This window comes from Meles meles, chromosome 13 (assembly GCF_922984935.1).
Source record: "Meles meles chromosome 13, mMelMel3.1 paternal haplotype, whole genome shotgun sequence".
NCBI classification, from domain to species: domain Eukaryota; kingdom Metazoa; phylum Chordata; class Mammalia; order Carnivora; family Mustelidae; genus Meles; species Meles meles.
Window position 1 is genome coordinate 73375930 of NC_060078.1, and position 251724 is coordinate 73627653.

General features: G+C 45.5%; 1 protein-coding gene across 5 annotated transcripts; it reads right to left on the reverse strand.

Moving 5' to 3' along the window:
- Window positions 1-432: 432 nt before the first annotated feature.
- Window positions 433-211215, reverse strand: GFRA1 (GDNF family receptor alpha 1). Of its 5 annotated transcripts, none has more exons than XM_046027298.1 (11): window positions 211129-211215; window positions 209973-210274; window positions 208846-209139; window positions 207538-207621; window positions 150154-150168; window positions 67273-67609; window positions 40356-40465; window positions 37523-37657; window positions 33592-33770; window positions 9084-9137; window positions 433-7937 (listed from the first exon to the last, which is right to left on the reverse strand). In XM_046027298.1, the coding sequence occupies exons 2-11, from the start codon at window positions 210010-210012 to the stop codon at window positions 7782-7784; spliced, it is 1404 nt and encodes a 467-aa protein (XP_045883254.1). In that variant the 5' UTR covers window positions 210013-210274; window positions 211129-211215; the 3' UTR covers window positions 433-7781. The 5 variants fall into 5 exon arrangements, with proteins under 5 accessions (XP_045883254.1, XP_045883252.1, XP_045883253.1 ...); XM_046027296.1 differs by lacking the exon at window positions 211129-211215 and adding an exon at window positions 210574-210779; XM_046027297.1 differs by lacking the exon at window positions 211129-211215 and adding an exon at window positions 210440-210483.
- Window positions 211216-251724: the final 40509 nt, after the last annotated feature.

Consider the following 251724-nt stretch of genomic DNA (forward strand, 5'->3'; position numbering starts at 1 on the left):
ACATGATATAAACATCTGGTCTGGCCCTCCGCAAACCCTGGTTCCTTTTGGCATGCATATGGGAGCTATTCGGTTGGGTTAAACCAGTGGCTCTCAGTCAGGGTGGTTTTGCTAGCCCCCTCCCAGGGGGCTGACAGCATCTTGGGTGGGGGGGTTGCTACTGTCATCTAGTGGGACGGGGCCAGGGTTGTAAACATCCCACAACGGACAGGACCAGACGATCCCTTCCTACCTCCAAGACAAAGAATCATCTAGAAGTATCTAGAAGCATCAACCACATTTGGTCCTCCGGAATCTTATCTCCTCTGCTGTCAGAAAGCCCCCGTATCTTGATACTGGGAATCTCCAAGCATCTGCAGACTTCAAGATCATTTTCCAATGAGTTCAGGTAAAAGAAAAAGACACTATCACTATAGTTTTGTTTTTTTAAAAAAAGAAAACAATGTTTATTAGGGTATCCTGGGGTGGAGGACCCCTGAACAGATTACATACGTACATTCTGTAGTGCTCAAGCAATATGTTAACAGAAAATCCAAACATCACAAAACCATTTCCAAAGTCCAAAGAGCAAAACTTGTACTTCTCTATGTAGGTGTTGTTCCATGGGTATTGGTGGCAAAGGACACTGCAGACAGCGGTATGAGGAAGCTGTGTGGGGATGGCCCCAGAGAACGCACAGGTGCCGCAGGAAAGCAGAGACACATGGCGATGAGACACGCGTGTTGTCTGGTACAAGTGGGAAACTCAGGAAACACAGGATGGCAAATGGAGACCAGGAGGGAAGTCACTCATCTGGATCCTCTCCTAAAGGGAGGCTTTTGTGAAGCTCACTACAGCCCTCACCCCAGCTCTGATGAGGCTGGGTGTCTGACAGAAGTCTAAAACCATCCTAAAAACCAAAATCCTCATGGCTGGCTAACCTACACGAAACAGAAGGAACAGAAGCTGAGACATACCCTGTGGTTAGGAGTAAAAATGCAACACCATCTAAAAGAATAAACTTGAAAGCCCACACCCCGAATCTCACACAGCTTCTCCACGGGAGGCGGATTAAACAAGAGAAAATAATTTCAATATCTAAGGGATAGCGCACAGGAGAACAGAAAACTCTTTAAAGAAAACTCTGTGGTGAAAAGCATTCCCCCTCCTCCCTTGGGGGAGAAAGAGAGAGAAAAGAGAGATAATTAGAAGAAATATAAGGCCCTGGATTTCACACTTCTGAAACCATTTCTTCAACCCTCTGAGGACAATCAGCTATTTCTGAATCTAGAAAAGTCTCATTACGAGAAGACCGCAGCCACATAAGGCACGGACATCCGTGAGTGGGTTCTCCAGTTCCCATTCTCTCTCTTTCCCACATTTCAGAAATGCTTTCGGCTAAAGCTAAAAAATAAAAAGGCAGATTCCAGATCAAGCACGCTCTGCATACCAGGAAGATAATAGCGGATCCCGCAGCCCTGGGGAAGTTGTGACACGGAGAGAGGAAGGGAGCTTTTGTGATGGAGCCGTGTGTGTCAGATGTCCTGCCGGGCCCCCGTGACAGGTGACAGACCTTTATCCACTCAAAAGAGACTTGCGTTTCTTCTACCCACGGCATCGCCTGGGTGTTCCAATTCTTTATCCGACTTTACTCTAGTCTTGTAATCTGAGTTTTCTTTGCTGCCACCAAGGGTCTTTGCGTACTTTCAAAGTTTTGCTGTTTGAAGGAACACTGCTCTACCTGCTTTCCTGCGCTAGAGCAGCTCTGATGTCTCCTGTTCCCACCTGCACTGCGGCTGGGGCCTGACAGCTGGGCCAGGGCCACGGACATGGCCACCTGGCTGTGCTCACGGCGCCCTGAGGCCTCCAAGGCTGACCCCACTTGGTACCCTGTGGCAGTCTGCCCCCCTTCTCCATGTTGCTTGAGCTGTGCCGGTTGCTTGCTACTTCTTAAGGACCGAGTCTGGAAGGTGGCTTCTTGTACGACTTACAAGGAGTATTTAGGTTCTCTGAAGGACGTTAAAGTGAAGGATTCTGCCATCCAGAAAAGATGGGTAATTCCGCAGGCCGCTGTCAGACGGCCTTGTCCTCTCAAGTTACTCGTGGAGGAGTTTCGGTCCTAAAGGAGGGTTCACTGTACTAGAGCAGATGGTCCATAGATGCGCTGATCTGAAGACCACCTCTTTGCTTCTCAGGATGCTGGCACAGGACCGGGCTTGGTCCGGGCTTGGTGGAGAGGTCCACCTTTCCAGCCAGCATCCTGCACTTGACGCAGATTGAAATATCAGCAGACCCGCGGGCTAATTTCCCATGGAATCAGTTCACCGCATTTGGGGTCCTGTCCTTTCTGGGACTGGCTGGTCCTGCTCAGCTCGTCCTGGGGACAAACGCTAATTTTTCGTCTCTCAGCAGGAAACACGGTCAGCAGATTTAAAGCTGCTTTGATTCTAAATATTGTGTTCGACACTTCCTTCCAGGTCAGCCTCAGTAGCTTTGGCTGTCATGTCCGAGAGCTCAGCGCTGGCGAGACAAGGCCGGCGGACCAGTTCTTGCTACCGTGTTACAGAATGAAGCCTTTCGACGCCCCCAAATTTTTCATTCACCCAATGTTGTTTAAGTACCTACCGTGAGGCATGCTTCTTCTCAGGGCAATCTGGGGGGAGCTCCGGGAAGAGACGTTCAGATGGAAGAAGGGGCTGACGGTCTCTGGCCAGAATCTTGGTATTCTTTATGAAATGGAAGTGGGGAATGGTAAGAAAACCCAGGCTGGGATGAAGAGAAGAAAATCCGAGAAAACCTTTTATTGACGCTGGTGCTGGTTTTGGCAGCTGCCCGGGAGCAAAAATAAACTCTTGATGGCAGGTAGACAAGACGCTGATACTGGCACCTGCGAGGGGCAGACAGCCCAAGTCGCAGCTGCGCCGGTCAGATGAGCCTGGAGACCTCAAGGGGTGAGGACCTCAATGGCTGGTAACGGGGCTGCGGTTCTCTGCAGGCGGTTTATTGAAACAGGATTTGGGCGCCTCCCCACCCCTCTGGGCTGGATCTCAGAGCACTCAGAAGCGCAGGTGATGCTTCCCGGGGAACCACCCCAGGCTGTCTCCGGGAGGGGGGAGGGAGAGAGCACTGGGAGCAACAAAGGGATGCCTGGTGAGGATGAGCAGACAAGACCATTCCACAGCTAAGGAGAGGAAGCTCAGAAGAGGGGAGGACTGGATGGAGGAGTTTCCTGCTTGGGGGATTAACATCACCCTCAGATTGCTTGACTCCTGAAAGAAGCGTGGGTTCAAAAAGCCAGGGTTCTATGTACAATGGGCGTCTGGCAGAAGAATGAATCTGGGCAAGACTACATTTAGAATGATTCGGATGAAAAATCGACCGGGAGGGACCCTATTCAACAGTTAAGTGATAAAGAACAGGAATGGGCACTGGGACACCCATAATCGATGTGCAAGAGGTCAGAGTCAGCCCATCATCTCAAGACAACTCCCCTTGTGAAATGAAATGGCCCCCCAGACAGGCACAGCCCAGAATGGAGGCAGCGGCAAAACCACAGATTGAAAGCCTCTGCCGGGAGAACATGTTCTGATGTAGAGTCCTCAAGGAGAATTCTAGACAAGAGACTCAGAACAAATGGTCACTCGAGAAGAAGAGTTGGGTCAATCAGGAAGTGTCAGATATGTACATGAGATGCCTCTCTTAGGGATAAGAGGAAAACGAAGCTGCTAAGGGTTTCCGAATGAATCCTCGGTTGTTTTACAGTTTTAGAATTTCTAAAAAGAAGTATCTTCCCATGTCGTCCAGATATCAGCTCTGGCTTGCTTTCCACAAAGACACGGCTGTCTAATTCAAGGGACTCCGGCTATTCTTGTGAGGACGAAGTTCCTATATGGATCGGAAAGGAACACCAGTGGACCGCACAACCCTTACACCCATGGCACCTGGCCTCCTGCTGCGCCTTGATTTTGCTTCATGTCTCCCAACTTCCTGAGTTCGGGGCAGATGGTTCCTTCTGTCCTCCCTGTTCCCAGCCCCTTGGTAAGTCACGCCCATCTGCTGCCATTGCTTTTTGGTCTTTCTCGAAAATGTTGGTCTCCCATAGTCTCATTTGCTTAACCAAAGAACAGAAGCAACAAAGATCACAGGGATACGAATCCAGGAGGTCAAGAACAGCGTTGAAAGGGAAATAGAAAATGTGAGTTCATTTAAGCAGCCCTTTTCTGGTCTACAGTTTATTGACTCAAATAAGTCACGCATGTCGGACTGCATGAATGAAAACTATTTTCCAAACAATAGCTCCTCCAAGGCCACTATTCTGTAAATAGTAACAACAGAAAAACATTTTTGCTAGATTCTAAGAAAAGAATTTGCTAATTATACAAACTCCCAATGCTTTTACATCTCTTTTCCCAATAAGCACTTAACACTGACTCAAAAATGCTTCCCCTTTCCTCCCTTCCCAGTTCAGCAGATGGAGTGTTTGGGAGTGTCAATTTAGATGGAGTACAAAGGGACAAGCAGGCGACAGGATGCCGTTGGAGAGGACCCATCCTCGGAGCATATGGACGATACCAACAGTCTTCACAGAGACCAAATTCAAGGCCACAGCAGCTCTGGGGAAACCCTGTCCCGTATTTGATGAACTCAAAGATTGCTTCCAAGACATTTTTTACTATAAGATAAAGAATTGTTAAATGCATATTTTTTTTCTTTTATGAAAACCACACTCTTATGAGAGTCTGGATACAGTTCACTATACTTAATAAAAAAATAATCTGTGTAACTCTTAACTCAGACCCTAGGGGCTTGAAAAAAATCTGATGTGGGAAAATAAACATGGAAGGGGCGTTCCGAATCCTTCTCTGTATTGTGCACTTCTTCCCTCATGTGCTCTATTCAAACAGATCGTGGTTAAAGATACTCAACACCAACGTGGAATGAATGTGCTTCCAATCAGTTTGGCAGCAGGTCCCTTTTTTCCCATTCTCGCAATAAGCAGCAGGTCAAGTCTTGACCATGTTCTACGTGGACCTAAGTTACCATTTCTGTGTTGTCAGAATCAGCTACAATGAGGCGCTTTCTGCAAGAGGCCCAAACCTCAGCAGATGGCCCTTGCATCTGGTGAGACCCCAAATGCAGGGACTGAGGGACAGGAAGTAATGCTTTTTAATGTCAGTATTGCCGCACAAGGAAGTCAAAGATTTAAGTCACTTGCCTGCGTTAGTCCCAAGGCAAGGGATGATGGTGTTTCGGGTCCACTGTGTTCAACTGGGAATCACGCTGAATGGCAGAAACACCTGCTTGGCATGAATCTGTAAGAATCTCTCTAACGTGTTGTCATTGAACATCCTTTCCCCTGTTTATTTCATCAGCAATTTATTTTCAAGTTTAGAATTTGGTAACTCTAATATGCTTCTATCTGAGAAGAAAAATGAGATCTTTGTTGGTGATCGATGAGGCTTTCCCAAATTTAATTTATGGGTTGCACATCCCCGTGTTCTTCACTGAAGGCTACCCTTGTTAGCTCTGATAACTCCTATTTCCTCTTCGGTCATCTGAAGCTAATTACAACCGCTGCTTACCACAGAAGGAATCAATAGCTTTCTATAGTAGATCACATAGAATCAGACCCATATGCAATTAGTCTAGTGTAGATACACAGAGATACCTTAATTAAAACAAAATATGCTCTGTAAGAGATAGGCTTTCATAGAGGACCGGAATTCCAAATGTTCCGACACATTTAACGTGTTTATTCAAAGTAAGTCTTTATGGAACCTTTCACTAATCGAATCTGTTTGATGAATTTTCCTTGGAAACATTTTAAACTGAAGAAACACGGAACTTAGTATTATACATTTATGTTTATTAACATTTGGATATAAATGTACTTCAAACACCAATAGAGCTAAAAGACTATGCTTTTATCTTGGATTGAGTAGATTTCCCACCCCAGTGATTTGATTAATTCTTACAAGGCAAACATCAGCGGGCAAAGGGGATCAGTATGAACTGTGCACCTTGGGTTCCTCCTCCAGCCCCTCTACTGATGTGGGGAGAAGTAATGCTCCCAGCACTCCAGTCGGGTGGATACTCCTCTTCTCTACTCAGTGTTGGAGAAGCATGGCTCCTAGCGCTCCATCACTGTAGATTCTGAATGTCACCATCAACCAGACTTCACAAGCGCACTTCAAGGTCTACTCGTTTCAGGATGGGGAATGATGGAAGGTGATGTGCGGTGAACAAGCCACATGCCTTGTTTCCAGAGTCTTGTTCTGGTCCGCGAATCTTTTGCCGGCCAATTCATCTCTACACACCTATTTCTGGTCTTCTTGATCCACAAGCCTTTCTTTCCACACGGTCAGTCCCAGTCTGTCATGGAGGACGCATAACAAGACACGGGTTGACTCCTGATGACCTTCGGACTAAATCCCTCTAAACAGTAGCCAGGTCATCACCGCTGAGAGTACAACCCTTAGGAAAACAACTGCGTACCCCAGCATGGATCAGCTTCAGAAGAGAGGGCGGCACATTCCTGTCCCCCAGCCCAGTCAAACCGGCCTGTGTCAAGTAACATGGAAGCCGAGGTCCTGGATTATGTCAACCGGCACACATGCCGTCGGCCACTGCAGAGCATTTACAAGGGGCCGCCAGTTTCCTCACAGATATGCAAGCTTGTGTTTCGAGAAATGACAAAAGACAACACTTGGCTGCTCTGTTTCCTCCTGCCTGTCCACAGTTACGTGATGCAGAGCTTTCTGCTAAAGCACAAGGCTCCTCAGGGTCTGCTTCTGAAAAGCTGTCTTCGTGAAGTTAATATTGGAGCTACCACTATTTAGGAGAGGAAAACGAGCTCTGTATTTTGTGTTAAATCCTCAGTAAAAAAATGAAGACAATATCATTACTTTCAAAATATAGAAAGCCAATAGTTGAAATCATTTAGTAGTAAAACTTTTTTCTACATATAACCTCATACATGTGAAGAGTATTAGAATGACATGTCAGCTATATTTGCCTCTTGTTAGTGAAAGGGCTTCTCCCTCAGGTAAGGCTTAGGTCATTCAGTGATCAAGGTACTGTGAAGTTGCCCTTACGCTTGCCCTTCTATTTGACTAGAAGACAGAGACTACATCTGGATGAGATAGGTGTCTTTTGTTTGGTAGGAGAGCGCAGAACTCTTCACAGTACACAAACTGTGGAAAATGCCAGTACATATAGAAAGGGGAACACTGGCGCAAGCTCGTTTGCATGAAGTCCCTCAAGATCCTCTGGATGAGAATCTTTGCTTTGTGACAAAATAAGCTTGCACCCGCCCATGGCAGGCTAAAGTGATGTCATCAGAAACCAAAGCCATTACAGGAGATACGGACGATTTTTTACAAATACTAAATCCTTCTCTTGCTAGGAAAGGCCAGAATTAAATTATTAAAATCATCCCTATCATCATCAGGTCAAACATGGGCCCAGTTGGTTTTACAGCCAAATTCACGCACTGCCCCTCAACAACACAGCAGGCCCCAAAGCTTTTTCAGTATGGAATGTAGCACTGTATTGGGTAGCCCACAGAAGCCCTAAGGATCACAAGAAGATTTCATAAAAACAAAAAACAAAAACAAAAACAAAAGAAAAAAAAAAAAAAGAAGAAGTAGAAGAAACAAAAGAAAAAGTTCCAGTTGGATGAAACTGTTTTCTCAGTATCTCAACTGGGCTCCTAAAACTGGAATTTCCGATACACAAGAGGACAGGAAACAGATAGCTTGGTTTTTGTCTTTTTACACGTCCATACTGTTGTTTAAATGCAGCTACGATGTTTCTGCCCAAGATAAAGATAATAAGGTGGACAGGGTGGTGACCACCAGAACCAGCAGTGGGCTCAGACCGCAGCTTGGAGGAGCAGCCATTGATTTTGTGGTTATGTGGCTGGAAGGACCAGCAAGACCATTCTTTTCGTAATCACGCTGTAAGAGAGAATATTTTCATTGTCACCCACTGCATGTATTTCTCCCATCCCAGTATATTTTAGTCACACTCTTTCTCTCTCCCACCTCCAACTCTACCTAGCTGTAGCACTCACCCAAGCTGACCTAAGACAAGACCACGGAGACTTCAATTCCCTGACTTGTAGTTTTACGGAAAGAATCATGAATCTGGGTGAGAACTGGATATACAGACTTATAGAGTTTATGATAAACTGGCCAACGCCTGCTACTTGCTCCTCCACTATGGATTTTACTGAAATCCATTTGTGGGACAGCTTTGCGTCTTCCTTCCCTCCTCCTTCTGGATCTCCCTGTAGCTAGGGGAACGTGGAATGCTCCTCCTGGTACTGACTGAGGAGGAAGCTCACTGTCCCTCCCCATCCTGGAGGAAGGGCAGGAAAAATCATCTTAGAAAACTGGTCCAGACAAGTGTCAGTTCACGTGGAGCTGGGCCACAAATCGCACTGAGATGGGCAGGACAGTCTACAGCTTTTCTCTCCATTTGTCCTTTCAACCCCAGATTTTCTAGATGAAGACGCCTGCCCCGCACATCACTGGGACAGCCCACACCAGAACCCTGGCTTTCAGACTCCCAGTTGGCACAGCTCTCCTTCCCTAAGGTGGATGCCTCCGTCCCCACCACAGCATCCACTCAGTCCCATAATGTCGCATCCCACCACAATGACTGGCATGTGACAGCAGCATTCATCTCCTCTGTACAATGGGGAGGGGAATGTGGCCTGCCCTAGATAACCTCTGGGTTGCTGCGGAGGTCAAAGGAACTGTAGACAGAGGACCTCTGGTAAGCAGTGAGAGTTTCTGAGTGTCTTCTCTGTGAGGGCTCATTCTACAAGACTGTGGTCACATCATCTCTGGCATTGGAACAATGGTATTTGTGCCGACTCTAGCTCTGGGATGAGGATACTGGGTCCCACACATAGTTGGAACTTTGTGCACTGGGATCCAAAGACCTCACTTGGCTCAAAGGGCAGAGGGGCATGGAGGGTGCCTTAGATCTTTTTCCTAGACCTGAAACCTCATTGTCCTTGAACCTTTCCAACTTACCAAAGACCCAATGTTCTATGTCTAGAAATGCAGGGAGACCCAGAGAGAAACATAACTTACATCAGAAAGACAGAGGTGTGTACTGCCCGACATATTGGATTTCAGCTTCTGGGCCTGGGAAAGACAAACACATTCACACATAAAATCACTCACATTTCATATGGAATAATGGTTACCGACGATCCACTAATCAGTTGTCTAGGGCAGGGCCATGGACAGAAATACGTGAGCCACAATTATGAGCCCATATATAATCTTAAATTTTCTAGTAACCACATAAGAGATAAAGGTGAAGATAATTGTGATGGCATATTTTATTTAACCCAATATATTATCTTTTCAACATGTAATCAATATAAAAAGTTATTAATGAGATACTTTACTAAGTCTTCAAAATCTGGTGTTTGACATTGCCCATCTTATTTCAGACCTGCCCCATTTCAAAGGCTCAGTAGCCACCTGTGGCTGGTGGCTAGCAGGGGCAGCACAAGACTAGGTTACTAAAAACAAAGTTTTGTTTTTGCTTTTGTTTTTTTAAAGAGGGGAGGGGAGGGGGTTGAGAGCATGGGCGAGGGACAGAGGCAGAGGGAGAAAGAGGATTTTAAGTGAGATCCACGCCCAGCACAGAGCCCGACAGGGCCCTCGATCTCATGACCTTGAAATCATGACCTGAGCCAAAATCAAGAGTCAGACACTTAACCAATGGAGCCAACCAGGCACCCCAAGACAAAGCTTTGAAGTCATTCACATTCAGAACTCATCTATACCTATGAATGTTCATCCTAGGGATGTGCCTTTGACGTAAAAATGTCACAATAAAAATTGGCGTTCATTGGTCATATAGAGATAGGTCTTCCCAAAGCTCGTTTGTTCATTTGTTTTATTTTTGCTTCAGTCAACAAGCACGGAGCTATTTTCCAGTGCTGGGCATCAGTTGATCGGAGCCAAAGGATGTAGTCACTGGGCTCATGGGGCTGACCTCTAGTTGAGTAAACCACTCAAGGCTTGAGAGTTGGGGCACAGGGCAGGGACCCTAACTGACGGATCACCCTCGCTTGAGAGTTGGGGCACAGGGCAGGGACCCTAACTGACGGATCCCCCTCGCTTGAGAGTTGGGGCACAGGGCAGGGACTCTAACTGACGGATCCCCCTCGCTTGAGAGTTGGGGCACAGGGCAGGGTCTCTAACTGACGGATCCCCCTGGAGGAGCTGTACAGGGTGTTACGGGTCCCAACCCAGTAATGATAAAATTGCTTCCAGGGCAGTGGCAGGGGGCTGAGCTGTGAAGGCTGTGAGCTCCCCAACTCCTCACACTGGAACTAGTCCCCACTGAGCTTCTACCAGAGAACTGAGTTAAAGAAGAGTTTCCATCACTCAGACAATTAGAGTAAGAACCGCTGACCCAATATCGCCCTTTTGTAAAGGAAAACAGAGTGCAGTGAAATTAAGTGACTTCTCCAAGGTCACACAGCAATTTACTGGTAGAGTCAGGATACAGACCAGGTCTCTAAAACTCCTGAAAGTTTTAGAAATGTGCTCTTTCCTCCATTACAGCATTTCTCCCAGGCCATCTTGGCACGCTTGGTTCTTCATGCTCCACCTGCCCCCAAATCAACATGAAGAGCCCCCGCCCTGCCCCATGAGCTCCTTCTCCCAAAACAGGAGTCTGTTGGCACCAAAGACAGAGAGCTTAGGTGCCAACAGGATGATGTTGGTCAACCATCACACCTTAAGGAGTGTCTGGGCACCCGGCTCTGCGTGAACGGCAGTGGGCAGGCTGCCGGCTATAGGAAGACTTCTGGAACTCACTGGAGACACGCTAGGCTGCTGATGGCATGTTCACCCAAGGAGTAATTTATTGACCATAATGCTACTTGGGAGGCATCATAATCTTTACCTATATTTGCATATGCCAGCTGTGAATATGAAATAGAAACCTTTAAAAAGGCATCGAGAGTAAGACAATGTGAAGCATCCCCAGGCTGTTCAAAGGTCACAAAATGTTACGTGTAAGAGGATCAAAGGAGGAATGGGAAGAGGAGTCTCTTCCCAAAAGCCTCCTTTTAATCTATAGTAATAGCAAATCTGGTCCCTCGCATTGTTACCTGCAGAGAATAATGTACAGAACTTTACATGTTTTACTTCTGTTCAAGATTGGAATTGTGCCCAGATACCAAAATAGCCTTAAAACATCCCATTCTCTTTTTCCTTTGCTAGGCCATAATCTACAAAAGACATAAACCCTTGCTGTGGGCCTTTGCATAACTAAGAAGCTCACTAAAATGTGCAGAGAAAGCAGCCAGACTTCTAGTCTGAGAAACATTATGCCTTCAAGTTGTTTCTGTGCTTGTGATCACAGCTAAACTATGCCTCCGTGTTGTAAACCACAGGCCTCTGAGTTCTAAGGGTCGGAGAGCCCTCTTTCCTCCTTTGTTCTGTATGATAGCACCGGAATGTAGGTTTTTACTCACAATCCGAGGATACTCACCAGCGATACTCAGTCACTTTAGGAATGTGCTGAATACTTGTTCAATGCCCATCAATATTAAATAATTATAAATTATAAATCTACAAATTATCCATCTACCAATGGATAAGAAGTCTTCTGTCCTGACAGATTGTCTGAAGTACACTCTAGGTCTGCAGACGTAGATTTCTGACCCTCACTGGTCACTGAGGGTTCACACTGCTTAGTGCTTTACAGGCGTGTGGGCTCTTGCCTTCCACACAGGAAAATACATTTAAACCAGCTCCAAGTCTGGGACGTCTCTGAGCTCTTTCCCCTGCAAGGCAGGCGTCTTGGTATCTACCTAAAGGAAATGGTCAACCCGAGGTCTTGTCTCCCTGTAGCCCCATCGGCTTCACTAAAACTAGAGGCAGCATCTCTAAGCTCGTCTTGCCTGGAGGACCATTCTTGTCGGCATAACTGGATAACCTGCAGAGAGCAAAGGTAATAATGTGCGCCGGGGCCCTACAGAGGCCCTGAGAAAATGCTTCCTCTCCTGTTAAGCACCTTCCCAAACCACCAAAGCCCTTAGCACTCCAAAGGCTCAGCTTTGCATGCACAGTAGCCTTTAAATGCCCTGCTTACACAGTGTGTTAACACAGCGTCCCAATGCGAGGCGTGGGTAGAAACTGCCAGCACTGCTGAGGCAGAACGGAAGGCCCTGGAATTCCACCTGAACTCTGCAGGGACCACAGTGAGGTTTGGCAGTCTGATGAGAAGGTGACGGGCAAATGTTACCAGTTATGGGAATAGCAGGTGGCTTCTGGGTAACAGAATCACAACACGGGGCAGACAGGAGATTTTTCCCAGCAAACCTGCTGTGCGTATGACAAGACGAGGACCGTGGGTCTGCTGCTGAGACTGGCTAGCACCGGGTATGGGGGATCGCGGCCGTACCGGGCATCTGGGGCCTCTACGGGTTGTCAGCTGCACACGGAGGGGCAGAGCCTGGGATTTTAGACCCGTGTATGTCTAGCCGGTCGCATGCTTTTGAGTCCTGTATGCAGTCGGAATCCCTCCGGTGACCCTGAGGGTCAGAAACGTCCTATGCAGATCCAGAGTCCACTAAGGAAATCTGGCTCTTAGAGCTCATCTTAGAAGCCTCAGCAACCTGTTATTTCCACATTTGAAGGGCTTTTATCCCGAGCATTTTCGGCCACATCATCAAGCTATCGCTGTCTTGCTAATCAGGTAGGATAAATGCAAACAGAATTACAAGGGGGCCCCACCTTCGGCTACTGTGAAGTGTACTTACACGCTTGAAACATCATCTCGCAGGTCATAAAAATGGGGATGGTCCCAGGAAAGTAAAAAAAAAAAATAGTTAAAAAACTTCTGAGACCTTGTAAGAAACTAGAAGCGCACTTCTTACTGCTGAGCTCTCACCCCAGAAAACAAAGTGTGGAGTAATGGGAGAGCCAGCTCAAGGTCCTGTCTGCGGGCCCAGCAGTCTTGCTCATTAACGGGAGTCACAGGGACCCAGCACAGAGCGTGGCCAGCCCGGACCTATCTAGACCCCAGACCTTACAGTGCAGCTTTAAAATATGACCTCTCCTGAAGAAAAGAGAGAGACAGAGAGAGAGAAGGATAAAGAAGACAGTGCATTTCATTTTTCTAAAAGTCCATTTTAACCACTGGTATGACATGCTGAAGAATGAATCCTTTAATCTCTTTGAGGAAAGAGTGTTTCCTAGCAGCTAATTCATAGTCCTGTGGTTACTGGGGAAACCACCTGACTCTGAGTGGAGGGGAAACGTCACCTGCAAACCATGGGACCACAAGGCTTTCAACTCGAGGACGGGGAGATGAAAGGGACTGGTGAAGCCCGTTTCCAGCCGAGCAGCCCTGCTGTCATTTTGGAAAACTAGAGAACTGGTATTCAGGCACCTCCTAAGATTTGTCCCTTCAGCAATGTCGTAAAACTGTCCCTGGCGGTGATCCGCTAGTCCAGGCACGTCGGGCAATAGAATTTCCACCGCATTGTAATTGTAAGGCCAGACCTTGCCAGTCCCTGGCACCAGAGGGTTAATAAATGCATTAGATGCTGTTAACCTCTGTTACCTGGAGTCAGACTGATGACGCTCCTGCTTTTTACCCCAGTGATCAGCATTTGGAAAGTCAGCCCTGGTGCCAGGAGGCTTCCTGTTCAGAAGGCACAGACACACCCCTGCCGGGAGCCCTCCATCCAGTGCCCTCCCCCTGCCCCAGGCCACGGCACAGACACAGGAGCTCTGCCCACAGCAGGCTCTCCTGGAGCCTCAGGGACAAGGCAGGCTTCGGTGCAGCACGCTTGCTGTTTATGGAATTGGGAGGCTTAAAAGTGCTCCGATGCAGAGTCTGGCCTTTGCTGCCCCAGGACTCGGTTTCTGCAGAGAAGTCGGGGCTTCATCTCGGGCTTTCAGGCAGTGGTCAGCCAGCAGGGCATGGAACATTTCTCCACTCTCCTCCACGCATAAGGGGAGCCTGTTTCTGCTCTACCTCCAGAAAATAAAACCAGAGGAAGTTGCCCAATCCAATAGCAACAGACTGTCCAGGCTGCAGCCAAATGGTCATAATTAACGATGCTTCTGGTTCTTTTCTCCCTTGCTTTACCGATTAGAGAGATTTGCTATATTAGGAACCTGTTTGCTTAATGTCAGAATACAAGCAATAAACAGAGAAATACACAGACTGTAAAATGCAATCAACTTCGCTCTCCAGCACTCACTAAGTACCGAGCTGTATCTATCACGCTTGTCAATACCTAGTTTATTAGCGTACGGGTCTCTTCCGCAGCGTAAATTGGACCTTAGTGAGGGGAAACCGCTGCGGGAGTTCCTGAAACAGCCCTTCCCCAGCTTCAATCTACACATCTTACATTTGCGGGCAGGACAAGACACAGGAAGGAAGGTTACCTGAGCAGAGGAACCTGCATTTTTACATTGCATTTTGGAAAAGCAGACTGCCCTGATTACAGACGTTCATGGGCAGTACTTACTGTACAGCAATTCTATTGTGACCTTGACACATATTCGTCCAAATTTACTTCCACACAAAGAAGACAGAAGAAAGCAACTGCCTAGTGAATCCGAGCTGTGGTCTGTCCAGGGCTCTGTAGCGTTATGCTCTTCTCAGCTTTTTGGATTTTGCCTATTGGATTTGGGCGAACCTGGGAGGTTTTACCACCGGTCTGGTCACAAGCCGTTGGCCGGCCTTTCCAAAGTCCCTGCCATGGTCTGTTTTGAAACTCACCTTCCTACAGATCTGCTTTTCCTACAAACTTGGTAACAGCCACTTGCAACCACTGGTCTGAATAACGTGCAGTAAAGTCAGCTGCGTAAGACAAGTGGACATATAAATAAGCCTTGCTCTGAGGCCCTGGGCTTGGATGTTTGCCTTCTCGTACCCATGCTCGGCAGGGAAGGGGTCCATTTCTGTCAGGCTGCTCTCTGCCAGCCCCCTGGACCCTGGCACAGGTTGGGGAGAGGCCGAGAGGCTATGAGGAGGGCAAGGGTGAGATGGGGCGAGTGTCCTTCCAAGAAAGGGGCTGCTTTTCTACTCTCTCAGCAAGACACCATGTCGGAACTAAACTTTAGCCAGAAGACTTTCATTACACGAAGCTCTAAGAAGGCCTTATAAAGATATCTCCCTCAGCATCGGTTTGGGAAGGCCCCCTGGGTGCCAAGTTTCCTTAGTCTGGTATGCTCTGGGCAGGTTGAGCCTGGTCGTAAGACGGGGGCGGGGAAAGGCTTGGAGGCCTGAAGTTAGGCTTCCTTACCCAGAAAAAGTGCAGGCTCAGATCCTGGTTGAGCTGTTTAGACAAGGCCTCCAAAGTCAGTGCAGTGAACTGAACTGAGGCCAGATTCAGGGGGGAAGGGCAGGGGGGCGGGTGCGTAGCCTTGAAAGAGATGTGGATTCCTGTTCTTGAGTCAAGCAGGTCTTGGATTCCTGGCACCCACGGAGAATCCCAGGTTTAACTGCGCACTTCATGTTGAGCTTAGGGCCCAGCCTAGAGCAGAAACCCTCTCACCTGACTGTCTGGGGACGGCACCCGCAGAGTATTTGTCGCTTGAGAAATGAAGTTAAAGGGCAAATCATTAAATTACTCAAAAATGACACATTTGTCTCAAAATTTTATTTCAAAATTTTTTTCTTTAAACTAAAGCGTGGAATAAGAACACTGAATGTGAGATCTACTCTAAACGAAATTTGAAGCACACAATACAGTCTTGCTGACTATAGGCCCAATGCTGCCCATCTTGTCTCACCAAAATTCTACACCCACTGAACAACAACTTCCTGTTTCCCCTCCCTCAGCCTCTGGCAACTACAGTCCCATTCTTGGCTTCCATGAGTTGGAGGATATTAGACATCTGATGTACGTAGAATCATGCAGTATTTGTCCTTCTGTGACTGGCTTATTTCACTTAGTATAACGTCCTTCGGATTCATCCCTATTGTTGCATACGGCAGGATTTCCTTGTTTATTAAGGCTGAATATTAATAGTTCATTGTACGTGTTAAATCAAATATTCTTATGTCAAATCTGAACGTCAGGCATTTATTGACTTGGGGGGACGTGACCGAGGCCACCTTCTTTAAAAAAGTGTTTTCGGGCACCTGAGTGGGTCAGTCGGTTTAGTGTCTGATGTCGGCTCAGGTTATCATCTCAGTGTCCTGAGACTGAGCCCTGCATCAGGCTCCACGCTCAGCAAGGAGTCTGTTTGAGAGTCTCTCTTCCTCTCTTCTTTGTCCTTCCTGCTCATATGCACTCTCTCAAATAATTTGATAAATAAATCTTTTTTTAAAAGTCTTTTTAAAGGAAGAGTTTCCTGATTGGAGTTCCCTGGCTTATGTTCTGCAGAATCTACCTCTTTAATTCATGCTCTACAATTTCCAGGTTTACTTTCTTTAAAACAGGAGTGACATTTTGTTTGATACCTACAGAGGAATCTCAGAGCAGAATTTTTTTTTTTTTTACCTTTTTATAATTTTTCTCAGTCTTTTATGATTTGCCCCACCCACACCTGATCCAAAGACATTTTTTAAAGGAATTTGGCTTTCTTAGTGTGTTCAACTTAGCTTTCATCGAAACAACTATGCTTTCTTTTGTGCTCCTATTTCAATCCTTCATATAATACTGATTTAAATTTGCAAGCAAAACACCAACTGTAAGAGCATAAAAAAGGTTTGAGAACAAACGTGCCTGAGTCTTTTAACCCCGTCTCTCAACTGGAGAGAGCAAGGGCAGGGTGAACAGGAGAACAGAGGCACAAGCTTGGGGCATGCTCTCGGCCTTGGGCATTAGATATTTACAAGAGAACGGAGAGGCTGTCTTTTGTGATAAGTTGGTTACATGAGGGTCCGTGATGAGAGCTTCTACTATGGTTTAGAATTTATTCTTGGTACCAGCTTGATTGATAAAAGACAATAAATGGAACACAGGCTACGAAGGTCCTGTTCTTGGCTCTTCAACCATCAGCTTTAACGATAATAATCCCTGCCCTCCTCCTTACCTCCCAGAATTGTTCTGAGAGACAAAGGTGAAAGGGGAAAGTCCCTTCAGACCTCAGGATGATGTGGAGGATTGCCTGGCCTCTCTGTGCTCTCTAGGCTGGTATTCTTGGCCTGGGGCAGGGACTGGAGAAATGCAAAAGCTCAAGCTAATTTGGCCAGTGAATACAATATTGACTAGAACGGGCTCACGATCTTCTGTGAGCCCTTGGATTTAAAAATGAATGCAACGAAAGAGATACAGTCCAGTAAGATATATCAACAGTCCTCCATTAGCTAAGCAGTCCCCCGGGCTTGGTCATCAGTCTCCAGCACGCCATAAAAAGGATGCCTACAGCTCCGCACTTGTAATTCAACACTAATGGCACGATGGTGCAGACACTGTCTCCAGCAGGAAGCCCTAACACGGCAGTTGAGCTGGCCTCTCTCCCTTCCAGACTTCCTGGGACCGTCCTGCAGCTGTGCCCCTTTTCCCTAAGCTGGAGCAAACACAGGCTGCAAACTACACCAGAGAACCGTGTCTTCCTTCATGGTTAACTTGTTTGATTGCAATGTATCCAGACAAGAACCAATTATGGCCTGTATTTTAGAAAATGGTGCCCTATTAACAGGGAGATTATACCAAACAGTGTGTAAAAGACACTTGGGCGTGGGGCACCGGGGGCGTTTCGTAGAGCAAACATTCGGTGAGTAGGGTCGAGAGGCGGCTCAGGGGATGGCCCCAAAATGAAACATTCGTTTTCTCAAATGTGCAGTTGGAAATGCAAATGCGTGAGAGCAACAGAAAAGATTCATTGTGGTTTCTGATGAGAAGTGCATGAAGCCTGTCTCGTCAGACACGCATCCTCACCGCCATCAGATACTATTTATTAAGTCTCTCATTCTCCCGTGCATTTAGGTGCAGCTGAGTGCGGCCCCGTAATGGTTGCGTGACTTATGGCGGTAACTAAGGGTTCATATAAAACGCTGTGGTCTGCTGATGTACCCAACCCCGGGCTTTTGTTCACCCCCTGTTCAGAAGAAGGAGCGCCCTGTGTGCTGTGAAAAACCAGGTGAAAAGCCAACCTTAAAAAAACTTTAAAGAAAAACATGCTTTTAGTAGATGGAGAAAGCACAGATAACTGAGGGAAACTGAGCAGACTCCCCGTGGGAACTGTGACCAGTTACCACGACAGTCCCCTCCTATAACAGACCCCATGGACGCCTCCCTGAACACACCCCACCGCTCACAGGATGTCCTGAGCAGAGCTCTCCCCTTTGCACAGATCGGGAAACACGGGCTCAGAGAGGAGGGCACTTTGCCGGGTCTCTGCAGCTGGAGTGGCCGCAGTGAGATACATCTGTTTGACCTCAGTCCCCTCGATTCCCAAACCCATGCCTACGGGCTCTGTGCTGGACATGGCGCACATTATCTCCCATCACCCCCGGACCAACCCGTAGAAGTAGTTCTGGTTATCCTGTGGACAGCTGAGAAGGTGCCCAGGGAGGCAGTAAGAAGCCAGGGTCACACCTGCTGCCTGGGAAGTAGACAGCAATGGCCACTCTGGGGAAAATTCTAGTGATGCCCACTCAGTGCCCACCATCCTCGGCTTCCCTTCCAGACATCCCTGTCCATGGTCTGACTCCTCTAGGACTTCAACTAGGAGGGGTCCAGTGGAGGGGAGCCTTTGGTCGAACCTCACCAGAGAACGGGGCCATTTTCCTCCCGCGCATGAGCTCCACGGCTCAAACACAAGGCAGGGGCTGTTATTCAGGGAGGCAGAGCTGGTTAGAAGTCCTGAGGATAAAAGGTCAGTAGGGGATACAAGAAATTGGATTTATTTATGGTATGTGACCTAAGTGTGCTCAGAGGTATTCTCATAGGTTACCCAGAACAAGAGAGCGTATTTATGGCCAAGATGGTGCAGACGTCCTAGCCCTTTTTATTAAGTATGTTTATTACCCAGCAATTGGGTTAAGCAATTGTCCAACTGCTGAATTACTGTCCCTCTGATGGGCCAGCCTCACTGCTCTCTACACCACAGGTGCAGACGGCCCAAGGGCTCTTCCTAGAATGCACTGAATGGGGCTGTTCTTCCCATCCCCATCCTAAAGTTATTATTCCCATTTTTTTTTTTTTGACAAAAAGTGGTAAAGAAAAGATGTTTAAGGGCAGACATCATAAGTAGGTAATCATAACAAACAGCTTCAATCTGAGGCTGGCTCCCTTCTGCAGGACACACACCCTGTATGATGCCCAAGTTCATGTCCCCGAGGAATTTGGGGGTAAAGGTCCCCAAATGCTCCCTTAGTATAAGCTTCTTCTGAGTTGTGCTCAAGCACAGACCCACCAGGAAGATAAAATTATGATAAAAACCATTGCTCAGCTGAACTGGAGGCTCAGTAACTATGCTCAAGAATTTTAATTCATTTAATTATTACAATCTTCCCAGGCAGTGGTGCTCATTATTCCCATGTTACAGATAACGAATCCAAGGGTTAAGTAGATGAGGTTACTTGTCGCTGAAGTCCACAAGAAGGTTTGAGTCTGTCTACGGCCATACCACCCTGAACGCGCCCGATCTCGTCTGATCTCGGAAGCTAAGCAGTGTCGGGCCTGGTTAGTACTTGGATGGGAGAAGGTTTGAGTCTGTTGTAGCAAGAAGCCTGATCCTTCAGGGTTTTCTTTTCTTAAGCCCAACCTCTTTTTCTTAAAAACAAAAGCACTAACCATGCTGCTGTAGGCCTACTGTGCGCACAGTCCCTCATCGGGCATCAGCACACTCCCTGTTTGGGTTATATTATCGCAAAGCCAGCTTGGTTTGGGTATAAACAGAGTGATGGTGTTGCCTGCATGCTCCACGGACTTCAGAATCACTAAGTGCTACCCCTCCCCTCGTTAAAACGTCAGGGATGTCACGTGCTGGGGCACAGAATGGGTACAGACGGCACGTGACACCTAGGACAGCAAGAACGCCTGCCAGCTGTGGGCATCGGTGCTGATGTGACTGTGACCTGGCAAAGGTTACCCAGACGCCCTTGGAACAGACAGCCTTCAGTTGTTGCCAAGCAGCACCGCGTTTCAGCCGGAAGATCTCTGGAGCTGACCAAGAAGGGGGAACTGAGTGGGAAGCAGGGAAAGGAGCCCCTATCACTTCAGGGCGATGCAAGGGAGAGTCCACCACTGCAGGAGCCCCCCCTCCCGCTCCCTGCCCAGGGCGTGGTTCAGAGTCAGCCTCTCCACCATTACGTCACAGCCACTGTTGCTAACGGAGCGGCAATGTGCTGCGAGCCCCAAGTCCTTGCACTGCACCCCCGCCAGGAAGGAGTCCAGCCACATGGGCTCTTCCTTCCGTCCTGTGCCATTTCTCTGCGACAGGGCCCTGACCCACAGCTGGTCCACCCAAGGATCACGGCACCCAAGGGTCCTGGGACCATGGTCCCAGGGTGTGCTCCATGGTGACTATCTGTGTACCTGGTCTGGAGCCTCCTCTTTTAATGGTTCCAGTTGTCTGACAACATAACCCTGGAAAATCCCAGAAATATAACAGCACGAACTATAATTCCAATGACAACATGAGATAGTGCCTTTCCCCCAATGCTATATGCTAACACTTTTATTACTCTAAACAACAGTACACAATTACGGTATAATGTAGGGCTCCCCATTTTGCCATGCGCTTACAGAATGGTGAGGTAGGGGCTATCTGGAGGCATTAATATGGGGCTTTATTAGAGTCAGGAGCCGGGTTGAAGCAGGGTGATCAGGGCTCTTCTGTAAAACAAAGAACCTTCTCAAGAGAGAAGCAATTTACTCCCTGTTCCTGCTAAAGCCCTTCGGGCCTTGCCGGCGTCCACCTTGTACTTGGCAAATAGACTTATTCTGGCTGTAGGAGATTAGGGATAAAAGATTTTTTTAAAGAAGGAGTAAAAACGTAACTCAGAGATACGGTGCTCTGTGTGCTTAGTTTGTGGTTGAGAAAAACAGATGCCATGATCTGCCTTCGTCGAAAAGGTGACATCTGGGTTCATTAAAGGTATACGTTAGATTTTGATAAAGGCTATTTTTCTAAGTCATTAAATTGGTTTTTAGGAACCTTATACTCTCCTTCATTTGAACAATTATTAAACTATAAAACAGAATTGCACAATTGCTAAAACCGTAATCTGAAAGTTTATAGCCAGCTATAAAACGCTATATTATTAAACTATACTGAAGATGCTCAAGCCCATTACAACTTTTTAAATGAATTATAAAACCCTTTACTGCTGATAAAATAATCTTAAATTACAGTACCGTGTATTCTAACAATATGTTCAACCAAAGTTTGCTACAATCCAAACATGCCAATCACAGAAAATCGTTCCTTGAATTAAGTTTGCAGAAGCTCGCCGGTGACAGCAGGTGCCAAGAGGGAACGCTGACAGGCTGGGCGGGACGGCCCTTCTGCCCCAGGGAGGGGTCTTTCCCCATGTCCCTTCCACCATAGGACCAGCCAAGAGGGAGTCTCTCATGTTCAAAGGGTACACAAGAGATAGCAGAACCCTGTGCATTGCAGGAAGGCCTGTGGCAACAGTAATTTTTAAATTCACCCTATAAATGAGATTTTTAAACTGTCAAATATTTAGTTATGCAGCACCTGCCCCTCCCACATATGTTATGGACTGAATGGGGTCCCCCCCCAAACTCATATACGAAAGCCCTGTTCCCCAGGTCTTCCGAATGGGACTCGATTTGAAGACAGACCTTTAAGGAGGCGATTCAGTGAAAATGAGGCTGTGAGGATGGGTCCCAGACCAGTCTGACTGGTGTCCTTATAAGAAGGGGAGATTTGGACACACATAGGGACGCTGGGGACACACAGGGAAAGGCCACGTGAAGCCTCAGTGAGAAGGCAGCTGTGTGCAAGCCACAGAGAGAGGCCTCAGGAGGAACCAGACCCCCAGATCTTCCTCTCCGATTTCTGGCCCCCAGAGCCATGAGGAATAAATATCCACGGTTGAAGCCCCCAAGCATGGGGGTGCTTCGTGGCGGGGGCTGAGCACACCATTGGGGGGGCCGATGCTGCCCTCCATAGATGGGCCATGTGCACGCCTACCCACCGCGGAGCCTGACCCCTAGAGGAAATGTCTGTCTTTTGGTCCCAGTTACACGTTCCAAGCTTCCGTGCCTAGCGGAGTTCGAATACGCAACCGAAGGTGCATGTCGGCAGGCTGCGTGGCAGCCTTCATGGAGTCATCCCCAGTTTCTGAGCTCGGAATTCAGGCACTCTCCTGGATGAAGGGCTTTGAAAATGCTCTACAAGCAGCTATTTCGAAAACCGCTTGGGAGGTTGGGGCAACCTGAGGGTTTTGAAGGGTCAAGGGTGGGAGGTGGGGGGAACAGGTGGTGGGTAATGGGGAGGGCACGTTTTGCATGGAGCACTGGGTGTTGTGCAAAAAGAATGAATACTGTTACGCTGAAAAAAATAAATAAAATGGAAAAAAAAAAAAAAAAAGAAAACTGCTTTTACAACAGCCTCTTTCCTCCCAGGGCTAACGTGGGTGGATTCGGGGAGGCAGCTCCCCTCCAAGCTCGACGGCTAGCACCTGGCGCTGGGAAGATTAAGTCCCAGGAGGCCGCTGGCCGCCTCTCTGTGCTGGGAGTAGTCAGGCCCATCACGCGGGGCCCCCAGGCCACTTGGCAGCCCGGTCCAGAGCTCTGCCGTGAGACTTCCAGGGGAGCCCAGAAGTAGCCTGGGTGGGGGGCCCCACGGCTTAGCACTTCTGCTAAGGGAAGACCCCTTGCAGCTCATCTCTCCCGGAGTGGGGGAAATCAACTTGCTCTGAGCATTATGCAAAGGAACTGTAGCTCTAGCCAACATTTGGACCTTTTTTTTTTTTTTTTTAGTGGGACCGACACAACAGTGGACGCTAGAAAATACTCTGTAATAGCCAGAAATGATGGAGACCTGACCATAAACCAAATACCGCACCTCACAGGCAGCACCAAGGTCGTTTTCTCAAACAAAAGGCTCAGGAAATGGCATCTGCGTGGCCGGAGTCATTTAGATTGCGCACACGTGCTGCGGCTCAGCGGTGACGGGTCTGGCACGGGCTGCACGATCCTGCTCGACTCCCCCCCGCCGCCGCCCAGAATGCCCCACGCTCCGGGTCCACCCGCGAAACCTGAAGGGGGTGGGGGACACACGTTTCCACCCACTCTGGTCAGCTGGCAAAAGTCTCCTTGGAAATGTCCCCTCTGGGTGGCTCGACCAGGGTGCTGGGTGGTGAGAACACATTTGTCAGAAGGTTGAGGGTGTGCGGGGCCCTGCGGGCTGGGGAGACCAGCAGGTCCTTTGATGACGAGAACCCGGCGGAGAGCCTCAGTCAGTACCACCTGTGATAGCCTCCACAGGCCCCACTCCAAGAGAAGTGTCGCCTTGGGAAAATTAACTTAAATATCCCAGCACGGCCACTGCTGCCCCTTTCCATTGTTCTTGCCTGCGCTACCCAGGAAAAAGACTTGGTCCAATGTGGCTGCTCGCTCTCCCATCTCCACAGGCCCCTTACCACGCAGGGAAGCCTGAAAACACTCTCCAACACCTTCATTTTCCCTGTTGTAGAAAGGAAAAGGGGGTCTTTGGGGCAGCCCTCATTTCCCAGATAGTGGTGCCCCGTCAGGGACAATTCTGCCCTCCAGGGGCATCTGGCTCTGTCTGGGGACGTGTGTGGCATTGGAGAAAAGTGCTCCTGGTATTTAGAAGATGGAGGCCGGGCGTGTTGCTCAACATCCTACAATGCACAGGGCAGCCCCAAACAATTTCCAGACCAAAATGTCAAGAGGGCCAAGGCTGAGGAAGTCTGATCTGGGGGAACTGTCCAGTTCCTGAAGAAGAGACCACCCAGCGATCCTCACTGAAGTTTCTAAGATCGGCGCAGAAGCACACAGTCCACCTCCGGGAAAGAACAGAGAAGCATCTGACTCCGAATTACACTTCCAAACCACCACCCTGACGAGACCTCACCTCTCCTTGACCTTAACAAGCCTGTGCTACACATGCAAAGCCACCGGAAAACGGGACCCGTAACGCAATGCACAACGCAGCCTGGCCCTCTCAGGGTGCTTCTCTGTGACTGAAGATGGGACAAAGAGGACCGGTGCTATCCAAGGGCGGAAAGCTTCACAAAACTTACAAATAATAAAGACTTACACGGTATCTCCTCTGAGCTGGGTGCCACACTTTACACACAGGATCGCGGCCTCTGGCTGGCTCAGTTGGCAGAGCATATGACCCTTGATCTTGGGGTCATGAGTTCAAGCCCCACACTGGTTATAGAGATGACTTGAAAAAAATACACACAGGATCGCACCGAATCCTTGTAACAGCCCAGGAAGCTCTACCTCTCCTGAGCGGCCATCCCCATTTCAGGGATGCCCACTTACGGATGAGTAAGTTGAAGCTAAGTAGTTTGCCCAAGTGGGGCAAGTGGGGAAATGAGCCCATGTTAAAAGTTCAACTCCAGCTTTCTGATGAGAAGTTTCCACTGTTTGGTCCTAGAATTAAAAATTAGAATTTGGCTAACTTTTGTTCCTGGTTTCTGGGAGATAACCTTTATACCCTCGGAAGTTCTTCAGCAATAGGAGTACCTTTGGTATTCATGAGCCCTTCGGATTCTACCTGAGTTTATGGTAATGAGATGACTCAGAACGGGGGTTGGTCACCAGAGAGACCAACTACCGGCCAAGGGGCTGGGGCTTTGAATCATGCGACGTCCGCCCAACCACCTGCCCTCCAGGCAGCAGAGAAGGGTAGAAGACTGCATTCAATCACAGGCCAGATGCTCAATCAATCACGCCTGTGTAATGAAACCCCAACTAAAACGCTGGTCACTGCAGCTCAGCAGCGCTCCCTGGGGGGTGAGTGCATGAATGCTCTGGGAGGGGGCAGTGTCCTGATCCCACAGGGAGAGGGAACAAAAGCTCTCTTCTGGAGACTCTCTCAGACCTCAGCCTCAGTATCTCTCCATTTGGCTAGTCCTGATTTGTTTCCTTTATAATAAAACCATAATCCTAAACATAGTACTTTCCTAACTTCTGAGTCATTCTAGCAGATTGAATGTGAAGGGTCGTGGGAAGCCCTGAATTTGTAGCTGATTGGTGGCCTGGGGAATCCCTGAAGTGTGGCTGTCATCTGAAGTCAGGGCCGTCTCGTTGGGGACCATGCCTTTAACCTACGGCATCTGTGCTGTCTCCGAGAGCTGGCGTCAGACCTGAGTTCTAGGGACACCGGTTGTTGTCAGAATAGGTATTGTTTCCTTTCCTTATGCCGGTTTATGAACCAGTCTGGCTCCTCCATCTGCCAGATGTTGCACAAGAATGTAGAGACTGGTTTTCATCTCTATTGAGTGAATAATGTTACCTAGAAACCGAAAGGTAAAGTGCTCTGATTTAGGTAATACAGTGTAGTCCTTTAAAACACACAGAAGGGAAAGATGTTCGTTTGCTCGTTTTGTTGTCCTTCTCTCCTGATCCAGCTCTCTGTCTCTCAGGCCTACTGTCTGTAAAAATGGGAATAATAACAGTACTGACCTCATGAGGTTACTGTGGGGATTAAGGGAGTGACTCTATATACACATAATGTGCTTAGAACAGTATTGACTCGTGGGAAGAGCTTGGACACATTTGCTTTATTAACATCCAACCGTCAGAACTAGCGCTGATGTGCGCTATCAGAGCCAACGGTTCCGGGTTCTGTCGCATTCGGTGGTTTACAATGCTTCTCAGAGGCGGCTGTGGGGACCACTGGTGTCTGTGACACTATGTAGGGGATATTTATATACGGATTAATATTTGTATGTGGATTCTGTATAGAGAACTAACACACTGATTCATGTATGTGCCACATGTGTTTTTAACAGCTTCGGAGGAGTCTAAAAATTACAGTGTTCCTATAAGGAAGTGTTTTTGTTTTTTATCAGAGAGAGAGCACAAGCAGGGGGAGCACGAGGCAGAGGGAGAGGCAGGTTCCCCACTGAGCAAGGAGCCGAACGTAGGACTCAATCCCAAGACCTTAGGATCATGACCTGAGCCAAAGGCAGCCGCTTAATTGGCTGAGCCACCCAGGCGTCCCTAGTCATCGAGTTTAAAGATAAACATGAAGCAAATAGTAATATCGGCAGAATGCAGACATGGGAAGGAATCAAAGTCCTGGTGTCAGAGGCTGGGATGTGAAGCTGGTTCTCAGACACTATCTTTTCTGCAACTAAGACCATTTCCTGTTTATAGCCGTGTCACATCTTCCCAAGGTCAGCGCTGGTTAAAGAGATGTGGCAAGCCCCTGGCAGACAGTCCCACTCTGGGACTGAGGTCGGACCAAGACCTGACTACTGTCACGGCCCCATTCATACCACCGAGAAGCTGGTTGTTAGGACGACACTCCCAGGAGACCCTTCTGGGCGCGGGGAGATGGAGTTTGGAACCATTGTAACCCCTCAACACCTTGTCCTTTCTTGCTGCCTTTTGGTTTCCCTTCCTCCAAAGTACACTTGTACTTCCCTCCTTCCTTAGGACTTTTGACAATGACCAATTCTTAGAATCAGCTGGATATCACCCCGCTCCCACGGTTCTTACAAACGAAGAAAGCAGCTCCATCTTTTTTCCTCCATGGACTCCCAGCCCCTGGGAAGAGCCCTTCCTTTAGGGTCCCAGGGTCCAGAGAGAAAGCTCTCACACAGCTCATCAATCACGCTAAGAGTGGTAACGACTTACCACGTGGAGAGGGTCGGACAGTCATGCTGGGCCCCTTGCATAAAGGGAACCAGGTCTGAACCCTCCCAGTCGACCCAGGAGGCAGATGACGGTGTAGAGCAGATATTCGGGGAAGGTAGGAAACGTGCCCTAGATCACAGAACAACAGGAACAGAACCAGGGTTCTCGCTCAGGTCCATCTGACCCCCAAAGCTCATGCTCTTCCCAGAAAAGCCCCTCCTGGGCTGTCGACCACAGGTTAAAGGAAAGCACTGAAGAGGTGCCCCAGGGAGGCTCTGCCTGCTGGCATGAGCAGGAGCACTGAGTCCGGGGGTGAGCGTCTCCATGCCAGCGGCCTAGTGTGGAAGCAAACACCTCGCTCCCTCCCCTTCGAGCTTCCCACCCTCCCACCAATCATCCCGGGCAAGATCCCACCACCCTGGCCTGGCTCTCAAGTGCCTCTTCTCCACTGGAAGATTAACCGGACGCCAAAGCACCCCATTGCTCTGCTAGCATAAATTGCAAGAAAAACATTTAGAATATTGATTAAGTGCTTCATGCTCGAAGATTTAAATTTACCTCCTGTATTTCCAGGATTAGCTGACATAATGGGGTCAGTCTGCTGGCACAAATGATTTACAGAACACCCATTGGCAGCTTTCCTTTTAAAACTCGACACTTAAAATTTTCACTTGGTCACAGCCAGAGGAGTCCTGGGTATTGAGCAGGTTTGGATAACTGTCTTCCTGCCGCCGCATCTAGAACTTTTGGGGTCTGGCCCTGGGAAGAGCTTTGAAATCATTTCTGGTCTGGTCTGGCCCTATCAGGTACAAAGAGACTTTGTTTAGGTGACGAGGTCCTAAGGCGGTGGCGGGTTATGCTGTTCTTCCGGGATGGAAAGCCTTGTTTCAGGTCTAGATTAGTTTCAATATTCTAATATTTAATATTCTAATTAAATATTTGAATATTCTAATATGTAGGCATTAAATGGCTGGGCGAATCTTGTCTGCCCTCTGCTCCTCTTACCAATGGGTAAACATCCCGCATCCGACAAGCACCCAGCCCATTTCTACAAGCTTCAAACCGTGCTCTGTGAAGAGAAGGAACTGGATCGAGTCAAGGAGACCAGGAGTTAACATCCAGTGGATACTGCAGGTTCTCTGCTCCAAGAAAAATGTCCACCTCAAGGTCTTTGCCTCCACAGCCCACGGAGGACCAGTAGTGTCCCTGTTGTGGGACCCTTAGGGCCAGTGTGGTCTGACCACCAAAGCAGATGATGGGTGATCGGCGGAGGTGATTTCAGCAGTAAGCATTCGCACAAAGACTATCCTCTGGAGATGCTTCCAGAAGATGCTCCCATATCTTCTGTGTTGGAGAAAACCACATTGGTGGTTTTCCATCTAGAGTGCTCCCTTAAAAGTCCCACTAGGGAAAGGGGAGGAGCCCTACTTGAGATCGGTCTACAAACTCTGGCCCTCCATGTCTCTCCACAGAGTTTTCTTTGGCTCCTAAGAAAAACGGACTTTGGTCGTGGCTCTCACCGTGCACTAGAGCTCGCCAACTGCTCACAGCTATCCCCTACCCACCCGCCAGCCCTGGATCGGAGTGTGTGTTCCCCAGGCTACCAGACTTTCTCTTCTCAATCACAGCTCTACAGGGCGGAAAGCAGAAAGGGGCAGAGGCAGCAACCTTTTCCCCAGCATCCTCAGCTACGGTCCCTGGGCTGTCTTCCCCAGGCTCTAGCCTCCTGTTTGACCACGGAATCCAAGACCTACAAATGCCACTCTAAAGGGTCTTTGAGCTTCCAGAATTACGTGGTGTACAATGAGGCAAAGTAGGGATTTTTCCAAGACCTACTTACATCTCCCAAAGATATTTACTTTAAATAAGCGACAAGTACAGTCCATTTGGTTTAAATATCCTGAGCTTTTTCCAGCTAGCGGCTCACTCAAGGGCACAGAAGATGAAATAATTGGTAGCATTTTTAATCTTCCTTTGTTTCTCATGTGACCGCTTTGTACAATGCGAAAGGATATGCCACAATAGCACAGCCTACGTCATGCTTGTTACTAATATGACTGCCAATTAGTCCTGACAAGGGAGCTTGGCGGGTGACCCAAAACCTGGTATTTTATCACCTCAGGGGGTGAGCACTTGGACATTTCTATGACATTTTATACTAATCAATCAACTTTCCTTTTTTAAAGGCAAGCCTTTCACAGGAACTACAGAAGAGTCCTATACGCCCCACACCCAAGGCCACCCATTTCCCCAAAAGAAATGTATTTGGTTCTGTTGATTATTACACTTGGAAGCCGACTTTTGAAAATGTTTATTTTTATTTCTTCCCTTCCAAAGGGGAAATCTATCTCAAATGTTAAGACAGGAACTCAAGTCCCCGAGAGTTTTCTCATATTATTGTATATTTTAAAATATTACAGGAGGGTGCCTCTCGAGGGAAGTGAACTTTAGAGCTGCCAAAGATAGTTGACTTTCTCCAAATCTGCTACCAATGGATCCCAAGCTGGTTTTCGTCAGTTCTGTTCTGAGTAATGGCACACGCGGCTGGGACAAACGCCATTATAAGATATTTCTAGGACCCCCTGGCAAATGGTAATTTATCTGGAGACAGCCAGGCAGGCAGAAGAAGGACAAATAGGGAGACTGAGTCTCCTGGGAGCCGTCCTCCAAAGCAAGAGTCCTAAATCAGTGCCAGGGACCATGTTCTCAGGGCGAATGCCCATCTCTTATCACTCACTCGTCCCCCCATCCTCTGGCCTCCAATGATTCTTTCTACCACTGTTAGTACAGGTCATTCAAAAGACATCACCAAGCTGTGAAAATTTTACTGGCAAACTTTCAGTCTTTTCCTATTCCCTGTCTCCGGGAATTGCATGAATCCCAACCTAAAGCGTGAGCTTTGTGTTTCCCCTATTACTTGAATAGCTGCCTTGAGGAAGCACTAGGACACATGGTCCCTCACAAGGAGCTTTTCCCTGTCGCCATTTCTATCCTCTTCCCCGTCACAAGCTTTACTGAGGTAAAATTGAGAAATAAAAATTGGATGTATTTAAGGACTACAACCTGATGTTTTGATAACACGTGTATCTGAGGAAAAGTTTATCACAGTCAAGCTAATTAACATATCACCTCAGGTAGCTAGCTACCATTTTGGGGGAGGGTGGGAGCAATTAAGTTGTACTCTCTTGGCAAGTTCCAAGTATCCACTACACTATTACTGGCTGTAGTCATCACGTTGTATACTAGAGCTCTAGCTCCCATTCATCCACGTGACTGAAACCTGTTCCTTCTGAGCAGCACCTTTCTGACCAGCTTCTGGTAACCACCATTTTCCTTGCTTTAAAAATTTGACCTTGGGGCACCTGGGTGGCTCAGTGGGTTAAGCCTCTGCCTTCAGCTCAGGTCATGATCCCAGGGTCCTGGGATCGAGCCCCGCATCGGGTTCTCTGCTCGGTGGGGAGCCTGCTTCCCCACCTCTTTCTACCTGCCTCTCTGCCTGCTTGTGATCTCTGTCTGTCAAATAAATAAATAAAATCTTAAAAAAAAAACACCTGACCTTATCAGATACTACATGTAAGTGAGATCAGGAACCTGGAGGCATTATGCTAAGTGAAATAAACCAAATGCAGAAAGACAAATCCTGTATAACTTTCCGTTTTTTTACTTCCTCCTTTCTGTCCATTTCTAATTCGAAGAAAGAGCCCAGGTTGGTTGTCCAAGGTCATGGAATAAGGCGGAAGTATACCGGCCTTAAGGCAGAAATCCCAGGCCTTCCAAAGAATTACTGCATGATTCTGGCTAAGTCGCCAGCCCTTCCCTGATTCTATTGCCTTACGTGTAAAAGGGAAGGATGTCTGTAAGTCCGGCACAACACCAACACCCATCTGCTGTCAAGACACCCAATGGCCAACTGATTGGGGATCAGACATCCCATGGGTCCAGTACCATCCTGGAGTGCTCCTTCTGCCCCAGGCCCTGAAGTATTACCCCAACTCAATCCCCCCCATTCTGGCAGCTCGACCATCCTTGAGTTTTGTGAAAGCTGAGGCTCAGAGAAGCCAGGGTGCTGGTGAGGAAAAGAGCCTGGGTCTGAACACAGGATTGGCTGCAGAGCCCATGTATGCAAAAACGGGTTCAAGCAGGCCGTCCCCTTCAGAGGAAAGGAGAGGTCTGGTAGAACCCTGAAGGCTCCCCAGAAGTGAAATGCCATTTAGCTCCAATGTATGTATATTGTGTGTGTGTGTGTGTGTGTGTGTGTGTTTGTATGTCCCAGGGAAGACAAGTACGGCTGCAACCTCATTCCTTGGTCACCCCCCACTGCCATTTCCCCCTCCGCTGTGAAGTTAACCAGCAGCCTCGATGTAAACATCATGCTTTAATTTTACTTTGCCCCTCTACTTATGAGGCAGATTTCCTATCACTAATACGGGGGAAGGCAAGGCACCGTTTCTTGGGAACAGAGCTCACGTGTCCCCTGACGTTGCCAGGGCAACCCTGTGGCAGCACCGAGTCCTCCCGGCAGGGAGGGGTGGCTGGGCAGAGCTGTGTTGGAGGCACAATACCGCGGGGCCAAGACATGCGGGCACCACAGGAAGCAGAAGCCGGGCGCTGTGTTTGGGGTGAGGGGAGGGGATGGGGTAGCAAAGGCACAGGGAGGTGGGGACAATGTCGCCTTAGGGCTGACAGAGTCCTCTCTCACGGAGGAGACTACATTCATAGCATTTCCAATGACGGCTAGTCTTCTCAATCATCTATTAGTTTGGTCTGACTTCCCAAAAATGTTGACAAGCTGCGTCTTGCCCATTATTTACAAGTTCACCGAGGAGAAAACTGTTTCTGAGTGCCCATCTCCACGAAGTTTCCAAAACACCGAAGGAGCTCAATACACAGGCTAAACACTGCCCCCGCAGCCATGCTCCGTGTGCTCAGACACCTGCAGAAAAGAACCTGGGTTTTGCCATGGCCAGAGCTTGCCTCTTCCACCAGTCGGGAGCCATCTCTGGCCCACTCTTATCACCGAAGGACACCAGGGTCCTATCTCTCATCTGGCCACTTGTCTTACTGATGCTAGAACCGGAGTGGACCCAGTAAGAGCAGCAGGCTGGCCCGGGAGGAAGCAGGACGCTGGGGACCAGCCAGAGACAAAGAACAGATCCTGTGTCTGTGGCGCAGTGTCTGGCTCCAGACCCTCCTCTCCCTGTGGCTGGGGGTGGAGGGGGGGGCGGGGCTTTGTGCAAGTCACCTCCCCTCCCCAAGCCTGAGGGCTCTGCTGCAAGAGGGAGCAAGCAGTTAGAGGCTGTAATACTGCCCAAGCGTCCTACTTCTGGCAGTTTCTGCACAGAGCTTTGGATATTGGACATGCTCAGGAAATACTTCAGAAGCACGAAGAACATCTGGTTGACCTTGGGCTGTGCGGCTCCCCTCCCCACCTTCCCCTTAGTGTTGTGAGTGTGAGTGTGTCTGAGTGTGTCTGAGGGTTTGTGACATGGGAGGACGGGACAGAGACCCATCGTCAGCTGAGCGGCACGTAGGACATCCAAGAAGAAGGGAGACATTGGGGGAGAGAGACCGTGAGCCAATCAGAAGCAGAACTGCCCCAGTGGTGTGTAGGGAACGAACGGGATTGGGAGTTAAGAAGGTACTGGCCAAAGAAGGTTTCTGGTGAACACTCTGATGAGCCTGGTCCTTGGTGGCAGGAGAGTGGGGAAAGAAGAGAGATATACTCCAGTGACCAGTATGAAATGACAGCCAGTGCTCGGCGCCTGTGCCCTCCCCTAGCACGGCAGGAAGCAGAGATCACCATGCGGTCACTCCTTCCCCCCAAATACAGGAAGAACCATGAGAGCAGCGGGAGTCTCCTGGATTCCCAGCACCGGTTCTGTGACTCACAAGCTCTGTGGACTCCCGCGAAAGTATTACTTCACCGAGTCCCGGTGCCCTCCAGGGCAAGCACGAGGCCAATAGTAACACTATTACTCTCCCACGGCCGTCAAGAGGGTAACAGCCGGAGACCTAAAGTGTGTGAAAATACTTTGCAAACATATAAACACCCAATGTCTTGCGAAGTAAGTAGCTGAATAGTTGTTACTACAAAAAAAATCAGTAAGAAGGCAGAAGAAACACTCTGCTTTGACTAAAGGCAGGAAACCACTGTTTGCATGCCATGGTGGTTCTGCCCTTGGAGATCTGGATTAACCCCAAGGAAGTCTCCTGGCCACTCTCACTGGCCTCCAGTCCCACGAGAGGCTTTGTAGGGTGGCTCTACCCAGCTCCTTTTACTTCAGAAAAAAACGTTTTCTCCTGCTTCTGGAAGAAAGAACCCATAACGGACTCTTGGAATTAACACCTCACTAGTGACAGTGCCCCGGTATACCTTAAGACAGAGTTACACTCTCTGCGTTACATTTCAATGTCACTGGTAGCCACCAACTCAAGAGGACCTTCTCTTTCAACAGGCTGCTGCTTTGGGGGGAAACACAGAATAAGCATAATAAATAAATTGATCCCAGTCTGACTCTGCCACTCCACAAACAGAAGGCCTGAAGATTCATCTGTCCAGCCCCCTCCTTCCACAGAGGAAGACACCAAGGCCAGCTCCAGGCACACTGACCAAAGTCACACTCCCAGCAAATGGGAGTCAGTCCCACAGTTTGTCTTTCTCCCGCTCGGTGGCGCTTCGCAATCTTCATTTATCGTGGTTAAATGCACTTGTAAGATTGAAACCCAAGCAGCCCTCCATCACTAGCCATCCATCTTTAAATGCATTGCAGGAAACTGGTCCGTGCTCTCCCCCGCCCGCACAAGTGGGCTCCAAACGGGAGTTCGGCCCCCGCTCTTACCTGCAAATTTGCACAAGGTGGTAAAACGTGGGTGGGGATTTCATTCTCAGACCCTGCTGGCCCCACGGGCTTGTTCTTGGCCCGGAAGGCGGTGGTGGTGGCAGTCGTGGTCTGCACTGGGAGGGCTGGCTGCCACACGGTCACATCAGAACCATTGCCAAAGGCTTGAATTGCATTTTCTGCAGTAAAACAGGAGGAAATCCAATTTCAAAGTCAAGCAGCAAATGTAACAGACAGGATACATGAAGCCAGAGAGGCACACGAAAAATTCTGATTACAGTATTGGACTTCCCTGAACAAAACCCATCCATCCCTCCGCCCTCCATGCGCGGAGAGCCAGCCGTCGTCGGGTCAGGTACTCAAAAATCAATTCATTCATTAAACACCGAGGTGGACGCTTCGGTATGCTCCAAGCACAAGAGATCGTGTTCCTTTTTATGTAGCAGGTGCTGAGCAAGGTCCTTGTCCTGAAATACTCATCAGTCAAGTGCTTCGAAACCCAGCCTCAAACCTGTCTGGGGGGGGATCACGATCTTCTAAGAACATCCCTGTACTTTGTTAAAATCCTGTACAAAAATCAAACGAGTTAGTGCCTTTTTTAAAAGTAACATATCCCTAATTATGAGGGAAGTTGGTGACCCCCACGCTAATTTGGCAGGCGGTAAAATCAAACAGCCAAAGACGTGACTCACTACCATGGAGCACCCGGCACAGGCTCTGAGCAGCTACTATGAGCCAAATGCAACTCGTACAGACGCAACTAGTTTCCTTAAAAAAACAAAAATACCCCAAATCTCATCAATACATAGTGAAAACTTAAGTAAGATTATTTTTTCCCTTTCTGCTCCCAGTCTTCCAAACAAAATCTGCATAATTAGGTAGGAGCAGCCCTGCTTAAATGAAAAGTTTAAAATGTAAAACTTTAAAAGCTTATTACAATTTCATGGGATTAGATTGTTTTTATGGCAAGAGTAAATTGGTTGTGTGTTGTTCCCCTCCCCAGAATGAATTAAAAACAGTTTTTAATCAGGTCCTCGGGGATTTGGCCTGGCTTTAGGAATTTTTTATTTCATATTCATTGTATAAGAAATCAAACTCCTCCATTTGAGACCTGAATGTGCAAATTGTTAATATATGATTCTTAGCTGGCATCTTCCGATATACAAGACAGAATAATTTAAGCCTAATCTTCCTCTTAGAAGTGACATTTTGTTCTAAAATTGTTATCCTTTAAGTTCAGCAAATTGGAAGCTTGTTTTCTCAAACTTTACATTTTTTAGGCTGTAAGAAACAGCCTCGAATTAATATAAATTTGCTCCTAGCGGTCTTACATGGCTTAACGGGTGGGTGCAATGCAGAGAAAGGGGGACTAGGGGACGGGTTTCTCCGAATGACCCAGAACGCTCCTTCCTCTTTCCTGCTCAGACACGGAGATCCAGGAGACCCCTGCCATGTATGGGCACTACCTGAGCTTTTCCTGTGTGATGGTCTTGCCTCCTGGGGTGTCTACCCACTTGCTCATTTATTTACTCAAACGTCACTGGGAGCATGGACTACGTGTCAGGCTCTGCTCCGTGGACATCCAGCAGTGAACAGTAAGGATGGCAGCAACAGACAAGAGCCCCTTCCCTCAATGAGAGCCCAGGCTGGCTGGGGAGGGTATTAAGTGAAATACAGAATCCATTTGGTGCTGAGAAACGCCTGGAGGAAATGAAGGGGGGGTGGTGAGAGTGTGACGGGGAAGCATAGTTCCGATACAGCGGTCCAGGGAGGCGAAGGAGGCGTCCAGAGAAAGACCCAAGTGAGTGTAACTCCCATCCTACCTCCATCTCCAGCTCATTCTTCTCTCTTCCCCTCACCCTGGCCACCTGCTTTGGCTTAAAAATAACTGTGTTTCCCCCCAATAACCAGAAATAAATAATCGGCTAAAGTTGTGTTCGTGAGAGAGGAATCTGGGAGAGATCTGGTTAATCTGAAGGCAGCAGAACTGGGTTATCACATTTGGGTTGGAACCTACAAATTTTAATTCCTTCTACTCTAGAGCCATTTGCAGGACAGTGACTTGACGGCCCTGGGTCTTTGGTGGGCTGTAGCCCTTCTCATCCAAGTCTAAGTGGAATGACTACGAAAAACTCTGGCTGACTTTGGTCCCTGTTGAAGACCAAATGTATTTATTTTTATTGAGAAGTCATCAGCAAAACGAGGCCAGACCAGCCTCCCCTTCACCAAAATATAATTAAGCAGGGACACCTTTAATTTCTCCATGAGGGAGCGGTTTTCCAATCAGTGTGACTACAATCTTTTCTCGCACTGACCTATACTGTCATTCCTTTATCGTCATTAAAACTTGCATTCTGCCAAAAGACTGCGCAGGATGTGGAAAAGAAGGATATATAAATATATACACAGTATTCTTTTTTTTTAAGTCAAGACCAAACAGGAGAGCCGAGGCTCAGTTCGGGTGTACACCCGATGTCTCAGCAAATGTCTCCATACTTCCCACTAGTTTTGTGGTTTTCCATTTCCCCTAGGTGTCCAGAAGCTTGTGTTAGTTTTAAGAAGATTAAAGCATTTGGTCACAGTCACATGACTGAAGTACCTAGTAAGCAAATCATTTAGATCTGTCTTTTCAACAAAGGAAGCGATAAAGAGGTTTTAGAATAAGTAACACTTAAAAGCTTTTCCATGTACACATGGTAAATTGTTAGCTAATTCTCTGGCCATCAGTCACTGGACAGCAGACCGTCATGGAGAGTGTTCCCGGCTCTCAGAGGGGTAGCTGAACCTTAATTCCTAGAAGCTGGCTCCACATCTCTCACCAGGAAGTCCCCCCTGGTCCCGGGTGTTCCGCCATATGTTCTCATCCAATGGGCCCTTTGATAATCAGGCACGACACAAAAGCCTCAGGAGACAGGGGCTGCGGAAGGAGGAACTCGGGCTTCAGATCCAACTGTGGCCTGGAGGACCCATTTGAGTAACAGCTGTTGACTCACCTGCGAAATGGAGAAGCTCCTACCTACACCTCCTAGCACTCTTGTGCAGAGAACAGTCAAGGAGATCATGTATATATCGCGCTCCCTATGGAGTGAGTTGAAGGCACCCAATACACTAACGGCAGTGCCACCAAAGGAGAGCGAGGTCCTCAAGCATGTCCGCTGGATCGTCCCCTCAAGCGGTGCGCATCTCCGCGGATAGAAGGGAGACCCTGCACGGTCTGATGGGTCCCCATTGTTCACACCTGCATGTCTCTCTCTCCCCCTCTCCCTTTGGGAAGCAGGTTTCCATATTGCCTGAAGAAAATGGCAATAACAGCTGATACTATTTCCACGCAGGAGCAAGCTTCCCACCACCCCACGCTCCCGGGTGCTCATCTCTGTCTCCTGAGATAACAGACATCCTGAGGCTCCCGCCTGCACTGCCAGCTTATCCCTCCCACTCAAGAACTGTGGCTTCTCCTCTGAGCCAACCCTGAACATCCAGGGGGCTACTGATGTTAACGTTCTAATTTTTCTCAGCAAGCCCTCGGAGGCTTACCCCCATCTAATTTGTCTGAGCTTCTCACACCGCATAGCGCACCCAGGTTTTAAGAACCTTTGGAACAGACTTCGTGCTGGCTGCCAACATCAGAATTTGATCTGTGGGTCGAAGGGCTCTATCTGACAGGATACACCCTCCATTGTTTGAATCTCTTGCTCTCTCAGGCCTTTGGATTCACAGACTTGGCAGCACCCACTCGCTCTGTTCCCTGCTGCCTTGTGTAGTATGGCCAAGAGAGGCTGGATTCACCATCAGCGAGCCGGAAAAAAAGAGAGGAGAGAGAGAGAGAGAGAGAGAGGAGGCAGGCACAAGAAACGCCAAAGTATAGCTTGAACACAGAGAGGAAAGTATGTTTGTGTGTTTGCTTCCTTTTTTTTTTTTTTTTTAAACTCACTGAGACAAGTATTGTCCTTGAAGAAGTTCAGAAATTTCAGGCACTCTTCTATATCATTCCCACTGTTGCTGCAGTCACACCACGGGGCCACGCTGAGGCTACTGGAGTCTATGTAGTTGGGGGTCATGACTGTACCTAAGAAAGTAAAAACAAGGCACCTTGTTCTCATGTGATCGTACAGACTTCACTCTAGCCTAAGAAGAAATAAATGTTCCTCTGACGCGGACACACCACGGATAATTACAAACATTGTGTTGGCTGAGTAGGAAACTCTGTTAAGCAGTGCGTTTTCTTGGTAATTTATCTTGAGCACATAAAATAATTTACACATTTACTTAAAAAATTATAGCAGAACTCCTTGAGCTGCACTTAGGGTGTTTTTTTCTGCCCAAATGGTACGGATGTTACGGAGTAGGAGAGAATTAACTTTGAATGCATGAGTTCCCAAATCCCTTGCATTTTCTTGAAAATGTCATTAATCTCCATAAATAGATAGAACTGGTTTCACATATCTTAAAAATTCCTTTTAGGACTTTGCATCCACTTCCCTCAGAAGCCAATGGCTTCTTCAAAGGAACACAGGGGAGCTTCGAAGCTATCTTTTGGGGTTCCCCGACATCCGGAACATATATAACGAGGCCTCTGCTCACCAGACACTCAACTGCTTTAAATAAAGTCTTCCAAGTTGGGAAGGAATTGGAAATAAACTGGAAATCCTCTAAGCTGATGGCTTCTAGAGTATTGTCTCAGAAGTCCTCAAAAGCCCTCAAAGAAATGCTGGGTGGTCTCTCTTGCCTACATCTTCCTATGCTCATGGTTTTTCTGATGAGCTCTGTGCTGGCGCAAATAAGCAAAGCATTTATGCTTAATACAACCCAAATGTCTTCTTCTGGGTGGTTCGCACCAGGCGATGCCTAGTCATGCCAAGAAGCCTTCTGTTTTTCTGTATTTTGTGGACATAAAAGTAATAGTGGTCAGTGAGTCACAGGATATATTTTGTTCATTACAGAAAAAAAAAAATTCTTTGTAAGCTCTTCTGTGTCAAAGATATGTCTTTTTTTACCCTACCTTCCTTACCAATTCAAACTACATTATCTCTTGTTAGACCTTGGGATGGGAACTTTGACCCACAACTGAGAGTAAGCACTTAATGTGGATGAGGTACCCCAAACCCTGAGTCCAGAGGTTAAAATGTGTCTACTAAGTAGCCAGTGAATGCCAGACGCCATGCTGGGTCCCTGACATATGGAAGGAGCAGGCGCAAGCTTTGTCCTGAAAGACACTAGAATCCAATGACCAGTGTGGAAGGAAAGATCCAAACCCAAGAGGGAAATAAATTTTGGTCTGTAAAATGCATTGCTTCAACCATTTCATTCATTCATTCATCATATATGATGAGTATTTCATCATCCTGGGCATGTGATGGCTTCCAAGCCAAAAATGCCTGGCAGCCCTGTGCCTTGGCCACTCATGGAGGATTTAATGAACACATATGCCTGGAAGGATATGGACTGAGGTATTAATAGGGATCATATCTGGGAGTAGAGTTGTAGATCCTTCCAGCTGTCTCCATTGGGTTTCTCTGTATTTTTTCAACTTTTTATAATGAGCATGGCTTAATTATTTCCATTGTTTCTCACACCTGTAATTCCATAGTTGATAAGTAACCCCTAGTAGAGACCAACTTACTTAAGAAAAGGAAAGAGGGAATGCAAATTTGGGATATTGATTCAAGGAATTTACACTCATTGGGATACAGCCACAAAAATGGTAAACAGCACTGGGGAAAGGTCTTGGCCAAGAGAACACAGGTATTCTTTAACAAAACGCTGGGATGAGTGGGCAGGCACCTGTAATATCCCCCCCGTTAAATACCATCATTGATTTTCCCAAAAGCTCTTGCCAGTTTTAAGCCACTCTGGTGACAAAAAAAAAAAAAATTTTTTTTTTGAGTCTGTGCTGTCATTCTTGGTGGGAAGTTCTTCCTGCCCGGTGACTTGTGCAGTCGCTGTGGCTGAGCCATCATGCTTCTGACAAGTGTGATTTCCCTCATCCCTCCACAGCCTTCACTACGCGTTTGTCTTCAAATGTCAGTCGTGACGGAGCCCTGCCATCGGGGCTTCTTCAGGCTCCGGGCCCCGGAACACCTGCCTTTCTTCCTGCCTGCCCCTTTTAGCCACAGACACAAATCTGCCTCACTTCTGACCTTCAAACTCACTGGTACCCTAACCGCACTGTTGCCCTGAATGCCAAGAACCCGCTTCCCATCTGGAAAGGCAGAAAACACTGTTTCTGCTAGGTCTGTGCTCCTGGAAACATCCTAGACGACCTCACTCCCTGCACATCAGGAGCAGAATTACCAAGAATATCAATGGTGAGAAGGACCCCAGTAGTTAAGGGTTTTATTTCCATTTCTGGGGAGCAGCTTTTTTTATTTCCCCAGATGGAATGACTTCCAAGTGCCCTAATTCAATGAGCTCGGGGGGACTTGCTTCCCTCTTCCATGGCCATGTTTTCTTTTTCCTTTCCTGTTGTTCTGTGTGGTTGGTCCCCCCCCCCCCTCCCCGCCGCCCTGAGATGCTTCTCAGATGCTCACACCAGAGTCTTCCTGCACTGTGGGCCTCCCTGCTTCCTGCCTCTGCCTTGGCATAGCCGTGATCCCCGGGTTTTCCTTTTTCTGCAGGTAAGTCCTATAGGGCTTAACATCAAAACCCCAGCACAGAGAGTTACTGGGTGATTTTTCCTCTCGCAGACAGTGAAAGGCTGCAGTGGAAAGAGTCCGTGAGCATCTGTATACCAGACTTCCCTCCCGTCCCGCTTTTCCCCATCTCACCAATGAGCCCTGAGTAGGCGAGGAGGCAGTCGGCGTAGTTTCCCTTCAGACAGCTGCTGGCGGACCTTGACTCGGGTTGGCAGTTGGTAAAAAAATCCGCAAGGCGAGATCTGCAATGGGGAGAAAGGGTAAGCTGTGTGTTTTGAAATACCCGAAACTTCTAGACCAATGCAACTTTTCTTTGTTCCTTCGTCAATACACCTTTTTCCGCACCAAAAGAAAAAAAAAAAAAGAAAGTGTGAGCTCTTAGGATGGGAGCACCTCCTCTTACCCAACTCCCACACACAACCGTCCCCTCCTTCCCCCAGCCCTCTGCCCACCTGTGTGTCTGCTTATTTGCAGAGAAGTCTTCAGGGCCTATAACTGGAGAAATCTAGATGCTTTGAAGTTTCCATTCAATATTTATTTCTGACAGACTTATTTGCATCTTTAGGAAATATGCTTCTCTACACACTCACCAGAGATCCACACTGGGAAAATATTTACTTTATACAGAAACATGTCCCTGGCATCCAAATAGGATCCTACAGCCCATCTGCTCCTGTAATTCCTGCTGGCTTTAAAAATACGTGTATTTGTCTTGTAAGTTATCTCTCACTCCCTAGCCCAGGGGACAGGGATTGATTCCTGCCAAGTGACACCGAGGAAGGGCTCACTGCTCCAGAACCGAAGGAGGGACAGGCGATGCTCACTTGAGGCACCGTTTCACTGTGTGACTGGGCCTTCTTGGGCAGGAGGTGTCTGTCCACAGCTGGGAAGCTGCCCAGGGGCCAGCGCAGTCCACTGGGAAGCCATGAGTGGTGGCAAAACTGCAGAGCCCCAGAGATGGAGAGGGGCCACAGACACGCTGGTCTGGGGAGGTAGAAGGCTCTTTGTGGCCAACTGGCTGTTTTTCAGTCTGAAGAGCATATTGTTGGAGAGATCCTGAATGAGAGCGGGGCCACTGCCGAGGTCATCTCAGCAGACAACAGCTCTGCTTCTGAGCAAAGAACACAATGGACTTCAAGAGAATTTAAATTATCCGGCAATTATGGGAGACAATGGGTGGTTGTCTCGGCTCTTTTCTCTTCAGCATACCCAAATTGGCAGGCTGTTTTTCCCTCCTTCCACCCCCAAAACTGTGTTTACTTAGCATACCTCGGGTTATGCGGCGGGGCAGAGCAAGGTAGTGCGTGTGGAGATCACAGAGGTTTGTAAAAGGTCTGCAGGAAGCCCATTATGTGTCCCTTTACTACAATCGTAACTAGCGGGGAGTTAAGAGGCCTAACGAAATTGTCTGAGTGCATACCACACTGCAAAGGCTGCAGGGTGTCTGTGAGGGTCTGGTCTCTCCTCGAACCCTTTTAAGCAGGGGTATCTGAGCCTCCGGAGCTGCGCCCATCTGGGCCCCGTCCATGTGTGCCTGGTCCCATCACTGTCAATCCCCAGGGCAGGTGCTACACCAAAGCTTTATTTTCTTTGCACAGCACCTGAAAGTCCTCAGAGAGGCCCCACATCCCGCTTCCCAAGCAGGGCCATGTGCTGAAGCTAAGGGTCTTGGCAAAATCCTCCAAATGAGACTTGAGTGTGAGCCCGTCTGCGTGCCTGGATCTCCCACCGTCTAAGCCTCGTTGGTGTTTTCTGACTCTAATTGAACACACGGAAGGGCATAAAACCTGGCCATTTTCTGTAGCCTGGTTAGAGGATTTATTTTTCCGAGGAAATCCCTAAAGGTGGTTCGAGCTTACTCAACTGACTCCAATGGCATCCAGCTTGGACTGAGTGTTAATTTCAGAAGAATTCTCCCGGTCATGAAAGTTAATGATCTAGTGCTGCTGGGCTTCTAACTTCGCAAAGGCCAACTGTGGTTCAGGCAGCTGGGCTTCCGGTGCTGCCCACAACCTGAGCAGCTCTCTGACCTGGCAGCCCTGCACTCCCAGCCTGTCCCCCGGAGATGGACAAAAGGTCGCTTTGTCTCCGAGTCCCTGTTTCTCATAGTCTCTCAAGCAGGCTATTAACTGAACGGCACCGCGATGCGGATTACTATCCTTTAGCGCGAGGCTAATGCCACCAGACTCATTTTGCTTAACAACCTCAGAATTGACTCACAATTGGACTCTGGAATGAAAGGCTAATTGAGTCAGTCTGCTGCACAGAGTAGAACCCTGATTGGGAGGATAAAACCAGATACATTGCTCTGAGCAGAAGCCCGGACGGGCTGGTTTGTGACAGAAGACTGTCAGCACAGACCCTGGTCCTGGGATGCACACGGCCAGAAGACTGTCAGCATAGACCCCGGTCCTGGGATGCACACGGCCAGTGGACAGAGAAGAGTTTCAAGATAATGATGAGCACAGGCAGTGTTGCCCAAACACCAACATTTGCCTGTTGCTTTTTTTTTCTCTCATTCAACCCACCAACATTTCTACTTGGAGACAGGACTGTAACTTCAGAGGACTCACATTTTACAGGTAGAAAAACTGAGGCTGGGGCGCCTGGGTGGCTCAGTGGATTAAAGCGTCTGCCTTCGGCTCAGGTCATGATCCCAGGGTCCTGGGATCGAGCCCCGCATCCGGCTCTCTGCTCGGCAGGGAGCCTGCTTCCCCTCCTCTCTCTCTGCCTGCCTCTGCCTGCTTGTGATCTCTGTCTGTCAAATAAATAAATAAAATCTTTAAAAAAAAAAAAAAGAAAAACTGAGGTTTACACAGTGTTGTGCTGGAGGCAGCCCATGCCTGGATGACTGGTCCATCCTCAGGGACCTTGTGAGTCAGTTAACACCACAGTGGTGTTTTGAGAGTAACCTCAGAGGGAGTATTTGCACCGCGGTGATCGGCAAACACGCCACATCAGGGCTCTGTGTCGTTCTTGGATAACCAGCTACTTAGTATGTATTGGCCCGACCCTGTTTGAAGACCAGCAGGAGGTATTTAGTCCTATTGATAAAGCCCATGTCATGTCTTGGGAGTGAAGTCCCAGCCCATCCACTCTGGCTTCCCCTTTAATCCCAGTCATCTCTGGGTCAAATAAAATGACCACTTACTCTCCAGTGATTAGGGCCTCTCAAAGAAAGAAGAGTCAGCCCTCAAAGACCCTTCCTTCCTAACATCTTCTCTTATGGACATGGTCCTCGGAAATCTCTTAAAGCAACATATGAAAATGGTTACAGATGGTTACATGTATCGATAAAGCCACTGAGTCCTTGTCAGTTCCATAGTTCCATGGCCTGAATGATGCATCAGGTGCCTGAGAGGCAGTAAGTTCCGTCTCTGAACTCAAATCACCCACCAAGACAAACAAGGAAACAGATTACAATAATACTGGGACCAGGCAGTATTCTTGTAGAAAGGCAGAAAGGCTGCTAATAAAATAATATCTAACATGAATGAAGTATTTAGCATATGCTAGGTATGTCTTTATATTTTTCCCTGAGAACTCTTAATAAGTTAGAGGCAATTATTTTCTTATCTGAATTTCACAAAGGAGGAAACCACAGCTTAACAAGTTTAGACTAGAGTAAATAGTGAGTAGCAGAACCAGGCTGTAAGTCCACGACTTAAGCTTTTAACACTCCTTGGCTAGAGACGTTCGTTCCAGAGAGGCCGTGATATGGGGACTGGGAGTCAGAGGACGGCTCGGGTCCATCAGGCAGAGGCGGAGGGGATATCTCAGGCAGAAGGAGGCAGCACAGGATAGAGTCAGCAAGTTCATACAACACCCGGGGTAATGATAATGGAATGTCTGGATGTGCCAGAGACCGATTAAAGAGCTTGACGTGTGTGCACACATTTAATACAGCAACCTTAGCAGGTGATACCATCAGTCCCATTTTGCAGATGAAGAAACTGAGGCAAAGAGAGTTTTTAAGTGAACTCCCTCCAGGTCATAGAGCTCTGTGGCGGAGCTGGAACACGACCACACTCAATCTGACTCCAGAGCTGGAAATCATTCGCAATCGCTACACTGAACACACGCATCACCCGGAAAATCGTTAGTTGTCCACGTGGGATGGCCAAGTCGCGGGATGCAAATGTTGAATGACAGGTGATGAGGTGGCAAGGGTTTGAAGAGCCTTGAATGACCTCAGAGTTTGGATTTTATCCTCAACCACTGGGAATCACTGAAGGTTTTTACTTTAATTTTATTTTTTAAGATTTTATTTATTTGAGAGAGAGAGTGAAAGGAAAAATGAGCAGGAAAAGAGGCAGAAGGAGAGCAAGAAGCAGGCTCCGTGCTGAGCAGGGAGCCTGACGCAGGACTCCATCGCAGGACCCTGTGATCATGACCTGAGCCCAAGGCAGACGCTTGACCAACCGAGCCACCCAGGTGCCCCTACTGAAGGTTTTTAAACAAAGGAGTAACATGATCAGATGTGCATGTTGGGAAGACTTTTGGGTCTCTCAGCTGTTCAGCAAAGATTTGCTTGAGACATATCCCATGCCCTCACTGTTCTAGCGGCAATGGGGAGGCAGGACACTGGCCAGTGGGAGACATGGTTGCTTAGGAGACTGTAGCCAGTGGGGAGCCAGCGGGGAGACCTGAAGGCCTGAAGGAGAGGAAGAAAGGAGGATGCACCCGGAGGCAGATTTTACTAGAACAGAAGTCAAGACTGTCGAAAGGATGGGCAGAATCGAGGCACAGGCAGTTCGGCACAGGGCGGGGCTGCGGGGGGACCAGCCTGCAAGGAAGATGAGGCTATACTGAGTTCAGTGCACTGTGGGAGGCAAGCGTCTCGCAGGTTCCAGCCTAAGATCTGCACCTGCCCAGTCACCAACCACGGCCTGAGAACCTGCTATGCCCTGGCCCCCAGTGTCCCCGGACAGCCCTTGCTGCACACACTTGCCCTGCCAGCCTTGGATTAAAGAGTCTCATTGTAGCCTGTTGTGGTCGCTCCCCTGCCTGGGCTGCACTGATCCAAACACAAAAGCTTAAACGTCCAGTGTGGGATTAACAAAGAAATTCCACAATTGGATCTCTTCTGGAGACATGAAATCTCCATGACTACAAGCAGTGATGAACCCGATTTTCTCTAAGAAAATGAAAAGGAAATGAATAGGCACTAATGTAGAAATGTATCTCCCTCCAAAAGAGAAAATTCCCAGCCTTAAAAAGGAGTAAAACACCGTAAATGCCAAGGTAGCCTTAGGAAACCGGCAGAAGAGAAAAACAGTGGTTTATGCAGAACACATCACACTAAGGGAAGCGTGTTGCTAACTGGAAATGGAAAAATGATTCTAATGATAAAATCTACGAGAGTCTTCTCAAACAGCAGATGGTCTTTTGACAGTGGGGGGGAAATCATTTACCTACTTTTTCTGTAACATTTTTAGGAAAATAGTGTTATAGCAGCTTAAAAAAAAAAAAATCCAGCATACTAGTAATGCCCACTTTAACTCCTCCTGGATCATCCTATTCTTTTTTTTTTTTTTCCAGGGTGAATCCCACACTTGGACATAAGCCGTGTGGTCCATGGAAATGAGCTCTGGACCAGGAATCGTGAGGTCCTGAGTGAGATCCAGGCTCTGACACGAACTACCCAGAAGTCCCACATTCGTTGCGACTACTTAGCTCTTGGATTTCCCTTCCAGTTCAGCGATAAAATCTAGGGCTGCTTGAAGATACTTGGGAAAAAAGAGTACTTGTTTTCAAAGCATTATTATTGTTCTCAGCCATGACTCTACTTTGCCATGACACATGATTTTGCGTCTAGGCATCGGGTTTGTACAGAGATCCAGATTTTTCCAGTGGACCCCCTCATCTGTCATCTAAGAAAACCGAAGGCTAAAAGGTTAAGCTCCTGCCCTGAGTCACACGGTGAGTGGTGGCGGATGGCAGGTGTCAGCCCTGGAAGGGGAAAATGCAGAGGAGGTTGGACCTCAAGTTCCCAGGGAGATGATTTAAGTCATCGAGTGTATAACGGCTCTCCACCTCCCACCATTTGGCCAGACTGTTCTTCAGAGCCTAATGCTGTTCCACTGTCTCTAGCCTAGATGAGCTCTTTGAATGGCATTCGGGAGCCCAGCAGGGGTCATGGATGCATCCAGGACCCTGTATCTGAGCCTGGCGAGTCTACCCATGCATTAGGCTTCCCTTTACCGAGAGGCTTTGGGGCCGCCACCGGTGTCCATTCAGGACTGCAGAGCTTGACTGACTGGTCCAAACCCAGAACCTTGGGAAGGGATCCCTTTATTCACCCGCTTGTGAAAGAAATGACTAGCATTTGTCTCTGACCACAGCGTGATCATCAGGGCTTTCAAGTCTCGGTTTTCAAGGCAAGCCATGTAGTCTGGAAGGATTTTCTTAATTAGAGGAAACAAAAGTCCGAGGAAACAAAGCACGCCAGTCCCTAGAGGGACACGCACCTGTCTCGAGCCCCAGCTCTCCCTTTCATCTTCTCACACCTCAGCAAACGAGTTCACTTTTCCAACTCCATTTCTTCACCTGGAAAATGGGGCAAATGCCATCCATAGTTGCTTTACGTGGCTGCTGTGAGAACTCATGGAAAGTTCTATAAAGCTCCTCACCCAGGATCCAGAATACACATTACCAAATACATTTTCATTTCTTATTCCTTCTTTTCTTTTTCTCCCCAATTTCTGGTTCATTTCAACATGAAGCCCTTGTAGCCCAGACCCACAGCAAGCTCAACACAGGGGCACATGTCTCAGCCTGCCTTCCGCCGGCCCCTTGTATCACATATGGAGGCTACGTCTGTGGAGTGACTCTGACCAAAACAAATTTCAGAAGTCTGACGCCAAGAATCCTGTGGTGTTACTTAATACCTCTCAGTCATATGAGCTCATAGAATAAAGGCATTTTTAAGAAAACGCTACTTTTCCCCTGGGGCTTAGGGGGAAAGACATATTTTTTAAATGACTAAATATCAGAGAGTTTGTTAATATTGCTAATCTCTTATGCAGAGTAAAAATAATTTGAAAAGCATGTTGCTAATATTAGCACCGGGATGACAAAGCAAGGGTTCTGGAATGGTGATTTTCTGGTACAGTGACACAAAACAGATTTTTCTCGTTCCGTTTTTAGAAAATTACCTTAGCCCTTCTTCCCCGGCAGCCTACCGAGAGCACATCTGCAAAGCATCCTCTCGCAGATCAGAGCCTATATTCAAGACATTCTGCAGAGGTGTTTTCTTGCCTCGCTGTTCCCCACTTTGTGGGTGCATGCGGGCTTCCGGGGGGGGGGGCAAGAACCCAGCATGTTCTCTGGGGCACAGTCTGCAGAGCTGGGGGGATGCGCAGGTTGCCCTTCAGAAAGCCAGGGTCTTCCCCAGGCCTGTGAGTGAGTGTGGCTTCCCTGGGGCAATTTTGGGGCAGGTTCATACCCCCAGACACACATACCCGCAGCTCTGCACACCTTAAGTTTCTCAGCCCCCTAATGTGGGTTTCCACCCTGGTGGGATGATTAAAGCCCAACCAGTTAATGGACTTTTCATTGACTTAGCCAAACTGCAACCCCCTGTTTTCAGGAAAGTACTGTGAGGTCCAAGAAACTTTGCCTACCGTCTGTTTCCTAGCACAATACGGCCCTCGCAGCCAAGAAGAGGTTTGCCCTGTTCCTCCCAAATCCCTGCTCAGCTTCTTCGTGATACTTGGGAGGCTACAACCCATTTAACCCATTTAACCCATTTGATACTTGGGAGGCTACAACCCATTTAATACATGCCGCTGTCCTCACTTGCCCTGGGAAACCCTGATCACAGCTGCTCGTCCAGCTCCTTGGTAGCTCTTGGCCCAGCATGAGGGTCACAGGAGGCTATGATCACCACCTTCAGGGCTCGACCCCTGGTGCGGTGACAAAGCCCTACCAAGGAAGGACTTCGGGACGTGCCAATGTCACCCAGGGCTTTAGTCCCTGTGTCCTGCTTGGGGGTTCTCTCCAGGGTGAGGATTCCGGGCAAGCACACTGCAGGGGCAGAGATGCTGTGTTTCCTTAGCCTTTCCAAGGACGTGAAACAGAGGCAGCCCCCTGAAGGGCGTCCAGGTCGGCATCTGATCGATCTCGGCATCCCTCATGAAGCCGCCTTGCGTGAGCACTGACAGCTGTCAATCAACAGCTGCAGAGGGGCTGACAGGGTTTGACAGCTAATCTCTACGTGGAAAACCTGAAAAGCAAGCTATGGCAGTTGGCAAGGCAATCCATTCCAACGGTGAAGGGGTTCTTGGCAGCCTTGGGTCGGATGCCCCAGAGATGCCCTCGGGCCAGTACTCCTCCTTTCACCCCCCTCACCAATCTCTCCACGGACTCACGGATGGTCATAGTATAAGCAGACTGTAAGTCCCCCTCGGGCACAAAGACCCTGCCAACAGTCCTACGCTGGCTACACGGCCGAGGCAAATCAAGTTGTTCTGTATTATCCACGCTACAAGATGTCCTCCGGTGCAGAAAACTCCACTTGGACGGTGCTGGTTTTTATGGGAAGCAATGGAAGGAAACGAGAAATTTGAGGTTTTCTGGATGATTAAACTATCATAAAGCATTCAGATATCTACTAACGGTCTGTGACACATCAGCCAAAACTCTTTGAGAGTCCATCTTATCCAATCAGTCTTTCATAGTTCTGCACGGAATCGTCATCAGTGTTGTGGCTTTGGGCCACAAGGAGAAACAGAAATCTAGATGCTCGACCAATCTTTCATCAGTACAGCCTCTCCTTAAAACTCTAGACCAACATGGGATGAATTTACTTCGTTAAACTCTGCAGGCCCCTCCGTCTTCAGGAGTGAATTATAGCAGTTGCCTTACATTCAACCTGGGAACCTGAGAAGCCCCAAGTCAACTGCTCAGGCACCCCTGGGGCAGCAAAGGTCACCCACCATGGTTTCACTGAATTATTTATGCCCACTCTCACTTCAGAAAGAATTTCAAGATGCCTTCAGATGTAGCTTTGATGCAACAGAAGAAATGTAAACGGAATGAAGGTCTTTGGGGCTCCTGAAAAATCAGACAGAGGGAGTAGTACTATTACTACAAAATGCACACATACCCTTGGCTGGATGAAGTTACATACTTGGCTCCATGATTTCTAGCAATGACCAGGGACTAATCTGTTTGGCAATTCATGATATAGCAAATATTAAAAACATACCTCAGCAGGAAAACTACTGTGGACAGAAGAAGATGTCTACACTTTAATCTCTGGAACCATGGACAGTGTGAACCTGTTACCGGACATGGTGATGAAAAGGCCTTGGAATGTGTGATTATAGTTTTAGATCTTGAGGTGAGCAGATTCTCCTGGATCACCCGGTGGGCTCAACATAATCATAAGATCTTTACAAGTATAAGAAGGCGGCAGATGAGGAGGTCAGATGCCATGTGCAAAAGGCTGGACTAGCTTTTACTGATTTTGAAGACAGGGCCACGAGACAAAGAATGCGTGTGGGCAAAAGTCAAGGAAAAGGATTTGCCCCTAGAGCCTCCAAAAGGAACTCAGTCCTGCGGGCGCTTGGATTTCATCGCCACGAGACCTGTGTATGACTTCTGATGTATGTCTAGAAACATAAGAGAATCAATTTGTGTTAAAGCTACCATGTTTGCGGCAATCTGCCGTAAGAGCAACAGAAAACAAAAACTCTTCTAAAAGTCAGTGTAGAGTAGAGGTTTTGAATACAGAATTTGAAAATGGACCAGGTCTTCAGTTTGAATTCAACCACTTGCTAAACATGGCATTTGGGGTGAATACCTTAACTTCTCTGAAGCTTGATTACTCCCGTTGAATGACAGTAAAGCCCTCACAGTGGTCCTGGAAGATGAGCGTGCCAGGTACCGAGCCCCTGTGTATGAACTCCAGTTTCCTGGAGGAGGATAGGATTCATCAGTGAGTGTGGTGTCTTCTGTTTTGCTCGGAACCAGCCCAGGAGGTCCACACTGCCCTTGAGACCTCTATGAAGCCTTAGGGTAGAGACAGTCACAGTGATCTTTTTCTTCAAATTCTTCTGCTAATAATTTGGTGTATGAAATGCTTCCTCCTGAGATCACTAATCTACGTGTCCAAGGTCTATATGTGCTCAAATAACATCAGGCTTAATCCCACTGTTGTGACCAAAGAGCAATGTCTTCTGTGAGTCCTCCGCATCTTCTAGCAGAGGAATATGTTTTATAGGCCAATGGAATCACACTCAGAAACAGGTCAGGGCAATTCCACAGGTCACTACATGTGTTCCCCAGATGTGGTCCTCTACTGAGCTGACTGGCATCAGGCCGGTATACATTTAAGGAGGTGCTGTCTGACCCTTTGGAAAGAAGTGTTGCATCATGTAATGCTTAGAGCCAGAGAAACTGAACTCTAATTACTTTAGAGAAACATGAGTAAATTCTAGAAATTATCCCAAATGCTGCCTGGCCTCCTTCAGTCAAACCTTGCTTCTTTGGGGGTTCCCAGAAGATGAAAAAAATCGAAATTACACAGGCTCTCTTGACTTCAATAATTTGCAATATTCCTCCCTTTGCCCTTACCCCCAAAGGACAAGCGCTAAACACCTCTGTGGTACCTGAGCCCCAAGCTCAGCAGAATGTTAATCTACTTTCCGCACATTAAGAGAGCCCAGCTTCTGCCTGCCCTGGGAGGGGGCGGAGGAAGAAGGTAAACGGATGTCTGAATGGCTAACAGCCTACACTTGCACAAACAGACTTTAAGCAGAAACATATGAAAATCAGATTCCCTATTAATCTTTAATAGGGTTGCAGACTTCCTAAGGAAAATTATGTTCAATAGTAAATATACACTAGGTCGTTTTTCTTCCAGGCAAGTTGTTTTAAGGTCAACAGAGACTTTGAGCTCGGCAAACAACTAGTCCCTAGTATCTTCCTTTCCGGATGGGCCAATGCTCAGGAGACAGGGAATTGTGGTGTTACACGTCAAAAGAATAAATCACTTATTCTATTGCCATCAGGTAACGCCCCCTTTTCCAGAGTATCCAAAACTCTCCGTGGTAATCCATTCTCACACTGAACGTCCTCTTGTCAACAGCAGCCCCTACCCCACACCTCAGCCCCATTTTCCACATTTTCCCCAACGTTCTCTGCTGAATTTAAAACATTTCCCCCTTTATTCTTTAGGGCTGAGGAGCTGGTTTCTATGGTCCACATCAGTCGTTTTCTAGGGCACCGTCCCCTCAACCAGTCTACCCAACCAGGTGAGTTTTGGGCTTCCTGTAACCCAGGCACAGTGCACTCGGGGGTCTCCTGGGAGCCTCCCTCAACTGCTTGTCCTTAGAGCCAGTCACTGTGGGCAACGCTTTGTAGGCCTGTGCCCATGAACACACAACAGCCTGATCACTGGGTCAGCCCTCCTTTACAGTGGAAGACACTGGGGTCCAGAAAGGTCAACACCCAGCCAAAGTCATGGAGCCGGTAAGAGTGAGAGCCAAATTTTCAAAAGAAAACCATAGGTTCTCCAGTTCCTACCCACCCCCACAACACGGACAGGAAAATGAATGCTCAATTTCTAAATTTTAGTCTTGGGCTTCTGATGCCATTTTGATGAGAATTGTGTGCTTGAGAAGCTGAAACCTGATTTAAGTGGATGTAAGTGATATTTACTGGGTCCAATAAAGTGTAATGACAGAATGAGTGGGCATCCTTTCAGTTTAATCGTGTTTGCAGTTTAAATACATAAAAAAGTAATATCTGTTGTTACCGTTCAGTAAGGCCGAATGCAATCCCATGATACGGCTGTGTGAAGAAGCAAGCCCCTTGGTCCATGACTTCCCCCACTGAGCACCCCTTCCCCACCCCTGGCTGTGGATACAGTCCCCCCAGAGGGTGCTACGGAAGTCAAGAAGTGAGGGGTATAAGACAGGCCCACAGGGAGAAGTCAGCAGCCTCCCCAACAAGCCCTCTCTGGACTGCAGAGAACACTCTTGAGGCCAGAGACAGGAGGCATCTGGCCAGGCTGGGGCCATCTCCCTGGGTGCCTTCCCGGAAGAGGAGACACATATGTGGACCCTTCCCAGAGCTCGTGAGTGTGGGGCATCATGGGAAAAGCCAGAAGTCCCAAAGTCGGCCCACAGGTTCAAAGCTCCGTGGTCCCTGCTGCTGCGTTTCATCTCTGCACCCCCCCACATGGGGAGGACCGAGGTCCAGGACCCACTGCCTGGCACAGGAAAGGGTTGGCTAGGAATGTTACTGTGACTCACTCAAGGGGGTCCGGTGCTGGCTCTTTCTCTCCCCTCCCCCCCAACCCCTGAGTCCTGCGAGGCAGGGAATGGAGCAGGTGTCTCTCCTCCTTCACACGAAAGAGAGGGTATACCCTGGTGGATTATCAGGAGCCTAGTCAGGGAGGGCCAGACCCCGCATGGAAACAGGGCTTCAGCTGGGCCATGAAGCCCCCGAGGCACCCCTGCCCCAAGTGGACAAGGAACACTTAGTCTAGCTCCCTTGAGGGGCGCTCTCCCATGTGGGCTGGAACAGAATCCAGCAGACAGGCAGTGTTTGCTGGTATCTCTTGTACACCCAGAAAGCTCCCCTTCTGCTTTCTCTGAGCCCGGGGACGCTGGGGTGCAGCCTGAGGGCTTCAGGGTTGACACCTAAGGCCGTATCAGCATGCAGGCACCCAGAGCCAAGACGGCTCACCTTCAGCTTGGTAGTCCAGTGCCTGGCCCAGACTGCAGATGGCTCCCACAAGGCACTAACCTTCCAATGACCAGACATTATACACCGTCAGTGCAAGACACTGGGTATGAGGCGGTGGCCATGGTGAGACAGGGTCAAGGACAGAGACCAGGTTCCTTAGGGATATGGCGTCTGGCCTCCCACCACCAATATCCTCCACTGGTCCTCTCTTACGATCAGCAGCGAGCTAGCGTGAGACCACGCTGTGCACTGTCCAGGCCTAGGTTCAAGGAGACCTTGGCCCATGGAATCATAGCACTTTGGCAGGTCAAAGCCCCGCGTGTGTTTGAGTAGTCTGCGTTACAGCGCGTCACGGGCGGTGCTGGCCACTCCCACTTCCTCCTGACGACCGCAGATGCTTCCACTCGGCACAAGTGACCAGAGCAAAGCAAAGCGTGTATGTCAGCATTCCTCATTGGAATGGCTCAGGTCAAAGATTGCTCCAAAGGTCATTCTGGAAGGAGGATTTCTTTTCAAATAATTACCTCAAAACCCTCTGTTTTACTTCGTCTTTTCCAGGCATAACTCAGCCAAATGAATTCCAATCTCTGGCCAAGCTCCGACTACGGAACAAACTGTCTGTGTCCTCCCTGCAAAGAAGACAAGCTCCCGCCTGGCAGTCCTGCTGCTCAGGCGCCAACTTACTAGACACACGGTAGCCATTTCTCAGGAGCCTTGGCTTCTAAGACCCTAGTCTGGGGTGGGGGGTGGGGGGTGGGTATCAGAGCCTTTCACAGCGGATCCCCGCAGCCTTCCAATTAGAGCCGGACATCAGTGCAGCACAGAATCTTTTTTTTTTTTTTAAGATTTTATTTATTTATCTGACAGACAGATCAGAAGTAGACAGAGAGGCCGGCAGAGAGAGAGGAGGAAGCAGCTCCCCGCGGAGCAGAGAGCCCGATGCGGGGCTTGATCCCAGGACCCTGGGATCATGACCTGAGCTGAAGGCAGAGGCTTTAACCCACTGAGCCACCCAGGCTCCCCAACAGCACGGAATCTTTGAACTGTTGTCCTCATTCTGCCGCTACCACCATGGGGCTGACAGCCCACACCGCAGCCACAACATTCTGTCCTCTCCTATGCCCCCTCCTCACTGCCCCACAAGTCCAGTCTGGCTACTGCTCCTTCTCAGCCCCATTTTGCAGACTCCTCTGAGAGCAGAGCAAGACCCATCAAGCCAGCGTCACTGGGTCCACATTCTCATGGCTCCCTGGCCAAGTGTGGACTCCAGCAGCATCACTGGGAATGCTCTAGAAATGCAAGTTATCAAACCCATCCTAGACTTCACGAGTCAGGAAGTGATCCCGAAGCAGGCTAATGTTGGAGAGCCTCTGCTACAGAACAACGGAACCTGGGCGAAGTCCCTGAGCCCAGCTCTCTTCCCTCCGCCGGGCACGTTCACACGGTTCAGATGGCTCACCTGTCTCCGACTCTCTGGGTCCCTCAAAGCATCCGGCACTGCGGTCCTGCTGAGCCACTGAATGAACCAACCACCAGCCAGTATGCGAAGCAAAAAAGCACATTTTCTCAAGCCATATACCTAATTTTTAGCTAAAAATGTTTTAACCTGAATTTTTGAACCCAGGACATGGAAGAGGTATTTGCCCTTTTTGCTTTTGTCTATTTCCAGAGAGAGGTTTTCCAGCAGGACAGTGTCAAGATCCTACGCTGGGGTCAATATCCTTGCACAGAGGGCATTCTCTCTCCCCAGACCTCCGTCCCAGCAAGTTCAAAGCTGTCCGATGGAACCTGCCAACTCTCCAGTAGGAATTTCAACTGCTGAGGACTCACAACAAACCCTCCAACTTCCAGGGTCCTGCCATTTGTAACTCGAAGGGTTTTCCCAGGTCCAACACCAGTATAATCCCGTAGCTCCCGCCATGGCAAATGATCACGTGGGATGGCTCCCATCAAGGTGTATCACCCCACCCAGCACACCAAGGAGCAGAGGCTTGCCTGCGGCATGAGCTCCTACCCACAAGAAGAGTACCACTGAGTATTCCGGACACAGATGCATTTTACACGTCAGCCTAGAGTTCTGCCTCACTGAGCAGAACGTGACACTCAACTCCTCTGGCATGCTAGAACAGAGAAGGAAAGGCCGTCCTTGAAGGTGCTGCCCACCAGGAGGGCCTCTCTCGGAGTGAGAGACCCGGAGGGGCCAGGCATGCCAGCCTGCCACACAGCCCTGGGGGTGACGGCTGATGGGAATCAGCAGTTCTGTGGGGATCAGCATAAATTGCATAAATTCCACCTGGCGCTCGCCTCCCACTCTCCCCACTCCCCCAACCTCACCATTCTGACCTGCCAGAGCTGACCAGGTTGGGAACACACTCAGGATGTCCTAGTTCAAGAATGCCATGGGAATGTGTGTGCCCACACACGTCTTCCAGCCCGAGACCATTCTGGTCCTTCTAGTGCAGCAGTTGTCACGGGAGGCCCAGGGACCCTGGCAATCTCGGCCTTTAGGGTCCCTTTTAGGGTCCATGAGGTCAAAGCTGTTTCCTCCCCATACTAAGTTCTGATTTACCTTTCTGTCTCCCATGTTCTCACTAGGGGATCCTGTTTTTCCAGAAGCCACCCGATGTGGGATGCGGTAACAAACTGAAAGCCTAAGCAGGTAGAAGACCCCGGGTGTCTTACGGGCAGACACTAGACTGGAAAAGTAGAAAACAATGCCATACTTCGCCCTACATTTTTGTTTTGTAAATATAGTGATTTTCAATAAAAATATGTTCTGCTATTTTGAGTAACATGTAATGGGCTCCTTGGTGTTATTTTTTCCCTTGATGTTATTTTGAAATGAAGTACTAAATATGTAACCCTTTCTTCACCTTTGATTCTCAATATCGTGTCAGTTAGATTTGTCCCCTGCCCCCAACAAAAACCCCTTGGGATTCTCAGTACTTTTAAGAGTGCAAAGGAGTCCCGAAACCAAAACTTAGAAAGCCACTGTTGGAACGAGAAGTGAAATATGTTTTGTGAGGGGCACCTGAGCCCTATCTGGATGAGATCCAAAGGTCTCTTGTCTAAAATTTTTGTTCTAAGAGGAATCGATTGTGAAAACAAGAGTCCCCTCAGGCATCCAACTCCACACACGCTGAGCGTCTCAGGAAAAATTCTGTGGGCCGTTTGCAAGAGGCACCCACTTCGCCCCAGAACCTGGGCTCTGTCGCCCACAGGCCCTCTGGGCTCTCGCCCTCTGCCTCCACCTGGGGGACCTCCTCATCCATGAGACAGGGTAGGAGCTCGTGACAGCCCCGCTTCAGGGGATGCGTGAAGGGCTGGGTACAGGGCCTGGCACACCATAAATGTCACACAAATGACACTCTCCTCATCATCCTCTTTATCACCATCACCGTCATCCATGCCTTCCTGTCACGCTGTCCCTGGCTCTGCAGATTCTGGGCTCCTGAGTCCTGCACCACGAGCCACTCTGCCCCCGGCTGCGGCTTTGCCTCCTAACAGGCTGATGGGATGATGCACAGCACAGAACCAGCCAGAGGACAGGAGGGACCGGTCTCAGTGGCACTGAGTCAGTCACCGCCCTCTGCGGCAGCGCTCACACCACTGACTCAGACCCAAGCCCCTCTGAGAACCCTTTATTCACGGTTACTCCGGGTCACTGAAGCAGCACGTGCCCCGAGAGGCTGCCAGGGGTCCCCCCACTGCCTATTCAGTTTCAACAATAGTGAATTTAGCACATCGGGCTGAACAATCTCGTGGCCACCTCCGTTCGTGTCTTACTGGGTTATCTTTGCGTGCCAATAATTGTCCATTCGCGACAGGAATGTTCTCGAGATGACACATGCTCCAAAGACCTCTGGACTTGGTCCGCCCCCGCCTCTGGCCCCCACTTTTCCCGAACGGTGCAACACTGGAAAGAGGGTGACGTGTAAAGCTTAGCAACATGGTCTCACATAACGGCGTTGACATTTCCATGCGCTGCTTAATGCTGTGGGTGCACAGAAGTGTAAAGCAAAGGATCTACCCCCTCCACCCACCAAGCCTACTTTAAAGGTCTCTGCCTTTAAAGGGGAAGGGTATGTTACATCAGGGATTTAAGCTTCTTTATCCTCTAGGATAACAGCTTACAGAAAGAGTGACGGACATAATTTATTGAGTGTTTGCGGTGTTAGGTAGCAGGCACGGTGTTGATGCATTTGCGTAGATTTCTCCCTTAGTCCCTAGAGCTGCCCTGGGAAGAATGGAATCCCCACCTTCCTCTACAAATGCCAGACTGAGGCCTCCAGCCACCCGCTTCCTAGAACCAGCACGACCAGGATGCCCACTCAAGCCCACCTCACTCACCAACAACACTGACAACCACAGGGGAAGGAGAAGAAAAGTCCCAACTCCAGCCTGGAGTGGAACTTTGCACAAATTCTTGTTCTCCTTGGATGCGAAATTTTCTGCATAATTAATTGCTTTTGGAAATTACAGAGCAATTTCCCATTCACTGAATTGGAAATACTCCATAGAAATGTAAATGCCAACGTGACTGCGGGATACCTAACTAGGGGTAATGCCTGAGTGGGGGTCTGGGGCCTCCTGGGTGGAGCCAGACTGGCTGTGAGAGCCAGGCCCAAGCCCTACACAAGAGCCAGCCCACAAATGAAGGGGCAGATCTCCTCCTACAAAAATGAGGTTGCTCTGGGCCATGGGCCATGGGTACTTCCCAATCTTGTCTCCAGTGAAGGGCAAGGATGGAGAGGGAAAAGTCAGCTTCTTGGGGCCAGCATGCTGGTTAGCATGGGATGCCACTGACCCCCAAAAGCTATTGGTCTGGATGAGAGGGCTGCCCCTCAGGAATACTGAGGTCCCCCCTTTTCCCATTCTTTGCCCAGTGGATAAAAGTCATTTACAAAAGGAGCTGTAGGAAATGGAAGCAACACCTTCCTTTGGAATTAAAAACAAGAAGACATCATATGTGGTTGGGATTAGGATGACTTGAGGAGGAAGCCAGTTTATTTGTCAGTGAACTTTGGTCTTAGCATGTGACACGGCAGGTGGGCAGAGCAGCAACCTGCGCAGAGGAGCAGGGGATCAGCTGGGTCTCTCTCCGCGGCCAGAAGTCTTGGACAAGGCGTCGGCCATCTTGGGCCCCCCACTTCAGCACTTCCAGGAATGAGTCCACATCTCTCATCCACCCTGCCCTTTTGCCCATGCTGTGGTCAAGATGCAATTCACAAAACGGAGGTTTTCCTCTGATTAATGACATGGCCTCAGGGCAGGGAGAAGGTAGGAGGGCAAACACCAGGATGACCCCAAGCTGGTGACATAACCGTGGATTATTTAGAGCTTGTTGTCACTCTGTGACAGCAAAGAATTCATCTCCCATGAGATACACAGCCAGCTCCCTGATTTCTGCTGCCTTGAGGTACGTGAGGGTTGAGGACACTGAACTCCCATGACAGCCGGCAGGGAGTTATGGAGCCCAACCAGGTAAGCGGGAGCTGCTGAGTGACGGGCACATGACTTCCATGTCCAGAACCCTTGAGGTCAAATAGACTGTGCTCAGTAAATGTGCCCTAGTGAATGACTGAGTTAATAATAATAATAATAATAATCAGAATAAACCAGTGTGGTGCGAGAGGATTTTTTCTTATTTGTAGAAACAGTTCTTATCATCACCAAGCTGTCACAGAGAAACCACTCTGTAATAATCAGTGAGTGCTCAAAAGGAAATTAGATAAAGAACTTAATGAGCATGTATTACCTGAGTAGATTCTTTTTTTTAAATGATGCGAAGATGGACATTATGTCCTAACTGTCTGCGAAAGCTGTCTTTAAAACTGGTGCTGTCTTAGCTACTGAGCCATGAAGTGCGTCTGGATGCAGAGGCTGGCCGGGATCATCATTCCGCCTGTCTGGAACTAAAGACCGTAAGGCTGAACAGTGTGAGAACATTGTATTCTTGTCAAGAAAGAAAATCATTTGGAAAAAAGGACAGAAACCAGGTTTCAGAGTTAGCAAGACCCGGTGGAACCCCACCTCCTCCAGGTGGGAGCTGGGCAATCCCGTGGCTCCTCGGCCACCGCCTGTCCCTGCGCAGGGCAGCTGGGCTGATCGGAGACCACCTTGTGTACTGTGCCCAGTGCTGCTCGTCATCGAAGCCCGGTGAGTAGGTTGTTGTTGACATCCCACGCCTTCCTCACACCCACGCGCCTGGGCCTCTATCCCATGACTACCAAGCCTCTCTCTCCCGGGCTGCTCATCCTTCCAGCCCAGCTCAGATGGCGGCTTCTCCAGGAAGCCATGCTGACCCACCCTGCTGAGGTTGCTGTTCTCCCCTCTGTTCTCCCATAGCACTTTGTCCCTTCTGAGCACAGACCACCACACCAGGCTGCAATGACCCTCTGTGCCTGCCTTCCTCTCTGCACTATAGATGAGAAGCTGAGTCTTTACTCCAGGCACAATAACTGAAGGCCAGCTGGATGGATGGCTGGATGGATGCACAGATAAGTGAGTGGGTGGATGGATGGATGGATGGATGGTGTAAATGGATGGATGGACAGATGTGGGTGGGGGCATAGATGGGTGGATGGACAGATGGGTGGATGGACAGATTGATGGATGGATAGACAGACGTGGGTGGATGCAGGGATGGATGCGTAGATGGATGGAGAGACATCTATGGGTAGATGGTAGATGCACAAATGGATGGATGGCTGGGTGGGTGGGTGGACGGATGGATGGATAGACAGATGGGGTGGGTAGATGATGGTGGATGGATGGATGGATGGACAGATAGGTGGGTAGATGGACAGATAGGTAAGTAGATGCATACATGGATGGCTTGATGGGTGGGTGGTCACTTGGATGGACAGATTTCCTATGTGCTAAAATCAGTGTCATTCTGAGTTCTACTCCTTTTCCCTCTGAGTGACTGACACCTGTGCTCACCATGCTTTTCTTCCTAAAATTCTATTCTCCCCTCAGCTTTGTGGACTGTGCCTTTACCTCTGAGGGTCTCTCTGCACAAGCCTTCCTTGTCCATGTGGAGCATGGACATCCTCGTGCACCACAGACCCCACCTTGTTTTTCTGAGCCCAGCAAGCCTCCCCTGACTCTGCTAGTAGACTCTGCCAACTCTGGCTTCAACTAAGCCAAAGGATACATTCCCTCTCACCTCAGTGGCTTGTCCAGGGATGGGCACATGCCACAGCCAAGGCCCCTCAAAGTCCTTGTGCAGGATTTTTCTGACAGGTTATAGTGGGGAAGAGTCCGTCTTTGATTATGAGGTGACAGGATGGGTGCACTGCAGCTGTGGGGGCGGCACTCACTGAGAAACAGGATGAGAAGGAAGCAGAAGGAGCAGCGAGGTGACAGTGTAGCTCCGGTGACACTGTGCCCAGCATCGTGGCCGTGTCCAATTACCCCGCCTCCCCAGACCTGAGTTAATACAACCCCCCTCTTCTGGCCTAGCCACTTCAGCTAGGTATCTCTCATGGGACCAAAAGAGTCCCAAAGCACACAGCCTGCAAACACAGCAGGGCCCAAACAATTCACGTCCTCTTCCCCCAGCTCCAACCCTAGAGACGAGTCTGTCCCTCCTTCTCCTATTCCCCATCCTGGCTACTAACGCCATCATCTCTGCCTGGTCACCAGGCTGGAGAGGCCCACATTAGCCTCTGTCCATGCCAGGCACTCCCAGTAAACCTTCAAGTTCTCCCTTCCAGGGTGCCTCACGCTTCCCAACTATCATCTTCTTCTGGTTCATCTCTCATCCCGCTCCACTGTAAGAACCTCCCACCTGCCTCCTGGACTCTCCCCAAGCTGATCCCCTGCACACTGGCTCCTGGGAGCCCTCTGAGGCCCAATTGGTCATGCCTCTCTTCCTTCCTAAAGCTTCAGTGGATAAAGTCATACTTCAACAAGGCACTGGACACTCCCAACCTCTTGTCTTGTTACCGAACAGATGCTTCTCTCTCCAGAACAGTCTTCAGGCCCCTACTCCCACCTCCACCATGGCAACCTCCCTAAACCGAGTACCTTCCCTCTGCGGGACTTTCCCTGCTTCTCACCCACCGAGGCCCTTGGCTCCCGAGACCCTCCGCTGGGACACCTCGCCCCCTAAAGAAATATGGGCTCTCTCTTTGGGCTTCCTGGGCAGACTCGATTCCATCCTTCTTCCGCCCACCTTCATCCTGGAGGACGGTCATACACGGTTCTGGAACCAAGACTCCATCTGTCCACGCAGCTCTGGTAACTGACAGAATGTGCAAATATAAAGTCTCTGACACTTTGTCTCGGGCCGAGAGAGGCAAAAGCGGCATTGGTGAGGACGTGGGCAGGTGAGGTGGGAAGAAGGTGAGGCAGAGACACTGGGCTCTGGGAGGCGCTGGGAAGGGGTGGGCAGGAGAGAGACAGGATGTGGTATAAATCTAGAGGGACATTTTTTTAGCGACAGGCTCCACTAGGAGCAGACAAATGGCTCCATACCCGCCTCTGCCAAAGGAGAGATAAGGAAAGAGATACGAGGTGACAGGATAGTGCAAGCTGTAGCGGGTTCCGCCTGATTCACCCTTCAGGTTACCCCTGTGAGCTCTGACACCACTTCCGCTTCCGGTGTGGACTCGCCGCCTGCCTCCAGAGTGCACAGGCCAGAGGCGGGGGCTGGGGCCTGGAGGAACCGACTAGAAGCAGGTTCCTCCCCCTGTTGCACTCAAAGGCAGCAGCAGCAGAGGTCAGAGGACAGCCTGGCTCTTCTCTAAGGATCCTGATGTTGCCCACACACAGGAGCTCCCCCCTCAAGAGTCTCGGAGGGGACGGGTTCCAGCACAGTCTGGGTGGCGGGCTGCTCATGCAGGTGGGACACATCAAAAACCTAGCCGTTTGCCACTCCAGATGCATGGCTAAAGACTCCCATGTAATCATTTGAAATAAAAACTGCTCAAATGAACTGGAAAATGTTTTACTTGTATTTTCTCATATTCCCGAACCTTTCTTTCCATGGTTCAAAAGTCTGCATTGTCTAATTGCTGATTTCCATTTGTGAATGAATCAGCGTAAAATAAAATTAAGTGCCAAATTAATCTACCCATCTAGTTTTAGGCATTAATTATCCTCCGAGCCATTTTCTCCCTGTGTTTGCCACATGTTGAGACAAGCCCAGATATAGTAATATAGAAGAACCCAGTCTGCAACTCAGGAATGCAGCCCAAGCCACGGAGGAGACGTCCTTGATCTCTAAGATCTACAGTTTACCGTGCGGAGGGGATCTGATTCTAGGCAAACGAAACGCTCCTCACCTTTTAAAGGTTCACTAACATCTGTCAGACTAAGTTACTGGAGCAGAAATCTGTTGGATGGTTTTGTAATGTGTTTCTCAACTGCCCAGTTAATAAATTAACAACAACACATTTCCTCTAAGGGTAACAGAGTCGGGCCCAGGGTGGAGAGTGGAGCTCTCCACCTGCTAGGGCAGGATTTTTGAAAATTACATAGCCGTTCTTCTGAGGCTGTATCAGAGAGACCTTCCTGGTTCTGCTAAAAACAAACAAAACTAAACACAACCAAAAAAATGGGTCTCCAGGAGACAACTGTAGCCTCCTCAGTCCCCGGGAACAGGTAGAATCATCTACTTGGTGACCTGATCGAAGCCAGCATTCCTGGAAACTATGGGGGACACGGAGCCAAAGCACCAGGACGGGCAAGTGGATGGGGGACAGAGGGCACAGAGGCCCTGATACCTCCTCTTTTGAAGTTCATTCAGCATTATCAGAATCTTTCCAGAAGTAATGAGATATCCCTGACCGAGCACTGTTGCACCTTAAAAAGAAGGAATTTCCACAATAGGAGACGACAGAGATGAACCTGGAGGAATTTATGCTAAGGGAAATAAGCCAGTCACAGAAGGACAAACGCTGCATGATCTCACTTACACGAGGTGTCTAAAACATCCAGCCCATGGAAGCAAAGACCGTATCACAGTTGCTGAGAGATGGGGGAGGGGAAGCAGGGACCCGCTAATTCGTGTATGGAAATTTCAGTAATGCAAGATAAATGAGTTCTAGGGATCTGCTGCACAACACTGTCCCTACAGATGACACCACCAGACCGGGCGGTCAGAGGGTAGATGGCGTGACAAGTGCTCTTACCATGATACATTTTTTTTAAAAAGGAGGAAGGAAAGGGGAGGAAGGAAGGAAGGAAGGAAAAGGAAGGAGATGCACCGCTGCAGTGTCCACTTTGGAAGGCTCTGCCAGTAAAAGGGAAGTCTTAGTTGGTGGGTGGGCTCTGGCTGGAACGTCTTAGGACACCCCCCCCCCCGCCCCCAGCGCCAGGGCAACACATCATTCTTTGGGAAACAGCAGCTCCACACTGAGCATGAACGAAGTTACTCGGGTGCCCAAGGTTGCCCTTGTGAGAATGGCCCAGAAGGGTCCCGCCCGCAAACCACGAACCCTCTGGGTTTTTCTCAACAGCGACACCATGAGGCAGCACCTAAAGCCACAGGCAGGTGAGCTGGTCCAAGGCCTCCGGCTCACTCTCCGCCTGGCATGGGAAGCAGAAGGGGTTTTGGAGTAGAACTCTGTCGCTCTTAGCCGAGAACAGAAGGGGGCATACTCCAGAGGAAGATGCCAGACCTCTTGGTAATAAAATTGAGCTGAGGCATCTTTTTTCGTTAGAAAAATAAAGGAGAGATGAACATATTTGAGCACCCAGAGCTGGTGAGCAAGTGCGGGGTTTGTTTTGGATTATCAGACTTCAGGGGAAAGGAGGTAAGGCGGAGGTTTAAATTATGCATCTGTAACAACCTGCAGCAGGAATAAAGGACGATGCCTCCTTTATGGCCAAACCCAGTCCTGACATCCTTCCAGGCACTAAGGAAAGCAACCAGAGGGATGACTGGCAAGGGAGACGCTGTGCTTCAGGGGAAGAATGTGTGCCTTTTAAATTTCACCACATCCCCCTCAAAATACCTCTGCATTTGTTGTTCTAGAGACAAGCTTGGAGGCCCCAAACCCCCCAAGAGGAAAGGAACCAGTCAGCTTCTCTACAAGGGAAAGGAGAAAAGAAAACAAAGTCAAAAGGGGAGGCTAGCGCTGCATCTCTTCTATGGGAAGGCACAAGCAGGAGAGAGACAGGTTTTGCCCAGGGGCGGCTGGACGCTGACGGAGGAACCCGTGTGCTGCGACCAGGAAACCAGCAAGTGCACGGGGAGTTTTAATGAGCCCAGGCAGCTCTGCGATGGTCGCTGATGCCGAGATGGGAGGGGGCATCTGAAAGTGTGAGCTTTCAAAGAAAACTGTTTTTAGGAAGCAGTGTTTCTTCTTGCTGTCCCTTGCCTTTTGGAAGACTCAGATCAGGCCTTCGGTCATCCCCTCTGCGACACCTCCCTGTCTCTGGTGGGTACGCGTCAGATCACCTGTCATGCGAACCCCGCTGGAGCCCCAGCTCCAGAATCCCAGCTACTGCTCGGGGAGGCAGGCACTAGAAGGGCCTCCCCAGGATGGACAGAGGAGGGACAGAATAAAAGGGATAGGAATAAAGACAAGATTAATAAAATACGATGAAAGAAAACACCCTGAGCCTACCCAGCAGCTGAAATTACATTTACCACATCTGACAGGGAGGAGGTCATCGTGAGTAATACGTCCAGACCTTGGAAAGAAATTATGGCCTAAATCCCTTACCGATGGGTACCACTGGGGAAGGCACTGGTTACCTTCCCGGGGAAGTCTCAACACAGGCTATAAAATCCTTCAATCCTGCTGAGACAAATCTCACTTGGTAGCACCCCTGGGTGGTGCAGAATCGGGATTTCCAAACACCTTTCTAGTCATGTGCACCTGCACTCCGCCGTGAGGCAGCTGTGGTCACAACATCCCTGCCTTGGTGTGACCAGGCACAGTTCTTACCAGGCAGGACTGTCCTGCGGCTCCCCCAGGACATTTCTGCACCATCAGCCGATGCTACTCTCTGCCACGGAGGCTGTGTCAACACAAATAATTCCTGGACCCTTCCTGGCGGGTCAGTCTGAGCCCCAAACAGCACCCAAATCACCCTGTTATCTGCACATTCCTTCTGCCATCTCCCCCAGAATACCCCGAGTTTCCCAACTCCCAGCTACTTCTCACTACAGCTCAGCAAAAAAGCAATCTGACTTAGCGAATTTACACCAACCTTCCAAGGATACTTTAAAGATTTTATTTACTAATTTAGAAAAAAGGGAGGGGCAGAGGGAGAGAGAGAATCTCCAGCAGACTCCAGGGTGAGCACAGAGCCTGACACACGGCTTGATCCCACAACCCTGAGATCAGGACCTGAGCCGAAATCAAGAGTTGGATGCTTCACCGACTGAGCCACCCAAACGCCCCAAGGAGTCTCTATTTTGCAGTAACGCCGATGAACTGCTCAGGGTCGGCTTTCAGCCCATACAGGAGCTGTCTCAGACCTCCTCTGCAGCTTGTGTGCAAGACCAACCTCATGAGAAGAGAAGGGAGAGCCTCCTTCACCTCTCCCACCCCCCGGCCGCTGCTCAGCGGCCTCACGCATCACTCCATTCCCCCCACTGTACAGCTTCCTGTCTTGAAGCCGCCTGGTTTGGACCCTTCAGTGAAGAGGACAACATCTACCAAAAAGACAGGGAGGAACTGTATCTGTCTGGCTTTAAGCCAGGGAAGATCCGAGAAACTCAGTCCTGCTCCTAGAAGAGGGATGTCTTCTGCTCTAAGACTAATGGGGCACCAGGAACTTGAGTTTCAAATCCAGGGGTCTTCACAGGAGGGCTGTTCAGAACGTCTGCTCCCTCCCAGCCTGCTCCTAGGCTTCTCCTCCTGTCCCGCTCCTCAACCACATTCATCTCCAGCAGGGGGTTCTTCTAGTCTCTGGCTAATTAGCTTCCCCAAGTTATGGCTGCGTGGGGGACCTGCCTCATCCTTCCAGCAAGCTGCCCTTGCTTCTAGCCCATACCTAAGAAGATCTCATGGAAACAGAGGTCCAGGAGGGTGAGAGCCCTTGGAGAAACTGCACTGTAAGAACACCTGACTCCTCCCAGGACACAAGTGCCCATCTATCTGTATTTTATCTCATATAGCAAGTCACCTGCTTTTAAAAAAAGTGGAGGGACGTTACTTCCAGAAGAATCTTCAGCATGTGAGAATTCTACAGATAATGAGGACTTTTAATTTTCTTTGGTCCCTACTAGAACTGATTTAAGGAAAGAATGGGATGCCATTGTCAGTTCTACTCAGCTCACCAGAACCTTCAAAATACAACATTTCACCCCTTGCTCTCTGCTCTTTAGAAATGGGGAGCCTATAAGCAAACAAGCACATAGTTACATCCTCCTCTGTTTGTCCGCCTGTGAACATTCATGGAGTGCACAGGATTCTGTCAGAGATGGCGTTCGAAGGCTCCTAGCTCTGCCCCGGAGACAAAACACAGCTGTTGTCAAAATGGTGCCCCTTCTGAACCTCCAGCAGGGGATCCCGCCCCCGTGTCTGAGAGCAGCATGCTCATTGCCGCAGGCTACAAAGACTTAGTCTCTGCTGATCAGAATCGGCTTGCTTCCATCAGCAACTAAATTCAACCCCAAGTCTTAGAAGGACACCCATCAAATTATTAAGTGGGTACAGAGTGAAAGGGGTCAGCTACTTAATTCTATATTCCTTAAAAAAACAAAAACAAAAAACAACAACAAAAAAACCATGGAGAGTATGTTCATGGATTCCTTCAAAAATTAAAATACATTTTTTTAAAAATGGCCCAAAAGGCAAAGGAAGCCACAGTTTTCAACAACAGGGCCAGGCGTAGCAGGGTTTCCACTGGGAGCTGAGCGGGAGGGTGCCCACTTTCCTTAGCCACGTGGATGACTGAATGGCCTGAGGCATTCTGGGAGTTCTTTTCAGGGATGGAACAGCTCAGGCTCTCTCCATGGTCTCTCCCAGACTTAGACCTTGACTGTCAAGAGACTCTCTATTTGCCATTCCCCGCACCCCCAACTGAGTCAACCCCTAAGATCCCAGCAGCAGCCCAGAGTTTGCTGAGTGGGCACGAGCCTTCACGCTCACCTGGCCTCAGGTGACCCTCTGTGCTTACTAAGCACGCCTCAAAGCGTTCCCCAGGTTAAAGACGGGAACCTTCCTCATTAAAAGAGCCTGACCAGCTCCAGAAGAACCCGGGGCCGAGGACAGAGGTCAGTTTCTGGCCTGTGGGCTCCACCACCTGCCCTCCCCTTGGCTTCCCCAGCTCCACCCGCCGCCCCATAGAAACCCAGAAAACAGGAGCTCGGGCAGGGAAGCAGCCACGAAGGTTCTCCCGGCCGAGCTCATTTATCACCCAGCCGCCGGCGCCCGCTTACCTGCAGATGTAATTCGTCTTGCAGGAGTCCTGCAAATTCAGGCAGTTGGGCTTCTCCCTCTCCTCGTAGGAGCACACGGGCACAATGGTCTGCCGCCGCCGCTCGGTGCACGCGATGTCCCGGCAGGAGCAGAAGAGCATCCCGTAGCTGTGCTTGGCCGGGACCTTGTCGAAGAACTGCCGCAGGGCCTTGTGGCACTTGCGCCGGTTGCAAACCTCGTTGGACATGCTGGTGGTGCACGGGGTGATGTAGGCGGACCGGTACTTCTTGCAGGTGTCGTCGAGGTTACAGGCCTTGGCGGCGTCCAGGCAGTTGTTCCCCTTGGGCACGGGCTCCACTGCAGAGGAGAGAAAGGCAGCCGTGATCCCAGGGTGGGGGAGCCCCGCGGCTCACATTTGCTCTGTTCTACCTGAGGCTTGGCCATGTCCCGGGCGATGCTGGGAGCTCTGATCAGCTCTGTGTCTTGAAGCTAATAGGTAATGAGTTCATGACAAGGAGAAAGTAGTGCAAAGGCTGGGAGCCCAGGGAAGCCCACAAGCCCCTAGCAGTCCCTTAGATGGATAATTAGGTGATACTGAGTGAGGCCAAAAGGAGCCAAAGGAGCTCAGGCACCTGCCTGATGAGGTATAAATAAGGCAACAGGAGAACACGTTTCCAGCTCCTGGTTGGTAAACTAAAATTAGGATAAAAGAAAAAGGCAACAAATTATATACTTGTTCATTATACAGTATATAAAATGATATGCTGAATGTAAGTATAATTGTCATGCAATCCTCCAGGAATATAATTATGTAATAAATGCATATAGTACATGCTAATTACTATATGATTACAGAGTAATTACATGGTTATTTGAGCCCAGAAGACAAAATATTACGCCAACTCTCTAAACAGGAAGAAGTAACTACAGCGAACTTGTGTTTAAGTTCTAGCTCACAGGCCATTGGAAGAAAACCAGAATACATTACGTGAAAATTTGCAAACCTCAATTACCACTTAACTTGCCACATACAAAATGTGGGATCCATGAGTATTGAGGGCTGCAAACTAGAAAAATTTAGCTAGGATTCTGGATAGGATTTCAATGGGCTTATAAACCATAGGCCTCAGGAATCTCACAAAACATATGTTGCCTTCTACCCAAGCTCTCTGTGCTTGTGCTCAGAGAAACAGGGCTGTCCACTGCCACGCTGCCCACTGTGTGGCCTGGAGAGAGAGCATAGGGGAAGCAGGGTCCATTGCAGTAGCCAAGTGGACTGGCAGACAGGACCAGGCCCAATGCCACAAGTTAAAAGATGAGCAGACAAGGGAAATGTAGCTTGACACCATGACACAGGTGTTTTCACAGGAGGAAAGTGATGGAAAAATCTTCTAGGGCCTGGTTATAGGGTGATCCATGGAAAACTGATCATTTGGTGTAGCAGTGACCTTCTGGAGACAGCAAAGAGGTAGAAGACAACCTCACTCAGTTGTGAGAATTGTCCTCCCCACACCCTTCCACTAAGTTCCTGCTCAGGCCTCGGCCCCTGCTTTGGTTCTGGGACTCCCTTTCATTCTCCTTGTGTCCTGGTCAGTGGGGGCCACCAAGGCATTTGGGAAATTACAAGAGGCTAGAGAACTGATAAGAGAGGAGAAAGGGTCCAAGTGGGTTGGGCCGGTCTGAAAGACAGGGCAGTGCACTTGGTGTACATTCAAAGGGCACATGGAACATTCTCCAACCTGAAACAAAGAAGGAGATCCTGCCAGCAGCGTGACAACAAGGATGAACCGTGAGGACATTATGCTAAATGAAATAAACCAGTTATAAGAGGCCAAATACTATATGATTCCACTTACAGGAGGTTCCTAAAACACTCAAGCTCAGAGAAATGGAGAGTACAATGCTAATAGCCAGGGGCTTGAGGAGGGGGAAATGGGGAGTCTCTATTCAAGGGGCATCAAGTTTTAGTTATGCAAGATGAGTAAGTTCTAGAAGTCTGCCGTCAAACGTCATGCCTACTGCCAGTGGTGCTGTATTGTACACTTAAAAATCTGTTGAGAGGGTAAATCTCATGTTAAATGTTCTCACTACAATTTTTTTCTTAAATGTAAGTAAGTGAAGGGTACACAAAGCAAGTCTACATTTCAGGGAGCGAGAAAGACTCCCTGTTTCATGATGGTGTGTCTTGCTTGAAGAAAGCCCAGTATGCAAAAGTCTGAAATCACCCAATTATACCCTGGCACCACGAGGCACCTATTATGCCGTAGGTTCATGTTTCTGTGATGACGTCTGAATCCAACAATTTAATGTGAAGGCAATAAACAAAACATTCAGCCCTTCCTGGGTAAGCACAACAAGAAGCCAGCGGCTGCACAGAGATCCCTGCTGGTTTAACAAGCACACCTGGTACATTTTCTCCATCACGACCTTCCCAGACCAGCTTCTCTCTGGCTCCTGTTTTCACACTCAAGCTCCTCTGCACTCAAGAAATGAAATGTGCACCATGTGCCCGGGCGGGATCACCAGGACCTACAGGCCTTGGTAACCCTTCTAGCCTTTTCCTCTTTTGAGACATTTAATGTTGTGCTGTTGGGCCCGTCAACAACAGTGGTTTATATTCTCAAAGGTCTAGAGTTCCACAGAAGATTTCTAAAATTATCCATTTTTCATGAGAGTCTAAAATAAATTAATATGACCAAAGACCAAATTCTGGGCAATCTGGATTAGGCCCTGAAGGCGAGATACGGGAACATAATTTTACTGCCTGCATTTACACTTGTCCTGGTATTAAAGGGTGCTTTACGATCTCTAGCTAAAAAGGAAAGAACAGAGGTGCAGAGGTGCACCTAACACCTAAATGACGTAGCCAGTGATATAGGAACAGTTGACAGAAGTTCAGATGGAGGAAAATGGCGGAAGAATTAAGTCATCACATGACAGCCAGTAACACAGGCTGATGACAGCCAGTAACACAGGCCTGCTCAACTCCAGCCAACTCAGGCTGACACGGGAGTATATCCCAACTGGAAGCACTGATTTAGCTTCAACAAAATGGTATTTTACCCCTTACCTTAATGTCATTAACTTGCATTTCATTGTTTACAAAGTTCTGTTCATATTTCATTTGTGTATATTGCTTTTACAGTTGTGTAAAATTACAAAATAAAGGTTTACAGTTCTATGTTCATAAGTGTCAAATAAACTTATAGTAAAAATAATAAAACTCAACACATGAGGTCCAGGAAATTTATTTTTCTCTCTTAAAGTAGTCTGTATAATATCAGTTTTTTAAAAAATTGGTCTGGAGAGAGGCTCCTTGACATGGGTCTTGGCAATGAATTTTTGGATATGACACAAGCAACAACATCAAAAATACACAAATGGGATGACACCAAACTAAAAAGCTTCTGCACAGCAAAGGAAACCATTAATACCATGAAAAGGCAGGCTGTGAAATGGGAGAAAATATTTGCATATCATATATCTGATGGGGGTTAATATCCAAAATGTATAAATAACTCATACAACTCAGTAACAGAGTAATAATAATAATGATAATAATAATAATTCCATTTAAAAATGAGCAAAAAACCTAAATAAACATTTTGCCAAAGAGATATTCCGATGGCCAACAGGTACTTGAAAAGATGCTCAGCATCACTAATCATCAAGGAAATGGATATCAAAACCCCATTGAGCTATCAAAGCACACCTGTTAGAAGGGCTAACATCAAGCCAAGAAATAACAAATGATGCAGGGAAAAGGGAACCCTGGGCCCTGCAGGTAGGACTGTAAATTGGCACAACCATTATGAAATTTTTCTTTGAAAAATTAAAAATAAAACTATCATGTGATCCAGCAACTCCACTTCAAGGCATACATCTGAAGGAAACCAAATCACTATGTCAGAGATATCTGAACCCCTATTTTCACTGCACTGTTATTCACAATAGCCAAGACATGGAAACAAATCAAGTGTTTGTTAATAGATAAATGGGTAAAGAAAACATGATGTATATACACACAATGGAATAATATTTACCTGTAAAAAAGGAAATCCTGCTATAATAAGTAACAAAAGTCAGATAAAGACAAATACAGTATGATCTCACTTTGATGTGGCATCTAAACACACACACACACACACACACACACACACACACAACATCAAAAAAACCACACTCATAGAAAAAAAAAAAAAAGATCAGCTTTGTAGTCACCAGTGCAGGGGAAGGTGAACTGAATGAAGGTAGCCGAAAAGTACAGACTCTGAGTTATAAGATACATATGTAATGGGAAATGTCATGTACAACATGATGACTATAGTTAACAATGTTCCATGTTATATCTGAAAATTGCTAAGAAAGTAAATCCTAAAAGTTCTCATCAAACACACAAAGACAATTTTTCTTTTTCTGTGTGTGTATCTATATGAGGAAACAGATGTAAACTAAACTTGTGATTATCATTTTGCAATATAGAAGTCAAGTCATTATGCCATACATTTCAAACTTATACAGAGCTGTCTGTTAATTATATCTTAAGAAAATTAAAAGAAAAACATTGGTCTAGTGTATTCCCGTTTTATTACAATAATGTCAGCTTTCTTTTTAAAGTTGGTAAAACTACATACATCACTATTTTTTTCTTCTTAATGTTATCAAAAAGAAAAGCTATATCTTAAGGCAAAAGCTCTGTACAAAGTGGGAATACAATGAATTATTTTATGTCCAAACCAACTGCTTAAATCTTACTTCATTTAGCAAACCCACTTTCAGCTGATTCAGTTTGCATCAAGACATAACCCAGCCAGAGCACCATCTCTTTACCATTATTTCAGAGCCTGTGACAAATTCCAGAATGCACAACCTGGAACATTCAGAGAAGCAAAAAAAAAAAAAAAAAAAAAATCCCAAAAACTGTATTGATGTCCTGCGCACAGGTCAATGTATGAATGGCTTTTTGTTTCTGATTCTCACTCACACAAAATATTCTCATGACCCTTTTTCCAACTTTTTATGTGAGGCCAGTCTTACCCAAAAAGCAGAACCTGATGAAGACAAAAGAAGAAAATTGCAGACTAATATTCCTTACGTAGATTCAAGAAGTTCAGTAGATAGCATTTAGCAATATGTTAAAAGGATAATGTACCAAGATCAATTTGGGTTTATCCCAGAATGCGAGGCTGGTTTAATATTTAAAAATTAACATAATTTACCATATTAACTAGCAGAAAGAAAACCATATGGCTGTTTGAGTGGACAAAGAAAAAGTGTTCGACAAATTTCAGCACACCTTCTACAATAAAAAATGCTCAGCAATCTAAGAATAGTAGAAAACCTTAATCTGATTAAGGGCATTTATGAGAAACCTACAAATAAAAATCATATTAATAGTGAAATATTGACTTTCCCCCCATAATGTTAGAAACAAATGAAGGCTATTCACTCTTACCACCTATAGTCAACATTGTTGGACTAGGACTAGAGATCCTAGCCATTGCAATAAAGCAATGAAAAGAAATAAAAGGTGTAGAGATTGGAAAGGATGACATTTCTATTTGCAGATGACTTGGAAAATCCTAAATAATTTACAAAACAACTATTAGAATCAGTAAGTGTATTTATCAAAGTCAAAGAATATAAAATTATATATAATAATCAGTTGCATTTTTTAAACTCTTAACAAAATTTTAGGAAATAAAATTTAAAAACGTAATTTCATTTGTAAGAGAATCTAAAAAGGAGTGCTTAAAAATGAACTTAACAAAAGACATGCAAGATCTCTACACTGAAAACTAAAAAGCACTGCTGAGAAAATTAAGGAAGACCTAAATAAATGGAAATAGATACCATGTTCATGGATCAGAAAACTCAGTATCATTAAGCTATCAATTATCTTCAAATCATAATATGTTTTGACATTGGCAAGTAGATTCTAAAATTTATATGGAAATGCCAATGACATTGTAGAGTCAAAGCAATCTGAAGAACAACAAAGTTGAAGGAGTTTATACTGATCCCAAGATTTACCATAAAGCTGTAAGTATCAAGACACTGGAGTACAACCCAGGCATAGACAAGTCAATAAATGGAACATAAAACAGAACTTGGCTTAAATACACCCACACACCTAGAGTTATTTGTTTTTTGACAAAGTCACTAAATAATATCTAACAGAGAAGTTCTCTTCAACAAACAGTATTAGAATAATTAAAAATCAATGTAAAAAAAAAAAACAAAAACAAAACCCTTACTTCACACCATACATAAAAATTAATACAAGATGGATCACAGACTTAAACCTAAAAGTCAAAATCACAATTTTTTTATTAAAAAAAAAAAAGATGATATTGGAAGTAGGCAAAGGCTTCTTAGAGAGGACCACAGAAAGCCACAACATAAATGAAGAAAATTGGTATGTGAGATTCCAGTAAAATTAAAAAGCTCAGCTCATCAAAAGACAGTGATAAAAAATGAAGAAAAGGAACAGACAAATCACAGACTAGAAGAAAGTAATTGCAAAACACTATCTGATAAAAGACCAGTATCTAAAACATTATGTAGAATACCCAGGACTTAACAATAAGAAACAATCCAATTGAAAAGTGGGTGAGCAGACACTCCACAAAAGAAGATATAGGAATGGCCAATAAGCACATGAAAAGCACTCAGGATCACTAGTTACCAGGCAAATAAATGGAAAAGAAAACCACAATGAGATCTGCTATACACCCACCACAGTGGTTAAAATTAGTCTGACAACCCCAAATATTTTCAAAGATGTTGAGCTTCTCCATTGTTGGTGGGAGTGTAAAAACGGTCCAATCATTTTGGGAAGATACTGGGCAGGTTTTTAATAAAAGGAAGCATACCACTATCCTATAACACAGCATTTCCACTTCTAGGTATTTATCCAAGAGACATGGGAATATATGTCCATAAAAAGACAGGGATAAGAGTATACAATTACACTATATTGATATAATCAAAACTGGAAAAACAGCTCATGTATCCATTAATAGGAAAACAGCTACACAAGCTGTGGTCTATTTGTACAGTGGAATATCACTCAGAAGTAAGAACTCATGAACTATGGGATACACACAATAGCATGGATACATCTTTAAAAATACTACGCTGAAGGAAAAAACAAAAGTCTTACACAAAGAGTACACACCGAATGAGTCTATCTATGTTAACTTCTAGGGCAGAAAAACCCAATTTATGATGAAAAACATCAGAAGAATGGTTGCTTCTAGAGGTTGGAGGGGGGAATTGGCTGGGAAGGGGCAAGAGGGAACTTTCTAGAGTGACGGTAACTTCTATCCTGATACAAATTTGAGTCAATGCCCACAGAATGGTACACTTAAGGTTTGTACATATACAAATTTTACCTCAAAAGGAATAAATATTAAGCAAGGATTAAGAACTGGTCACTAACAGGTATGCTAAAGCATGTAGGGAAAATATACTGATATCTGCATTTTAAAAATGTAGTGATAGGTGGAAAGAAGGATGGATACACTGGTACTTACGAAGCAACTGTATTCTGATTTAATGATAGAATCTAGATGGGTTAACTGTAGAATTTTTTCCACACATTTGAAAACATTCAAATAAACTGGAAAAAATAAAAAAGCCCCAATCCATATAAACCCTATTACAATAAAAAGTTTATTTTAACATGCACAGAATATGGAGCAACTCTTAGCACCCCTTAAGCCTCCTTTCCTGGTTAAACACTCCTGAAATCCTAGGCGACGTAAATGAGAGTTGAGTTTTCACTTGGTAAGAGGATTGATTCCTGTATCTATTTGATAGACACCCCCCACCCCCAGTGCATGCACAAAATGCTACGTTGATGACTCGAGGGCAGAGGGAGGAACATGCAGAATGATTCCATTTAGGCCACTTGAGTCACACCCAATTCACCATCAGCTCACACAGCACGGGGAGGAGCAGGAGCGCGCCTGTGTTTCATGGGCTGGGCACACGCGCCTCCTCGCCTGCGCGGGAAGGCTTCCGGACAGCTTTGCCATAACTCTGAGTGCCATCCTCTCCACAGCTCATTTTAGAGCTCGGCACTAAAATGCTGCTTTCCCCTCCTCCCCTCCGTCTCTAATCTCTCCCTCCATCTGCTGTTATTCATTCTTTAACTTGGTAGAATGTCTGGGATGCTGCCTGAATGGGGAGTATTCTCAGAATGAAGGCTGTTTACTAGAAATCCTTTTTTCTTGTGGGAGGACGTGTGTGTGTGTGTGGGCTGTGGAGGTTGAGAAGCTCCTCTCCAGCATCAGCCTCGCCCTGTGTTCTGGAGAAAGCTATCGAGCCAGCTTTTCCTTTCAGAGTTGGATAAAACCATGCTGTTACTTTGCAGGTTATGTACTGCTTTTCCTGATCATGATTCTAAGGCTCTTTGGCTGTGTTCACATCTGATGTGACTTATTTCCTGTTTTCTTGGGCACGGGAGGTAAAACCTGCATAGCGATGGGAGGGCCAGCTCCCAGAACTGTGGAATCTAAAAGGGTCAGGTGTTGCTGGAAAAAACAATGAATTAATTAGGAGTCACAGATTTTAAATGTGGTTCAGTCATCCCAGTGTCTTCATACAAGTCAGCTTTCCCCTGGTGGACCTCAGTTTCCCCATTTGGGAGATGATGTATCAAAGGTCCCTTTGAACCTCAAGGTTCTTTGATTTGATGGTTATAAGTTAAAAATGCCTTTTCTGATTATGACATCAAGTATTTAGGATAACACTTGAAGATCAGGAACACAATGTAAAAAAAAAACCAAACCAGGGGCTCGAAAGTGCAGGTCTCTCGGCTATGTGCTGTTTCAAAGAGGACATGGACCAACGTTTCCAACCCTGACCTACAGGCAGAGCGAATGTAAAACTTCCCTCCAAGGCTGGGAGACATGGAAGTGTCAGGCATGAATTATGCACCAGAAGAAGCTTTCACATTCTAAATTCCTTTGGAGCGAGGAACTGCCTTTATCCCAAGTACAATCCTCACACTGTCCCCAATCAAAGAGGCTATCACTGTGGCCACAGCCTCTCATTACTTACACTTAGATTTACACTCAGAAAAGGCCACCGTTGTTGGCAGATGCTGGAGCTAGCTAACCAGTCAAAATGATTCAGGAGGAAACACAGATGGAAGCAACTAGAAATCCATTGCTGTAGATTATGAGGTGGAATAAAACAGTAAATATATTAAAATCTGCACGGCCTGCATGAAGATGTGGGTTATTAAGAAGAAGGTTCACAAGGCACATGGAGAGAACGTTGTTTATGAATGTCTGCCAATTTCTGGGAATCATTCTGTCTTTCTTTTTTGGGGCTGCAGAAGGGAATTCACAACCGGTTTCCTCTTTCTTTCTGACGTGATTAATTACCATTTTAACATAACTAGCGTTCTTCTTCTAATAGGATCCCTCTCACGTGTTATTCCAGCAAATAAACAAATGGGCAAAAGCTTCAAGATCTTCACAGAGTAGAACTGGCTTTTCTGGAAGCTTACATTTACAGTCTGGTCTTCTGATACCCACGTGCGTCAGATGGCAAATCCAATCATACAGGTTGCGACCCTCGCAATTGATCCTTCAAGAGCTTGGCCTTTTCCAGCTGGGATGCTAAAGATTACATTTAAAACGCACATGTTGCCTCTTTGGAGCCCATTTTGTCATTCATACACCGTTCCAGGCATATTGTATTACACCATGATGGATTTCCTCCTCACTCGATTTTTTCCCCCTATGTTACACAACTATACTGAACCTCGAGCCATGCCCATGTTGTCTCTGGGGTTCACAGTGACTGAATTATGTGAAGACCTGTGAATTGGGAAAGAACTCTAGTGTCTGATGAAGACAGTGCCCAAAGTGAACCACCAGTCATGGGCTCACCCGGTGCTCACTCACCCCAAGCTCACCCTGATCGAGCCTCCATTTTCATAATGCGCACCCTGGGGTCCACCACCCCCATCTGTACCTAAAAAAAAAAAATCAGATGCCTCCTATAAGTGGTATGCAAGTCGCATGCTTGCTGCTGCTAGATGATGAATAGTGCTGTCTCAGCAAATGGGATCATTACATTTTTAATTAACCTTTCCAACCTCCTCCACCTTTTCCTTTTGTTATACAGCGGATCTCTGAAGTTTTCTCTTGTTTATGTTCAACTAGGTTTGAAATACAGGGATGAGAACGGATAGCAGGTGACGCAGGAGGGGTTGCCCAGGTGAGACGGCTCGCGAGGTGCCGTGCCTCATGGTACGCGGAACGTGGGGACAGGCGCTCCGAACTCGGTGGCTGGGTTCCCACCTAATTTTTGTTTTGGCAGCTTCATGTTATTTAATGGCCTTGGCTACCAGGAACTGGCTTTTTAAAATCTCTTTCAACCTAATTATAATTACGGTGTATAAATCATACAATGATCGATTATAAAAATCTCGGGTTCATAAATATTTAACTTAGCATTTAAATCCACACTGCAGGAGTGCATGAAATTTCTGAGCCCATCTCTCTGCAAACAACTGCTTTATTACGGTTGCAATGCCAATTACTGAAAGCTGAACCAAGTTTGTCTTGCGGCACACTCAGGCACATATCTGAGCACCACGGCTCTCTGCGTATTAAGATGGCACGGTTTCGTTATTTCTAAAATATGCATGCCTCTCATTAAAAAGATATTCTGCAAAGTCTTCTAGCGTCATCTTTTAATTCCTCAAGTATGGAGAGACACAATTATGATATTACACATAAAAACACTCATTAAAATATATTTTATCGAATGTAAGATTGATTCTGAGATAATTGAGGTCAGATTTGTTTGGAAAATGTATTGTGACACGCGCAGACTCTGATGCAAAGAGGAAATGATTTCTCCGAGGACGCGAGCAAAACAGCTAAATATTTTTCAGCAAAATCATAAAGCCATAATTGGATTTCAATTTAGTAATAGTCGGCCCAAGACAGGCCATTTTTAATAATCTAATTATGTGTTCAGGGCCTACCCCAGAACTCAACGATGGCTTCAGAACTATTAATTGTACTCAATCCTGTTGCATCTTCAACCATGAAATTTGCAGTTACATGTAGGACGGGCTCCCAGTTATGAGTATTTTTTTTTCCAATCTCAGATAATCTTTAAACTTCCCCCCCAAAATGCCTTCTCCTTTCATTTTCTAAAAGTGAACTATTTTAATGACTTTCTCTGGACCAGAACCCTTGAACCCAAGGAGCTCAGATGCGTAGCCCTTCTACAGAAAAAAAAATTCACCATGAGATCTACAAAAATCTTCCCTATTTTTATGAAGACACAGACAACAGCCCTTTGCTTTTGTCTGGTTTTCATTAATTAAAGGTATTCAATTGCTAACATCTCATTAGCAGTAAAATTAATGAGTACTTCAACTACAGAAAAAGATCTGCATGATAATGTAAACCCAATTCATTTTATGAGTACAAACTGTAGCTCTACTAATATTTAGGCTGTGCAAACTCCAGTGATATTTAGCCATTTCAACAGTAAAAGGCTAAACACGCCTTCAAAACCAGTGCTACTTCTCTCCAGAGAAAAACACTGGATGTGGGCCAAGCAGGTAACAAAGAATCTAGCTCCCTCTGCCCTCTTCCACTAACATATCATCTCAGAGAGGACTAATTAGAAGGCAAATACAAACAGTGGTTTGTTTTCACTAATTATCTAAGTTACTGTTAAATAAAAAAGGTAGCCTGAAAATAATATGCCCAAACTTTTAAACTGGCATACTCAAATTTAGAAACTTCTAAGTGTGTGCCAGGCAAAGTAAACGCTCTGGGAAGCTGGACTCTTATCTCAAGGAGGTTGCCAGCGCTCCAGACATTTCTTGAAACTCTTCCCTTGGAGCCTGAGGCATGTTCTTCGCAATACTCTGAGCAACAACAAATCTCGGCATCGGGGATGGATCTTAAAAACCAAATGTCACTTAGCACCAAATGCGGTAATGTAGCAGGCAGGAATGCTGGGCAATGCTCGTGGGGAGCAAATACGTGATAAATACACGTAAGGATTTTTTTTTCCCCCTTTGGGTGACTTACCGATCATGTCTGACAACGATCCGTGAAGTGGGTCTTCTTGAAAAGGTGTTGAGCCAGTGATAGCACGGGAGTGTTTTGCTTCTCAGGGTGAAGGACGCTGATCATTTGGATGTGTGCGTTCTTGGTAGGCTCGTTAGCCATAGTCACGATGTGCATGTGCTGTGTTTCTCCAAGGAGCTAGAGCAAAGGAAGCCACCAGAAGGCAGGCCAGTGGCTCGAATATTACTTCCACTACACAGTCTATGGAAATGGTTCTGGCCTCCGCTGTACACAAAGAGAAGGGAAAGTATGCATTCTAAAGCCAAAGCATCGGCCAAAACGATGAAAAATGAAGAGGCTGAGGATCCTATTAAGTAGCCTGAACGATGCCGAGATAATAATGAAACACTGATGATGTTGGCAGTTGTCAGGACCCTCGCCGTGCGGGATTTCAGCAAAGATAAGCTAAATATCAGGTCTTTATTTTTAGTTAAGGAGCATAAAATTCAATGCCTTTCCTCCCACGAGCCTATTTACATACCTGCTGTGCTACCTATTTGCCTTCACCTGCTTCCCAATTAATACCCCATTAAGCCGCTCCACCTGCAGTGGCTTTTTCCTTCACCACAGCCCAGCAAACATCACTCATCTGCTACAGCTCAATTGTTTCTTTGGGGAAGAGAAACAAAAGCTGCATGAATAATAATGGCAGGACTTTTATAGAGTTTCCAGAGTGTGCTTCCTCAAAAGCCAGTAGCCAGGGCAGAATGTCTAGAACTGAGTGTAGCCACATTCCGGAAGAGGACAGACAGAAGGAATGTCCATCTTCGTTAGAAAGATCTGTGAATCTGGATTCTACATATACAGGTGTTTGTTTTTGGTTTTTTGTTTGTTTTTTTTTCAAAGATTTTATTTATTTATTTGACAGCAGAGATCACAAGTAGGCAGAGAGGCAGGCAGGAGGGTGGGGGGGAGCAGACTCCCTGCTGAGCAGAAAGCCCCGCATCGGGTTCCATCCCGGGACCCTGAGATCATGACCTGAGCTGAGGGCAGAGGCTTTAACCCACTGAGCCACCCAGGTGCCCTTCTACATATACAGTTTTAATGATTTTTGTTTCATTCAAGAAGGTGTTTCATGTCAAGTCGGGTTAGTGTTTTGTTTGGTGAAGGGTGCTCAGGCAACTTATTATTATTTTTTTTTAAGATTTTATTTATTTATTCGACAGAGAGAGATCACAAGTAGGCAGAGAAGCAGGCAGAGAGAGAGGAGGAAGCAGGCTCCCTGCCAAGCAGAGAGCCCGATGCGGGACTCGATCCCAGGACCCTGAGATCATGACCTGTGCCGAAGGCAGCGGCTTAACCCACTGAGCCACCCAGGTGCCCCCAGGCAACTTATTTTAATTAAGATTAGCACATTGTTTCTCTTTGATGCAAAGAGATTTTAAGTGTTTCAAGAGTTGGTTCCTTCAAGCAGTGACCAAAACTAGGGGGCATCAGATTCCCCTAGAGAACAAAGTTTCCAGCACAGATTCCCGGGTCCTGTCCCAGGCCCTCAAAATCTGTGTTTTCACAAAGCACCCAGGTTCTTCTGATGATCAGACTTGGAATTCACTGACTTTCAGTGAGCAAAACCTTTCGTACTTACAACCCATCTATACCCCCACTTAGTGTCCGAGTAAATCCCAGCTTTCTGGTTGGTTCTGGTCAGTTTCAGGAACGTAGTCCGTAAGAGGTGCCTTCTCGTGGGTAGCTCTTTGGGGCTTCCTTCCACGAAGATCCCATTGACAAGAGCGTTCTTCTTGCCCACGTTCCCAGTGTAACTTCAGAATCAAGCCCAGGCTGGATTTAGCAGGCGGCCCTGGCACAGATACTTCCAAGATGGACTAAAACAAAGCCTCCCCTCCCCCCACCCCTCATCGCCTCCCATGAGCTGCAGGGGAAGCAGACAGCAGAACACGCGTGTGCGCGTCCACCTACATGCCTCAGTGAACCTCTGTGTTTTATCTTAACGTTATGTTGGCAAGTGTTCCCGCTCGTTTCATTTCTAGCTTTAAATTGGTTCCAAATGCATTCACACATTTACCCTTCTGAGCCTCAGTGTAACTCCTGTTAGATCCCCATTTGAAGAACTACACTAGTTAGCTCAAGGATTAAGTCCAAACCCTAGCACTTTTTCCATTAAAATTCCTTACTCAGGACCTCCGTTGTGTCTCTGCAACTTAATCTGCCGCTCTGTCTCCTGTAGGAATTGCAAAGTAAATACAGCTATATCTGCGTGGTGTTCCGTGGGCACCAAGCCACCTCGCCCTGGGAGGCGCTCGCCCGCCTGGCTCCTGTCCACGGGATGCTCAGTGTGTGGAGGCAGGTGGAGGCAGGTGGGAAACCCAGGGCACTCCGGCTATGTCTGGAACAACTTTTCTCAGCGTCTCACACAAGCATTTCTGCTGTGGAGTTGTCTCTCTAATGTGCACACATAAATTAAGAAGCCTGGGTTCACTGAGAGCTACCCCAGCTCCTAGTGCCCTATGTTTCTGCTTAGCTATTTGCTTAGTCAGGACAGGTACAGGAAGGGGCGCCTGGGTGGCTCAGTCGTTAAGTGTCTGCCTTCTGCTCAGGCCTTGATCCCAGCATCCTGGGATTGAGCCCCATATCGGGTTCCCTGCTCAGTGGGAAGCCAGCTTCTCCCTCTCCCTCTCCCCCTTTCTGTATTCCCTCTCAGGCTGTCTCTCTCTCTCCCTGCGTCAAATAAATAAATAAAATCTTAAAAATAATAATTAAAAAAAAGAGACAGGTATACATTAGGCAAAAATGCACCTGTTCCAATCCCAAAACTTGTGTAAGCCTCTACGTGTGCCTTCCCTGACAGGGATCTGGACTTGTACACCAGCTAGTTTTTGTGAGAAATGGCCACTTAAAGAGTGGCGAGGCTGAAGCTGGATATGAGTGTTGGGGTCAACATGATCTTATGGGTTTTATGCCTAGAGAGATCAGAATGACATCCAGCACAACCGTGGCCATACAGGCCAGCTGCTGCTGCGGCTCTCAACACCCCTGGATATGCCAGAGCTACGGGGTCACCCTTTTGTTAGGGCATTCAGGGACAAGAGACGTGAGGAAGGCCAGCCTCACCATGGCCAGCCATGCTGCCCTTCAGCAGGGAAGGGATGGAGGGATGAAGAAGAGTAGCAGTGAATTTCTGCCCCATAGGAGGATGGCTTGGGTCCCCGATACCCCCGCACTGATAGAAGAGGCTCTGTATTGCAGAAAATCCTGTTTTTTTTTTATTTTTTTTTAAAGATTTTATTTATTTGACAGAGAGAAATCACAGAGAGGCAGGCAGAGAGAGAGGAAGGGAAGCAGGCTCTCCGCTGAGCAGAGAGCCCGATGTGGGACTCGATCCCAGGACCCTGAGATCACGACCTGAGCCGAAGGCAGTGGCTTAACCCACTGAGCCACCCAGGTGCCCCTTGTTTTTATTTTTGTTGGGCCCAGACTCACAACCCTGGGGGCAAGACCTGAGCTGCAATCAAGAGTCAGGTGCTTTACCGACTGAGCCACTCATGCACCCCAGAAAAATCCTGTTTTACCATACAGGAAGAACCACACCAGACCTTGAATCTTTGTGATTTAGCCTTCTTACTACAATACCACCAAACACAGGTATGAGCCTTTGTACCTTTGGCCTTTAAAATAGAATAATGGCTCCTGAGAATTTCCCCTGATGTTTCTAGAGCTGCTCCCATTATCAGAAGTGATCAGACTCCTCCCTACGGCATTAGCTAATGAACTGAGTCAAGAAAGCTGAGAAAGTGCCCAAGTGTAAAATATGGTAGAACTAGGGTTCCCAAGATAGGAGCATGAAGGCTGAAATGGAGACTGGTCTGACTCAGTCCTGGCATTCCCAGGACTAGCGAGTGCCCTCCAAGAAGTTCTTGGGAAAGACAAAACAAAACAAAATGGAAGTCCAGCTGGCCATTTGGTGGGGAACAAGGTTTTCCCAGTTTCTATTTTATTTATGAGGTGTGACAGATGGTCTTCAATATTAGATTTAAGAGCTGTTAGTTTTAACTGAAAGGAGATCCATCCCCTAGAGTCTTCTATGAGCCCCCCCCCAGGATTTCACATAAGAAGTTCTGTTCACTATTTTAAGTGGGACCATTTTTAGTGATGTTTGGGGGTTGTAATGGTTGGTTTATGCAGTTCAGAGATTTGGCTTAGGAATACATTTGTAAAAAGAAGCAAAAATTAAATATATCTTCCAGAAAGATAGGTCAAATAGTATAATAACAAAAAAGCTTTAGAGGACTAACCTATGCCCTGAAAATTGGGAACTGATTTCTAGTATGCTGTCTGTATGTTTAAAAAAAAAAAAAAAAAGTGAAAGCAACTATTTAAATCTATTTCTTGAAACCAGTAAGAGGTTCTCCTAGTGTGGCGAAGACTTCTTTAAATTACCAATAACTCTGGAGTGCTCTGCATTTGAGAAAGAATAGAAAGGAAATTATAAATGTGATCACAAACCTCAATCTTCTAAGGAAAGGGTTCACAATCATTTGGCTAAGACCCAACACTGCAAAGGGGGCAAAGGTATCCACAGGAGACTGGCGTGTCAGTAAATACATAAAGTACAGAAGTCCCACATATTTGACATTTGAAGAACAAAGCTATCCATCAATGTCCTGGCACAGATCGATCAAACAGAATGCTACTGTTGAAAACCTAACAGTACGATGGTAATAATGTAGCCATAAAACCTCTGGTCTGTAATTGACTGCTTCCACTTGAAGCTAACGTGTCTAAAACAGTGACTAATGTTCACCTAAAGATTTCACTTGTGTTGAATGACAATCAGTTACACCTGACGCTAGTCTCGGTGGATGGTTTGTGCTGGATAATGGCTCAGGGACAGATGCCAAGGGGGTATAGGGAGAGTACATCCCATAAAAGCAATGCAGGTATGGGACGTTGAAATATGGACCTCAGGTATGTTCCCTCCTGGCTGCCTCCTTTTCAAGGGCTGAAGCTCTCTCTCTGACAAAGTAATTAGAAATGTATGAGGCTGTAGAGTCTAGTACCATTACAGAAAGTTCCTCAGGGCATCCACATCTTAGCTGTCGAGTTTTGTTTAGTGAGCATATTACCATAAATCACATTCCCAGATCCTAAGTGCTGATGCTCTCTCTCCTTGCAGTAAGACACTAGACCTGCAAAACCCATGGACAGGGGGCCAAAGGGTGGGGGCAGCATTTGCAAGACTTGACCTTCTCTTTTCTTCTTCTTTTCTTTTTTCTTTTCTTTTCTTTCTTTCTTTCTTTCTTTCTTCTTCTTTTTTTTAAAGCTCCTATATGGTCTGTGAGTTCTGGGGGCTAGTCTGGTGAACAGTTGGTTAAGTGGGTCTTCTTGGACAAGAGATGCAGCCGGACTATGGACAGGGAGAACCGAAAGTCTGAAAGGAAAGCTTATTGTTGTTGCTAGATGACAAAACAAAAGATTATTTAGCCCTAGCACAAATTCAGAGTCTTCCATCAGTATAAATGGCTGCCAAAGGGATCATTCATTGCGGGCCTTTGCCACACCCATACTACTCAAGTTCAACTATGACCAGACACACAGTAAGACCGTGAAAGGGCTGTGTCACACCTCTTCGTGTTCTCTTTTGTTTTTAATCTCCGGTGAGGTTTTACCTGCACTACTTGAGAACCACGACCACTTGGGGAATGCTTCATTTTCAAAGCATGAGAATTCCACCCTTCCTTTCAAGACACACCCGCGAGGAGCCCTCTGCATCTTTCAGTTCATGGTCCTGAGTAAAAGCCCTTAATGTGTTGCATTCAAGTAAAAGGAAGTCTTCCCTGGGTTTCATTGTGGCAAAAATCCCCAAGACCTTTTCATGCCCCAAGATGGATTTGCACGTCTCAGCTGTTCAGTTGGCCGGTAACTGTTGGCTACCAAAAGCAGAAATTTTTGTCTACATTGTGATGCTCACTGTAACTAGAAATTTTAATTAATATGTCTGGTGGCTTCTAATGGACTTCGAGTATACATCAGAATGCTTTGTGCCCTTTGATATATACTTAAAGGTAATTGGGTAGTCTTACTGATGTATTTTTAAAGAGCAAAGTATTGATTAATAATGTTTCAGTATTAATATAGCCACTTTGTGCAGATCAAGAAACATCAATAGTAGAAAACCCATATTTATCTACAAATTAACAACTCCATATAGATCTGTTACTTGAAACTAAATGGGGTGCATCCACTCATTACATTCCAATAGAATGAGACTCCTCATAACAAAGATTAAAGCTAGAGTTGGCCTTATTTTCCCACTGCGTGAAATGAATGCTTCTCACCACTTCATGCCTCAATGCAACAGAATAGCTACAGTAAAGCACACGATCGCTTCCCCTCTAACAGGCTGATATTTTTAATGCCTTCCTTGATGAAAACATTTCATACTTTGGGAGATTTAATTGCTGCCACTGCCGAGCCGAGTGAAATAAAAAATGGTTGTACCACTCAAGATGGAGGTGGGGATGATCCCGGCTTTATTCCCGCTTAAAAGCGGTTGTACGGTTCATATACTTGGAGTGTAAGTCCATTCAAATTGAATTACTGCAAAGAGGAAGTGTTGCAGCATTTTGGCTCCTCTTGATGAGCCGGTTCCTGAGGCTGGGTTTTAGGACCCCACGGCCGGCCAGCGCTCCTCCAACAAATGCGACCAATCTGTTCTTCTCTTGTGTTTGTTTATATTTCTAAAACCTAAGAGTCCCAATGATTCTACTCAAGAAGTCTGTTGGAATAAAATTCTTCAGTTGTCTGTAGCAGAGCATGAAGGGGCCACTAACCTCCAGGCAGTTACTCTGTGTGGCCAAGACAGCCTCCAAAATGGCAGCCATGGCGTCTCCATGCCGGAGTCCCCAGGCTAAGTTTCTGAAAGACTCACTTTGCTCTGAGCTGATGACAAAATATCCATACGTTGCCTCTGCAACCTGAACATTATTAGAGAGAGAGGAAGAGAGAAGAGCTGGCAGGGCTCCCGTCCTAGTCAAACTTCCCCTTCTCTCTTCTATAAGGAAAGTGGCTGGAGAAGCCACAACCAGGGAACTCCAGACTCAGAACTGAGGAGCCTCACATAAGGAGATCACGTGAGAAGATGTCAGCACCCTCAGAAGACAGGAATATGAGACTCCAGGAACCCAGTCCCAGGCCCACGGGTCTCCCTCTGACGTGTTTTGACCTGCAAGTCCACTGGCTTTGTTCAAAGAGGTATGTGGACCGAAATGTCATTGCTCTGTTTGGGAGAACTTCTGAACGGGGCTCTGAAGGACATTTCATTAAACCCGTGTTTGAGCAGATGAATCTCCCGGCGGGCTTAAATGCCACTCCCATTAGAGTATGACTCAGTGGACGTGGGGTGGGACCCAGGGATCTGCATTTTTAACACATTTCCCATGGGACCCTGCTAGACCACATTTTGAGAAATACTACACTGCTAAAAAAAATGACTTCCTAGAAGACTGAATCTATTAATGAGCTCAATTTTCCACATCCAGAAGTATAACAAGCCAATAGCAATCTAAGCCATAATGTGGAATGGTACTCTTTAACAATTCTATCGGAATTCTATCACATAATTCATTGATTTGCTCACTCATTCATTCATAGCGTTTGTGCTAACATTTATAGTGTTCACTATAGGCTTAGCCATCTAAATTTTGCCCCTATTTTTCCAAGACCAATCTACCTATTTGCGTTCAGTTCAAGTGAGTGGGTACTAACTAAACAAATGGGGTGGTACAAATGTGCTATTTACCTGTAAGGAATACAAAAAAAACCCCAAAAACCAAAAAACAAAAAGTAGCAACAACAACAACAAAAAAAAACCAAGCATGTCAGCCAAGCAAAAAATAGCCCCTTCTTAAAAACTCAAGAAGCAAATACACCTAAGGAATAAAATACAGTTAGAGATATATATGAGAATTTGGCAGAAACTATCAGCTGGCAAATGATGAACTACTTAAAAATAGTCTTATGACAACTGGGTATCCCCTTGGAAAAAGATAAAATTAAATTTCTTAGACAACCATACAGAAAAATAAATTCTAAAGTGGATGAAAGAATTAAATGGGAAAAAACAAAATTTTAAAACTTTCCAGAAGGAAGCATGGGAGATTATCTTTATGACTTTGAGATAAGAAAGAAATTTTTTAGGGGCGCCTGGGTGGCTCAGCGGGTTAAAGCCTCTGCCTTCAGCTCAGGTCATGATCCCAGGGTCCTGGGATTGAGCCCCGCATCGGGCTCTCTGCTTGGCTGGGAGCCTGCTTCCTCCTCTCTCTCTCTCTGCCTGCCTCTCTGCCTACTTGTAATCTCTATCTGTCAAATAAATAAATCTTAAAAAAAAAAAAAAAGAAAGAAATTTTTTAAGCAAGACACACATACTCCAAACATAAAGGAAAGATATAATAAATTAACTACGTTAAAATAAAGAATTTAGTACAGCCAAAACATTCTAAAAACAAAGTACAAAGATAAGCCATAGACCAGGTTAAGATATTTCAGTTCACAAAGTGACAAAAGAATGATATCCAGAAATCACATGAACTCATATGAATCAATACAGAAGAAGAATATGATGAGGGGATCAATAAAAGACTGTCAAGCATAAAAATATATTGCTGGGAGAGGGGGGTATGGAGAAGGTAGTTGGGATATGGACACTGGAGAGGGTATGCGATATGGCGAGTGCTGTGAAGTGTGTAAGCCTGACAATTTACAGACCTGTACCCCTGGGCCTAATAACACAATATATGTTAATAAAAATAATTAATAATAAAAAAGATTTTAAAATATATTGCATTAAGATAAATCCCAAGGATGGAAAAGAACAGAATTTCAAGGTCAAAGGGCAAAAAGAGTGATATAAACTTTCTTTTTTTTTTTTTTTTAGTGATATAAACTTTCTATTAAGAAAAATCTTAGTAGTGTATTATTTAAATGGTGCTAGTGAGAATCAAAATTGTTACACTATCTTCATTTTATCGAACTCTTGGAAAAAAGTGCTCCTAATTCTATCATTAAATACCTACGTTACAATATTACATGAATTAAATCCCTTCCAACTACATGAACTTAAGTGGAAATATTTTATATTTCTGTTTAACAATGACGAGGTTCACGGTTTTCTAAGATTCTTTTGGGGGTTATCTGAGCAAAAGCACTTGAGGACCACAGCTACAGAGAACCTACGAGACATATAAATAAACACAAGATTTTTCATTATGCATTGCTTACTTCCAATTAGCCATTATTATTACCCAAATTCCCACTGACAGAAGACAGGATAAATGAATTCTGAGACAGTCACATACTATAAATGGCAACAAAAATGAATAAACAAGAGCTGTGTGCATCCAGATGGATAAAGCTCAAAAGAATGTCTGAGAACAAGGCATGTTGTAAGAGCCTAGGTATGAAGTAGTAACAATTACATGAAGAATAAATACCTAAAAACCAACTGTGTGCACATACACACACCCACATCGATGTATATATGCATACATGTAGTGAAGGTAAAAAAAAAATGCAAGAGAATGACGAACACCAACCCAAGATGGGAACAAATCCAGCATCTGAGCAGATCCCAGGTCAGGAGGCTCTCTTGAAGAAGAAGAATACAGAGTTTTGAACAAAAATTGATGTGGATATTATTGTATATGCTGCATTGTCAAGTATATTCTGGACAGGAGAGCACTTGAGCCGGTATTATCAGAATAAGATCATGTATTTAATTGAGGGGTTGCATGGTTTGCTATGTTTTCCCTGGGCTAACTTCGGGCTCCATACTTCCATGCTTTGTTTCTCCTCTCAGGAGTAGGCCCCACAGGACACACTCATTTCGCTCTATGACCTCTGGTCCTGTGCGTTCGTGTCGTACCACGTTGCTCGCGAGTGGGAAGAGTGGACAGCTGGAACATTCGAGAAGCTATGCCACCAGTCCTGCCCCGGGATGTCTCCCAATACTTTAACCATACACGGAAGTAACTGGGACCACACAAGACTATCCCGCTAAACCCAAAGTCCGCTTGTCACTGTTTACCTTTGTTTGTGTATTTGAAATGCTCCATGGAGAGACAGAGGCAGAGAACACACTGAGCATGCTCGCATCCTGAAGTCTCCTGCGGAGCATGGGTGGGGAGTTCTGCAGAAGTGCCTTGAGAGCTGTCTGGCTCCAGGGGCGGGGCCACCGCTAGATCCTGTGACAGCTGTCAGTCATCAAAGGTCAAGCTCACGTGCAGCCCTGGCTGGCCCGGGCGGTTCGCACCACACCATCCCATCTGGAAACGCACACGGTGATACATCCTTTCTTCCAGAAGAGACCGGTCTATGCCCCCCGCTCCTGACTCCCCACAGAAAGGGCTACCTGTTTTATCAAGACCAAAGAAATCGCTAGAGCCAGCGGGACTCTGTCACCACATGTCACTTCACATCAGCCAGTACATGTCAAAGAATGACACAAAAAGCTGCCACCTGCCATCCGCTCACAGAGCACATCACACTTCTTTTTGTAAAACACTTCAACAGTAACCAAGAGAAAATTTCCTTTATGAACCACAATGCCATCTCGGTGAATGAGAATGAATGAAAATCTCATTTTCTAGAACTGGAGACAAACAGAGGAGGAAGGGACTTTGCAAAAGATCTTAAGTTAAAAATACACCCTCCACTCTTGCCACCTACCATCGCTCCTCCCCCACATATCCGTTTCCTGGGGACCACAGCGGAGGTGTCAGAAAGCAGCGTGGAGCCTTTTTTGGAATAGGAGTTGTAACAATTTCTACCTAAAATGACGGATATTATAGGCTATGACAGTTGGGATTCTTTCCACTGTGCTTTTATCAACAGTGATAACAACCAAAGTTATTTGCAGGGGTGGGGGAGGAGGCTGTTCTGAGAATCACACCTTTTGTCTCCTGGCTTAATCTTGGAACACTTTGGAACAATTACCAAGAATTATATAACTTGAAGGCCAAATGTGATTTCAGAGATAATCTAGTCCAGTATTCTAATTTAAAGGTGGAGGAGAGCAGCTAGGTGCCTAAAACCACACAGCCAGCTAAGGGCAGAGGCAGCAGAAAAGCTTACGTCCTTCCTGTGGCAGAGAAATGCGAGTGGTGGCCTGAGCTTACCGGGGCAGACCCTGAAACCAGACCCTACAAGTGTGTGCCTTGGGCAAGTGACTTAACCTCTACGCCTCCATTTTCTCATCTGCTGAATGGGAATGTGGTAGTAACAATATGAGCCTTTAAAGGTTGTTGGAAGGATTCGATGAGATAATACACAGCCCCTAGCAAGAGCTGTTAGCACTGGCTGTTTTCGTTCTACCGTGAACCAGCTCACTTACTTGTTCCACACTCCTGCCATGACTCTGCTATCAGAGCCACTGTTCCAGAAGGAGCTTTACTGGGGGTATGTAGACAGGCTAATGAAAGTAAAATGATCATGTCCATATGATGGCTGATGTAAAATAATTGGCTTTGATCTTAAGGAAAAAAGTCATTAAACACAAGGATGCAGCTTTTTCCAGGGAAGGGGAAAAATGAGGGGAAGGACGAGAGAGAACAAGGAGACACACAACTGAGACAGGGAGAAAAATGCATCTGTATTCTAATGGGATCAATTTTTAACTTGATTCAAATTAAATTGCAAACGCATTATTTTTTTTAAAGGAAAGAAATTGTTCTAATAACCAAAGCAGACTGGGTGCAAGGACGAGTGCACACATCCAGACAAGGGACTGGCTGGGCACTGGCACCACATAAGCACCCCACAAGCCTAGGGAGGACCGCTCTATGGATCAACTACCTCCAACGCCATGCATGTTTTTAAAATATGTTTCCAGAATGTTCCTGGAAGACAGAGCCACCATCATGTTGGAGAAGTTATAGCAAATTAATAAGGATCTCGACATGCTTGAGAATACTCGGCGTATAAAAATGAAGTCATTACTCTTTATCTCCTTAAATTCCAAGAAAGCAAGAAATAGCAGCACAATAAAAAATCTTTCATAACTGTTGATTAGAAAATATGGCCTGCGGAAAACCAGGCTCTCGTCGTACTTCGCACATTAAAAATCCAAATATGTTCGAGAAACTGGGATTTTTAACCCCCCACAGCTTTAACACAAAGGATCACATTAATAAGATACAATTTAGATTTGCATTTTTTAATAAGCTCGGGATCAAAGGGAATACATAGCTGAAGGGGTATTAAACTGTGAGCACACAAATTGCTCACCACACACTGGAAGAAGAAAACACGTTTCCTTACTGCAGGAAGACATCTATCATTTGAGAAGCAGAAAATGTACTCTTTCTTTAGTACATTAGGACGGCATACCATTTCCAGGCACTTCGAGTCAGTCCAGGCAGATGTACCTGTGCTGACTCGGCCCATGGTAACCTTACACGTTCCCACATGTTATTTGAGGACATCAGCCAAGGAGCTGATTTAGAACTTTTCATCTCATGTCCATTCCTCGTGATGTAAAGACAAGAATCAGTCCTTTAACCCCTCAGGTTGGGGAGGACATAGCTGTGGTTTACTATTTATCAAAGCATCCTTCATTATCATCAAAAACACAACCACTACCATTCTAAAGCTTGAACTCAGGACTCCAGGGTCCAAGAGAGACTCGCTTGTAACGTGTTTCAAGCACATCAAGAATGACTTTCTGGAGATGAATGGTTATGTTAGCCAATATTTGCTGGGAGTTCATGATGTGTCTAGCACGGTATCGAGGAAGCACTCTACATGCATTATTTTACTCTGTTCTCCCCATTTTAAAGATGAAGAAATGGAGGCCCAGAAAGACTAAGCGGTATGGCTGGGATTTGAACTCAGGCAGATCCCTGCCCTCTGGATCCACTGCACCCCTGAAGACCAAGTTATTCCTTCCCTGGCTCCCCAGCCCAGCCACCAGACCCCAGATCTTCTCAGGAGCATACTCAGAGTATGCATGGGTCCTCCTCTTCCCATCTGGTGAATGAACTTCTTATTTCCTGTTCCATTGCTCTTCTTAGGAAAAGCCCTGACTATTCTAGCCCGGGTTTCCTTCAGGAACCTTCCCAGATCAGGGCTGGCCAGCCTTTTCTGCTGGTGCTTCTGCCTGATGTGTGATCTGGAAATGCTTCTGAGGGGTTCCACAGTAGGTGTCTCCTGGCTATCTGCACAGACCACACCTCCCAAAGAATGGTTTCAATATTCAAGGAGCATCTCTCTGGTGTCTCCCACCCCAGCCTCATTTGATTAAACCAAGGTGTCACCATCTGGATCAAACACTGCCTTGAAGAAATCTAATGTTGGAACTCTCCATTGAGTGCATAAAATAGGACTGGGTTTCCAGGCGAGGCCCCCTATAAGCCCTGGACGTGTTTTCTCCTACTGGGTTTCCATGAAATACACCTGAGTTCTTACTCCCCTCTGTGAGTTAAGCAAGTTGAATTGGTTTCTGCTACCCCCAAAGAGGAATCTTTGTAGTTTATGCTACTGAACCACAACACAGGGAAGACCCTCCCCGGGCAGGGATGCTGGGAACACACATGCACCTGTCACAAGGCCACACAAGAAGGGAGCACCCAGGAGGCCACAACCACTAATTCCTTCTTGCGGGAGAGATAGCTAATGATCATTAACGTGGGATGAAAGCGGTAACTCTGGTTACTGGATAAAATGATATTTAAGGAGAGACTTTTGAATGGTGGTGATGGATATGCTAGGGAGGTAAGAGGCTCCATCTCCTTTGGCGAGATGGAAAGAAGAGGACCCATGTGGGATTTGTGAACGACAGTGAAGAGGGCAGAGAGCAGGGCTCACCGGTTGGTGAGGGGAGGGTGCAGGAGGGTATATCCGTGATGAAAACCCGCGAGGCTGGCAGTCTTACAATCTTGGATGGGCACAGGCCAATAACAAATGGTCATTCATTTATTTAACTGGTTATGGAGCATCTACCATGTTCTACCAATGAACCGCAGTTTAGACTCCAGTGGGAGAGAAAAGCAAAGCAGAAAAATAAATTAAAAAGATATGTATTAAAGGGGCGCCTGGGTGGCTCAGTGGGTTGAGCCGCTGCCTTCGGCTCAGGTCATGATCTCAGGTCCTGGGATCGAGTCCCGCATCGGGCTCTCTGCTCGGCAGGGAGCCTGCTTCCCTCTCTCTCTCTGCCTGCCTCTCTATCTACCTGTGATCTCTCTCTGTCAAATAAATAAATAAAATCTTTAAAAAAAAAAAAAAAAAAGATATGTATTATGGAGGGAACAATTTCACAGTATGATGAGGAATCTGCCACCGGGTTTAGGGAGAAGAGTCAGAGAAGAGCCCTCCCTGTGGTAAGAAAAGACCCGGGACCAGGAAAACCTCTGTGATGTGGAGACACCAGGAGTAAGGCTTTTGTGTCTGGAGCAGGATGGGAGGGGGGCAGCGGTAGGAAATGAAGTCAGATAAGCCGGCAAGGGTCAGGGATGCATAGATTCATAAGCATGGAAATGAGCTGGGATTTTAATCGAAGGGCAGTGGGAAATCATTTAAGGCTCTGAGCAGAGACGTGACATGATCCTGTTCACATCTGCTGGGTGGTGTATGGAGGGCATGGTAGAGTGCGGTGAGCAGAGAGGAAACAGGAATCCTGGTTGGAAGGCGAACGCGGTAACTCAGGACTCCACACTGTGCCATCCCACAGCCTCGACTTTGGAATCACCACTTAAAAACGCTCACCAACAGGCACCTCTCTAGCACCATACTCACCCACTCAGCAGCAATAGGCACATTCCAATGTAAACATTTTAAGACAGTGTCTTTTAGGTATTTATTTATTTGGGGGATATTAGAAAATCACACATGCTTGCTACCACAACCAGAAGGCAAAGTTGTGCTGTGGACTTCTTAACATTATTTAGATTTCTTTTAATCCCTGCTGCACTAGTTTGCTAAGCTGATGACTTTTCATTATACAGCAAGTAATTGTCCCTTGTTAGGAAGGGAGTAGACAAGTCCTTTTGTTGAGCCCTGAACTGCACATCATCACTGGGCTGAACACGCTTTCAAACTAGTCTTGTTTAATGGTCAGCACCATCAACCATGCATCTGTCCATCCAGCCAGCCAGCCAGACATCCAACATACAAATACTCCCAGTGATCCTCTTTATTGTTCCAATTTTACAGACCAAGAAACAGACTCAGGACGGTAAAGTGATTTGTTTAACACAACAAAGGCAGTAATCTATGGAGTTCCTGGGTCAGGAGAGCAGGTTTAGAAGATGGACAAGAAGGTTTCAAAAGATGTGGAGATGGGGAGAGTAAGGGGAATGCTAAGCAAAGCATGAAGCCTCCCCAGAGCCCTCAGGGCTAGTGTGTCACTATGTCCCCCTCCCTTCCTACACCATTCTGGAATTCCTGGAGTGGCAGTAGGCATGTTACAGGTGAGGACTAGGACACCTATGAAAAGTAAGAAGTTTCCCATGGCTACCTGGTCAAGGTCAGGCCCTTTGTCAAAGACATCCCACCTGAACAATGCCAGAGTTCCTGCCAGGTTGGATGTTATCTGTGGCTTTGGACATCAAGCATCCATCGCTTTAGAATGTCACTTTGGATAACTTTCCATTTATTTGAGAGCTCTTTTACAAGGAGTGACGCCACAAACTGTGAAAGTGAACAGTAAAGGTTCTAGAAAACAGGAAAATTTAGTAAAGACCTGAGATAGGCAAAGATCTCTTAAAGCACAAAGAGCACTTACCATGAGGGGAAACTGTAAGCTGGAATACAATAAACGAACAAACTTCTGGTTCGTCCAAAGAGACCATTTCAAAAGTGAAAGGCGATCTACAGTGTGGGAAGAGATATTGCCAATACATCTCTGACAAAGGACTTCCATTCCGATTTTATAAGCACTCAACAGATCAATCATAAAAAGAGACAACTGAGTCGAAAAATGGGCAAAGTACTCAAATACGCAATTCACAAAAGAGGACATTCAAGTGGCCAAACAAAACAAAACAAAATAAAACAAAAGGAAAAGTGCTTAACATCATTAGTCATCAGGGAAACGGCAAAAAGAAAACCACTACACACCCACCAAGATGAGCACAATGAAGGGACAAAATTAAAAAACCAAACAAAACCAAAAAATGCATGACTGAGAATATGGAGTTTCTAGTACTCCTACAGTGCGCTGGTGAGAGCATCAATCGGTACGAGCACTTCGGGAAAATAACTGATGGTACTAAGGCTTTCGCTTCTGACCCAGCCATTTTACTCAAGAGAGATGTGCACACGGATTCCTCAAAAGAAACCTACAAAAATTTTCATAGCGGAACTATTCAATAGCGCCAAACGGGACGTGAGCAAATGTCTAACGACCATAGGACAAATAAACTGTGATGTCGTCGTGGGACGGAATACTAGACGGCGATGAAAATGGGCAGCGGCTACACAGATGAATCTCCGGAACGTAATGACATCCAGCAAAAGAAGCCAATCTCAAAAAGCATATATGGTATCATTCATTTATGTAACATTCAAATGGGCTGGAGCTGGAAAGTTGGCTCCTGGAGGGGCGGTGACTGGGGAGGGGGAGGAGGGGGACCCTGGATCCTGGCAATGCCCCATTTCTCCACTGGGTGGGGCTTACGTGGCTGTGTTCACTTGGTAAAACTGCATCTAGCTGTACAGTTTGTATGGTCTGTTCACTAGTCTATTAACATCAATAAAAAAGTCAACTATAAAGTTAACTTTTCAAAAGTGACTCCAAACACCATCGCAAGCACTGACTGAGCACCAGCTATGTTCCAGGCACTGGGTTGGTGCAGAGGGGACAGGAGATCTGCCCATGCATAAGACCAGGTCCCACCAGCTTCGACATGCCTGGGCTTCTCTCCCTTGGCGACCCAGGCTAACCAGAGAGACTGTTAAATACAGAACAATCAGGAAAGACCTTACATAAAGTAACTGCCAGTTCTTCAGAAAAGGGAGGGATCCCGAGTAACACAATTATCCGCCCGGGATCTTAGCTGTTTTCTAGAGTAGGAATTTACATACCCAGTGGAGTAAAGCTGAAAAACACTTGTCATTCTCAGCCCCATTTTAACAATATTGTTAGTAGCATCTCAGAATTCTTCCTCGGCAAGAGCTGTGTGTCATCTAATCCTCATGGTGATCCTAGGACATATGTGTCATTACTCCCATATTAAAGCTACAGAAATAGATTTAAAGCAGGTGAAGTAACTTGCCCAAGGTCACAAAGCTGATGACTGGCAGAGCAATCTGGATTAAGTTCAGGTTCTTGTGCTCCCACGCCCTTTTCAGAATTGGTGGTGCTGTTCTAAACACAGCACGGTTCCAAATGCAGACTGTCCTTCTCAATCTCTCCCCCTCTAGTGGAGGAAGGGAAGAGGCGGGCAACAGATACCACCTGTCACCTGCCTTTCTCTTGCTCACGGGGTGCTGAGAGGCAGCCCCAGAATGAGAGTGATTTGTTCCGAGTCACCTGCAAACATCTAGAAAGGGCCCCGGTGAACACAAAGGCTTTTCTTCCAGAGCCCGGACATGGATAAAACATTAATGGAATACAAAATTATAAAATATGAGTTTACAGTTCACCCCCAAATTCACTGATTTCCTCAGCAACTTTTATCCTTCATGCGCGGTCAGCTTCGGGGAAAGATGGTTAACAGAAGCAAAGCTCTGAAAGCAATGTGCTGAGGAAAATGCCGGAAAGCACAATTATTCCTCTAGCACCTCATGAAAAATGGAAGGTTTGGCTGTCAGGGTGTAAAAGCAGCCCGGGTTTCGTGCCACCAAATCATCACGCTAGACGCCTGCTGGAAATACAGGCAGCACCAGAGCCATCGAGGTTTACGACTTGGTAAAAAATAGATGGTTGTAAAGACCAACTCTGGTTTATGAATCTGGCCAGTTGGAAAGAGAGAAGTCCTCTGTTAGAACAGGCTCTCCAGCACACCCGCTAGAAAATGCTGGAAAACAAAGGTGGCTACCCTCCCACGCAGGCCAGAGTCGCCCCCCAGCAAATCAGCAGCACCTGAAGCAGGAGCCGAAGGAGACGCTTTCCACTCAGCCCCAAAGGGAGAGATGCAGGGCTCCCCAGCCAAGCCAGACGAAGTGTGCCCTTCAGAACAGGGGACGGGGCCGGGGCTTCCAGAACCCCTCTGAGTCCAAGATTCGAGAGGGTAGACCAGCAAGGACAACAAAAGAATATTCCTTTTAATGAGAATAATCTATCACCACTGTATCAATCTGATTAAAATAATGGGACCATTTCAAAAGGAGGAAATTACAGGTCATTAGGCGTAATTTCAAATTAAGTTAGGGGTTTAAATGATTTTCCTCAGTTTTCTGAAGAATTTACCCAGAATTTTATTTTGCATGTTTCATTCAAAGGATAAAGGATATTTACGGGACTTTACAAAGCTTTCCTGTGCAAAGAACTGTGTGTGTGTTGGCCTGAAATGTGGAATGCAGCTAAAACTGCTTCATAAATCTGCCTTGACCCCCACGCCCCCCATGCAGGGCTTTTTTCCTGGTTCAGTGGAACATGTATCCCCTTCTGACCTGTTCTTTATTTATTTTATTCAGTGATAAAGCAAACACCTCAATTCCAGGTTGTTTACAAAACAGTTTGATAATCCGATTCCAATTAAACGGCTAAGAACTACAATAAGAACAAAAATATAAATTATGTTAACCATCTGTTTTTGGCTGACAAAGGCGGCAAATGGAAAGGTTAAGTTGATACTCTGCATTTAATCTGTGCTATTGTGGAAGGAAAACCCAATTAGAGATGGTATTTCATTACAGGCTTTACACTGTTTCCCCTTTTGTTCTTTAATGTGAGTTGTACCCATTCTGTTACCAAATCAGGGCAGGGTTTATTATCTCCTCCTCCCGCCAGCTACACTAGGGCCCTCATTTATAAACAAAACATGGAAAATTAGACCCAGTTCCTCAGCTGCCCCATCACTCCTTTGTAGCGTTCAAGAACAGAACTGTCTTCACCCCATCACAAGACAATGGGCTCCCACGGCAACCCACGGTTCTCGCCCAGGTAGGATGAACAAGGTCAGGACTCAGTGAGCAAGCGCTTTCCAACATGAAACAAGGTTAATCCAGCCATTTCCTTTGGCGTTAGCTCTCCAGGCCCCACTGGTGTGTGGACAGCGTGGTCTCAAGGAGAACGTTCGGAAGTCTTTCACTGAAGAGATGCTGCTGGCTGACCCGGGTGCAAATTGTACCCCGTGGGACAAAAAGTAGGGTTTTAGTGACTTCTTCTGAAGGTCCAGTATTCCAAAAGCTGCTAGATCTGTGTATCCAATGTCCAGGAGGGGCAGACCTGTTGTCTGAACTTGCCACCGGGGGATTTCCCAGCACACCAGCCCTCCAGGCGATGGGAGGCACCACCCTACCGGTCACTTGCTCCAGAATCAAGGGTTCTTCTCACCTAAGCCTTCGTTCTTCTGAACATGCTGCCCCCATGCCTTGAGCACCTCCTTGTCCTTCTGGTAATTTCCTACATGTCCTTGAAGAAAAGCCTTCCCTGCTGATTCTCACCATCCTGCCTTCTTCGCCAATGAGGCTTCTCCTTCTAGCCCTGCCACACCCTTACAGGGCCAATGGCACTTGTCATGGTATCTGCTCATGCTTCCGTCCTGCTAAATTCAGAGTTCTTTACTCCAGATCTACCTTAGTAAGCTTTCTATCCCCAGCACCGTATACAACAGATGATGGCCTGATGGAGGAGTGAATGAAAGGACAGACTTCCACAGTCCAGTTTCTTGCCTTGAATCCCAGGGGTGGTGATGTAGGGCAACTCAGTTATGCTCTGATGTTCCCCTGCCTTTGCACAAACACAGCAACCTGAAGAGACTAAGAGCCTTCCTTTCCTTCCTTAGTGAGCTTGGTGGGTCTGAAAACCTCGGTAAGACAAAGGGTTACTCCCACTAGCGAGTTCTGGTGGTGTACGACTTGTCATTCCCACTTCCTCAGGGACTGTCCCTGTAGAATTACTCTCAGATCCACCCCCCACCAGCACCACCACCAAAACCAGTGCAGGCAGTAAGATTTATTCCACAGAAATTAAATGGCCGTGAGGCTGGAAGATGGTATCACTATTCTTGATCAGTATATGCTACCAAGAAAGCAACATAATGAGAGTTATCCCATGACTGAAAATTTCCTTGTGACAATGATCATTGTCCAATGAGCAAGTACATTCAGAAATTCTATGACCAGATTTCTGAACTGTAAAATCCACGAGGGCTGAGAACCAAGGATGGAAAGATATTTGTTGAGTGAATGAATGAATGAATTAATTTGGGCCAAAAGCTTGGCTGGTGGACAAAAAAGGCGGTTTCTCTCCATTTCATTCATGAGAAAACCCAGCAGGCCCAAAGAAGTGTTCTGTGGAAGGTGGAGTTGAACTCTGGGCTTCCAATGCGAGGCAGGAATAGGGCTTAAGGCCCTGGAGAGAGGCCTGTACCCTGAAGAGAGAGCATTATTCCAGAGAAGCCAGCATGCAGGGAGGACAGAATCAGCATGAGGACAGAGGTGGACACCGGGGACCAACAAAACAAGGAAGGGTAGAGAGATCTGCTCCCCCTTTCCCCGGGGAGCCCTCAGAGCAGGCCAAACACTGAGGTGTTCAGAAAGCCTAGAGTCTAGGGGGCTATCCTTGGCGCAAAGGTACTGGGTTCCCAGGGGCAAGCTCATAGGGAGGGACCCAGGGAGACCAAGCTCTGGGACAGAGCTGAGGGTCTCATACTGATGCAGTCTTGGTCCCCATGAGCAGTGCACGTGGTTCTTCTAAACAGGAAGATATACTCGACCCCTAAACACCACCAAACACAGGGGCTGCCCCTCGTCAGCAGCAGAACCTTGTACCTGAAGGAAACAGTGTGCTGTCGTATGCTAACATAAATCCTGGGTGCCTTCCTATACGGATGAGGCAGCTATGAACCCAACTCATAAACAGAGATCAAAATGGCAGAGGAAAAACAAAGCAGTCTCTCACATGACCTCAAAATTACTAAAATCAGCATCCCTAGTTACCTTCTGACCCTGCCACTCTGCAGAAGCCAAGGAACCCTGCTCTCGCCTCGCCCATTGTGTTCTAGTCCCATGAGACTTCTGACTTAGCCCTTCCCAAGTGTGTTCCTCGGAACTGGGGGGAAAGGGTCACATGATGAAGCTTTTCTCAGTCAAATCAACCTCAGCCCTCCGGGTCTAAAGAGATGAGCACGTTTCTTTTTTTCCCCTCTTTCCTCCACTTGTTCTTGCATCCCGGATCCCATACCTAGTCCTTCTCCTCTGAGCACTTCTCAGAATCACTGAATGTTCCATGCTCCTGTATGGCAGAGTCCCAGGCAGGTGACACCAAGTGCTATCCTGGGTTTCCCACCTTACTTCAAAGAATGAGACACAGAACAGGGGACATGCAGAGCTCTGTGTCTGGAGAGGCTTCCCCAGGGGAAGGGGTTCCCTTTAGGGTATAAAATGCCATGTTGCCCTGGGCCCTAGGTCTGCCTGGGGGTTTGGGGGGCTGGCCAGCAGCAAGCACTGCGGACTCGCACTACACGTTACACTGCTTTTGTTGGCTTCACGGCCCTCTTCGGACAAGTGAAGTGAGGGACTGTGGCTGCAGAGGTGGCGGCGGCGGAAAACCCGCTCTGCTGAGCTCCAGGTATCCGCCCCCACCCGCCATGGCAGGAGGGCCACAGGAGACCACGCACACAGGAGCCCAGGGGACAGCACATTCTCTCCCCTCCCCCCACCCGCCGGAGCTGCTCTTAGGTCAGATCAGAAAAGAAAAAGCGAAGGTGGCCAACAATTCTGCAACTTACCAATCACTTAAGTTAGTAATTAATCCCAACTCCATCCATAACTAAACCATAAAGACTCCAACATGAGGAATTCATTTTCTTTACAAAAACGGAATCATGTGAAATTTGCTTTTTGTTTTGTTCTGTTTTGTTTTGACAAATCGTCTACCAGGGGCATGTTTCCCGGACAACACACAGAACCGCCTCATCCATGCGATTGACTTCACTCGTTCCCTTGTAAGAACTCCTCAGCCCCCCCACTGCTGGACATTGAAGGGTTTTGGTTTTTCTCTTTCGGCTTTTATTACTTGTAGTTACAAGTCATGTTGCCGTAAACATTCTGGAATTTATGTCTTTGAGCACCACATGTTCCTACACTAAATTCCTCGAAAGAGGATTGCAGAATCGAAAGAAAGGGTATTTTTAACTTCAAAAGATATTGTCAAAGGACTCTCCGAAACCGCTGTTAACCATTTTACATTCAGACCAACACTAAAGAAGAAGGTGCTTATTAGCACTTTTCCCACAATAGTTACTTGGATGGGTCTCTTATTCCCTCAAACAGTCAGAAACTGCCTGGCAGGCAGGAAACGTAATTTATCCATCTCTGTGAATCACGTGCTTGGCATTTTGTCTCACTCACAGTAGATGCTCGAGGAATATTTGCTAGATGAATGTCAGTAAGAAATCATTAGACATCATTCAAGTGCCTGGGATGAAACCATACTCCACAAGCAATAAACTAAGATCCAGTGTTATACAACATGACAAAGGCATACAATTATCTGTAAGAATAACCGTCCTAAATGGGCTGGAGATCAATGACCAATTAATGGGCAATATAAGTTTCACAAAAGGATGTATTGCCTTTAACAAATCATGCATTTAGACAACCCCCAAGCGGCGGGGACCACCAGGCACACAGCCATGAATAGATCTGAATATCCACTCACATGCCACATGAAATTCTACACAAGCCAGGGTGGGTTCCTGAACTGCTCAGAAAGGAGGACACCTGTCAATAACCACAATGCATTATTAATTCTTTGGTTATAGGATCTTAATTTACTGCTCACCTCCTCAAAGGAAATCCATGCAAGAGCAGAGACCAGGGCAAACCTGGGACTCATGTCTCCTTCTCAGGAGAACATTCTGGGCAAGATGGTACCACAGGTAACCAGAGAAACAGGATGGCTTCCAGCCCTGGAGAGTGGGCCTGGGAGGCAGAATTCAGAAGCACAGAAGCCATGACACCAACTTGGAAATGAGAGGCAAATCGTGGTGCCATGAGACTAACTGGATGAAGGGGAAGGTGAGATTTGCTTCTTTGAGCACGGTTTGGGAAAACATCCACCACCTCCTAAAACTCTGAGTTTTCTTCCGTGTAGTCATTGGAGGGACAGTCTTCCTGCCCGAAGCTTCCACGCTGACTCACAGCATCTGAGGTGCTGTTTGCCCTGCTGATTCTCAATCCAAGACCCTCCCCTTTCAACTCCCAAACATGCCGTTCACATTGATGATGAATCCCACCATGTGTTACAAGAACCAATTTGGAAACAATGGCATTTCTGTAATAACAAGAGCATGGAAACTTCTTACATCAGGAAGGAAATTGATTGTAACCATGCCATGGAAATGTACACCCTAGGTACCATTTATTACTATTGTGCAAAAAATTACAGGTCAATCAGCAAATGGGTCATTTGACCCTATTCAAATAAGAAGCAGTGTTTATGGCCATTTAAAACATTTAGAATTATGTTAGGCCACAGCCTCAGATCAGAACACCTGCCTGAGAAGGGGCTGGTTTTCCAGATTGTTTCCTGCTCACCAGTTCTTTCTCAAGCTCAAGGTTTCTGAGCAAGATTAGCCTTCCTGACTTTGTTTTTTGGGATTATCCCAAATGTTGACTCCCTCATGTTTTACCAGCTCTTCCAGAATCCAAAGGTACCAAGACTGGGTAACCAGCAAAAGCTGGACCTGAGTCTACGCAGCAGGCCTAGTCTGCTATGCCCGAGTCTAGCAGCAGGCCTAATCTGGCCCATATCATGGATCTGAGAAGGAGATCAGAGCAGAGAAGAGCAGGGACTTGAGATCTAGGTAGAAAGAGGCCAGAGATCAGAGATCCTATGAGATTCACAAGACCTCTAGTTTCAGAGCTCAGGGCACAGATTTCCCCACCAGCTGGAGCGCTGTGCTAATCATAGTCAGGAGGTGGCTGGGAAGCTGGGGCAGCCCAGATGGCCTCCCAGCGCTCTGGCTTCCTGAGCAGGACTTCCCAAGCTCAGCTGGCTCTCAGCTCCCTTGCCGAGCTCATGTGGTAGGCCTCGGAGTCCATTCCAAAGAAATTCATCTGCAGAAGCTCTGGAGGACGCACGCATGCGCACTCACACACACACAACCATGGGCACTTCACTTAACGGAAGAAGCTCACAAGAAAGCAAAAATCCCAGGGTGAAAACCTCTGATTATCAAAATAGATTTTTAGGAAGACAATTATTCCATCGTTCAAAGGATGGCTGCACAAACTTGTGACTATACTAAAAAGCACTTTAAAGGGAGAAGTCTATAGTATGTAAATTATATCTGAGTTGTTTAAAAAAAGACTGATTTAGAGAAGATGTCCTTTTAAGGCTGTGCTTTCCCTTTTTTGTGGGACAGACAATGTGAGCAGACCCTTAAAGACAGATTTGGGGTCTGGATCTCCCATCTTACAAAGAGCAAATGCACCTGCCCCGGGAGCAGGAGGATGGGCAGAAAGCCACCTCCTCACTGTCATGGTCACAAGGCTGCTGACAATTCTAATGTCATGTGCTGCTGCCAGCAGGCAACCCCCGATTCACAGGTGGGAAAGGCCAAGCACCCCGCTCTTAATCTCCCCAGCCCTAGATGAAGAAAATCAATGTAATGACCCATAAGAGGAACCCGCTCATAAAGAAGGTCACTAAACACCTCTAGTTATCCACTGGCTCTTTAGGAAAGAAAATACCATAAAAATCTATGAGTAGGGCATAACCCCATGCTCCATTAACACATATAATTTGGGGAGGAAAAAGACTCACGGGCACTCTTGCTAACATTGTCTTCTTCGTTTCTATCCCTGCCCACTGCCCTGCTTTGGATCCAGTGTTCCCTGGATGACCACATGCCAGGTACTTGCGTGAGAGACACCAGAGGCCACAGCACACCACCGACAACCCATTTGTTCTCAATGCCTTGAAGACATTGTTGGAAAACAATTTATCCCCAGACCCAGATTTACAGTGTCACTATGGTGCCCTCAAGGCCCATTTCATCTTGGGTTGCCAGTCGCTAAGTGCACACTCTAAGCAGCATCTTGAAATTCATGCGGATTCATGAATAAATACAATTTGCTCCTTGGAAACATGGCTTCGCCTTTCCCACGAGACCTCCCTCCCCCGCCCCCCCCCCCCCGGGCTGCCCCAGTATTGATGGCCTGAGGCAGGTCTACAGAACCCAAAGCCCATGACCCCCACCATGGTCTTGGTTCTTCCATTTTCCCTTTTCAGAGGACAATGGGCCTGATAAATTTCTGAGTCATGGGGGGCGGGGGGATCTAGAGAGGCCACAACCTCACACTCGTCTCAAACATTGGCCACTGATTTCCTTCATGCGGCCCTACTCATTTAGGTATTCTAATTCTTGTGACCCCCCCCCCAAGGGTCTGTGTCCTCAAGTTTAATCTCTCTCTCCAGCACGAGGGAGACATTGGACACTGGATGCCACTAGACCTTGTGTAATGCCAAGAAGTCCTTGCTACAGACACCCCATAAAAGTGCTGCTTTTCAGCAGACGCCATGCCTACTCTTGAAGAGATCTGCCGCAGCCCCAGGTCAGGAGAACCTGGCCTCTCGCTTTCCATGCGGGGATCAACAAGAGAAGCCACTCTTCTCAGCCTTTCTTGTCATCATGGTCGTGTACGTCACAGACAGAACGCTGGCTAATTCAGGCTGACAGGCCCCCAAATTAGAGTCCACCAGATAGCCTCTCGTACCCCAACTCCTCGTGACTGGACATCTGAATGCACTGTATCAATTAACAGCTAGACACGACCTGGGGCTTAGTACCATTCACCGGCTTAAAAACTCAGCAGCACCTCTGTTCTGCCTTTTCCTTTAAATAAAAATTCACTGCTGACCCCAAAAATCGCAGACTGTTTTGTTTTTCAGTAGTCTTTGTGTAACCAATTAGTCTCTTTTGTGCTCTTGGTTCTGCTTTGGTTTGGGTAAGAGTGAACAGCATTTAAAATGAAGGCATTGTTTATTCACAAATCAAATAAGCTCCCGACAGCTGCCCCAGTGGCTTCCTCATTCAGTGAAATTAATGCCCAAGGCCTCAGGGTGAATGGTCTTCTGGGGAGAATGTGGGCATTCATTTTCGGATTCCCATTTGGCGTTGGGTGTTTTAACGCCAAATCCTATTTAATGTACTCGTGTTATGTTAAACTGTGTGCAATTTTATTCTATGGACTACTTGACAGAATTCATACTATTAAAGTCAAACACGATTTGCACTTGAAAAATAAGATCTTTACTTCACTTTCAAATAGCAGCAACCCCATGTTACCTTCAGCGGAGGTTAGGCCTGACCAGATCCTGCCCTCCCTCTGAAACCAACCCTCATTTTCTTCCCCCTGACCACTGTCAGAAAGGTGCATTCTGTTCCTAACTCATGAAACCATTTGTACAAAATTTTTGTAAGTTTCTTGTAAAAACTGTTGGGTTTTTTTTTTTAGTATGTTAATAGCGCTACTTTCCAATATTGTACTTTCTCATTCTGCCTTGCAAAGGACAGACAGTTCTTAATAACATGATGTTGAATTTTATAACTGTCCTTCAGATTTTGTGTTCTCTGGAAATGCTGAGCTTTTAAGAACTTTTCATCATGAAATCTCTGAGCCTGAAGGGTTTTAAATAAATGAGAGCCTAAGTTTCTTTGGTAGTACTCTCTGGAGTCTCTTGACCTGCCTTCAACCCATCCTAGTCCTCAAAACTATGTGAGAATGCTCAAAATAGTAGACATGTGGTGACTGTGTGTTGCACAGTATTTGTTTTTATCACTCATGTATCCTGCTCCTGCTGTCGTGGATAAGAAATTACATACTCCTGAAATCGTTGGTTCATTTTTCCCCTTGTAACTCTGAGGGTATCCCAAGAGGGAAACTCTGACTCAATCACAGTGCCAGGCTGTAAATCAAATGAAATTGTACTTTCTATTCTCTCACATGGTAATGCAGATCAGCTATCCAACCATGGTCATTAACGGTACTTTCCTTGGTTTCCGAAATCACTTCTAACCAGGAGAAGTCTGGGGGATTACTGGTTCTCTCCAAGCACAGGAAACAATTCTGGAACTCACTCTGTACATGCACACTGTCTCCAACACTGCCTTAATCTTGGTGTCAATCTCTCTCTCCCTTTATTTCTCTCTCTCTCTCTCTCTCACACACACTCACATAAGAGACAGACAGACAAAGACAGACAGAAGACTTTATGGCTGTTTATACTCACTACATAAATGCTCCCAGAACCATGCTTGTTCTGTGAAGGCACTTTACTTCTTTCTTGCATCTTTAATAAATCTCTCTTTCCACATGGTCCCCTCTTAACATAAACACATCCAGGCCTCCTTCTCCAAAAACACCCTCCCACCACTCCCCAAATTTCGGTCTGCTGCTGACTCCCCACTGTCATACCCTTGAATCAGGAAGAGAAGAGCTTCCGGCTCAGTCCTCCTCTCCTCACCAGCTTTATACTCTGCTTTCACCAAAACCCTCCATGGAATTCCCTCCCTTGGAGAGGCCCAATGATCTCCTTCACCTCACATACAACAGTGTTTTCTCAGACCTTATTTTCTTTAACCTCCAATCAGCAGAAGATGGTCAGCAGTCTAATACTTCTGGACTTGCCCTCCCTGACATCAGACTTTCAAGGTTTTCCTAATTTGCCAACTGCTCTTCAAGCCATTCCCATACCAATATTTTGGCCAAGAAATCCCTTAAATTTGAGCTCGTCCTCCCACCATCATGGACTGGGATGCCTATGGATCGTCAGAGGCCACGCTCCATGAGGCCTTCCCTTTGCTCCCTCTTTTGTCCTTCTCTCCCTTGAACGACTGTAGCACTTTATCTGATGTACCCTCTTACTCTCTATGTCATGTTATCTCTCCTCCTGTCATCTCTCCCTGGCCAGATCCTGAATTTGTTGTGGATAGAAACTATCTCAATCCTCTTAAAATCCCCGTGCGTTTGGCCCAATGCCTGGTACGTGATGCTTGCTGAATGCTGAATGAGTTCATTTTTACAATCAGTTGTGACCAAAGTCATTTTTTTCTTCCCAGTTTCTTTGTTAGACTCTCATTTGACACCACTGAAAGACCAAGCTATGTCTTTACCGAGTAGAACAATCCATCCAGACAGCCTGAGTTTAAAATGGAGATTCCCAGGTTTCAAACCACCTGCGGTACTGAGTCTAGAGTAGATTCCAAGAATCTGCATTTTTATCCAGCATCCTAAGTAACCGGGCCACGCTTAGAGGAAGCCCGTTTTGTACCCCAAATCCTGATATAGGCACTGCTACGAAAGACCCATGAGAGTTAACCTTCAGGTCAGGGGCAAAGTTCAGTCCTGAATCATGAAATTCTTTTCTTTTTTTTTTACTTGATTTTTTTTCAGTGGTCCAAAATTCATTGTTTATGCATCACACCCAGTGCTCCATGCAATACGTGCCCTCCATAATACCCACCACCAGGCTCACCCAATCCCCCACTCCCCTCCCCTCCACAACCTTCAGTTTGTTTCTCAGAGTCCACAGTCTCTCATGGTTCATCTCCCCCTCTGATTCCCCCCAACTCGCTTCTCCTCTCCATTTCCCAGTGTCCTCCATCTTATTCCTTATGCTCCACAAGTAAGTAAAACCATATGATAACTGACTCTCTCTGCTTGACTTATTTCACTCAGCATAATCTCTTTCAGTCCCGTCCATGTTGCTACAAAAGTTGGGTATTCATCCTTTCTGATGGAGGCATAATACTCCATCATGTATATGGACCACATCTTCCTTATCCATTTGTCTGTTGAAGAACACCTGGGCTCTTTTCAGAGTTTGGCGACTGTGGCCAATGCTGCTATGAACCATTGGGGTACAGATGGCCCTTCTTTCTTTTTTTTTTTTTTTTTAAGATTTTATTTATTTATTTGACACAGAGAGAGATCACAAGTAGGCAGAAAGGCAGACAGAGAGAGAGGGGGTAGCAGGTTCCCCGCTGAGCAGAGAGCCCAATGTGGGGCTAGAACGCAGGACCCTGGGATCATGATCTGAGCCAAAGGCAGAGGCTTAACCCACTGAGCCACCCAGGCATCCCGTCAGATGGCCCTTCTTTTCACTACATCTGTATCTTTGGAGAAAATACCCAATAGTGCAATTGCTGGGTCATAGGGTAGCTCTATTTTTAATTTCTTAAGGAATCTCCACACTGTTTTCCAAAGTGGCTGCACCAACTTGCATTCCCACCAAGAGCGTAAGAGGATTCCCCTTTCTCCGCTGAATCATTAAATTCTTAATTCTTATTAAGAGTTAATCACCAAGAACCTCACAGATTTTTTTTTTTAAGGTGAGACAGGCGAGTTCAACTGTCAATAAACAATAATTTATCTACTAAGTACGAGGAACTCTCCTAGGCACTTGGAATATAGCAGAGTTTAATAGACAAGTGAAAATTCCTGCCCTCCCGAGGCTCACCTTCTAGAGGAGGCTGGGTGTCCATGCGCCCAGCCCTGTTACCATTTATGTAGGTCTCAGAAAAATGAGGACAAGGCAGGGGAAAACCTGAAGTGTTTAATAGGGCCAAAGCACACATGTTTCCACAGCATGTATAACCGGTTCCCACACTGGGTGGCCCTGGCCCAGTGTCCTTCTGGGTCAGCTATTTCCTTCCCCAAATGTCTACCTGCTGTTGTGTCCCTCTTGGTTCTGGCCTCTGAAGGAAGTGTGTGGGTGCTAGCCTGTGGAAGTAAACAGTCCAGCCCCTCCAGGGGTCTATGACCAACGGTGGAGCAGAGCAAGTTTGTGGGGGCTGGGCAAGGAATTCTCATAGGGTCCCCGGAGAGCCTCCCTTCCATTGTCTGTCAGACAGAAGCCGTGGGGCTGGTGTTGAATCTTTCATGGGTATTGGCTGCTGCTGGGATTGTTTTATTCATCATTACTTTTATTTGATCCAACTGTTTCTTGAAGCCATCCACATCCAGCATGCAGATTATATGCATACCAGATTTTCTTTCAAAAATAAAACCCACAATGACTCTGCTATGTAAACACTCTCTTAGTACTTCAGAGCACTTCAATAGCTTCCCTTTGAAAACAAAACCCTAAGTGGTATTTAGACACGGGTTCCAGATGGGACAGTTAAGTGCACCTTGCCCCTGGGAAATGAACCGTAGCTTTGCGGCTGCCAGCACGGGGGCTGATCCCTGTTCCTTGGCTGTGCCTCCTTCCCCTGGTCACTTCACATCCAGCTCCCTTCCCTGATTGTCCTCGCCACCGTGGAGCCCTGACTCCAACTTCAGGACACAGGTCTAACTCCAGGATCTCCAATAAACTCACCCAGCGCCCCTGAGCTCACCCAAATCCTCCTGGGCTTGACCAGTATAGTTCACGCTTTGCCTTCCAAAGATTCTCCAGGAATCTAAACTTTAAAAGGTGAAATAAAAAGTTCCTTCCCACAAAGCTGATCTTAATCACCTGCTCGTCAAAAGTCCCCAATAAGCTCCTTTTAAATTTAGGGCCAGGAGAAAGTCACCAGGGCCACTGACAAGGTGACTCAGTCTGTCTTGATACATAAACAGAGAGGAAAATCCCTGTAGGCAGCACTAAAAAGGAAGGGTAACATGGCTTAGAAGTTTCTCGCCTTTTATTTTTAAGTTCTCTGTGGAGATAATTCACATTAAATGCTGGAACATGACCTGGACACTGTTAACTATTCAGCAGATGGTGGCTCTATCCGCCCTTCAAACTCCTACCGAATCAAAGGAATCCTATACCCTGTTTGTTACTGACCAGAGTAGCGGGAGTGCCATTCACCCTCTCCTTTCCTGACATCCTGCCCTTACACACTTCAAATGCAGGCTCCCTACTCCAGGACTTTGGGGCACTCGATGCATATTTTATAACAACTTATCTTTGTTCGTCAGGCTTTGGGAAGTCTCGGTTACAGACTCAGGGAGGTTTGGCATTCTGCTCTTCAAAAGGCCCCTGATTTTTCCACTCCGATCTTAATAAATCAAATGAAACAAACTATACTGTTTATGTAAATATAAACTTCTCAGTTGATAAAACTGGGCTCAGATAAGCAAGAAACCCCTACGAGTTTAGACGAGAAGGCACCAGACAAAGAGCTTCTCCTGAAAGCTTATCTGTTCTCCAGGGACCTTGATTTCAACGTCTGTTGTAACTCGCTGTCTGAAAGTCCTGGGAGAATTCATTTTTAATTTTAAATATTCACAGGACGCCCCTTTTTGATAACATACCCTGGCTAGGGCTCCAAAGTCATCCTCACAGTTCTTGTAGGCTAATCTTTCTAGGTTTAGCTGTAAAAGCTGTCAATTAGGAAACCCTCTCTCCCTGCCAGTCAGGAACCGCATCCTATTCTCCTGTACACAGACACACAATGAATCACAGGCTTCACTAATCCTTTAAGAATGTTAGAGGTCCCCCGGGACTGTTCCAATGAAGGCAAACCCTGCCCTGTATTATGCTATTTCCTACTAATCCTAGGAAAATGAATGTTAATTTATCATGAAAAAGGGTTAATTATGCATTTATTTCCGACGTAGGTATATGAGATCAGGCTCAGAAATAATACTGAGGATAATTCTCTTTTAACTGAGGATTCCATTTTAAGCATTTTTATCAAACAGACGCTAAACTCGGAGCAACCGCGCAGAAGAAAAAGAGTGGCAGGGTAATGACAAGACCCAACCATAATTTTAATTAACCTTCTGATCCTGCTTAAATATATTTTGCCTTGTAAAAATCTGTAATAACATCTATTTCAATCTCCTCTGCTATTAGTTATTAAATTGAAAATGGATGCCTAGACTGATGCGGCAAAGATATTTCAAGAAATTTTTCTTTATTCTCCCTGGTTTATTAAAGTAATAATTTGTAGCATAAAAAGTTCTCTGATTAAGTAATTTCGTGTAATTAAATCACCAGATTTATGAGGCTTCCTAAAGCAGCACACACAGCTGGAGTGATGGTGGCTGCTGGCAGATGCTGAACCACAAACGTATCTCGGCCGTGGCTTTCCTTGAACTTCGCCGCTGCTCAGACCAGGGGTTTGTCAGTCCCGCATGCCCTCTCCCATGGCCACTGAGGTTCTGAGAGCCTCTGCCTACTGTCTCCATCTCGCTCAGTTAAAGGCTCTCAGGAAAGGGTCACTCTGCAGGTGTCAGTGTGGGAAGAGGAGGGAGGAGTGGCACGGAAATCCCATTTCCATCTGCCCACACACGATCACCACGGGCTGCAGTGTGGTAGCCTCTCCTCGTCTCCTCTCCTCGTCCCTTCTCCTGCATTCACTGCGATTCCCCGCTGCTCCCTTCTGAGCGGAGGATCGTCCACACACCTACCCAGCACATGGTTCCTGAGGGCCTATGGTGTGCTTCCTGGTAAGCTGGGATGGGGCAGAAATAAGGGCCCAGTAATCCTGTTCTCAGTAAGTTCAGAGTCCAGCAAAGAGGCAGACACGGAGGCCAAAAATTACAGTACAATATGGTAAGGTATGGTAAGGTGGTCCGTGAGAAGGAACGGCAGACTTAGTCGGAAGAGGGGATGCAAAGGTTTCCAGGCAGAGGAAGTGGCATTTGAGTCCCTTCTTAAAGGGAAAAGAGGTGCAGAGAGAACATGCCAGGCACAAAGGAGAGCGGGTATGAAAGCAGGAGGCCACAAAAGGACTGGGCCTGTTGGGAAATTCAAGTTGCTCCAGCTGGCCTGGAAGGAAGAACATATATACAAGGAGAAAACTAGATAGACGGCAGAAGTCCGAGATTTCTGGACCATGTGTCCCAGGCTGAGGAGTAGGGACCTCATTTCAATAGGGCTGGGTCGTCACCACCTGGGGTCTTCCACACAGCCTCCCCACCCCCATGCTGGCTGGGACAGACCCACTTGCTCAGACTTGCTCTTGGGGAAGCTCCGTCTGGCAGCAGTGAAGAGACAGGCTTGAGAAAAGGCACACACAGAAGCCAACAGCCCTTTGTGAGCTTTTGCAGACACCCAGAGGTGTGAGGACAAAATACTGATGTGAAAACATCCTCAGCAGGCCATAAGCAACAACTTTCAGGGGTCTACTTTGAAGGAGACAATATTTATTTGGATATATAATTCACTGACTCACACAATAAATATTTGTGGAATATTTTCTCTGTGTCTGGTATTGAATACAAATATCTATTTTTAAATTGGAAATTGTTACCTGCTCAGATTCTTCCATCAGCCTACGTTTGAAAGCACTTTCATGTGACAATTCAATCTCATGCTCACCTCCGTGGCACTGAGGACCAAGCACGTCTCAGTTTCTGGGGACAGGGGCTGTGGGGCTGGAGCTTTCCTGGTTTCTGAGTCCCCACCGTATGTGATCCCTGGATGCGAGAGGCTAGATTATGGTCTGAGAATGTGTTTGATGAAGGCATGATAGGTGTCGTGGCTCCTGTTCTACAGATGATGAAAGTGAGGCTCAGAAGTCCACGGTCATATCAACTCAGTGATGGAGCGGAGACCAGATGCCCCTTCTAATCCCCAACACAGGGCTTTCTCCTGCACTGTGCCACCTCTGGTATAAGACACATTTTATATTTTTAACCCACGTGTGATGAAGAACATCTCCGCTGCTTTCATAGAACTGCCTTTCCAATAATCTACACATTACCTCTGAAGGGCACGAGACGGAGTATCACCCCCCAAAGGATTCACAAAGGTTCTGCTCTACACCGAGGCACAAAATCGGATTGTTGTAAAACAAAACACTGTATTAAATACCCACCTAAACTACAGAAGGCTTTCTGTAATGTATCTGCTTCATTTGGACTGAATAGTTTCTCCCCCCACACACAGGTGAAAAAAGTCAGCCAGTGGCCAGACCTGCCAACCCTGATCTTTTCGATGAATTAGGCTTCTCCAAAAAAAAAAAAAAAAAAAAAAAATCGCTTTGCTTTTTCTTTGCAAACCTCCAAAAAGTGATTGTGTCCTTGTGGGTTAAAATATGATTCCTCTAAATTTGCCAGTAACCAAGGAGCCCTTCTCAGACTCAGATATATCTATATTTCAGGAAAAAGTGCTAAGTGAATTCTAACGAACAAAATGAGCTAATTTTGTGAATCTTCCAACTAGTCTTTTCCCTGCATTCTTCTCCTTAATAACCTATAAATTTTAGTCATGAGAATCATTCTTCAGTGTCTGGGCAGTAAAACTCCTGCTAAAAATCAATAGTCTGCCTACTTTTAAGACTTCAACGTGTTGTGAGGCGGCGCAGGCCTTTCTATATAAAGCTCCATAATGACCTAAAACAGATTTGATTCCAGAAATCAGGATTCTCACGCTAATAGGCTTTCTATTTAAGAAGGCTCTAGTAACTGAGAACAGCCTACCAAATGGGTTAGATTTTTCAATTTTATACCTTAGTCCATAAGTGCTCATTTCTCAGTGGAACAGTCAGATAATATACTACCAGGGATTACTGAACTCTTGTCACAGTTCTGAAATATTAATTTAAAAGGTTACACACCAGTGCTAATATAAATTATCTTTTAAAACTATCTATATGGGTAACATTTTAATAAGCCTTAAAACATGATTTTTCTCTCTCGATGTTGAAAGCAAAATATAATATATAAATGGCTCCGAGAGAGTTGTGGATTTATTGTATTTTTTTCCAAATGATTTGCCCGACCATTTCCCATAACTGATGAGAAAGCCCCAACGGGGGGTCCTGCCTGCAAATGCACTGTCCTAATCAATTTAAGGTGGCAGGTGCTCCCCGCTCCCTCCATCCTAGGACTCTAAATGAAATCTCTTTCTTCTGTAACCTGTTAGAAAACCTGCTCACGGCATTCAAGCTTCACCTGAGCACATCACGAGGAAGAGGCAGGATATGGTCAGGCCCCTGGGGAAGCAAATAAAATACCGACACTGCGGCGGGCTGCAAAAATGTCAGCTTTCCTCCAGGTTAAGAGCGTCTGTTCCGTGCCGAATGGGCACCCGGCTTTATCCTCAACATGGAGCCATATCCTTGGGAAAGAGGATGACTTGGAGGAAATATGTGACTTCGGAGCTGTCTAACTACGTGCCAACTCCAAAAGATGCCTTGACATTTATCAGAAAGCCTGAGCAAGAGGGAGCCCAGCAGGCTGCCTTCAGCCAAGGACAGAAGAGAAATAAAATGCAATGTTAGATTACTATACATAGATCATTAAAGGGTGAGATTAATGCAGGTTGATTTTATGCTCATTACAATGCTTGCCTGGGAACCTCATCCAGAATTCCCTTGCCAGCTTTGCTTTGTGAGCGAAATTAGAAGCTTCAGAAAAATCAGTAAAGGTAGCTGGCCCAGACCTCTGCCATCCTCGGGGTCTCTTTGATTTGTCATGGTCTTACCATGGGCTTCCCTCTCCTCTCTCACCTTGGGACGGCTCTGTCACCATAGCAACAATATGTAAACATCAATATGATAATAAAAGTAAACAAATCATTCACTTGCACTGCCTTTTAAATTCAGGAGGAAATGGAATGCTTTTTCTTTTTTTTTTTTTTTTACATCCACTGCCTTATTTTCCAAAGGGAACTGCCCATTTCAACTTTGCAGGGCCTCAGCATTAAGTCAAAAAGCTGGTCCACGTGTGAGGCAGAGTTTCCAGCTGCTTACTAAATGATTTCCTTTAGTTTTTCCTGTGGATTTAAAAAACAAAAAAATAGGGGCTACTAATGTCTGACGCAGGCAGACTGTTTCCACCACAAATAACCCAGCAAATGCACTATTTTTTTTAAAAAGACGACAAACAAAATCTTTAAATCATGAACAGACAGAATATCAACCAGTTGCTCGTTTTTGTTTTTTTACAGCCTGAACACTTCAGAATACATTTTCCACAAACATATGTCAATCTGCAAATACTTACAAAGAGCCTACTACGTTTCAGTGCCCCTGGTTAACTTTGGAACAGGAGATTTAAAAAGGACAGGGCACCTCAGGCATCTGGAGATGGGACAGAAATGCATCCAAAGAGAATACTTGAGGATCCTAAATGGAATTAATTCATTCTTTCTTCCATTTTTTTTTTCCCTTTTCCCCCTACCTTCCTTCCTCCCTTCCCTCCCCTCCCATCCTTCTAACCATCCCTCCCTCCATCCCTCTAACAAACCTACACCATGTGACGCCTTCCATCAACCAGGCACTGAGAATACAAAGATTCAGTTCAGCCCTCCGGAAGTTCACCTCTACTCACAGGCCAGCAGATAAGCCGGAGATGGCCATCCAGGGTGGCAGGTGACATGGTGGGGCTGAGGTTTGGGGGCAGAGCTTCGCAGAGAAGGGACAAGAGAGCTGGGCCATCAAGGAGGAGAAGTCATTCACTAGGGAAACAAGGTAGACCAATAACACGATCAAAAGCAAAGAGACTGTAACATACCTGGCTTGTCTAGGAAGTGTGTCTAGAGCACAGAGGATGAGGCTGGAAGGAAAGCCAGAGGCCTGACTATGAAGAACATCAAAGGCTCTGCTAAGAAATAACAGGGCTTGCCCCTTTGGCCATGAAGAGTCATCTACGGTTCTAGAACCATGACAATTCCAGAAGCATATCTGTGGGTTATGATGGGGACGACGCTGGGAGAACAGAGAGAGAGTGTTTCATCAGGAGGTTTGTACAACGGGCCAGGTAAAACTGTGAGGACCCAGGCGGGCTAAGACAGAAGACACAGGCCTGGAAACATGGGGAAGGATCTGAACCAACCCAGAAAGTGGAACGTCAGGTCCCGCTGACTATTCCTGTGATGAGTGGAGGAGGGGAAGAGCAGGAGGAAAACAGGCTGACTCCGGGCTCAGAGCCAAGGGCAGTGCTAGGATCTGTGATAGGAAACTCAAGGAGAGGGCAGGCCTGCGGCTGGGGCAATGATGAGCCTGAGGAAGCTGAGGGAGAAGTATCCAAAGTAGGGACCTAGAGCCTGAGAGGAGGGCCTCGGCCAGACATGGTGGCTGTCAGAGTGGAGGTGGGTAGCCGAGACCACCGGAGGCCATGAGAGTGTGCAGAACACAAGAGGCAGCGAGCATCCACTCCCCTTCTTCACAGGGACATGACACAGCATCAAGGAGACGGCAATTTGGCTAGAAAATCCCATGAACAAGAAACAGTAAAACTGCTTCCTGAAGATCTGAGCGGTATCACTGTCCCTTAAACACCGCTAGCCCTCTCCCGCTTTCTTCCTCCTGACAAAGGAGCACACACATCTGGACCACATGTCCCAGTTCCTGAGATAGAAAAGGAACATGCTATGAAACAACGTCCACCAAGGACCTCAAGTCAATGGCAGCCAGAGGCTCAAGGCCCTAGAGCCCCAGGCCTGAGCGCATTCTGCCGCATCCTTAACAATGGGGTCCACTGGCCGATGCCATGGTTGCATTTTTTAAATCTTTTAAACTTGTATTTAGTACCTCTTGCTGGATACCAAATTCATTAGACTTACAAAATGCACACTTTCAAAAGGAAAGACACTTCTGCCTGCAGTCTACCTGAATTTGAATTGCATACAGATTTGGTTTGGACTTGGCTTCTTCCCAACTGGTAAGTTGTGAAGTTTTCAAATACGGCCAAATTATAAACACAGGAATCTTTGCCATGCCTGGAGCCCTTCCCTGGAGCACTCCAGCCCACAAGGGGTTGGTGGGGGGCTGGACGGTTCTCTCCCCCCACACTCATACAGTAGGCATTGTCTTTACTGTCTTGTACTGCTAATTAACTACTTCCTGATTTATTATTATTTAATTGTCATTTGGCCAGATGAGACAGGCTGAGTTACACTATTCTGGGTGTAACAAGGCAGAGACTCTGTGACTACACCACTTTGGGCACTGAATTTGGGAGTTTGGGGAAGCAATCCAAGGATTCAAAATTGGGTGCAGGAGACAGATTCATATCTGATGAGCAACTGACTAAGTTCTACAAGAGGCAGAAAGAGTGTGCAGTGGATGCCCAGAAGAGGGCGGCAACAAATTCACACCTGATTTGACCAGCAGCAGGGGTGGGGGGTGCACAGTACATGACTTTGCTGGACTCAGTAGACACACTCAAACCAAAGAAGCCCTCAAACCAAGTGGAGACACTCTCCCAAAGAAAGAGAAATGTGCAAACAAAATCATCATACGGGCCCTTCTGCAGACTCAGAGCTCTCTCTTCTGTTCTCTCTTAGGGTTCTTCCCCAGTGGAGTCAAGCTCTTGGGTCCATCCTTTGAACACCTCGTGTGCACTGGAGCCCTCTACATGTAGGGGTGGACGTCTGTTTGCAGGAGCCAGAGCTCTCCCCAGCCAGGGCCCTGCTCCCCATCTGCTCCCTCCCTGAACAATGGCCCATGTACACAGTAGCGTTAAATGCAGAGAGAGTTTACACAGAAACACGGGATTGGTTGGCCTCCAAGCAGATTCCAATCAGATGAGAACACCAAATAGAACCCCAAACCAACCAACGACACCCTCAGCACCAAGTGGCTATATTCTCAGGATTTTGTTCCATTTAACGTACTAGCCCTCCCGCCCATCAGGCACTGATCTAAGCACTTTATAAATGGTAACTAGTTGACTCTTCGTAAAAGCCCGTGAGGTAGTTTGTTTCCTCACCATTTTGTCAGTGGGGAATCTGAGGCATGGAGATTAAGTGACTAGCTAGTGGTCATGTGACTGGGAAGGGGCAGGATTTGCACCCGTGCCCTTCACTCTCCATGTGTACTGACTGCCTGCCTTTTATTCAGACCCAAGAGCTGGACACTGGAGACACAAGATAGGACAGCTCTTCAGGTCTGAGATAACAGTCTGAGACAGAGAGGTATGCCTTGGACCTGGAATAATGAATGGGGTTCAGATAGGAAGAAGGGATAGGGACAGGCCACTCCATGCAGAAAAGATGTCAGAAAGAGAGCCAACAAAGTACACAGAGATGACCATGAATACAGTGACTTGGCTGGAGTATTAGGAACACACACAGAGTCCACAGGAAAGCATGTTGGATCACCTGCTGGGCACAGAGCAAAGCCTACTTCTCAATGGCAGCTAAGGACAGTTCATCCCATTCCTGAAGGCTTTCAAGAGCCACAAGGGTTTGGAAGCAAGTAGACGCTGTATACAAAGCACACATTTTCTGGTCACAGAAAGCAGGGTCAGATTCTTGAGTTCTAGGGGTGGTTGGCCCACAGAGGCTGGCCCTATGCACAGTCTCCTGGAGACGAAACACAGATTCTAGGTGTCACCCGCCAAGCCGGCCTTGCAAAGGCGACATTTTTTTTCCTACACGGTGCATCTCTTAACTCTGGCAATCTGCAATCGGTCAAATGAATTAAATTCCTTAATAATCATTATTCCAATCCTCGCCAGTCAGCAAATATTTCTTTCCAAACAAATACATAATTAATCCAGAGAACACCTTTTTGACTCAAAGGTTTTAAAGCGTCCGGCTGAGGTGAACATGCAGGAAAAATAATGGTATTTCCAAAGGAAAATTCATACACAGTTCAATTTACAATATTGTAATAAGACTCTGCAGCATAAATTCCAACACACTGGACAGAAAACCTATTTGTGTAGCGTGTGAGGACATAAATAAAAGCCAAATACTTAGACTGTCCTCACAAATATCAAATTTTCTTTTGTGAATCTACGTTTCCTGACACATATTCCAAGAAAGTTGGGTCCCGTGATAAATATTTCGACTCAAAGGTCTTCATCAATATCCACTCTCTCTCTCATTATTTAGTCACCAAATAAAAAGGACGGTAATAACAGAGTAACAAATAACAGCGTCACATAATTAAAGTTACGTGTCAACAGGCATTCAATATTCAATCACTACAAATACTGTCAACAGCTTCCTAACTTTTTCTCCCAACATAACTAATTATCTCATCCTTACTTTCCAGCTTCAAACCTAACAGTGGCCAATCATTGGACCCCTTTTCCCATTTTTCAGCTCCTTCTATGCCCAACCTTTAAGGTCTCATTCTAAGTAAGTCTCGTTCGGTTTTGGTTTTGAGTTCTGGGGTAAGAGCAGCTTTTTGTGCTCCAACTGGAAACTATTCCTTCTGGGCTTCCACAGCCCCATGATCACCCCCTCTAAATACCGTTCTTTCTAGACCTTTCGATAAACCACATCAGTAGTCTCTTTTGAGAAAGCCTCCCTTTTTTGAGATCTTCATTCCATTTCTGAATAGTGTTTATAAGTCTTTATGGATCCATATTTTCAGCAAGGAAGGGCCCTGGGTTCAGAAGCTCAATCTTTTCCCTCCTTCTAAATCACCACCAGCAACTGCTTTCGTCCCTAAATAACGTGTTTCCCGATAGAGAGGCGATTTTGATGAAGCTCTTGAGGTGGATGATAATAATGAACTTAAATAAGCCTATCGGACTCCATTTGTGAGAACGTAGGGAAAAAGACACCATTATTCTCATGCCTATAAGAAAAATAGTGTGCTGAGGTCCTACTGCTGCTCTCGTGCGTGAGAGGCACTGTGTTTCTTCTTGAGCAGCAGGAAACACGGACTATGTGCCATGTGTACAGAATGAGAGAATGAAGTGAGGACTGGCTAGAGGCCTGGGTGCTCAGCCCCTGGCCCTAAAACTTTATAAGGATGCAACTGTGAAGACAAGTAAGGCCGGGGCCACCAGCCTGGCCCAGTCGGTACAGCACGTGCCTCTTGATCTAAGGGCCATGAGTTCAAGCCCCACATTGAGCACAGAACCTGCTTTAAGTAAATAAATTAAAAAAAAAAAAAAAAAAAAAGACAACTAAGGCCAGACTTTTACAGGCTCAAGTCACCAAGGGACTGAAAAAAACTAAGGTCACTGGCCTGGTAGTGGAAAGGGCACTCCTTGGGCCAGGAGTGAGGAGTCAATAAGGTCTAGCCATGCATCTTAACATATGTCCCCATGCTGAAAGTCTTAGTTTAATGTTTTGTAAAATGACCACAATCACATCCCCTTGAGCTACTGGCTCATTTTCCCCCCTTTTCTTAAGAATTTATTATAAAACTCCCACAGCGGAAGCTATGAATTGGCTATACAGTACAAACTCATGAACTGATCTCTAAAAGTTTTGAGTGGAAATGGTAAGAAATGGAGCCAGTTCTGTTATACAATATCATGTGTATGAGAGAACATACAAACACACATGGGCGCCTAAAAAACACCTTGTTCGAGGCTACGCATGTACTTGACACATGACATGTGAGTCACGGCTCGGGTGGGGAGGAGAAATGGGGAATAGTGTGTGAAAAACCTCAATAAACCAAACCCAAGGGGCACCTGGGTGGCTCAGTGGGTTAAAGCCTCTGCCTTTGGCTCTGGTTATGTTCCCAGGGTCCTGGGATCGAGCCCCGCATCAGGCTCTCAGCTCAGCGGGGAGCCTGCTTCCCTCTCTCTCTCTCTCTCTCTCCCTCTCTCTGCCTGCTTCTCTGCCTACTTGTGAGATCAAATAAATAAATAAAAATCTTAAAAAAAAAACAAAACCACCAGGGTTGTCCCTTCCCAATGCAGTGTTGACAGCACTCCATAAACCGAGGAGGATACCATTACTATTACTACTAGTAATAATAGTAACACAACAATAACTTTCTTGCTGGCTCTGTATTTTATTTGGGAACCGTAAAAAAGAAAGTATGTCTTAAAAGTTCAGTGAAAGAGTAAATCTGTTTTAAGTGGCAGAGCTTGATGGAACATGGCTCTGTCTATACTCCCTTACTCCCAACCCCCAAAAGTCAAAAGTCTAATTAAACAAGCACTTTGGAAAACTGCTAAATAAGCAAATCTGGAGAGCTCTTGATTCTGTGGCCAGCGCTACACTGAACTACATTCAGGGGCCCCCCTGATGCTAAGGATCGTTCCAAAACAGATCAAGCTGCCCTCCATCTTCTGAGCTGGAGATGACCCAGAAAAAGTCCAGAAGTTGCCTCAGCGAGCCAAGAAACCATCATTTGACTCATGTCCCACTTCTGGGAGCACGAGCAGACCCCATTCACCCCTTCTCCCAAGTCTCACATGCAAAGGACCTGTTCGCCATCACTTTGCCTGGGCCTGTGCTCAGAGGGATCGCACGAAGCTGCCTTCATTCTGAAAGTGGTAGTCACTGTCACTAAGCTTTCTGGTAAATACCCATGTTCCAATCTCACCAGTCCTTGAGCGCTCCTGGAAGACATTTCAAAACTCTCTTGAGATCCTGGTTTCCCCGTGCTTCCAGCCAAAGGCGGCCCAGTAATTTGTGATGACCCAGTGTCATGAGATTTATCTTGTAGAAACAAGGTCACCCAAAAACCTTCCCAGATGTCTGGCTGGACACATGTTGGCCTCTTCATTTTGCTTTAGCTTTCTCACTTTTCCCAAGTCTTGACTTTAAAGGGGGAAAATGCATTCTTTTCCTCTGAGTGAGCAAGCACAGCATTTGTTGATCCGTGTCCTTTTGTTTAACCATTTCGAACCACCTCCAGTGCACTCCAGGGAGAGGAGAAAAGAAGTTTTGCTCAGTGGGCCTGGGGTTCAAAGCTAGTCACCTCAGGTCAGATGAGGCCTGGTGGGTGAGGACAGCACTATATACTGGGATGTTACCCACCACTTAGGGAGCACTGCAATGGGTCCAATCCAATTCTAATGGCTTATATTCACTGACTGCAGTGAGTGACACATGCCAGTGTCTGCTAAGGGCTTTAAAGACATTATGTCATGGAACTGTCTCAAAAGCTCTATGAGTTGCCCTTTATTATTGTAAAGGTTCAAAGATATTAACTTGCTCAAGAGCAAGAGGGTGGATGAGAACACTGGTTACTCAGAAATCATACTTTTTCACCCCATTCCAACCCTTCACTTACTTTCAGCATCAAGAGAGCAGAACTCAATGGATGGAGGGCCAGGTGCTCATAAGTCAACTGAGAAGGGCAAGAGAGATGAGTCAAGAACAGTATCCCAGGCTCCCCCCTTTCCCAGGCTCCTCTCAGGGAAAGGCTCAGCGCCATTGCAGGCTGGGTGAGATGTCCAGCTTCTGGTCCTCCTTGTTCTTTCCTTCCTCCTCTTCTCTTACGTTCACTTGCTCATCCACTCTTTCTTTACATTCACTGGGTCTCTTAGGGCAACAGAAGCTGATACTGCTCACTACGACATTTTGATGCCATTCACCCGTGTTTGGTAGCACACCAGGGCCCCTGATTTGAGCATCACTGCCCACCTATCACTCCGGGTTTCTTTCTTTTTTTTTTTTTTAAAGATTTATTTATTTGACAGACAGAGATTACAAGTAGGCAGAGAGGCAGGCAGAGAGAGAGAGAGGAGGAAGCAGGCTCCCAGCCAAGCAGAGAGCCCGACGCGGGGCTCGATCCCAGGACCCTAGGATCATGACCTGAGCTGAAGGCAGAGGCTTTAACCCGCTGAGCCACCCAGGCGCCCCTCACTCCGGGTTTCTGCTCCAACTCCCTGAAGGCTGGAAGAGTCCTCCATCTCAGCATCCCAGGGACATGCTCCAGTTTCACTATCAGGACCTGGGACAGATCACCAAATCAATGCTCTGTGCTTCACCCCACTTCTTGCCCTAGGAAATTCACTTGAGTGAAGGTCACTGCCTTGGCCAATGCTTTGGAACATTCTAGCATGCTGGCTGTTGAACATGCTTCCTGAAGTTGCATGGAGCATTTTCACAAGACATGGCTCCCATTCCACCTGGAAGACTTCTAAGAAGGTCACGTGCTTCTGCATAAGCCCAATTGCTCATGAAAGACACACTGATTAGAGACTCTGATTCTCCTTTCATTATAAAGATAGCTCCAGAAAGGCAGCTTTCCTGGCCTGTAGTAACCAGTTCATGGACTCTCCAGGTGTGCAGAGGAATTGCCTGCCAAATTACGCCAGGTGGCTTGGGGGAGCCCCTAAAAATCCTGGGCTGCCCGAACCAGTCACTTCACCAGACACTAGTCACTGTAAGAAGAAAAAGAGGTCCACAGAACTTAGAGGGGGCTGGATCAGCAGCCTTCTCTCTGGGCCCACATACCAGAGGGCTTTCCTGGTTCTCAGAAATGCCCTCACTTGCCCAGCTGATGAGGAATGATAGCATTTCCCCAGAAGAGTGATGTGTTTTTTATTGGGCCTGGCAGGGACCTGTAGTTCCCGGGTACAGCCCCGAACCAACTCACCAACAGAGTGGGGGTGGCATCTGGCCACCAGAGAAGGCCCTTCTCTGGCCAGCCCTGATATCCAAGAAGAGGGGGCACCGCAGCTGGGTTCCCTGGCTGGCTTCTCCAGCTCTCATTGAAATGTCTCCTCAGAGGTCACAGCGGAGACATGTCATGCTCTCAGTGCATCTTCCCTGCCCTGAAATGAGGCTAGATCGAGTGCTCAAAGCAGGAGGCTCAGGGAAAATAGGCCGCATCAGTCATCTGGGGTTCTTGGATGTTTAACCAGAGCCCTGGCCATTGGGAACTGGGACCTTCTTGTCCCTCGAGCCAGGACCAAGGCAGAGAGCCTCCTGGCGGGGACACCTCTTTTACCAAGAGACCACCTGCCTTCAAGAGGCCTTCATCTGAATTTGCACTGGCTTCTTCCATTTCTCTGTCTTCACTCCCTGTCCCTTACTAGTTTCTTCAGGGAGCTCCTCCTTATGAGATCCGTGGCACACACATCCTCATCTCAGGAGTCCGCTGCACGTGAGGCAAGATGACACAGGCTGGGCACCACTGATTGTTTTATCTGTCACTGCGCCCTTCACAATGCTCAACGATGTCCCAAAAAACCCACAACTGGATGACCTCTAACCAATCTCTAGACATGAACTGTGTGTTTCTCCAGGAAATCTGCAGTCCTGATCCTTTTTATTTTCTTTCACTTCATTCTTTGTTTGGGGGGGTTGGGGGTGGTGAGGGAGCAGGAACCATGGGGAATTCTATCCCAAGGCTTCAGAACACAAGGTCAGCCAGCAGCAGCCATACTGTGGTTTGACCAGGCCCACAGCACATGACCCCAAAATGGCACCAGAGGCATGAAAGCCTCCTCTGCTAACCCAAGATGGTAGCAGGCATGACTTTCCCAGGGACAAGTCCCTGAGGAGAAGAGATGCTTGGGAGGGAGTTAAAACAGTCCTGGACCACCTTGCCATGTTCCAAATAGGTCTGTATTTTAACCCGTGATGAAATGTGACTCCCCCACAACCCCCAAAGGAACTAAATGACAAGATAAAAAAGCCACATTACTTCACGCAGAGGTGATGGCAGTTCCTAATTACTGACGCACCACCAAGCAGGGGATGGCCAACAGCCAAATGAGCGGGTGCCCTTACAAAATGAGGGCATGCGGCACAACGGATTGGTTTACACAGACACCCATGACATTGCACAATGCTGGAAGGCCAATCTTTCTTCAACTATGTAAGTCAAAGGGGAAAGGCTCTTTGAAAGAAATCCACATTGAAATATTATATTGTTTCTCACCCAATTATCTCTGGAGTCTGTATACAGACAGGGAAAAATGCTGAATGTTCATGCTAAGTGCCATCTATCATCTGCTTAATTAATCGCAAGCAAACTCCTACTAGCGTTTCAGGTGAACAGAACATAAAAGAAATGAGATTTTTTTCCTGGCAAATGAAAGTACTTATAGTATTTATAAGAAATAGGACTCTTCCCCAGAAGAAACAGAACAGTTTTAACTGAAATTCATGCCTCAAGACCCTGTGAGTTTTTTAAGGAAACTTCAAGTGCTTCTCTCCCTTCTCAGACTCAAGCTAACATCCCTGCAAGCTGTCACCCCAAAACCTGGAACGTGACCTGTTCACACAGGGTCACATCTCAGTCCTGTCCCCAAGAACCACTTAATGTTCCAGGGAACTTTAATGTTAAAATTCAATGAAAGAGTAACTGGAGGTTTTTCACAGGTGTGTTCAAATAACCATGCTATTTAAATGAAGAAAGCATTTCATTTAAATGGAGATAGGGTTTTAAAGGCAACAAGGCATAAACAAAACGACTACAAAACTTGCATGAGTCAATAAAAGCACCAAGTATTTCTGAAAAGGACTTAACTCTTCCTGAATGCAAATATTCTGTGAATATTTAGTATTTGCATGTTTTTTTCTTATTCAAAAATGCCCATCTGGGATCATGATCCCTGAATTCCAGAGTCTGCTTGGCCAGCATCTCTGGAGAACACTGGGTGGCCCCTGTTGTCACCTGCCTGAAATTTTCTCTTTCACACTGAGGAAATTGTCTTCAGTGCTCTCAGAGGCCATTCTAAGACCTCAGGCTTATTCAGGAAGCATGTTGTAATAATACCCCAGGCCTGAAAACTGCTATTTTATTTTTAATATTAATAAAGTCTAATTAACATAATAATCTAGGAGTTAGTGGTTTGGATAATCCAATAAAGGAGCTCATCCATAAGGCATTTTATCTAGCACCCAAACGCAGGGATTGCCTTCTCTGTAACAGGTTTTAGCCTTTAATTGTGTTTTACGTAGGTAGGTATAAACTTGTTTTCCTTCTCTGAGCATAGGCCCATGAGGGACTAGAACAAAACAGTCCAAAACCTTAACAAGCTATGAGAAGGGAGTCATTTGAAATCTAAACATTTGTCATGGAAAATCGACATGAAGGCAGTACAGACCAGCAGGGATGGCCGCAGCAAGTCAGCGATGACCTCTGAGGCACTCAAAAGGCGGCCACATGTATGATCTCATAATAGTTTTTGCCCAAGGGTAGAGATAGAGATGCATTCTTCTATTCCTCCCTCCACCCTGTGTTTACTGAGCACTTACTAGGGGATAAGCACTGGGTTACACTCCAGATATAAATCTAGAAGGTAGATGCCCCAGTCTTCTCAGGCCTTAAAATCTGGTAGACCAGTTAGCCAATGTGGGAGAAACCACAAATTTATACTCTGAATTCACACACTGAAACGGGAGAAATAGGGCAAGAAGCAGACTACCAGGACCAAGAAGAAGGAGAAAGGGGACATCTTAAGATAGGATGAGCAGGGTGGGAGCCTCTTAGAGGCACTGTTACTTAAGCTGAAGCCTTCAAGGTCAGGGGGGTCCAGTCATATGCAGAGGTCCCCACAGGAGCTGAGGTTCAGAAGAATGAATACTATCGCCCCCGCTCCATGGGCTCCTGGTGATTCAAAAACATGGGTGACAGTGAAAGATACCAGACAAAAAGGAACAAACAATATGACTGCACTTACACGTGCTACCTGGAATAGTCAAATTCTTGGATTTGGAAAGTAGAAGGGTGGTCACCAAGGTCGGGGGAGGAGAGGAATGAGGATATAGTGTTGAATGGGGACAGAGTTTCGGTCTGGGTTGATGAAAAAGTTCTGGAGATAGATGGCGGTGATGTTGCACAACAATGTGAATGTACTTAATGCCACTGAGCCGAACACTCGAAAAGAATTAAAATGGTAAATTTTATGTTACTGTGATTTAAAAGGGGGCAGGACAAGCAACTGGGCATTTTTATGCTTCTGAGCCTGCTCCTTGGGCCAGTTAATGAACCCCCCTTCAGCCAGAGCACTGGTTCAACCCCTTTACTGACTTAAAGGTAGAATAAATGTCCCTCCCCGACAAGGTTTGGGTCTTATCCCACAATGCTTCTGTTCCTTCAAACAGCAGTTCAAGAAACACTTCCTTCAAGAAGTTTCCTTGATGCGCACATTTTGTTTACCAAAGGAGTAACATCCCCTCATTGCGGGCATGTTCTCTGGAGCACCCATGTATATTTGTCTTCCTACCCTTCCTCTCTCTCTGTCTTCACCCGCTTTCCCCAGACCAACTCTAGCTGTGCTCCAAGCCCGTTTTAGCCTCTGGGGCAACACGTGCATTTGCAATTAGATACATTCACTTTCTTAAATTTAATTCTCTGTAAATGTCAATCAAAGCAGAATTATTACATAAACAGGTTCATTCATTCATTTATTCACTCTTATTGAATGTAACATCTCTTAGGCAACAGAAATAAGGAAAGTAGGTTGAAAAACACTGACTTCCACAATTTAACTCAATGCTTCGAGTTTGATTTTCTATTAATTTATATTTCCAATTTTATCCAGTAGAATGCTTTTTTCTAAGCCAAAGACAGAGTTTTCTATGAACCACAGATATATAATAGTTATCTCTTCCTTCATTTCTAGCACTCATCATTTTAGAAGGTCAAGGCAAATGCATTAGGCCAGAGGTTTTTTTAAGGTCTCCTTTCCTGATGAAAGTAAAGATGGGGATAGCTCCCTATGAGAAGACAAATGCCCCCCAGGGAGGCATTTCAAGCTTGATGAGAGCCCCAGGCAAGGCAGAGAGGGGACCAGAGCTCAGGAGGGCACCACAGCAGAGCGACTGGGACAAAGCTCGTGAGTCAGATCAGAGCCAACGTTGCACACGAATGCAACAGCCAGCTTCCACGGAAAGAGAAAAGAATCACTCGTTCAGACAGACAACTGAGCATCTCTTCTATGAAGGAATCGGTGTTCCTTAAGACACAGAGCCGGTGAACTCAAAACTTGACTAGTGTTTGAAATCACACTTCTAGAAATAAATGCAGTCACCAGACCTTCCTTGACCTAGACAAGAGAGGTCAGCACTATGCCCTCCTGCTGAAGTTTAAGAAGAATGGGGGTGCTCCGAGGAAACTAAGTGCACCCTAAGCCAGTGCTCTGCAGGCAGGAGACAGAAGGAACCCAGGTCCACAGACTTTTCCAGAGCTCCCACAAAGATGCAGGAGCAGGAGCTGAGGTTCTTGAAGAGATTTCCAGGATGCTGCCAGGATCCCACCTTCTGTCAACCTCCTCTGCGGCGCCCGGATAGGACATGCATTTCATCCCATCCTTCCCCAAACAGAATTGTGATCTACCAATCCCCCAAAAGCCATTGACAAGAGGCTCCGAAAGTGAAAGAAAGGAAAGGGAGAGGAACAAGGGGAGAGAGGGAAGGAAGCTGGATCTGACTTTGCCCCAGAAAAAGAAAAAAGCCATAAAGCCTTTCCTTTCCTTCCCCTTCGCCCCACCGATGTGCGTCATTTATTTGGTGACAAAGCTCTGAATGTTAATTGAACGCATTAAAGGCATAATAACACAATCCAGAAAATTGTTTTGCTATATTTTTAAACTTGCAGCGTGCCTGGCTACCTACAGCTGAACAAGAACAGGTAAAAGATCTCCTTGAAATAAAAACAAGGGAGCTCGAGGGGGGAAGCCGGCACCTACTCGAGAGTTCACCGGGTTCCCATGGAGAAAAGGGTAACTGCCTAGTGCCAGGCAGTTTGGTATCAATGCAATAGTTTCTGGAGGGCTGCCAGCACTAAGGTTAAAAAGCAATATTACAAGGCTTCTATGATGACAGCCTACTGGGAAACATTTGTTGAAAATTGCTTTGCCTATCATTTAGTCAGCAAAAAAACCCCACAGTACTAGTTATGCTAGAACTCTGTTGAGTGTGCATCTATAAATGATTCAAATTGTAAGCACATAAAGCCCCCATACAGGTAGATGTAATCACCATAAAAGCCTGGAGCCTCAGCTCTGTTCTTTTCCATTGATAGGCCGTATAAATTTTCACCATATGTTGCCAAATAAGAAGCATAATTATAAAGAAAGTATATTCCGAGTTTTAAATTCAACTTTCAAAAATGAAATCAGAATGACTTTATTTGGCGCGAGGCAATAAACTTTTCAGCAGCCACGTCATGAAAACCTGACGTTCTCAACCGTCCAACATCCCACAGCTTGACTTCATATTAGCGCGGCCTTTGCGCCCTACCAGAAGGGGTGACTTACGTGCGGCCGGGGAGGGGGGGAATGACAAGGTTTTACTAGACTGTCTCCTCGAGTCTCCAAATACATGAAAACATGTTAACATGTGCTAACGCATTTAGAAGAAAAACGAAGGCCTGGTATTTTAGCGATCGGGGCCGTGTGGACAAAACAGAGTTAGTCTGCAGTTAGCAGAAGGTTAGGAGAGGCTGGACTAACCCTTCAGAGTCTACATGAATTCTTTCTTCTGCACCTCACTGTGATTTAAGGAGTCATTTCATTTCTTAGCGGTTTGGGGCTTTTTGTCTGCACTCGTGTCAAATGCCCTTGCTTTGAAGGGGCACCCGCCGTCCTGGTCTCCCTGGACCAGGAATATCTATATTGATGGAAACAAATCCTCGTTTGCTACCACAGACCAGGAGTTTGGGTTTGTAGGTTGGGTATCCTGAGGCCTCCTGCTTATGACGGGGCTTCGGGTCAGCCCCTGTGTGTAGCCCTGCCGGGGACCCCCAAATGTTAGGGGCAAGCCTGCCCGGGAGCTTCTGTTCTGTGACCTGGCCTGCATCATCACTAGGCTTTGCCTTTGAAAACTCCAGTGAATAGTTCTACCCCTGAGAGACCATATGTAAGGGCTGCCTCAGATGACATCAGCATCGTGGTCTGGTGAAAGGTGAATGAATCATCCAAGGAAAACACACGGCTTGCTTTGTGGCAGGCAGATTCCACAAAGAGTCCAACTGCAAATTGTGTCAGAAGAGGCTGCCTCGTGCACGTCTGCCCAGCGGAAATCCCGTTCTCTCAAAGCTGACAGGCTCTGTCCCTCCCGCTTCAGCGTGAGCCCACCCAACCCCCCACTCCTTGGGATTAAGGTTCAGGAAAACACAGAAAACCACTAGAGTGTGGCTGGGCCCTGCGGGGTACTGAAGATCCAAACTGGCCAGCCCAGTGAAGAGTTATAGGTACCCAAAACAAATAAGGAATAAAAGAGGCTTCCTCTTCATTCTCAACCCAGCCTGGGGAAACAGAGGCAGTCCCAGGGGAGCGTTGAAAAGTGGATTTTCTATCAATGCTTCCTTTTAAGGGGTCAACTGAAGGGAGAAGCAGCTGCCATCTTGGAATCCAATCCTTATGCCCTTTTCACAGCCCGCCCACTCTATCTCTCCCTAGCTCCCTTCCCCACACACACACAGCCACATAGCCTCCCTGCCCCCGAGGTAGAGTTATTCCCCAATCAAGCTGAGAAACCATATTTGTCAGGCTAATTTTCAGAAGTTACTAAAGTGGCCTAGAAAAATGGGAGCCAAGGAGCGTCAAGATTACAAAATAAAAATAGATTTTTTTTTTTATTATCCAGGCATTTTAAGAGCAATTATGTTGCTGCAGTCATAACAGCCACTTGTGCAAACAGCGGGCTGGGGAAGTACAAAAGCCTCCCGCCACCTCCACACCCACACCGGGGGCCATTTAAGTTTGGGGAGGGGAAGGAAACAGAAAGGATTTTGAAGACTTTGGGTGTTTCTTTGTTTTTTTTTTTTTTTTAGTGATTCTTAAAAATCTATTAACATATTCTTTATCATTCAAAACAAAATAAAACCAAACACATTTTGGGGAGATGAAATGACAGAAACTATACATGGGAGCTCAAAGATAAAAGGTTTCATCAAGCCCCAAGTTCACAGAAATGTCACCAATCCCTCCCCATTAATCATGTCTGATTTGTATTTTCTGATGTGGCCAGCTGAGAAGGACGGGTCTCGGGAGAGACACAAATCCTGCTTTTGTCGGGAAAATTTTGTGCTCTGCTACCTGAGCAGACAGGCAAAGGGGAGCAGACAGTCTCTAAGCCAACCCGGGGTGAGGGGGGCGGGTATTATGGCATTTGGACCTGCTTCCAGATGGTCCTTCCCCTCCCCCCACTCCATTTATCTGTGCCAGTCTTGTCCCAAAGCCAACCAGAATCAACAATCTACAAAAAGCAAGTTCATTATAAAGCCTCAAATGAAGAGCCTTAGAACAGCCAGTGAGTTACTAATAATTTGCTCTCCCTCAACTTGCTGTAGATCCAGAAAGTGCTTTCTAAATATTCCCATGAACTTGTTTTACTATTTACAAGTTGGATCTGCTAGGTAAATCGATGTTGCCAAAGCTGACTGATAAATGAGAACAGAATACCTAAAAATAACCACATGAATTCTTTCCCACCAGAAAGTCAAGAAAACAAAGCTATTTCCGATGAATCATTCGTGACCCAGCTCACCTTTCCAGGTCAACTTTAAACCACCCCTCTCTGTGGATGAACCCGGTAGAAACTATGTTCTCTAATTTATCTTGAGGAAATCGAAAGGGAGTTTGAAAGGTTAATTAAAATTTCTGGTATAGCTCTGTGGATATCTAACTAAGGATACAATATTTAGCTGGATCAAGGACTGACGTTCTGAATAATGAAGTATTCTGGCTGATACAGAATTACCTTATATCCATGGATTACCAATGCTCAGTAGTTAGAATAGAGACAAAACCAGAGCAGATCGATCTTTTCTCTTCCTTCCTTCCTTCTTTCCCTCCTTCCTTCCTCTCTCTTTCTCTCTTTCTGTCTGTCTTTCTTTCTGTCTTTCTTTGAGGATCAATCCATAGCCCACTGATTCACACATATCAGGGTATCAATAATTGTTTCCAGGTCACCTGGGTGGCTCAGTCAGTTAAGCATCTGCCTTTGACCCAGGCCATGATCCCAGGGTTCTGGATCGCTCCCTGCTCAGCGGGGAGTCTGCTTCTCCCTTTCCCTCTGCCCTCCCCGCCAATGTGTGCTCTTTCTCTCAAGTAAATAAATAAAATCTTAAAAAATAATAATAATTGTTTCTACATGATCAAATTAAGAAGATACTTGAGCATTTCGGAGCCCCTCCAAGCCAGAGTAGTCTCATGTCCTTGCTCTACCCAAGATCTTCCTCTTAATTCCCTAACCAGCCTGAGAACCACTTCTGAAACTTCTAATTCAGCATGGCTTCTGACCAAATACCAGCTATAGAGATGCAGGAAAGCTGGGGTCAGCAAACACTCTCTGTAAGGGCCAGATAATAAACGCTTCCAGGTTGCAGCCGACACAGTCTTTGTGGAAACCATTCAACACTACCACTGTGGTACAAAGGCAGCTACAAACGATATTTAAATAAATGGGCGTGGCTGTGTTCCAGTATAACTTTATTTACTAAAGTAGGCAGCCAGTCAGCAGGCCGTACTTTGTCAACCCTTGGAATGAAATAATATTTTCTTTTCCTTCATGGCCAAGTTTAGAAAACACCTCCCCCATGGAACCTTCTCCAGTGTATTCTAGAAGAACTCTTTCTTACTTTAAATTGCCCTATTGATTCTGTTCTATCTTTTCTTGTCATACTTTCACAGTCAGACTGAGATATATGGTATGCCAGGCAGACTGCTAATTTTGTTCTCTCCAAATTGACAATCTTTGAACAGTTGCTTAGCATTCTGGCAGACAGCAGACTGACTGCTATGTGAGGGGTGCATCAGTGAGGCACTCAGATTCCTCTACTTGGCTCCCAGCAATTCAGCTCAGACCCTAATTTGCAAACTCAATTCAGAGAAATCCAAGTCTCACCAAAAAAGAGGGTTCCAGTTCTTATCTCCAACTACTAATCAATTTCCCCTATACATATCCCATACTCTTTTCCAAAGAGTCTGTCCAGTCTTTTCTAAGCCATATTTGATGATGTTTAGAAACCTTCCCCATAGATAGGTGCCCTAAGCAGCTACTTGGTTGGCCCACCCATCATTCCTATACAGACCACTTTCAGCCTTGTGCTATTATTCTGACACTTGTCTTATCTTTCTCATGAACTGTGAACTCCTAGATCAGTGTTTAAATACAGCACACCCACTCTGTGCCTCACATAGTGCCTGACACATAACAGATCTTCCATAATGTTAAATGGGAGGATGAACATGTAATCTTCTTGCCCCAGCAGCCTTCCTGCCCTTAGTATTCTTAATCTAACAGTAAAGGCCTCCCTATCTGTATGAATTTATTGGTCCTATAACAAATTACCACATTTATTAGTTTAAAACACAAATGTATTATCTTACAGTTTTAGAGCTCAGAAGTCCTAAAATCAAAATGTCAGCAGGGCTGTGTTCCTTCTACATTTTCTAGGAGAGAATCTTTTTCCAGCTTCCAGAGGCCACCTGCACTCCTTGGTTTGTGACCCTTGGCTGGATCTTCGAGACCAGCAGCCTAGCTTCATCAAAGCTCACTCTCTTTCTCCTTGCATCAGTGCATCCACTTCTCTCTCTTTGACCCTTTTGCCTTCCCCTTAAAAGGACCTCTGTTTGCATGGAGCCTGCCCAGATGATTCAGGATAATCTCTCCAAATCCTTAATTAACTCACATCTGCAAAACGCTTCGTCCCGCAACAGAATATATTTACAAGTTTGAGAGATCAGGAGGCACACACCTTTGATGGGCCCTTATTCTACCTACCACACTTATCTTTAAAGGCTAACAAAATGGGAGGGAGGTGGCTAGGAGACAAAGAGACAGGCATTACAGTGTCTGAAGAAGAGGTACAATCCAGCTGAGCCAATCCCCACTGGGAATCCCTACCAGACACAAAGAAGGGCAGGGAACAGCACACTTAGAAATTTTCCAAGTAAGGCTTCAAAATCTCCTGCAAACTTCAGACTGACTTTTCAGAAATCCACACATCACTACTTCAAACAAGAAGCAAATGACAGAAATTACAGTCTTGGGCTGTTCCAAAAACGAAGGCAGCCTCAGGATGACTAACACTTTGTCCAGAGTGCATTTCAACACAACATGCCATCCTCGGCTAACTATGTCACAGGAGATGCCAAGACTGAGGAGAGGCTTAAACTCTAATCAAGAGGGAAAGATACATGTTGGGGGAAAGACAAAGGTAAACCAGTTTGGAGGATCGAAGCAGAAGTGGTTGGAATTCACCATTTCACAGCATAACAGACTGTACAGGGTGAGTTCTCAAGATAATGTCAAACCCCCTCACTGCACAGATGAGGAAATTCAAGCTTTCCCAATATCTTTCCCAATATCACATAGCAATTAGGGATGGTGCCCAAAAAAGTCCCCATGCCCTCTGAATGCTGGTCCACTATGACATGAATTTTCTACTTTGTATCTGTACTTTTTTCAGATGTTGGAACAACCACACTTAAGTGGCCATGGGAAACATAAGGAAAGGCAAGGATTTAATATACTACTGACCCACTCAAACACATAAGCTCTGACCATATAGCCAGGGGTCTCCTTAAACAGAATAGAACGCTGACACAGACCTTCAGAGAGGCCACATATGTAATCATTTTTCTAAATTCATTTTTCTAAATTCTATAGCAAGTCCTTTTTCAAGACTGCCTTTACCCCAAGGCTCTACGTTATCCACCTGTATCCAGAAATTCATCCAAACATCTATTAAATACCTACTATGTTCCAGGGGCTGGTGATAAAAGATGAGTAGGATGGGTCCTACCCACAAGAACGAGGTTGGTAGGGGGAGTGGGAAATCTATTCTGCTTACCCTACCGCCACATCCTATTTCGATCCCAGATCGGCAACATCACACCTGATGATCACTTGCTTTATTTAGCCAAAGAGACTCGAAATGTCCCTTAGTTTTTTTCTGAAAGCCAGATTTGTACTCATGTAACTAAGGCATGCACTAGAAGAGGATATTGTACTCTATACCATCTGGTTTTCCTCAAGTAAAACCCAGCTTTATTTATTTGCAAAAAGAAAAAGTAAAGAAAAATTTAGAGCAAGGACAACAGTAACTTCTATTGGTAAAGAGTGTAATAAATGTCTTATACGTCTGTTCATAGGTACTAAATCTGAGCCACACAGAACTAGGGTACCCAGGAAGCTAGAGCAGTTAGGCTAACACATCAAAGCATATTTCTTTTAATAAAAAATTGACAGTATGTACATTATTTACCCAAAAAAAAGAAAAACCAAGTTCAATTTGTGTGTGTGTGAGAGAGAGAGAGTAAAGCCAATGGATGGTACCAGCTCAGACTAATAAAGAAGCAGGTACACACCAGGGCCACAAGAACTAAAAAGGATAGCTGGTCAAGGCTGAGAACCAGCGGAGAGTCAAGGGTGGGCAGCAAGGGATATGTCAGGAACCAAACCCACAAGATGATCAAGCCCAAAGCCAAACTGCAGGGCCCAGATAAAATCTAAGGGGTGATTGAGATGTGCTAGCATGACCAGTGGGATAGAACAACAAATCCAGGTTTTGGGGGCAGAGAGGAAAGGAGGAGCACCCATCAGAGTACAATTCATCCGAGCGTGAGCCCCTCCCCCATCATCCATTGGGTGTGGACGGTATCAGTTTCCTCATCGATCATCCCTGGGAGACTCTAGCCTTCACCCCGTGGCTATCCAAGCAAGCTGCACAGCTCCGTGCCTGCATGGGCTTCCTTCCCCTCTAGGGCAGGCTAAAACTCTAAGCACCTTGGGGAAAGTTCCAGCTCCACTTTTGCAAGAATTTAAACTGTATTTTTTGAATGCATTTCAAAATAAACTGTAAAGATACTAAAGACAATCTTTTAAAAATAACAACAAAGTTTCTGTGATATGTAAAAACAAACCTAATCTAGGGGACCAGAAAGCCTGAGTTTGAGCCCTGACTCTTCCAAATGTATGAACTGGGACAAGTTAATAAACCTCCTGGGTCTTGACTTCATCAGCCAGAGAGGGAGACACCAATTTAGATCTCATAGGGTTCATTAATTTAAAAAATACTTACGGAGGACTTAACGATGGGCCTGGCGCTACACTTGACCCAGGGGTGGAGGGCTGCATCACACAGAAAAGCCCTTGCTCTCATGTAGTTTATACTCTAGCTGGAGAGACTGGCAAGGAATAAGTAAGAAGAAGAAAAAGAAAAGAAGAACAAAATAATTTCAGGCATTATTCGGTGTGTACTCATGTCCTAGGGCTGCTGCAACAAATGACCACAAACTTACTGGCTTAGAATAATGAAAATATATGTTCTCACTGTTCTGGAGGCCAGAAGGCCAAAATTAAGGTGTCAGTAGGCCCGTGTTCCCTCTGAGGGCTCTAGGGAAGAAGACTTCCTCTCCTCTTGCGGGTTCACATGGTTCTAGGTGTTCCTTGGCTAGCGCCAGAAATGCTCCAATCGCCACACCTGGCTTTACGTGCCCTTCGCTCTGTGTCCTCTCGTCTTTTATGGACAACTCGTCATCGAATTTAGGACTCACCCTAAATCCAGGATGACTTTACCTGGAGGTCCTTAACTAACCCTGGCTCCAAATGAGGTCACATTCTGCAGTTCCAGGTAGACATGAACTTCAGGCGGCCCGCGGTCCAACCCACCACGCATTTTGTACGAGTACTATGAAGAAATTAATTGAGGAAAATGGGGGGCAGTGCCCGGGGTGGCCCAGGAAGGCATCTCAGAGAGGCGATTGTCGAACAAAGAACAGCAGCTACAGGAGGAATATTCTGGGGCACCCAGGCAAGAGTGAGCTCAGGTGATGGGCCCAAGAACCCGGACGGAGGCCTGAGGAGCTGACTGAGCTAGGAGGGGGGAAATCCTGAGAGAGGGGAGACCAGCGGAGCACTGGGACCACACGTAAGAGCTGACATGAGAAGTGAACGTTGTAAAGGATCTCAAGAACTAACAGGCATCACCTCCTTCTCCAAAAGGCTCAAGGACTGAACCTGTAATCCGTCCACCAAAGAGAGTAGGTGGTCCAAGCTCAGGCAGCCCCAAACCCCAGCAGGCCTCCATTCCAAGAGCGCATTAATTTATAGGCCTCTCTCCTACTCCCCCTACCCCCCAGTGCAGGTGATTTCCTGATGCAGGATATTAACTTTCAGCTGCTGGAAGTCCCCAACCTCCACATGGGCCTAAAAGGTTTCCTCAGGTTTGGATAAGCCTCAGATAAGGAGCTGAACTTTTGCAGGCTTATGAGAACAGCACCTCCAATCCTTCCGAGACTCGCTCATCATGAACCTTAATCCATCTCAAATAAAACCTGTGCATACAGTCGTGGTCTCCCACCATGGCTGTTTAACAAGGAAAAAGAACAGCTTTGTCTGTTCTGCAAAAGCCTCCTCTGTTTACACTATGCCCATGGATTTAATTTCTGAGATTTACATTTTAATTCTTTAAGATATTCAGGAGATAAATGGATAGAGAGCACTATGGTGAGGCCCTGCTCGTTCCTGGAAAACCTACTTGCCTGCCTTCTCTCTCTCTCTCTCTCTCTCCACCTGTTTCTTTATCTTGCCAAAGTTAATCTGATTTCTTTCTCCACTCCCTTTGGGATTTCCTCCCCTCTTCCAGCTCCTTACTCTCTTCTCTGCCCCATTAAGATTCTCCCCCTATTTGGTCCCTGTGGTTGTTTGGTCATCTGTCAGGATTGAATAGTGTCCTGCCAAAATGCAAGTCTAACCTGAACTTCACCATGGGACCTTCTCTGCAAATAGAGTCTTTGCAGGCGTCATTAAGATAAAGTGAGATCGAAAATCTTAAAAAAAAAAAAAAAAAAAAAAAAAAATGGGGCACCTGGGTGGCTCAGTGGGTTAAGCCGCTGCCTTCGGCTCAGGTCATGATCCCAGGGTCCTGGGATCAAGCCCCATGTCGGACTCTCTGCTCAGTGGGGAGCCTGCTTCCCTTCCTCTCTCTCTCTCTCTGCCTGCCTCTCTGCCTACTTGTGATCTCTTTCAAATAAATAAAATCTTAAAAAAAAAAAAAGATAAAGTGAGATCATATCCAATTAGGGTGGTCCCTAAATCCAGCCGCTGGTGCCCTGATAAGACGAGGAGAGGACACAGAGTGACACACAGAGAAGCAGCTATGTGACCTTGAAGGGAGGGATTAGAGCAACACAGCTAGAAGGGAAAAAGCCAAGGATTACTGGGCCTCCAGAAGCTGGAAGAAGCAAGGAAGGACTCTCTCCTTAAGTCTTCAGAGAGAAGAAAATCCCCACTCATATCCCGACTTCACACTCCTCGCCTCCCAAACCATGAGAGAACTAACTTCTATTGTGTTAAGCCACCAAGTTTGTGAGAATTTCTAGAGCAGCCCCAGGAAACTAGAGGAATGCCTGGAGGCTCTTCTCCACCCATCTCTCACCTGGACCCCAGGCCCTGCCTCCTCCTCTGGGGTGGTCCAACCCCTGAGTGGCCTCTGCATCTGTGGCTAATGAGGCCACATGTTCTCTCTTTCTAGGAAGGTTCCCAACTGGGGTCTCTCTCTTTTTCCTCTCAACATTTTATTATGAAGTTTTGAAACATAGAACAAAGCTGAAAGAGTTTACAATGAAAATCCATATACCCACCACGGACAGGAACTAATTAACGTGGTTCTCTCCTTGCTTTACCACAGATTTACCCATCTCGCCATCCGTCTATCCATCCATACATACCTTGGTTTTTTAGATGCATCTCAAAATAGACTGCAGACATCAGGGCATTTGCTTCCAAATACATCATTCACTGGAGTTTAATATTTGCTTTCAGTCTTCTCCTTTTAAGGTAAAACTGACATATGGCAAAATGTCCAGATCTTATGTGTACATTCTCTGAGTCTGGGCAAATGCGCACAACTGCACAGGCCAAACCACCAGCAAGAGAGAGTCTTACCATCAGCCCAGGGAATTCCTTCCTGCGTCTTCCAAGTCAGCCCTCACTGCCCTTCCCCCACAGGCAACCAATGTTCTGAATTCCATCCATCACAGATGACTTTTAAGAAGTTCATGTAAACGGAATCACACGCAGTGTCCTCTTTCACGCAGCCCAACATTCCTGAGATCCATCCATGTTGTGTGCCTCAACATTCTGCTCCTTTCCCTTTCTGAGTGGTGTTCCATTCCGTGGGTATACTAACTAACCACCCTTTCTCCTATCGATGCACACCTGGGCTCTCTTCGGCATCTAGCTATATGAATAAGGCTGCTACAAAGACTGGGGTGCCTGAGTCTCTTGTTGAACACCTGCTTCCATTCTCTCTGGGGTTTGGCTGGACCCTCTCACATCACAATGGCACTGTCCATCCTCATCCACCAGCAAAGCCCAGCACAATCTCAGGGTCCCTCCAGGCCATATGATGTGGTCACTGGGAATTCAGAGGAAGCACAGCTGTCTGTCTGAACTCAGACTCAGTCCTTCTCTAGCTGGGAGACCTTCTACAAAGTAAAATTACTTAACTTTTGGAATCAATTTTAGCATCTGAAAAATGGAGATTAAAAATGGTGGTAAATGAGTGTGTGAACCTTCTAGGGTTATTCAGGGGAAGAAGTGAGGTCATGTATGTGCCTGGCACAAGCGAAGTAAGGAGAGGTCCACCTTTGTCCTCTCCTGACCAATACCCAGCACAGATAGTTAGAGCCTGTGCCCAGTACCTGCTATTTCTCTGCTCAAAAAGCTACAGTTCTTGGGCTTCCTGGAACAAGTCTCAACTTTGCTGCCTAGATTTCTAAACCATTGCACAGGCTACCTAAAATACCAAGCCAGTTTTTTTAATGGACTGGAATTTTATCAACTCAGGGACATAACATTCACTGTGCTGATCAGGAATGGTCATTGGCTATGGGTCACCCTTGAGTAGCAAAAGAAATAATAAAATGAGTAATAAAAATGGGAAAAGTCAATAACTAATATTATCTATTTGGTAGACAAAAGCTTTCCAGTCATATGGGAGTGCTGGGGAGCACGAGAAAACAAACAGCGTTTTGGCAATCAACCCTCCATAACTGGCCCTACCCAATTCCAACCCAGACCTGTCAAATTCACTGCCCCCTCAACATCCCATAAACACACCTTGCTTGTCTCTGTCTCCACCTCCATCCACACTGTTCTCCTGGGTCCCACCGGCTCATACACTGCCCTGGTCCTACCCACTTAGATTTTCTGCTTCCTCCAAAACTAGCCACAGCTTCACCATTTTAGCTGCTTCCCCTTTCCCTGGGACCCCTGTCCTCTATGACTTCCTCCTGAACTGGGAAAGGACCCCACCCATTGGTCTTCAGACTAACTGACCTTGGGTCTCCAGTGAAACTGTCAGCTCTTAGTAGGTAGGGACAATGTCTACAACACATCCCATGCTTCTGCTCATTCCTTGCACAAACTTCAGACGTGAATATGTGCTGGTTCATCCTAAGTCCCCATATTCTCCCCTCAAAAAAAAAAAAAAAAATAGTGGTGGAAGAACAGAAGAGAAAAAGCTTTGGGGGGGCGCCTGGGTGGCACAGTTGGCTAAGTGTCCGACTCTTGGTTTCAGCTCAGGTCATGATCGTAGGATTGTGGGATCCAGCCCTGTGTTGGACTCTACACTCAGCACAGAGTGTGCTTGAGTTTGTCTCTTCCCCTCCCTCTGCCCTCTCCCCAAATAAATACCTTAAACCTTAAAAAAAAAAAAAAAAAGAGGAAGAAGAAGAAGTAGAGGAAACTTTTGGGATGCAAGGGTAGGAAATTACTTGGCTTGGCTGTCAACATGACGATTGATGATACTGTAAGAATTCTGTCTGCAACTCTTTAAAGAACCTAAACTGCTTGTGCACACATGCGCGCGCGCGCACACACACACACCAGCCATATACAAAATGCAGTTCCTCTGAGCTTTGTTATTTCATTCCACTTTCTTTTGACAAACATCTGTTGAGCACTCACTGTGTGCTAGGGATTCAAAAGAAAAGACTTGCTCCCTTGTCTCTAGGAGCTCAATCTATTGTGGGAAAACCGATGCTAAACAGATCATTATAGCAAGGTGAGGGAGTATAAGGGCATGAGGGGAGGGGCGCCTGGGTGGCTCAGTGGGTTAAAGCCTCTGCCTTTGGCCCATCCCAGAGTCCTGGGATCAAGTCCTGCGTTGGGCTCTCTGCTTGGCAGGGAGCCTGCTTCCTTTCTTTCTGCCTGCCTCTCTGCCTACTTGTGATCTCTGTCTGTCAAGTAAATAAATAAAATCTTAAAAAAAAAAAAAGAAGAAGAAGAAGAAGCATGAGGGGACAATGGGAAGTTCAGAGTAGAAAGCAGAATTCCCCACCCAAAGGGGTGGGTGTGAGCTGGGATAAGCCAGCAGAGAGGATTTAGGCTGACTTCTCAAGAGTAAGCAGAAGCAGGGGCATAGTAGGAGGGGAAGTAGGTGGCACCTGCTCAATGATTTCTAGGTAAAATGTCACGATGATTGTGAATACTGTGTTGACAAGACAGTAACAGGACCATGTGAAAAGGACAGTCCACTGCTCACACATACACTGGAGGCTTCAACGTCGGGCTGAACACTCACTGGGCCAGCCACCATGGCGGCAGAACCTGGGTAGTTTTCTGAACGTAGGGAGCAGAACAAGACAAGGCTTCCTGAAAAGAGGAGAGAGCATTCCAAATATAACAATCAATAGATCCAAAGGCACTGAGGTGCGGTTGTGCATTTTGAACATTAAGGATCAATCTGATAGAGCCTTATGGGGATGAATGGGACAAGATGGGGGAGGGAGACCAGAAATGAGGGTGGACGTGGCTCAAGGGGGTCTTGCCTGGTGTTCCCTAGAAGAAAGCTACTTGTCAAATTAGTGCCCACATCCAGCCATCAACCTAGGAACATGTCACCAAATCCACTGTCTAGTATAAAGAACATATTTCTATCCTCTCACAAACTGCTCCCCAAAAGATGGCTTTGGCTGTGAACAAAATATATGAATAAGTCAACTACAACTGTTTGTTTGTTCCATGGCTTCCAGCAGGCCAAGTTCCAAAAAGAACTGGAATGAAACTCCCTGACATCATGGGGTTCAAGAGCCCCCACTCCCTGAATGCTAGGCTAGAGGAGACCAGGTGCACCATAGGTAGCAGAGGGCATTGGCCAGTGGTCACCAGCTGTCTCCACAGGCACCCCCATTGGCTGGCTGCTGAAGGTAGCTATCACACAGGCAAGCCTCCGAGTTAGAACATTTCCTCTGGCTGGAGGGGACAGTGCAGTAGCCCAGACATCTGGGAAGGGGCACCGGACAGAGGAAGCTGGGGAATACCGGCAGATGGGTATAGCCCGAACATATAAACAGGCTCAGCCTCTCATGTACCCTCTCTCCCAGGCAGAAAGCACAGACTCAAATATGCTCCAGGACAAACTCAGCAATTTAAAGGATTAGTCTGTCTTGGAACCCAGTAGGCAGCAACCAATCTAAGGAAGGTGCAGGGGAGTATAAGCCCTCAACAACGGGAATATGATGAACAGAACAGTTGTTTCATCCCTGGTCTGCCCAGGCTAGAAGAGAAAGTGCACATGTCTTAGCTCAGAGACAAGGCACTATTCAATCAGCCTCTGCTCTAGAAAAGACAAACCCACTCAGAAGCCTGCAGAGCTGGAACTAGCTCAGAAGTCATGACAGCAAGACCAGGTCTGCTGTGAAAGCAGAGAGGCACTGTGAATGACGGAATGTTTGTGTCCCCCTCCCAAATTCATATGCTGAAATCCTAACCCCGGTGTGATGCTATTAGGTGGTGGAACCTTTGGGAAATAGTTAGATCATGAGAAGAGAGCCCTCATGAACGGGACAGTACGCTTATTTAAAGGAGGTCTGGAGACCTCCCTCCCTGCTTCTGCCATATGAGGACACGACAAGATGCTGGCCATCTATGACTAGGAAGTGAGTTCTCAGCAGACACAGAATCTGCCAGCATCTTGATCTAGGACTTGCAGCCTCCAGAAGCATGAGAAATAATGTTTGTTGCTCAGCCCCCACCTGTTTAGGGTATTTTGTTACAGCAGCCCAAACTAAGACTCCTCTGCAACTGGGCCATCATGTCGGGCCTTGAGAAGGCTCAGTCATTTGTGACTGTGTTCCCCCCAGGGGTATTCAAAAGCCTGTGGACAGCACATCCCTGGGAAAAATTAGGACAGCATACTGCAGGACCAGAAGTCAAACTACCTGAGTTCAAAATCCTCCCTCAGGTATCTTACTTTGGGAGGGGGAATGTACGGCTAAACAAAGGGAGGAGGCTAGGATGATTCATGTGAGAATGGACTAGAGTCGGAGACTTGAGTAAAGAACTCGGGTTTAACACAGATACACATGGTTACATATAGAAATAGATATGCATATATAGGTGGGTTGGTACATACACTTATATTTCTTTGCTCTGTCAGCTGAGAGGTCCTTAACAAACGACACTCCCGTAGCAAAGAGCACACCCAGCTCCCAGATCTTGGTTTCTAATATGATTCTCCATCGTCTTAAAGAAATGGCTGAATCTAGGACAAAGGTGGGAAATATGCAAGGTGAGCCTGGTGCATCTTAAAGTATCGGAAAACATTGCACAAATGCTCAACCAAAAATTGACAGGGATCTGTCAAAGGGGTACCAGAAGCCAACTGAAAAGGCTCCCAGTGGCCAAAGCCAGAAATTAAATAAAGCTATACTGCATTACAATCCAAGGTAGAAAGTAAATATGTGTGACTCCATATCGATCTAAATAAATGTTTGAATCAATTAATAAATGAGGGCTAAGAGCCAAATCTCCCAAGCAAAAGAATAATTTATATAGCTACTCTCTCCTCAACAAGATGGAGCTTAAGTCCTCCCTCCTGAAGAGTGGCTTATGCATAGATTTCCTCCTAGAGTACACGGTGAGGGAAAGTAACCTCACAGAGGAGGAACGCGACAAACACTACTTCAGCCAAGTGATAACGATCAACATCCATAGTCATAGATCATGTTGATAGCAGGTCACTTTTATATGATGTGATGCAAATGGCACTTTACCTCTGTGATCTTCTGAAAATCCATAACCTCAGTCTAATCAGGAGAAAAACATCACACACATTCCAAGAGAGGGGTATCCTATGACATATTCCTCAAAATACCAGTATTCCTCAAAGCTGTCAAGGTCATCAGAGACAAGGGAAGTCTTAAAAACTATCACAGCCAAGAGGAGCCCAAGGAGACATGACAACCAAATGTAATGGGGTCTCCTGGATGGGATCCCAGAACAGAGAGAGGACATTAGGTAAAAACCAAGGGAATCTGAAGAAGCTATGGATTTTAGTGAATAATAATGGATCAATATTAGGTCATTAATTGTAACAAATGTACCATACTAATGTAAGCCATTAAAAATAGGGGAAACAGAGGGTGAGGTATATGGGAGTTCTCTGAACTATCTTCACAATGTTTCTAAAACCTAAAACTATTCAAACTATATTTGAACAAAAACCTCAATTTCAAAAAAAATGGCTCTGCCACTCACTAGTTAAATAACTGTCACAAGTTCAATTCCACTCTGTGCCTCAGTTCTCCTCTGTAAAGTGGGGTTTTTATACCTACTTCATAAAATTGAGGGAGGCAGATTCTATGAGAAAATGTATGCAAAATACCTGTCCTAATGCCTGGAATATAGAAGGCACAGAAATGTGGCCTAATTATTATTACTTTCACCCTCATCAGTAAAATAAAAATTTAAACTTATTAGCAACCACCTCAACAGAAGAATCTAAAAGTTTCCCTTTACTAATCTGGCAATTTTGAAATGCAAGTTACTGGCAGGAAAGGCTTGAAAGCCTCACCCCAAACTCATGCCCTGGGATTGGAATGGGCACAAGACGAATCTGGTATGAAGACAAACTGATTTCAAGGTCACCTGGCAGGGAGCAGGCTATACACAGCCCACACACAATGTCATAAAGCATCTCAGAGAATGCCGTTATTAAATATGGTTATACTTTCCTCATACACCCCATACCCACACACGACACGAATGTATGTAAAATCAAATGGTAACTTTGTTCAGTTTGTGCTGGAAAGATAGATGCATTTCCTACCTAACTCAGAATACTCTACTGATTCTGGACAGAAGAGGTAACAGTACACATACACAGTAAATACTGGCATATGGGAAGTGTGACCAGGGAACCAGCCACTTTCCACCATAAAAATGTTAATGCATGTTTCTCATTCACTCGTTAGCATCCTGTGACAACTTGGAATTTTTAACTGGAAATGGTAACAATAGATTTAATTTATTTGCCCAAATCCCACACTCATAAAGAAAACAATATTTCATAATGTATAACATTACCAAGGGAACCATAATTCATAGCTAAAGGGTCAGAGCTTTATAACAGATGGATTTTCTGAAGTGGTTGGGAAAACCTAAGACCCAGTCTCAGCAGCTTGACCCACCGGTCTGAGATATGCAAAAGAGCTCAAGGCAAACAGATTATAAATGGCATTGGTCCCCGTCACCACAAGCCCACCCCAACGATTTACCAGGCTTGGCTGGGCTGCCAGAAACCAAACTATGATTTATTGCTCTCTTCAAATTAGTAAAAGCAATGCCATCCATTGTGAATTCTGAAGCTGATGCTTCAAAATGGGCTTGTGAGCAGGTTACACTTCTGAAACCGCAATTCTTTTAACCTTAATTCCCAGACACTAGGGAAGGCTTTGCTTTCAACCAAGTTCTTTAGACAATGGTCATAACTGGTAATATGGCATACTTCTGGACTCTATTAACTCAAATCCAACTAAAACTCACCAAGACAGAGAATCAGCAGGAAGCCAAGTTGGATCAGAAATCTCCCCAACTCTCTCATTTCACAGATGGAAAAATTGAGGCTACAGGACAAAGCAACCAGCCTGCTGGGAGCCAAACTGAGGTCTCCTGTGCATTTTTAATGTATATATTACTATGTAATACATATGATACACTCTATTGTATATCGGAGAGAAGTGGCTCTTTAAAATCTAAAGATAAGTAGAGGAGTGTTTTAATGACGCCCTTGATGGACACAATTTGCCAGCCTTAAGGAGAGGAGGTGTAAGTTATGGGCACAATATTCCCCATGGGTAAAGTGGGTAGAAAGTGGGACACTACGTGGAGGTAAGCTGGCCAGGAACGGGGCTGCAGGGACCCACTAAGGGGAGGGCTTAGGGCCTGTGGGCAGGTGCCCATCTCAGCCTGCCTGAGCCCCTGATCCTGGCTTTAACATCTCACACATTGTTCTTATGCATTTTCACGGAAAGCAGTGTGGAGATCTTTCACGTAAATGGACCACACCTTCTGACTTCCTTCCTCCAGTCTCCAGAAGGCACTCTTCTCATTACTTCTTCTCATTACTTCTCATTACCTCTTCTCATTACTTCATCTCACATAATACTCTCCCAAACTTGCAAGCTCCTGCCTCACCAGATTCCTTCTGGTCCTTGAATATTGGGGTGTTCCTGCCTGCTGGGGTTCCTCCATATCCCCCAACAGCTGGTCCTTCTTGGCATCCTCTCACCATCCCATCTAAAGTGGCACTTCTCGCCACAAGCACCCCATCCTATGACATTTTCCTCACTGCACGTGTCCCTCAGAATGTGCCTTGATTATTTACTGGCACACTTGGCATCAGTGCCCCCCAAGCTAGACTGTGAGTTACCTGAGCACAGAGCCCTTGCTGTCTCGTCCGTCCCCGTTTCCCCGGGGCCTAGAAAGTGCCTGGCCCATTATTACCGGCCACAAAATAAACAAGCGCACTATGTTTGAGAGCTGTCAACAATTACTTGAGCCGAAAGAAAAATCTCTTTAATAGCAAGACCCCAGCTCCAGGCGAGAACGGAGCGGGAGGAAAGGCGAGGCCTCCTCGGGCTCCCAGTGCAGCTGGGACTTCAGTTCACAGCACAGAGCGCAGAATTAACTCAGTAGTGAAGTCTTTATACTGCGCCCACTTACACTTTCCAACACCCTGCCGAGTGGCACCGCTCTGATTTCCAAGCCACTCACCCGGGTTCTGCTCGATTTCAGAATCAAGGCTGAGCCTACGGATGAGTATTCAAAAGGTGCTTCAGTAACTTCAAATGGGGCGTGCGTGCATGCGTGTGTGTGTGTGTGTGTGTGTGTGTGTGTGTGTGTGTGTGTGTGTGGTCCTGACTTCATTATTAAGCGATGGATATAAAAGTGCTCTAAAACTCGAGATTCCAGACACGTGTGCCCACACAGCGTTTTCAGCTGCGTTTGATGTTGTGAAGAGCCGCTCTACGGCACTTGGGCAGCGCTGAGAGCCATCCACGGGCGCAGGAGCTCTGCGAACAACAGAGAACGGAGGTCACTTAAGGCTCCTTGAAAACGTGGCCCCACCGCCCCGGAACTCGGCTACACAGTGGGCACAGCCGCGGGCCCACTGGTCCTTGACGGTCCTCACGCCCTGCGGGTCTAACCGCCCCAGCAAGCGGCCTCTGCAGATGAAAGAAATGAAGCAAACTCTAAAACGGCCCCAGCCGGCCGGAAACACGCTGCCACGTGCGCACACCACAGACGCAGGCAAGAAAGGCCCAGCAGTCCCTGCCGTCACCTCCTCTAACAAGATTGATCTGCAGTGAAATAAAAGATAATGCAATCCAGGGGAAATAACTTTGGTTTCCTCTGAGAATGTTTGATGTTGGCAGCTCGCGAGGCTGCCTCCCTCTTCGGCCTGCCACAGGACCCAGCGGCCCAAACACGCAGGTGGGCACGTGTCACTCATGCACCCCCAGAGGCGCGGACCGACAACGGGGCGTCTCCTGCGAGCACTCCAGGCTCTCCCTGCAAAGCCAAAGCTGGCAGGGCCTGGATGCCCACGACGGGGTCAGGAAGCCCCAGCCGCTCAGAGTTCCCACTGTGTGGGTGGGTGGATGGCCCCCCTCCTGCTGTTCATCTGAAGCCACAGAGTTTTCTGGTTGCTTATTTCTAGCACCCTCCGGGGCCCCACCCCGGGTTTCAAATCAATGACACAGTTCTGAAACAGAGTTTCAACCACAGAAGACATGGCCCAGTCGCGTTTTGGACTCTGTAAGCCACAGACCTTTTGTCTTGGTCTGACTTGACCATCACCAACACACCTGAACTCTCGCATTTTACTGGGCGTTCATTTCCTCCGCAGGATGGCCAGAAGCAAAAGTAAGGAGGGGGCACCAGGTGGCGGGTTCTTGGCTACCATCTCAGAGAACGTGCCTCCATATGAAATGGTCCTAGAAGGCCAGCACTGTGTAAATAATTCACAAAAGCCAGTTGAGCTCTCTTCACTTGAAATCCTAGTAATACCATACGGGGGAGCTGCTGCCCACCCTCCCGTGGGGCGACAGGCAGCTAGCAGCTTCCATGTGTGGAAGAAGCTCTCAAGTCCTGATAGCCAGTGATTTGCAGATGATTATAACTTTTGCTCTGCATATCACTGTTACTGACAGACAAACCCCATCAATCCAGTGGCATGACGGATAATAAAAGGAGGCAAACTTGATATCGGGAGCCCTAATAAGCCTTTTTTTTTTTTTAAGATTTTATTTATTTATTTGACAGAGAGAGAGATCACAAGTAGGCAGAGAGGCAGGCAGAGAGAGAGGAGGAAGCAGGCTCCCCGCGGAGCAGAGAGCCCAATGCGGGGCTCGATCCCAGGACCCTGAGATCATTGACCCGAGCCGAAGGCAGTGGCTTAATCCACTGAGCCACCCAGGCGCCCCCTAATAAGCCATTTTTTATACCAACCATGACAGTCGTGAATGCTCGCGATCATTTGAAGAAAAAACAGACCCCTTAGAAGCCTTCTCTCTCCCCATTCTCCCGGGACCTTGGCACTCGTGCACCAAAGAGACTTCCCAAACCCAAGCGTTTTGTGTCTCAAAAGGAGGAACACAATGCAGCGTTGCATGGCGTGTAGTCTAGTTCAGGCAAAAAAAAAAAACCTTCTTCTCCTCCCGGAGCATCACTACGGACCCCCAGTTTGTCAAGGAAGGACACACACAGAGCAAGGGGGCCCTGACAGCAAGGACTTCAGTACATCAACAGTCACGGCACCTTTTCAATTTTGCTCATCTCTTAGTCTCTAGCCAAATGGAACTTATTACTTATAGCTTGTTGGGATTTATGAATTATTTATAGAAGTAGGTCTATGACTCCAGACTCTTAAAAGACAAACACAACAGTCCCCTCATTGTTACCCACAAATGTGCTTCTCTCAGAGAGCGCAGGCAGACATTCTCCACAACACACGCCGCATGTTTGGGCTGAAATAATCGTTGTGAAAATATCAAGCCTGGGAGATTATTCGGAAGCTATTTATGGGATGCCAAGATGTATTTTTAAACCGGTGTCTTTTCTTCTATGCCAGCCTTGGATTCGAGAGAGACATAGCAAACGTGTGCCACAAATGTATTTCCCGGCCTGAATATAGTTATGCCCTGTCGATGCTACCCAATGGTTCTAAACTGTGATAAAAAAGGGGGGGGGGCGCACCCCCTTCACGTGTGTCTGGCAGGTTCAACGAGGCCACGCACACGAGTCTCCCTCAGCATCCTAGAGCACAGGAGCTGGCTGGGCATCCCCGGTAAGGATGAAACATGCATGGGAAGATGCGGTTCAACTTTCCATCTCTGGCTCCCCAGAATGCATGACCTTGACTGACAAAATAGGTTAGACACTGCATGCCCTCGCCGGCTCCATCTCTGTCGCAGGCCCAGCTGGAGGGGTCGCCAGGGACACCTGGGTTGAAGGTATCCTGCCAGAGTCTTGTCTACACCTCCTCTCAGGACAGTGATGTGTTTGTTTAGCAGAAAAAAGAAACCCCATGAGGAGCTGGCATCGGGAGCCCTGCCCCAGCAGCAGCTGGCCCTGTACAGGAGCCCTGAGGGACGGGGGCCTTCCAGATGAACCCTCACCCCGGAGGCATCTGCTCCTCAGCGTCCCACGAGTCCCAAGCATGCTATTCCCTAACGTGGATCCAGCCATGACTGTCCCCAGTGTGCCTGCCCAGACTGTCCAGGCCCCACCTCCAGGCATGGTCCAGAGGCAGAAGCCAGACGAGGGAATGAAAAGTTCCATAACCCTCTGTGCACAGACAACACCCATGTTCCCAAAAGAGCACAGCCAGTGGAGAAGCAGGCAGGAGACCGTGAACTTACCTTGCTGGAACATATCTGCCAGGAGGGCGGAGAAACAAGAGAGGAGAGCAGGGAGAGAGAGAGGAGAAAAACATATTAATAATGATGCTGAAAATGACAATGACGATCATCACAGCTAACAGATGCTGACTTCGTTGCGTGCTCTGGGAACAGTACTTCCTTTAACTCAGAGGTAGTGGTCAAGAGCTCAGGCTCTAGGATGGAACTCCCGGGTTTAAGTTCTGGTTCAACACTTACTAATGCTGTGGCTTACATTTCCCAAACCACAAATAGATAGGAGTACTGGAAAGACCAAACAAATAATGTCCTCTGTTTTAAGAGCTTAGGTCAGTGTCTGGCACATAGCAAACATAATTCAGTGGTTGTCATTAATATTAATATTATTATTTTTCACAATGACCCTAGAGAGTAGGTTGTATTCTCATCCTTACTAAACAAACTATGAAAAGTGAGATTGGAGAAGGTTAGGTCACTCATCCAAGGCCACGGAGGAGTAAGCAACGGGCTCGGCATTGAACCCAAAGATCTGATTCCAAAACCCGTCTCCTCACCCACGACTAAGTGTCTGACTGGTTTATACATAACACAAAAGCAACAATGCCACACAACAGAATAAACAGAGGACGTGTCTACAAATATACCAGGGTTCCATATTTAAATCCCAGAAAAAAACATTCGTAAGAATTCTCCGCATCGTAACTCACAACTAATGACATCATGTCTTCACATTAATCCTAGGTCAAAGTCTGTTAAAAGGTGAAAAAATATTGGGGCGCCTGGGTGGCTCAGTGGGTTAAAGCCTCTGCCTTCGGCTCAGGTCATGATCCCAAGGTCTTGGGATCGAGCCCCGCATCGGGCTCTCTGCTCAGCAGGGAGCCTGCTTCCCTTCCTCTCTCTCTGGCTGCCTCTCTGCCTATCTGTGATCTCTGTCTGTCAAATAAACAAACAAAAAAAAAAAAGGTGAAAAAATATTAATTTTTTTCAACAAATACTGGGGAGGCCATATACCAAGCACTCTGTCCGGCCCTGGGAAACATACATCTAGCAAAAGGCATAAATGAACAAGCAGTCACTAAAATCCCCGAAGCGTAACCACCAACATGGCGTCTAACACCTTACATTCACTTTTTCCTGTTTATAGACTTTATATAAATGGACTCATATGGTATGTAATTTTCCTTTCTGCCTTTTTTTTTTTTTTTTTTTTTTGCTACACAGCAATTGTGGGAGTCACCCATGCCCCATGTAGCATGTAGTCGTGGATCATTCATTCTCTTTTTCATGTAGTATTCCACAATGCAATTAAGCCCTAATTTATCTTCCCCTTGTAATCGTAATGGACATTTGGATTGTTTTCAGTGCTTGACAATAGGCATGGCAATGAGTCTGTTCGTACGTATCTTTCGGTGAACAGACGTGCATACGTCAGGTCCTTTTCATTCAGGCTCGTCCTGCTTCTACTGCCTCCCAGTCACCCCAGAAGTACTCCTGGCTGCTCACATCTCCCTCAGTAACTTAAAGATGGAAGACAGTGCTGGTAGGTACACAGTCCCACCCAGACGTGAGCCAGCGCCTGCCCTGCGAATGGGGCTGCAGATAGGTACAAAACTTCTGGAAGACAGCTTGACAAGAGGTAAGGGAATGTTAACTATACAGTCCGTGACCTAACAGTACTGCTTTCAGGAACTTAATCTAAGGAAATAACTCAAGGCACCGAGTAAGTCTGTTCATCAAGGATGTTCATCACAGCATTGTGTATAATGGCAAAATGATGGATAGTGCCCGTTTGTCCCCAAGGAATCAAACCACAAATAATTTATCCCACACAATGGATTATGGTGCAGCCATTTCAAATGATTATTTAAAGACTCTGATCACATTTGAAGGAAAGAAATCAGACAGCAACGTGAAACATGTATCCTGAGCCCACTTCTGTGGGTATATGCCTACGTCTATCTCCACCAAGACAGACAGGCATGGAAATGTTTGTCTTCAGTGACGAAATGTGGGGTCACGTCTTTAAAACTTACATAAGCACTTCTGTATTATTTCAACTTTTTAACAATGCCATGCTTTTCATCTATACTCCAAATTTTAAAACTTTATCTTCATATTAAAAACTACATAAGAATTATATCATCAACATCGAATTTGCTGCCATTCGACAGCTACAACGTGAGCTCCTTACTAGGTCACAGAGAGTGGAGAGGAAAGGGGCACATGCACCTTTCAAAGAAGAAATACGCATCTGGTAGACTGAGCAGCCGGCGAGGACAGAATCCCCGTGGGAGTGGTTTTCATTCTGCTGGTGCAGACGTGACGCTCGCGAGGGGCATCTTTCATATGCCATACACAAGCTCCCCAGGGCGCAGCCAGGTTGTGGCTCAGGGATGACAGGCTGTAGGCTCACAATGCCCAGGGAGCTGGCTAAGAACACCACCCCATCCCTCATATTCACAAAAGCTAACTGGGATTGTAAATGGGCATAATGGTCTATTACAGGACAACTTCAGCTCTGCCCTAACATATATACACGGTGTATTACCTCCTAACCTCAATCCTTCTTCATTGGCGCAGGTTTGACCCAAGTGTGTGGCTAGCACTGCCCCCATGGCTCCATACTGTCCGGAGACCATGAGAAGGACCGCATGCGGCTTCCTAAATACACCTGCCACATGCATTTGCTGCCTGGAACGCTCCATCAGAACCACCCGCCCTCTGACCAGCCTGCACCCCAGAAGGAGCCCTCCTCCTCACCCTTCAAATGTCACAGCCACTGCGAGGTTTCTCACAGACAGGGAAGTCACTGTTTCCACCTCTGTGCCCCTAGAGTAATTTGTGCACGTTGCAATTACCACTCGTATTATAGTTAGTTATTTATATAGACCGTGAGCTCCCGAGGACGAGAGTTACATGTCTTAATCATCTTTGTCGGTCCTCACTGCCTGGTGTGGTATGCTCCCACGGGAAGGAAAGAGGGCTGGTGTGTTAGTGCTCATCTGGCCCAACTCCCTCACTTTACAGATGAGGAAACTGAGTCCCACAGAAGTAGGAGACTTTTCACACATGGCCCGAAAGACTCAGCGAGGACTACATGAGATCCATTTAGCCTTAATGAAGCACAAAAGCTCATCCTATTATTAGCAAAGTACAAATTAGAGATTTATCATTCTCCTCTAATGAATCCAGACAAAAATTTCCAACCTTGAAAACATCAGTGAAATAAGATTAGTCTCTCAAATACGGATCCCGTCTCGACATCCGTCCAGGATCCTCACCCTCCTCTCCGTGGCTTTTGACAGGGATGGCTTCCTTCGAAATTCAGTACTGATTTGAGTCACTGGAAAGTATCAGGGGATGGGGAGGGGAGAACTTCAAGCAGGGATTTAGTCATGTTATTCCTTCCAGTTTCACTGTATATTTCATGCTTTAGCAGACAAATCTGCATAGAGTGCTATTCATATCTTCTAATTTCAAAAAACTCTCTTGATTTCCATATAGGCTATTTTAGATTTAAGAAAAAAAAACAAAGTTTTTCAGTTTCATTTACATTTTGCACCTTTTCATTCAAATGTAAATTTTAATAAACACTAGTATAAATATTACAACAATTTTGCACATGAGTTATCTTGTAATTTACACTCTAAATTTATGTCTTTTGTAGTCTGTGGCATAAATCCTTCCGTTCTTAGCATTAGTTAGGTCTTTGCTCTGTATAATAACGGCTTGGGCACCGTCTTCAAAATTTCCCTCTGCTAGACTGAAACAGCCATCTAGACTTGGGCTCAAATGATTCATGGACAGAAGAACCAAAAACAAGTAAGAAGAAGGTAAATCCTGCGCTGTTTGACTACATTTTACCTTCTCCAAAATTCCGGCCCTCAGAAGATATTAGCCACAGAAATACTCTTAACATCATGTACTCTGGTGTTTGTGCCCGTCACCCCCAACTCCCAAGGCAAAGGGACTCATCACTCATAAAACTCAAACGGTCTCAAACCTGACTGTGATACTCGCCCTGCAGGCTACCAATCGCTAGGAATCATACGGGAGTCGGTCACTTACACGCTCTGAACTTGAAGTTCCTTGTTGATGACCTGGGGATAGTTCAATGCCCACACTTTGGTCTTGGGCAGTATTTAAGTTAGATAATTTACACAAACGTTCTCCCATCGGCTGCGGTGAACACTCACTCTGAGAATACGACCCAGCGCCATCTTTCCTGCTCTCCCAAGAGTGGGGAATCACACAAGCACAGAGCTGGGAGGTGCCAGCAACCACCCAGCCACCGTCAGGCTGAGGCCAAAGGACACCAGAGACACTCGGGCAGAGAGGAAATAAACCCCTTCAGACAAAGCTCTGCTCACACTCACTTCCCTCAACCCCAATCATTGCCGTGAACAAAGACAGCCTGTTCTCCAGCCCTTCCCCCACCCCCTGGAGCCATTCTGTCCTATAGATAGACAAAAGGCCCAGGAGAAGTGGGTGACTCGGATGTGGGAAGAAGAAAATAAGAAGGAACTCATATTTGTCTTTCTTAGCCTCGATGTCCAGTTTCTTCCATTAGGAGTGAGCGTCAAGGGTACTTGCCCTCCTCTCCCACGGCTGTTGAGAGATTCACACCCCAGAGATCTTTAATGCACTCAGTCCTCCAGAGACAGGGGCCATAAAAAGACTAGATTACTTATTATTATTAATAAGTTATGGCAATTAGGCTGGGTGATTCCTAAACGTTGCTGATTAAAAACTTTCCTGAGTGCTACTCATCCACATGGCTAGTGTTTACCTCTATTAAAAATGATTTAACTACACTCTGGATGAACCCCTCTCCTGTGCCTGGGTTAATAATTAGCAGTGCACCAAGCCAGGCGGGTTAAGTGAGTTGGCTCTCCTTTATTTATCTATTGCTTTATTTTATGAGGAGAACTGGATGGCAGTCTTATTGCCCATTCAGTCTGCTAGGAATAATTTACTATTTCAGTCCACAGTCCGTGGCTATGGTTAGAGAAACCTTCACTATTATTACAATATCACACTTAGCCCACACCCCACAGTATTAAAGATATGCCAAACAGTGAAAGTGTGCCTGACTTCCATAAGACTAGGGGAGGTAAAGTTACCAGTTCTCAAACAATGTAATCATACTACTCTCTCAATTTTGCTTTCTTTTCTAAGTTAAATTATATATGAGGGGAGTTTAGTTTCTTGAAAATGCATGCACTTAACTCCCATTTAAGAAGTCTCACCTGGGGAGATAGCTGTCTTGTGAGTCCTCCTGTGGTTTGAGCTACAGAAAGAAAATTCTCTTTTAAGTACAAGGGCTTTTACAGTAAAGCACTGTAAATTTTACTGGGACCCAACTAACCAGGGGCAAAGGGAGGGACCTAGGGAACAGCTGAAATGAACGAGGCTTCCTTGAATGGGCTGAGGTTCACCATTAACCAAAATCAGTTTCAAGATCAGCAGAGTTACCCCCTCACCAAATTTCAAAATCCAGCCAGCTTTACCCATGGCTACGAAGAGTAAGTAGAATTCAGTCTGCATACTGCTGTAAATCTCTGTGAATGAAGTGAATTCTTTCTTTCTTATGTTGAAAAGTGGGCACACCAATGCCTCCTCTCTTGTCCTATACCAGCACTCCAGAGTAGTTCTGCTTGACATTGATAAAGCCAAGGTCCAAAAAATGGCAGGTGGGCTTCCCCAGGACGGCTGGGCTAACTCCTTCTCTCTCAGATAAGATTCACTGCCATGGTACCACATAATTATGGCCACTGGATCCCATGACCTAAGACTGGGTCCTAGCCCCCAGCCAGGGGTAACCTCCTATAGCCAGTGTTTGCATCTATAAATCAGGAATGGGAGAGATAAGCTTCTTCCCTACCCTGGGACTATGATGAGGATCAGGTTGGGTAATTTAATCAGAATAGAGACAAGGACTTTAGCATCAGATCACAGAAGCTCAAATCCTTGCTAGTTCACCATCCTAGCCATGTTGGACTAGCTATTTAACACCCCTGGGTCTCAGTTTCTTCATTTATAAAATGGAAATAATATAACTTTCTTTTCAGACTCAAAGGGACAACCAAGATGCATGTAAAGCAATTAGCATGTAGTAGCTGGTTTATGGTACAGTACATGTTCAATGAGTGAAAGTTAATGTTATTTTAATAATAAGCAATAGGCTGGCATAGCAAAGAGCTCAGGTCTTGAAGGCAGAGCCGGTTCGACGTCTGACCTTGGGCAAAAGACTTTAACCTCCCCAAGCCGTGCATTTCTCATAAGCAACACACAAATTAACAGCAGCTCACTTCCGAGCTACCTCCTCACGCTGTGGAGATTAAATGAGGTAATGTATATAAAAATGCACTGTAACTAGTACTGCAAAAGATTTCTATAAACTGTACGACTGTTAGTCAACACACATGTATTGATTGACTACTATTTGAGAAGCCTTCATGACTTGTATAGGACTGGAAAAGTATCAGGGAAAAAAAGCCATTAAAATAAAATGATCATTTTAATTCCTTCTTGTCATGTAGCTACATGCCATTAAGAAACTCTAAAGCCATTCTCAAATATTACCCGATGAATGAACTATTTTTAATGTGTGAGATCAGAAACCCAAGGACGTCCTATCTCCAAACACTTGTGATCTAAAGAGTTGTGCCTGAAACTCAGAAGGTCCACAACGCCAGAGCTTGGCCTTTCTCTTTTGGCACCACTCACCCTTCCGACGTTGCCTGTCTCTTTCGGACCTGTCATTATTTCTCAAGGTCACCATGTGAAGGGCTCCCCCAGCCCTGCCCCGGGATTTGACCCATGTTTGAAGCCACACTCCCAGAGGCCTAGGGTTCAAAGAAGGTGAATGGGGACAGCAGGAGTAAGACCCATTCTGCTGGGCACAGTAGAGTTCTATGAAGAATTTGCCTTTAAGAATAAAAAAGGGTTCTGCCGCTTGATTAAATAAATTTTAAAGTCTGAACACAACAGACCACTTAAGTGGAGCCCCTTCCTATCCAGGTGCAAGTCTGTGCTCTCCTGGAGCACGGCCAGCACCAAGGCTCCTCCAGAGCCCCGGCATGGCCTCCATGGCACCACCCGGAGCTGTGATTAGTCTCCTGTGTCTCCAAAGCCAGACAGCTCAGGCAGCCACGTGGCCACACAGCCCATCTCCACACTGTTCCTGTTTCCCCCAGGCTCCCTCAGGCAGCTCGAACTGAACACATCCCCCTGAGTCACGGTGACTGGGCACTAGGCCTCCCTCCTCAGTCTCCAGCCCTTGGTGCCAAACACTCACCCATTCTTTCACGTGCGTAGGCCTCATTATCTCCTTCTGCTTTTTCTTTGCTGTCTCCCTCTGGGTGCTGGCTAGGGAAAGTTCTATGGTGTTCCCTTCTCCTGGCCTCTCCTCACCTTCTATCATGTTAGAAATGAAGACCAATACATTGCCTGTCATTGGCGGACCTCTGAAGGCACGTGGCAGTCAGTAAATGTCTTCTAGTATTTGTGAGTAAGAAAAAAAATTTTTTTTTAGAGCCCTGAAGTACCTTCCTGCTACATTTTCTAGAGAATGTGCTACCAACATCAATCGTGGGCCGCGCGCTTGCAACACATCAGCCAGCCCTGACTTGGGGAGGCAGTGCAAGAGATGCGAGCTAGGGAGGCCTGAAGATTTTTACGACAAGCTATCCCTGGTATATCTCATTCCTAGCACAGAGGGATAAAGCTCTTAACTACTGAAAGAACATAAAAAAATAGATTTAGGAATAATACTTTTTATGATTGCATTCTGTATACTGTGAAAGTTATGGTCGAATGTGCTAGTACTTTATGAAGCTGATAAAGGAGAACAGTATGGCTTCCCAGCGAACAGTGTATTTTATATCCATTTAAAATGTTTTCTCTTAAATCGAATTACTTTTTGAGTAATTATAATAAGACTAATCTGGGCTTAATGAATTCATGTACAAATACTTTAGACTGCATTATTAAAACCTCTATGATATGAAACTATATTAAACTCAATCCCTCCAGCAACCAGCATTTTTCTTTGGGAAAAAAGCATACATGACTTTCTCTGAATTCTTTTAAATCAGCTAACTGAGAAATCACAAGAAGCCACGTTGATAGCTCAAACAAAAGAAAAGTTTGATAAATAATATTGTTCTAATTTCCCTAAACTTACATGTCTGAATATCAATGGGGGGGGGTCACAGAAAGTTTTTTTTTTTTTTAAGATTTTGTTTATTTATTTGACAGACAGAGATCACAAGTAGGCAGAGAGGCAGGCAGAGAGAGAGAGAGAGAGAGAGGAGGAAGCAGGCTCCCTGCTGAGCAGAGAGCCCAACGCAGGGCTCAATCCCAGGACCCTGGGATCATGACCTGAGCTGAAGGCAGAGGCTCTAACCCATTGAGCCACCCAGGCACCCCAGAAAGTATTTTTATTAGGCATCCACGTATGCAAAGGGCTGAAGAGGCGGGCACCTTCCAGAAGAAATTGGTTTGGCTCTGATTAGCAATGCTAAGATCACTATTGGTATTAAAAAAAAAAAAAATCAGCTTGCAGCAATCAAGACTTATGTTCTAAAAACTCTCCCAACACAATGGCCTAAATATCTGGATTCTATCCACAGTAGAGGCAAAGCCACTTATCTCTGGGATTTGATTCCTCCAGCTACAATCTGGTTTGATCTCTGAGGTCCCTTCCAGTTCTAAAGCATGTTGGTTTTAAGTTTAAAATTACACACATTATATCAAATGCGCTCTTACGGCATACAGCTTATTCGTCATTGTACCCACGTTAAATTACATTCACAGAAAAAAAATTTTCATTCCCTGCATTTCACATATATCCACAAACATATCCATAATACAGCTGGTGGTTTCAAATTTATCCTAAGATATTATCTTGGTAGTAAAGTCTTTTTTCCCTTTACACATAAATTATAAACCATCTGAAATCTTTAAGGTTTTCATGCCGTCTTCCATCAATTTCTATGCCCCCCACCCAACATATACTTCCTAAAAGATGTTCTAGTCGTTCTGTTTCCAAGTCAACTGACTTTAGTACCTATGCATTCCTCAGGAAGGTCTGGGAGAGCCAGGCTTTGATAGGATTGGTTGCCTAGATTTTTAAATTCAAACTAGATGTTTACAAATGTCCAAGAGGATATGTCTCTCTTTGCCAGGTGATCGTTACCAGGATAGACAACTTTTAAGTAAACATAAGACAATGGCCATCATCATTATTCTGATGCTTTGGCACAGATTCCTATCAGGAGAGCTCCCAGGAGCCAGAGACCATTAAAGTCTGAGTTCGGAGAGGCTCCCCCCAGCATCAAGCATTGCGGATTAGAATGATGTGGGGAGTGAATGTGTTTTGGCAAACTGGCCTACATCTTCAGGAAGAACATTTGGCCACTGGAAACACTCTGGCCCGACCTCAGTTTCAGCCTTGCCCTGCCATAAAGCCTCTGAATAAATGGGGACAAATCATTTAAGCACCCTAGGTCCCAAAGGGGGTTTGACTAGACCACCTCTACCATCCTTCCCAGGTCTATGGTTCTCACCTGAACGTCCCAGGAACCCTTCCTCGGGATTCAGCTATACACCCCAAATCACCTGTCTGTCCCCCCGGTGCACTAATGCACACTTGCCATTTTCTCTCTTTCTCTCCACCTGAGCGGAAGGCACCAGGATGCCAGGGATGTTCTGTCCATTAGAATCCCAAAGTCTGAGGCAGAATAGTAGAGTATAGTGGACACATCTTCATAGTAATAATAACTAAAATGCTTTCAGAGTGTTCAATATATCACCCACGATTTTAAGTACTTCACACAGATTGCCTTAATCCTCTCCATTCCCCGAAAAGTTAGCAATCGTTATTATTCTCATTTTACATATACGGAAACAGAGGAGCAGAGAGGTTAGCTGAAGTCACCAAAGGTCACAGGGAAGCGAGTGATCTGGCTTCACACCCCAGCTCCTAACCCTGACGCTACACTGTCTCTTAATGAATGGCCAACGGATAGATGTGTGGAAGCTTAACAGCCCAAGTACCTCAGTCCTTCAAACAGTTCAGCAAATTAGCTTGAGCCATACCCATAATATATTTTTTTCATATATGCATCCCCATAGTTCTCGAATGCCAACCACAATTTTTTCTTTACCTTTATTATCTGTGGATTTGGGGTCTCATTGCAGATATCACCTGGGTGAGCCCTGACTTTGTTAAAACTTTACAAATAATCTTTAAAAAAAAAAAAAAGCCACGATCTCTGTAGGTTTATGGCAAGGTAAGGATATGGGGACAAGATACAGAGCCAGATGTAAGGCTAAGAATTCTAAAAAGAGGCTAAGGAAAGGGAGAACAATTCAACACAGGGTCGCACACCAGAGTGACAAAGATCACTGCCGCTCACATTCGGGTCATCTTTCTGATGCCCAGGAAAAGGAGAAAGGGAGAGGTGGGGGGACGGAAAGAGGTAGGGTGGGAGGAAGTGCCTTGTAGGCTGTTCTCATACGGGCGCTGCAGTCACAGAGTTGGAGCTGGGAGCTGGTTCGGCCACTGGCCACGTTCACTGCCCCCTCCGAGGCTCTGCACCCCCACCGGGTACCCTGGGAGCTGACGCTCTCACAGGGATTCAACCTCATGCGGCTCTGAAAGCCAACAGCGCCCCACACACAGAAGGTTCTTAGAAGCAGGTGTTTTGGGCAGAGACTTGTTGAGAAATGAAGTTTCTTGACATCACAAGATCAACACACTTTTTGGCCCCCTAGACACCGTGCTTGTTGTGATGAGTAAAACATACTTGCAGGGATCTGAGTGCAAAAAGCCTGCTCTCCATGCCCAGCAGCCCCCAGCACTGAAGGACGCAGCTCAGGGGAAAGATGGGAGAAAACATGCCAAGCGTGGGGCATTCGATCCCTCCTGGTCAGACTTGTTCCCGAGGAAGCAAGATCAATGTTTATTTTGCGAGCAAACAGTAAGCCCTGAAGTATGACCCCATACTCTATAGGACATAAATGCCAGGATCTTGCCGAGAGAGGTGGGAGCGAGTAATTAAATATGAACGACAGGTACTTCATGAACCTTTCAGCGTGTAGGTCTTTCTTCTGGAAGGCAGTACGTTTTTTAAAGTCGTCTGCTTACAGGCTTGGTAGATAATGCGCTCCTCTCTCTTCCCCATCATGCCTGCGCGTGGCAGGACCTCACGCCAGGCTGAGCTCTTCTGCAGGGGAGCCGGGACCCTTTAGGGCGCAGAGGACCAAGAGAGCTGAGGACCTCCCGATCAGCCTCTGCAGCTATAAGTTTTTATCCTTGTGAGGAAGAGCCAGCAAGTAATAAATGTTGACACCACAATACACCCCACTGGGCCGCTTTTCAGAAAGACAAGGCGAAGTTCACTCAGCAGCTTAAGATTCTTTTAAACCTGTATGATATTATTCACTGGCTTAGCACAGTCATGAGATGTAAATGTCATTTCATGAAGGATTTGCGCCGTTGGCTGGCCCTGAAGGAAACGATCCCAGCATCTTACAGAGCTTGAGAAATTTTAAGCATGCTTTCTGGATAATATGAATACACACACACACACACACACACACACACACACACACACACGACGCACAGGGTGTACTTGTGTGTGTGTGTATTTTTTCCAGCATCCTGGCTATTATTCTTCAAATCCAGAAGCTGGGTTCTAGCTCCAGCCCTTTCCCTAACTGCTTATGGCTGGTTCTTAGTCCCTCTTGGAGTCCCTCAGGTTTCTCACCTGTAACTGAGGATAAAGCCAAACTTTACTATTTTTTCGATGAAAACATAAGATCATGGATGTAATCACACCCGGAAAAAATAAAGTTAATTTTTTTGATGCCTTTTTAGCATTCCATGGAGCTGATGTACTGTATTAAGCAATCAATGCACCTAAAGTAAACTAAAACCCAGATCTTACGGACAGCTTATGATAAAAAGGAGTGTCAGACACATGCAAAGCAAAAGTGTTAAATTCTTCAGGGAAAGTAAGACAGCAGAGTGAGTGAGTGAGGAAAGGAGAAATCTCAGGAATGGGACTTCATGGACCAGGTCCAAACTGAGTTGGATGGTGAAGGGCAGTCTGAAACAAAGCCAACATTTATTGAGTTTTTATTTCTAAGGATCCTCTTTAGAAATTATAGAATATATATAGTAATTATATAGAAAATATATAGAAATATATATAGAAATATATAATTATAATTGTGTACAAAATAGAGAATATATATTTTATTTATATATAAATCTATTTATATATAAAATTTATTTATATATAAAAATATTTAGAAATATATAATTATAGAAAATACAATGTTCTCCAAAACTCTGTGAATTAAATATCATTCTCTATCCTCTGTTTACTAATAAGTTAATTTGCCAAAGATCCCAGCAGCAATCTCACTGTAAGACACTCCCTCGTCACCAGGGCACTGTAGACCAAAAGTGGAAATGAGAGAAGAGGAGTGGAAATAAGAGAAAAGGGAGCAACAGGACAAGTGACTCCAAAAAAAATAAAATGGGCTCATGGGAAGCCAGAAAAGACCTAAGGAAGTGGAGGTACAAGCTGTATTCAGAGACTGGAAAGCTCAATAATGTTAAGATATTCGTTCTCTCCAAATTGATCCATAGATCCAACACAATCCCAACAGTAATTCCGCCAGACTTTTTGCAGGAAGTGAGAAGCCAATTCTAAAATTTATAAGAAATACAAGAATCAAGAATAGCCAGTCATCTTTCAAAAAAAAAAGAGCAGAGCAAAGGCAGAGGACTAACACCACTCGACTTCAAGACATATAATAAAGCCACGGTAATCAACAGAGAGTGTTACTGGCATTAAGACAGACAAGTCGATCAATAGAGTAGGATAGGGAGCACAGAAACAAACCTGCATTTTTACAACCATTTGATGTTTGACAAAAGAGTCAACTCAATCCAACAGGGAAAGGCAAGTCTCTTCAACAATTGGTAGTGGAGAATCCATAGAGAAAAATAAACTTAACTCCTGCCTCTCACCACACACAGAAATTCATGGTATGTCCTAGACCTATAAATAAATGCTAAAACTATTCATTTTCTGGGAAAAAGCATAAGAAAATATTCTAGAGTAAGAGTAGGTAAAGATGTCTTAGAAAGTATTCTGAAAGCAATAGCAATAAAAACAAAAAGAAGTTAACTTTCATCAAATTTGAAAACTCTTCTCAATAAAGGACGTCATTAAGAAAATGAATAATGAGCTATTTTGGGGACATAATATTCACAAAACCCGTATCTAACAAAGGTCTGGTATCTAGTATTTGTAAAGAACTCCTTCGACTCAGTAATAAAAAGACAAACAACGCAACATTTAAAGTGAGTGAAACACCTGAACAGACCCTTCACAAAGAAAAATATACAACTGGTCAATAAGCCCGTAAAGAAGTGTCTAACATCGTTAGTCATATGGGAAATGCAAATTACAACCGCAATAATGTATCAGTGTGCACTCACCAGAATGGCTAAAATTAAAAAGACTCACAACATCTAATGTCAGTGAGGATTCGTAAACTGCACCTGAAACTCTCCATTGTTAGTAACAGTGTAAAATGGCATTACTTTGGGGAAAGGTCTGGTAATTTCTTAAAAGCTAAACATACACCTACACCATGATCCCACAATTCTGCTCTAAGGTATTCACTCAAGAGAAATGAAAACATACATCCAAAAAAACAATGTGTACACAAATGTTCATAACAGTCAGAAATAGTCCATGTGTCCATCAACAGGAGAATGGATAAACAAATTTAAGGATATTCATATAATAGAATACTATTCTAGAATATTAAAAAATGGAAATAGTAATATTTCCAACAGGAATAAATCTCATTAATATCATGCTGAGCAAAAGACGCCTTACACAAAAGAGTACATACTGCCTGGTTTCATTAATATAAAATTCTAGAAGAGGCAAATGAATCAATGGGTAAAAAAAATGGCAGTACTCCCCAAACTGATCCACAGATTCAACATGATCCTTTCAAATCCAGCTTTCTTTGCAGAATCTAGCAGGGGATCCTAAAATTCATATGGAATATTAAGGAATCTTGAAGAGCCAAAACAATCTTGAAAAAGGAGAACAACGTTGGAGGTCTCATACTCATACTTCCCAATTTCAAAACTTCCTACAAAACCACTGTAATCAAGACAGTGTCACATGGGTTAGACACATAGATCAATGGAATAGAATTGAGAGCCCATGAAAAAGCCCTCACTCACATTTATGATCAACTGAATTTTGGATAATTCAATGGGGGAAACATAATCTTTTTAAGTAATAGTGATGGGACAGCTGGATATTCACATGTAAAAAACTGGGCTCTTATTCCACACTACATATAAAAATTAACTCCAAATGGATCAAACATATAAGACTACAGAACTCTTGGTACAATCACTATTCATATTTTGCTATGTTTCTTTCTATGAATATTATTCTCATGAATATGTATTTCTTGCTTTTTTCCAGTCGAGACTACAATATAACAATATGTCAATGTTAATACAAAACACTTCATATGTATAATTGTGAAGAAGCCATCTAATTTAGGTAAGTACTAATTTTTCCTTTTTAAAATCATTCTCCTACCTTTGGACACATATTTCCAATTTCTTGCGTTAAACTGAAATTGAGGGGCACCTGGGTGGCTCAGTGGGTTAAAGCCTCTGCCTTCGGCTCAGGTCATGATCTCAGGGTTCTGGGATAGAGCCCCAGATCAGGCTCTCTGCTCAGTGGGGAGCCTGCTTCCCCTTCTCTCTTTGCCTGCCTCTCTGCCTACTTGTGATCTCTGTCTGTCAAGTAAATAAAATCTTTAAAAAAAAAAAAGACTGAAATTGAGATTAGAAAAAAAAAAACTCTTAAAGGGCTAAATCTTTGTGGATAAATATTTGTACCACTGAGCTATACTGAGCTGAGAATTTAAATGAATGAATATAGTTTCTTAACTATGACATCAAAAGCACAAGCAATGAAAGAAAACACAGAGAGCCTAAACATCTTCAAAATTAAAAATTTTGTGTATCAGGGAGCATCTCTTTACTTGTTAGAAGGGATGGTGCCCAAGTCATGAAGGGATGGTGCCCAAGTCACTTAATAAAGCCAACTGCATTTTCAAAAAAAAAAAAAAAAAAAAATCACGTCTCAGAGACCACCATCGAGAAAGTAAAAAGACAACCCACAGAATTATAGAAAGTAACTGTAAATCATCTATCTGATAAGGCACTTATATCTAGACTACGTAAAGAATTATTATTACTTAAAAATAAAGAGAGCAATAACCCAATTAAAAAATGGGCAAAGAATCTGAATATACATTTCTCCAAACAAGGTATATAAATGGCCAATAAGCACATGGAAAGTCTCTCAATGGCATTAGGCATCAGGACAACACAAATCAAAACCACAGTGATGTAACACTTCACACCCACTAGGACGGCTATCTGCAAAACAATAGGCAATACCCAGTGTTACTGAAGAGCTGAAGAGACTGGAACACTGCTGCCGGGAATTCGAAAATACAGACTTGGGAGAAGAGTCAGGCATGACCTCCAAAGGTCAAATAATGAGTCACTGTAGTGAATGGATCATATGGTGATCCATTCATTCAAGTCCCAGGTATACATCCAAAAGAAAGGAAAACAGATAAGGGGCCCTTGGGTGGCTCAGTCAGTTATTCATCCAACTCTTAATTTTGGCTCAGGTGATGATCTCAGTGTTGTGAGATGGAGCCCCTCATCAAGCTCTGCACTGGGTGTGGAGTCTGCTTGGGATTCTCTCTCCCCCTCTCCCCCTCCTCTGCTCTCTCTCTCTCTCTCAAGAGAAAAAAAAGAAAGAAAGAAAGAAAAGAAAGTGAAAGAAAAACAAAAAGGAAAACATGTGTCCCCACAAAACCTTATATATGATTGCTCACAACAGCATGAGTCATAATTGCCAAAAAGTGGAAACAACCAAAATGGCCATCAACTGGTAAATGGATATTTCCAATGATGAGCTATGCCAACCTCTGCCTCTCGGGGCCACAGCTGGGCAAGCCAATCTCATAACTGTATCCAACTCTTCATCTTACGGACACCATCTAAATAAACTCACACACTCGGATGTTGCCACCATGCTGCGTGCTGGGCACAGATGAAAGACAGCATCTCCTCTCAAGGAACCACAGCCTGGTGCCTCAGTTGACACCCAGCCATGGGTGGCCATGGAGCCCTTGAACATGGGGAGTCTGAACTGAGACGTGCTCTGGGTATAAAACAGACACTGCATTTCAAAGACTTGGTCAGAGAAAAAAAGTAGAATAGTTAATAATTGTTTATACTGAATTACATGCCGAAATGATATTTTGGATTAATGGGGTGAAATTAAACATTAAAGTTTATTCATCTGTGTGTGTTTTTTTATATATATTTCGAATATGGTACAGAAATTTTTAAGTGACATACATAGCTTTGTACTATTCGGTGGTACTGGTTTAGATTTTTAATTATAAATAAATCATCGAAATTTTCCTGGTCCCCCGTGCTTTTAGAGGATCATTTCATGCAGACTCTAAATGGTGATTAACTTTGAAGTCCACTCAGCAGTTATAAAATGCTTGCTGCCCTGCAATTATGAAGGCACAAAAGGTTCCTTGTTTGCTGCTCTCTGCCAATTGGTCCCTTGGACTAGAGTCGAAGATGCTCAGCACGGCCTTTAAACATTGGTGTGCCCAAGTCTTTACAAAGCACAAATGTTTCCCAAATAAGGCTGGCCCAGAAAACTTTGTCTGAACTCTTTAAGACTCATGATCAAAAGGACTGCCTTTTAAAATGATTGAAGATCGGACTGAGATGACAGACCCCCATTCACAGAGAGAGAACTTTTCCTAAAAGGGGTTTCATCTCAAAGGGGCTCTGCATGTCATCTGGGAGGCTTCCCCTGGGCATGCCACACTTGTGAACCCTGAATGGTTCAGGCAGGTTTCCGCTTCTCCTTCTCCAAGTCTCTCTTTGATCTTCATGCCCAGGTTAATAAGAACAGGGTCTGCGAAGCAGAGGCAAGCTCTAGGTCCTGGGCCCTGCTGAAACTTTATGCAAAATCCAGAGGTATGTCTGCGTCCCAAGAAAGGAAACAGAAATGAACTTCAGTGTGGCAGGTGATAAAGATGTCATCCCTGGGCAGCAGAGCCAAGATGCCCCATGTTGCTTCTTCTCCATTCCAACAACACCCAAAGAACTCTGTCAAACAACGGACGCTTTCCTTCCTGCACTCTGGAGTTAAGAGATCAGATTTGGAGGTGAAGTAATGTGGTCAGAGCTGATAAATGGCACAGTCATGATTCCAACTCCATGCTATCTAATTGCAAAGCTACTGTCCTTAACAGGCATCTAAATAAACTCTAAATGCCGCTGAGCTATACCATCATGCTCTCATTCCACAAATGCTACTCCCTGCTGCATGCTGTGGGATGAGGTGAGGGTGATTTTTTTTAAAACGATGTAAGAACTAGAATCCTGCCTCCATAAACGAGATACTCTCAAATTCTTGTACTCTCTTCTCTTCAGAGCTTCCAGTAAGCTGCAATAGAAGACAGTTTCATTGACTTGATTGCCTCCATTACAGAACGCATTATGGAAGCCGAGACAAAATTTCTCAGAGTCCTTTCATTTCTTCGGAGGGCTCAACAGGTAGACGTGGAAAGTGTGCTCAGTTGTGTATCCTGTCACATGAGAGACGCTTCTTCTGTGGGCTCATTCGTGAGAGAGCGTGCCATCAACCACCCCGGTCCCAGCACTGAGGGCAGGCACCCATTGTGCTCGGTACCAGGCACAGACAAAGCCAAATATACCATAATCTCTGCCCTCTAGGATATTTCGCAGTAAGTGCCTATCAAGTTATTTTAAAGGGCCTTTGTTTGGGGCAAAGTGTGCTATAAAGAACAGAGCTCATTTCTGGAGCCAGTCTGTGGCTTGAGACATCTTCAAATTATAGCAGTTGTTACAAAATGTACCTGACTTAGAGTTTCAAAAGAACTGGCTGTAACATGGCTATTTCTGGCCGGAGTGTTTCAGGGCCTGGGTAATCAAAACGTCCTTTTCCGTTCTCCTCCCACCCCTCCCATTATCTCCCCGGCTTGGTAGTCAGTGAGCAATTGGCTGCCTTTGAAAGCCCTGGGTGGTGTGATTCGGAAAGTTAAAGGAATTATGATGGAAATGTCATTGCAGGCTAACAAAAATCGGGAGGCTCTGAGGATGAGATTTAAAGGGGTTTCAATCATCTCCCAGCTGGGCAGCCCTAGGAAGCCAGGATGGCTCCAAAGAATGGCCAAGGGCACTAGGCTTCTCTCCCTCTGCTAAGGTGTGCAGAATAATGGCCCCCTAGAGACATCCAGCTTCTAATCCCTAGAACCCACGGCTATGTTACTTATATGGCAAAAGGGACTTTGCAGAGGTGATTAAATTAAGGATCTTCAGGGGCGCCTGGGTGGCTCAGTGGATTGAGCCGCTGCCTTCGGCTCAGGTCATGATCTCAGGGTCCTGGGATCGAGCCCCGCATCAGGCTCTCTGCTCTGCGGGGAGCCTGCTTCCTCCTCTCTCTCTCTCTGCCTGCCTCTCTGCCTACTTGTGATCTCTCTCTGTCAAATAAATAAATAAAATCTTTAAAAAAAATTTAAAAAAAAAAAAAATTAAGGATCTTCAGATGAGGAAGTGATCCTAGATTATCTGGGAGGACCCAATCTAATCATCACTCTGAATCCTTGAAAGCTGAAAACCCTTCCCAAGAGAGATGTTCAGGCAGAACAAAAGGGCCAGAGAGATGCTAAGTTGCTGACTTTGAAGATGGAGGAAGAGAACAAGCAGCTACGAAATGCAGGTGGCCTCTAGATGGTGGGAAAGGCACGGAAATGGATTCTCCCTCAGAATCTCCAGAAAAAAATCACAGCCCTGCTAACACCTTGACTTTACCCCAGGAAGATCCATACTGGATTTCGAACCTAAAGAACTACAATAACTTTGTATTGGTTAAGTTATTAAGTTTGGGATAATTTGTGAGAGCAGCAGTGGAAAACTAATACGCTGGTTATATACAACCAAACAGTGGGAATGTCAGGCAGTGAGGCAGAGGGACCGTGCAGTGAGCGCACAGCCAGAACGGTTGACTTAACCAACTAGTCAATTCTATCCAAAACAGAGCTCAAGTATTTTTATGGAATGACCTAGTACAAACTGCATCAGAGCACGGGGACATGGAGAAGGAGCCCACGCTCTGCGTTGGTTGTGTATGCTCTTGCTGTCCCTACACAACCCTCAGTCCTTGTTGATCTAGAGCCGCTGAGCACCAACAATGGTATCAGACGGATTTGTTCTCCTGTGGAAGGAGATTAGGGAAAGGAAGGGCAGTATTCTCCGTCTTATTCCTAAGACTTGAACCCTCCCCAACTCTCTTAATGGCTGCATGATGTGTTCAACACAGGGCAGATACCTGGAGTGACTAACCGAGACGAGGAGGTGGCTCTCCTCCTAGTCTGAAACACAGACATAGACTCCCGTTGTTTCCATAGAGACAGTCAGCTGCAGGACTGCCCTTCCCCCTAATACATACATGTTTTAAGGAAATCGGTTAGTGCTAGGGCTCAGTTAATGATGGAGGACTGCATCGCTGGAGGGACTGGTGGCATCCTTGCCCCTCTTCTTTTTTCGGTAAAGGTGAGATGATAGTTTATCTTAAGCAGTTCTCACCAATACAAATATCCATGTGGGAGGGGAGGTTGTTCCACAGTATTCTGTATCCCCACCTGGCACCCCCTGGGAGCCTAGCTTTCCCCTAGATTTCCCTGGAGATCACTAGCTGTGACTTTGACTTAAAATTCCCAAGGAGCTTCTTTTGGCCATTTTTGTACTTTACGAAACCATCTCTCCAAGGGAGTAGTCACCCACCCACTTGACAAATTTCTGGAGCACTCTCTCCATGTTGAATCTCATCAACCCAAAGGGCATCAGGTAATTGAAGGTAACTGAGGACTTACAACCCAGTCGGAAGTGGGGTTCCCTTTTTTTTTTAAAGACTTTTTTACTTTTTTAAAAAAGCTTTTGTTTGTTTGAGAGAGAGAGAGAAATCAAATGGGGGAGGAGCAGAGGGAGAAGGAGAAGCAGACTCTGAGCTGAGCACGGAGCCCAACATGCGGCACAATCCCATGACCCTGAGATCATGCCCTGAGCCAAAATCAAGAGTCAGGATGCAAATCAAAATCAAGATGCTGAACCAACTGAGCCACCCAGTTGACCCTAGACATTTTTTTAAATTATTTTTATTAACATATAATGTATTATTTGCCCCAGGGGTACAGGTCTGTGAATCGTCAGGCTTACACACTTCACAGCACTCACCATGGCACATACCCACCCCAATGTCCATCACCCCACCACCCTCTCCCTACATCCACACCCCCCAGCAACCCTCAGTTTGTTTTGTGAGATGAGTCTCTTATGGTTTGTCTCCTGATCCCATCTTGTTTCATATAGACTTTTTACTTAAAACAATCTCTATACCCAACGTGGGGCTCGAACTCATGACCCTGAGATCAAGAGCCACATGCTCTACGGATTAAGTCAGCCTAGTGCCCCTACAGTGCGGTTCCTGACCAAAGGGACTCCTGATCGATCATGATGATTTTTACCACTATTTCCTAAGTGTCTGCTCTACCCCACATCACCTGGATTTTCTGATTTAATCCTTACAACATCCCTGAGAGATAAACAGCATCATCACATTTTAGAGATGAAGACTAATAACTTGTTCAAGGTCACAGTGATAGACAATGAAAGAGCTGGACTCAAATCAGTTCTCTCTTACTACAAAGTTCAGGTTTTGCTCACTAGGCATGTGGTCTCCCAAGATTGGAACTATTTGCTCCCCAAGAGTTTCCAGGAATGTGCCACATGAATATACACACACACAAAGGCTGCTGTATGTCAATTCTCAGTTGAAAGCCAGTTTCTTTGGTTAGTTAAGGGAGAGTTCTTGATGTTATAAACAAGACTGGTTTCAGGGGAACCTGGGTGGCTCGGTGGGTTAAGCCTCTGCCTTCAGCTCAGGTCATGATCTCAGGGTCCCGGGATCAAGCCCCGCATTGGGCTCTCTGCTCAGTGGGGAGCCTGCTTCCCCCTCTCTCTCTGCCTATTTGTAATCTCTCTCTGTGTGTCAAATAAATAAATAAAATATTTTTAGAAGAGAAAAAGAAGGACTGGTTTCACTAGAAATATTTATTGAACAACTACTAGACAGTAGCCATGCACAGAAACAGGGCTCTGGCCTTGAAGAAACTAGGTATACGTGCACACACACACACACACACACACCACGGAAAGACAAAAAAATATTTTATCGAAGCTGTCAGCAAGAGAGTGTTACTTTCCTTGTAAGCAGCAGCCACCGCAATTAACTCAGTAAACCAGAGTGCATGAACTTCAACTCCAAAGCAAAAGCTGAAGGAAAACATGGGAGTGTGGAAATACAGACCATCTTCTGGAAGGAGGAAGCATCTTTGTGTTTGTAGGGGAGAAGAGAATGAGAGGAAGCTAGAAAGGTAGGACAGGGCTAGATTACAGCTTGGGAAAGCCTGAATGCGATGTTAAGGAAAATTTGGACTTTATTTTCTATTTTCAAAATATTTTTATACATTTTAAATTCATTCCAGGGGGAACCAAGGAGACTTCTGAGCAAGAAAGTAAGATATTCACGGTTGTGCTTTGAGGGAATTCCTGAAAGAGGTAAAGGGACCGTCAGGCACAAAACCTGTCTCCAGGACTGTTTCAAGAGCCTATGAGGTCTGAGATCCAGCAGACAGCCTCGATTTCCAACCCCACCTTTTTCATTAGCTGGCTCTATGACATAAGCCACATGAGCCTCAGTTCCCCCATGTCTTTAGTTCAGTAACACGAAACTAAATAATTGCTAAAACCACATATAGCTCTAAAATGTCATGATTCGAAGTTATACATTTGTACCTACCGCAGCAAATACGACTTTGTATCATATAAAGCATGGAGATAACTAGTCCTAAGATCATCTGGATCTTGTCGCCAATTCAAATGATGTAATTTGTAGGAAGTATTTTTTTCAGTGTGTGTGTGTTAGGTAAATCCAAGTGAAAGCTTCTTGTTCTGAATGCTACCTTGATGAAAAAATGCTTTTCTTTCTTAAAAAGTTTCCCCTTTTCCCCTTTCCAGATTCTAGACCTTCATCTTAACTGAAAACCGCTGCCAACCTTTTCCCAACTCACCTGCTTAGTGAAGAAAAATAATCTGCTGGAATATCCCCATAAATTTAAATTCTAACTACAATATAAAAGCTAATGCCCTGTGACAGGCATTACTTCACATTTCCACAACACCTAAATCAAGACCTGGACACGCAAGCTTATTTAGAAATAATTCTACCTAGTTGTGAATCAAGGGCACTTCCTTCTGCAAACAAGACCATTTCAGAAGGATTTCCTTAAAATGTGGCTGTGTCTATAGCAGACAAGTTGATGTTATTTGCGGGTCCACCTGGGACCCCAATAGGGAGATAGAGGATAGAGAGAGGAGGAGAAGGCAGACCCATCGCTTTCTTCCTCAATGGCTCACTATCCCTTCTCACCAACAAATGTCCAATAATTCAAATGGGTGAGAGTTTCAGGTGAGAGTGTTGGCCCTTTATGCCAACCAGTCAACCCTGCTGCTGGACTCTGGAAGCTGTTAAAATAAACAAGTTAAAAAATTAAACATACTTCATATAATTCCGAAATAATACGGGCTAAAACACTAGCCAGTTCATCCTCCTGGGGAATCTACATTACAGAGTATAATTTGGCAACCCTCCAGGATCTTGTCTTCAAAAGCTGTTGGGTGATTTAAAGAGATGAGTATTTTAGTGCCTTGACTTCTCCTTAAATATACACCATTTGAATGAATCCATTTATTGTAAATATCAAGGCATTGTGTTTAAAATTTCATCTCTCAAAAAAAAATTCTCTGCCATTTTTCCTCAAACCTTTTATGATATTTAAATGATCCCTAATTTAAAAAAAAATACTAATCCTGGTGTTTAATGATGATAAAAGACTTTTCTATTTTTGTAACAAATCAGAACAAAAGCTATTACAGAGTAATTAAACACCACACTCAGCAGAGATAGGGAGAAAGGGAGAACTGCAAATTACTTTTTACAGCTTGTTCTGAAGTTTTCTGAAGTGGAACACATTTTAATCATTAAACTCCTCAAAGGTGTTCAAAAGTAATCAGAAGGGTTGTGGGATAACCTCCAGTTGTAGGGTACCAAAGCCTCAGATCTTCCCAGGGGCTCCCATCAAGGACTGTCACCAGTCTGAAGCCCCATCCGTCAGAGGTGACTGCTGGAAAGCCCACTTTTCATGTGTTTTCCGACTTTGGGGGGGCTGGAGGGGGTGGGAAGTGCACAGAGATCTCCAGCCTTTAATTAAATGTAACATGCTAGTTCAGGTTAAAGAACAAGTGACTTTAAGTTCAGGCCTACACCAGAATCCTAACAAGTTAGTCTTTAGTTCTTTCCTGTTATTATTTGAAAAGGTATAATTAATTTTAATTGAATGAGTCAGCTTTCTGAGTATACCTGGCAGTGTGTAAGCATATTAAAATGTAAGGATTCCCTGCCTTATGGAGTTCCCAGGATTCGTTCCCTGCATCTCGGCACAATCCAGTTAATGATCTCTCCAGGCAGGCAGTCTGGGCAGACAATGCGCAGCCCATAAACTCCTCGGTGTACACACCCCTCGCTCAGCATCCTCTCCAGTGACACTCTCCCCACTCTGCCGTTAGATCACAAGCTCCCTGGAGGCACAGCCCTCCTGCTCCCCTTGGCCACGTGGCACCCCTCACTGGCTCAGCAGAGCCACGACCTATCAGCTGCCCCCAATCCATCAGCAACTTCCTCCTTTAAAGGCATCCGTCCTGCCCAACTGGCTCTTCTTTGAAAACTGAACCATCTAAATACAGTTGATCCTTTGACGACCTGGACATTAGGGGCGTCCACCCTGCCCGGTCCATAATCTGCTTTTAACTTTTGACTCCCCCCAAACTCAACTACTAATAGTTCACTGGAAGCCTTACCGATAAACAGTTGGTTAACACGTATTTTGTGTGTTATATGTGTTATGTACTGTATTCTCACAATCAAGTAAGCCAGAAAAAAGAAAATCCCAAGGAAGAGTGAATACATGCGTGTACCGAACCTAAGGGGAAAAAATTCACATATAATTAGACCCGCGCAGCTTAATCTTATGTTGTTCAAGGGTCAACTATACTTGGCATGGTTTCTTCTAACAAATACACTTGATTTCTCATTTTTCCCCAACACAAATTATGCATAAAGGCCCACCTTACATAAAAGGGGGAAAAAAGAATTATTGTCCTTAGAGCTCACTGAACATGGCTTTGGGGAAGAGTCTGTCATTTACTAAAATCAATGTTCCCTGACACGGAGCATGGCAACGGGCAGCTACAGATCGATGCATTTTTGGATATGACCCCTTTTGTCTCTCTCCTCAGTCCCTGGGTTGAACGAGCATTTTAAATCTCCCTTCTCTATGGGAGAAGGTAAAACTGTACTTATATTTACGACCCTGATGGATGAGGGCAGTCTTCTTGTGCTAAACCAGAACACAGCTCTGACCATCCTGCTGCCATTTTTTTTTCTTGGTCACCCTTGAGGAAAAGGCCCACAGCGAGCTTGCCTTAGTTTCCCTACCCAGCAACGCCTTGAAAGTGCTGGGAGGAACTTCTACCCATTCAATTCTAATCTGGCGAGGGTTAAAACACTTTTAACTGGACAGCATCTTGGCGAATCTAGAGAAATAAAGGAATAAGCATAAAGAAGAAACCAGCTCCAACTGGTGTGGAGAAATAGGGGCCAGTATCCTAAAATTTAGCCAGTCTTTTTCACCTCGGGATGGCTGTTTCTGAACCCTCAGGGCATAGCCTAAACGTAAAATACAAGGCAAAAGAGACCTCACTCAAGGGAGGTCTGTCCATTTGGATCCAATTTAGCAAACTCCTCATAGACAAGGGTCTGGGAACCCAGTCAGCTCTCCACTAGATCACTCAGTGGCCTTGGGCAATGCATTTGGCCTCTTAATGTCCCTCCTTGTATATACAAACATTCTTTAATGTAAAACACTCCACACTTGGGAAAACTGTATAATTCAGGGACCCAACACAGAGCCCTGGGGAGGTGCAGAACAACATTTGGAAAATCTCAGTATTCATTCTCCAGACCCAGGAATCAGGGACATCAGCACTGCTCTCAGCAGACAAGCAAACCAAACCATCCTTTTGGAGGTGGTTGATCAAGGCCAGCCGAAGGCAGGAAGCATGTGACTAAATGGTCATTGCAGCTTATCTGAAAATTTATGACAAGCCAGAGTTTTCCTAGGCTGTTAAATTAAAAGTGTCTTTTTCGGATCCACGGTTTCTTTTCCTAAGAAGTGAGTCTCAAAGTGCATCTATACCCCCAATGATGAGTAAGATGGTATCGATGACATCAGATTAGACACCCTAGCATCTTGCTGAAGTCCTGTACAAAACGTCCTTGCACCTCCGAGCACTGAGAACCTTCCAGCCCACCCCCCTCACGACCAACCCCCAGCACGCGAAACCCTAATCCAAACTGAGAAAGCAGATCTGACCTGTGAGGGCAGCACAGTTGACGAGAGGGTGAGTCCACCCTCAATGGCGCCACCAACCTTCCCTCCCCCAAGCCAACAAATGTCTGCCCCATTTGGTAAGGACTGAATGTTTATGTCCTTCCCAAATTTTTTATGTGGATGTCCTATCCCCCAGTGTGATGGTATCTGGAAGGGACGCCTTCCAGAAGTGATGAGGTTTAGGTGAAGACCCCCACCCCCCCCATGATGGGATTAGTGTTCTTCTAAGAAACACCAAAGAGCCTGCTTTCTCTCTTTTCTCCCTGAGCAGCACAAAGAAGTCATGTGAGCACACAGCACGATGACAGCCACCTGCAGACCCAGAGGAGAAGATTCAGGATGAAATCTGCCTTGTGGGCAACATGATGGGGAACTTCCCAACCTCCAGAACTGGGAGAAATAAATTTCTGTTGGTTTCGCCACTCAGGCTATGGTTTTTATTACGGCAGCCTGTACTAACACATCACCTCTGTGAGCTTTGTGATAGCCCTTCAGGACAGTGACAGAGGTGCAGGAGTCCAATGAAGGCAGCATTGAAGACCATCTCTGTTCCCTTCAGGATCCTCAAGCATCGCGGCCTTTGTTACAAGGACACAATCTGCACACCATGAACGTCGGCGCCCCCTAGTGCCCTTCTGGGATAATCACCCCAGCCCAAGATCCCCAGAAGGGACCTGCCTTCCGATAATGGGGCAAGCACTCCCTTGCATGCCTGGTCCAAACAATTTTGGGTGCTTTGCCAGGAACCACAGAACTGAGAACAACAAGTCCCTTTCAGCAGAGAAAGGGGCCTGGGGTGGAAAATTTCCCATCCATTCCCAGAAAGAAAGTTGCCAGTACCTTCTCAGATGGAGAAAAAGTGCATACTGTTTCCTTTCTATAAAAATTACCAAGTATGCACAAATTACTATGAAGAAAACAAGCAAATTAATATGGTTCCTGATTTCCGGGAGGCAGGTGATTTAGGAAAAAAGCTGACCCAGAGGAAAAAAAGATGATTAAAAGCAGGCACTGATGAAAACTATTGAATAAACCCCCAAATAGATACAAAGGAAACATACACTATATGTATCCCATATGAGGGAAGGGGTAACTGTTAGAATTAATTAACACACTTACTTAATCAAGAAAGGAGATGAAGGAGGAAAATGAAGGTGGAGTCCAGGCACCACCTCTTGAGGTGAGGCTCTTCTCTTCCCCCAAAAGCTGAGGTGCAACTTCATCCATGCTTCTGGAACATTCTCCCCCATCCCCCACCAGCACAATGGTTATATCCTGTGATTATCTGTGTCCTCCACCAAACAGGAAGGGTTTACTTCTTATATGCAACTTTGTTTCAGCACTACCACCACAATAATAATGTTAGTGAAAACAAAACCTGAATGCTTATTTTGACCCACGGATTGAGAAAGTGCATTATCTCACTTACTCCTCACAACTTACAAAGCTGTACTATTATTATTCTGTAAGTGGTAATATATTTATGTGACCCAAAAATATCGAAAAAAAAGATATACAGTGAAGCCTCCTTCCCACTTCCATCCCCCATAAGCCAAGATCCCATAACCCCTTCACATATGACTATTATTGTAAGTGTCTTATATCTCCATCCAATGTTTATAGGAGACTCACGTTCCACCTAAAAGGTAGCATATTATACAAGTTGTCCCGCACTTTACTGATCTTGGAGGTCTTTACCTAGAAAGCCATCTCAGACTTCTTTATAGCTATACAGCGTTCCACTCTGTGGCTGGACCATAAAATATTTAACCACACTTCTACTGATGGACACATGAATGTTTCCATTATTCCATTTTACGGATGGGAAAAACTGAGGCTCAGAGAGGTTAGTGATTGTCCAAAGTGACATAACTGGTAAGGGGCACCAGAAGCCCTTCAGGTGAAGTTGGTTGGATTCTGCTCAACAAGGTCACCAGGGAGAGGGGAAAGTGCTCCTGGGGGCCAACGACACCTGTGCCTAGCTCCCCAATCATCACGGGGACACACGGGAACATCACTGCAGAGGAGATGGCTCCCGTCCCCGCCTCGCTCCGGGGCTGCACGGCCAGCTCTCCTCCGCGGTGCAGGCGTCCTGAAACCCTTCAGCTTCTTCCAAACGTGCCAGAAAGCTGACACATGTAGCCTCATTTTTACACTGTGTTTTACATTCGTCTCAGCCTCCCAATAAATTTAACACCGGAATTATATACAACATTAAGTGCGTTCAAACACAGCTGATTTCTTCGCAGGCTCTTGGGTGAGCAGCTGCCGGGAGGTGGGGCGTTTGACAACAGGAGAGCTGTGTCTTTCAACGTCCTGGACCCCGGGGAAGGCTGGTCTGAAAGGTAACCTCCATATGACCTCGCAAGGTATCCAAATGGTTTACTTTTTCTGACTTGTAAGCGTTGGAAGCCCATTGCAAACTTTGCCATCTGCACTCAGCCTTCCAGTCCCTCAAAAGATAGGAACAGCTGCCTTGGGAAGGCCCAAACTTCAAATTACCCAGCATGTGACATACACCATTCCCTGTCCACATTCTCTGAATACATTCTGTGTCCATGGGCAGTTTCTGGAAAGTGATTGACTACATCGGGGAAACTCACACCCGTCTTTTCTCTTGACACTTTGCTGTCCTGTTTGATGATCAGGGATATTTATTTAACAAGGGCTCAGAATTAGAACTTAATTGGTTGTAATCTGCTCAATGAAGGAATAATGTCCTCTGCAATTATTCTAATCTAATCCATTTAATCTAAAATCTATGGGACATAACAGATTTTTCTGAGACAGAATATTTAAATCTCTTCCTCCACATTTAATTTTAAACTATTGACATGCAAAACAAATGACCATTCCTTTAAAAGGCTGCAATACCAGGAAAAAAAAAATCTGTAAGTTTTGCCCATGTTTAAGTCTCACTCACTAGCTACAGGATAAGCATTTACAATTCCCCTCAAGTGAAAAACTTTGAAAGCTTCTGTGTTTTGTTTTTCATTTTCCTTACTGGATTCATACCGAAACCTGTGGAATAAAAATCTCAAAGCAGCAGTATCATGAGCCATGTCCAACTATATTAGAAACAAATAGGAAAATTTATTTTACCAAGATGCCCAGAAAGAAAGGGAAAGAAGCCATCAAGCCAGTCAATGAACAAACATGTTCATCTTTATTTGTGGGTTTCCACTAAAATGTTTATATTTACATTCTTCCTCACACATCCAGTTAATAAATTTTGTTCAAACAAAGTCTTAACACTGTTATGCTTTGCATGCCTTTCATTTCTCAGGTTTCGTGTATAGTCAAAATGCAGATCACGATGGAACAATTTCTTGACATTTTTGTTTTATAATTATTATTATCACAGTGCAATTCTAGCGGGACTTTGCTGGATATATATCAGAGGTGAAAATCTTTTTAAAGTAAATCATTATAAAGTTCCTTTCCTTTATAACATGCTGGAAGTGTAGTGTCTAAAGGTCTTTTGGGAAAATAAATAATGGAAATTTTGTTATTGATCTCATGCAGAGGCAGTGAATCTAATGAGTTATTGTTATTTTACCCACAGCCAATATTATGAGGTCCAAAATAATAACATTCAATTAAAGAAAGAAAGCCAGATAGGCTGTAAGATAAAAACGTAACTTAACAATGAATTCTTTTCAGTACTTCCTAAATACTAATTTAGACTTGTTGTACATTTAGAATGAAATTCTTTTTAAATAGTTTCCCATGCCACAGTCATAATTAAAATGATTATTTATCTTGTGATAGGCAAGTATCATCTTCAACAAAAGAAGGTTACTGGTCTTCATTAAAAGATAATTTATACTTGGGATATTGTTTTAATCTAGCAATGAAAACAAAACCTTAAACTGAGAACCGAGTCGCCCAGAATTTAACAAAATTTTTGAAGAGTTAAATTTCAGCACAAAAAATGAAAGCAACGTTGAAAGTGCTGCACAATGGAGCCCTGTTAGCTCCTGTTAGCATGGCTCCTCATTACATGAGTAGGGGGCCATCAGACTAAAAGGTCACAACCAACGTGTCCCTTAGAGCTTCCTGAGATCCAGGAAATCACAGCTCTTCGTCCAGGACATCTACAGCAGGTGTTCGTCTGATTGCAATGTTTTATAAAAAATGGGAAGCCGTTGCACTTTAAAATTCCTTATCTGGTTCATCAAACGACCAGAAAATCCAAGTGACTTCTGAGACTTAAGAAGTTTCAGGAAGCAGCTGCCATCTTGAGTCTTCAGGACAAAGCCTCCACTGTTGTGCTACACGCTGACCTAACGCGCCCGCCTTTTACGCCCATCGCTGTGACCCTGACAGGCAGCCCCACCATTCCATCGCTGGGTAGTGACACCTCCTGCCAAACACTAGGTCTTTCCTCTACTTCAACCTTGCCTCCCATCTTCAGGGACTGGATGGTGCCCCACCCACCTTGCTTTTCTAACCCATTAGCCCCTGAGCTGTTTGCTGATGAAGACAGACAAAACCACACATTTCTCCACAAGTGTCTCTGGAGTGAGAGGAATAAACAAATACCAGCTAAAAGACAGAGTGCTCGCTCCACGCCAGGGATGACACCAAGCTTTTAATCTTCAAGACAATCCAATAAGGTAGGTACAATTAAGATCATCCCATTTTACAGATGACAAAACCGAGGCCTAAAGAGAGGTTATGATTACCCAGCTAAGACTTATGGAGTTGAGATCTGACACATAACCATCTGCTCCAGACCCCATGCTCTCAGTCTCTGTGCTAAAGTTATTAACAGAAAAATAAAATGGGGGGCGCCTGGGTGGCTCAGTGGGTTAAGCCGCTGCCTTCGGCTCAGGTCATGATCTCAGAGTCCGGGGATCGAGCCCCACATCGGGCTCTCTGCTCCGCGGGGAGCCTGCTTCCTCCTCTCTCTCTCTGCCTGCCTCTCTGCCTACTTGTGATCTCTCTGTGTCAAATAAATAAATAAAATCTTAAAAAAAAAAAAAAGAAAAAGAAAATGGCTCTCAGTCCTCAGAAACAAGTCCTTACTTAAGACACACCTATTTTCACATAATGGGTAATTTATAATTTCATAACACATTGGATTTCTAAAACATGTGTGGTTTTGCAAAACAATACTCTCGGATACTGAAGTAACACAGTATCTTTTGCCAGAAGAACTTAAAGAACTTCTAAAACCAACAACAGGGGGAGAAAACCAATTCACGTGTTTCCAAGAACCTGTCACCAAGAGGATCACCGTCCCCATGTTTTCGTCCAACTAGCTTGTGAGCATTTCAAATCGCCTGGAAGAGACTGAGAAAACAGAGCGAGGCCTTGGAGAACCAAACCTGTCAAAACAAATCTCAGCCACACAATTTCTGAGTTCTTACACTGCCTTCATTCAGATGCAAAAATGCAGAGTCTCAGGAGGTCTCAGAGGCCTCCCATCTGAGGGTGTCCTCATTGTCTCCTTCTACCAGATTAGCATCCTCAGCTGATCCCAGCAGCAGCTCAATGGGTATTAATACATCTTGCTGCATGATGCAGATGAGTTTGGGAACGGAATTAAAATTCATTGGCTGAGATTCCACATTGGCAGTAAATGGAAACTCATCAGATGCAGGTACCATCTGGAACCGATAGGATGGTCAAATTGGATATTTTTCTAAACACAGAAGTGTTGGCCATGCTATCTGTGATCACTGGATACAGGTGAAGACAAGCTTTTTTTATGTGCAGGACTTCATAGCATTAGCTAAATTATTGTATACTTCTTTTGAGGCTACCTAGAAATGATTTCACTAGATCCAAAGACAAGGTTCTCAACACAAGCCTTGGGAAAATCAACGGGCTATCTAGCCATTTTTCACCGGAAGGTAGCAGGTCATACCTAAGGATCTGAAAAGTGGGTTCAAGTACACAATCCCTGAGCAAGAGTTTTGATCTTGAAAAATGGTGATTTCCAAAAGGGAGATTTAAAAAAAAAAAAAGAATGTCAATCATACAACAGCTGTGTTTACACATACAACATGAAGTGGAAAACTGTGGCAATTACTCAGATGATTTCAATCAAAACATCCCCTCAACTGAAATATCCAGAAAATGGGAGATATGACATGGGGAATTCTTGTTTTTTGGCTTGAATTATCCAGATAATTGCTTCATCTCCCCACTGTTCTTATTTAGACATAGCCTAAAACCCATCCTGTGCATTGGCAGTTGAAAGTGCAATTATTTGCAGATGTACATACTTAGGGACAAGTGTCTATGGTTACAATTATGTGCGGATGTAGCTCAGCGTAGACCAGAGTCAAGTCTGCAGTTTTAAAAACCTGTTTTGAAAATTTGACTATAAACAGAGACTAATCCTCTTAAGCCCACCCCCATAAAAAGTCACTTAAGCAAATAATAACAACTTGTCCTCAAAAAACCCATCTACAATAAAACATGTCCTTAAAACTGCCATACTTTCATTATTTGGGGAGAGAAAGTATCCACAAAAACAGAGTTTTTAATAACAAAGAACCCCTTCAAGAACTGTCCTCTTTCCACTTCACAAATCACATTTATATCAAATGTATTTCCTTTAGTCAGCTAGAAAAACTACCACCCTTCTAAATATCACTTCTCGCCTTGATTTTTCTAAACAATCTACTTTCTCCAGCCCCCTCAAAAACACAATTTCCATCATTTCTTGTGTGACATTTAAAATCTCCTATATGGGGGCTCCTGGGTGGCTCAGTGGGTTAAAGCCTCTGCCTTCAGCTCAGGTCAGGATCTCGGGGTGCTGGGATCGAGCCCTGCATCAGGCTCTCTGCTCAGCAGGGAGCCTGCTTCCTCCTCTCTCTCTCTGCCTGCCTCTCTGCCTCCTTGTGTTCTCTCTCGCTGTCAAATAAATAAATAAAATCTTTAAAAAAAATAAAATAAATAAAATAAAATCTCCTATATGTATGCCCCCTAAATTTAAGTTACTTTGTAATACATTCTCCCAGTACAGAATATGTTCAAATATTTGTATCACAAAGGAGAGACAGAGAATGCCATTAACTAAAATTCAGCCCCAAACTATAAATTCATTTTAATTAAAGATATGTGATAAGCACACATGCTGAAAGAAATGAAGGAGGGCGATGCCAAAAAAAAATTATCTTTTGCAGAGAAATTAAAAATTGCAGGAAGAATTCAATAAGGCAGGGAGGCCTCTTGAAACCTTCTGTTTGCATCCTTTTACCTAAGCATGTTGGTTAAAATTTGGTGTCTCTTGGTCATGGTCAGTACAGTGACCTGAACTAATACAACCTCCCCTCACCACTCCAAAACACCCTCCAAAAAACAGAAAAGACAGAAAATACTCAATGTAATATACTAACAACAACAACAAAATGAAAGTAAAAGAAAACTGGGGAACTGGGCATATGCTTACAGGGCAATGATTTTCAACTTGGGCTGCACATTTTGAATCATCTTGGAGCTTTCAAAAATCTTGGGGGGGGGCGTGGGGGTGGTCCAGGCAGCAAGACACTAGAGTTCCGTGGTGATTCTGGTGTGTAGCCCATCTTGAGAACCACCGTGACAGAAACAGGAGTGAGCAGCCACTATGACCACAGGCCCTTGGCCAGGAAACTGTCAAAGACCTCCCTGCATGAAACCAGTGGCCTGGAAGGTTCGGATTTGAAAACATGCCCAGAGTATCTCTACTCACTCCCTGGGGACAAGACACAGAAAGAAGCTTGAATTTTGTAACACCGTGGACTCCTGAGGATGTTTGTCACATGCTGTGTGGAGCTCAAGCCAAGCAATTCACTTAAAACTGGCCCATAACCCATGAAACCTGTATGACCCAGCCAAACAAATATTTCTTCAAGACTGTGGTGGTATTAAATGTGGTTTCTGAAGCAAAAAGGGTCAATTTTTGAGGGCTTCGTTATCATTAAAAACTCAATTTTCATGGATACCTCCTCTCTTCAAATAATGAAAGAAGCAAAGTAAGATAATTTTAAGGACATGCTTTATTGTTTGTGGATTAGCTTTTGGGAGACAAAGCGACTTTTTATAGAAGGTAGAAAGTAAAAGAAAAGATCTTGGAGAACCTGGGTGGTTCAGTCAGTTAAGTGTCTGCCTTCAGCTCAGGTCATGATCCCAGCATCCTGGGATGGAGCCCCACATCAGGCTCCTTGTTCTGGCTCCCTCTCCCTCTACCTGCTGCTCCCCCTGCTTATGAGCTCTCTGTTAAATAAATAATTTTTTAATTTTTAAATAAACAGATAGAAGAATAATCTCCGATTTTAGTCAGATTTTCAAAACAGGCTTCCAAAACATTGGACTTGCTGGTGTACGGTGAACTACAAATGTAGGAACATATGAACATATATAGGACCCCCAGAGAAATCCACTGTCACTGATGATGAACTTATAGTTGAAATATTAAAACATACAACAAGGGGCATCTGAGTGGCTCAATGGGTGAAGCATCTGCCTTCAGCTCAGGTCATGATCCCAGGGTCCTAGGATGGAGCCCCACATCATGCTTCCTTCTCAGCCTAGAGTCTGCTTGCCCCTCTCCCTTTCCCTCTCTCCTCCACTCACATTTTCCTTCTCACACTCCCTCTCTGAAATGAATAAATAAAATCTTTAAAAAATTTAAAATTTAAAAAATAACAAAACAGACATTCACGGTAGAGTCTGCAGGGACAAAAAATGGGAGTAAAAATTGTAAGAAAATATGTTAGTATGTTCAGTGAGATAGGAGAAATGGAAACCACAAAACACACCTCATAAAAAAGAACAAGATTAAAAACATATACATATCTGAATTCTAAAATGAAAATATATAGCCGTTGAAATAAATAACTCAACAGATGGGTTCAACAAAACCCCAGAGAGAGAATTAATGAGCAGGAAGGCAGGACTGAAGGCCTGACTCAGAGTGGACCTCAGAGAAATGAAGGAATTGAGAATCTGAAAGTTCTTAGATATGGAGGAAAGAATAAGAGCTCTGTCTCACAGATGTTCAAAAGGAAGAGAATTTGAGAGAATAGGGAAGTATTAGAAGAATCACTCAATACTCCAGAACTAAACAAAGACACAAGTATCCAGATAGAAGAAAAGAAGAAAAATCATATCTAGTACCAAACAGGAGAAATTCAATAAATGAAACCATATTAAATATCGGTAAAAAATCACTGAACAAAAAACATCAGGAAAATCTTAAACTATTACAAAGAAAGAAAAACAAAAAGCTAGCTCAAAGGAACAATGGTTAGACTGACAACAGACTTTGTATCAGCAACAACAGATGCCACCTGGCAGTGGAATGATGTTGTACAAGTGCTGATAGGAAATAATCACCAAACCAGAATACTAAAACACCCAGTGAAATCATTCAAGAATGAAGCTAAATAAAGACATTTTCAAACATAAAAAAAAACACAGGGAAACAATAGCTGATATAACACTCAACAATAAGGAAACAAACCACCAAGTTTTAAAATGAGTTGAAGATCTGAACAGACATCTCAGCAGAGAAGATGTACAGATGGAACATGGGCACATGCAAAGGTGTTCAACACTACATGCCATTAGGGAATTGCAAGTTAAAATAAAACAACCATGAGAAACCACTATATACCTATTAAAATGGCTAAAATCCCAAAACCTGATTAATACCAATTGCTGACAAGGGTACAGAGCAACAGTAACTCTCATGTGTTACTGCTGGGGTCACAAATGGTACAGCCAGCCACTTTGAAAGACAGCTTGGCAGTTTTTGCAAAAATGAACATAGACCTAGAATACAGCCTACCGATCACTCTCTTAGGTATTTACCCAAAGTAGTTGAAAACTTATATGCACACACACAAAATTGAGCCTATATATTCACGGCAGCTTTATTCACAATCTCCAAAAATTGAAAGCAATCAAAGCTGGAAGGAAGATATCCTTTAAGAGGAGAGTGCACAAAGAAGCTGTGGTACATCCAGACAATGGAATATTATTCAGTGATAGAAGGAAATGAGCTACCAAGTCACAAAAACACATGGAGAAACCTTAAGTGCAATCGCTAAGTGAAAGAAGGAGGTCTGAAAGGCTGTATGATTCTGACCACTTGACATTCAGGAAAAGGCAAAACTATGGAAGCAAATCAGTAAAAAGATCAGCAGTTGCCAAAGGCTCCAGAGAAGGGCAGAGGCAAACAAATGGAGCAGAGGTGACTTTTAGAGTAGTTAAGACTATTCTATAGTGGTGGATACAGGGTATTATACATTTATCAGAACCCATATGACTATGTAACATAAAGAGGAATGCTAATGTAAAATATGGACTTCAGTTAATAACAATGCATCAATATTGGTTCATGAATGGTAACAATGCACCACACTAATTCAAGATCTTAATAATAGGAGAGTGGGAGAGGAGGATATACGGGAACTCTGTACTCTCTGCTCAATTTTTCTGTGAGATCAAGGCCCATGTTGGGCTCTGCACCCAACAGGGAGTTTACTGGAGATTCTCTCCCTCTGCCACTTTCCCCACTTCTGTGTTCTCTCTCTCTCCCTAAAAATGAAATGAATCTTTTAAAAGAAGAAAATGTACTGATTACTTAAAAATAAAATCGAGTTTCAGTGCATTTAAAAACAAGGTAAAAATATGTGTCTCCTTAAATGATATGTGAATTATAGCTCAGTAAAACTGTTACCAAAAAATGTGCATGCCCACAAAACCCAATAGTGCTGTTTTTAAGTATACCCCCCCCACACACACACATACGCACAGAGAGACCAGGATAAAAATATTCTTGCAGGGGTGCCTGGGTGGCCCAGTCCTTAAGCAGCTGCCTTTGGCTCAAGTCATGATCCCAGCATCCTGTGATCGAGCCCTACATCGGGCTCCGTGCTCAAAAGGAAGCCTGTTTCTCCCCCTCCCACTCTCCTGGCTTGTTTTCCCTCTATCACTGTGTCTCTCTATCAAATAAGACATACAATCTTAAAAAAAAAAAAAAAAATCTTGCAGCATTATTTGTAATCTCAAAAGCCAGGAACTAACCTAAATGCCTATCCAGAGTGGAATATTATTCATGGAAATATATACGTCATAAAGCATAAAATATGGATGAACAACAGCTCCATGATGACTGACTTCCAGAGAGGCAGAGAGGAAGACATCTGCTCAGAAGAGCAAAAGGCATTTCAAAGTTAATATATCCAAAATGGAAGTCTAAATCTTCAACTCCCAAAGCAAAAATAACACTCATTCCTTGGTCTTCCCTTCACCTCAGAAAATGGCACCATCATTCACCCAGGGAAATGAAAATACCTTCCTCTCTTTGTCTTCATTACATATTCCTTTAGCATCTATTTCCCCCCAGACAGAATGTAGGCTCCTTGAGGGCAGGACCTCTATGTGGTGTGTTCCCACTACACCCTCAACATAGAGAACAATGTCTAGCTTCAAGAAGACACTCAGAAAATACTGGTAGAATTAATCAATTATTCAGTGATGCTTTTGTAGACTTCAACTTTACTTGCAGGCATTCCCTTGTAAAATCATTCAAGGCAAACGGGGAAGCCAGTGGTGTGCTCCACAGGCTGAATCAGACAGATCTACTGTCTTAGGCTCCTTCTAGAATGTGGCCCATGTGGGGCTAGGGAGAAGGGAGAGAGCAGGCGACCAGAAGAACTGAAGAACAGAAGACCATGGGGCTCTGCCTTTTTCTCACTATGAAGCTGGGGCCAAGTCACCCATGGTCTCCACACCTGAGCTTCACCTACAACATGCCAGGTTTGTTCCAATCAGGTGGGAAGATGAAGAGCTGCTCCTTCCCCTGGAGCCTTAAAGGGCATGAAACGGACATGCTGCTTGCAGAGGATAAGAGGAAGATGACCTTGAGATGACCTCAAATCCCCAGCTGGAAGACAGTCTCCACAATTCACATCTCACCTTCCACAGTTTAGCAAAAGGCTCCCTCAAGTTCCTTCCAGCCGCAGAGTTCTGGGACTCATTGTTTCCAACTGTCTTGAATCCGTATCTCTTCCCACAGTTGAAGGAAAATCAAAACACCCAAAAGCAACTTGGTTGTGAACCGTGGAGTTTACAAAGCATCTTGCCATGTGTCATTTCAAGCAAGGCAGCCAACAGGTCTCTGAAGTACCTGGCGCAGGTACGAATATGAACCCCGTTCTCCCGAGACGGGCAGGTGCGGGGCGGGGGGTCAGCCTAAAGGAAGGGGCGTCTTAGAAAAGCAAATGAACTAAATCCCTGGTCTGCCAGCACTTGTCTCGGACGGTGCTTCTGGGCCTCCTCAAACGTGACAGTGAAGACAATGGCTGAGCACACCGCACAGACCCCACAGTTCCTGCCACGGTGCACTGGCCTGTGGAGGCCCACAGGCTGAGGACGCAGGCCTGCTCCTCCCCAGAGTTCCCACCAGCCGGAGATGACCTCCTCCACCTCATCTCACACGTGCCTTCTTGTTCACCTGCTTCTTCACACCACCGGCCTCTCCCTCTCCCTGCCTGGAGCACTTCTCCCACACAGACCATGTCTGATCCCTATTACAGGCTCTTATACAGCACCACCCGAACCTCCTAGAGCACTCTTTACACTGGGAATTTTCTATGTATTTGTGTCCCTCTCTCCCGCTAGACGATAAGGTTCATGAAGGCAGGGCCAATCTGGCTTTGTTCACCACTATATCACCAAGCATCTGGCCAAGGATGGCATGTGTAAGGCTGAGACGTCTGGGAACCCGAGGTCCCTTTGTGGCCATGAGGGAGGAGTGTGGAGCTTTGGAAGACGTCACTCTGTTGACCCTAAAGATGATACCTTCCCACCAAGGGCATATCCAAGACTGGAGGTCAAGAAGTTATGTTCTTTGTGACAGTGCCAGAAACTTGCCTTACCTCTGGATATATTATAAATTCTAAGAGCTAACAAATTCCCTTTATTACGCCAGCCCATGACACATAAGAGAAAGAACCTTAACAGGTGCACCTCTCTAATAATCGGCAAGCTCTCCAGAAACATGGTTGTGTACCTTTCTCTCTTACTGCACAAGTGCTGGGCTCCTAATACTGAATGGTTCACATTTTACACATTCATCTGCTCATTCGCCAACAGTTTGTGAGGTACGCTCTAGGTGGCTTCCTAAGAATGGGGACAGAGACATGAATGAGCCAGATGAGCCAAGGTCTTTGCTTTCATACAACTTAACGTTCTAATGAGAGAAACAGACAAACAAGTAAAGCAACAAAATCATCCCGGATAGTGGTTAAGTCCTATGAAGAAATGAAATACGGAGCTGTGATAAAGGATGGGGAGGGGGAGAATATTTAGCCAGGTGGTTCTGGAAGCCCAAGCCCCTGGGTTGAAAACGACAAGGAGGAGTCAACCAAGTGAAGATGAAGGGGAAGAACATTCCTGACAATGAGGGGAGCAAGACCAAAGGCTCTGAGACAGAACAGGCCTGATGGGTTTGAGGGCAGGAAAAAAAAGGCAGAGTGGCTAAAGAGTCCCTGAGCCTTCTGGAGAAGAAAGAGACAAGATGAGGCCAGTGAAGTGGGCAGGGAGCCAATTATTTAAGAATTCGTCTTCCGAGGATGGTCCAGATGCCTGCAGGAACAAAGCTGTCACGCCTTCAATTCTCTTCATCCTCCAGGCCTGTTTTCCTTGGACATTCTGCATATGTCTGCCAAGAGCAGAGAGGGGGCTTTGGGACTCAGCTCCTGGACCAGCCGCCTTAACCATTCCGGCCACCGGTTCTGTCAGCCATGCATCAACCACAAGTTGAACTTGGGGATCCTAAAAGACTCTTTCAACTCCAATATTCTATCGTTATTTCCCTCTGCACTCTTTTTTTTTTTTTTTTTTAAGAGACAAATCAATAGAGTATAGCTCCCAACAGAGGGCTAACTCTGGAGAATTACATTTTCAAGGCACAGGGTAAAGTAGGTCACTCTGGTCACACTCAGACACCAAGTCTCTGACTCAGACTGTTGCTCTGTTCACAGCTCAGAGTTCTAGAGTGCGCTAATGCAGCCATGGATGCTTTTTTGTGTAAGTTACATGAACCCCAAGAGCAGATGCCATGGCTTGAAGCCTCCTACTGCCCTCACCATCAGCCCCCTGACCATGGTTTCTTTCCCCTCCCCTGATGGTGGCCTTTCCCCCCATTGCCCAGGACAGCAAGAGGTGGTCATCACTGACAAAAAGACGTAGGGTCCCACCACCCTGGCATCCTGGCTCATGGAGTGCACCAGGCTTTTGCCCCGCTGGAGGCCTTCATGCTCTAATGATGCACTTCAGCTGGGAAGGACAGTTCTTCCTTGACATTTAGATCTCGGGTCAAAGTCACCTCCTCAAGGAATCCCTGATTTCCCTGTGTAATAGGATTTCGTTTTCCCCTCTATTTGCTGGAACAATGGTCTGTCTCCTTCAGAGTACCTATTGCCAACCAAAAATGCTTGCTTTAACTCATTACATCTCCTCCACAAGACCATACGCTTCCTGAGTTCAGGGGCCTCACCTGTTTTGTCCGTGACCCTGCCTCAAAAATGACTTAGCACGATGCCCAGCCCACAAAAGGTTGCCTTGGTAAACATTTGTTGCCATTTTCAAACTTGTTGGTATTTACAGTTGTGCTTATGATTTGTTGAAGTCATCCCAAGACCCTTGACAAAGCATGGGAGGGCACATGGGGAGTCAGAATAGAAAGTTCCTGGGGAAATCATCTGACTGGAGCACCACCATTTGCAACCAACACAGCTGGGATGGGAACAGCTTCCAGAGTACCATACCCCACCCCCAAAGGACAACAACAGCACAAATGTGTGAAGATGCCAGGTTTGAACCACCGGGAATGACCCAGAGACTCTGCTCTGCCAGAGAGGAACAGAGGGGTCTGGCCAAAGAAAGTGACTTATTTAATGGGACATTCAGAGACTCAAGCCCAGATCCCAGAGGCATGTCAAGAACTTCTCAAGTCCCCAGTGCCAGTCCTCTGGGAGTGTAAACACCACAGTCTACAGACTCCCTTAACTCCTGGAAGCGGGTGGGGAGGAAAATCTGCCAACGCTGGCATCCATGCTCATGTCGTGGAGATGCGTCAGGTCCTCCAGCGGACACGGTGCCATATCCACGGTCAGGGGTACAGAGCAAAAACACCGGAGTCACTGGGGCTGGGGGGAGGTATGTGTCCAAGAAGAGAACACGGTCGAAAGCTGAGTGAGCAAGGGGGAGGGCATAGGAAAGGGCAGGTCAGGGAGGACCCCGCTTCGTCATCATTCTGTGTCATAAAAGGCAGCCCTGAAGAAATCGAAAAACAAACACAGGGCTTTTTTTTTTTTTTTTTTTTTTTTGATAATTACCCAATACAAAACCCTGAGTATAAATTTTTCTATTTTAGGGTTTTCTAAACAACCTTTAACTTAGTGTTTTACACCCAGGGTAAATATTTGCCGGGAATTTCTGGCTCACATCAGAGTGCTTATCTAAAAAGCTTTTTTTTGGTTCTGCTCTTAATAGGAAAATTCTGCATTTGAGTCAGGAGACTCACCCTGCGTGTGAACCCACCATAACCCTCCTTCCCTCAGTCTCCAGAGCACAGGGCAGCAGGAGCTGAGCACTGGCCGGATCTGCGTAAGAGCCCTTTCTGGAAGGTCTATCTGTGTCCATCGCATTTCCTCTTAATTAAGGGTGAGGGTGTGGAGGAACAAGTCAGTGATGGGCCTCTCACTCGGGTGCTCCAGCGGCAGCCTGGCCAGGCCGTGGGAACACTGGGGAAAGTTAAGTGACCAGAAGGCAGGGCTGCGGAGAATACGGAGGAAGGTACGCAGAGGGCGCACGGTCCCAGTGCTGGGGCCACTCTCTGTTACAGAAGAACCAGGCAATTGTCATCGGTCGCTCATCTCAGAATTCCAGTTCCAAACAGAGCACGAAGGGGTCTGCAGCAGCGGCCACGGAGTCTGAGAGGAAGCTGGAAGGACGGCACAAGGGCCAGGCTCACCCACACCCTCCCTCCGTACAGTGAAATGTCTGGAAGCCAATGAGTATGTTCTCGTTTTTTCAATAAGAACCTCCATCATTTCGGGGGGGGCTCCCACGCAGCATGTCAGACCCCCACCCCCGAGATCCCAGCCTCACGGGGACTCTGTGCCACAGCTCTCATGCCCAGGTGACATCAGGCAGGCTGAGCGGAGTTCAAGAACTTGCCTACGTGGTGACCTGATGAAGTCTGAGGCACATCGGGGCCCGCCCCCAAATGCACTTTCTTTTCACCACAGCACGGCTCCCCTCAACACAGAGAGACACCTCCTCACAACTCTAACATGCCTCGGCCTCACCACCACCTCCCCCATTCCTGGCTGAAGAGAGAAGATAAGTTCAACAGGGAAGAACTGGCCAGACTTCTGGCCAGAAGAGCTTGATGGGACCATCCCGCAGGCAGCTGGATGGATATATTCTCAACCGGAGCTCCTCAAACTGGGAGTTCAGACTCCGGGGTCCTGGGCACCCCAGGCAGGAAATACGGGTCAGAGCAAGGGACTCGGCAGATACTCCAAGGAGTGGCACCAGCACACGGGTACAAGCCAAGAGCACAAGGATGCCCGCGGGCAGTCCCACCAGGGCAGGCACTCGACAAACTAAACCAGGGTCAAGGACAGGGAAGCGTTCGGGAAAACTCATGGCCAGGTCCATGGACTTCTTTCTAAATCTTCCCCCAGATTAGAAAGGCATCATTTTTTTTTTTTTTTCCGTTCAGATACAAACTACTGTTTAGACCAGAGGTCGCTTAGAATTCATCTTGCGTTTGGTTGCTTTGGTTCTTGACCTAACAGTCAGGAAGGCAGCGAGCAGAACAGCATGCCAGGAGCTAGGCTTCTGGAGCTGGATAATCTTGGCCTGTGTTCAGCATCTTCCACCAACTAGCTGTGTGGCCTAAGGCACATCACTTGACATCTCTGAGTTCTGGCATCCCCTTATGTGAAAGGTGAATAATCCTCCCCACCCCCACACGGGGCCAACACTCAGGGCTGTCAGGAGGATTAAATGCCACAACGTATGAAGGCATCTCGAATCCTCCCGCTGGGCAGCCAGCGGGCATTTCACAATTAATGTCTTCACAACTGCTCTGCCAGCTTTGACTGTGACCTCAGGGCCGGGACTCAAGTTGGAGGCTTCTCAAAAACATGCCTGGGGACCATCACAGCGAAACCTTCAAGCCTGAAGAGGCGTCCTATGGAGATGACACCCCTAGCTGGCAATGCCTATTTTTGGAGGGAGACCTTGGCCCAAGAAGGGTATTCTAAGAGCCGGATCGTCGGTGAAGGTACATACATGTGATAGAGCAGCCAGCCTTCAAAAAGAAGTTGCCACCAAACCCGAAAGGAAGTCATCCCCAGCAAATCGAGGCCAGCAAATGCCCTTCTATGAGACGATCTAGAAAGATCTCAAACCCAGACAAAGGGACTGGGATGCATGGATGCTGCTCAAGAATTCTGCCCCCCAGCTGACCCCATGCACAATATAGAAGCAAGAAGTTCCCGTTCTCTGCCGAGCGAGGTAGCTACCAACAGCTGTGGAATGTCAAAAACAAGGCTGCTTGGGTCTACAGTTACCCCTCCTCCACCAGAAGAAGAAAGAAAACACATTCTGAGTCTCTACTTCTTTATGCTTTGCTTATGAGGAACAAAATGTCGACAAGATATAGGATACACGGCTCTGTTTGCCACCAAAATGCACAGAACATAATTTTGTATGAAACTACACTTGCTTAATTGTGATGCATTAAGTATTATGCTCATTGTTTCTGAAACTGGGTAGAAATGAATAATTTATTTCAGACAAAAGAAACTCTTGAATATGAAATGCCTCATCTTTTAAAATTACAATTTGGAAGACAAGAATGAAAAAGTACCCATAGCCAGTGAACCCTATACCGCTAATAGAAAACAATGCTTCGACTGTTTCTACTTTGTTTGCAAACATTCCATTTTTTAAACATTCTTGAGAATAATAATAATAATACCCACTAGGTTTTCACCACACTCACATCTGCTCAACACAGAGCTAGCAAATCCAATATAAACCTTCCATGCTGGGTGAACACCTTTTCTTTTCCCTCCCATGTGCCTTGGCTCACCTGGAATCCACTCCCCACATCCCTACACTGCAGTCGTCCCTGCCCCCTCCTTCTAGAACTTTCTGTCCTCCATCAAGTTCCCTTCATCTTTTCCTTCTCTGCTTCCACCCCACCCTCCCTCCATGGCATTCCAGTCTGCACTGAACTTTCTTTCAGGCTCTCGACCACCTCCCTAGCAGCCAGCACAGTGCCAGACACAGAGTAAGGTCTCCAAGAACGTGACTCCTTTTATTTTAGTGGAGATGATCCATGTTTTGGACTGAACGGAATCGGTGACCTTCATTTCAGGGATGGTTACTGATGTGTCCCTCTCATTCTCCTTTTATTTTTTTCAGAGCAGAAGAGATCTACATCCACTCAAATCATCTCCTATTCCTGTTTCACGCTAATAAACTGGGAGAGGAGGAAGAAGGGAGCTCATGTGCACATTAAAAGCAGAGAGAGGCAGTCACTCAGCCACCATTTACTGGGCACTTCCGAGCACTCTTCCTAAGCGTTACCTCCAATAACCTTATAAATCGGATACTATCATTATCCCTATTTTCAGATACAGAACATAGAACGCAGTGAGTTACCTTTTACCCTTAGTCCCATAGCTCGTGGGTTGCGTGAATGTGGAGCTCCAATCTGGGGGTGTTTAACCGCCGAGACTTCTGCTCTTTACCATGGCTCTCCCACATTTCATAATTTCCCAGGATCACCAGGACCTCATCTCCCGCCCCTCCCCAACCCCACCCCGATCTCTGGAATGAATGCAGCTGGTTTGCCTGGTGTGCCTCGATGTGGGAGAGTGCTGCCCAGCCCTGGGTGCGTTCCTACCAGGAGATCAGCCGCAGCCCAAAAGGGCAGCACCATCTCTCCCTCCCCCTGCTCCAACGATAGCATTAAAACAATGTCATGAACACACCCTGGGCTCGAGAAAGGACACAAGAGCAAGCTCAGTCACTTCTTCAGAAGCAGCTGTGTGAGCCTCAGTAATTACTGGCTGCAGTCCCAGCAGCCCTCCTTCCTCATCCTTCCCTCACCAGGCATGCCCCAGGGTGAGCGGGCATCTCTTTCAATGAAGACAACTCCCTGCATTTAGAATCTCTGAGTTTTTAATTCAGACACTCTCTTGCAAAAGGTTCTGAAGCAAGTTGAGGATCTGGTGCAGAAAACAGCCAAGTGAGACACAGGACCAGAGAGCCAGAAGAATAAAATGATCTACAGCAAACAAATGAAAAAGCAAGCCCACACGTCAAATCTTCGAGTCTTCCAAACAGGTACTATCCATCAGGGCTCAAAGGGCCACGAAGAGGCCGGGCAGGCCAGAAGGACAGCCTGAGCCACTGTCCCATCCCAAGCCAAGGACAGAGGGCAGCACTGGGGTTGGGACTGGGAGGCTGGGGGCGGGGGGGACTCAGAGGCTGGGCGGGGAGGGGACTCATTCCTCTCGGGGGTCCCAGACTGTCCACATTCCCACTGCCCACAGGGACAGGCCTCCTTTAACCAGCCAGGTAGCTCAATGTCTAAGGAACAATTCGCACTGACGTTCTCTCCGACCACGATCATTAAGACCCTCAGGACCTGGCTCCAGGCTGCTCTGCCTCCTGCACTCACTCCTGAGGACACCTGTCTGCTCTGTTGGCCTCTGCTCCCCACTTCCAAACCCCCACTCACCTTCCCAGGACCACCTGTGAGGCCCAGGCAGCCTCACTAACTCCTGACTCCTCTACTCACCTCTGGCATCGAAATGGGGAGCTGTGCGCACTTGGTCTTTGCATTCTGGAGCCTCGTGCCTCTGTCCTCCCCTCCAAGAAGACAGTAATTCTGAGAGAGAGGAACCTGAACCTGACTTACACTTGCCCTGAATCCGCCAGGGACTGAGGCTAAAAGCACAGTGCTCCAGGCCCCATTTGTTACTTCCCGGGAGAGTACTTCGTAGGATAAGAAGTTCCTCATTCTCAGCAGGCCTCTGGCATACTCTAGCCTAGAAGCATCCAGAGTCCTGTGTACGTTTTTACAACACAAAACTATACTAAGTCGAACCACATGCAATTTCTGCTTTTCTGCCATGCTGGTCTACAAAAAACGGCAATTCCACAGGATTTGGCCTCAGAATGCAGCAATACCAAGCTAAATTAGCCATCATCTTTTTTCCAGTTCTGCTGAGGCAAAGGCTAGCCCGTGAGTGTGGCAACCCTGCCTCTCTGCCTGGCTCTCCTCCCACCACCGCTTGCACACAGGACTCCAGCCACAGCAAGTGACTTATTGCCAGCACCCTGGACACTTGGCCCATGCCTTTGCCCATGCAGTTGCCTCTATCCCGAATACCCTCCCAGCCATCCCTTTTTACCAAACTCCTATCCATGCCTAAAAACCCAGCCCCAAGTCACCTTAAGCAACCCTCTTCTGACCCACAATCCCATCAAGTCATTTATTCTCTCCTCGGGTCTCTGTGTGAGCCTGGTGAAGTTCTACTCATTCGCATACCTCTTTGCATCATTAATTTTTATTGTTTATACCTACCCCTAAACAAAAAAAGAGGGTCCTATTTACCCTTGAATTCCCTACGCTTCACACTAGGCTCACAGTAAGTTCTCAATAAGTATCAGATGTGTGAATCTGGCAGAAATGTCATTCCATCACACTGAAATACTGAAAATTGACAGAGGTCATGGAAACTGACCAACTCTTCTCTTTATTCTAAAACAAATAAATGCATTATATAGATAGATATACATGTATATCTATATCTATCTATATACATATATACACATCACTCAGTACAAAATGCACGATAATCCTTCCTGCAGTCTATGCACTTAACTTTCCCAAAACTATCTCTCCTGTTACCTATTTACAAATGGGGGCTACAGCATGGATTCTAGAACCAGACTTCCTGGATGAGAACGTGGCTCAGCCAACTCTTAGGTGTGTGCCCTTTGACAAGTTTCTTATTTGGACCTTGGTTTTCTTATCCATCCAGTGGGACAAAGACACAATTATTGTTAAAAAAAAACTTATACAAGATATCTCATGTAAACATTTAGTTCATCCCTCTCCCAGCTATTGAAATTATTATGATTTTTATTCCTCTTGAGGTCTCACTGGGAATATGCTTAGGGTTTCAGTCCGGTCACTCCTTTCCTCATTCAAAATGCCGCTGGCTACATTTAAGAGTGCAAGAAAACAGTATTTCCAACCAGGGCTCTCGAGAATGCATGGATTTCCTGGTCTCTTCTTCATCAAGAGTTTGTCTGGAACTCACAGTAACAGAGATCAATGAAACATTTCATAAACATGGGCTTTAAGAAACCTGCTGGCCTGTTCCGACAAAGAATGCAATCAATACTTATTTTCATACATTATTAACTGTATACCAAACGATAATGTGCAAAGGATAACAGAAATAACAGTCGGCCTGGTGTTTCTTAGACCATTCAGAGGGACAGGAAGGAAAGGGGGACCAGCATGGTGGAAGACAAATGAATAGCATATCAGGTCACCTTAAAGTGGGACTAAACTATGTATTCCTTTCTTCGCCACTGTGTAATGCTATTTATATGACAACATGACAAAAAATGGCCCTAGGCATTCTGCTCTACTTTAGAAGCCTTCCATCTCACACTGAAATGAAAAAAGATACAATCCAGAAATTGCTTCTTTGGTTAATATTTCTGCAGTTCCGCAGGAATGGTTTTAATAGCGTGCGTGTTCTGGATTTCAGTTGTCAATTAAGAACCCAACAGAATGCAGGGATAAATATGAAAAGAATAGATGCTGCCTTCTATTTCAATGCTGGAGACCCTTTGTCGAACAGTGTTTTAAGATGTAAGACAGAGAAGGAAAACTGGGAATTAAGGAGGGAGACAAGGAAGTAGATATCTTCACTTTAAGATCCACATAAAGGATCCCAGGTCTGCGTTTAAAACTTTGTCACGTAATGGCAGAAAGAGATGCCAGAGAAAGATGCAAATCTGAACTCTTCCGCTCATCGGCCGTGTGGTCCTGAGAAAGCTACTCGACCTCTCTGAACCCAGGTCTCCTCCTCGGAAATCAGAGATAATACCTAGCTTTTAGCGTTGCTAGGGACCAAAAGGAAATCGTGCCCATGGACAGGCTGGGCAGTGCAGGGCACTCAATGGGACTCTAAGGGGTACTCTTTCCCCACACCCACCTCCCCTTTAAAAAGAGTGCAGGTCCCAGGATTACATAGCTCTGGGACTGATGGGCAGAATCCCTGAGGGAACTGTGGTTTGACCAAAAATAGGCCATTTGACCAAATGATTAAAAGTCTGTCATATGCTAATGCTTGGACGGGGTGGACCTTGGGCCAATTTAGTAGGAGTAAATTGCAATTGATTTTCGAAGAAATTGCTTGTTCTCTTGCCTTTCCTCAGCTGTGTCACACTCTCTCACACACAGCTGCCTTTGTCACAGCCAGAACCCACTGAAACACATGTCACGGAAGATCTTTGGAGGCAAAATGTTTAATAATACAGATAGCCACATTCGCGCACACACTATCAATACACACAGACATGAAATACAATACAGATACACGAATGCATCTATAATTCTGCGTGTGTATATACACGTTTATATAGGTTTTTAGGGGACTCAAATTTAGAAACAATTCTTCACCACGGTTGTATGCTTCTGGATGTTTTGCAACTCCCTCTATTCCGAGTCATTTTTATTTTTTACAACAACATACTGTTTGAATAAAGATCATACAAGAGCACAGCCCTGCCTGAACCTCCTCTCCACACACTCCCCAGCCCTATCTATGTAAATTCTTGGCTATGAAAAGAAAATGGTTAAAAGATCACACAAGATAAAAAATCATAAGAATAAAGGTTAACAATGGCTGCTTTCACCCCTAATTTCTGATATGGTGATAGACCCTCTTAGAACATTAATTAGAATGGAAAGAGATGAAAGAAATGCCCAGGGGACATAATAAATTAGCCCCTTATGCAAATCACCCATTCGTTTTCATCACTGACCCAGCTAGCTGAGTCTCTAAATTACGGGAAGTGGTTAGCTTCTTTAACAAAAAATTCCAGATGAAAGATTAATTTTTTTTTTTTAATCTGAAGGCTGGGAGGGCTTACAGCAAAAAATAATTTCTCACTTTCCCTTGCAGAGGACTCTGAAGGGGGCCAAAAAAATATGAAAATTAACATTCTGGCTCCTGGTTCCTGTTGCCAAACAGAGACTTATTAATTAACCCTTGTTCTGAAACAATTCCAAAACAACAGACAACAATCCCCTTAACTAAAGCCAAGGGCTGTGGCTCTCACCCACAACGGGTGCACAGACCTGAATAGGTGAAGGACGATTTAAAGGAGGGGGGGAAATGCCAGGATGCAGAGAGTTTCGAATATCAATTTAAAAACAAACACACACCTAATTTTACTTGTCATCACTGTCCTGCACAATTTATGTTCTACTGCCCTAGAAATTTATGGAACTCTCAGTTTTCTTATCAGTAGAATAAAGGGATTGGACTAGAATGACCTCCAGAAGTCCTACTGTATCTACAACCCAGTGATTTTATTTATCCCTTTGTAAAGCAAACAAGGCACTTCTGATCATTTAATGTATTTAAATATCATCTTCTGACACGCACTGTGTCTACAGAACTCACTCCGTTTCATTTTCTCTTCCGTGTTTCATTTTCCCCTTGCTCCTATTTTTCCCACTGACTTCTTACTTTGTTTCATCTTCTTCCATGTATCCAAATGAGATGGCTTAAACACACTCTGGTTCAAGGAAGGTGTATATTGAATAAATCATGCCTTATAAGTGTTATTAATGTGAAAAATATATATACCAAGATCACAAGTTTCTTTGGCCTGAAGACAATGCTCGAGAGAAAAACAGTAAGCCCTAAAATAATTCAAGATTCAATATGCAGGTCCTTGGAAAAGGAAGGAAACATGTGAAAGATCATTCTAGTCCGCTGCTGTCATTTTATGAAAGGAGTGGCTACCTCTCCTTTCACAGGAAGCGTAGACACGTGCCCAAGGTCACCTGGCTAATGACAGGTATGGCTGGAAGCAGGACACCAATCTCCTGACTCCCAGACCAGTGCTCCTTGAACCAAACAATCCTAAATTTGACACCTTCTTTTGCTAATTGGTACTATATCCCAGAGAACCAAGAAAGGACATCCTTTGGCAAGAATAATTTTGGACAGCAGAAAAATTAAGAGATGGCAGAAAGAAACACTTCGAAGGACTAAGGAGAAGGAATGAGGACAGACCTACTGGCTATAAATAATTCTGCACCTTGTAACAATCTTCGGTTCATCCAATTACTTGTCAGTCGTGGATGTTTTATCTCCCCTCTTCTGGTAACCGGACCTACGGTCACGCTATGCAAAAATATTTGACTGTCTCTACCTTCACAGCCTTCCCTGAACATCCAGGCCTTGGTAGTATCTCACTCCTGGACTGACCTGCTGTTTTATCCATGAAACTTCTTGAGTTTGTCAGCGAATCTAAGTAACAAAACTTGCCTTTGAGACATGCTCAGTGACAAAAAGAAGACACACACTCCTCAGGTCATCATGCAGGTGATCAGAAAGTATGTGTAGTCCAGACTTTATTTTTGTAAAAAAAAAAAAAAGAAGAAGAAGAAGAAAAAGTATGTATACACACACACACACACACATATTCATAAATAAAGGAAAAAATTCTGGAAAGTCTCAGATCAACATGTTTACAGCAATTATCTTTGGGAGCTGTGACTAGGGGTGATTTAAATTCCTTTTCCTTTTTAAACCTGTTTGTAATTGCTTATTGTTCTGCAAAAAAAATAAAATAAAATGAGGCGCTGAGGGACTGGAGGGGAGAGAATTGGAAGGAAAAGTAGTGGTCTGCAAAAGTGAGATGTTAAGTGTTCTCAGCTCGGCCTGTGGAGACGGATGCCTCTCCCAGGTTTAAGCATGCCCTTCTCAGGGAGCAGTAATTCTTCCTGCTATGAGGGGCGTTGGAGAGCAGATTTATGAGGAGAGGTTGGAAGAATGGGAATCAGTCAAGCTGAGAAGGGAGAGCTGATCACAAGAATCCTTAAGCACAGGAAGAGCCCCCAGCCTGGTGAACGCCAGCTGCAGCGCACTCCCCTCTGACGACAGAGCGTAGAAACAGGGCCCAAAGGAACAGAGGGATTCAGAGCAGGAGTAAGGAAGACCTTCCCCAAAGGGAAGTTAAGACCCAAGCGAGGTTATTAAGAGGCAGGACTTGGCTCCAGGGCCCTTCAGATAAAGGCTGGATTTTTCATTTTTGTCCCTGGTAGTTTAGAAGCAGCCTTCCCGAAGGCTCAGGATGGCCATCCTTTTGTTACTCCATGATCAGGAAGCAAGGTCTGCTTGGAGTCAGGAGGGAGTGAACAGGGAGCATAGCCGTGGCAGAGCCCTGAGAATGACCAAGACTTACTGGGGCCCCAGGATGCTTCGGGGGCTGGCTAGGTATTTTACATGCAGCATCTTCAAATCCACAAGAACCGGTAAGGTAATAACCTTCATCTCTTTCTACATGCAAAGAGCCTGAGGCACACTGAGCTCAACCGAGGTGCCCAAAATGAAGTAAGCAGCAGGGCTAGGAGGTACCCAGGTTGGCAGACCCCAGAGGATATGTTCTCTCTCCAGCACTGGCATGCACCAATGGATGGAGGCGCAAAGTTGTCCAGGGCACGGGTGGGACAGCAGGTGGTCAGCTGGCTTATTTGGGCACAGGGCAGGTGGGGTGAGATGGGAGGTCACTTAGTAGAAGAATCGACGGAAGAAGACTGAAGCCAGACAGTTCTTCTAAGTCACTGGGGTGCTGAGATAAGGCCTGCCAATGAGGAGGCTAGGTTGGATTGGGAGGAACTTGACTTGGGGATGCAGGAAGGTGGTCAATGCAAAGTTCAAGTGAGAGGGACGATGAGTATAATTAGGGAATGGAGAGTGGAGAGCAACTCAAAACACAGCAGGTAGGACTGCAAAAGACTTGGTGATGGGTCCCCTGAAGGAATGAGAAGGGCAGAGGAGGGTGGCAGGAACCCTGGAGCTATAACTCGGGTAGACAATGCCATAGGGAAGACAGAAGGTTCTGGAAGAGAAAGGGGTAAGGAGAAAAAGGGCAGAGATGATGAGCTCCGTCGTAGATGTGCTGGGTTTGAAATAACTGAGAGACACCAGGCAGAGTTGTCTGGGACTCAGCTGGAAATGCTGGTTGAGAGCTCAGGAGAGGCTGGAAAAGGAGGGCAGGCGCAGAGTCGCCAGTGTAAGTGGCAGCGGCAGTCCCAGAAATGGATGAAATGTGCCCAGAGAGCACACAGAACAGAAAGAGGCTAACACTGGCCTCCCCGAAGGCATTGCCATGTTCTAGCAAAGGTTCTAGAGGCTATCCTCAAGGGCTTTGGCCCTGGCCAAGTCATTTTCCCTCTCTGAGCTTCAACTCTATAAAAGCAAAACGTTAGACTAATTCTCTACGGCCCTTCTCTGATATTCAAACACCCATGGTGAATGGGATGACTACTCAGAACCAGGAAGAAGGCTCCAGGCTGAGCATAATACACCCTGCATAGCAAGCAGGTCTCCCAACTTTCCAGTGAGAAAGACAGACACATAGATAACTCCCTTTGACACCCCATGATTAACAGCGATCGTGAAGACAAGGACAAAATGCAGCACGAAAGTGTCTTGAACAGAAGTGCCTGTCTGGGGCAATTCCAGCATGGTCCCCAGAGAGGAAAATGGATCTAGGTCTCGGGGAACTAACAGCGACTTCCCCAGCAGAGGCAAGAGCATGAGCAAAGGCACAGGAAAGCAAAGGCACAGGAAAGCAAAGACACGTGAAATGCTTGGGGAATGGATTGCTTGGTGAGCTTGAGGGAACAGAGGGTGATGGGGCTTAGAGAAGGATGGTGGGAGCGAGCCGGCCTAGGGAGGAGTTTCCCATATGCCAGAACAGGGAACAAGGGACCAACAGGGTTTCTCACCTATTGGGACAACATGATTAGAGGGGTTTTGGAGAGCTGAGTGGAAGGCAAAGGACCGCCACACATCCCAGCAGCTGGAATTTACCAACACTTCTCTCTCTTGTCCAACAGGACCTTATCAGTCTTCTTCAACATGTAAAATCTTTAAGAAAGCTTTTTTTTTTTTTTTTGCTTAGTGACCTAAGTATGATGCCACATTAAAATGGAAATGCTAAACATGGCTAGTGACTCACAGCATCATTCAGAAAAAGAGGTCACACTCAAAAGAGTGTTCAGGGGCATCGCCTCCTGAAGCAGACTATTTCCAACTGCAGGAGAACTGATGTCAAGATCCTAAGGCTTCCCGGGGAGGTCTAAGCTGTTCGTAGTATCCTAATATCCAAATCCTAATATCCCTCGTTCCCCACATCCCTACTGCTTTTTGTTTGCCATACCATCGGCTCCGGTTAATTTTGAGAAAGGTCTGGCCTCTCTTGACACTTCCCTACAAAATCCAACCTCCCAGTCAATCCTTTTAAACCCTGGAGCCTTCTTCTTTCCCTCGTTGCTTATATCCTTATAAGGTGCTTATATCCCCCTCTGACCCCCTATCCTCAGGTTCTTCTTGGCACCCGCTGTGCTTTCAAAATTTCTTTCTACTTTGCACTCTCCCTCTGGAGAGTCCAAAAACATGGCCAACAGGTTCGTCTCCCTTTCAAATCACTATTTACTTCTTGCTGTTTCTAGAACCGGCACAAAGAGGAAAACGCAAGGTTAAAGAGCAGAGAGTCATGGCAGATGTGAAATAGATGTGGTGGCTTTATCCTGGCAGCCTCCACATGCCCACGCGGCTCTGCCCTCTTGGCTCCCGAGACCCTTTTCCATGTTCTCTCCTCTCCTCCGACATCCTCTTGCACTGGCTCCCTCTTTCCTTTGCATACTTCCACTCACCGCCCGGATCTTCTTCTTTGAGACCCCTAAAAACGACGCTGGCATCAACCCACAAAGAAGGCCCCCCTCCTGGAGCCCTTAAAACTGATTTCAAGGCCAAATGCTTCCACCGACACATTTCCACCGAGGCTGTGGCACCGCAATTCCCCAATTCTCGCCTGACAAGGCTGTTTGATTTCCTTCCTGCAACTCAGGCTTCAGAACAGAGGTGACAGGTTTGAGACTCTGTCTCATTTTTGTTCCCTTCCTTGTTCCTGCCAGGCCCCTGACAGCACCTCAGTATGGCTTTTTAACTGCTGATCAACCAAACAATGGCAAGGATGGCAGTGGCTTTGAGGAGTCCAAAGAAAATGGAAACATGAGAATGTCAAACATGTCTTGTTCAGTGAGACGATTCAGCTCACATTTAATGTACAGGGATAAACATTCACTGCACATTGGGCAAAGAAACCCAAATATGGAAACTCTGATTGCTACCATATCTCTAAAAGGCAGAGGCCCTGTTGTCCTGGTTTCCTCAGAGAGATGTTCAAGACGGGAGATGTTCTAGAAACTTAGAATCAAACCACGAAAAGCAACATTTATCATCTTGCTCCTCTGTCCTTCCCTATCCTACAAATGCCAAACTGGATAATATGCATTATTCAATGACTTAAAACCTCTCAAGGTTCCATTTGGCTTCCCTATACCCACTTAGGGAACACCGTCACTGTCAGAGGTCAAAGCTCATTAGTGCTGGAACCTAAATTCAATGCCCTTGAGGGATAAAATGTAGCTCCAGACAAGGCCTTCCTGGCTCTGATTAATTCATTAGGACTTCTGGATTCTCAGCAGGACAGGTCTCACAAAGTCGGGGTCATATTTGCTAAGAAAAGAAGTCTGGCCGAGAAAGGGATCCAGGAAAATGAATGGGTGAAACTTGGTCCACATGCAGAAGAATTCCTGGTACTCACAGAAGAAATTCAGACAACCCAGGGGTATCTCGGAATGACCAAGCCATTTTAACCGTAAACTACATGCAAGGATTGAAAACACAATTGAAGAGCACAGTGAATGGGTTCTGGAGGTGACCTCAATCTTCCCTCAGAATCATGAGCTGTTAGGACTAGAGATTATTTATACTCATGGTCTCATTATACCAAGAAAAGAGAGAACCAGAAAGGGAAAATGAGTCTGTTGCAGTCCTATAGTCTACAGAAGTTCTGAAATTAAAACCCAAATGAGCTTTCCTCCTTGCCTGCATCCTCACTCTCACTGTCCACAGAAAGGCTCAGAGCCCTCTACACATCAGCACAAAGACTAAGGAGTAAGGCTTCCAGGGACAGGCAGCAGGCAAGAGGCACTGCCCTTCAAGCATCAGGAAGGCCAGGTTCACTTCTGATATGCCATGGACCACATTCCATCCCAGCTCCTAGGGACCTGCCCCTGAAAGAGCTAAGATGGGTCTGTGCATTTTTCCTCCGGTACATGAGACACTGCCCCAGCTGGTCCAAGGACAGGGAGGGAGCATTAGGAGGGCTCTGGAGTGGAAATTATCAGCATTATTTGGATATACATGAATGATTCTGATACTAAACTTATACCCATATATCTTATCCCAAAACACACATCTTTGGGGCGCCTGGGTGGCTCAGTGGATTAAGCCGCTGCCTTCGGCTCAGGTCATGATCTCAGGGTCCTGGGATCGAGCCCCGCATCGGGCTCTCTGCTCCGCAGGGAGCCTGCTTCCTCCTCTCTCTCTGCCTGCCTCTCTGCCTACTTGTGATCTCTCTCTCTCTGTCAAATAAATAAATAAAATCTTAAAAAAAAAAAAAACACACACATCTTATCCCAACACACACACACACACACACACACACACACACACATCCCTCCTCTGAACCAAAAACAGAATAATGTAGAGGAATGCTTCTCAGGCTTCATGTGTATATCAAGCACCCGGACCAGGGGTCTTCTTAAAACATAAATTCTGATTCCGTAGGTCTGGGATGGAGCCTGAAATTCCACACTTGTAACCATCTCCCAGCTGGTGTCCATGCCACTGCTGAAAAGACCACACTCTGGTTGCAAGGAGTAGATGTTACAAACACTCAGAATCAAACGAATCTGGGTTTACATGCTGGTTTCATTAACCACGAGCTTTGCGATCTGACTGGTTTCCTAACTTCACACTTCCTACCACGGCTTCATTCCTAACATGGAAATAGTAATACCTCAGAAGCATATGAAGATCGTTATCTAAGTTAATGATAAAAAGTTAACACAGGGGTGCCTGGGTGGCTCAGTCAGTTAAGTAACTGACTTGTGATTTCCACTGAAATCGTGACCTTGGGGTCTTGAGATGGAGCCCCCCTCTGGGCTCCAGGCTCAGCGCAGAGTCGGCTTGTCCCTCTCCTTCTGCTCTTCCCCCGGCCCTCACTCTCTCTCTCTCTCAAATAAATAATAAAATCTTTTTTTAAAAAAGTTCTTAACACAGTGCCTGGAATATAATAGGGGCTTAAATAAATGCAATTGCTGGCTGTCTCTGAGATTCATGAGGGCAGAGGCGACATCTGTCTGGCTTACTGCCAAAATCCCAATGGCTGGAACATAGTGGGTACTCAATGGGTGTTTGTGAGTGAATGAATGTATATAAATACACCGACACATAATATCAGTATTTACATACTCCCTTAGTTCTGTGGGTTTCTGCAGGAAAACAGAAAACATTGAGAACACCAGAACACTCTCACCCATAACAAACCATCATCTCATAGAATTCAACATTCACCACCACGTACAACCGCCAACAAAGCGTATCATTTGTGATGGCTGTATATACTTGAGGAAATGTCTTAAGTGTAAACAAATAAAGACAACATCAGTCTGGAATCTGTATGTCATTAAGAGAAATTACTGCCTTGCTCATTATTTACGGGGCTGTCTGAATCCCAGTGTTAGGAAAACCTTCATTCTGAAACTAAGTTCACTTCCAAAACAAACATAGAATTGCAAAGACAGATAAAACAAACCAAGGGAAGCAAGACCACTTTGTAAAGGGCCAATGAGGCAATAATACCTTCTCTGATGCACACACTTGCTCAGGACAAATTAAAAATAGAATTGCTAACAAATGGTAGAGCTGAATCTTTTCAATCAAAGGCAGTGAGCCCATCCGAAATTCCTCAACAATCTAAGATTATTTTCAGAAGTCTCAGAAAGTAAGTGGCATCATTGACACAGATCCCATCTGCAGGGAGGCTCTGTGAATGGTACGTAGCAAGAAGGGAGTATGATTGCCACCTACAGACAGAAGTCCCTATGCATGAGCTAGCCAATCATATTTCAATGTGGAAGAAAAAATTCAACCGAGTCACCTCCCTCCAACCTCTTTCAAATCACCACACCACATTACTTCATTTAGAATTACTTTCAAGTCATACAATCATCTCTAGGCATTCTGCCTCTTCATTATCATCATCCTATTTCTAATTTCCCAGAAACCCTATGCCATTCAACTCTCTACTTAGACGCTTTCTGAGAGCCAGAGAGAATGCAACCCGATGGATTTCAAGCAGGCAAAGGCATCTGAGTGGAAGCATGAATCTGCTTACCTGGTATGAATGGGACCACCCGGAATATATCAGACAATCTGCTGTTAACTGGCTCATAAGGGGAATCTTCGAGCAGATCATTTCCTAAAAACAACAGGAAGATGGGGCTTAGATCGGAAAGCAGACATATTTCAGAGTGGTTTTCTTTTCTTTTTAACTGAATCTAAATTCTAATAATGTTATGATTGTGTAACAAAAAGATGCCGAAACTTTCCAAGGTCTCAAATGCATCTATTTGGCTATGGTTATTTTGCATTCCCTCTGCCTTTGTTGTCCTTCCTCTCCCCAGAGTGCCATGAAAACACTGGAGAGCAACCCAGCTTGATCTTGCCAGAAAACTCTCCCACTCTTTGCAAAGGAATGAAATAAGAGAGGAAGGAACCAGTGATGTCACCAGCCCAGCTTACCTCCAGGAGCCAATGGAAGAAAAGTGACCCAAAAGAGGGCCCCCATTTCTATGCTCCTTAACACAGCGTGGGGCCAGAAAAGCCCGGGTGCTGGTTATTCAACAGTCTCTGAAATAGGTTTTCACTGTAATAGGTTCTGGAGCAAGAGGCAGCAGAGAGGTCAAATCTGTATGTTACAAATGTTTGGTGTCTCAGGGGAGAATGAATGCCCTGGACGTCTGTGTTAGATTTACAAACACCAGCCATCTCTGGCACACAAGGACCAAAAAATTCCCATTGGAATGGATGCTTGTGACAAGGGGTCCTTTTTCTCTCAAAGCCACTTCTGTGTTAACCAAGGTTGAACCACATCAGCTGGTTCAAGACTCAGCTAATCTAAGACGACAAATGGTTTTTCAAACACATCTGCCTTTGATCAGGTTTGAGGAGGGTAAAGATAAAATAGAGTCTACTGGACCTTTTATTCTTAATTCTTTATCTTATGTCAGAGTAGCTAGAGGGGAAGAAGAAAGAGGAGAAACTGCGGACACGATTCAGGGCAAGTCTTTGTATTCTTGTCCTCTGAAGCTCTCCTTGGGGAGAAGTTGTGAGTTCCTGCCCTGTCCTTAAACCGGCTCCTACTCGGATGCTCTGACCAGGTTTCAGAGAGGTCAGCGGGGGCCGGGGGTGTCCCCCCCCCCCCGCCACGGGTTTTCCAACAACCAGGCCCCCACAGTGCTGCTCCGGAGGCAGCAAACACCAGCTGCCGCTGTCCCTGGGGGCCAATGAAAGGTCCTCATTCTGCAGCTGGGGAGAAGCGAGGAGAGGATGAGGTCAGCGGGCCCCGCTGAGGGGCCAGCCGCCTGCCTTTGTGGGGTGGGGGTGAGGGATGGGGGTGGGGGCCGGGTCGGTCGGCGCGTACCCTGCAGGCTCTGGTACATGCTCCAGTAGATGCGCAGGCAGTTCTTCTCCTTCTTCATACCCCGCTTGCAGCGGCAGTTGTAGAGCGACTTCTGCTTGAGAGCCTCCATGGCACTGCGGCACTCGTCCTTGGCCTCCAGGCCGGACGTCAGGCTGAAGTTGGTCTCCTTGCCCGCCACGCACTGCCTCAGCGTGCGGTACTTGGTGCTGCAGCTCTGCTCCTTGAGGCACTGGTCGCTGGCTTTCACACAGTCCAGGCGGTCCCCGCCGCTCACCTCGGCCGACAGGAGCACGTCTGCGGGAGGAGGTGCGGGAGCGTGAGGGCGGCGGGCCGGGACCCCGAGCCTCCGGCTGCGGGGAGGGCCCGTGCCTCACCCGGCTTCTGGGGTGCCCTGCGCCGCCCGCGGGCCGGCCCCTCTACACCGGGGGCTCATTTTCGCTCCCTGGGACCGCCGGCCGCCGGCGCTCCCCGCAACGCCAACCTCCGCCCGGCGTGGCTTTGCGGGCTGTTTGCGGGTTGCCCCCGAGCGCGCGCTGCCCACCGCGCGTGCCCGCCCCGCAGCTCCCGGGGCAGCCCGGCCGGAGCAGCTGCTCGGTCTCCGGGAGCCGCTGGCTCGGCCCCGCCCGACGGAAGCCGGGGGCTTTCCGAAGAGGAGGGCCGCTGCGGGCCGGGCGCGGGGCTTGGGGCGGGCGAGCCCTGGCCCGCGGCCCGCCAGGCGGGGAGCGCTCAGACACTGTTCGGGGAAAAGTTTTCCCTTCGAAGTTTGCTCTCCCGGTCCAATGCTCGCCCACACCCCACCTGCCCGCTGCTCCTCCGAGAGCTCCCAGGACTCGCAAGCAGCGCTGGTCCCGGGGCTGGAGGAGCTCGGACCCCTTAACTCTCCGCCAGGATTGGCCATTACAAAGCACAGAAAATTAAAACCAAGCACAAAAAGCTGCGGGCAAGTGCCGCGCCATCACCGCCTCCCAAGCCCAGGGTGCTGAGGATTCAAGATCCCCTTCCCCAAAACGAAACTTCGCCCTCCCACACCCACGCAACCGCGCTGCAGTTGAGGGGTTGGGGGCTGCCCCGAGTATCCCCTCGGAAAGACTCAGCGGGTTAGAAAACTAGCGGCGGCCTCGACTTACCCAGGAGCGGCAGCGCGAAGTACAAGGTCGCCAGGAACATGGTGCCGGCGCGCAGCTGGTCCCCGCCCCCCCCCCCCCCCAAAAATCCCGAGCCGCGGCTGAGTCTCGACGAGGGAGCTCAGCATACAGCAATCCCCGGACGGCCGCGCTGCTCTGGCCGCCCAAAGTTCAGCTCCATCCAGTGCGAGAGGAAAGTCCCGGGTCCGTCCGCCTCCACCGCCGCCGGCGACTCAGCTCCTCGCGGGCGGCTGGCGCGAGGGTGGGAGGCGGTTCCGCTTTTAGGGGTTCAGGTCTGACCCAACCTGGAAGGGAGAGCGCGCTTTGAAATGAGAGCTGAGAGCGCTGGAACCTCCCCCGCCCCTCTGCCCTCCCCTGCTCCCGCCTTGGGGGACTTTCTAGCGCCCGGGTGAGGGCCCACCCCTAACCCGGTCGGGGCGCAGGAGGGGGCGGGGGGGGGGGGCATGTACGTGAATTCCGGGGAGCCGCCCGCAAGGGCAGGGTAGGGGCTGGAGAGGTCGGACGCCAGCTCCCAAAGTCCAAGGAGTGTCTATCGGGTCCAACCCAAGAGGCTGAACGCAAGCAAATAAATAAATAACGTTACTTTCCGAGCGCTGCGAGCGGAGTCAGCAGCTGCCTGGAGTCGAAGCACACGGCGGCGGCAGCTCTTTCTCCAGCCCTGGCGCAGAAAGAGCCCCTTCTCCGTGGAAGTTCACCGCCCCCTCCTCCAGCCAGCTCGCTCGCTCCGCTGCCGGCCTCTTCACCCAAACCACCAATCGCTGCCCCCGGTCACCGTCTCCCGCTCCTCCCCGGGTTCGCCTCTTTTCTGAGGCAGCGGGGCAACGGGGAACCGACGTCCGGGCTAGGGCCGAAACCCGGCTCGCGCGCCCCTACCAGCCGCGGGTCCTCCGCTCCCTCCCGGGTGTCTGCGTCGCGCGCAGGCTCGCCCGCCGCCCGGGACTCGGGCTCATCAACGCCACCGCCTGGGGCGAGCGCACCGGCCGGCAGCCCCGGAGCGCCAGGGCAGGTGCAGCCGCGAGCCGCGCGCGCCCCCGGACCCCAAAGTTGAGGGGCGCCTGCAAGAGGGGAAAAGAGGGCGGGGGAGCGGCGATGGGCTCCCAAATCCACAGAACGAGAAAACTCTCTAAATGCCACCAACCTGGACTCAACCGACCGTGTCCAGCTGTGTCGAGGAGCCAGTTTGTTTATTTATTTATTTATTTTGGGGGGTGTCCCCGCCCCTTCCTTCCCTTTCCGGGCTCACTTCTCTGCGTTAGGAAGAAGATGCGGTAATCTTCGAGAGCTCAAAGGGGCTGAGTTGGGCCAGGACGATTTCCGAGCCGAGTCCCCCGGCTCTCGGCTGCCGGTTGGGATATTGGAAGCTGAGCAGAGGCTAGCGGGTTCCGAGGCCAGATTTCTTTGCTTGAGGACCCTCGGCCTGCTCCTGCTCCCGCCGCCCCATAGCACACCCGCCAACCCCCTCTGAGGCTCGCACGCACGGACGCCGCAGATGAACACACTCGTCCGCGGTGGGACTCCGCGCCGGACCCAGCACGCGCGCACAGGACACGCAGGGCTATGCAGCCGCCCGCGAATGCTGCCAGACACACACACACTCTCTCTCTCTCTCCCCCCCTCCCCTCGCAGACACACACACACACACACACACACACACACACACTCACTCAGACACAAAAGGGCACAATGCACAAGGGCTCTTTCTTTCTTCCGTCCTAGTGCAATCGAATCAGACCTTTCTTCCGAACACAAAGTTTTTCCCCACGTCACTCGCGGCTATGACTCAAGACTTGGCGTTAAACACACACTCAGACCCAGACCCTCGGAGCCGAGATCGCAAGATGTGCCCACGCACCAATCCACGCCAGCGCGCACGCACTCATATGCACACGCAGCCCATCTCTCTCTCTCTCTCTCTCTTTCTCTCTCTCTCTTTTTCTCTCTCTCTCCTGGAGCTTGGGCAAGGAGACAAAAGCGGATCCCCTGGCCACTGCATTTAAATCGCGCCAGACCTGGCTTTGGGAAATTCATAAGCCAACCTCCATCTTGGCTGTTTCAAGAGTAAATTTTAAGATAATAAATTTAAAAACCCAACATATACACAGCCTTTCCCCCCAATTTCCGGGTCCACTGGTTCTCAGCCATGCTACTGAACCCCCCTACCCCGACCGGAACACACACTCCTCTCCCCGAACACCGGGGGGCGCCCGGGACGACGAAGTCTACTCTGGGTTCTGAGCGGAGTCTACCAAACAGCCCACCGCTCAGGGATTGGGTTCCCGATCTTTGCTGATATCCAAGTTCATCATTTATGGAAACCGAGCTTGAATAGAGTCTGGGTGAGCTCAGCTGTCAAATCTGCAAACCCATTGCACCAGACAATGGACCGCGGAGGAGAGAAAAGAAAAGTTCCTTTTGATTAAGGCGGGGTGGGGGGGGGGGCGCTGTTAATTGAAAAGGGCACCTGCTCTGGGTCAAGTTTGAGACAGGGGGAGTAAGGGCGGAGAGACAAGGAGGAGAGAGGAGAGGGTGGGTATCTCTCAATTCAGCCCCACACCAGCCAGGCGCGCCCCGGGCTGCGGTAGCCGCTCAGATGCTTGCTGCGCATTGGGGGGAGGGTTTTGCGCCTCCTCGCGCGCCCAAAGCCCAGGGGACACCTCTCAGATCTGCACCTATGCACGTGTTCCTCAGAGGACAGGTATGAGAGGATTGACGCCCTCAGGGAGCACCCTCCTCAACACGTGTGTGTGTGTGTGTGTGTGTGTGTGTACACGCGCGGGGTGGGGTGCGCACACACACTCAGAGTCACACCATACACGGACTTCTTGTTCAGTGTATCAGTTTACACTTGGTTGTTGAGTAAACAAAGCAAACATATGTCACATTTTCGCGACAGATGGTTCAAACCAAGGGATACTTAGTTCTCTTTCTCGAACAGTGGTAACAGTATAAGTTACTGAGCGGACTAAGTTAAACGTAAGTGAGTCTCCCAATCAATTTCTTCACCTTAAGTTTATTCTCATATTTTCACACACAAACCAGATAAAGCCCTGGGAGGTGGTTTTAGCAAGGAGGGCCCAAAGTGAATTAAGAGTTTATCGGAAAACCGTGTTTCACAGATGGACACCCAAAACATAAAACCCTCTTTCCTCATCCCATTTTGTAAGTGGAGGTGAATGTCTCTCCTTGGGAAACCAGTAATTAGAATTCCAGTTCTCAATAGATAGCCGAGTTTCCATCGTTGCTGACCACATGGGATGACCGGATGACAATGAGGCTTCATTTGAGCATATCACCCACATCTCTTATAAGTGTTCTTTGTTTAGAAATGATTCTATGCCTCTCTCATGTTCCACAGACATGTTTTAAATGAAATTATAATGGGATGGAGGAAGGGTGGAATAAAAATTCCCCAAATGTAAAATATGGGACTTCTTTTAAAATATTTGCAGCTTTAATGTTTTTGAACCATTCACTCACAGTAGTCCTCATTAAATCCTTACTGATGATGGGAACAGAGCTTTATTTTCTCTAAAAAATAAACCACCAGTCACTATGTGTTGTCCAATACAATAGTCACTAACCATATGGCTATTTCCATAAAAATAATTAAAATTAAATGAAAGAAAAATGCATTTTTCCAGTAGCACTAGCCACATTTCAAGTGCTCAGTAGCTGCCTATGGCTAGTGACTACCTCATTGCACAGCACAGAATCAAGGGATCTCCATCATCACAGAAAGTTCTACTGCACAGTTGGTGTGAAAATAATTAAGGTGGTGTGTATCACCTTAGAACAGTAGAATAAGTCCGGCCTGAAATGAGTGCTTTATAAGGAACAGTAGTAGTAGTTGTTGATTAGGATGACTTGCTAGTTTTTTGAAGAAGGCGGAGAATCCATGAAGACACAGCTCACTGCTGGTGTGTCCTTCAGTCAGAATGGAGATCATCAAGCAAAGAAGCCAAAGGAAGGGGAATGGATATGTCAAAAACTTATCTTCCAAGGAGAGCTGTGTGTAAAAGGATGTGGCCCTTACTCTACCTTAAGACTTCGTGTATAACAAGTTAACAAAAAATTACTGCTTTACAACTATATCCACTAACTTCTAGAGATGAGACAGACGCACAACTGGAAAGCCCTGAGAATATGGAAGCTAGAAATGCATGTGGCTTACTGTATTAATATTATCTCTGTTCCCTTGGAGCTTATCTGTTCTTATGTGTACAGGACTGATCTCAGGATGAAAGGTGACATCGAAATATCAAATATTATTAATAATGATAAAGGTTCATGCCATCCTCTGTGACATGTTTTCTCAGTGGGAAATTGGCTTTAATGCTACAAAATTAGGTTCAATCTACCCATAAGCATGTGAAATGAGCAATTTTCTTGCATTTCTTCATGTAAGTGTATTTTCATAAGTTAACATATGAGTCATGGTGAGAATGACAGTTTTATTCCGTGCAGCATTTCGTCTCCTACTCTCATTGCCTTGGCCCTATAGAGTATAACGTAAAACACATTCATTTTGTAAAATTACACTGCTCAAAAATCGCTCGAGTTTCTCTAACTCAAACTAGTCCACCAAAGCATTTGACATTGGGCAGTTTGACAGACTTACCCTCTAGCTGCCCAAACCACTCACTATTCTCTAAATGGGCCATGCTTTTATTTATTATTACTACTACTATTACTACTACCGCTACCCTTATTATTGTTATTATTTGCTGATGCTACACCTTTGACCATGCTGTTCCACCTGCCCAATGTGTGCTCCATCCTGAAATTTTAAGATGCAGCTCAGCTCCAACAGGCCACTAAGAATAGCAAGGAGTCCTTCAGCCAGACTGAATAGTTCTCAGTACTGTATTCCCATGGCATGGTTGGGATTCTTATCATTGCTGTTGTGACATGCATTGCTATACCTGTTGCTATGCCTATATATTGCTGTATTGTTAATTGTTACACCTGTCTCTTGAATTGGAATGTGAGTTCCTTGAAGGCAGGAAGACGCTCTATTCTCCTCCTCCTCTTCTTCCTCCTTCTTCTTTTTCTGCATCCCCAGCATTTAAACTGATGACTGATACACAGTCACCTCCAATAAATGAATATTGATTGCATGACTAACGAATGATGTTGTTTCTCATTTTCCTCTGACACAATGATTCTACTGAAAGGTTTACAAAAAATTCCTTTACTATACGAATCATACTAAATATAAGCACTTCATGCAATTACTGGTATTGCTGTTCCAATAATAGTATCAAATATGTATTATTCCTTTGGGGATTTGACATTTACATTTTTTTTTAACAAAACCCATTATTGTAATAGAATGCTCTTTTTCTGGTTCACTTTAATAGTAACATATGACATATTTCATTTCTGGGAAATGATGGCTCGCCTTAGGTCATATTTTAAGGCATAAAGCCAGAGGCAGAGTAACGTTCCCACCTGAAGTTCTCTAATCATCTAGAAATGTGCCTCTCTCTGGGAAAGAAGGATTTAGAAGGGCCAGATTACAATTACCCTGGAGCCTTCATCCTCGAAGGCAAATTTTTAAAAGCCAAATCCCCCCCAAAGTGCTAAAAATGCTTTTATAGACACACGAGGCCTGGTGCAGTCCTTTAGGAAAATGAGAAAACAGTAGTCATCCAAACTTGGAAGGCTGGCGTAAGGGTCTACATGCTGACCCGGATCTCATCTTCCAATGCTATATTTCAACATTTGCCCTCTGGCAGTGCAGGAAAAGCTAGGCGCTCTCAGGTTTCAGAGCCCTCTTCCAGGCTGACTATATTAAGATGTGTCCTTTGAACAGTATTTGCAAATGGTAGTTTCTTATTGGCTATCAAGGTACCTGACCCCTAGGAACCCATGTTAGGAAATCTCTCTGCCTCCTTTGTTTTCAAGCAATTTTCATTTCTTAATACTAATAAGCCAGTGCAAGGATTTTAATGCATTTGTTAAAGAATATTGCATTTCATGAGCATTGAAGTCATTTGTACTTTGGCCTTCTGCCACAGAATGCATTCAAGGTGTGCAGCCCCAATGAAATAATGTGCCTGCCTGTCACGTCTTATTGCTTGAATATATGGCAAAAGATGGCCCATCTTCTGGGGACTTGCAAGCTTTTTTTAGTGATTGCCGAAGGTGTCGGATTAAAAGCCCTCCTTATCTAGACAGGATGGAGAAGAAACACCTTTTCTTTCTACCGCTCTCCTAATAAGCCCTAAACCCTGTTCCAGAGAGACTGTTCTTTCATATGGGCAAGAAGGAAGCTTAATCCCCAGCTTTGTCCAGTAATTAGCCTCTCTCTGTCCCTGGAGACAGCAAACACAGATGCCGATCCAGATGAGCTTCAGGACGGGGAATGAAAACACTGACTCATTTCTTCGGAAGCCTTTTAGCAGCCCGTAAGACAATGAAAACTTCTGGTTTCTACGGAGGCTCATTAGGTCTGAGGTGGTGGGATGAGGCCTCTCCAAGCAGTGGGGAAGCAGGGGGGTAGTAAAGGCGACCACAAATTGGGGGTGAGCCGGTCAGAGGTCCCGGCTGCAAGAGTGAAAGGCTTGTCCTTTTCAGGCCACTTGCCCAGGTGGCTTTCCATAAATGCCATGGAAATGCACTGTTTACCCAAACCCAAGCCTCTGGAAGCCCCAGAGTAAGCTAATGCAATTAGCTTACCATTGATGGCAATGCCTCCCCCAGAACTAATTAAGCCAATGGTGCTTGTGGCACAAAGGATGTGGGGCCTGTTTTAAAGCATCTATTGTGACATCATTTAAAAGTCATTTCAAACTCATCCAAAACTGTTGCTCTGAAAACAAATGCAATGTAATGTTCTCTGAGTTGTGGTTTTTATTTTCCTCTGTCAAAAATCTGACAAAAGTCAGTTGGAACTGTCAAGAAAAAAAGATCACAGGAGATGAGGTTTTCCTCAAATTTGAAGTCTATAGAAGGAATGACAAATCTGATATATAGATTACTCTAGCACAAAAGTGAATTAGGATAGCCTAGGAGATACTATCATAATGAAAATACGAGGTTGCCCTTGACACTGTTCCTATATTTGAGGCCATGTCAAAGAATTAAAGGGAAATCAGTCTGGTTTTGGTATGAATTGTCTGTTCAGCTCAAAATACAGAAGAATCAATGGGATGGATGTTTGTGTTTTCTTTTATCTACATACAACTCATGTTAAGAGACAAAAAGAACTTCCCACCTCTAGAGGTTCTCTTGGTGAAAAGGACCCATTAGCCTTGAATATTTTGTCTCAAGGGTCAGTAGAGATTCTGTCTGGACTCTCTTTCTCTCTCTGAGCTTTCATTGACTACTTCATTTATTCATTGAATGATTGCTTTGGTTGATTTGTTTGTTTTCTTGTGCCTACCCAGTACCCGGTATTGTGATGTTCACCACAAAGAATGCAGATAAATGATCTTGCCAAAGATCAGACCTGAGTGCTTCCTTCCAAATTGTATAGACTCCCAATTGCCCCCTGGGATTCTTCTTTCTTCTTTCTATGACTGTGCCTTTCTAGGCACAGGCCATTCTCCATTAATTAGTTACAAACACCCTTATTTTATAAGATATAAACTATAAAAATATGAAAATGCACTACACAACGTATGAGTAAGTATTGGTTCAAAATGCTTTTTTTTTTAAGATTTTATTTATTTGACAGAGAGAAATCACAACTAGGCAGAGAGGCAGGCAGAGAGAGGAGGAAGCAGGCTCTCCGCTGAGCAGAGAGCCCGACGTGGGGCTCGATCCCAGGACCCTGGGATCATGACCCGAGCTGAAGGCAGCGGCTTTAACCCACTGAGCCACCCAGGCACCCCTCAAAACGCTTTTAATTTCTCTATGTGCCATACACATATTGGATTGTCGTGTAAAACGTCTTTCTTATTGTGAGTCATCGTCAAAAACTTTGGAAACTTCTGCTTCATTTAGTAATACTCTGGTTTTTCTTTGGAAGGCTGGTCAGCCATATTAAAGACTATAATTCCCAGCCTCCCTTACAACCATTGTGGTCATGTGACCAGGATCTGATGATGTGAAGAATGTCTGAGGGGCAGTCTTACTCTACATGTCTCCATTGCCCACCATCCTGCTCCCCTGGGCGGGGGTGCATGCTGTGTTCCACTAGGCAAGTAAGAATAACAAGAGATGATAGAGTGACAAGAAAGAGGTGACCTGGGGCACCTGAATGGCTCAGTGTGTTAAAGCCTCTGCCTTCGGCTCAGGTCATGATCCCAGCGTCCTGGGATAGAGCCCCACATCGGGCTCTCTTCTCAGTGAAGAGCCTGCTTCCCTTCCCCTCTCTCTCTGCCTGCCTCTCTGCCTACTTGTGATCTCTATCTGTCAAATAAATAAATAAAATCTTTAAAAAAAAAAAAAAAAAAGAGGTGACCTGAGTCCAAATTTGACCTCCTGAAGTGTAGCTGTCTGTCATAAATTTCTACCCCTACACTATTATTCAAGAGACAAATAAACTTGTCTTATTTAAGCCACTGGTACATTGGGTCTCTGATTCGTGCAGCTAATCTTGCAGACCTAGTACATTCAGTTTCTAATGAGAGAAGAAAAAGACAGAAAAGAAATTTAACTCAACAATTATTTACAGAGACTATCACGGGCCAGCCCTCCACGAGGTTGCTGCGGGGAAAACACAGGAGAATGTTGACTCTAAAGGACAATATAATCGCTTTGACGCACGGCGTATCTAAAATAATCAAATAATACCGTAAAGGAGTGTAGAATGAATTGTCAACCAGAATGGAAATAAAAGTCAGGCTCTACAGAATCAGAAGAGATAGGAAGAAAAGGAAATGGATCCATGGCATCGGGAGAAGAGGAAAAGAGAGGATAAAAGAACGAGTAGAACATTCTTGAGAGGTTTTCAACTACTCTGAAGAACCGGAATGAAGTTTAAAAACCTCCAGAATAGAAGTGGTATGTCCCTTGTCCTGAAGTCTCCCCATTCTAGCCCCAGATGGCATTCCGCCAAGGTTATCAGAAGGGGTTCATGACACAGCAGAGCAGCCCACCTGCAGACTTAACTCCTCAGGTAGACACAGACTCATTCTCACTTGTCAAAACTCCCTATTACCATCATGATAGACCAAAGGCCAAAGGCTCCTTCGTTAGAACCTCGGGAAGAACAGGAGGTTATCCTGTGGGAAGTCATTCTGGATTTGATGAGAAAGACTTCCCTATGGGGTCAGACCCAACCCATCCAGACATGCCTCCACTTCAAGATACATTGGTCTTTGCCCTGTTCTATAAGATGAAGCTTCTATTATTTCTTCTAGGTAACTGAGCTGCTAACAATGTGGGTATTCTGGAATTCTGGGGTTTTTTGTGGTTTGGTGTTGTTTTTTTTTCATACCCATTCAAAGCCATTTAAGACTCTGGCCTCCTTCCTTGGAAGATGCATAACTTGGAGATGCTTGCTGGCAAGGCAGGGGCCTGTGAAAAGGAAAAGTGTTATTTCAGCAGACTCACCACAGAGGTATGTGTTAATTAAGTTAATTGCGCCATCAGTGATGCAGATGATGGCAGTAACTGCTCCCCGTAATGGGGCTGGGTTATTGCCATCATTTATTAAATGTGCTGGTTTTCTTAAATGTAGTCACTTTCCTTGGCTCTTTAAGCACCTCCTCCACACGCCATTTGATTTATAGTTTACCAACCGCTTCCACATGAACCCCGTTACATTATTTGGTTTTTCATACCTGTTCTGTAATGAACACGTTATTTTTCCCACTGAGCAGATGAGGAAACCGGAGCTCACACCTGACTAGGGACTTGCCCAGGACCACCTAGCTTCTTAGCCCAAGAACCAAGTTCTAAGCCCAGTGTCCTTTTCTGTAGGCCAAACTAGCTAAGATTCATGATATTCCAAAGGGCAAAAACCAAATTTTTATATTCTAACTCCCTTGCACGTTGAATTGACAGGTGTTAAATACTAGTTTATTGCTTGAAAATGAATATTTAATTATCTGATTGCTTTATTTATGAAAAACTAAAATAGTAACTTCATATGGATTGACTAAGACTACATACAACCTTGTTAAACAGAAACTTGATAATTTGGAGAGTTGCTCAGGACCCCTTCTACACATTTCTCCAAAATATTAAGGTACAGTTGGCTTCACTTGACTTACTTCCACTGTGATTACCGTGAAGACTGAGAAGTCATGTCAGTACTGCCTTTCAGTGGGCAAATGGAGATTTCTTTTTTTTTTTTAAAGATTTTTATTTATTTATTTGACAGACAGAGACACAAGCAGGCAGAGAGGCAGGGAGAGAGAGAAGGAGGGAAAGCAGGCTCCCTCCTGAGCAGAGATCATGACCTAAGCCGAAGGAAGAGGCTTTAACCCACTGAGCTACCCAGGTGCCCCCAAACTGAGATTTCTATTGAATGTTACCAACTCCATAGCAAGTGGAATGCCCATTTGGGGACTTAAGGACAGATTCTTGTCCTGCCAGAATGATTTCCTAATTTTGCTGGCTTGTGTTTGAAAGTCCATCGTTACCCATTTAATGTGTGTCCCCTATCCTTAGAAAGCCCTGCTTACAAGGTTGGCCTTTGGCTGATGTCTGGAAATTTGGATTTCAGGATGGTTCCCATCATTTCCTGATAGGAATAGCTCATTCTGCCTGAACAACTTATTAAAACAATACAGTTTATCCTAAACACTCATTTTCCTTCTGGGAGTTTGGAATTTTGGTTCATACTAAGAAGAGGATTATTGTATGACCCAGCTCCCAATCGAAACCTTGGGTATTAAGTCTGTAATGAGTTCCTCTGATGGAACAACATTTCCCATGCTGTTACAACTCCTTGCTGAGGGAATTAAGTGCATCCTGTGAGGTAACTCTGAAAGAGGATTCTTGGAAGCCTGTGCTTGGTTTCCCCTGAATTTTGCCTATGCATCTTTTCCCTGTTTGATCTTGCTTTGTCTCCTTTCATGGTAGTAAATCACAGCCATGATTACCACAAGATCCTGACTTCTGTGAGTCTTCCTAGGCAATCATTGACCCTAGGGATGGTCTTAGGGACCTCCAATACAGAAATATCCCAACAACTCACCCAATGAGCAGACAGCAGTCTAAAATTATTAAGGATTATGTTACACCAGTCAAGGCAGGAGTGGCTTCATGAGCATGAGTCTTGTGTGGTCCTACAGAGCCCCATGCTTAGAAGAGCCCAGATCTTGGTTTAATGCCCTGCTGTCAGTTTTTTGAAGTTAATAATTTCTGAGCAAGAGATCCTGAATTTTCATTTTATGTTGGGTCCCACAACTTATCAAACCACTCCTGGGTCAAGGTAATACTTAGAGATCAAAGAATGGAACACCTTGTCACCCCAAAGCTCACTCGCTCGCTCTCTCTCTGTCTCATCATTGGCAATTTTTTTTACTCAGCTTTCCACAGGATCTAAACATCTACTAATTACAGAGTCACTTTGTGGAGGAAAAACTTCTCCAAATGTTAAATGGCTGTCAGTTATTCACAGCTTATGGCAACCTTGTTCACTCATTCACTTAGTATGTATTCTCCTCTTTAACCTTTATCTGAGTTCAGGGTCCCAGGTCAGCATCCCCCAAAGTGTGTTGCTCAGAACACCAATTCTCATGAGATGCACTGGGGGAACATTTTTTATCAAATAAGTTAGGGAGGCTCTCTACCCTTTTGGAGACTTAGGGTGTACCTTAGCCTATTAAAGACTCTGAAAAGTCTTGCACTGTACTAAGCTCTTTGGCTTTGTATGAGTTTCCCAGAGCTGCCATAACAAAATGGCACAAGCGAGGTAGGTTGAACAACAGAAAGGTATTGCCTCACGGTTCCAGAGGCTGGAAGCCTGAGATCAAGGTGTCGGCAGGGTTAGCTCCTTCTGAGAGCTGTAAGGGAGAACCTATTCCATGCCTCTCCCCTTCCAGTGGTTTGCAGGCAATCTTCGGCCTTCCTTGACTTGTAAATACTATCCCTCTAGTCCCTACCATCTTGTTCACATGGCATTCTCCCTGTGTGTGGGTCTCTTGTGCCCAGATTTCTTCTTTTCACAAGGATGCTAGTCATATTGGATTAGGGTTCACCCTAATGACCTCATTTTAATTTGATTGCTTTTATAAAGAACTTATTTCCAAAGTAGGTCACACTACTTTCTGGGATACTGGAAGCTAAAACTTCAACACATGAGTTTTGGGGGGCACAACTCAACCCGTAACAAACTTTGTCATTTTTTTAAAATTATTTATTTATTTATTTGACAGACAGAGATCACCAGTAGGCAGAGAGGCAGGCAGAGAGAGGAGGAAGCAGGCTCCCTGCTGAGCAGAGAGCCCGATGTGGGGCTTGATCCCAGGACCCTGAGATCATGACCTGAGCCGAAGGCAGAGGCTTTAACACACTGAGCCACCCAGGCGCCCCCAAACTTTGTCATTGTTTCCCAGCATATTTAAGTACTTGAAGGCCTAACTCCTAACTCCTACTAACACCCCACAGAACCAGTGTTTCATGGCATTAGCTGAGAACTGCGCTACCTGATGAAGAAAGGAAAGTCTGTGTGGTTGCAAGGCTTCGGTGCAGGGTGCTGGGGAAGGTGGGGAGGGGGAGGGGCGGGGAATGGCAGGAGGCCAGCCTGCTGAGATGGGTTGGGGCCAGAAACTGCTCTGGATTCTGAACTCTGGCAATGTGGATTTATCAGTGGTTCATCTATGCCTTCTCAGAGTTTTCTAGCTGGGGAAGTGATATTATTAAACCTGGCAGCTGTTTGGAGATTGGAAAGAGGAGAGACTGGAGGCAGGGGGAGGGAAGAGACTGGAGGCAAGGAGACTGAAGAGGTTGTTTCAATGTCTAGGAGAGTAATGAAAAAGAAGCCTGCACCAAGGCAGTGTTAGGGCATGGCAAGGGAAAGGAGAAAGGGCTTTACCTAAAAGGTAGTAAAATGTCAAAGACACACTTAAACACACATTGATAAAGGTACATCAAATACCTATGATATATTGTTCACATTTAAAATAAAGATAAACATATATTTATATATAAAAATAAATATGTAGATGTGCGTATATATATGTGAAAGATTTCAGAGGAGGTGCCTTTGTACTCTGACTCCTTGCTTTGTCTGCCTAATGGCCTCAAGTAGAAAAGCTCATGGAGTAATGGTCTGAGAAATATGTCAGGCTGGGGGTCATGACTGTGCCAAAAGGTCTAAGAGGCAGATAGGAAAACAGGGCCCTGTGTCATTCTTCCTGGCCTCATCTTGTGCCCCTCCCCCTTGCTTTCCCAAACTCTAGCCACGTTGGTCTTCTTCCTCTTCCACCTCCAAGCCTTGCGCTTGCAGTTTCCTTAGCCTGGCGCTTGACTTAGCCCTTCCTTTGTTTGACCAAAGGTCTTGACTCACAGGACACCTCCTCTAGGAAGTCTTCTTTGCATTCCCCTGGCATTCTGTTTTCAGCCTACAATCCCTCATTCAGTATCTTTCTTTGCTGCTAGACTCGAAGCTCCATGAGGGCAAGGAGCATGTCTGCCATGTTCTTGTTGTGCCCCCAGCACCTGGCACAGGGCCTGGCACATGTGGGCAATGAGTGAATGAATGCTTTACTAAGGAATATGAAGCAATGTAATAAAAGAAATAATTAAAAAAAAAAAGATGAGGAACTAGGTGATGTGATAATTTGGAAGTGAGTATGGAACCCCTACCCTTACCAAAATGACTTTTAAATTTGAAGCCAAAGTCAAGTCCTGAAGGGTTTGTATTAATTTAATCTTATCCAAAGAAACTTCCCTTTTATAGGAAGAAACCCAGTGGGGTGGGGGAAGCAGTGGGGGGCGGAGCGTACTGAGATTTATTTTAAAAGCTTCATTGACTTCAAATCATGTTCATAAATGAAAAAGGAAAAAAAAAAAAAGGAACTCTTTAGATGAATGTATTTAAGTAGAAATGGCCAGAAACATGTGGATTGCATTTCCCTTAAACTCTCTTGGGTTTGCAAATTGGAAAGAAGGGTCTGGAAGAAAAGGCATTTTCTATTTTCCTAAAGTCAGTATATTTGGGAAACAGTGATGTCTGAGATGTTCAGGAAACTGAAGGTACGTGTGGGTACTTGTTTAAGTACTGTTATTTCCAGTAGTGCACTAAAGTGGTGATAAGAAAGAGGAAGTGAGCATTTAACATCTGAAAAGAACCAATTCAAAAAAAAAAAAGTATTTTTTCTGTGTAGCTTTCACATAAGAGAAATCTTCCTCTTCTCCACCTCGCCTTGACCACAATCAATATTTTTAGGGGATGAAGGCAGAAAGAGGAAGGAGTTTATTTGGGCTTTTGTATGCAACTGAGCTGTGGAAACAGATTTTGCTAAATCTGCCCATTAAGTGCCTCTAAGTGCTTTTAAAATATGTCCTAGAGCAGAATGGAGGGCACAATAAAGAGAAACTGGGAATTAAGGCTAACTTATTACATTTAAGTGTCTTGATAGTGGAAATGTCAGAAAAAATAGCAGGAGGGATGAGCAGATAGAACTTGGACACTCCTTTTAAATCTTTTTCTGAGCATCCCTAAGAGCTCAGAAAAGTTGTTTGGGTTCTAAAATGGCCAAATTATGTCATTTTTGTGGAGTGAGAACTTATTTTTCCTATCTATTAGTATCAATATATAATTTTCCCTAGATGTGGTAGATACAAATTGTGTTAAAATACACCAGCCTCAGTGTTTAGTATGATTATCAGGCATTTCATTCATGCATCACAATAAATAAATAAGATTTAATTTCTAATTTACATGACTTGAAAAACACTTTCCCCATAAAATCAAGACGTTTAATTAGGTAAGAAAAACAAATTTAATGGGAAGGAGAAAAGTGAAGAAAGAAATATTTGACCAACAACGTCAGTAATTTTACAAATGATCGGATGATGTTTAGATCATATTAATCTATTGATATTTAGAGATGCCAATGGCAAGTCATCCATTTTTAGATTTGAAACGGTTATAGCAAAGCCATTTGTGTCTGAAAGGTGGACTGCTAGAGCCCCCTAGCTGTTGGAAATAATTCTGTCTTCCTCCATGCAGGTAAATAACTGCAAAGGCAGTAGTAAGTCGTTCAACCAAGAAACCGACTAGGAAGCAATGAAATAAAAGGGTACAGCATGATCCTCCGCTCTTGCCTTACCATTTGGGTTGGTAGTAATCCCAACAGTGTCTGAGCATCATGGCATCTATCCTGGCCCGCCATGCCCCTGAACGTCTTGACAAGTCAGTTATAAGGACACTGCCACCCATGTTTTGATTGATTTGATTGATTTGAAGTAGGTCGTCTCCTAAACCCAGAAGACCAGTGAGCATTACCTTAATAGGTGTTTCCAGTTCTATTTTCAGTGGAAGGAGGGTCTATCCTAGAGACCTGATACCCAGGCTTGGGGTCAATCAGGAGACACACACTCATGACCCATGGACAAATGTGGGGTTTTTTTCAGTTCGCACGGAGTTTTTAAAATCTTCAAATAACTATGTGACTTTTATATATGGGGCAATTGCAGATGAAAATTTGTATTTTTGGCTTCTTTTAAAGAATCAAAAGACCCGGTAGCTCTGGGCCCGAGTATCTACAGAGCACCAAGGGCAAGAGTTAATAGTAACCTCTTGTATATACAGCATGGACAAGTTCAGTTCACCACAGCACCCACCATTTCTTATCAGATAATATAAAATCAGCATGCTGAATGCCATTACATTACCTCCATGGAGCCTGTAGGCCTCTGAGTCTGGAACTCTCCCACTAAACCCTGAGTAATTATACTTTTCCTCCTCCCAGTAATAATGATAATAATAAAGCAGCTTCTGGCGACTGAACACTTACTATGAACCTGGCATGGTGGGAGGTCCTTCATTTGTATTCTCTCAAACCTTCATACCAACCACTCCAGATAATTATTATATTTTACAAACAAGAAATATGAAACTCATGTTCAAATAAAGTAATTCAGTCAGTATATAATGAAGGCCACTCTGAGCCAGGTGTTGTAGTAAATGCTAGGGCTTCAGTGCTGAATAGGACAGCGACAGTTTCTGCCTTCAAGGAGCTTCTGAGCAAATTACAAGTGTAATGATAAAGTGAAGGAATAGACCTTTGTGGAGGTATGCAGCAGAGACACTGTGATGTGGTCTGGATCAGGGTTCTCAAACTCGTATCAGAGTCACCTGGAGAGACTGCTGGTCCCTGGTGCATCCCTACCCCCACCTCTCAATTTTCTAATTTATATAGGCCAGAGGGGAAGCCAGGAATCTGCCTCTATTTTTTTTTTAATTGTGGCATAGGGTAGAAAACAAAATATTTACCATTTTAATATTTACCATTTTAAGTCCACAGGTCAATGGCATTAATAAATTCCCATTGCCATGTAAGCAGCAACACCATCCATGTCCAGGACTGTTTTTACCTTCCCAATCTGAAACTCCATAGAATAACTCCTCCTCCCCTTTTCTAGCAACACGATGCCTTCAAGGTTCATCCCTGTTGTACCATCTATCAGAATTCCCTTCCTTTCTGAGGCCAAATAGCATTCCATTGTATCCTTGGAATATAGAGTATTTTGTTTACCCATCCACCTGTAGATGCACACCTGGATTGCTTTCATCTTTTGGCTAATGTGAATAACGCTGCTAGGCACATGGGTGTGTAAGCATCTGTTTGAGGAGGAATCTGCACTTTGACCAATACCCCAGGTGAATCTAATACAGGTGGGTAACAGGCTAGACTTTGATCAATGCTGCTCTAGGAGTCGGGGAAATCCTCCCTGAGGAATTAACATTCACACTGAGAGTCAAAGCATGAGTAAGACTGGATCAGGTGAACAGGCGGTAACAGCAGTCACGCTGTGAAGGGTGCACTCTCCCGTCTACCTGAAATACTGAGATGCTGGAGTTGTCACGGGAACTCTCATCAGCTCTGAGAACTGATTAAAAAGTTTTAGGCTGCGGGAGTCTCGAAGAAATACAGAAGAATGCTTTTATGGACACTTTATTCATTTAATTTGCATGATATTTATCATGGTCTACATTATATTGCAGGTTATTGTGTATATGAATGATTTTACCTTACCAGATTGCAAGTTTCTTGAAGGTAGGAACTACCTTTTAATCCTATTTGATCATTGTCAGCACTGAGTAATTCACCGTACTGAATAACTCACACTCTATTATGCTTCTTTAATAAAACAGAGATCCCCCAAAATTCAGTGAATGAATAAGTAGATGAATGTGACTCACAGAATAGCAATTTCGGAAGAAACAAAAGTGCCTTACTAGATGCTTAAAATTGACACATTTATGTGGTAGAGAGGTGGGCAGCAAAACAATTGTGAAAACAAAACGCTGCAAATAAAATCTTCACTTTTTTTTTTTTTTTTTTTTTTTAAGAAAAGCGGTCTCTCAAGAAGCTTGTAGCTTATCCTTCAAAAAGTGCTTTTCTCAGAAGTGGGAATACTCCTGTCTGTAAAGACAAACCAGATCAAGCATCAGAGCAAGAGAAATTGAGGATCCTATGCTCCAGGAATACAGGAGCTGTTCAGGGTAAGTTACATAATTTGAGAAAGCAAATAGACATATTCTGTCGTCTGTGCCTTGATGATTCCAGTGGCTCAGACCAAACCCCAGCAGAAGTTTTAACCTGAAGTTCTAAATCTCATGTCCCTCTGTTCCAGAAAGAAAGAGATTAAATAAAGTAGTCCTAGGCAATAGAATCCTGCCTTTACAAGGAGAAAATCTTATATTTGCCACCGAACGGATGGACCTGGAAGAATTATGTTAAGTGTAACAAGCCAGAGAGACAAATATGGCAGGATCTCGCTTATAGGTGGAATCTAAAAAAGGCAAATTCGTAGAAGCAGAGAATAGAATAGTGGTTCCCAGAAGCAGGAGGGTGGAGAAAGTGGAAGAGGTTGGTCAAAAGTATACAGGTTCACTTATGCAGGATGAGAAAGTTCTGGGGATCTAAGGAACAGCATGGTGACTATAGTTATTAATACTGTACCTTGTCCCTGAAATTTGCTGAGGGGGTAGATCCTAAATGTTCCTAGCCCAGGCACACAAAGACACACACAGCAAGAAAACTGTAGCTAGTAAATAAATAAATAAGTCAGGAAAACAAAGATTGAGCCTCACAATATTGTTTTAAGAGACTCTGAAACATCTTCAGAAAAATCTTTTCTAGAAACTGCTGTTGGTCATTTTCGAGGGAAGAAATCCTTGCCGTCAAGGCTACTCATGTTGAGGCTCACCTACACCTGCTCATCTGCCATCCACTATTTCTGAGAGTTAATCATGTCCCAGTTACTGATTCACTGGTTTTAATGGGAGTTTAAAAAAAAAAAAAAAAATCTTGGGGCGCCTGGGTGGCTCAGTGGATTAAGCCGCTGCCTTCGGCTCAGGTCATGATCTCAGGGTCCTGGGATCGAGCCCCGCATCGGGCTCTCTGCTCCGCAGGGAGCCTGCTTCCTCCTCTCTCTCTGCCTGCCTCTCTGCCTACCTCTCTGCCTACTTGTGATCTCTCTCTCTGTCAAATAAATAAATAAAATCTTTAAAAAAAAAAAATCTTGAATCTGTTTATTTCTGCAGATTCTTGGCAACTGGCTTTCTGGGCATTTTCCTCTATTGCTGATGAGTCCCAGTTTTTCGATCCACATATAACCAGAACACTTACTTTTGCATGTGACCTCAGATGAGTCCACATTCTTTGTACACGAGGGGAGGCTGAATTAGCACACCTACCGGCGAAAGGATCTAGAAGTCAGTAGTGAAGACTTGGAAAGACAGAGGGAAGAAATTTGCAAATCCCTGCAGGTTCTCTCCAAAAGCAAACATAAAAAGGTCATGCTGGCTGACATAGTGTAACTTAAACCGTATTGTTTCCGGAGACTATGATCCTTCCACATTTTTAAATGCTGTCTTCTCCTGGGGATGACTTAGGGGGTCCGAGCAGGAGGGGTCCACGGTGTATGTCAGCAAGTCAAAATCAAGTGGGCAAGCTTCCTTTCTGCTTGTTCTGGGCTGCATCTTATGGAACTGGGAATAAACCTGGAAATGCAACAACTCCCTCCACCATCTGACCCTGTCTCACATATCATTTCTGGTAACTTTGCTGGCTCTGCTAAAAAAGTGGATTAAAAAAAAGATACAGTCTTGGGAATTATTAACATAGGGAAATCACCATGGGAAGCAATGGAAAGAAATTTCTACTTTCCAGGACACAATCTGAGGTACAACCTCAATCTTCAGAACACCAGGATCTGGAGAAAATCCACACTATGACAGGCTTTTAGTCTCCATTAGTATTCCCTCAATAACCTGGTGCATTGGGGAAGCCCCAGCAATGTTTGTGGAGTGGAGTGGAATGAATGCAATGATACTGTGCAGATAATTGTATAGCATATAATTAGGAAAAGCTTTCTAATTCATAAAGTAAGTAGTGGCCCGTGTGAAGAGATTACCCGATATAACCATTGTTAATTACTCAGCCCTTTGGATTAATTCAACGTTACCAACAATCCGCTGCTTTTATTAGGTGGAACCATATGAAACTGCCAACACTTGGCCATTTTTGATCGCCCACGTGGAAGTTTAATACAGTTCAATAGGATATTCTTTTTTTTTTTTTAAAGATTTTATTTATTTATTTGAGGGAGAGACAGTGAGAGAGAGCATGAGGGGGAGAAGGTCAGAGGAAGAAGCAGACTCCCCATGGGGCAGGGAGCCCGATGCGGGACTCGATCCCAGGACTCTGGGATCATGACCGGAGCCGAAGGCAATTGCTTAACCCACTGAGCCGCCCAGGTGCCCTCAATAGGATATTCTAATTATCATAATTAGAGTAGTAGTGGGTTGAATGACACAAGATCGTTATTTTTGTGGGTCAAATGCGGTTGACTACCAACAATTTCGTACGATTCAACAATAGTAATAATAAATTTGTCATTAAACAGCAGCTACTCCCTACCACCTAATGAGTATCTATAATGTCCACAATTTTGCTAGGTAGTTTATGTACATTATTTAACCTAACGGGATAGTGGATTCTAATGTTATCCCTCAAATTCAGTAATTAGTCCAGGAAATAGGAAGATCTTAAGCTGTTGGTCATACTCACCTCATGACATCAGCTTCCCGCTGGGCCTAGCAGCATGATTTCAAGGATATAAGTGTTGATCACAACCTTTCAGGGAAACAATTTCAGTGAAACAGTAGCTTGGGGTCCAGGTTCCAATTCCAAGTGACTTTTGGAAGAACAAACAAACAGACTCCATGATTTCCATACATGGTTCCCAGTTGGTTCGGAAGTGACAGCCCTGCCCTGGGAAAGGTAGTGTGTACACTCATGGGAGACAAGTCACGCACATGACACACACAGGAGCTCTGTAGGTGGTGCACTGAGAGCCAGGGGAATCCTAGACCTCATTGTGCCTGGGATAGGACGGATTTACGCTGTTGTCCCTGCTGTCCTCCATATTACCCCAACAACAGAGCCAGAGCTTGGGGAATGAAGTGAGTGAGGTCTCTGGCAGAATTTAAGGAGGCACCAAAACTCAGGAGCCAAGACAAATCACAGTTTAAGGCAATATTCTTTTTTTTTTTTTTTAAAGATTTTATTTATTTATTTGACAGAGATCTCAAGCAGGCAGAGAGAGAGGAGAAAGCAGGCTTCCCACGGAGCGGAGAGCCCGATGTGGGGCTCGATCCCAGGACCCCGGGATCAATGACCCGAGCCGAAGGCAGAGGCTTTAACCCACCGAGCCACCCAGGTGCCCCTAAGGCAATATTCTTAATACCGAAAGATCCATGGTTAACAAAATACCAGAATTTTAAATAAAAGAAAGACCCGTATTTCTGATTCTTCCTTTTGCCTCAGCCCCGCCCCCCCCCCAGGGCTCCACAAGGCATTGCTCAAAAGCATCCCCATTCAAACAATAAATCACACAGTTCTTTCATTTAGAGTACTTCATGAAATAATGGCTAATGCTTACCTAGCTATTCCTAGAGGGCCAAGGACTACTCTATGCTAATGATGAGACAAGTACTGTGATTTACCCCATTCTCAGTTGAAGACACAGAGGCTTGGACAGGTCCGGGAGTTAGTTAACAGTCCCACACGTAGGAAGAAGGGGGGCCACGTTTGGGGTCCAGGAAGTCTAGCTCCAGGGTCCAAACTAGTACACTACAGTCAGATCTTGAGAAAGAGCTTGACATTTGCCACTATTTTGAACGTTACTATAAATAATGAAGAAGGAGCGGACAGTCTGGGAAAAAGAGGAGGGAGGGAAACAAGCTTTACCTACTTCACAACTTGGCCTAAGTACAGCCCAGAATACAGCTGTTTGCCAGCTGTAATTTAACCTTGTTGAGCCTCTGCTTCCTGTCAAACGGAAAGATCAGATCCACGGATCTCTGAGGTCTCTTTCGTTCCATGAATCCTCATTACTATCTAGCATGTCTCTGGCACTCGCCAGTCGTCCAAAGTACTTTTTTTCTCCTTATAGGTTCAGTTTCCTCTGGGCTCTTCCCAGGCCTCCATCCATATGTTTTTCCTGGTGGTTCTCATCGATGCTCTGGGGCTTCCACGCTCACCTCTCTGTGGCTGTCTCGCAGGTGTGGATCTCCGCTCCATCCTCTCTCCCAACCACATTTCCAGATGTCTGCTGGACTTTTCTCCTCAGTCTCAGGCCGGATACTTCAAGTCAGCATGTCCCGGATGGAATTCATCACCTCCTACCGCCCTGTCCTTCCCAGGGCTCCAGCCCTCCCATGCAAGAAGAACAGTGCTGGATAGACCTTCCCAGAGCCTAAGTAGGACCCCGGCTCTCCTATCCAACAGCAGTGACCTCCCTCTGCTGCAGAGAAGTCCAAATCCTGTTTTCATCACGAAGACATGTTCTGCCTTGGGCTCCTGGGTGGCTCAGTCGGTTAAGTGTCTGACATCAGTTCAGGTCATGATCTCAGGGTCCTGGGATTGAGCCCCGTGTTGGACTCTCTGCTCAGCTGGGAGTCTGTTTGTCCCTCTCCCTCTGCCCTTGGTCTCTGCTCGTGCTCTCTCTCTCTCTCAAATAAATAACTAAATAAATAAACCATCCTGACACAGTTTGGACTCAATCTGCTTTTCTAGTCCTGCCTGTTCTAGGTATTTTATACGCCACATAAACTGAACAATGTTTCCCGAACACGCTATATATTTTCCTGCCTTTTGCTGATGTGATTCCCTTTGCATAACGTTCTTCCCTCTGTCTCTCTTTACTCGCCCTTCAAGATTCAGTTCAAACGCCCCCCCACTTCCTTGTGAGTCTTCTCAGATTCCCCAAGGGCAGAAACAGTCTTCCCTCTCCTGTAGAACTTATCACTTCATATCTCTGCAGGCACTAGTCTCCTCCAACATGATCTTATAGTCCTATGCATTGCGTTATGCCCCCCTATGCTAGAGGCCTCTTAGCGGCCAGGGTCATGTCTTTCATTTCCCCCACCACCCTCCCCGCCACCATGCCCATCACATCATCCCCCAGGAGGTGCTTGATAAAAATGCAAGCACTCGAGTGCTTGATGTAATTTTCTAAAAAAATTGTCATGTCTGCAAAATAAAGGAACTGACCTATACTTTTGAGTGAGTGAAAGGACAGAATCCAGATTTGCTCTCTCCCGGAGGATAGCTGTCCTCTCGGACAAGTGTTTCCCTCTGGCTGGCAGCAATCCCCCAGGGACAAGCTTGCCCGCCCGGCCAAAATCCCATATCCCTTCCAACACTTTCATAACATCTCATTCCTTGTGAGGAACCTGGAACCTTTCTTCTTCTTTCTGAAGATGACTCCTGGATTCTTGGGTGGCAATTCTTTGACTTCTTCCTGAGTGTGTGGAACTCAAGTGTTCCTTGAAAGGATCATGACTCAGCTGTTCCAAACCCCAAACCTCCCCTGTGCTGGGGCATAGAACGGGGAGGGGCAGAGAGCATAGAATGGGGAGCAGCCTTGAGATAGGCTGCTCTTATGATTACTAACTGAAAACACTGGTGATACTTAGAAATGACTCAAGATCACTTTTCACACTACATTTATATTTGGCTAAGATCAAGCACAAGAAATGAGTAAAGAAGAGCAGATACCAAAGGTCACTCATCCTTAATCTAACAGCTAAGAGACAACATTTTAAAAAAAATGCATTTCCTGCTTGGGTTTGTCCTTGAACTAACAACTGATTATGGAATTTTAATTTAATATTACAGCATATGTTGTCTTTCTGAATTTAAGAGCTATGACTTGACTCCAAATGTTTTCAAGTTCTGCTAAAGAATATTCTCACCAAAATAAGGTCATCAGTGGTAGTATTTATAATAAATTTACAATTTCTGGAAAAAAATGGAATCAATATATACAATTAATATTGCAAATAAACGTCAAAATGATATACTTCCCACCGTATAAATGAACCTTGTTTCACACATAAATGTGCTCTGTGGCAATGGTTCAAAATCCTTTTTCTTCAACAGTAAGCAGATTGAATGAAATGAAAAAATGATGTGCCAGGACTTAAAGGTACAAATGGTACAAATTTCAAATTATTGATTGCTGACTGTGCTTACAGACATCAAACAACACTTTTTCAGGCAGCTCTGATAGTCCACTTCAATGGAGACATGATCTATTACAGGAAAATTGAAAATGTGAGAACTCTGAGTGGTCAATGGTCATTTTAAATTATTAAGGTTTGGGGTTTGGTTTTGTTTTTAGTTCACAAAAAAAAAAAAAAAACAAAACAATGCAAACTAAAACAAAGCTTATTAATGTCAAACCTTTCTTACCAATCACCTTTATTATAGTTTGAAAAGTACCAAGATACTCAGAATATAAATTCACTCTATGTCAGAGGAAGTGCTCATTTGGGCGGACTCCATGGGCACTGACATCCTTTAGTGGAAACCCTAGAAGGCCAAAGTGGTCACTCTTGAGGGACCCAGATGTATTTATGTAGGCAAGAAATGTTGTTGGGAACTAATCTCGGATTAATAGGTGATATATAGGCTCTAATAGAGTGTCATTCTGAACCCTCTTGACCTGCCCACTCCTATAAAATTGTCCTTCGGTGACGTCTTCCTGAAAGTAACTGTCAAATATACCATCAAAATGAATTCGGTGGTCCCATATCATTGCTTTTGAAGCCCTCTGCCCATAACCTGAAAATGAGAAGCAGATCTGTATATTAGAAAAATCTATTGGCACTCTTTCAGTTGCAAGTGAGAAAAACCAAACTCAAGCTAGCTTAGTCCAAAAAGGTCATTCATTGTTGTGTGTTATTCGTGAGTTCAAGTAAGGCTGGATCCAGGTGTTCAGATGAAGTCATCAGAGACAGATGTCTGTCTCTGTCTCTCAGCTGTGCTTCCTCTATAAAGGATTTATTCCCATACTTGCTGTAACCATGGACTGCTAAGAATTGGTGTGGCCTACAGGAATCCTTTTTTCAGGCATTCTGGCAAGGATAAACCGGTTAAAAATCTTTATACTGGTTTCGTATGGATCAGTACATGGAGACACAGAGCACTCTTCTGGCTCTCTTACCCCATAATGTATACTATCTTCTCCCCTCCGCACTCCCATCTGTCCCATCTCATCGGTCTAGTTCATGGGCTTCCATGATGATTTCACAAGGTAAGAGGTTCCACCTGTCTCTCTCTTGCTCTGTTTTTGTTTCACATTCTCTCTTCTTCCCCTCCAGAACTCCCAACATCCCTCCCAATATGTACTTAATTTTGAAACACGACACCAATTGGTTCTGCTAAGGTAACTACCCCAACCCACCAATCACTGTGCCCAGGGAATGGGGTATTCTGATGGAGCCAGGGCATGCCCATGAGAATTAGCAGCATATCATGATGGACAGTCCCACTGACTCCAGGTGCATTGGGGGCAAGAGAAGCAGTTCCCAAAAGAAAGTGTTCTACCACATACAAGTAAGAAACAGACTCAACTATTGGAACTACTCAACTATTGGAACCACTGAAAGAATCGGGATTTGTTGTTTTATGTGATTTTTCTCTGATCTCAGTTTTCCAATTCAGTTGACACCCATAAAGCCAGTTGAAATAAGTCCCTCCTCACCCAAAGCATGTTGCACAAACTCATTCAAGTGTACCTAGGCTTTAAAATGTAGACGTGGGGGGCACCTGGGTGTCTCAGTGGGTTAAGCCACTGCCTTCAGCTCAGGTCATGATCTCAGGGTCCTGGGATCTAGTCCCGCATCGGGCTCTCTGCTCAGCAGGGAGCCTGCTTCCCTCTCTCTCTCTGTGCCTGCCTCTCTGCCTACGTGTGATCTCTCTCTGTAAAATAAATAAATAAAAATCTTTAAAAAAAAAAAATGTAGACGTGGTGGGTTAGCTGGGTGGCTCAGTCCATTGAGTGTCCACCTTTGGCTCTGGTCATGATCCTGTTGTCGGGGATCGAGGCCCACATTGGGCTCCCCACTGAGCAGGGGGAGTCTACTTCTCCCCCTAACCCTACCCACCTCATGCTCTCTCTCGCTCATTCTCTCTTGAATAAATAACTAAAATCTTTAAATAAAATAAAATGTAGGCATGGTGCTGAGCCATGGAGCAGTAAAGCTGACCTTTACCCCCCCAAAAATGGAGGCATTAACATGGGGGAAATTCCCTTCCCTTGGAATTTGGTTGAAGTGGTGTATTGACCATTTCTGGTGCAAACCTGATCAAATAAAGACGTACTGTGCACCTCTTACATACCAGGCATTATAGGGGCATATTGGTGAATTTTTAAAAAATTCCCTGCCTTCAGAACATCCACAGTTTTCAGGGGAACACAGCAAAGCAAATAGCTAACTATAACACAAAGTGATTAATGTTAGGGGACTGGTATAATGAAGTGTTACAGGAGCAAAGGGGAAGAGGTGATTCATTTTTCTGGGGATGGAGGGAATGAGCGGTCATCAGGGAAGTGGGGAGAAAGGGATGTCGGTTGAGGTTTCCTGGGGGATGTGACATCTGACCTGAGGAATGAGAGGGAGTGTGATAGCTTAGCAGGGGGAGCACAGCATTTTAGGCAGAGGAAACAGTAACAGGAGTGGGAGGGAAATCAATCCGACATCTCTAAGAGTTGCTGGCCAAGTTCCCACGGCTCGCACGAGGGGGAGAATTGAAGCAATTATTGAGAACACTGTCTCAATCTTTCCTTTTCTCCAGGCTGTGGAAATTTGGCCATTGCTGCATTTTTGTAAGAAAAAGAGCCCTGATTCCAGAGACCACACAATGTTAAGGGATGGAAGAATTATTTTTTCGATACTATAGAGAAAAACCAGAGCACCTGAATTCAGCTGGGGAAAACCAGACTTCCTAAGGAAGGAAAACAAAACCCATTCTTCTCTGTCTCTCTGTACCCCCCTCCTCTTCCTTCTTCTTCTTTCTTAGGGAGAAGGAGGTGAGTAGAGGAGGGTTTTACTTCAAAGAGCAAATCCATTAAGCGAAAACCATGTGTCCACAGCATTTGATGCCTTGTGAGAGCTTAATAAATAGTTGTAGTAGGATGATGGTAATTATTCAAATAATTTCTCAAGAATTTCCTAACATCAAAATTAAAATAAAGTGCAACTCCAGGAATTGACTCCCACACCCTCCCCTCCCTTATCCCATCTCCCCAAATGCCTGAGTAGCTTGTTAGCATTCAACACATCCTTTGAAGATTAAATAGCATTAAATTTTTGCCTTGCAAGGGAAGAGATTATGAATTTATGTGAAAACAAGTCTTTGGGAGAAATGTATGCAGAAATCTAAACAAGGATGAGCTTTTGGTTTAAAGTCCACAAAATATCCCACAAATGAGCAGAAACTGACCAAAGAGACCTCAGTTTGAGGTTCAGCACCAACTTTAATTAACTGTGTAACTCTGGACTCACGTCTTAATCTTGACAGACCCAGTTTTAAAGTGGGAATAATGGGGGCGCCTAGGTGGCTCAGTTGTTAAGCGTCTGCCTTCAGCTCAGTCATGATCCTAGGGTCCTGGGATCAAGCCCCACATCCAGCTGCCTACTCAGTGAGGCACCTGCTTCTCCCTCTCCCACTCCTCCTGCTGTGTTCCCTCTCTCTCTGTGTCAAATAAATAAATAAAATTTTTAATAAAAAGAAAAACTAATGTAACGCAGTACCGTCTCAAAAGAAAGTAAAGGGAGGAAAGCTATTTTGTTTAATTTTTCTTCTCTCACTTTTAACTTATTATATAAACATTGTAACAATAATAGGGGTGGCTACCCAGGTGGCTCAGTGGGTTAAGCCTCTGCCTTCAGCTCAAGTCATGAGCCCAGGGTCCTGGGATCGAGCCCCACATAGGGCTCTCTGCTCCGCAGGGAGGCTGCTTCCCCCTCTTTGTCTGTCAAATTAAAAAAAAAAAAAAATCTCAAAGTGGGAATAATGGCAGGATCTATAATATAGAGGTATTTTGAGCATGCAGAGTGATAATTCATCCGAAATGCTTTACATAGTGCTTGGCACATAGGGTTCTCTAAATCAACAGAGCAATGAATTACAAAAAATTGCCTCCACAGTCGATCTTAACCACAGAAGTAGATATTATATCAAGATTCTAATCTGTTTGTCCCTTCACTAAGGTGTTATATTAACATGATTTGCAGATTGTCCTTAAGACATTATTCTGTGTTGGATATCCCCAGAGGACTTAGGGATGATCTTCAGTGCTCCTGACCCTTCCTGAAAACCTTTCTGCTTGAGAAAATCATTGAATTCTCTTCACTGAAAACCTTGGTCATTTGGCACTACATGAGTTTCATTGAGGAGAAGGGGGAGATCTTTTTTTTTTTTTAAAGATTTATTTATTTATTTATTTATTTGACAGAGAGATCACAAGTAGGCGGAGAGGCAGGCAGAGAGAGAGGGAGAAGCAGGCTCCCCGCTGAGCAGAGAGCCGGACGCGGGGCACGATCCCAGGACCCTGGGACCATGACCCGAGCCGAAGGCAGAGGCTTTAACCCACTGAGCCACCCAGACACCCCGGAGAAGGGGGAGATCGTAATATGACAGTCACACTGAGTTCCAAAGGCCACGACACAGAGCCCCTGTCCCAGGGCAAGAACATCCTCCTGAAAATACATCCTCTGAAAATACATCTCAGAAACATGCCATTCCATCAAGTCTGGCAATTTGTTCATGTTTAGCCTTCAAGCTTGAGCAACACATTCTTGTCATAAAACAGAGAGCAGCATACATAAGCTTCTAACTGAAGGACAGAGTGGGTAAGAGACAAGTTGTCTACAGCTCAAAGGTGAGTAGGAGCATTCTCTTTATTTTACTCACAAAAAGTAGGAACATAATTCAGTGTGGCATGTCTTTAACCAAAAATCAAAATAAATAAATAAATAAATAAAATAATATATTTGCTTCTTGGACTCCTGACTTGGAACTCGTCTCTTACAAAGGAGCTAAAATATAAATTTGTGTGGAAACAGAAGTCATGGTAAAATTTTCACTCAGCTGCGTTGTGAATTAGACCTTTGTATTCTTCACTTGCATAGTTATCATTATAATTCATCTTATTTAATATACAAGGACTAAAGTGTGACTGATTACAGATACCAAATTGAAAATAAACAGGTGGAAGACAGTGCTGAGGGCTATCCACTTTGTGGACAGACTTTCCCATGACTTTGTTCACAAACCTGCCATTTAAATTCATTTTTAGCTGGATACGTACACCAAAGGGATGTGTCGACTGTTTGTGATTTATTGAAACATCTGAGCGGTTGCAAGATATAGCTCCTTGTGGTCATCTATCATTCCAAATGATGATTAAGTACAAAAGGATGATAAAATTTAGAAAAAGAGCTACATGAAGTTGGGATAACAGGAATGGGCCACACCGTGGTTGTATTCATAATAAAATCTGAGAAAAAAAGATTTCATAGGAAATCACAATAGATACGTTAGATTTTGCAAAATCTAATAAACATGACTGTGGAATGGGTAAAATTCCTATTTAGGAATGATTCCTATTCATAATTGAATATTGGTTTCTTGGGTTAATTTTTCAAGTGACATTATAATGGTCATTGGTTATGCGTGCAAAGACTTCTCACCTTTCTTCGATAAGTGTGAGGTTGAGAGAATTTTTTTTTTTTTTGAGAGAATTTTTTTAAGGAGAAAGCAGCTCAGTTCAGAAAAAGTCAACCAAAAGTGGGGGCTTTTGAGTCTAGAACCAGTTCTTTTTTTTTTTTTTAAGATTTTATTTATGTATTTGAGAGAAAGAGAGAGAGAGAGAGAGAGAGAGAGAGAGAATGAGTGGGGGAGGGGTATAGGGAGAGGGAGAAAGAGACTCTCCCCGCTAAGCTCAGCGCTCTAGGCCTGGCTCAATCCCACAACCCTGAGATCATGACCTGAGCGGAAGGCAGACACATAACTGACTAAGTAACCCAGGTGCTCCGGTTATTAGTATCTTAAAATCAACTAATTTAAAGAGAATTACAGTTCTTAATTCTGCTACAGTGCTTACATGTAGTCTTGTCTGGGAGCAGGGCGACATAAGGCATTATTTCCAAAGGAAACTGTTGTCTTCAAAGCGAGCTAGTACTGTGCTATTTGTTTTATAATCCTATTTTTATTTTATTCTCAGGCTGAGGAGACATAAGGACATATCGGTCACACTTAGAAGTCTATGGGAATTAACGTGCATGCATGAACCCACATACGCATTTGTAAAAATGAGCATGTGTGTATGTGTGTTTGTACACATGTATTATTAGTCTAATAGCCAATCCTGGGATTCTGGGGCCAAGTGGCTTAAATTTGAATCCTACTTACTTGTTTATAAACTTGACAAGTAACTTAATCTCATTCTTGCTGTGTCCCAGTTTCCTTGCCTGGAAAAGGGAAAAAATATGGGTATGTTCATACAGATTAAATGAGTTTATACCCTAAGTACTGAGAATGGTGTCTCTACATGTCGTTAGTCCCTAATAAATGTTCATTATTTTTACTGTCAGGAGGACCTATATTTCAAGCAAAATTATCAGTGGTGATTTACTTTGTTCAAAACACACTCATGTTCTGTCTGCCTGGTGATCAATAGTTTATCAGAATGTTAGCATAGACCAGGATCTCAACTTTTGGAAATCCTTGGGAAAAGAAAGCTGAGTGGCCTGTGGACAAGGTCCGGTAGCTACCAAAACAGAAATCATAACAGGCTTTGAACCATAAATTGTATTTTGTAGAACATCTTTGACCCTACCATGGTGAAGTATGCTTCATGAGAAAAGGGTCATGGACAAATATGTTTGGGAACACTGTGTTCAACTCTACAAATCAGGTTTCTCCATTGCAGATTGCAGGATATCTCAGAACCTTTAATAAACTAATGTGCATTCTGGGTCTCCGGGGACTACAAAATGCAATTTCTCAATCTATTTTCCTACAGAATCATTGTCTTTGCTTTTCTTAAGGAAAGCCTTATAAAATCACAAGGAATGTTAGGAATTCCTTAAAACACAGCTTGGAAAAAAAAAAAAAAAAAAAGGGCGCCTGGGTGGCTCAGTGGTTTAGGCCACTGCCTTCGGCTCAGGTCATGATCTCAGGGTCCTGGGATCGAGTCCCGCATCGGGCTCTCTGCTCGGCGGGGAGTCTGCTTCCCTCTCACTCTCTCTGCTTGCCTCTCTGCCTACTTGTGATCTCTCTCTGTCAAATAAATAAATAAATAAATAAATAAATAAAATAAAACACAGCTTGGGAAATGCTTCTTTAAGTAATTTTTCTCAAATTCAGATATTTTAGGCTGGTAAAGGACCCTAAGTACTCAACAAAGTACTCTATCAATGAGGGTAAGTGTTCTATGGAATCTCCCACTGGAAGGTCTTGGGGTTGTCGTTGTTGATAATGAGTTAATAATGGCTTGTCAGTGATTTAAAAAGAACATCTCCCAATCCTAGAGATTGCTGAACACTGGGAACCATGAGCACTAGGCTCAAGTGTGATCTTTTGGGAATCCATTTGTACAATTTGGAGATGATGAGAATTTCTTTTTTGTGGGTTAAAACAAAATTGTTAACTGCAGAGCAGAAGTTGGGTCAGACAGATATACTGCTCTCAAGAATGTGCTGATGATGATTTGTATTTTATGGTAGCTGCAGAGTTTGAGCTCCTTGTTAATGAGATCAAGCACCATTACATATATTACTGGCATCCTCTGAAACTGCAGATCTATTTTGAAATATCTTTCTGCTACATTTGTTCAAAGCATTGTCTTCCTGTTAAAAGAATTCACCTGCACGTTAAATTTCCTCTATAATATACTACTGATAGCTTAAAGAAATATTTCTATGTATCTCCCTGTCTGAATTTGGAAGCTATGTATTTTCTTTGAGTTCTATTTCTTCTGAAAACTAGTTGTTGACAAATACAACTGTCACAATGATTGTAGGACTGAATTACCCTGTTGATTTCCTAATTCGTTGCTTGAATTGTAATGACTCAAAATAAAAGCAGTCTCTTTAAAATATTTTGTCATCTTACATGGTTTGAAAGATAAATGGTCTTAAGCAAAATAGTTGCTGAAATTCTTTTGGGAGGATGGAAGTGTTAGCATCAAGGCTTTATCTAAGAGAATGTAGGTGGCAAGGGTTACTTTTTTGGGAATAGGTTTTCTAATCCAAGGAGGGGGATTCTGTAGAGTCAAGTCTAAAGTAAAGAAAGGAAGGTAAAAGGAGATGGATTTCCAAGTCAAAAGGAGAGCTAGAATGTGTATTAAAAAGAGTACAGGTTTTAGGTCTCGATCTGAAGCCTTGGGTAAATCAGGTAGCTGTCCAGGTGTCAATTTCTCTATTTATGAGATGAAAGGAAAGGACATCATTAATCTGGAAGATACAACACTTTTCTTAAGAAAGTTGGTATGGAGGGGCGCCTGGGTGGCTCAGTGGGTTAAAGCCTCTGCCTTCGGCTCAGGTCATGATCTCAGGGTCCTGGGATGGAGCCCCACATCGGGCTCTCTGCACCGCGGGGAGCCTGCTTCCTCCTCTCTCTCTGCCTGCCTCTCTGCCTAGATGTGATTTCTCTCTGTCAAATAAATAAAAAAAAAAAAAAAAAAAAAGAAAGTTGGTATGGAAGGAGAAGAACACAAGGAAAAATACAAAGTTTAGCAACTTACTATAGAATTCTTTCCATGTGTTAAGCATGGGGAAAAGTCATGCTGTTGGCCCTCATGACTATGTATTCTTTGGTTACCGTTTCACATGCAGATTAACAACGGCTTTGCTTTGGGGACCACAGCGTTCCTAAACTCCATTCAATTTTCTACCTAGAATTTTCTATGTGGCTGTTGTATGCCTAGAATGTTTTATCCCCCCCCTCCTCTTCTCATTTAAAAGGCTTTCACTTACTATGCCTATAAGCTATGATATTAAGGTTCAATGTCAGCAAAGTTTCAGGGAAAAGAGTGAGAAAATTATTTAAAAGGACTACTTTTTGATAATGGCAGTGTTTTGACAGTTTTTGACAGGCAATTTGGAATAATGCAACCTCCTGGATTACAGCCAACCTCTGAAATGGGCTGTAATTTAGAATGATGGCAGCTTCTATGACCTCCCTGTTGGAGAGTCACTGGAATTAAAAAAAAAAAAAAAATCTCCAAATAGTTTCGGTTCATATTTGAAAATCTGGCTTAAATGTTCTGACATCGAGCCATTTTATTTAATGAAAAGATTTTCTTCTCTTATGCAGAGCTCCAAATACTGATCCGAAAGCTGGAGAAAGATTTCTCTGCCTTTTGCCTTTTTGTGGGCGGTAAAATTCTTCTTCTCAGGTTCCACTCTCAATCAGATCGTGAGCGCTCTAATGAGCTGGTTGTGGGCACGTCTGCCCCTTTTCCCCACTGCGTGAAATCAGATCCACGACGGCATGGGGAATTGTATGATGCTGTCATCCTGGGCTGTCACAGCTTCCAGCTTCTGCCTTTAACAAAAAATGTGTTGTCTCAGGTTCTAAGTCTGGTCCTCAAGGCCCCTTTGAAAAATAGATCCTGTTACTTCCTTAATGCCGAGAGTTAAATGCTTTTTAAGGGGTTGTATAAGTTAAATATGAGCTGGGTGTACAGTGTCAGATTTGTAACAGAACCGCAATTCTCCAAACATACCAATATATTCCAAAATTGCCAGTTGCAGGCCATAAAATATTTACATTACGGAGTAAATAATGTATGTTTAGTAAGAAATGATGAAATATTTACAGTTTTTCTAAAGATACTATATGGTTGGTTTTTTTTTTTTTCTCTACCACAGCCATTTTTCTTAAAGCAGGCAAAATAGGCAACTTTCAGAGCTCTGAACACAATATAGAAGCGTCTAGGAAGGGAGAGAGAATGTTCTGAGGCGCTTAGTGGAAAAGTTTCCGCAAGGAGAAGGAACAACAGCTGATCCCAGATATCAAGATACATATTTCATATGGTTAAAGGTCTAGGGAGGCATTAGCAAACAATTTTGGTATTTTTACCATGAAACTGAAGGGTTGCTGGGCCCCATTCACATGACACAGTTTTTTGCCAGAGTCATTGTGTGGGAGTATTCTGAACCTCAGAGGATGGTATGACCTTCCCAGCTTCCAAACAAACACATTTTTAAAAACCTCTCCCATACACTCATTGACCCTGAACATGATCTAGAAAACCCAATCACAGTGTCATAAATCCTCACTGCATGTGTTTCAGAAAAAGCCTGAAGAAGCCCTTAATGGAAGTTTTCAACAGAAAACAGAGAGTCTCACAAAGAGATTTTCAGTCCTCGGCCCATCATTCATTCACCTCTGATAGGGTGATCCTATCAGAGCCATTCTGATAGGATCACCCCCACTGCAGGACCTGGCAATCTTTATTTTTGAAAAGCTTCCCAGGTAATTTTGATGATCATCTGGGTTTGGGAACTGCAGTAGAAAGAATATTGATCCCCGAAAATATCCACATTCTCTTCCCTCCTGGGACCTGTGGGTGTAACCTTATGTGGCAAAAGGCGGGGTTATAGATGTAGTTAAATTAAGATTCTTGGGATGGGGTTGTCTCAGGTTATCTGAGGGGCTATAAATGTAATCACAAGTCTCCTTTTCAGAGGGAGTCAGAAGGAGATTTGACAACAGAAAAAGGCAAAGTGAGGATGGAAGTAAGATGCTAGGCTGCTGGCTTTGAAGATGGAGGGAGGAGCAAGGAGCCAAGGAAAGTAGGTGGGCCCTGGAAGTGAGAAAAAGCAGGAACGGATCCTCTCCTAGAGCCTCCAGAAGGAAACAGCCCTGCTGACATCTCTTTCCTTTTTAAAAATTTTTATTTATTTATTAAAGATTTTATTTATTTATTTGAGAGAGAGAGAGAACAAGCACACACGACAGAGCATAAGCAGGGGAACGAGGCAGTGGGAGAAGCAGACTTCCCGTTGTGCAGGGAGCCCAATGGGAGGCTCCATCCCAGGACCCCAGGATCATGACCTGAGCCCAAGGTAGATGCTTAACTGATTGAGCCATCCAAGTGCCCTTGCTGACATCTTCTTAGCTCAGTGAAACAGATTTTGGACATTTGACCTTCAGAATTAAAAAATAATAAATTGGTGTTGTTTTAAGCCGCCATTTGCAATCATTTTTCCTGAAGCAGTAGGAAACCAGTTCATGAACCATTGCCCTAAGCCACCTCAGTTTTAGGACTCCTCTGACGCCAGACCCTCAAGGCCTTGGGATTTAATCTGTTTCCCAGCACAAGTGCAGCCTTGCCTCCAGAAAACACTGCCTGCCGCTCTTCCTCCCACCCGTGGTGGGCACTTCCCTCCCAGCCAAATGCCCTTGAGGATGCCATAGGTGCCCAAAAGAGAAAAGGCATCAGTGTGGGACTGTGGCCAATAACTGCATCCCTCAAGTTTGGACATCAAGCCACAAGAATTCATCATAGCCCGCCTGCGTACTCAGCGTTCTGCAGTTCCTCTGGGCAATTCAGAGAACCCGAAGAGGTCACTCCTTATTCTCGTGCTGAGTACACACACTGCAGAATGACTGTGGGCACTTAGGTTGCATTTTCCAGGAATGTCAACACTGAGGCTCCCTTGGCCACAGAGGATATGGTCTCATTTGGGGAGAAGAGAAATGCATCACTGCCATTTAGGGGAAGAAGATGATATCAAGGCATGGGCTTCCCAGTTATATAAACTCTGATTAGAAGACCTGGAAATCCAGTCATTTTTCCATAAGTTTAAGCTCTCCATTAGCTGAGGGACCCATTAACAAATTGTCTTGCAGCCCTTGAAATGTAGCTCTATTTTCCAAGGGGGGGGGGGCGGGGGAGAAGCTCTGTATTGTATCAGTATTTGCTCCTATTAGAACTCCTCGCAGTGAAGGGGGGGGCGGGGGAATGGCAGCTGCATAGAGCTGGGATAGCATCTTGTTTCTATGACAACAGTGTCTGCTCGGCTCCCGAGCTCCATCTGGTATTTTCAGGCTTTACAGCCAGGTAGCATCTAAATGCCTGGTGGAAAAAAAAAAAAAAAGTATCGATAGAGATTCTTCAGATCAGGCACAAATAAATAGAGCAACACCCTGTCCTTTCTGAGAAAAACAGTGAATTAGTTCACCAGCAACAGGGCATCACAAAGACAAACCACTTGATCCATGGAACACGCTCGCCTCTATACTATGGACTAAGCAAGCACAACATGTTCATAAAATAAAGTGCTATTGGGGCAGATGGGGACTTTTTCCTCAAGGCAATCTAATGAGGCTCGCACGGGATGATGCTCTCCTTCCTCTTGTGCTCTCTTCCCCGTCCTGCTCCGCGGAGCTGTGTGTGCTTTAGGTAATCTGGATGCAGCAGCTCTTACCTGCCTCACTGACCTTCCCTTCAGATTTTATCCTTGTTGATTACTGTTCCCTGGTAGCTCTGCAGAATTTATGAGAAGATGAATTTCAGTCCTCCTCCATGGGCACTCGCTCACAGAAAAGCATGCTTTTAAAACAGCACAACATGACACAGCCCGTTTTTACCTTCCCCTACCCTCATATTGAACATAATCGAGTGAAAGCACCTCCTTTCCTTCCTTTATGGTAACATCATTAAAAACAACATTTTTACCGAGCCATAATTTCTCTGAAATATGACGCAATACGGCTCCATACCTAGGTTCTCATGCAATACCTAGGATACACTCCTACTAAAAAATCACTCATTGTTTACTGACGCTCAAATTTAACTGGGCATGCTGTATCTTTATTTGCTAAATCTGGCAACCCTATTTATAGGCAGGAATACAGGCCTTTGCAACTCACCTGATTGCTTGAGCTTTGATACATTATATCACAATGTGAGCACATTGAACTGAGGATTGGTTTCCAGCATTTCCTGGTTATTACAACAAACGTTTAAATGGTCGTTGTTTACACCAAAAAGTTTATTTACACGAAAGTTTTGCATACATTCATTTTTCTCCTTTATTTACTCAATGCGGATTTCCTGGGCACCTGCTACTAGCTTGGCATCATTCCGGGAGCTGGGAATCCGTGGTGCACAAAACAAACGGGTGCTTCCTGGTGAAGCCAACATTCTCTTGTGGCTCCTGGTTTTTGTTTCAGGACTTTTACTCCCGTTGCATACAAAGCACTCTGATAAACAAAGGCCTATCACATATGGGCCTGCCCCCAAAAGAAGATAAACTACACTAGATTTCGTTGTCCCTTACTCATCTCCAAATTTCCCCCAGCCTCATCAAGTCAATCCCAAGTCTTTCCATGAACATTCAGTTACAGAAGAAATTTAAACTGTCATTTTTCACTTCCTTTGCCCCTCAGTATCCCAGATTGGGAGACAGTTGCCCTTGGAGGGGGGGGGGAGCATTTCCTATCTGTTTCTAAAGTCCTCCCTTGCCCTCCCTGAGATCCCTCTGTTGGAAGGTCCTTGCTCTGTCCTTTCCTGAGCCCTCACAGGAGAGTCAGATAAATGAGTGGCCCGTAACTTCTGTCCTCTGCACTCCTTTCTGTGTTGCCCCAACTCTTTTCTCTTCAACCATTTCATCCATTTGATACTGGTCACTACTAAACTAGACAGGAAGATTACAGGGCTGCCGTATTCCAGAAAGTTTTTGAGATACGGACCTATTGTAATTTTTTTTTCTAGATGAGTCAGATTCTTTCCCTTATATCTCACATTTTGCGACACACTCGATTTTATTTTATGAGAAGTCTAGGTAGGCTATTATATACACTCAGGTATGATATTTAAAATGTATAATCACCATGGTAGACAAAATAAGGGCCCCCAAAGACATTTCCATCCTAATCCCTGAAACCTGTGACTATGTCACGTTATGTGGCAAAAGGGACTTTCAAGTTTGATCAAGCTAAGGATCTTGAGGTGGCGAGAACATCTTGACTTATCCAGGCGGGCCCGATAGCATTACACGCATCCTTATAACAGAGTGGAAGGAATGTCAGAGGAGAGAGATTTTATGGGGCTACCATGCTGACTTGAAGATGGAGGAAGGGGTAGGAGCCCAGGGATGCAGGGAACCCCTATAAGCCAGAACAGGCAAGGAAGCAAATTAGCCTCTAGTGCTTCCAGAAGGATGGTGGATCCTTTGATTTTTGCCTAGGAAAACCCATATTGGACTTGTAACCTCCAGAACTATAAGATAACAAATTTGTATTGTTTTAAGTCACCCAAGTTGTGGTGATTTGTTATAGCCTCAAGAAGACAATATACAGATAGGCTCAGGCACTAAGAAATCAGAACTGACCCTGAGCAGGCTCCTCGAGGCTCTTTGCTGAGAGTTACCTCTTAGTTGCCAGGTTGTGGGTGATCCGGATGGTCATGGAGTTGGGATCCCCCGGTGGTGGAAGTTGGAGGTGGAGGTCTGGGGTGGTAGTTATTTACCAAACCCTGCGGGAGAATTTAAATATTTTTATTGCCATAGTGGGTGTACGTGTGGATTTCTGCTTGCACAAACTTATGCACAACTAAATCTGAATGGATGTAGAGTGGATTGTGGCATGACTCTTGAATTTTTCTTCCCTAAGGCCCTGATATTAACTCAATCAAAGTGGCCAAAACAATGATTCTAATATAATTCTGTACTCATTTCTATCTGTCCTACACTGGAATTTTCTAGGGTGCAGACTGGGATGACTGCTTCTTGCTCAAGACTATTGAGGGGCACCTGGATGGCTCAGTGGGTTAAAGCCTCTGCCTTTCACTCAGGTCATGATCCCAGGGTCCTGGGATCGAGCCCCGCATCGGGCTCTCTGCTTGGCAGGGCGTCTGTTTCCTCCTCTCTCTCTCTCTCTGCCTGCCTCTCTCCCTACTTGTGATCTCTATCTGTCAAATACATAAATAAAATCTTTAAAAAAAAAAAAAAAGACTATTGAGCAGGACTATTCAAGCTATTAAAGTGAAATTCTTACTTGTTCGTTTGTGTTTCCAACTTACTATCTGAACTTTCCATCTCTAAATATTAAGAGGATTTTTTTCCCCTTTTCAACTTCTCCAACTTTTCAACTGTTGCCTCCTTTCTTTAATCCTGTCTCTCCTCTCTCCAGTGAAAACAAGTGAAATAAGTCAGTGACTTGCTCAAATTCTCCTAGCTAGTAATCAGCCACCCTGACATTGGATGGATCAACCCCCATCCAGTGATATGATGTCACACCTCCACAAGGGACAATGCTTAGGGGTCACCCTCTTATTCTTAAACTGCATTCAGTCTCCTACAGATTCCTCTTTGGCCTTCCACTGCACTCTGAATACAATCTGGACTGCTTCCATTGCTTTCAGGGCCCTGCACGACGCAGCCCTGACCTCTTCACGATCCCGGTCGGTGCAGTGATCCCACTGGTCCTCTGCATTCTCTGACACCAGCTCCGTCCTGGCATAGGGGCTTCGTGAGAGCACAGATGTGTGGCCCACACCACCGGCGGCAGGTGCTTGCCCCACGCAGTTACATTTTACACTTACACTTGCTCTGTGTGCCTTGAGTTAATGAATGTGTATACTTTGCTGCCTGTTGGCTTGTAGGTTCCATGCGTGCAGAGAGCTCATTCATCTTGTTGCGGCAGAGCCCGGGACACAGTAGTTCTTCAATGAACACTTTGTGGAAGATGTCTGTGGTCATTCCTCATGGCCTCCCCCTAAAGTCATCTCCCCACTCCCGAGGTACAGAATTCCTAGTCTATCTTGCAAACCGCTGACACGGGCTGCCAACCAGATGCGGGGGGCCGAATGAAAGGAAACACAAGGTGTCTGGTCATTTATGTAAAATATCATAGCTGGCACTTAAAGGAAGTGGAAACTAGCTTTCTGACCTCTGCAGTAATCAGCTTACACCGTGAAGCAGGAGATTTGAATCCCCTTATCTACTTCTAGATGAGAATATTATGTCTCATTTACAGTTACAGCCTTCTGGACTGAAATATCATATTTTATGAGTAATAGCATCTGTAAGTAAGATAAAAGACATCGCAAAAGAAAATGAAAGCATTTAAAATACAACAATTACCGAAATAAAATCATCTTTAGGACATTCTTCTGACAAGTTCTCTTAGGGTTTATTAATTTCTTCTAAGAATATCACCATGAATCTTTTTTATGAGTGTTTGGATCCTGTGTGCACAATCTTTGCATTTATTCACTTGAGGCTAAGGCACAATAGAGTTCAGGATCTCAGCCTTTTCCTGCTTTTCTCTGCATTAACATCTTGAAAAAGGAAATTGTAAAGGTATATTACCAAACAGTTTAAGAAACCTATTGATGTATGCGTTTCATAAGTAGAATAATGAGATATAGCAGGAACAGAATTACAAGACCAACAAATTTCGAATGATGATGTATATACGATTTCAGTAATTCTAATATTTGCAATATTTCCTTATTTGTTTTCAGGTATTTAAATTCCTTTCACTCTGTATGCATTCCCTTCAATTCTATTCCACAACTACTTACTATTACCTGTGAAATAATCCCCTTATTCTCTGTTTAAAATGTTTCTTACTGAGCTCTTTTATTTCAATGCTAATTAATTGTTTCCTTTAACCATCTTACAGAGTTTCCATATTCTATTATCAACACACCTGCAATGTCAAATAAAAGATAAGGTTTATGAGCCATGTAAACTATGATAAAACATTTTGAACTGTCTATGGCATCATGAAGGGTAAATAATGACAGTGTCTGGCTTTTATAAGGTAATACTATTGTACTAGGGCCGCTAAGTCATTCCAACATTGGAAGCATAAAGTAATTTTATCCTGACAAATGAGCAATTTAGCAAATTGTTTTAAGAAGAAAAAGGATTTATATAGTTCACTATATATATATAGACATTATATTTTTTCAAACTTTCTAAAGACTCACTGTGAATAATTCATAGAAACTAATAGAAATATTAAAATTTATCCCAAATTTCCAAATAGTCACTATGACTAATTTCCTGAAATTAATAGAAATCTTCATAGAAATTATAATAAGAGAATATGTTAATTGTTGACCTAAATTTGAATGTATTCAAAGAGTCATTGCTGAGTAACCATGTACTTATTAGGTGAAGACTATTTTAATGATGAAAACTAGTAACTGGTAAGATAAAAAACACACCTTGAATTTCTCTTTTAATTCTTTCTGTGTAGTCCCAAACTACTTAAATTTATTGTCATGGAACCTACAACTTGATCCAACCAGATTTCAAGACCCTCATTTATTCAACTTTGTAATTGAAAATTCTTACTACCCTTACATATAGTATCCACCCAATAAATATTTATTAAAACAAATGAATTATACAAGGTGAAGAAGAGTGGTTTCCAGGTTCTGTTTTGTTTCTGTTTTCCAGAGCTGACAGGCTAATCTCCTGGATCGGGGGCTCCAGGGGCAGCCTTCCGGGACCCTGTGCTGGGCTCCTGACCCTGACGGTGTGAAAAGCCAAGTCCACCAGCATCACTACAGCTTTTTATTTCCAAAGAGTTTGCTGTTTCATGACTCCTAATGTGTTGTTGGAATTTCCTCATACAATGTATTTCACAAGCAAAACAAGTTTGTTTTTTTCAATCAATAATTAAGAATTGACGGTTTGCTTTCATTTCTATTATAGAGTGTAAGATGGAAAATTAAATTGATAGCTTTAAGTATTTATATATATGACTTTATCAAATATGTGTGTGTATTTTTGTATATATCCATAAGGATCTATGCATGTGTGTTTTCCCTGTATACACCTATATCTATCTATCTATCTATCATCTATCTATCTATCTATCTATCTAATCTCCTTAATGGAGAAGGGCTCCTACAGTAGGTGAATTGCCCCAGGCCCACTATGAACTTTAGCTGTTATACCCTTGTTTCAAACTCTTACTAGAAAGTTCAATATAGAAAAAAGATAAAAGAGGATTTCTTTTAACTGAAATACTTGAAAGCCACTGGTGAACAAAAAAGATCTTTCATTGGAGCAGAAGGAATTAGGAAGGAGTTCTAGACCTAGCTCTGACATTAATTGCCTGTGCCATGTTGGGGAAATCCATCAACCTCCAAGGCCTCAGTGCTAACATCTATAAAATAAAAGGATTGTGCAAGATGTTTTCTAAAGTCTAAGATAAACACTAAATATTAAGATACTTTAAACATGAAATACTTCGATTTAATAGAAATAAATCAGTCACTTAAGTTTTAAAAAAAACATAACTCTTTGCTGCAACTTAAC

Excerpts from the sequence above, each read along its gene's own strand:
- GFRA1 (XM_046027298.1), bottom strand. The coding sequence starts at position 210,012 with ATGTTCCTGGCGACCTTGTACTTCGCGCTGCCGCTCCTGG. Across the intron at positions 209,140-209,972 it reads CTTCGCGCTGCCGCTCCTGG|ACGTGCTCCTGTCGGCCGAG; the intron begins GTAAGTCGAGGC and ends CTCCTCCCGCAG. Across the intron at positions 37,658-40,355 it reads CGCCTACTCAGGGCTCATTG|GTACAGTCATGACCCCCAAC; the intron begins GTGAGATGGGGA and ends TTACTTTCTTAG.